The 273,090-nt window shown below is 36.3% G+C and overlaps 6 protein-coding genes and 2 long non-coding RNA genes across 9 annotated transcripts in view; 4 read left to right on the top strand and 4 right to left on the bottom strand.

The window, feature by feature from the left end:
* The window catches only part of plcb4a (phospholipase C, beta 4a), a 32,272-nt gene extending 8,199 nt beyond the window's left edge, over positions 1–24,073 (top strand). The window contains exons 9-36 of the mRNA XM_065255056.2: positions 2,296–2,353; positions 3,513–3,621; positions 3,782–3,992; positions 4,104–4,197; positions 4,556–4,635; positions 4,727–4,811; positions 4,898–4,988; positions 5,073–5,168; positions 5,487–5,578; positions 6,591–6,735; positions 6,812–6,896; positions 7,432–7,556; positions 8,922–8,973; positions 9,775–9,877; positions 13,443–13,607; positions 15,535–15,739; positions 15,849–15,937; positions 16,217–16,340; positions 16,669–16,721; positions 16,792–16,857; positions 16,993–17,108; positions 19,163–19,232; positions 19,323–19,498; positions 21,220–21,321; positions 21,497–21,554; positions 21,632–21,718; positions 22,425–22,461; positions 23,234–24,073. Coding sequence (XP_065111128.1) covers positions 2,296–2,353; positions 3,513–3,621; positions 3,782–3,992; positions 4,104–4,197; positions 4,556–4,635; positions 4,727–4,811; positions 4,898–4,988; positions 5,073–5,168; positions 5,487–5,578; positions 6,591–6,735; positions 6,812–6,896; positions 7,432–7,556; positions 8,922–8,973; positions 9,775–9,877; positions 13,443–13,607; positions 15,535–15,739; positions 15,849–15,937; positions 16,217–16,340; positions 16,669–16,721; positions 16,792–16,857; positions 16,993–17,108; positions 19,163–19,232; positions 19,323–19,498; positions 21,220–21,321; positions 21,497–21,554; positions 21,632–21,718; positions 22,425–22,461; positions 23,234–23,313 — 2,854 coding nt within the window. The 3' untranslated portion in view covers positions 23,314–24,073. The remainder of the gene's footprint in view (positions 1–2,295; positions 2,354–3,512; positions 3,622–3,781; positions 3,993–4,103; positions 4,198–4,555; positions 4,636–4,726; positions 4,812–4,897; positions 4,989–5,072; positions 5,169–5,486; positions 5,579–6,590; positions 6,736–6,811; positions 6,897–7,431; positions 7,557–8,921; positions 8,974–9,774; positions 9,878–13,442; positions 13,608–15,534; positions 15,740–15,848; positions 15,938–16,216; positions 16,341–16,668; positions 16,722–16,791; positions 16,858–16,992; positions 17,109–19,162; positions 19,233–19,322; positions 19,499–21,219; positions 21,322–21,496; positions 21,555–21,631; positions 21,719–22,424; positions 22,462–23,233) is intronic.
* Positions 24,074–41,830: 17,757 nt separating this feature from the next.
* Positions 41,831–64,820, bottom strand: tpo (thyroid peroxidase). The gene is made up of 11 exons (XM_073812477.1): positions 64,796–64,820; positions 63,834–63,918; positions 61,949–62,109; positions 61,350–61,473; positions 58,902–59,031; positions 51,323–51,529; positions 47,544–48,047; positions 44,362–44,620; positions 43,509–43,679; positions 42,358–42,595; positions 41,831–42,065 (listed from the first exon to the last, which is right to left on the bottom strand). Exons 1-11 carry the CDS (start codon positions 64,818–64,820, stop codon positions 41,846–41,848), a joined length of 2,124 nt encoding a protein of 707 aa, XP_073668578.1. The 3' UTR covers positions 41,831–41,845.
* Positions 64,821–68,844: 4,024 nt separating this feature from the next.
* On the bottom strand, positions 68,845–111,417 carry sntg2 (syntrophin, gamma 2). Its single transcript, XM_065255095.1, has 17 exons — positions 111,007–111,417; positions 101,987–102,124; positions 101,371–101,427; positions 101,121–101,178; positions 99,998–100,041; positions 99,452–99,493; positions 97,135–97,222; positions 94,316–94,407; positions 88,723–88,850; positions 83,238–83,367; positions 81,299–81,337; positions 80,907–81,023; positions 78,352–78,423; positions 77,558–77,755; positions 71,833–71,925; positions 69,633–69,743; positions 68,845–69,485 (listed from the first exon to the last, which is right to left on the bottom strand). The coding sequence occupies exons 1-17, from the start codon at positions 111,070–111,072 to the stop codon at positions 69,354–69,356; spliced, it is 1,605 nt and encodes a 534-aa protein (XP_065111167.1). The 5' UTR covers positions 111,073–111,417; the 3' UTR covers positions 68,845–69,353.
* A 32,028-nt stretch (positions 111,418–143,445) lies between these two features.
* LOC135737175 (uncharacterized) lies at positions 143,446–147,658 on the bottom strand. Its single transcript, XR_010528278.2, has 3 exons — positions 147,411–147,658; positions 145,812–145,895; positions 143,446–145,731 (listed from the first exon to the last, which is right to left on the bottom strand). It is a non-coding gene; the product is annotated as an uncharacterized lncRNA (long non-coding RNA).
* Positions 147,659–147,933: 275 nt separating this feature from the next.
* On the top strand, positions 147,934–154,505 carry LOC135736520 (uncharacterized). 2 transcript variants are annotated; one of them, XM_073812250.1, is made up of 4 exons: positions 147,934–148,091; positions 148,676–148,845; positions 148,941–149,274; positions 151,783–154,505. In XM_073812250.1, the coding sequence occupies exons 2-4, from the start codon at positions 148,681–148,683 to the stop codon at positions 152,790–152,792; spliced, it is 1,509 nt and encodes a 502-aa protein (XP_073668351.1). In that variant the 5' UTR covers positions 147,934–148,091; positions 148,676–148,680; the 3' UTR covers positions 152,793–154,505. The 2 variants fall into 2 exon arrangements, with proteins under 2 accessions (XP_073668351.1, XP_073668350.1); XM_073812249.1 differs by lacking the exon at positions 147,934–148,091 and having other exon boundaries at positions 148,441–148,845.
* A 420-nt stretch (positions 154,506–154,925) lies between these two features.
* On the top strand, positions 154,926–170,910 carry LOC135736341 (NACHT, LRR and PYD domains-containing protein 3). The gene is made up of 11 exons (XM_065255079.1): positions 154,926–155,071; positions 155,354–155,503; positions 155,986–156,138; positions 158,204–160,081; positions 162,171–162,338; positions 162,812–162,982; positions 163,417–163,590; positions 163,870–164,040; positions 168,121–168,294; positions 168,435–168,481; positions 168,584–170,910. Exons 2-11 carry the CDS (start codon positions 155,367–155,369, stop codon positions 169,129–169,131), a joined length of 3,621 nt encoding a protein of 1,206 aa, XP_065111151.1. The 5' UTR covers positions 154,926–155,071; positions 155,354–155,366; the 3' UTR covers positions 169,132–170,910.
* An 847-nt stretch (positions 170,911–171,757) lies between these two features.
* Positions 171,758–271,289, top strand: LOC135736436 (kelch-like protein 29). The gene is made up of 13 exons (XM_065255086.1): positions 171,758–172,007; positions 200,188–200,474; positions 212,700–212,847; positions 214,442–214,927; positions 221,645–221,783; positions 228,326–228,522; positions 233,383–233,642; positions 245,925–246,123; positions 250,118–250,300; positions 251,222–251,402; positions 259,993–260,186; positions 266,482–266,626; positions 269,446–271,289. Exons 2-13 carry the CDS (start codon positions 200,205–200,207, stop codon positions 269,627–269,629), a joined length of 2,586 nt encoding a protein of 861 aa, XP_065111158.1. The 5' UTR covers positions 171,758–172,007; positions 200,188–200,204; the 3' UTR covers positions 269,630–271,289.
* LOC135731167 (uncharacterized) lies at positions 187,557–188,714 on the bottom strand. The gene is made up of 4 exons (XR_010526209.2): positions 188,581–188,714; positions 187,934–187,993; positions 187,736–187,826; positions 187,557–187,636 (listed from the first exon to the last, which is right to left on the bottom strand). It is a non-coding gene; the product is annotated as an uncharacterized lncRNA (long non-coding RNA).
* Positions 271,290–273,090: the final 1,801 nt, after the last annotated feature.

Genomic DNA, 273,090 nt, shown 5'->3' with positions numbered 1-273,090 from the left:
ATTCACAGCATTTTATTGTAGTTCATATTGATTATTGTTTTAAAAGATTTTTTCCCATGAGTTACACAACAGTAACTAAACAGTGTTATTCTTAAACATCCATCACCTGAAGAGTTTAACCATTAACCTTTTAAATCTAACCATGGCATGAGAGAGCGAGAGAGATAAAAGTGCTATTTACAACCAGTGTGTATTTTATGATGTGATGTGTTATTGTGTGAAACAGGGTTCTTTAAAAAATAAATAATAAAAAAGACAAACATTTTTATAACATGCACTGATGAAAGGGTTGCACAATATACGCACAACCGGTGCAACGTCATAACAAGCTAAGTTTCTATCCACTTGTCAATCGAATTATCTAAAGTTCGGTAAAAAAACTCGAATGCGAATAAAGCTGGTGATCAAGTGTGTTTTCATCCAAAGGCTTTAAAGCAAATAAAAACCTGTGCGTAATGACGTCACATGCTGGTTTGCGATCAAACTGGTATATCGAATTGATTTGAGATATTTGAAGGTGTTTCTGTTCATTTTCACACTGAATCACACAACATTCAAGCAAACATTTGCTAGACAAAATGGATCGCACCATTTCACAAGTTATAATAGTGCCTATGTGCCAGCTGATAGCGACATATCAAGATATAATAATAAGAAAGCGACGCTATCAACAAATTGCTATGAAAATGCAGATGCACGTAAATGGCCGACGATAACGGAGGCATTAACATGAAATGATGTACAGTCCGGATCAATGCTTGACGCATTCCTCAAAGTAAATGAGAACGTTTATCGCATAAGCCATATATCGATCAAGATCAAATCCGATGAGACCGAACGTATTTTTTTTTTGAGTCAATATTCATGAGTTCAATCGAATTTTACTGTTTCTATAAGATATCTTTCATTCGAAATCACTTAATTCGGATAAAAACGTGTGGATGGGGACATGGCTGTAGATGGCTCTTAACAGGTTCACGCCCACTTTTAGGGGAAAACAAACTAGACTTCCCATAGACTTCCATACAAAATAGCGGAACGAAACGTTTGTACACAGCCGACAGGCGTAAATAACTTAAAGCGTAACTAAACCCCTGGTCAGAGCCTGACTCCACCCACTGCAATATTTGAAAAATGCAAGAAAAGTGGGCAGATCCCAACGGAGATAGAGGGGACGAACTAAGTGTGTGGTGAGATCGTAACAAGGGCGTGGTGAGCTTGAACGTGCTTACGTCACGAGTCATTTCTTGGACCCAACATCCAATAGGAAAATTCAACTGCAGTAGCCACCGTTCAACCTCAAGAGGGCAGCACTCAGATGTTTTTACACCATATATTGAAGTATTGAAACACTTTATATCCAAATGTCAAAAAACTTACTAAAATCAATGAACAGCACTAATAAAGCATCATTCTTACATATCATTAACTAAAATAAGTTGGTTAGGGGTTTAGTTACTCTTTAAGAAATCACTCAGATTAAATGTCGAGTAATTTTATGTCCACACTGCCTGCCATAGAGCGTGAAAGATAAATTAACACATTTTATTTGGTCAATTATAAAAAGATGTCCCTTTCATTCTTTCAGTGTCAAATTTGTGTAACAACACGGTGACAAAATTGACAGTCAAGTTCCCGGATGTGCCAGTAGTCCATATCGGATAAAAATGGTCCGGAGTTTAAGTCGCATCAATCAAAAATGTCCGTAAAATGTAGACAGTAATGTTGTCTCTTGGTTCATATATGTCAATTCATACTGACTTACAAGTCTCACCTGACTATAAGTCGCAGGACCAGCCAAACTTTGAAAAAAGTGCGACTTATAGTTCGGAAAATATGGTATGCTTTGGGTTTGTAAAAATGAATTTGAACATGAAAAACTGAAAGTTACATAACAAACATACGTTTCCCATTCCTTCTAAGCGTTGATCTTCTTAAGCACATCATAGCACACAGAAGCACTCATTCATGTGCCAGTCTCTTTGCTAAAACTTTGAACCTTTTGAAATATTAAAATGATTCAGTGATTGCAAACTATTGCGATATGCATATTGCCAAATGCGCATCTGTGCTTATTTGAATAAGTTGAATATATTGTGCAGCTATGCATTACATTTACATTCAAATTTAGGCATTTAGTAAACACTTTTAACCAAAGAGACTTACAAAGCGAGGAATTAACATAAAAACTCCAGGAACGTGTATTAAGAAAGACGATCTGGTCAGTGTGATTTTCTTGTTTTAGTTATTAATAAAATCTTTCTGTGTAAATAAATGTGTTGTGTTTCTTTTCAGCATGGGAGACAAAAGTGATTATTTAAGTGTAGAGCATTTAGTGCACTTTCTGAATAAAGTAAGAGATTTGATATCACCGAATGTCTGAATGCCAGTGAATGTCACAATCTCACCACAGTTACCGCACAGTAATCTGTAATTTGTATTTACACCTCCTGTTTACAGACCGCATGTTTATTCTGCATTTTGCGTCTTTACAGCTCCTGCACGTCTGCATGCACAGAAAATAAAGCATGTCATATAAGTTCATGCATGAAATGATGTCTGTAGTTACATCATGTACTAAGACCGACAGAAAATTTAAAGTTGCGATTTTCTTGGCTGATTTGGCTAGGATCTATACTCTCATTTCGGCATAATAATCAAGGACTTGGGTGCAGCAGGCGCAATGATATTACGCAGTGCCCGAAAATAGTCCACCTTGGTATCTTTCAATAGCTGGGGACTATTTTCAAAAAATAAGCCTATTTAAAAAAAAACGTGTCCCTTTAACAGCACATGACTTTGCATGCCAAGCACGATTATTTTTATGTCTATGTAATGTTAGCATCTTAAAGTATTATGAACTTTAAAGGGCGATTTATAGTCGTGCGTAGGTCCTACGGCGTAGCAGCGACGGCGTAGGTTCCGCGTCGGTTTTCATTTATACTTGTGCGTCGCCGTCCGCGTCGACGTGCAAACACACGCGAAACCGCTGGTTGGCAGTAATCACGCGTGTAACCACAGTAGCAGCAGAAGTCGTCACAGAATAAGAAGCTAAGCAAGTTAACCCACAAACGAAGAAGAAATAGCAACTTGTTGTGTATAATTTGAGAAGACCAGCAATGATGGAAGTAAATAAACAGCGACTAATGTTGCAGTTTGAGTTAAATCACTCCTCAACTTGGCTCATCTTTGTTTTCACCGTCTCAAACGGAAATACCTATGACGCAGTTTTTTTACCTGACGGGAGGGGTTCTGGTGGACCAATCACAGCGCTTACGGTCCGCGTAGAGCCGACGCGCTGTTAGAAATTTTTTGAGGTGCGCGTCAGGCTACGCAGAGCTACGCACATGCTACGGATAGCCTACGCCGTAGCTACGCCGTAGGACCTACGCACGACTATAAATCGCCCTTTAGTGCTTGAAATATTTCATTTTATTTATTATGTACCAGGGCTATGAAAAAACTGTGTTGTACCAACACAATAATACTTGCATATTATCATTATTTGACAGAGTCAACGAGATCCACATCTGAATGAGATTTTATTCCCATTCTGTGACTCGAAACGCGCTTTGCAGATCATTGAGCGACACGAACCCAATGAGACATTGAAAAGAAAAGGTATTTGATGCCAATTCATACATATTTAATTGTTTGTTAGTGTACAGCTTTAATGCCTAAAGTAAATATCACTTTATTGCTTGTTTCAGTCAACAGAGAGAATAGTTTTAAACATCATTTGTGTGTCGTGTGAATGAATAATGGTTATTATATGGTGCAGGTCTGATGTCCTTCGATGGTTTCTGTCGGTATCTGATGTCGGATGAAAACGCTCCTGTGTTTCTGGATCGCCTGGAAGTTTACCAGGAGATGGATCATCCTCTGTCTCATTACTTCATCAACTCATCTCACAACACTTACCTGACCGGTCGACAGTTTGGCGGCAGATCTTCAGTGGAGATGTACAGACAGGTGCTGCTCTCTGGCTGCAGGTATAAACATTGGAGGGATTTATTTCACTGGAAACCTGAAAGTCATTTTGGCTCTTTTGTTTTCTTGTGTGTGAATCTGCCAGGTAATGTGGTTTTGTTTTGTATTGTCAGGTGTGTTGAATTGGACTGTTGGGATGGGAAAGGTGAAGACCAAGATCCGATAATCACACACGGAAAGGCCATGTGTACAGATGTGCTTTTCAAGGTGAACACAAACCCAAAGAGTTTCAAGGAGTCAGTGCTCAAATGTGTATTTGGCAACATTTCTGAAAAACCAGCTGTGATGTTCCTCAAGTCAGCATGATATGACATTCCCATTTAAGTCTATATTGTGAATGAAATGGGTTATTCGGCTGACACCAGAAAGACTAGACCTTTAACTTTAATTATATATGATGAAAGATTGCAAAGTATTTTGTTTACAAAACATTTTATATGCTTAAATTGTACAGGACGTTCCCTTTTTGGTAACAATAAATCGTTACCTTGCCTTCCTTTTCCAAATGCATTGAATATTTGTATTGATAAACAATATTTAAACCCTTTTTTAATGTCATATGCAGGATGTTATTCAGGGAATTAAGGAAACAGCCTTTGTAACATCCGAGTTTCCTGTGATTTTGTCTTTTGAGAACCACTGCACGTATGTATGATATCTTTTTTATGTTAAAGACTGAAAATATATTTACAATATACTGTAAACATGCTTTGAATTTACTTGTGTTGTGTTTCAGAAAACCTCAGCAGTATAAACTGGCCCGATACTGTGAGGATATTTTTGGAGATTTGCTCCTAAAGCAACCGCTGGATGACTTCCCGGTGTGTGCTTTCTTCAAGATCACTTTATCAATATTCTGCTCTACAATACAAATTATTATTTTATTTAAAATGAAGTTGTCTTGTAGATGGAGCCCGGTCAACCACTGCCGTCTCCCAATGACCTCAGGGGAAAAATTCTCATTAAGAATAGACGATTGAAACCTGAGGTCGAAAAAAGTAGGTTGAATTCATTTGAGTAATGCAGGGTGTTTTTTCCAAACAGTTTTTCACACGAAATGAACTTTCACTGTTGGTTTCCAGAGCAGCTGGATCATTGGAAGAAGCACATGGAGGCTGGAGAGCCAAGCGTCTCCACAAACATCTCTGAAGATGAGACTGAAGAGGAGATGTCTGCTGGTGAGAGAAGCACATCTTATCATTTCATCAGTGTTGTGATATTTGAATTATTTCTTGGTACCAATGAGGTTGTCAAAACTGTTTTGTTTATCTGCAAATTGGGAAGGTTTGATAAATTTTCGGTCTGGACAAAAAGATAGTTACAATTACATCCTTAAAAATGTGGGTGCTTTATGATGCCATACGCACAGGGGTACTCACACTTGGTGTCCTGCATCTCCAACTTTGGCGGAACACCGGCTGTCAAGGACCGAGTTTGGGTACGCCTGCCATAGAAGAACCAGTTTTGGCAAAAAAACATTTTTGTTTGTATTTTAGAGCTGTATAATGAAGCTCATCCTGAGCGGATACACGCATGTTTGATCAGCGAGGAAGACCGTCAAGATGAAGAGCCGCTACCACACACAAAGGTTCTTACATCAATATCAGATATTGATAGTTTAGATTAACAATAAGGCTTGTCAGTATGGTTTATATTTAACGGTTGTGTCATCCAGTGCACTGCAAAAAATGATTTTCAAGAAAAAAAAATCTTAGTATTTTTCTTATGCATTTTCTTGATGAGCAAAACTACCCAAGAAAATAAGTCTAGTTTTTAGACAAAAAATATAAAATTTAAGTGATTTTTTGCATAAAACAAGAAAAAAATCTGCCAATGGGGTAAGCAAAGTTTTCTTGAATTTTTCTTGAATTTAGTGTTTAAGAAAAATGTCAAGATTTTTTTGCTTATCCCATTGGCAGATTTTTTTTTCTTGTTTTATGCGCAAAATCACTTAAATTTGATATTTTTGGTCTAAAAACTAGACTTATTTTCTTCTGTCGTTTTGCTCATCAAGACAATGCACCTTAATTTAAGAATTTTTTGATATTTTTACTGAAAACATACAAAATACTAAGACATTTTTTTCTTGAAAATAATTTTTTTGTGTTTTTTTGAGTTTATTTTGTGACCCCGGACCACAAAACCAGTCATGAGTCGCATGGGTATATTTGTAGCAATTGGCAAAAAAAATTGTATGGGTCAAAATAATAAATTGTTATGGATATTAAGTAAAGATTAGTTTGTAAATATCTTACCATAAATATATCAAAAATGTATTTATCATCATTAGTAATATGTGTTTTATTTTGACAACTTTAAAGGAAATGTTTTCAACACTTAGATTTTTTTGTATCCTTGGATTCCAGATTTTCAAATAGTTGTATCTTCGCCACATAATGTCCTATCCTAACAAACCATAAATCAATGAAAAACTTATTTATGTGTTTCAAAAATTGACCCTTATGAGTGGTTTTGTGGTCCAGGGTCACACTTCTGCTTGATTTAAAGCTTTCTGCTGCATCCATAAAGTAAAGCTGAGACGGCACCAAGATAAAAGTTTCCTTTCAGTTATTGTCACCGAATCTCTTTTGATTTCACAGGCCGGAGAAACAAATGTAGCAGATGAGCTTGCTTTGATTCAGTCGTACACGTACGTCGCAGCAACCACAAATATCCACCCGTATCTTTCCAATATAGTCAACTACGCCCAGGCGGTGAAGTTTCTAGGTTTTGGTGAAGCTGAAGGTAAGGCCATTTACAAACTGAACGATTCAATTATGAAAAGATTTCAACAATTGCTTTCTCTTTTGTGTGTTTACAGAGAAAAATATCCACCACAACATGTCTTCCTTCAATGAATCCGTCACTTTAGGGTATTTAAGAACAAACGCCATTGAATTTGTGAAGTATCCTTTTTATTTCCATAATAACTATGAATTACGTTTCATTTGAGATTTGACAACTAGGGAATATCGCAGTCATGTTATTCTTGTTGTTTTGTTAACCAGTATATTTGTTGTTTTATGGTTTCATAGGCCACAGTGTGTCACGTAAAGCATTGAAGTGAAATGAAAGATGTTTTTATCCAGAAAAATCTCAGTAGAATAATAACGAGTCTTTGAGAGGTCAGAAAGCAGTGAAGTTTGTGCGTGTTTGTGCGTCTGTGTGTGTGTTTGTGTGGATGTTGAATCTGAAGTAAGGTCTGACTGAAGGGTCTGGAGTTTATAATGAGAGATCAGTCACATCTCTTTTCTTATTCCCACCGCTTTCAAAGTACGTTTGTGGTGTAAAAACAGCCGTAGACCTACTGAGTCAGTGAGCCCTAAACTTTTACTGGAGGGGAAAGCTGTGTTTAAAGTGTGAAGATCTAAAAAAAATAGACCGATTCTTCAGAAATCCCTGAAACCTTCCCAGTCTTATTTCCTTGAATGAGATCCACAGCTACAACAAACGGCAGATGAGTCGAATCTACCCTAAAGGAGGACGAGTGGACTCCAGTAATTATATACCTCAGATATTCTGGAACGCCGGCTGCCAGATGGTTTCTCTGAACTTCCAGACCCCAGGTAATGCACACAACACACACAAATACACAAACACACACAGACACACATGTCGTCTGCAGTAGAATGTCCGTCTCAGTAGGCGTATGTTGCTGTGTCTGGCGTCCATCTGCGGTTTCATGAAACATAATCTCTGTCACATCAGCATATTCTGTTTGACAGATCCTACCCCAAAAAGCTGAATTCATAATAACATGATCATTTCACCCCAAACCCATAACATTCAAACCCACGTGCGGTTGAATGTGTCCAGTCAGACGTCATCTTCCTTCAAGATCAGCAGATTCAGAACTCTTGATGTGTAAACTTTAGAGAGTTGCGTTACTGTATCTCATACTGTAGTGTATTAAAATACATTTCGCTATAGAGCAATGAAAAACAATGTAACGTTTTTATGTGGGACAGGTTTATGTTGTGCTGTTTGTAATTCGCCCACTGTCTGTGTGTGTGTGTGCGCGTGCGTAAGAGCACTCAGTAGTGCATACACGGAGAGACGCGTTTCAAAAAGCAAGCAAACATAATATATTTCTGTTCTGGACAGGGCACATACAAACAAAATTATCTCCAATTTTGTTTATGTCTTAAGTGTATGTATAGATTAAAAGCAGAAACCAGTATGTGCTTATTTGTTCTTAAAGAGACAGTAACCTCAATTAACCTACTTAAAGTAACACGCCCAGATTTTGGGAATTTAGCTTATTCACCGTATTCCCCAGAGTTAGATAAGTCCATACATACCTTTCTCATCTCCGTGCGTGCTGTAACTTTGTTTGACGCAGCCCCCGCTAGCTTAGCATAGCACAAAGACTGGAAGTGAATGGCTCCAGCTAGCAAACTGCTCCCAATAAGTGACAAAATAATGCGAACATTTTCCTATTTATATGTTGTGATTTGTATAGTCACACCGTGTACAAATAACAAAGTGATATGAGACACAGCCATCTTATAACAGTATACATACTGGGAACTATATTCTCAGAAGACGAAGCACTGTTACGTGGGCGGAGTGATTTGCTCGCAGCACCCGAGAAGCCCCTGGTGAGGAGCAGAGAGTTCGGTCAGAGTTGTGCAAATCACTCCGCCCATGTAGCAGTGCTTCGTCTTCTGAGAATATAGTTCCCAGTATGTGTACGGTTAAAAGATGGCTGTGTCTCATATCACCTTGTTATTTGTACACGGTGTGACTATACAAATCATGATAATGGTGAATGATCTCAGCTTTAGCATGAATAGTGACGGGCATCACCACCCAGCTTAATTTATTTCTTTAGGCACTTTTCACCTTTTTTCATTATTGGAAAGCATCATCGCAGTCACCCTGTTAAACACCCTGGTATTGCATAAATGTCAGTTTATTGTTTCTTGTAGATTTGGCCATGCAGCTGAACCAGGGCAAGTTTGAATACAACGGCTCATGCGGGTATGGACACACGAATTACACCATTAATTGCTTAAATCCAAATAATTCAGATGTTTGACAGTCAAAGCTTCATTTCGAGCCGGTGCTTCCATTCATTATTCCTCCAGTTTCCGTACAAACTATTCGTATAATAAACTAATAAATCAACCAGATACATTCCTTATGTATTCGACATAGAGATAAACAAATCAAAACTCAAGTCATGATGTTAAAGCGTTTTCTGGGCATTTGCTTACTGGCCTGAAGCAAAACACACAAAAAAGACTTTAATGTCTTGAGATTTCCAGGAATCTCCTTTAGTGTGAATGTGTGGGATTTATTCAGATTCAGTCTGTGCCCTCTTGAATACACCGAATGCTCGGAGGTATTGAGGTTATGTGCCGTAGTATAAATACAGCAGGATGAGGTATGAATGTATTCAACTGATCCTAGTATGAGATGCTTGACTTATACTAGGACGTGATACTACACATTCACACTTCACGTTTGCGCTGCTTTCTTAACACAGCAACAGTTGGCAGTGTTAATTTCCTCTCATCAGATAGTGGCATCATGTGATCCACGCTGTGAGTCGAGTCACGGCGGTGTGAAACTCCAAACATGTTAATCAACACATTAATCACGGTGAAGCAGCGCAGTATCCATTAGAGATCTGTTTAGTGGTGTAAATTAAATATGAGACAAGAGGGACGTTATTAAATGGATCATTGCTTTAAGGTGATGCTCTTACAATGAACAGCTCTCTTCTGTCTTAAAATGTGTCTGTTTGAGGTTAACTGCTCACTTGCGTTTGGTTGTCAGGTATCTTCTGAAGCCAGATTTTATGCGACGACCAGATCGCACCTTCGACCCGTTTTCAGAAACACCTGTGGATGGGGTCATCGCAGCCACCTGCAGTGTTCAGGTACTGATGTAGTGTTATACATGTGGTTAAAGTTATACATGTGGTCTTGGAATAACAGGGTTTTTCTAAATCACAAATCAGTCTGATTGATACATCAGTAAATTCACATAAATTTGTCAATACAATACAAGACTAGGAAAGGCGGTTATACAGTAGATGGAAATGGATTGGTCATAAACTATAGGAATAATTCTTTTAATGTAAATTACACAATGATTTTTTATTTATAATGTGCATCATATAATTGTGTAGAATAAGATATAGATATGAAGATAGTAACTGTGTGTTCACCCTAGTTGCGAATGAAGCGAATAAATCGCAGTATTTGTGCAGAGTTGGACACTTGAAAATTTTTCATTTGTGTGTGAACTTTGCGTCATTTGCGCACGTGAACTTTGCAACCTCTGGGTGTGTACTTTGCATCATTTGCGCGTGAACTTTGCGTCATTTGCGCGTGAACTTTACGTCATTTGCGCGTGAACTTTGCGTCATTTGCGCGTGAACTTTGCGTCATTTGCGCGTGAACTTTGCGTCATTTGCGCGTGAACTTTGCGTCATTTGCGCGTGAACTTTGCGTCATTTGCGCGTGAACTTTGCGTCATTTGCGCGTGAACTTTGCGTCATTTGCGCGTGAACTTTGCATCATTTGCGCGTGAACTTTGCGTCATTTGCGCGTGAACTTTACGTCATTTGCGCGTGAACTTTGCGTCATTTGCGCGTGAACTTTGCGTCATTTGCGCGTGAACTTTGCGTCATTTGCGCGTGAACTTTGCGTCATTTGCGCGTGAACTTTGCGTCATTTGCGCATGAACTTTGCGTCGTTTGCGCGTGAACTTTGCATCATTTGTGCATGAACTTTGCGTCATTTGCACATGAACTTTGTGTCATTTGCGCGTGAACTTTGCGTCATTTGCGCGTGAACTTTACGTCATTTGCGCGTGAACTTTACGTCATTTGCGCGTGAACTTTGCGTCATTTGTGCGTGAAATTTGCGTCATTTGCGCGTGAACTTTGCGTCATTTGGGCGTGAACTTTGCGTCATTTGCGCGTGAACTTTGCGTCATTTGCGCGTGAACTTTGCGTCATTTGCGCGTGAACTTTGCGTCATTTGCGCGTGAACTTTGCATCATTTGTGCAAGAACTTTGCGTCATTTGCACATGAACTTTGTGTCATTTGCGCGTGAACTTTGCGTCATTTGCGCGTGAACTTTACGTCATTTGCGCGTGAACTTTGCGTCATTTGTGCGTGAACTTTACGTCATTTGCGCGTGAACTTTGCGTCATTTGTGCGTGAACTTTGCGTCATTTGCGCGTGAACTTTGCGTCATTTGCACGTGAACTTTGCGTCATTTGCGCGTGAACTTTGCATCATTTGTGCATGAACTTTGCGTCATTTGCACATGAACTTTGTGTCATTTGCGCGTGAACTTTGTGTCATTTGCGTGGTACTTTGCGTCATTTGTGCGAGAACTTTGCGTCATTTGCACGTGAACTTTGCGTCATTCGCACATGAAATTCAGACACGAAAATTTTCAGTTTGCCGGCTTTAGCTAGCTTGTAGTCTCAATATGTATTTCTGTTTATATAAAATTATGAAGATTCTTCATATAGTACAGCTTTGGGTGTCCACATGCACAGTGGCATGTTTACCCACCACGCAAACCACGCAATTGCGTGGGGCCTCGCGGGCTTGGGGGGCCCCCTACTGGCCACAAGGTGTGGGAAAGTATGTCACGTTTATTCAGACCCGAATCTAAGGTACGGATAAAGCACGCGCGAGCAAGAGATGTGGGAGTATGCACGTAGAATAATATTTGCGCTTATTCTCGCGAGGGCACATATAGGCTACTTCATGAGCGAAACTCTACGGGAAAGCGCACCTCTGCTCTTTCTGCTCAAGTGCTGGAATGAGCGCTCGCTCGACTCTCTCTGTGCTCTTGTAACTGCACAACATTCACTCGATGGTCAAGTTTACTTTAAAGACTTTGGGCTTCACACCTGTGATTGGTGGTTCGGTTTGATGACACGCATCTTTTGTTCCACACTCGTACAGGTATAAACATGATAAAGACACCACGCAGGGGTTTTAATCACGTCGAAAATAGACGACAAATCATATTCTGTATCTCATCATTGTCATTAAAATATCATCTTTAGTGTATTTCTAGTCTATATGCTTGTTGTATCTCACAGTAAGTTTGTTTTTGCAATATGAACATAAGAGTTTTATGTGATTCCCATCCATAAATTCAAGCAATAACCAACTTACAATGTTGTTTGCTGGTGTTAATTAGTACAGTTTGTTAGATCAGTCTGAATCTTAATCTAATGCTTCCTCTTTTTCCTCATTTAGTTTTTTTTTTAGTAAGATTTCAGACACTGAAGTTGCAGTTTTAATTACATTGTTTTAAATACATCCTATAATACATTTGCAAGCAAAATATATATCTGAGAGGGGCGTGAAAAATTTTTTTAAACCAAAAATTTTTGTCATACCAAACTGTAACAATTTAGTGTTATTTTAAAAAGGGTAAAACAAAATAAACCAGGTTTATATATCTCACTTAATTCTATATACTGAATATTATTGTTGTGCAATTCAAATGAAAAACCTTGGGCAATGCTGGGGCATGGGGGCCCCGGTTCTTGGACTTTGCAAAGGGTCACCAAAATGGTAAACACGCCACTGCACATGTAGCAACAATGATTTTGTCCTCCACTGTTGCATTGAACTTAATGCTTCATTTGTGTCTGGTGTAAACGCATATTTACTAACAGCTAGCGCTAGCGCAAACCATAATTTTGTCGTTAAATAAGGACTGTCACTTACTAAAGACATGCAGTGGATCATTAGTGCTGAAAGATGTGGTCTAGTTATTTTTGCGACTGACCTTATTGCATATGCATTTCTAGGAGTTTCACTTTCTGATGCAAAATGTATGGTAGTAGAGTATTCAAATGATTCATGCAACATGATTTATGTTACTAATGTTTGCGCGTGTGTTATGACTGGTATTTGCACCATTATTTAACGCCGAAAAAAGCATGTCTTAAATCATTTTGCGCCTAAATGGCTGCAATTATTGCAAAAAAAGAGGCATCACAGAGAGCAGAGAACATGTGATACAATGCAGACAATATTGTTTGCCAAGCCATGTTATTTTTTTATTTGCTGAATTAAATAAATGAGGAGTCACTAGAAGTCGTCACACAATACCAGACATTTCAAAACCTCTTTGTAAATCGTAATTTTTGTCCTTACCACACCTCAAATTTTCCACTGCGATGTCCTGAACTCAAGCGCGTCAGGTGTTAGTAGATCACCCGCGCCTCATCAGCTCTGCTTATTTGTGAACTAATTTGCGTTGCTCTTAGTAGATTGTGTCGGTCATTATGGAAATCAGCTGTTGCGTCTGTGTTATTTAATTTGTGCCTTTTTAGTAAATAACCCACAGATATTACAACTCCCACTGACGCTTTTTTGAAATTGCACTAATTTGCCTAGTTTAGTAAATCTGGCCTAAATTGTGTTTAGGTTATAACACTCGGATGTTTTGTTAAATAGGTAATATCAGGTCAGTTTCTATCTGATAAGAAGATCGGTACGTATGTTGAAGTGGATATGTACGGACTGCCCACAGACACCATACGGAAAGAGTTTCGCACGAGAATGGTGATGAACAACGGTCTAAACCCGGTGTATGATGCAGAACCCTTCGTCTTTAGAAAGGTAACCTTTAAAAATCAAGGTCAGTGTTTGGTCTCTTGATGATATAATGTGTTATGGCAGTACGAATGTTCTTGTACCCTAAAGAGTGGAGGTCTTGATTCTTTATGTTGTTATATCATAATTCAGAATAACAATGATACTGTATGTATGACATTTTCTAAAAGCCCACTATTATTATACAGAAATGATACCACATGAACTTTAATTATATAGAAACGTGCTGAATGGAGATGTTACTACTGTATAGAGGTCGCCATTATGAAAACACTACAGTCTAATGATTATAATACATCACCTTACCTATAAAGTCTGTGAATAATGCTGACAATGTGTGACTGTACAAAACCAGGTAAGATGTGGCCAAACTATTACTAAAGGTGTTAGTCAAGATAAGCATTACTGATTATGAACAATTCATTAACAATTTATAAAAGATTAATTACTTCAGGATAAACGCACATTTGCGGACCATTGTAAACAATACACTGACACAAAGACATTAATTATTATCATTCCACAGACAACAATGTCTGAGCGGTCCCTTTTTCTCCACACTTATAAACACTGGAGCGGTAGTTTCGCATAAGTCATGCATGACCTTTTCACTTGATTACGTAATATATAAAGTCACGCTAGTGCATCACATGGCTAGTGCATTTTTTTTTTTTTTTGAAAATGACGATCGGTTGGCTAGATAAGACTGAAATTGAAACTGTAAATTGTTGAGGTCCACTAAAAATGGAGAAAAATCCTGGAATGTTTTTCTCAAAAAAATAAATTTCTTCTCGACTGAAAAAAGAAAGACATAAACATCTTGTATGACATGGGGTTGAGTAAATGAATGAAAGTGGAATATTGCTTTAAGGCATCTGGTGGAGCATTAGTTCATCCTGGAATGAATGAAGATTTTATAATAAACTTTATTTTTCTATAGCGCCTTTAAAGTGCACATCTCAAAGCGCTTTACAAAAAAATTAAAACAACAGAGATACAACACATAATAAAGATTAGGATTAAAGAGACATTATACAATATAAAACAAAGATAAAAATTTTCTCATTAATTTCTCACCCTCATGTCATTCACACCTGTAAGACCTTTGTTCATCTTCAGAACATAAATTAAGATATTTTTAATAAAACCCATGAGGGTTTTGAGCCCCCATTGACAGAAACGCAACTCACAAATTTCAAGGCCCAGAAGGTCAGAAAAGACATCATTAAAATAGTTACGCATATTTTCATGAATGCAGATTTTTAAAAATCAGCAATAGACATATATACTGCAAAAAGGGTTTTCAACATGGACTCATGGTGGTATTGCTGGTGGTCCTCCCATTATTGTTTAAATGCAGTTTTTTTAAATAAAAGAGGCATCAAACAAAAAATGCATAATTAGGTTAACAATATAAATTAAAACTTAAAATGAAGAGTGTGATATTCACATGGAAATCAGTTCAGTTAACTTAAAATGTTATGTAATATGCAAAGTGATTTTTTTTTACTGTAATATCTTTGTAACGTAACCATTGATATTTATATATCACACCACACCATTGTTTAACACATGCATGATATTGTTTGTGATGAAGACTTAAATTACTTCAAATTGTGGAAATATATTTAGTTAAAGGGATGCTTAAAGCAACATCCTACCAACAACCTCCTGTAGAAATCACCTAGCAATGGCATCTACCCTGTGACACCCTAGCAACTGCATAGAAACACCCTGGCAACCACCAGAAACACACTTAATCAATAATTCCCAGCAACACAATGGTTGCAATTACATCTAAATATTTACTGCAGAAAAAAGTCAAATTTACTATTTTTATACTAGAACAACATCTGATGTCACGATAGGATTGGTTTTGACAGACCTCCTGTGAGCGAGGTAAATAACAGAAACAAATACCTCATTTTCACAGGTAATCCTCCCAGACCTCGCTGTCCTCCGAGTGGCTGTGTACGATGATAACGGTAAACTGATCGGCCAGAGAATTCTGCCGCTGGACGGATTGCAGTCGGGTTACAGACACATCTCTCTGAGGAATGAATATAACAAACCTCTGTCTCTGGCCACGGTCTTCTGCAACATCATCCTCAAAACATACGTGCCTGACGGTTTCGGAGGTTAGGAAACCTTTAACTTGACAAATAAAAGCTTAGTGTGATGCCAAGTTCAGACAGGTTCATCGAGTCCTGTCACAACTGTCACACATGCTGTAAAATGTCTTTTCAGCTATCGTAGATGCTCTGTCGGATCCCAGAAAGTACTTATCCATCTGTGAGAAGAGAACCGACCAAATGAAAGCCATGGGCATTGAAACAGTGAGCGTCTTCATTACTAATTCACAAGACCTTGAGATATTCCAACAAAGCCATTCATTTTATTTAATAAGCCCTTTATGTACTCTGCTTAATGTTATGAATCAGTTATTATCATTAAAACTTAGCATAAAAGTGATTCTCTGGTGCACATACTCCAAAGATCTTCATGGTGTAGCTTTTTCTTGCATTCCTGAAACTTTATTTTGTGTGCATTTATTTAAATATAACAAAATACGCAAATTAAGTTATTGAATGATATTTGTTTGGATGTTTATTCAGTCAGATATCGCTGATGTACCGAATGACAGCTGTATGAGAAGTGACAAACGGACTGCGATGTTGCCACAGAAAGAGAGGCAGAAATCTGAACGAAACCAAAGTACTGTCAACTGTTACAAAGAGGGTAATGTTTACTCTTATACATCACAAATAAATCACAAAACTAAACTAAGTGTGAAGTTGAATCCTGGCCTAAAATCTGATTCTCACTGAGTTCAATTAAAACACGTTGCTTAAAGTTGGTTTGTTTTTGTGTGCATGTGTACGCTAAACACATTCAGCTTAGAAATAATACAAATACCCTTATTTTATTCATTATAAACCCAATGCCACTGCAAAAAAGGTATTGAATTGATTTTAAAGGATTTTTGCTTTTACCGCATAGCTGCAGGTTATTTTCTGTTCTGGTTTTTTACAATATATTAACACATTTCGTTGTTTTAAACCTCTAGACACATCAATGCTGACACCACGACTGACCATCGATGATTTAAAGCAGTTAAAGGTAGGAAACAGAATAAAGTGTTGGATTTTTGTTTGTGAAATGTGTTGCATTCATGTTTGTGTCTCCCCAGAGCTACTTAAAATTAGTCAAGAAGCAGCAGAAGGAGGCAAACGCTTTGAAGAAGAAGCAGATGAAGGTGACCCGGGGTCTTTGTTGTGTTTAACTTTATTGAATTGATCCTGTAGTGTCACAAAGACTAAAGTCAGACAGGCTGAAAGCCGACGGCACAGATACAAAGTCACAAGAGAAATGATCCTGCTTCATATTTCAGGCACACGCGGCACTGCAGAGTTCACACAGCGCTCAGGTGGACAGGATTGATGCTCAACATGCTAAAGAGAAACAAACTCTGGAGAAACAACTTTTCAAAAGCATCAAGAAATCCAAGTAAATGTGTTTAAATCAGTTTATCATCATACTTCTGGTGCTTCTGCTAGCTAAGATTCAAATTTTAAGATTTTTCATTATCATACAAAACTTTTTCATTTTTACCTTTTGAATTTTAAGAGAAGGATCCGCACACCAAAAAGCTCCCTTTCATAAATTTTTTGGTGTGCGGATCCTTCTCTTTTTGTTACTTATTCATTGATTTGATCCTGCACCCGCGTTTAACTTGGACGTGCGTGATTCTATCGTTTTACCTTTTGAATGTTGACATTTCTTTTATCATGCATGCACTTTGAAGTGTTTGCAGTCAAATTTGTTAAATACCAATGAAATTATTAAAGTAGCAATTGTAAAAATAAGGCATTTCATTTACTGACTTACTAATCTTTTTCTTGGCATTAAAATGAAATCACTGAACCTAAACAAATAAGAGTCTGATAGAAGAAAACATGTCAGACGCACTTAGAGCCTTTTGCATCTGAACTCTTCATATAATGATTTAACAAAGTATTTGGACACTACGAGCTACACCTACAGTGTCCTGCACTGACGTCATCACATTTTAAGGTGATTTTTAACACATTTGGGGCTAGATTTACTAAACTGGGCAAATTAGCATAAGAGCGCAATAAAATAAAAAAAACGCAGATGGGAGTGGTAATATCTATGGGTTATTTACTAAAAAGGCGCAAATTAAATTACACGAGCGCAACAGCTGATTTCCATAATTAAAAACGCAATCTACAATACTAAGAGCAGCGCAAATTAGTTCAGGGTCGCAAATAAGCAGAGCTAATGAGGTGCGGGTGATCTACTTACACCTGAGGCGCTTGAGTTCAGCACCACGGACATCGCAGCTGGAAATGCGGGGTGTGAAATCCCAGATAATGAAGCCATAGGACACTAAAAAGAACCAAAAATGAAGGTTTACAAGAACGCCAGGAATTTAACCTGGCTTGGCAAACAATATTTTTAAATAATTTATTCCTCTGGTATTCCAAAGAAACTGATACATGTTAAAACAATCCTCTGCCTTGTACCACACGCTCTCTGTGATGCCTCTTTGTTTAGCAACAATTTCAGCCATTTCAGTTGCAAAATGATTTAAGACATGCTTTTTTGGCATTATAACACACATGCAAACATTAGTAAATCATTTAAATACTCCCATAAATTTTGTGTCTGCAAGGGAAACTCTTATGAAATAAGGTCGTACAAGTAACTAGACCACACATTTTCAGCGTTAATTCGAGAGAGTGATCCATGTTTTTGTGTCCTTACGGCTCGATTATTGTAATTCCCTTTATATGGGAATAAGTCAATCAAACTCCAAATGGTTCAAAATGCGGCTGCCAGACTTTTGACTGGCACCCGTAGATTTGATCATATTTCCCCCATATTATGCTTTTTGCACTGGTTGCCAGTCAGTTACAGAATCGAGGTTAAAATCTTAATGTTTGTTTTTAAAGCTTTAAGTGAAACGGCTCCTAAATACCCGAGTGATCTTTTAATAGCAAAATATATCTGCTAGACCGTTGAGGTCTTCTGGGAAAAGAGTGCTGATGGTTCCTAAATCTAGAATGAAGCTAAGGGGTGATCGTGCCTTTCAGTTGTTGGGCCAAAACTCCCTTCGATTAGTTCCATCAGAATATGAATTTAAATCTTAGTTTAAAAACGTATTTATTATCTTAAGCTTATAATCGTCCTTAGAGTATAAGGATCTTTTATCATCAGTGGTTTTATTTTTCTTCCTTATCTGTTTTATTTTATGTCTTTTTAGCAAGGTTTATACAGGACAGTGGTAACTACTGTTGTTTTTATTGTGCTTTGTAAACACATTTTGATTTGATTTTAATTATCCACCCCGCATCTTTAGTAAATCCCGACAGTCGTTATTTAAAGCCGATATGATGGTTTGTGCTGGTGCAAGCTGTTAGTAAATCTGTCATTATTTTAGACATACTAATGTATAATTATATTTAAATTCTATATATAATTGTTTTTTCTCCATCAATGTGAAATATGACTCACAATCATTATTTGTTCATCTTCAGTGAGAGTCATGAAATGAAAACAGACATTGAAATGCAAATCAAGGCTTTAATCACAAATCACAAAACAAAGGTATTCAACTCCGTTCAATTCATTCTGATCTCTCTGTAAATCCTTGCTTTACATCAGATTTAAACAAACTGTTGTGTTGTGTTGTGACAGTTGAAGGACGTGGTCAGCGTTCACGCGCTCGAGATGACAGATTTGATCGGACGTCACTCGAGTGAAGAGCAGAAACAAAAAGAGCAACAAAACCTTCAACAATGTGAGGAACTTCACAGACTGATGCTGGAGGAACAAGAGGAACAAACCCGTCGACTTTCTGCTCTCCATGAAAGGTCAGAGGTCACAGAACCTTGAATTTCACTTTTCGTTTTTATCACTGATCGGGACAATGACCTGCATCACTGCATCATCTTTGCTATAAAGATTTCTTTCGTAATGTTGTCATGTTAGCCAATGTGCCATTAAATTAACCCATTTATTTTGTTAATGCATCTTTTAGTCTTATTTTGCATTTTTATTTCATAATCCAATACTTGTCTTTTCTGATGTCTTCTCTGGCTGGATTTGGCAGATGATTTAATCAAAGTGACAAAGTGTACCCTGGGATCAAGCCCATGACCTTTGCGTTGCTCTACCAGTTGATCTGCAGGTTCAGCTCTTTGATAAAGTTGTTCAGTCCTATGAATGTTTATGAGATTGTGTTGAACCTCAGTCCTCAGACGCAGGGCTGTTGGTTGGGGAATTACTCCGTGCAAATTAAAATCAGGTTTAATTTTGTGGGCGGGTTTCTATGTTATTTAATTTGCATAATTCCTTCAGTGAATTGGGCACAGAAACAAGAAGCTATCAGCAAGAGCGGTTCATTCGTACTGGATTCCCTCCTGTCAGTGTTTGTCATGGGCTTTTGTTTTACACAATGTGTGAGTTGTGTGTGTTATGTGTGTGTGTGTATTTGTTCCCTTCATAGGGCGTATCTGTTCTTACAGTGTTGCATTATTGTAAAATATGTAATAGAAAAGCAAAGATATCACTTTCATGGTTGTAAATAATTATATTATAAAAAGATCACAAAGAATGAGGTAAAAATGTGCTTACTGTTTTTACTTACTGTAAATCTGGCAAACAATGATGCCTGTCCTGTGTTTAGGCATTTTGCCTGTCCAATTACATATATATTGTTACACAGGTGATTGTAATATGATTAGGGCTGTCAAAAGATTAATCATGATTAATTGCATACAAAATAAACGTTTGTTTTGGCATAATATATGTGTGTGCATTGTGTGTAATTCATTTTTATATATAAATACAAACACATGCATGTATGCATTTAAGAAACATTTACTGTATATATATATATATATATATATATATATATATATATATATATATATATATATATATATATGTATGTATGTATTATATATAAATGTATAAAAAATGTGCATAAATAATTTTTTTCTTAAATGCATATGTGTATTTATAGATACATAATTAATGCACACTGCACATACACACATATATTATGCAAACACAAACTTTTATTTTGTATGCAATTATTCGCGATTAATCTTTTGACAGCCCTAATTATAATATGATATTATAACCAACATCAGTGGATCTAATGATACGAGTAACAGTTTGTCAAATGTTATTTTGTTTCTGTTTTTTATTAGTAAGAGAGGATTTAGTGCATACTAAAGGCACAACAGCTAAAATGGCACAAAGAAGAGAGATTCCATTAGACATGAGAGAATTAAGAGTGAATTTATGACTTTAATAACATTTGTTCAACTTCTTCATAGTTATGTTTAGTTTTAGTTTTTTTTTAAATTGTGCAATAACATTATTACGTACAATAAAAAGCTGCACTAAATGTTTGTCAAAAATACAAATTAAAAAGAAGAAATTATTTTTTTTAAATGTAAATATGTGGAGTTAACACTTATTTGACGTTAGTTTGTTAAGTTTAAAGTCTATTCAATAACATGCAGCTTTTAGCAAAAAGCAATAAAAACATTATAAAGCAAACAGTGATTGTTTGTCCATCCAGGGAGTGTAAGGAGATGAGAAGAAAACAAGCCAAGATCTCAATGGAGAGCAGTCGAGCCATCAGTCATGACAGAAGTATTAAGATCAAAGCTGAACGAGAGCGGTAATATTTGCTTATATCAGCATCTCTCTCTCTCTCTCTCTCTCTCTCTCTCTCTCTCTCTCTCTCTCTCTCTCTCTCTCTCTCTCTCTCTCTCTCTCTGTGTGATTTTATGTCATCTTGTGCAATTTCACTTGGTTTCTTTTCTCTTTGGTTTTATGGGGGCACGCTCATACAGACGGGTTCGAGAGCTAAACAGCACAAACACCAGAAAGTTTCTTACTGAACGAAAGAAGGTAAAGCTTTCAGTTTTGTTTCATGTGTTTACTTTTTAACAAAGATTTGTTTGTAATATTAATATAAGCATCGACAGCTCGCATTGAAACAGTTAAAGGAGAGCAAGCGACTTCAGGAAGATCAACAAGAACAACGTGAGAAACTTGAGAAACACAATCAGGAGGTATTTTACCATCTGTCAATTATAATCTATTTATGCAATATTACTTTATATTTTATTACCCTATGGGGTGGTTTCCCAGACAGGGTTTATCCTAATCCCAGATTAAAATGCATGTTGAGCTGTCTTCATTTTTAAAACACCGTGTACTGACATATCTTAACATATATTAATGCCATTGTTTTGTCTCAAGATGCACACCTTACATTTTATGTAAGGTATGCTTGTAAACCTACTTAAATGTCCTAATATATAAGGCCTAGTCCTGGATTAAACTAAACCCTGTCCAGGAAACTGCCCCTATATGCTACATATTTTATAATTCTTCCATTTTCTGTGTTTTTTTCTTTTTACGTAAAGTTGCTTTGATACGGAGCCCCTGAGGGTGCATGGAGCAAAAATTAAATAAAGTTTAGTTTAGGGTGCTCACGTGAAACTTTCGCGTGCACACGTGTAACTACCGTGTTTAGTAGCGATAGTTTCAAAAAATTCTGCACATGAAGGTTTCGCATGAACACATGAAACTAAACTTTAGATGTCACCATAGGGGCTCTGTACTTTGAAACAATGCAACATTGTTAAAAAAAATTGAAATAAAAAATGACCTATATTAAGACGCATGTCATTTTATTCAACATGTTTCAATCACATAAACAGTCATGACTATCATCTCTCATCATGGGTGTTATTTCTCTCATTTTTATTTTAGCTGTTGAACGCATGTTATGCAAAATCATCATGGCCAGGTACAGTAAGACTTTACCACACAATCAATTTTACACCACCTCCACTTTCCCATGATTATTCATTTCCCCATATAGAAATTCAGTCTGTCGAACTTATAAAATATATTGCACCATTTCTCACGTTCACACACTGCTGAGCAGAGAGATGCACTCATTCCTCATCATATTTGCTCTCTATAGATTTAACCTGTCAGTCATCTGCAGATCTTACACACACGAACATAAACAACTGTGTATAGATGGACTGAAAGAAGAACTTGGCTTTTAGACATTAAATGTACTGTAAAGGTGGCGTATCTAAAATAATAAGAGTTGTGTTTCTTAATTCGTTGGAAGCCAGATTAAGGTTTTGTTTAGCTAAAACTGAGTTTATATTTGAGTGAGATTCACCTTAGTTTCACTAAGTGCAGCGTATAAATGAATTGATTTTCTGTTGAGATGAGCAGCTATCAGACTGTGTTTTACTGACGGCTCGTGCCGGATCTGACTTATACGCTGTAAAGTTGACGTGAATGTTGAATTTTGTCAGGGTCTGAAAGCCTTATCACACTGAAACAGATGCGATGGGACTTTAAAACCCAATACTGTTTCCCCAAAATGCTATTTGTGATCTTGCAGTTTTCTTAGTTCATTCAGGTTTTGTGAACATGTTTATTTCCCATCGCACGTCTCTGGTTGGATAAGTAGGATTTGTGAAGTCCAGAGCAGTTTTCTCTTGAGACATGTGTCTCTGTTGTGTGTTGTGTGTTAATGTGATTGACTGTCATCACAGGCCAAACAGACACGATGCATGAAGAGAAGAAAGAACGTGACGCTGACCAATCAGATGAGAGCTTTTCATCAGGTCACTGAGAATACACACACTGTTACTGATACTCAGAAAGCACTGACACTACTGTAGTTATTATTGTTGCTTTAATGGCTGTTACATGGAGTTTGTAATGAGTTTGGTATATATATATATACTTACTGTAAAAATAGCACAGAATTTATAACGGCTGCAAATGAGCACACATGTTTAATGGCTTAAATAAGAGAAGATTTAAACCTTGACCTTGGGTTTTAATTACTTTAATAATCCAATATTATATATTGTGTACTAAAACTCATGTAAAATATTTACTCTACTGGTTGTCATTTCATTAGTACTGTATAAACATGTTCCTATCTCAAATGATTATTCACTTAAAATGAATTAAAGTAACTTTCTGGCTTTACAATGAGTCTTTGGACAATGAGCTGTCTTATAGAGCCATCTTAGGTTGATAGTATGAATAAAAACCATACAGAAAAAAGTTTTTAAATCATTTTACATTAAGAAATTAAAGATGTTCACACCACAACTAACAATAGCAATAAAGAGAAATTATGTAGTTGGGATAAATTTTTGAGCATTTTTTCCAGCTGATGAATGTATAAATTTTTAAAGCTAATTGAAATCTTTTTGCATTGATCAAGCTTTGTTGCACTGAATCTGGATTTCTTTTCTTTTTTTAAGTCAATGCTTTCCTAATGAAGACATTTTTTATTAATTAATTTTAAATTATTCATAAACAACAATGTATTTATATACTATAATTAATATCAACCTGCTGTTTATTACATAATGCATTGCCATTATTTTATTTGATGTTTCACATTCTGTTTTGCAATTATTAGTAATATTGCAGTAAAATAAAAGTCAAAAGTATTGCTTGTTCTGTAAGCGCATTTTTATTTTATGCTAAAATCATAGGCAGAAATACACAGAAATTATCAATAAAACTTACCTAGCATCTTATCTTAAAAATTTTTTTAATTAAGTTTAAATTTCATTGGTGGCTTGACCGTAAACATTTTAGGGGTCTTCTCGGGTCCAAAGAAATGTACCTGACCTGAAATGACCCAAATCACTTTTTACCCAAACCCGACGTTCATAAATGTTTTTTTTTTTTTTTGAAGAAAGACCCAACCCGAGACAAACGCTAGAAACCAGTGTCATTTTTTTTAACCCGACTGGACCCAGATGTAAAGACACTGGCGTGTGTGTAGTCTGCTGCCCCGCACGCACCAGTCAGAGAAAGAAACCCCGGTGCCCTCGCAACGAATTTGGTTGGAAGTTAACCACTAAAATGTACACACAACTAAAATTAACCTACAGTACCACCAGCCACACAATGTCGTAAGCGCTCTTGGCTAACACAGGAGGGGTTTGAGAAGGACTTGATGTAAGCAAGATAGTTCGGGTTGTATTTTAAGTTTAAAAGAGACCTCTAAAACAGCTTCAAAAACACTGCAATAAATACATGGTTTTGAAGGAGAAGGCTTTTCTCTGTTTACAATTTGTGTCCCTTTTGAAAATTGCTCTGGAGAAATGTTATGTCTTTTGTCCATCCCCCTGTTAGATGAAAAATACACCCATGGGTACAATGTTTCTCTAATTCACGTTCAGTCTAACCTTTATCAAATCCTTTCTTGAATGTCTCTTGAGTTACTGTATCAGCTGTGACACCTGATGAAATGATTCAAGAAAATGAGAGTAAACGTGTTCATATTAACAGTGATGAGACAGTCAGTGAATGTGTTTCTCTCTCTCTTTGTGTCTTTCATGTTAGCGCTCTTAATTGGCTGTGGATGTTTTTGCTCTTATAACAAATCTTTAAATGCATGAGCAGTCAGTTTACTCTAATAGATCCCGGCTCATGTTTTTTTTGTCTGTGAATTTGTCTTACAGTTTCAAGTCTATTATAAGTTAATTGAGTGAAAAAGCAAAGCTGGACTGTGTTTATTTGTGTGTAAACAGAATCTTTCCTGATTCAAACTTCGCATATCTCCATGAATGTTTGTGACTTACAGAAATACTCCAGGTTGTTTTTAATGTGATTACTAGTGAGAACAAGTGTTGAAATGATTGTATAGCGGAGTACAGAATGAATAAGGCGGGTAATACATAACAGACACTAATGCACCAGAGTGAATTGCATTTGATTTCTCTTGAAAATATGAGCGAGAGAGATTGTTAGGCAATTCTCTTCAGAATATTCAACAGTTGGGTTAAATCTGGAAAATTAACTGTGCCTGTCAAGCAGCGTTTGAGGTTAAATATCCCTCTGACTGTGGGGAATATTTTATAAGCCTGAAATATAATCACAGGCCATAATAAAAAGGATGATAGAAGCAGTGGGTGTCGTATCGTGTGAGATATTACTGAGCAGCAGAGAGACCCAGAGCTGTTGTACACTCAATAAACCAGGATTATGAAGGAAGAAGTGTATGATCCTGTCATGCTACACACACACACACACACACACACACACACACACACACACACACACACACACACACACACAGTCTTTTGCTTACTGTGCAGCCAACACCGAGAAAGAAAATCATCCTGCAGTATTTCTGTGCATTCTATTCTCACATTCAGCATCTGCATTTTTGCTTGTTGTTATTGAAGTCAACCTTGTTTTTTTAAGCACAAACATGATCATTTTGTTGTAGATTACCATTACACTCTTAAAAATAAAGGTGCTTCACAATGCCATAGAACCATTTTTGAATTAATGAAAGAAATGATTCTTCTGAGAACCTTTGACCTAAATGGTTCTTCACAGCGATGCCATGTCATTAATCACCTTTATTTAAGAATTCTTTACAGAGATGTCACAGAAGAACCATTTTTAGTTCCCCAAAGAACCCTTTTTTACTTATTCCACGACATAGATTTCGGAGTGGCTTTTGGAGTCTTTTGCTAACTGGGTTTACACAAATGGACCCCTTTCAAGCATCAATAGGGACTTTAAGCAACAGCTGGGAATGGAACGGCTACGGCGACCGGAAGTATGCTGTCACACCGCCGTAGCCAAGAACGTAAAAATCACTAAGCAACCGTAAACAGGACAGCGCAACGCGGTATTAATTCATTTATTGAGAAACAAAAAAATGTCATTTAAAAAAGCAAGAGAAGGGTTGGTTTTGTCATAAAATTACAATCTTTTGTCAGAAGATGAGTTTTTACTATTGTATGATGTAAATAAGTCTAAAAACCTAGATTTAAGCAATACTTGAAAACATTGAATTCTTCAAAATCTTTAAAATTAACTTAAATTTAAAACATTTTAACAGACATTATATAAAAGACATGTGGTACAATCATAAACTGATGCAATTACAATGTCATATACCATAAAACATAACATTTATTTACACAAACTCTCACGTTGTAGCGACTACGGCAAATCAGCTGTTCTCCCGTAGTAGACCGTTACAGTAGAACGTCGCAAAGTATCAGTTAAATTCGCGCATGCGCAATACAACGCCAGAATGCCGTTGCCGTTCCACCAGAGGCTGTTGCTTAAAGTCCCTATTGTTTTTAAAAGTGCGGGGAATTAAGGAATCAATTTTGTTATATATGCATATATGAGGTCATCGTACTGAAACAAAGTTTAGAACTGAAAACATCCTTGTTACTGAAATATCCTACCCTATGTCAAGGCAAGTCGTTTTGTAGTCACAAAATATTTGATTAATTTATTTATATTTATTAGTTTTTTATGCCACTGAGGACAAATGTTTTTTTTATGTCACCAAGCACAAATTTCTATAAATTGTTTCTGTAGCTGTGGCCCGATTTTCTTTTTCGTGTCATATTATGTAATGTTTTCTAATTTTTTCCTATTTTTAAATCATTGTCACTTGGGGTTAGATTTGGGGTTTGGGTTCTACATGTTTTTCTGGCGCTTTTAAAAATATTTTCGCCTGGATAAAGTTGGGGTTTGCGTTAGGATGTCTAAAAATTTAACAGAAAGTGATTCTAACAACAAACCCAAGCGACAATGATTTAAAAATAGGGAAACAATTCTCACAATTGTGAAAAAACAATACATAAAATGACACGAAAAAGAAAGTCGTGCCACAACACGAAAAACTATTTATAGAAATTAGTGCTGGGTGACATGAAAAAGACGTTTGTGCTCAGTAGCATGAAAAAAAGCAGATTTTTGTGCCATGGACACAAATAAATTAATCCAATTTTATTATACCACAACTTTCCGTGAGATTGAGTTGGAAAATTCATTATTGGCTCGAAGCCCAGCGAATGACAGTTTCTGGAATATGCCTATCTATGACGTAATTGATAATTTAAACACCGCCTCCACAGAAGAATATAAACATCTACTTCGGTAGCCCCGCCCACTGTTTCATGCACGACATAGTAGTGAATAGGGCTGTAACGATGAATCATGCAAATGCGCGTTTTCTCAATAAATGAGGTATTTTCATGATAATAAAGAATATTTTGAATTATTTTGTTTAACGAGTGCCTTAAATGCACATTATAAACGACTCCAACTCATAATGATTTTAAAGACTTCCTACTGACCAAATGTCGTATTACACGCACAAGTTGTGCATGAAACACAGAATCACAGCCTTATGATCCAGAATTGATTTCAGGCAGGCATTTTTAATGGGACAAGCGATTAATCGTTACAGCTCTAGTAGGGAAGTAAAAGCAGTTGTGCGATGCAAATCGTATAGACATCTAAGCAAACATGTCGACTTCTAAATATTCTGCAGTTTCTGGTTGTGGAAGTCACTGTCGCTGCATAACCTTCCCTCAGTTTCTGATTTTATGTTATTATTATGATATTAATGTTTTAAATTACTAAAAATGTTGAACGAATAATAAAGCTCATAAAAGCAACCCCACAAGTACATTAGGAATATACAAAGTTAGTAAAAAAATTTTACCATGCTGTCAGACGCTGAAGCATTACTGTTTTTATGGTCAAGCCAGCCACGGTTTAGATTCTGATGAATGCTAATCATATTGTTTACAGTCATTTCTAGGCCCGTGGCATTTGAAGATTTGTTGTCATTTATGTGTATCATGTCTTGTGAATAGAACATCTTACGGCTCAAACATACATGGGTCAATCCCTACGGCTGCCATTTTTCCACATCGGAAGTTTTCAAACAATTTTTCCTATTAAAAATTGTCAATCATAGCAGTGGGCGTTTACTTCCAAGTCTTCAAGGCAGCCCACCTATCAAAACATAATAATTACTTATTACTTTTGATGTTTTTGAATGTAAATACCACGCAAATGTCATAAGTAGACATCAGACAACAGTATAAAATAATAAAAACGCCTGATTCACTGCACATTTAAAAGTGTACATTGTTTATTATAAATTTCATAAAGTGTGCTCTGGTTGTGTTCTACACACTATAGTAGGTGATTGGTGCAGTCCCTGTGACCCACATTTTACATGCATACTGCATACTGTGCTCAGTATATACAGTATTGTACAAGCAGTATGGTAATATATATCAAAACTCAACCTTTATCTTCTCTCTCTCTCCTCGCTGTGCCCTATGGATAGATAGATTTAGAGATGATATTCAGCACAGAAACTCTCGGTTGTCAGGGCAGCGTGGGGGCCGACACAAAGCTCAAGTGGAGGAAACTAAAAATACAGCCAGCACTCCATTGACGAGAGGAAATTTCAATTAAGACACAAGCACTTCATCATTATTCCACTTGGCCGACGATTACGATCTGACATTTTAACACACGCAAACACGTTGATATATATTCTGCCACTTTCTTGGCAAGAGGAAGAGGGCAATCGTGCAATTATCACTTCAAGCAGTCAATCATTTAACCTTTTCTTTGATAGACTGACACAGCTGTCACCAAGCCATAATAAGAGGCGGTCAAATGATACGCTACGCCATGAAACAACAGCTTTGAAAGGAAGGCGATCGCGGTTGTGCCCAGTAAAATGTAAGAGAAAAGGGAAGCGTTCAATGAAATGGCCTTTAGGGCTTTTAAGAGGATAAAAGATGGTCCGGTTAAAGACGTTTGAAGGATCATTTCACTTCTCTTGGAGGTTAAACTGCTTTTAAAGATTCGACCGATCGAGCTGCTGTTCAGAAATGTACGCATGTTTTTTTTACCGTGGCCACTTTTATAATCCAACAGCAAATTTTTCATTAAAACTAAGACACTTTAATTTCCTTATATTGATATATGCAGGTCACAGTGTAGTGCATGCAGTATCATACATCATTATGGGTAGATTTTATTGTTTTAGCCAAAGCTAGATTTCTAATAACCAAATTTCCAATAATTTCCAAAATATATATATTTCTGAAACTATGATCATCTACACAGCAAGTAAAATAAACTTTAATAAAGTCTGTTTTGTTCTAAAAAATATTTTAGTTTTGCATTATTACAATCTGTCATTGTCAAGTTTTATACAGTAAATAAAATGTGATACATTTTTAGATACATGAAAAAGTACTGTAACCAAGAAACTCACTTTAATGTTTTGAAAGTCTTTCCCATCACAGAATAAAAGATGAGGACAGAATTCACCTTTGATGTGTGTGTATCTACTGTTAGACATTGAATAGATAATATAAATTATAATAATGTAGTAAGCGTGTGATAAAGGTGTTTTACTGAAATTCATTTCTAAGGTCCACTGAATCTGATGATATGAGGATTTATGTCAACTGCTCTGAAAAGACACGGTACACTACACACATACTTTACAACAGATATATATATATACACTATACACTGCAGTATATTTGTGATAACAATGTTAAACATACTTTACTGATTTTATTATCTGGAGTTTTAGTCCAGTGAGATTTCATTACAGAGCTAAGCAGAAAGCATATTTGTGTCAGAAATAAAATGAGTTCAAAGGTGTGGTTTAGTAATACTTTGATTGATAAAAAGACACTTAAACATTTTAAGATTGCTGACCTTAGGAAGCATCAGCTCTTATGAACCATTCCTCTCTAAAGACATCTGATCCGAAAAGGGATACAAAACAATATCAAAATGTTAAGACACCCATCAGTTGACAGTTAAATAAATTGTTTAATACTGGAGCTACCCTTTCTAAAAGTGTACACACAGCCATGACTCCTAAGGCACAACACAGAATACTCAATGAAGTAAAGAAGAACCCACGTAAGTCTTTGAACAGGCACATTGTCTATGGCAGAACACCACTGAGGAAGCTGCTGCCCTCCCGAAAAACATTGCTGTGAGTCTAAAGATTGCAAAAGAGCACCTTCCCAGTGCTACTGGGAAAATATTTTACGGACTGATGAAACAAAAGTTGGATTGTTCGGGAAAAATACTATGGCGCAAATAGGGCACAGCTTACCAACATCAAAACATCATCCCAACAGTGACGTACGGTGGAGGGAACATCATGATTTGGGCATGCTTTAATGCCTCAGGGCCTGGACCACTTGCCATCATCGAGGGGAAAATGAATTTTCCAAGATTAATTCAGGATAATGTCAGGGTGTCTGTCCACCGGTTGAAGCTCAGTTGATGCAGCAGGACGATGACCTTAAGCATTGAAGTAAGTCCACCACAGACTGGCTTAAGAAAAACTAAATGGGCCATCTTGTCAAAGCCCAGACCTTAACCTCGCAGAGATGACCTCAAGAGAGCGGTTCACACCAGAAATCCAGTTCATTCCTAGGGGTTCACATTTTTCTTGCCAGAGTATATAGCTTATCTGCATACAGTATAGTCTGATGATCTAACACTTTAAAGAAATACCAACAACTGCACAATTCACTGTATGACATGCACACGCTCATGTTTGCTCTTTTGGATGCGAGTATACGGATCAAATGTACTCAATCAGAAATACGAGTGTGAAAATAGCGAGATCAGTTTAAGAGCGCCAGAGGCGTTAAAAAATTCTGCTTTGAATTACCGGCTGAGCTCCAGAGACTCATAATTGGTCAACGCATCAGAAACGCCAATGGTTTGCCTAAAAGGCCCAATTTCGTTTAATTCAGAAGATGAGAGAGGCAGACTCGCTTTCCACAACTGATTGCTTTTGTCTTCCATTATCTCAAACAAAACCAGGACAAGAGACACTGAATGCAAATGCGATGCCTATTTGTGTCAAAACAGAGGAGTCCCTCCTCACCGAAGAGTTTAATTTCAGGTTTAAAATGTAAATGTAGCCTACATCCATTTGAATACATTTGTATTTATTTATCACAAAAAAAGAATATATGTGAACAAACTGCATTGCAGTATTTGCCTCGTGTTGACTTCTGAGGATAAAACAGTAGAAAGTTTTTGATTTACACTGGTAGTCTTTGTACAGTACTAGTTTATAATAACTCAGCATGTAAATCTCTTTTCAATAAACTAATGCTTATTTTCCTTATCTGATATCTATTGTTGTTAACCTAGTAAAACGCCTTAAAAATGTGTAAAGAGGTATTTCAGGAGTTCGTTTTAGTTTTAACCAGCAGTCTTGAATCTTGGTGGTAAGTTGGTCTGGGCATTAGTTTCACATCTTTTCTTTTAAAGTTAAGTACATTTTCCACATGAATGGAAGCTACATATATTTCATGAAGTGCATGTAAAATAATCAAGAGAACTGAACAATGCAAGTGGTGAATATATTCAAAGGACCGGCCGTGTATTCATATATACAATACGTTTCTTTTAATAGTGCTGTGGGACTTTTGTTTGAGTCTTTTGTAGTTAATTAAAGCCTCTCGTTCATACAGGTAACCTGAACAAATGTATTACGTAGCAACATAATAACCCTGTGGTAATTCAGCAGCGGGCCTGTGGTTATGTTCAGAGAAAGTATTGTTAAACAGAGCGGCTTTATTCTCTGAAGGTGTGCGATTACGTGACATCTGTTCTGATGTTATAAATGTGCTGCTGCTGCTGTTATTGATGGTCCTGATGTCCGCCGTTCAGATGAAATGTGTCATACTCATCTTTCTGTGCTGTCAAAGTCTCTCATAGATTTATTATTCAAACACAGAGTTTACAGCAATTTCACAACTTTATCCATTTAGTTTTAAAGATAATTCATTCATAAAAAGTAATTCTCTCTGATTGGTCAAGCTGACCCATTTTGTTTAAAATTGGTAATAGTTCATCCAAAATGAATATTCTGTCATCATTTCTTTACCTTTATGTTGTACCTGTATTAGTTTCTTTATTTTAGATATTTTAATAAATGAACTTGACGGTATTGACTACCATAGTATTTGTTTTTCCTACTATGGGTATGGGTACCATTAACTGTGTGGTTACAATCATTCATTGAGATATTGATGATGACAATGATGACAGAATTTTCATTTTTGGATGAACTATCCTTTTAAAGTGGGTCTGAGAAATATCCCACCTTTTCCATAACCGTGACCTTTAGCTTAAAGAAATATATTGAAAATGTAAAAGAATTGGATCAATGTTAGTTAATGTAAACTAAGGTTGCTGCATTTTCTGATGTTGCTTTAATTTGCTGATCGGTCGACCATGAATAAACTTTTACATCAATCTACCTGATATTCAATTTCGTTTACTTCTCCAAAGATGAACAAACATTATAATCTCATGACAGCAGATGTTTTGTGCGATCACAAGTTTTATCTGGCGCTTTACTAACAGTAACCCGTCCTGTTGAGAATGTCAAACCAATCCTGTTGGTGAAAATGAGCTCTTGTTGTACGCATGAGACGAATGAAGATTGATGCCCTGAGGACCAAACACAACTGACAGCCATTTACTCAATCCTCAATCTCCTCCAGAGAGCATTATCACAGGTCACGGCACTCACGGCAGTCTGTTTCATAGCCAGGTTAAGATTTAGTATTGAATAAACAGTGTAGATACGACTGGAATGGTGCATCAAGCTGAATGTCAGAGGTCGAGCTGATGTAAACCTCACTTGTTTATTTCAATCGGAATTCCCAATGCAAAATCCTGCGGCTTCTCTAGGACTCTTGGAATCCTGCTGTGGGATTTGCCTGATATTCATTAGAAAGATCAATTTCTAATAGCATGTCACGGGTGTGATTACTCATGGTAATTGTTTTGGCGGCATCACAGCTTCATAATGGATAAAGATTTTTAGGCGGGCAGAGATGCAGCGTCAAGCCATGTGAGAATTAAAGACTATGAGTTTGAGGAGTTAGGAACACCATATTGACCGAATGACGGCTGTCCAGCTGTCTGTGGCCCGGTAATAATGTCTTCATAAATAAAGCAAAACTTTCCACAGCGGAGGATGGTGACTTCACTTAACTGGGATTTCTCCTCAACTCTCTCTGGTTGGTTTTTTATCTCCAACACTCTAAAAATGGATGTGTTCATTTTTTAACACATTGTTTTGTGTTATGCTATTTAACATCCCAGGTGAAAAGGTAGTACACTTCCATAGTGTACTTAAAGTGCTTTATTTTCGCACACTATTTTTGTACTTAATATACTAAAAATTCATCTTTAGTACTTCTTAAGATGTTCTTAAGATCATCTAAGTGTACTTCACTGTGCTATTTTGAGACACCATAAAAATGAACTAAAATGTGCTAAAAATTTATTTTAAAAATGTATTTAGGTACCACTTGTAGGACACTTTGTATGAAAGTTGAGTTCAAGTTTAGTAAAAGTGTTAACTAAATAAATTTTTTAATACAGAGATAGTATGTTAAAAGTGCATTTTAGTTCATATTCATGGTGTCTCAAAATAGCACAGTGAAGTACACTTAGATGATCTTAAGAACATCTTAAGAAGTACTAAAGATGAATTTTTAGTATATTAAGTACAAAAATAGTGTGCGAAAATAAAGCACTTTAAGTACACTATGGAAGTGTACTACTTTTTCACCTGGGATGTTACAGTGTGTGTCATTTCGTGTTAATTTGGTGTTTACATAAATAAAAGGGACAACCCAAGATGTGTTGTTCCAATAATAACACAGAGATGTGTCTTGTTGATTTTTGTATACAGTATGCACACTTTACGATCAACTCTGTGCATACGCACGCTTTATAAATGAGGCTCAAGACACATAACTGCAACAATGCACGTGCGTCCAATGAAACCATACTCTTTTTAAGTGCACTTAAGCACTGCTAAAGTAGTACTATACTATTAATTAGTAACTTATAGTGTATAACACTTTTATTAGCACAAACATAACAATGTAATACAAATGTACTTGCTGGCAGAGGTGGGTAGAGTACCCAAAATCTGTACTCAAGTAAAAGTACAAGTACTAAAGTACAAAAAATGTACTCAAGTAAAAGTAAAAGTATCAAATCTAATTTAGTAAGAGTAAAAAAGTATTAGATGAAAAATCTACTCAAGTACTCAGTTACTTGTTACTTCCGATCTGATGGAAAAGAAGCGTAAAAACACTGAATTTCAGACTACTTGGAGGGTTTTTACAAACCTCTCCTTGAAAGTCTCATTGTTCTGCTTATATACTGCTTATAAACCTAGGTTAAAGTAAAGCAGCCTATCTCAGTCCTGCAACATCACATAACGTGTCATTAAAAAAAATTGACAGTTAACTGTGTCTTTATTTTCATGTTCACAACACAATCTTGGCAGCATCTGCCTTTAAACAAGCTAACAGTAAACACAAAAGAATGTGTGTGTCTGTTTATTATCATGTTTTTATATGAATAGGTTTTTTTCATTGCCATTAAAGTGCAATTACTCAACATAAGCAGCTTGACAAAATGTTTATTTTAGAATTTCAAATGAAACTATTGTTTTTGCAAATCAACTCTACATTTATTATAATATATAATACATGTTTCTTTAAAAACATACTTTATTCTTTTATTTTCATAAGTATATAGATTCTTTACGAAGGAATTAAATAAAATCCAGCTTTGATTCGTATGCATTTTCTACACTTAAGTAAGGTGTCCGGTTATGTGTAGGGGAGAACAGGGGCGAAAGTACAATTTTTCAGAAAAACTTAATTTTATAAGATAATGTTTCAGACAGAGATATATTTTGCTGTGGTCAGTAACTCACAGGTGTTGTCTATCAATACCAGGTGGAATTTTGAACAAATGTAAAATGACTGAATTGGTGAATGGTGAATTGTTACTTTTTAAACACAACAAAACAAGATAGATTTTCGTGTTACACTTGTTTTTATTAATTATACATGACTATGACCTCTTTAATATGTAACTGCAAACATATTTTGTAATTTATCTTTGTAAAAAATAATTAAATTAAATTTTCATTTTAAATGTCAGTTTTATCAAATGTTTCAAAGGCATCCAACAGTACAAACTTAAATTCAACAGTTTAAACACTATGAAAATTAAATTAAATAAAATTAGAATAATATACTGTAAATGGGACAAAAGTAAGTGTTACTTTCTTTCCGACAGGATCTCCTCACATTTAAACCCGATTTACTTTTATTTTGAAAAACTCTTGAAGTCAAACTTCAGGATGTGTTAGAGCACTAAATAACCTGTAGATTGATGAAACGAGAAACACAACGCGTTATAAGAAAACAATGACCGCTTTTGGAATTTACTTATGGTTGAAAACACCTAGCTGGATCTACACGCGGAAAACTGTGAGTAAATAACGCAAATTTGTCAGCTCTGTCAAGGGTTGTAAAGATGCTGTTTGGGATGCAAATGTTATCAGTCCTCTGAGAAAATCGCTTTGTTACTTTCGTCCCGTTACTTTTGCCCCGGTTCTTCCATATTATTAATGCAAGACGTAACATTATGCTGTTCAATTTGTTTAGCTTTGTGGGGAAATGATATGGAAATGTGCAGATGTGAGTGTTGTTTGTAAGGTTAGACTAATTTTCATTGCTTGTACAAGAGCGCATATGACAAAAACACTCGGACAGTGTGTGACATAGTATTATAATAACGTAAAAGTGCACATGGTTACCAAACGGCCAACAGTGACACTTACCCGTGTTGTTTCAGGTTGGAGATTGAATTCCTTTACGTTGAGATGTCAGTTTGTGTTGGTGCACAAAGCATGCATCGCATTATGAAACTATTCTTTTTGACCTTTGGTAGTGTAAACATCAGTGGCGAACCGTGGGTACTTCAGCTGGGCCTTCAAAATATGCAATGAAGTGCAAATGCCTCTCCATCCATAATACTAGGCTATTCGTATTTCGTTAAATCATACAGTGAACGTGTAAAAATTCTGAGCACGCAAAGTTAAATTACAGAATGGGCATTGTCTGCCTTTAAATGCAGTTTTAAAGTTAAAAATTACTTTAATCTAACTGATAAACACAAATACAGATTCTGCTGCTCTGTAATGACAGGGGCTCTGTAAATTTGCATTTAGCAAGCTTAAATTATGTTCTTTAATTTATTTTTTATTTTTTGGAAATATATATTTAGCTGTAGGATACCTTGTTAATCTTTTTCATAAGGGGAAATATAGCACCCTGCGTTCTCAGTGCACCTCCTTGTGGCTTATAACTGTTGTTATAAGATATCCAGGGCTCGCAAAATCTCTAGCCCGAGCCCCGAGGTCCCGGGGCTATTGGGAATTCTTGTCGGGCTACCAAAATGTATCTCCGCCCTGCCCATCGGGTATAGCATTCTCTCAGATTTAGTTAGGAAATTATATTGTATGTAATTCGGCGTCGTCTGTCAGTCATTACTATCCTCACGTAACAAGTGAAACTGTCAGGAAGTAAAAGTATAATCAGGGCTTTAAAACGAAAAAAATAATCAATCGTTTCACTCCGAGCAGAATCGATATTTTAACGTTTCCGTTTTTGCGTTCCTCATTGAACATGTACGTTCCGAAAACGGTTTACTTAGAAAAAATACCGGTTAATAACGTTATTTTAATTCAGGCTATAATTTAACAAATGCATGCATACAGACTAATTTTCACACAAAAATAACAACATAACACATGATATAACTAAACTTCAACATTTAATGCATTGTTAAAACCACAAAAGAAATACCTGCATTAATTTTAAGTATAAACAGCTGGAAGAAATTTATACCTCATTCTTTTTAGAAGAGGGATTACATTTTCTGTATAAAACATTTTACAACACTTTCTTTTTTTTTTAGAAATTACAAGAATAAAAAATAAATAAACTGGATAACCATTGCTCTTTTAATGACCCGTCGTCGGCAAATTTCAAAGCAAACACTGCAACACATCCTTGCATCACAACATCAAATTTGGTTAGCTAATAAATCATCATTTCTAAATCATCATCAGATCATTTAATGCAATATAACATTGTTAAATTGTATGAACATTTAATGCATTGTTAAAACCACAACAGAAATACCTGCATTAATTTAAGTATAAACAGCTGGAAAAAATTTATACCTCATTCTTTTTAGAAGAGGGATTACATTTTCTGTATATAACATTTTACAACACTTTCTTTTTTAGAAATTACAAGAATAAAAAATAAATAAACTGGATAACCATTGCTCTTTTAATGACCCGTCGTCGGCAAATTTCAAAGCAAACACTGCGCAACACATCCTTGCATCACAACATCAAATTTGGTTAGCTAATAAATCATCATTTCTAAATCATCATCAGATCATTTAATGCAATATAACATTGTTAAATTGTATGAACATTTAATGCATCGTTAAAACCACAACAGAAATACCTGCATTAATTTAAGTATAAACAGCTTGGGGGGAAATGACCCGTTTTTCTCGACCGTAGACAATCGAAAGTGGCCCTTTTAGAGTAGGCCTACCAAATTATTTTCAGAAGAGTGCTTACATTTTCTGTAACTTTTTTTTGCAAAACTTGTTTTTTAGAAATAACATGAATTAAAATAAATAAACCGAATAAAAACAATTGCTATTTTAATGCGAACACTGCGCAACATGGCATCACAAAATCAGATTTGGTTAGCTAATTTAGATAATTTAATGCGATAACATTGTAAAACGACAACAAATTTCAACCTTTTAAAATAATACAAAGCATTAACAGTCTAAAAGAAAAAATGCATACATATTTTAGCTACTTTTAAAGATTATGAAATTGTGCGACAGTTTAACCCAGTTGGTACTTAGGTAGGTTTAAATTAAATCCACAAACTAAACCATTTGTCTATTTGAGCTTAGAGTCCGTACTGCTCGTTTAAACGTACGAAAAGAATGTCCTCCAAGACCTGTGGATTCATTGACGACCTCAGTGGGGAAAGAATGTACTTGAGGCATGAAAATGCGCGTTCTACGCTGACTTGTGTTACAGGTAGTGCAATTACATTCATAGCAAGTTTGTGCAAATCTGGGTTAGTGGGAGCAACACTTGCCCAGTACTTAAAAATACACTCACTCCTCTTAAGCCGTGCCTCTCTTGAATACATATCCAAAACAGATGAGATGGAAACACGAGTGTGTTTTACTGTTGTGCTTTCTTTTTCCTTTGCCATCAACAGCTGTTCTATCTCATCGTCATCGTCAGATGACTGGGATGGAGTGTGCTGTGGCGTCGCGTTGATGCCAGATAAAGTCTGAATTGCTTCCCATGCGCGACATAAGTGAATTTTTGCTCTTTCCGAGTGATGTTCGCTCAGAAAAAGTCTATATCTAGGATCGAGAAATAAAGCAGCCACAAACGCGTCATTGTCAAAGAGCGCTGTTTGTCGTGATTTGAGACACTGAACCAGGCGTTTTGCAAAGGGATTGTCAATTCTCTCGGTGCACAGTACACACTGAAGCCAAACACCGTAGAAATCACCCGCTGTGAGCTGGTCCGATTGGAGGCTTTTCGTGGCAATTTTCGCTGGTTTCAGGGAAGTCACCAAGTTGGATATTGTGTCCCATTCATTCTCACCTAAATGTAGTTCTTTAATGTTTGGTGACATGTCCTCGCAAAAATTTCGAAGCTCTAAAAGCCGCTCCAGCATATCGTGTGTTGAATGCCAGCGTGTTGGGCAGTTAACAATTGCCCTTTTGTGCCCCATTCTTTTAAGAAGAGTGACAACATTCTGTGTGCGCAACTTTTTTGCAACCCGTCTCGCTTTAGAAATCAAATTGGATGACCGTTGCTCTTTTAATGCGTCGTCAACTGCTAACTGCAGGGTATGAGCCGAGCACCTCACACTGCGCAACACATGTCCTGACATCATACAGTCAAGTTCAATTTCCAAATCAGGTCTTTCGTCCTCGATTCCATCTAGCTCATCCTCACCAATTTCTGCTCCAAAGGGATCCGTTTCATTCTCTTCATCAGATGGGGTACCCTCTTGCATATCGGATAGTAAAGACACCGCCTTCAACATGTTAGCGCCGTTATCCGACGTTACTGAGAAAAGTTGCCGTAATTCAACATTATATTCGCGCAAGACATCATTTACAACGGATGAAATGTATTCGGCCGTGTGTCGTTCAGTTAGCTCCCTTACGGCCAAAGTGCGCAACACAATTTTTTCTCCGTCTGTGTACTGTACATTTATGCCAAGAACGGATCGGTCTCTGCATGTTGCCGAATCAATTTTAAGCATGAGTAGCCTTCCCTTTAACTCATTCTTGAGCTTTTCCCTTCCCACATAAGCAACGCCCGACACCATATCACGGATATTTGAGGAGTTGATGGCGAAATTATTTCCTATAGCCTCTTGTATTGGGTCGATAATTTTTCTGAAGCCAGTGTCTTCCATTAATGTAAATGGTCTCCCGTTGACAGTTACTAGCTCTATGCAAGCATTTTTTAGAACATCAGGATTCAGTTGAATATTTAGGCTTGTCTTTGGCTTTTTAACCATGACCGCATCAAGAGTTGTTTGTCCATCGTCTATAGATGCCGGTCGTTTACTGGTTGAAACCGCAGCATACTCTGCTGGATGTTTACGTTGAATATGCCTTTGCAAGTTACCTCCGTGATTCCCGGCTACTTCTCCCCCACATCCTTCAATATTGCAGACAGACTTGTTAGACACCTTGTCGTAAGAAAAATAGTGACGAAAAGGATTTTGTTGGTGGCGACCCATCTAAAAAGTAATTGACAGTGGTATAAGTTCGCTGGCTTTTTTGAGTTACAGTTTGCATCTTTATATTCCCAAGCAAGTTTTAACTTAAACATACCTCTGAACATTTGATGGGTAGCTTTGTGGTTATTTAAGTTATTTAAGACAATTTTTTTTTGTGCCGGAGACTCGATGACTGCTGCGCGGGCATTTCACTCATGCTATGCGTCAACGTCACTCACGTTTAATACGTCAAAGTCACATGTTGTATTGTTCAATTCATGATTGGTCACTGCAAAAGTAAATTATTAAAGAAAACGAAAAAATAACGTTATTAACCGGTTAATGGCCATTTTAAATAAACGTTTCTGTTCAGAACGATTAAAATTGATTTTGTTTTTGTTTTCGTTTTTGTTCCTGTTAAAATTTCGTTCGTTTCCGGTTTTCGTTTTCGTTCCTTGAACCGGTTCGGAGCCCTGATAATTAAACCCATTATTTTTCTTGTGTTCGCGTCATATGCACAGGCTCCTCTGCACGCGCTTTTTCCAGCTGTGCTCTTCACGAGTACGCGCTTAAGTAATTTCGTTTTTACCTCAGCCCTATCAAGCTAGCCACAACGTCAATCACGTTTTCCGCCATTTACCTCAACCACTCTCACCGCAGAAATTCGGGCCACTAGACTGTATTAATATTAACGGTCTATGATCTTCGTCTTTGGTGTTTTACGGCAGCTCGCATCCAGTTTGTTGCATGCTTAGGACTTCATGAAGGCTTACAATGTTTTGTTTTTTGCCCGCCCACTTGAAATCAAAACGTGATTGGTCGATTTGCCCGTCACTCTCCACACCAAAACACATAGCTTGGCCTTCCCTGGGATTCATGAAGTCCTAACCAATGAATGAGCCAGATAACCGGGCCTTAATAGAGACAGACGATTCTGATTGGATTAGATGTTTTCATGACATGAACCTGACAGTAAGCTTAACGTTAGAACATAGATGAGAGAAAATATATTACATGTATTGTATTAAATTGAATAAAATAGAAATTTAAAAATGTAAAAACATATTTTATTGAATATTATTTATTTGTATTATTATAATAAAAAATCTTTTTATTAATTTCTTTAGGCCTTCTCTGAAGGCGTAGAAGGCCCTGAAGGTTCCCCACTGGTAAACATAGACCGAACTTGAGGCCACGCGTAATCTGCCTCCGATAGATTGCATAGGTCATCCTCCGCTTCAGTCATCTCCTTTCATCTACGCGCGCTAAAGGGTGATACGTAGCCACCTCTCGCAACGCCCGCAGCCTCTCTAACGTCTCGCGAGACTTTCGAACAAGCCATATAAACTTGCAATAAGATAAGTCGCAAAAAAGTATTTTCAGAACTTATTTTTTACTGAGCAAAATTGTTAATTTGTAAATCCTGACAGTAGTTTTTGAACAGAGTTTGAGATGACACAAACTGTTAGTAAGTCTGGCCTTAAATATGGGGAAGTTTCAGATCTTTGCAACATTCTGTGCCATTACTAAAATCAAATAGGTATTGGGACAAAAATAACTCCAGTATATTCATAAAGTAGATTCCTTTGATCCGTCCCATCACATCTAAACAGTGCAGTCATCTGGTTTTTCTCTCCAAGCCTCCAGGTTCAATGACGGGATGTCAGTACAGAAATGGAAATCCTCTGGGTAAGTTCCTACCCTGAACGAATCGAGAGGAACCTCCATCACACCGCTGTTATCACAGATGACACGAGACAGCGAATGCTTTTGTAGCTCATGTCTTTGCTGTTGGGTGAAGATACCAGGATTTTCCCACCAGAACCTGAAACAGATCCAAAATATACTTATACCTGTACGTTTTTATGTTCCACAAAATAAATAAACCAGGTCAGAATGGGTTTAGCACAGCCTGAGGATCAGTAAACCATTACCATCGTCTGCTGTCTCGGATTCTGTTTCTTTAAGCAAACAGGAAAGCTTTGTTTTTTATGCAAACAGAAAATAGTCGCTTGACACTGAATAAACATTGCAGGTCATTGCAGTTTCTTGCTTTACAAGACGTGTCACTGTAAAAACTACCCAGAACCTGCGTAAGATTATTACAGCGAGCCCACCTGTCACCTTCTCTTAACATCTTCATCTGTTTTCCGATCAAGCATGCAAAGAGCGGACCCGTCCGAGCGGCGGGCAGCGGACGCTCCATCAGTCCACCCAGCCAAACATCAATATTATTTGGATGTCCGTACACTTCCATTATTTTCTCTGCCAAAACAGCATTGCCGATCGCCTCTGTAAGATCTGATGTAGTTTCAACTCGAGTGTATCCGCAGAAGATCCTCCAGTCGTTGTAACCTGCGTAACACACAGCCATCAGTTCACATCATTTTAAAGGTGATGTTTGAGTCCTTGACCACAGGACATTCGGTTATTAAAAAATAAAATGTGAGATTGTTCTGTTAAAGATTGTTCTGAGTGGTCGCTTACAAAATGTAATAGTGATGCCCAGGGTTCCTACACCTTAGTTAACTTCAAATTCAAGGACCTTTCAAGGACTTTCCAGGTCCAATACCCTCGAATTCAAGGACTAAATGTGGGGACACATTTTAAGTAAGCGCAAGGTTACATTGTGTTACCTTTAAAGATACATTGTTACAGTTCCCTTTTGAGGGAATTCGCGCTGCGTCACTGCGATGACACTTTGGGGACGCCTCCAGGGGTAAGTGCATCTGAATGTGTATATCAAATTCAACCAATGGTGAGGCTTAACGACAAAGACAGGGTGACACGGGAGCCAGAAAGTATATCGCAATCTGAAATATTGCCAAAGACAGCGTTACAGGGACACAGGAAGTATGGCAAGGGAGACGCACCGTCTCGTTCCCTTCTCAGGGAACAACAGTTACATACGTAACCCAAGATGTTTTCATGTGTCAAACACAACTATGCAAAAAAGCTTTTTGATATGAATCAACATTCGCATACAGAAGATATAAGCATTTAAAGTGAAAAGTTTAGCACGTGTGCTTAAAAGTCTGGAATTTTTTGATATTATCCTACACTACACAGGGAATAATATGGATTTTTTTTCCGGAAAACTTCTTGCATAAAATTTTTTCAAGCACTTTAAATTACCTGTATCTATGTATGTATATTTTCAAAACTTCCCAGGGCCTTGAATTATTTCCCCCAGATTCACAAACTTTCAAGGATCTGTGGGAACCCTGTATACCGGTATGAATGAAGACTTCATCAGTGTTCAATGTACCTGGTAAGCCGTGATCTCGTCCCCTCTGCAGATTTAAAGAAGCCAAATCCAGAGATTCTGGAATGTTGAGAACCACGAGTCTTTCTGTTAATTCCTCCGTCATAAGATGATCTTGATTTTGAAGGGCAGCTGGTCGGCCCAATAGACCACGCAGAACCGGATCCAAACCTCCTGTAGTCAAAAAAAAAACAGCTGTGAAATTTTAACAAATGTAAATGAGTGTTTGAGAGTCGTGACTAAATTAACTTCATTTATAGAGATGTCATCACATGGCATTCAGATTGTTGGTGGATCGAAATTTCCCATTTCTGTTCTGACCAAAATTACTGGGATGTAAAAAACATGAGTGTGTATGTATGTGTGAAGTTACACCGTAAATGAGAGAAATGATTTCAGGTGTTCATTTATGACGCTGTCAGGTCCAGAGTCAGTCTGATGTAGACATGCAGTAATAATTTAATATTGACACATTCAATATTTCTGTCCCTTGCCTGTACATGTCTGAATGAATCAGTTTAATAATGAAGTCGACTCTCTCTGGAGCTCTTTCGCTCTTTCTTATCAACACGGGAACCTTTTCAATATTTTATAGAAGTAGAAAGTAGCTGGTGTCAGCAACGGCCTGATTCTCAGAAGACACACCTACATATACTCAACATTATATCTGTAAGAGCTTTCCAGAAACCAAACCTTCATCTGAGAGCAGGTAAGAAATAGATGCAGAATTTTCAGGCTATTTATGCTTCACTTGAGGTATAGCAGTAAGATATTCACTTGCACATCAGGTGGTCTCCAAGTGGCTCTTTCTTATCCAGAATAAATTGTAAAGTTGACCAGAATAAAATCAATGTACCTTCTTTCACGAGTCTCCACGGGCTGAAGAAAGTCTGATGAAGATTCAGAGAAGAGAAACGTTCATGCTCCTGAAAGGTTTCATTCAGTCTCCTGAGCACGGGTGAAATGGTGGCGTGGCCGAAGCGAAACGCAGCAGTAGCAAACACATTCGAAACAGATGGGTTTAAAGTGACGTCGTAACCCTTGTACGGTCCAAGATGATTATCAAACGATTCCTGTCCGATGATTTTTGGAATATAATCCCTCATGGTTATAATCTGTAAAAAGCACAAATAAGTCAGGGGGTTAAAGGATCTCCGTTTCAAAACCTAAGCATTGCCATCATTCGGAGAAAGACTTTTTAGAGGAACAGGAACATTATTAGGCTGCCCGTCTTTAAAATAAATGGCTGTGCATCGGGAACACATCTATAATGATGTCTAGATATCAAACTCACAGTTTTGAGGCCAGTCTGTTTTTAATGTTGCTATAGATAGATGTCGCATGTGAAAATTGCCCAGTCCTTTACCAATGTGTCCGTTTCTACTTACTAATGTGAATAAAACCGCTTTTTAGTGGAATATCTGTCTCAGATGAACATATGGGACATTATGTGCCTGGAGATAAAATGAGATTTTATAGTCTTTCCTGTGATACACCTCAAATTCATTCACTTTTATCTAAACAGTGCAGCTTCTTCACCTGAAGAAACCTGCACAAAGACATTACAGCATGCTTTATAAAAGCGTTTTTGACTGACGGCTCGCCCCCTTCACTAAGAGAACATCTAAATCAAAACTCACTGTCCATAACAAGGTATTGCAGGAGCTTCTCGGCGGTCTTGAAGCGCTTTTCACTGACTGTGTGAAGCCAGGCCCTGCGGGACTTTGTTAAAACACATGCGATCTATCTGACGGGAGCCGTTTCCTTCACTTCTGTATCGCTTTAGAGACACTTGGCACTTTAATTTATGGGGACTGAGCAGCGTTCAACCTTAGAGATGCTTGTGAAAGCCATCAAATGTCTCTTTGATTTTGTTCAGAGACGAAAGGCTTGAGATCTGAGACTCGAGACCTCTAATCCCTGAATTTCTTCTCTGCCCAGCGTAGTGAATCTGATTCTGTCTGTGCTCCTGTGAATGACAGCGTAGAGATCATGTTTTTAATAACACTTACACTACACTACACGGCCAATAAAGACACCTCTTTAGTTATTGCAAATGATTTCTAACAAGTATCAGTCTGTTGAGATATCATGTTAGTTATATGTTTTGGATATGTGGGGGTATACTGTACAGTTTGATCATTTATATTGATTGTAATAATGTGATGACATGTAGACAAGAGCTTGGATATGCAAATCAATTCAATCTAGTATTTTAAGTTTTAACTTGTGTTAATTTGACATTACTTATAAAACAAGTTGAAATTGATATGTTAATTTGATTTTTTTTACAGTGTAAAACTTTTTTTTTCTTTAATGTCAGCTGACATTAGCTTTACGTTGAACTTTCTTTTATACATTACATTATTACTCAGCTCACTATACCTACCCAGTCTCACAAAATTATGTACCTATAGTCACGTAATTTTTTTAATTATTTTTCTTGATACTGTCACGGATTTCAGCGTTTTTTCGTGATCTTATCACAAATTTCTGTTTCTGTGTCATTGTCACGTATTGGTAACTTAACTGGTTTTTCCTATTTTCAAACCAGCCATCATTGCTTCGGTTTAGGGTTAGATTTGGTGTTTGCGTTAGGATGTCACTTTAAGTATTGGTTTATACTATTATTTCTGATTTGTTTTTTATGTTTTCTAAATTTTAAAACATTATCGCCTGGCATTAGGGTTAGACTTGGGTTTGGGTAAGGAATGATGTCATTTTATGAAAATCTAACCCTAAACCGAAGCGACAATGGTAAGAAAATAGGACAAAACAGTTGAGTAACCAATATGTGACAATGACACATTAACAGAAATTTGTGATACGATCACGAAAAAATACGGAAATTCAGGAAAGTATATTGAAAAAGAATAAAACAATAATGTGACTATTGGTACATAATTTCGTGAGACTGGGCTGTTTAATCTTAGCCACTGTTTATTGATGTAAATCTGCTTTGGAACAATTAAACAATTGTGAATTGCAATCTAAATAAAACACAAACATTGATCATGCTTTAAACTAAAGCAAGCAACATGCAGTGCATTCAATATCCATCATTCAAAATACATACAAATTCCATTTGACATCATTTAGTTTGTAAACAGAATTAACTGTTTTTAAAAAGTGAGCATTTGAGCAGACCTATGAGCTTTAAGACCCTGGGGGAACCCTGGGAGGAGTGAAATAACTTGCAAATGAATGAAATATCTTAAAATTAAACTAAAACAATAAAATGTACGTTCATATGCAATGTATGTTATTTACAGCAATAATCTAACATTAAATAAATCTGAACAGATTAATAAGTACGCTAAAATTACTGGGTTGTTTCAACTCAAAATGATGAGTGCTTTGTTGGGTCAAATATAAACATTTTCTGGGTTAATTTAACTCAACTTTTCACTTTTTTACTCAATACTGGGTTAAAAATAACTCCACTTCCTACAGTAAGTGACATCATCAACTACATTGTTGAACCAACATTGTTCAAATAACAGATATGTGACAAAGTTACTATGTTTTCAGGAAACATACTAGCTAGTTAGTTTCTCCAACTATGCATTGTGCTATGGTGATTCAGCAGTGAGCTACAGTACGCTACGTCAATTTCCGACTGTTCACACTGAAATCACATTGCAAATCGCATATTCAGTGTATTTGTGCATATAAAAGTGGGATTTGTTTAAAAATGTCAGATTTGGTGGAATTGTGCAAACCAAAAAAAGCTATATAATAAATATGTAAAATTTAAAAAAGATCTGTAAAATTTGGATTTAAAAGTAAATTTCTGTACCTTAACCAATCACACTGTGCTAGCACCATGGTATAATGGTGTCAGATGGATCATTTGATTACCAAATTTGTTTTTGGCACTGGTATTTACATGGTACATTACTCCAAGATACTTTAATAAATACCTATCATCATATCCACAAAAACATGGGTTAGCATGATACTCTTCAAGAAGTGAATTCCGATATTTACTAGTTATTTAACCAGTTCTTTATCCAGCATTGCAGTGATGTCTTTTACCTGATGCAGTGCTCCAATGATTTTGCGTGTCTCCTGATAGATGACCTCTGACCTCCAGTGAGGATTCAGTCGTCTCAGTTGTTTGGCCACACGGTTGTGTTCTCTCATCCAAAGTGTGTGAAGGGCCGACAGGGGCAAAATCTCATTGACTCTGCTGTCTCCAGCCACGAAACAATCCACCCGTTCATCCGCCGCTGATCCCGGCTGCTGAAAGCACGCGGACGGTCCGGAGGTGACGGACGGCAGGTACGGCCTCCCGTTATCAGTGTGTTCTCGATTGACAGCCAACAGACCTTCAGAACTTGAGAGATTTCTGAGGGTTTTCTCAAGCTGCTCTGAATGACCGTAAACTGTAGACGCATCTATGAAAGAAGTGATTGAGTTTATTTGCTGACGTTGTGTTGTGTTTTGCGAGTTGGGCTGCAGATCCGCTAGGCAGGCGGGTGAAGAACGGAAAAATGGAAGACAACTTTTACTGCCGGAGAGTTTATCAGTCCTGGATATCTGGTATAGAGAGAGACAATAATCATGTTTTACAATGAGTAAAAATAAATGAATGACTCTGTACAGTATGCAAACTGAATTATTAAATTGATGTCAATGAAACTTGGCATTTGCTCTGACTAATGTCCATTTGAATTTGTAACAGCACAAATAAATTTCATGGTTTGGTTCATTTAATTGGAAGCTTCAAAATTGGATCTTTAGCAAACATCTCAATTTAAGAGGATAATCAGACCTGATAAAGAAAATGTTGATGAAAAACTCTTTTAAACCTGATTATCAGCTCAACAACATTGACATTTAAACACTTCCCTTTTAAATCAGGAGATTTTAATGAAATTTAGTCAAAAATTAACAAAGGAAATTGTGTAAAATCACTATTAGGGGCTGCACGGGTTGGGGGGATGCGATAACTTTCTAAATGATGTGATAAACGATATGCGATACAATAAAGCTTTGAGTTTCTAAAATCTATTTTGACTTTTGGACTAAAATATGTTTAAAATACTGAAAATTATAACACAAACACACATTTTACATTCTTTCTGATTGTTGATCATCTTGCACACACAAGCATTCATTCATGAGAGGCACGAATTCAAAATATGTCTTCAGAGTCTCGTGTGTTGCTTGTCATGTCAAAATACGTTTTTGTTGCATTATGTGAACCGTAAGCGTCATGCGTCATGTCAAAATATGTTTTTGTTGCATCATGTGAACAATGCGCATCATGCGTCATGTCAAAACACGTTTTTTTCTTGCATCATGTCAACCGTGAGTGTCATGCGTCATGTCAAAATACGTGCTTGCTGCACATGTATTAAAAGGGTTTATGATAAAAGAGACGCTCACGTTCACAAAATACTCTCAAGACACTAACTTAACACTAAACTCTGATTACACATGAGATTTAAGCGAGTATCTAAACATCCATGTCTCTTTTATCATAAGCCCCTTTTAAGCTTCTGCAGCAGGCACTTATTTTGACATGACACATGATATAAAAATCAATAATCTCTTATGTATATCAATATTACTTAATGTGACTATTTACACAGAATGCATTACAAATGAAATCTTTGGCTGTGATAACTATGTTCAGTCACTTCATGAGCTAATAATAACATATTTAGTAAACCAATATCAATGAGGATCGAATCTATAAGGGTTTTACATAGTTACACCATCTGTGTCTTTTTCTTTTACTTACTCTTACAAGTACTTAAAAGTCCTGATATCTTCATCTCATCCCTTCTGTTGTTGTTTGTGCATTTAAAGAGAGATTTGTGTAAATGAGAGCAAATGCAGTGCTGTAGCTCAGGGCAGAGCCTCAGAAATAAAGAACAAATCTCAGTGTGAAATTACAGATGAGTTTTCATCTTTCAATTGGTCTGTTTTTACGATGCAAGCCTTGGAGCAGAGTTCATTTGCTTAAAATAGCTCTCGAGCCTACAGGGTTTTGTGTTTTCAGAAGTGTTCAAACATGATGTTATACAAATGAAAATCTGTCATTTTCCATATTCATGCTGTATTTTAAAAAGACACTTCTTGAGATGATGGTTATTATTAGGTACCGTGCTGTTTATAAGCAGATACCATGAATCTCATAATACTGAACGTCTGATTCAGGGTTTTAGATGAGATCTTATCAATGTTTTTATTATGCTCATATTTACCACAGTCACATATTTTCATATAAGCTTAAACATTTTTTTTTATGTTTTTTAAGAATAACAAGATGGGCAATGCTGTTTAAAGAGGACCTATCATAAAAATGTGACTTTTTCACGTTTAAGTGCTATAATTGGATACCCAGTGCTTCTATTAAACTAGAAAATGTGTAAAAGATCAACACATTAACTTCATTTTGGTAAACCATTCTCTGCAAGCATGTGAAAAAATAGCTCATTAAAATTGGTCTCCCCTTGTGATGTCAGAAGGGGATAATACCACCCCTAAATCTGCACTTTCCAACCACGGCACTGCAATTTAGTGCAGAGATCAGGTCATATGCATTTTAAAGGACACCTACCAAAGTGTCAATTTTAACATGTTATAAAAAATTATCTATCTGATATTTTGAGCTCCACATACTGTACGTACTCTGGAGACACCAAATATTTAGTTGACATTTTAAAAAAGTCTTGTGAAATGTGTCCCATTTAAGTTCTTGGCAAAAAAATTTTTTCTTTTTGAATATTTGGTTTCATTTGGAAATCTATTGTGGAAGTTAAAAAGCTTTATTTATTTAAGTCTTTTGAGCATTGAATGAGTTATAACATTTCCTCTGGGATGGACTGAGTTGAAAGATTAATCATAAATCCTTGTTTTTTTTTTTTTTGGTTTGTCATTTACAGTCCGATGCCGAGAGCACTGAGCGTCTTGTGAAGCTCTTATATTAGTATGCAGCATATAATGTGCACAGGGTCTCAGGGTGGACAAAATAAAAACACTGTTTTGTATATCTATAAAAGTCGACTCTTCGCCCTCGGCTGCATTGGGGCGGAGAGATGAGTTACAAACCAGCATTCCCAAACTCTGCAATATTTCTCACATTTTATGAGCAACTGCTGCCCTGAAGGATTCAATACGACCGCAAAAAGCTTTGGCAGCAGCCTCTATTTTCAGAAGCGTTTATGCTTTGCCAGAGATAAAGAAGTAATCATTTAGATATAAATATATATATATATATTCGTTTCAATTGCAGGCTCAGACACATTCACGGGTTCATATTCGTTGTTCCGAACCAAGAGTTTAGAACTGTCCACTGAGTCGAATATATCCAGACCACTGACTCAAGAGAGACCGCCGACATCAGACAAAATAGAAACACGAGACAATAACTTCACCCCTGAGGAACAGCGTGACATTTTATCTATTCAAACAAAACCACTTCTGTCAAAGCATTGAAAAAATGAACAGTCAACCTGTTTCATGACACTGAATGTCAAAGCAAGAGATAATTGTAATGAAGTCTCCCAGGCAATGTCTAATCCAGAAAATACAAGAAAACTCACTGCCATCTGATCTGAGATGTAAACAGATGATGCATATGATTTATAACACACAATGCCAGAGACAGATGGATCATTTGTGGAAATATAAATGGCATAAACTGCAACACGTGGTCGCTTTAGAAAAAGAAAAAGTTTTAGTTAAACCATTTTTTTAGTCAAGACTTTGTCAAGATGTGGTCAAGATGTTCCCCGTGTCCTATATATACCTACACTAGCTAATGTTTTGATAATAATATAATAGATCATGAATGGTTTTACCTGAATAGGGAAACATGGGTTGGCATTTCTACAGGTGTGCAGACAGTTCAGTCCATCTGTAAAAGCCATTTGACTGGAGCTTTGAGGGGTGAAGGAGATGTCATGGTCGATGTACTGACCCCAGTCCACCAGCATCTGGGAATACAAGTTATCCTCCAATACTGGCACATTAGAGCTGTGCATCAGTTTTTCACTCACATCCCGAACCTTTAAAGATTGAAATGAAGAATTCAGATGCAAACACTTGTCTGACACATTCTCTTCAAAATAGATGAAACTCTTATGTTTAGGCTCAGTAATTTCACTTTAATGTTAATAAAATGTCATTTCAGTGGTATTTAACAAATCTGACTATCTTTTGCTGCAAAACCCTCAAAGTGCATGCAAGCAATTTTGTTAAAATCTTTGTGGACATGTTCCCACCACTTTTTGAAATGGGTGATTTTGTCCCCATCACTTTTTGAAAGCATTTGGTTAAAATCTTCTGAAAAATCAAGTGATATGAGCTTGTGTTGCAGGGACTGTTACATGTGCAGTCGACATTGTTGAGGGATTTATGCTGAATATTTTTGTGTTGTTGACTGGCCTACGCTGTCCCCATTTTTGATGCGCCGTTATTCAATATTATTCCCGTCCTGCTGTCATGTTTTTTCATCTGATCTTTTGTCCCCACCACTTTTCAACACAAACTGACGCCCCTGATGCGCTGGTCGTCTCACTTTATTGTGGGATGGGTTGGTGCGGTCATTAAAATCAAAATAGAAAAATCTTGTATGTTGCGTGCTATATATATATTGGCAACACGTCACAAAAGCACCAAGCAGCTCCCGCCACAACAACAAAACAAACAAACAAATTAAAGTAAGACGAGGGAACGGTTCTCAGAAATAATTGCAACAAACGCTGCTTTGTAAATGTTGAAAATGTTTATCATTATCCTATCTTGTTATTAATATGACCTGGTTTCTTTGGTTCAAAAGCGTATGTTGCCAGTTTACAGGGCAATTATTCCCAGCACATTTAGACTGAAATAAAGGCGGGTTGTAAAAATAGATACGGGGTGCAGGGCGAGCTGCGGGGCGGGTCAAATAATTTCATAAAAGCGGGACCTTCAGGTTAGAAAAAAACAGACCCGTGCATCACTATTATGCACCACATACTGTAATAAATATGGAGGTAGTGTGAAGCCAATTTTTGAAGCCAATAGTACAGTAGGTGTGCCTGTCGTTGCCATCTTGGCATGCATCACTCGCAGATAACCAATAATGGGTAAACATACTTTTAAATAAACATTTACACTCTGCAACAGATGTCTGTAATATTTAACTTTTTTGATGTTATGCATCTGAAACCGGAGGATTTCCTCTATAGAGAACAAAATGATGTGATATCTGAATGGTTTGTGTTTGTGTGTATGGGCATTCAGGGAAATCTCATTAAAGCCCTCCGGCAGTATTAGTTTACCTGCTGAAATGTCATTAAAAGCTATTAAACTTTAATTCACTTCAATTGGATTGAAGTCTTTTTTGTGAGCATTCAAGTATCATCAGAGATAAATGTAAGAGGAGACTTTATGAGAAAATGTCATGCAAGTTTTTGAATTAAAAAACTAGTTTCACTTACATTTTACATTTTTATACTTATAAACTCATTTAAACCAATAATATCATATTGTCTTAATATTTAATTTTGAATGTTTGTTGGTATTTCTTTCATGAATCTTGTGTTACGGAACTTCCGGTTGGGCCTCGAAGGGATGTAGACGTGTTTAACTGAGCTCTCCCACATGAACCTTAAAATTCGTTAACAAGACACTTTTTTCGTTGTTTGAAACCACAAAGACACTGTGTGCATGGATAAAATGTGAGTTGTTATTTTTATTTTAGTTTTTATTCTGTTAATCGAGCTGAGCCGCTTATAAACATGCCGGACCTGAGGAAGGCTGCTAAAGCTAACGAACCAGCTGAAAGCACGAGCTCGGGACAGTCAGCGATATTGCAAGCAATAAATTCATTAAGAAACGAACTGCTGGCCAAAATTGATGAGAAAGCAAAGATGCAAAATGAAGAAATACGCAGGCAAATCAGTGGTTTGAGAGACGAGCTGAAGGGTGCAATCGATCAGGCTAACACCAAAGTTAATGTGCTAGAGGAGCGCACCGCAGGCCTGGAAACTGCAGCTAACACTCACTCGGATGCTATCGCTAATCTGGAACAACAGGTGGCTGAACTGAAAAAAGAGGTGGTGAGTTTGTCGGCAAAGGCTGAGGATTTGGAGGCGAGATCACGGAGATGTAATTTACGTATCTTTGGGGTTAAAGAAGGACGAGAGGCTGGTGTCCCAGCGAGCACCTTCGTTGCAAAACTTTTACAAAAAGCGATGGGCCTGGACAAACCACCCGTTATTGACAGAGCTCACCGTACTTTGCAGCAAGCCCCGGGAGATGAGCAACCCCCGAGAGCTTTTGTTGTCAAGTGCCACTACTATCAAGAGAAGGAAAGCATTCTACGAAAGGCTGCTACATCTCCAAAACTGGTATCGGAAAATGGCGACAATATCAGAGTGTTCCCCGATTATACACAGAATGTGGCGCGACGGAGAGCGGCTTTCGGACAGGTGAGACAGTTATTACGGCAATGCGATGGAGTAAAATATGGGCTGTTGTATCCTGCAAAACTGAGGATTACGACACGGGACGGCCAGCAGAAGAGCTTTATTGACCCAGAAAAGGCGGTTACCTTTGTCAGGGGACTTATGAGTGATTAAGATGGGAGTTTGTTCGCCTACATATCATGGTAACACGATATCTGATCAATATCGCTGCAGTGTAATGCAATGGGACACTATACCGGCTCATCAGTGAATCATTGGATCAGTTCAGTTACATTAGACAGTGGGTGATGGCTAGTTGCATATGTGGACTAAGAAGTTGCTATTTTTTCATTCAGAATATGTAATTGTGTTCTATTTCTTTGTATATGCAATAGTTTATATGTCTGATTGGTTTTTCATATTTCATTTAGAATCGTTTTCCAACATATGCTGAAACCAAAGTACTGATAATTTTTTATTCTTTTTATTTATCTTTCTTTCTTTCTCTATTCCATGTACACAGGGATATTGAGTAATGGTTCTAAATAGTCTTGTTAATGTTTTAGATGTTCAGCTTAATTGTTATTATAAGGTTTGTGTGGGGCCTCAGCTCCACTTGGTAAGTTTTACTTTCTTCTTTTCATGAAACTTCATAGTGGCTTGGGAGGTTGGGGGGGTGCAGTCTCTCATTTGGGGAGGGACCAGCAGGGGTCTGTGTTGTTAATGGGTAATTTAAAAGTTTTTTCTATATTCTGCAAAGTTTGTTTTTTTTTGTCTTGGTGTTCTTGTTTTTTTTCCCTTTAGCTTCTTTTTTTTGTCTCAGAGTTGGAGATGAGTTTTCATAATAGCACTGAGTTGGATTTTAACAGCCATGGGTTCTGCAGATGGAATGAATAGACCTGCGACTAAATTTGTAAGCTGGAACGTGAGGGGACTCAATCATCCTGTAAAGCGAAGTAAGGTGTTTTCACATTTAAACAAATTGAAAGCAGAGATAATTTTCTTACAGGAAACACACCTTCGCACAACAGACATCCCTAAATTAAAGAGAGGATGCGTTTCACAGGTCTACCATTCTGAATTAAATTCCAAATTTCGTGGTACAGCCATCTTGATTGGCAAAAATGTACAATTCATACAAACTAGGGCTATAAGTGATAAATGCGGGCGTTTTGTGATTGTTCAGGGCAGACTTTATAACGTGCCGGTGGTCCTAGTTAGTGTGTACGCTCCAAATTGTGACAACCCAGACTTTTTTAAACAATTGTTTGGCCGTATACCAGAGCTGGGCACACATCATCTTATTCTGGGAGGAGATTTTAATACAGTTCTTAAACCTTCTTTAGACCGTTCTAAAGTATTTACAGCCCCTCCTTCCCCCTCTAAATCTGCAACCATTATAAATGCCTTTTGCAGTTCTAGCGGTGTAGTAGATCCATGGAGATTTAAGAATCCTACGTTAAAGGAGTTTTCCTTCTTCTCCGCTGTTCATCAAACATACTCAAGAATAGACTTCTTTTTGCTGGATCAAAAAATGCTGTCATCAATTAAGTCTTGCAGTTATGAAAGCATTGTTATCTCTGACCACTCTCCGGTCATTATGGAGCTTTGGCTCCAGGCTAGAAGACCAATACAATGTAATTGGCGACTTAATACATCTTTGTTGTCTGATGAAACCTTTGTAGACTTTATTTCAGAAGAGATTGATTTCTTTATTGAAACTAACAAGCTGCCAGACACTGATATTTTAACACTTTGGGAAACTCTCAAAGCATATATTAGGGGCCAAATAATAGAATACACTGCTCGTCTTAATAGAAGCAGGTCTAGGCGTTACAATGAGTTGATCAATCTAATACACGATGTTGACCAGCAATACTCCTCGGCCCCTACAGCTGACCTCCGAAAAGAAAGAATAGCATTACAAACTGAATTTAATCTTCTTGCCTCCACGGAAGCAGGAGAGAAATTTTTGAAATCTAGACAAAACTTCTATGAACATGGAGAACGGGCAAGTAGGTTACTCTCTCACCAGCTGCGTCAATACTCTGCTGCCAATTATATTACAAAAATACAAACTGCGGATGGAGAAGTAAAGCTTGATCCCAAAGACATTAATGAGCAATTCAGATTATTTTATTCATCCTTATATTCTTCAGACAATCCTAGTGATCATGTATTTCTTGACAATGTAACTCTCCCAAATGTAGCTGAGGAGGATAGGGTCATCCTTGAGCAGCCGATATTTGAAATTGAGATTAGTCAAGCAATTAGATCAATGAAAAATAGAAAAGCACCAGGCCCAGATGGGTATCCAATTGAGTTTTACAAGGCTTTTGCCTCGAAGTTGATACCCTTATTGTGTCTTGTATACAATGAGTCCCTTAAACAAGAGAAGCTACCTACATCTATGACCCAAGCCACAATATCTGTGCTTCCCAAAAAGGGCAAAGACCCCACTAAATGCGAGTCGTATCGCCCAATTAGCCTACTCACATGTGATTATAAAATACTTACAAAGATTCTCTCCTTAAGATTGGAATCTGTAGTACCAAAAATTGTACATCCTGATCAGACAGGCTTTGTAAAGGGTAGGCAGTCTTTTCACAATTTACGCCGCCTCTTTAACATAATATATTCTAAACATTCGATTCACTCGCCAGAAATTGTGATTTCACTAGACGCCCATAAAGCTTTCGATCGAATTGAGTATGGACACCTTTTCAAAACTCTAAGCAAATTCGGCTTTGGTCCAGTCTTTATTTCTTGGATTAGGACATTATATGCAGCACCCCAAGCTAGAGTGAGGACTAATAACTTTAATTCGCAATATTTCACTGTTCAGAGAGGGACACGACAGGGCTGTCCGCTGTCCCCTCTTCTCTTTGATCTGGTCATCGAGCCACTTGCCGAGGCATTGCGATCTAATAATAATATAAGGGGTATTACAAGGGGTGGCCTGGCCCATAAAGTGTCATTATATGCCGATGATTTGCTAATGTTTATATCAGATCCGGAGACTTCAATCCCAGAATGCCTAGACACCATTTCTTCATTTGGTAAATCCTCTGGGTACAAGATTAACCTCACAAAAAGTGTTTTGTTCCCAATTAACGTTCTGGCTCAGAACCGATCCTTTGACTCATACCCATTCAGGACTATAGGGGGCCCCATGACATACCTGGGAGTAAATGTCACAAGTAGATATAAGGACTTATTCCAAAATAATTTCAAATCAGCTTTAGGACAGATCAAGGAAAACCTTAATCGTTGGTCCACTCTGCCTTTGTCATTGGCTGGACGCATTAATTCAATAAAGATGGTAACGCTACCTAAGATCTTGTATTTATTTCAAACAGTCCCAATTTTCATTCCCAAATCATTCTTTAAGGAACTTGACAGGTACATTACTACATTTATATGGAACAAGACTATACCTCGCGTACGGAAAACAGTTCTTGAGAGATGTAAGGAGAATGCTGGACTAGCTCTACCAAATTTTTTAAACTATTATTGGGCTGCAAACATTCACAAATTAGCAATATGGTACGGAGCTTCCAATGGTGGGAATAGTCCGAGTTGGTGTCTGATGGAACAGCATTCATGCTCGTCCGTTTCTTTGGCCTCAATGCTGTGTGCTCCACTGCCAGTGGCAGTGGGTGCATATACGGACAATCCTATCGTAAGAGGCAGTTTACGCATATGGACCCAATTTCGCAAACATTTTGGTCAAACACAAGCTCTGGTGTCTATGCCTTTGTCCTCAAACTTTCTTTTTAAGCCATCGCTTATGGATTCGGCCTTTCACACCTGGGCTAGAAAAGGCATAAACAGTGTGGGAGATCTTTTTGTAGAGGGCACGTTCGTTTCTTTTGACTATTTGGTTAATGAATTAAGTTTACCAAAAACACATTTTTTTAGGTATCTTCAAGTCCGTGATTTTGTGCGTTCCCAGTTTCATTCATTCCCCTCAAAACCAAATATCGGCCCCCTCGATCATTGTCTGATGGTCAAGCCTCATCTCTCGGGTGGTGTCTCCAAGCTATATACTGCTATTCAAGACATGAAATGTTCATCTCTTCTGTCTCTTAAGGTACAATGGGAGGAGGATCTAAATATAGAATTGACTGATGAGATTTGGGAAAGAGCTATACATAAAATATACACATCGTCTATCTGTATTAGGCACAGGTTGATACAATTCAAAGTATTCAATCGTCTGCACCTCTCTAGAACCAAATTGGCCAAAATATACCCTAATGTAGATCCCAACTGTACGCGTTGTCACCAAGCCCCTGCCTCTCTGGCTCACATGTTCTGGTCATGCCCAAACATAGGCACATTCTGGTCCGAGATATTTAATACATTCACCTATATTTGTAAAAAGAATATTGATCCAGATCCTGTCATTGCAATATTTGGGGTGGTACATAGTGAACTTGGGGTCTCAAGAGGCCAATCTCAACTGATAGCATTCTCTACACTGTTAGCCCGCCGACTAATTCTCACAAATTGGAAATCTCCTTTGTCTCCAAAACACTCACGTTGGGTGTGCGAAACCATGTTCTTCCTCCAGCTTGAAAAGTTAAGATCTACAGTCCAAAACGCAGCAGAAAGATTTCAGAATACATGGCAACCTTTCTTGGATTATTATGAAAATGTATTTGATGCTAATTCTATAGATTAAAAAAAACATTTTGGTTCTCATCTCCCCTACTCTTTTTCTTTACGTTCTTTTTGTTTTATTTTCTGTTTTGTTTGGTTCTGTGTGCATTCTTAGTATTTGTATGAACCCTGGATGCAAATCCGTGATGAAAAGGGATATGTGAGATAAGGTATACAAAGTATGTGGTTTATAGATGGGAATGCCTTGTATGACATAAGAGAATGCATCTTTGTTGACTTGTGTTATGTACATTCAAAACAATAAAAACACTTTGAAATAAAATGAATCTTGTGTTACAGAAGATGTTTCTCCGCAGCTTACCAGAGGAAGTTTAAAGCCGTTGTATTGACGGTCGATGTTCCAGCCTTTAGGTTGAGTTTCATTGTCTTCATATTCAGCTGGAAGCCATCTGAGCAAACCGCTGTTAGCAGATCCCCAGAGAGGATTTTGTCTAAATAACACAATATTATCAGTGCATGTGTCATGTACATCACATATTTAAAGCAATACAAATGCAAAATGATTAAAATGACACATGCTTTGAAAAATCTGTCAGAAATCTTTTAAGGTTATGAGCAATTATATGCAAATGTCAACCTTCCCATGAAAAATAAAGTTTTAAGCAAAAGTATTAATCATATTGATATCTGGTGTCAATGTTTGGTGGCTTAATACCAAAGTGAGGTCTCTATTTAATCAAGTAATTTCCAGAATCTAACAAAAGGACATTTTTTGTGAATTATATCATTAAGTACTGTACAATGCTGTAGTTATGGTTGCCTGGCTGTTATTCTGTGTATTAAGTCACATTGTTTTTTAGATTTAACTCTTGTTCTTTTACCCACCCTTCTGACCAGGACACATGATTTAAGGTGGTTAAAAACCATTTGAGATGAAGAACAGCGTGTTAGGACTCATGCGACCCTGCTGTCATTGTGTGATATTTTAATAACCCATCTTACAGGCTGAGCTGGAAAGCTAAAATGATTTTCACTGAATGTAAATCACTCAGTGTTCCCGAAAGAAAGAACAAGAACAGATAAGTCATTTTATTCTGAAATAATACATCAAATTATTGAATACTAACCTATGTGATCTCATGAGAATACTTGTGTGTTTTACATAATGTGTGGTTGTACCATACAGTTCGTACATTTACTTACATTTTCATACACATTGAAACATATGATATTGATGTGTTGACATGACTAATACGTTAATTATTTTAGTATTAACAGCTTTACAGACATATAGATTTGTACAATATTAAAATTGGGCATTGGTGTTGCTTACTCATATGATATGTTTTCACAGAACGCACACACACTTTCTCTTATGCAACAATAATTACACCAGAACACAACATAAATTCACAAAAGATGTTAATTTTATTCATTTGCTGTAATCCACATCTTTAAAATTCATACGATTTGTGAGGATCTAAATCCAGCCCTTTATCCAGTGATCTTGAGCCCAGTTCTCATCAGCGACAAGTGTAGGGGTGCATTACGTAATAACATTAATTTTCTGAAGTAACGAGTAAAGTAACGCATTACTTTTTAAATGTACACATTAATATTTAAGATACTTTAAAAAAAAAATATTATAATTAATTCAACTATACGTAGTCACATTATGCACTCTATGCGTACACGCTTGTGTGGGAACAGTTTGAGTCAGAAACTGCGACGGCAGGCCAGAGCTCGATATTTTTTAGATGAAATATGCAATTTCTGAATGCATAACTTTTCAGTCATAAAAAACACATGCAAGTCCTGAAAGAGATGAAGCCTCAGCCAAGTAAGAAAAAGTAACGCAAAAGTAACTAAAAACATTTAAATAAATCAAATTATTGTGCCTCAACAAGCTTTACGACACATTGCTTTACGGCAGTGATATCAAACGCTCATTGGCTTTGCATCCTACGTAACAGATTTGCAACATTTCCGTATTTCAGATGTACTTTTAAAATGTGCTCCTAGAGAGAATCAACTTCCTCGTGGATTAAAAATTTTAATTCTTAAACTCTAGAGAGGACTTTGTTTTGCGTAGGTTGTATTAGCGGCTTAAAATATCTTTTAAATGCTATACTATTACTATTGTTACTAACATTTTTCTTCACATTTTTGTTCGTTACGTTGCATAAAATAAAAAACAATACATTACGTGTTTTAAATATTTTGTTTTAAAAGGGTTTGGGGTAGGGTTAGGATGGGAACATTATTAATAAAATGGTTAAAGAGAAATTATACAGCAATCTGGTATGAAAGCTTTGTAAATGTTTTATGTTTTATAGCTGTTAAAAAGTAAGAATGCTAAGATTAAATGTTGCAAATATGTCTCAATTGTGTCCTTTAGCATCTATTTAAACGTACAAAAAAGCATGTTTTGTGTTTTTGAAAGATAATTGTTAATCCTAAGTATTAAAAAAGAGAGCAGTAATAACACATGTTGCATATGGAGTTAGATTTAGGAAGCAACAGATAATGCAATAAAATCAATCATGACCGAGAGGCAAGATTTCTCATCTGTGGTGCTTCAGTAACATATCTCTGTATTATTCGTCTCTTTAGTGATATTTTCATTTGGCCTTCATCTGGATCAAGCTGTGACCCTTCTACCCGTCACAGGTCATCTTATCATATCAACTCATATCTCGTTCACTAAAGGCCACATTTCAGTTGACTTTGTAACGTCTGAGTTTTGTGTTTTCAATCAGCGAGTCGAGGTTCTTTCTATGTAAATGATTAATATAGGAGTCAGATGTACCTGTTATTACAGACTCCTGAGAGACTGCGATATTTGTCTTCTCCGATGCAGGTGCCGGGCTGAACAGAGCGAGGACATCCAGACAGGTCGGCGATCCGCTCGACTTCTTCCATAGAGAGAAGATCTTGAAAAGAAGTTGATGTGTTTACGAATGCAAATAAACATACAAGAGTAAACACTCAGTCCTCTGAGTCGTCTTATCGTCTCTTCTGCATAGATTCCATCTGACATTTAAACTCCTCTCCGGAGAGCCACTGCATTAATCCACAGTCGTGCACTTCACATGACACAGAGAATAATACTGCAGTCAGTCTTTACCAAAGTATTAAAAATTACATTAAAACATTCATGAATGTCTTCGCATTGGTGTCAGCTACAATAAATAAATGATGTCGGAGCTTTTTATTTGACTTTTATTTATTAGCTTTAACATTTGTATAGGTGATGTTAAGTGGATGTATGAAGTCAGTTCTCCTTATTCTCAAAATTTGACATTTGATATTTTACCTGAAAACTGCTTGTGTTATGACTTAACAATACATAATGTCTAATGAAATTGAAACATTTCAGGAGTACAAACAGTTTTATACGGGTCTCACCAGACACATGAAGTGATCTTTTCTGTCTCCTGTTTGCTTTGTCTTTTAAAAGTTGTAATGTCATTTGAAAGATTTCAGCGGCTTTGGATAGGTCTTGGCTTGATGATGCTGCTTGTCGGGAGAACATAAACATCTGTTCAGGGGACGATGGAGAACGTGACCTGCTATTTAGAGAAGAATTCATTATATATTCATTCAACTTGCTCGATTTTTTTAAGGTAAGTGGTTGCATGCAATTAAATGATCTAAATTTAGATATACAAATATGTATTTAGTTGAACTTAGTTAACTTAGCATAATTAAGTTCAATTAACCAATATTACTATTATTTAATCATGTAAGTTCTACTTAAATTTAGAATTATAAAGTTAGTAAAGTAGCAACAGCAAACATTAGCAAGTTAACCATAACTAACACTCAACTGAAACAGACAGTTGATCAGTGGCGGCTCGTGACTGCTCATGCGAGGGGCGCAAATTCAAAATAAGTATTCGGAGTGTCATGTATGTTGCTTGCATTTTCAAAATATGTGTTTGTTGCATGATGTGAAGCCTGTGCATTACGTGTTTTTTCAAAATAAGTTCCTGTTGCACATGCGTCAAAACCGTTTATGATAAAAGAGACGCTCACGTTGACAAAATACACACAAGACACTCACTTAACAGTAATCTCTGATAACGCATGAGATTATGTGAGTATGTGGCAAACGTGAGTGTCTCTTTTATCATAAACCATTTAGACGCGTCTGCAGCCGGTACCTATTTTGACAAAACACGTGATGCACACAGGATCTATTGATGCGCAAAACACATATTTTGAAAAAAGGAACCAAACACATGACGGGCTACATACATGTTGTGACGAACTTCGCATCGAGCACCCTCGAAAAAATAAGTCACCAGCCCCCACTGGAGTTTATTATAGCATAAACATTTTCAATTTAAATGCTTCCAAAAAAGACATTAACACTAACAATGCTTTCTGTTCAAAACAACATTAAAGACGACATATCATGAAAATCTGACTTTTTCCATGTTGCTATAATTGGGTCCCATATGCTTCTATGTGAAAAAGACCAACCCAGTAACCTAGTTTTTGTAAACCATTCTCTGCGAGCATGTAAAAAATAGTTAATTGTAATTTGGCTCCCCTTGTGATGTCAGAAGGAGTTCTTATTATAATACCGCCCCTTAATCTGCACTATCCAACCAGGGCACTGCCATTTAGTTTAGCTCATTTGCATTTTAAAGGACATACCCAAAACAACACATTTTAGCTTACTACAAAGAGGCAATTTTAACATGTTCTTAAAAAAGTCTTGTAAAATGTCCCCTTTAAATAACTGATAGATGTCAATGAGACTGTTTTCATCCTAAGCAAATGCTCCAATTGTCTACACAATGGTAACCATTTAAAAACCCAACAACAAACTCTTACAAATAGGCTACTAATAATATAACAAACAATACAAATAATATAACAACATATTAAACATTATTAAGGCCTCCTTTTTTCTTATCTTCATTAAAAATGCATAAAATAACCACTTATTCTGATATTTACACTCATTATTCAGTTTCATATAAAGCATGCTGGGAACTGGAAATACCTGTCCAGTTTTCACAAAATTGCTTTAATACAACACAAATTATTAATGTAGTCCCAACTTAAATGATTCAAGTTCACAAAGGTTGATTTAAAACACATTTGACATGCCTAGAAAGTTACATTTTTTCATTAAAACCAAAAATGATATTGTAACGGATTATAGAAGCCAATCTGAATTGTGTCAAATTAAATTAGGGTCAGAATCATTTTTTTTTCAGTGTATGAATGGAGATTTACTGCGGTGTATCTGATAGAAATGATTATGATGAGCGTTTACCTGTGTGCAGTCTGATTCAGTGCATTGTTTATCATGTTACGACTCTCCTGGAATGAAGATCTGATTTCAGACATGATTTGTTTCCCTGAAAACATCAATAACAACAAAAATAGTTATAAACAAACTGAATGAATATTTCATATTTTTAATATTATCATATTTATACTGTTATCTTCAACCCAGTGCTGGGCCAAAAAGGGACAAACCCAGCCGTTGGTTTAAATGAACCCAGATAATGTTTTTCAAGAGCATTTTTTTAGTCTATCCCATTTGTGTTGCCACCATTAAATAAAAGCTATGAAGTTGTCTGTCAAGAAAAATCACATTTGTTGCATAATTGTTCCCAACAAACGGTCAGGTTTCATCTGTGTTCTCCATTGAAGTTTTATAGGAAACATTGAGATTCAGGTTTTAGATGATTGTTATATCTCTAGGGTTGCCTTATGAATATGGGACTTATTTTGATGCTTTGGTATTCATGCCTTCTTAAGAAAATCTGGTGCCGGCGTCCCCACTTCACCCCTGATTATGCCGCCCGCACAAGCGCATCAAACCCGGAGAGACGCCGTGGGGTCAAGAACATAAACAAATCCGGAGCGCTTTCACAGATGAGTCCGCTGCCCAAATTCTGCACTGTCGTGTGGGTTCGGTCTGAAAGTAATGACATTCCCCGCTGGAGTTACATAACACACATTACAATACCAGCTTAACAAGCTCATCCACTCTTTAGACACCGATAGCAGCTGAGCTTTCTCGCCGTGGTGTCCGCCATCATTTGACCTTTCCTATTATATGTGGGGACCTGCAATTTCTCAGGCAATGTCCCAAGGGCCACCACAGGAGATATCATTACAGAAATCTGGCACCAGATGTCAGGGACCAGATGTGCTTAGAAAGTCGAGTCTGGAAATGTTCAAACTAAATGTCAGCAGGTAGAAAATAAGCCGTAATGAATCGGTCACCAGCTGTTCCTCCTGTTGAGTTCATTTCCACAAAACTCTTTACTGGTGAAGTGTTATGAAAGAATGCCAATTCATTACAATTCATTCAAAGTCATGTTGTATGCAGAACATCTTATACATCTATAGACTACAGCATATGCACAGTATATACTGTACAGTACAGTAAAAAAGAAATTTTCACATACGCTCGATTGGGTTTGATGAATTTGTGCCCAAACACAAAAGACTGCCGAACAACAGGACGAAGGTCAAATGCATCATACTGTCACAAACGTTCACTTAAGCTGAAAGAAAAATGTGTGCTTTAGTTTGCAATGACACACACACAATAAACAGTGCAATAGTTTTCAGATTACAATAAGGGTCCATGAATCCTAATAAAAAGAAAAGAAATAAATGTATTTTTACTTAAACATGAAGTTATGCCGAGTTAAGGCATGTACTAATCATAAACTAATAAAGAGTCATCATTAAGTATAACATGACATGTTTTTTCATGTGTTGAGTCATGAGCAGTGTTGAGTAAGTTACTCAAAAAAGTAATTAATTACTAGTTAATAATGACATCTTCAACCATGTAATTACATTACTGTACAAATTACTCTCTACAAAAAGTATTTAAGTACTTATTACTAACTACTTTCTAAATCATTTTAGTAAATGATACAAAGATTGGCTTGAATAAATAAATCCCATTAAAGTTACAAAGTACATCAATTATCTTGCCTGGACACACTTTTTCCAATTCCAATTCCTACTATTAACTAACTACTTTTGCCTCAATATACTTACGGCGTATTAATACTTAGTAAAGTAGTTGTTAAGTTTAAGTATTGATAGGAATTGGATAGGATTAAGGACGTCTGAATCCGGCATGAATATGTGCTTTATAATGAACCAGTATCTCAGTAATCTTAATGCTAATAACCAACCAGTTAATAGTGAGAATTGTAAACTACACCAGAGTGTTACATTCATAAAAACATGCATTTTACCTTTAGACTTTAAATGTTGATGTTAAATCCACTATTGTATTATATATAATTGATCTACCGTCCATACACAGGATTTACTTCAATAACATCAGAAGTTACTGTCATTAAATTACTGAGTAATCCCTTACTTTACTTTATCAAGGGAAAAGTCATTAAATTACTGTTAGTTACACCCAACACTGGTCATGAGTCATGTTGTAGGTAATGACGACTCTTCATTAGTTTTCATAATGATTCATGGACCCTTATTATAAAGGGTAACCAAACATTTAAATGTCAAAACTATAGATTTTAAATTCTCTATAGGGATTGGATTCTATACAAAGATATGATAGTATATATACATTTTTAGATTCATTTCTATACTCTGCAAAGTAAAATAATCTATATTAATATCAGACTAGGTGGCACTTAAAGATGCAAAACATTATAAAAATGTGTTAGATAACAAATACATAAAGTGTTATAAATGTATTATGACACATAACATAACATGGATTAATGTAATGAATTACATCTGTGGTTACTCAGCTTCATATTCTGTGATTGTACTGTATGACATCCCCCAAAAATCTAGTGCCCAATACTTAGCAACTTATTCTCTATTCATCGTGCCATAAACAACATAATTGTACTGTATGCAGATATGAAATAATGAAAGTATAAAACTATAAATTCTCAGAAATAAAGGTACAAAAGCTTTAACAAGGGTGGTACCCTTTCAACAAGAACTTTTGTACCGAAATGGTGCAAATTAGGACCTTTTCAAAGGGTATGTGACAGCTTTAGTATTTTTTACTGAGAGTGTAATTAGATTTACAGATTAAAATAATAAGATACTGACCAAGGCAACATTATATAGACATATGCAGTATATATACCGTTTAATGCATCCATACCTCTTTTCTCGGGTTCTGGTGGTCTGTTGTGAGATGTTTGTCTGTATTTTTCCAGTTGACAGTATTTTCTCTCTCCTGTGTTTTTGAGGGTTTTGTTCACTGACTGAAAACAGTCAAACTCTGCTGATTTTGCCCGCAGGACTCTTGATTCTCAAGGCTTTTGTTGCTCTGAAGCGTGAAGCTTTAGTGCCCTCAACACAAGATCATGTCAAGCATCTGTCAAGAGCAGCAAATCCTGATTATCTACTCGGAAATTCATAGCTTGATATAAAAATTATAATTCCATTACACCAAAAGATGTTGTGCATTTTTATATTGACCAAAACATTCAAGATTTAGAGCTTTTGAATCTCTTAAGCTCACTGTCGATGTTTCATAATAATGACATCACACCAAATGCTGTTGTTGTATCTGTACATGATTGGATTAATTATATTAATGTTAGGCAGGCCTCCTCATTATCGTCTTTTAAGTCGCTTCTTAAAACACACCTTTTCTCCTTGGCCTTTGATATTGTTTTAAATTTGTTTTAGTTGTTTTATTTAAATTTTAATTAGTTTATATGTTTGCATGAGCTGTGTTTTTATGTTTAGATATTTTCTGTACAGCACTTTGGTAAACTGTGGTTGTTTTAAAGTGCTTTATAAATAAAGTTTGATTGATTGATTGATATGAAATGAATAAAGATTTGAAAGTCTAGACTTGTGACTAAAAAACAAATCTATTACATTGCTTTAAAGATACAGTATTTAGGGCTATTGACCACTTTAATGGTATTTTTTGTGTTTTAAAACATCATCATATTTTAGTAATATTTTAGTTGTATGATCCAGTGTTTATACCATAAATCATAAATATTCAAATTAAATGAAGTATTTGGCTGGGTTATGATCCATAATTCAAGTCAATCCATTAATCTAGATTGTTTTTAAGACTTCATTACGACCAATTACACCGAATGTAAAGTCTTTGTACAGGTAAAGTTACTCTGCGGTTTTAAACAGCTCTTATGACAAGTACAATATATGATACACAAATCATGACTATTTTATGTTGTTGTTGTTGTTGTATAGTGTAACACTTTTCATTTATAGATCATAAACAAACCCTACACAAACTAGATTTTGTGCATCATTGCATACTGAAGTGTATCAGATCATAATTCATAATGCAACATTGCAATCTCAGCATTGCTGCGAGGGATAATAGTTGTCAGGATTAACAACACACCATAGGCTTAACAAAATAAACATTTGAAGATGCATTTTAAGGATGTCTAATTGCGTATACTCAGGGATTTGTTCAAATTACTAAGCCTTGATAAGTAGTAATAGCAACTATGTGCATTAGACGTCTGCACAGTACTGTAGATCTCTAACAAATCAAGTGTATTATATTAAGACGTTAAATATAATAATGCATATATAAAATCCAACAAAACTTCTGTACTGTATGCATTGTCATGGTACTTACTAAACAAAGAGCAGATGACGTGACATAAGATCCTGCAACACTTCACTGTGATTCAAGGGCACTGAAGATGGGACAGTAATTGAGCAATGACATGTTTATAAATCTCACACTACAGGAATGATGGCTGGATAAATCTCTTAGAGATGTGACGTTTATCACTGTAAATCTTTCGTCTCTCTGTGGTTTAAATCAGCAGTGATTCTCATCTCTGTTGACCGTGTCTGATACCCAGAGGACGTCAGACTTCTTTGAATGCAACACTGAGAGTTGTAACTTCAGAATTTACTCAAGCGAGTGTTTCTCATCCGAGTGCTTCAGATGCTCTTGCTCTTCAAAGCTCTGCGTCGTCGGCCTCTCAGCAGCATGTGGAGTACTGAACGTGACAAATCGTAAATTACATAACACCCCGAGTGAAGTTTGGCTGATTTACAGTAAAGTTTTTCAATGGGTATGATTCATGTTCATCTGTAACTGAACAATAAATCAATCATAAAGCATTTTATAGCTAAACCTAAAAAAAAAACATTGAAAAAAAGATTAATTTTAATTCATGCACGCACGCACACACATAAATAGTTTTGAGCATTCATTTGGATCAAGGATTTTAAAAAATAATTCCTTTGAACAAACTGTTCCTTTATTTGGAAAAGAATTGAATTAACACCAAACTAAACAGCAGATCAGGGACAATTGTAAGGAAATTTCTGAGTGAGAACAGTAGTTGGTAAGACTTCTCAATTAAACAACTACAATTGAGACAACTATCAATACTGACTTAAAAATACCTTTCCATTAAGTTCTGTGCTAAATAAACAGTTTTCTTCTTTTGAGGTGTTAAATAAAACATGAAACGTCAAAAGAACAGCAAACGTCTGATTGTTTGGTTGACATTACAGCAGGAAGTGTCTTGAAGATTCACCCGTTTTGGCCTCTGTGAATGGTTAAATATAGTGCATGCATTAACTAATAATGCGGAAACGTCTGCTACATAATCAATATGAGTTCATTTAAACACATAATCCATCATATTAGTAAGAAATCAAAACTCAACGCATGATCATCTAAGATTAAAGATGTTTCTTAAACGTTTTTCTGAATTGAGAAGATTCATACAAAAATAACAAGAACTAGATTATATCCATGGATGCAGTGCATAAAATAGACACGTGGTGGATGTAAAGATAAAAGTCTCTAGCTGTTGCTGATGTATTTCTGTGTGATGCTTTGATTGTTGACAAACACAGGATCAATGGTGGCCACTCGAGCAGCGATGAATGAATGAATACAGTGAAGGACGGCGGTCAGGTTAGCAAACTCCAACTCCTAAAAACATGAAGAAAAAAAACATTTATTCAGTAAGGTAATAGCTTTAATCATAAGTACAAATTATTTATAATATAAGCACTTAGCATTGACAGAATAATACATATGTGCTCATTGCTAAATATTTACAAGTGTACCCAGTCTGACCTTCATTTCAATCTGTTTGTTTTCTGAATTCTGGAACAGGAGTTTGACTCGTGTTTTGCCATCATCTGAGGAACCTTTCAGCTGAGAGAACTTATATTTCCAAATGGGTTTCTGTAAATGAGAAAAAAGCAAAACATTGTGATTGAAAGTTACAATCTGCCTTCAAGGATATTTGATTTACTCATTAAATAAACTAACTCATTATTTCTTTTTTTAAACTGTTTTATTGTAGAGCACTTTGGATCAACTACAGTTGTGTTAAATCTGTGCTATATAAATAAACCTTGACTTGACTTGACTCATGATGAACTCTGTAAAGGCAAAGGTTTAGATGATAATACGAGAGGACGTCTAACATTTAGTTGAAGTCAATGAAAGCAGTTTCATTAGAATCAAGTGAACTGTGTTAAAACACACAAACATTAAAGTAACAGCCAATCGACTTTAACTGCGGTGTGTGTGTGTGTGTGTGTGTGTGTGTGTGTGTGTGTGTGTGTGTGTGTGTGTGTGTGTGTGTGTGTGTGTGTGTGTGTGTGTGTGTGTGTTACTCAATTTGCATTTGTACAGCTGCAAGAGTCCAAGAGTCATTTAATGAACAGACTCGGTCCTCTAATCAGTGTTTCTAAACCGGGCGTCCGGGGCCCACAGGGGACCTCAAGATGAAAGTTATTCAAAATAGGACAAAACAAGGGTTATAATAAGCTACATCAATCACAAATCTAGATATTTCTCATTGTTTGGTTATTTTGTACTTTTACATTGTTTAGTCATGCCAAGCTATAGTTTGGGGGGGGGGGGGGGGGTTGAAATATTTTTGTGGACAATAGGGGGGCCGTAAAATAAAATAAAAATTGAGAACCACTACAGTACGTATACACCACTTTTCCTCTTACAGTACAATTATATTGTATGCTTAACTTGATTTTGACTTTTTTTAAATGTATTTATTTTTACAAATTTATTTGAACTCCTGATAAAAATGATGACTTTACTGTGTGATGCTGGATAATCATTGAGACAAATAGACCAACACAATCTCATGGCACTTCATACTTATTTTAGTACCTTAATTTAACACTTTTTAAGTTTTTAGTACTCTAATCAACATGGGCATGGAGAAATATGGATGCTTTATGCGGATGTATGTTTATTATAAGTGAAAGATTCAACAAAAATAAAAAGAGTTTAACATATTGATATTGTTTTTCACTTTGTGTGTGCTAAATCTATTAGTGTTTCCGGTGATTTTAAGGTATGGATGCTGTGATTTTCTTTTTGAAGCTTAAAAAAATCTTTAACTGGATTTCTTTCAAAATTATTTTTGTTGACTTTTTCACTTATAATAAACATACATTCGCATAAAGCATCCATATTTGTCCATGCCCATGTTGAATATTAAAAACGTAAAAAGTGTTAAATTAAGTTAAAGAACAGATAAAAATGTGCGATTAATCACAAGTTAACTCATGACAATCATGCAATTAATCTAGATTAAATATTTTATTCGATTGACAGTTAATATATAAGAATATATATATTTTTGTGAGTGGATGCAGTTGCTAAGGACATTTGGATAACTTTAAAGGCGATTTTCTCAATATTTTGATATTTTTCAATAAAATATTTTCCTATAATAACAAACCATACATCAATAGAAAGTTTATTTATTCAACTTTCAGATGATGTATTAATCTCAATTTCAAAAAATTGATCCTTATGAGTTCAGGGTCACAAATAAACAGATGGCCTAAGCCCTGTATGTAAAAATGTGTTTGTGTAAAAATGTACTGGGATCAGAAATATACTGTTAATTATATACTTTAATTTAATTTTAATCTACACAAATGAACAGAATGAAAAATAGAGCTCGATTTAGTCATTACTTTACGTAGGGTTGTCAAAACGTAAACTTTATTTAATTAATCTCTTGATATTTTGATGTTATATTAATTACTGTAGGTTATTTGTTATCACACAGAAGCACAAATCTTTACATGTTTAATAAAATCACAGCAGGAATAAAGTGCTGGAGATATTGTTAGTACAGTTTACTGAGAGTGACTCATAAACGTTTGCTTATAAAAATAGCTTCTGAAAGAGCAAAATGTCTTTATGTGATACAATCAACAGAAACATACGTTTTATGATACATGTATAGATGAATTAAACGCTGATATTAACATAACGTTTGTGATCTTACCTTTGAAACATTTTCTGAGCAGGAGAATCCAGACTGAAAGTCAATGGTAAAGCACTGGATCTTCCCTTGACTGCTGCACGTGTAACTTTTAGACTGTTGATGAAAAACCAGAACAGTTTTACAATATTATTAAACAATATAAATCTTTATGATTCACGGCGGTTATTGTTTTCTATAACATTTTTATTAAAACAGCTGAAGATTTTCAACAATCCCGTACAACGATCTCAACACAGTGTGCTTTTATTCCTCCAGAAATAGGACGGGTGATGTTCAGTTGCTATAGCAACCGCTGCCCAACACTTTTCATTACATCAGCGATAACATCTAACAATTTAATTGAATTTACATTAAAACAATAAAGACATTTTATATCTTTAATATCTTATAAAGCAAAGTTGGCAACATTTTGTAAATTCATTGAAGAGTTTTTGCTCATGCAAAACGTGCTGCCAGGAATCTGGGATGTTCTGGGTGGTTGCCAGGGTGCTGCTATGCAGTTGCTACGGTGTTTTGATCGGCTTTTAGTGTTTTATTTGGTTGTTCAATCATTAACATTATACACAAAGACACACGCACGCACATCAAGACACAAACATAAACGCACACACACACGTCTTCATACACGCACGCACGCATGCATGCACACACATGCCCTGAAGCAGTCAGGTACAGTTTAAGTATTTCCATTTAGATGAATTTATTTATTAAGCTTTAAGTACATTCAGGTAACAGTGTCCAACTTAAAAGCTTTTAGTTAATGGACTGACAAAGATACCGGCAGCACCTGTAAGATGATGTTTCTCCTCCCGTCACCTGATAATGAAGAGCAACTTTAAACTTTATAATTAGATTTAGAAAACTTTCTGTTCCTAAGCAATGTGATTGAAAACACACCAACATTCACAACACACTGTCTCTCAAAATCATATTAGCTTACAGCTGTCTGAGATACTGTACTCTTTCTGATTATCACTAATTCAAATCACTAATTCAATTTCTTATGTGTTTTTCAGCTCAGGTTCTCTAAAGACGAAACATTAGTGCATAATTATGCATATCACGTAAAAGTATTATTCACAGTTTTACAGTTAGTGGTTCTTGAAATCAATTAGGCCTGAAAAGGAAAGAGATATTTTTGGACACCCAACAGTAAGAACCAATTAATGTTTGTCAAAACTGAGCTGACGTCTATAGTGGGAAACATTTTCACGTATCTTCACATTTCTCTTATTTTTCACATTAAACTCACCCACACTGTTCATTAGTGCTGTAATTTATACCTGTATATCAACTCTGGAAATAAAATCTTCACGATTCTTACAGAGTTTGAATAAATACATGGCCATGTCACGTGTGATTTAAAAATCATCTAGAGCAAACATGCTAATTGAATTTTCTAGCTGAAAGCTGAATTTTAAAAACTGATGCATACTATACAACTTCCAATATGACTTTTTAATAACATTTTAAATTTTTATGAACTTCCATGACCTTTCAAGACAGAGACCATGCAATGTTAATATTCTCTGATATTTCCAATTCACAGATCCCCTACAGTTTGTTCTCAATGCTGAGCTTTATCTATATGTGCTTCCCAAATCTAATACAATAATAAATATTCCCCTGTATTCACCTCACACGCATAGACTATAGTCACACAAAGCATATCGTTCACACATATGCACATACAAAGACTTTATTTATAACAAAAAGTTTGCAACTCCCATTGGAACCAATATGCAATCATACACTTGTTGTCTACAAAGATTTGGGAAGATGTTTTCTTTCCACCGCTCTCCTGAAGCACCGATGTATTTTAATATTATCACACCGTTGAGCACACATAAGGACTTGAGCTTTAATGGTCTTCATCTGTTTGAACTTGAGTGGGTGGGATGTCACTACATTCACAGATGCGAATGTCGTAGTGTTTTAAATTCATCTGCTAGGGAAAACGAACGGATTTGTCGCGCTTACCGTCACCAGCGTGAGCGCTGACTGTCAGATGTAAAGCGGCGGCTATGTGCCACTAATTGGAGAGTTTGCTCGGAGGGATTTAAAAAAAACACACACTGAGGTTTTTCAAGGATTTCTGTCTCACACGCTGTAAATAACGCACATTTCCACAGTCAAACGTCTGACTGTACCTCACAATTCATCTTTATACAACAGCAATACACACCAGAGAAGACTCATGGTGATGTTATACTGTACTTTATCTGATGAAGTTTCTTGAAGGTCTAAAACATATTAAACTCAATGAATGCATACAGTACAGTAGCTGTCATCTGTGTTTGTATTAAAGATGTTTATGCTCTCTAAAAGACTGTGAAACAGCTAACTGAGATTTTATTATCACATTTAGTGGTGGTGTTCATGTATAAAGGTGCTAAAGAATGGATTGTAATAATCTGTTAAATTGTTCTCTGATATCTACATAAAAGGTTTGTGTCTTTATTAAGTGCAAAAATGATCCAGAGTCAGTTTTTCATGTCCATTTACAACCGTAGGATTTGTCTTTAGAAAAAATAGTCTATTGTTACCTTATATGAAAGGGTCATGAATAATAATATGGAGCTCTGCTCTGATTGGCTGTTTCTCCTTCAGTAGCTCTGTGTGTGTGTAAACAGATCTTATGTTTGAGTCTGTGTCAGATTTTGAGGAAAAATCAATTGTTTGGAGATTGTTAATGGATGTTTCTGAGTGGTAAGTTTGTGTTTTTTTTTTCAGTATGGACCTGCAAAACGTACCTATAATGTCAATAGTAGAACTTCAGCCTAAACGCTAGCATATAGCATTAACTAGCATATAGCGCTAACTTAGCAGTCACAACTTTGTTTTTATCATTATACCATCAAAATTTTATGTTGGGGGCTCTCATCTCGACTGTAACGTCACAGTTGGTGTTATGTTGAGATTGGTGTGTTTTCCAGTGCTCTTTTACATTCAACAGCACCTTTAACATCAGTTTCCCAAATGATTTTGACACCAACCGAATCTCACAGATCTGATCTTAGTCCTCAAAGACATCAATCAATCCAAAAACTAAATGAGCAATTAAAGCCTGACAGATCATGTACTGGATCCTTTCATTCATTTGAATTCATTCATCACTCAGCTCATATGTGATGTGACCTGGAAAACAATTCTGACAACTTTTGCATCACTTGTGTAAAGATATACTAATGTTGAGGTAGTTTTCTACACATACATTAAACATACAGACGTCTCGCATTTCTCATTCTAGCTACAAGTAAGTGAATGCGATCTAATCTACAGTATAATCTCCTTGTAATGTGCTGAAACATCAAATATCACCCAATTTCAACAGTGGACATTCACAGAATATTCAATGTGTGTTGCGGATTGTGCACTTATTTGAAAAGGAATAAAATTAACCTGAGATAAATTGTGATCCTGCATTCCTGACCTCCTTACATGAATGATCCACAAGAATAGCTGTAATAAAATCTGTCAGTGTTTCATAAAACTGTCGCTTTGTCTCTGTATAATAAAATCTTTGCTATATTTACTGCACGCTGCAGACTGTGATCTGTAAAAATAGCACACTGTGTGAAAAGTTGTGCAATACATACGCAAAACTCCAATTTTGCGTGCATATAATACACCAGTCCTTTCTGTTCACTTAATACTATTGCGTCTTTTCGTGACGTTTTATGTATTGGTTTCTTGTTTTTTTTTTTTTTTTAAACCATTGTCGCTTGGGTTTGGGGTTAGATTTGGGATTTGCTTTAAGGTGTCATTTGGGGTTAAAACAACTTTCTGTTACATAAAATGACATCCTAACCCAAATTCTTACCCCAACTCAAAGGAACCATGGTTTAAAATAGACAAAAACATGGAGAAATCAATACACAAAACAAAACTAAAAGACATGTTAAGTCGTATTAAGCGAACGGGAAGGACTGGAGTATCACATGCATGCAAAATTAGACTTTGGCATTTGTATTGCATGACTTTTCATACTTGTGCTATTTATACGGATGCCATGAGAACGGATAGGTGATTGACAGTAATTACTGTAAAAATTAAACGGAGGAATTGGTGGGTTTTGCGTGTCACCCCATTCTCTATCTTACGCTGACAGCTTCTTATCTTTGTATTATTCTAAATGTCTCTGGTTAAGAATTGTGGGTAATAAAGCTTAAACTCTCATGACCCTTTTCTTTTCTTCTTCTTTGGGTTAGGAAAAAATGCACCAAGCCTTTTGTTTTGATGTGCCTGACCAGACATTGACAAGACCTCTGTGATACTGTACAGAGGAATAGATTTACTTGTCAATCAATCAATCAATCAATCAATCAAATCTTACCATTATATTCCCAAATTCTGCCATCAAAATATTTAACGCACACATACAGGAACTTTTATACAATCTTTACATACACTAATGAATATTGCACAATAAAACTGTAAACGTGACGTTTTTAGACTTTTTGACCTTTGTAATGCATCTCATTATTTGTGCCTCTCCTCACACCATGGTGATTTTTAAGACATTTTGTCAAATCATAAGAGGTCAAACTTTTAAACACTCATCTCAAGACCGATGCGTTATATCATCTGTGACATCCAGCTGTTTTTAGATGCAAATACGTTCTGTGTGATCGCCCACTTTACCATCAGGATGAATTACCGAGTTGAAGAACATTTACAAATTTCTAGCAGTTTTTATTAGAAGAATCTGCCATCACAAAATAACTGAAGGGCAAACCATCATGTTACAAACCATCATCTGTGCATAAATGTCTCTTTTGTGCTTTTAACTTACTGAATTAGAAGACATAAGAGCTGTGGTATCAGCATTTTGATATCTTGCAAGAAATATTAGTAATTTATCCAACTAAACCAGAATATGAAAAAATTATGCTGAGTTTGCAACACTAAACCCACATAATCCTCATGAGGCATAAATAAATATCCTGTAGATATGCAGACACACACACACGTGTTGAGTATTCATGAGACACATTGTTGTTCAGACCGAAGTTTTGCTCTTTAAGAGCTGTATAATGATGCTCTGCGTTTGACCTCGTATGGTTTATAAGAATGAATTGAGTAACATAAATCTCTGAAGCCTTTGAAACCTAAATCCCTTCATCCTGTGAATGTCTGTTAGCATCTACTTCATAATAAGGTCTCATATACAGACAGCAGAGATGCTGCAGGTCTTTGTGTAGTGAAGATAATTTAACGGCTCAATGAGAAGATCCTGGAGAAGAAGAAGCTCTTCAGAGAAATTTAATTAAAGTGATGATCAGACACAGATGCACTGATGCTGCTTTAACATGAGCTGGACTTCACCAAAGAGAGATACACAAATCAAAGCTTTGTCTCTCTGAAGTCTCATTGTGAAGTTATTGTACAGTAATCTTCATTTACATTTAAAGTAAATGGATCTCATTATTATTTCTGTTATTTCATTTTTATCGTATCTTAAGTTGTCTTATAACACATAGTGGTGGTTTCCCAGACCGGACTTATTCTAGTCCCAGACTAAAATGCATGCTTTAATTTAAAAACATTTTGCAGGGACACATCTTAAAAGGGCCATTGTTTTGTCTCACGTTAGATGACTAAACTTGCTGACCATCATGACTCATAAAACATTACAAATGCACAGGCCTTGAAATGTTTGGTTCTTCTGTTCTTGTGAATGTCTGAGTTTCTGTTTGATGTCAAGTTTTACCGCGGTACTCACCTGTACTCTCTGTACCTCCATGAATACAGCTCTCTGAAAGGTTTTCTCCCAGAACACCAGATCTGATCCCAGCTCCACACTGAAGCAAAGACTCTGACCGTGACCCACCAGAACGCTGAAGCAGAAGGGTTCGCTGTCCCGCAGTTCACCCACGCTAAACTTCTGTGTCTGTATCCAACAATCTTCACCTATCCACAGCTAGACAATAACACAGAGATACACAAACTTCAGTCTTCATGACCGCCTGCTGTCTATGTTACATATTTTAAAAATGTATGCTTAAAATAGAAGGGGTGCAGACAGTTTACTCCATCCCTTCATATATAAATAAAATGATATCAATTTTTTTGTGTGCAGTGTGTAACTTTTAAAAGGATCTTTTGACAGAAATGCAATACAATCTACATAACTATATTATCAGTGGTGTATAAAGACCTTACATAATGAACTGTATTGTTTTTATTACCTTAAAATAAGCCATTTTTATCTACATGGAAGTCGCCGTCATGTTTCTACAGTAGCCTTAAACGGACAAACTGCTCTACAAAGCTTGTTTCATCCCTACGTGGTCCTGTAGCAGCGACCATATGCGTTTTGAAATTTAAGGGTGAGCTGTTGGTTGCAATACACAATTGCACCACTAGATGATGCCGCTAAAATTTACACACACCACCTTTAAATAAAAATTGAAAATTCACTCTTTTCATTTACAAATTATAGGATGAATCAAAACTAGTTCGGTCATAGCATTCCTTTAAATAACAAACACAACTAATGGAGGACATTTCATGTACCTTATGAACTTTAAACAGAACCTCACAGAGGTGATATCGGGCCTCAGCTTCAGTCCAATCGGACGCCGTGATCTGACAATGACAGACAAAATCAAATCATCATAACACTACAAGAACAATCTAGTGCATTGAAGCTTGCAATTTTTCATGTCTGTCAGTTTTGTATACATCAGCACTCATTTAGCACAATGTTTTATCCGGTGTGACACTTATTACAGATTTACTCCTGTTAAAGTATCCAGAGATTGAGCGTTTCGCTCAAGACAGCCAAGATCAATAACCACTATGCTATCTTATATTTCTGCACTGAAAAACTGCTCGTCTTGTAGTTTGGCTTCAGAAAAATATTTGAACAGTTCAGTCCATTATAAAATAATGCATGCGTAATTTCCTCTTTGTGACCTAGAAACACTTATATAGCAGTCCATTCTTACTGTAAACACAAATAAATCCGATTTATAATAAGAAACTAGTTTAGTGTTTGAATCTCTCGTGCCTTTAAGGCACGTTAAATGTTTCCTCTATATTTATTCACTAATGCTAATATAATAAAGCAGCGAGAAATATCAGAGCATGTTAGTTTTGTCAATAATCTTTGATAATAATGTGAGACACGCTGAGGACGACTGTGAATAGCGGTTCAACAGCAAACTCCATTAAAAGCACAGACGCTGTAATGGCAACAAAAACACTGCCAACACAATGTAAAAGGTTGTATTTGATAACTGAGGAAACCTCTGCCCTCGGGCTTAATGGCCAAGATAAAAATATTTGTCAGAAATAACTTATGTGTGCGAGGTCATGCTGGGTAATAGCTTTTCCTCCATACAATCCATTAGGAAGAAGTAGATTGATTATAAATAATTACAATGAATGTCCTGTGACATGAACACAGGTACTTGCTCTTAATCCATAATGCAAGTTAGCAGACAAAACACACGAGTATATTCAGAACAATGGTCGACCCATATGAACTCTTCAATAAGTTGTGTTATAGTCACGCAAACTTTGATTAATTTATTCGTGTCCATGAAACAAAATTCAGCTTTGAGCACGAATGTCTTTTTCAAGACACTTGCACAAATTTCTACAAATAGTTTTTCGTGTCTGTGGCAGGACTTTCTTTTTCATGTCATTTTATATTTTTTTCTTATATTTTTTTCCTTTTTCATACCATTGTCGCTTGGGGTTAGAATCATTTTCTGTTACATTTTTAGACCTCCTAACCCAACCCCAACTCTTACCCCAACTCCAGACGAGAATGGTTTAAAAATAAGAAAAAAACAATAAGAAAACAATTCATAAAAGGACATGAAAAAGAAAGTCAAAACCTATTTATAGAATTTCGTGCAAAAGTCACGAAAAAGACATTCGTGGTCAAGGCATGAAAAAAAGCTGAATTTTGTGCCATGGACACGAATAAATGAATCAAATTTTGCGTGACTATAACACGACTTTCCGTGAGATCATGTTGCAAAAAACATAAGTTATTTTTATTTGAAACAATATATGCTTAAAATGTAAAATATTTGAGAACATTAATTGTGCATTACTATAATGGGTAAAATACAACCTAATTACAACATAATTAACCTACAAAATAATAAATAGTATGAAGTAAATTAAGTAAATACAGCACAGTATGTTGTACTGTATGAGCTCTCTGTGAAAAAGCATTAGTCAGAATAATAAAATTTAAAAATAAGTTATTCATATCTTTAACCTTTCATATTTAAACTTCAAAACGATGTATGATTTGTTGGAATCTGAAAAAATGTCACACCTGCTACACCTGTTTGAAGTTGAAAGAGTTAGCAAAGTTAATTTTGAGAAAAATCCAGTTAAAGGTTCAAAAACACAGCACTCGTACCTTAAAATCACTGGTAAAACTAATAGATTTACCATACACAGTGTCAAACACATTATCCATAGGAAAAATACATGTATTTTTTATTGCTTGATTGAAACTGAGACAGACAGCTTTAAGATCTACTGTAATGCAAGGATCTAATATAATGTTAAACATCAGATATTTTTTCTCAACAGTTAACCAAACATTTACTTAAGACATAACAGATTATACCTGCGTGAATTCTTGTCAAAACAGATATTTTAAAACTGTAATCATATGTATATATCAGGTCTGTGTGCATGCTTCAGATCTGTCAGTCAACTGAAGAAAAATCGTTTTCGAGTCTTGTTGCTCTTAATAACTCTTTTAACATCAAGTAAGTTCTGCACCTGTTTTAAAACTGAAACCAAAATGTCAGACGGGCATGTGGACACGCATCTTTGAATTAGATTAAGCATTTAGGACGTTACACCACTCAGTAAACTTACAAATAAAGATCATTTTAGATGTTTAATGACTATTTAGAGCCTTTAGGATCATTAGACAAGGGCTTAATGTACTTATTTTTTATAAAAACTTATACTTGTACTTTCTTTTGCCTGTAGCTGAAAATTAGACAGTGCGCATTCTGACTCATTTTGCAGCACAGGTTACATTTCATTAATGAATGAGTTTAAATGTTTCTCAACATCTATGAGCTTACAGGAGGATTTTTGAAGATGAGCAGTGAGCCGCCTCTCAACGCCAGAAACCTACAGCTGTGAATGTGATCCACGTCGCTCCCCTGGAGATGTTCACAAACCCAACCCATATGGACGATCTGCAGTAGAAACAGAAAATCAATGAATTCACACTTGTGTTTGTTCAGTACACATAGACAGGTTTCAGGAACAGATTTCTCTTAAAGTCAATATGTCATTGAATGTACTCTGCTGCTTATGAATTCTTTCATAGTGCAACAGATTGAGGGATTGTCTGAAGTTATTAAAATGACTACAATGAGATATTGATTGTTTTAAATATGACATAACTCATCCATTAATAATAAAATCATGATACGATTTCACAGATTATACCATAGTAAAAATGATTTACCTGATCATCAGAAGAACAATATTTGTTTGCTGTTTTAATCTGAAACAAAATAATGCATACATCAAAATATGAAAATATAAGAATACATTGAAGAAACACTTATAGAAAAGCAACATGACTTTCACATGTGAAATATATATATATATATTAGGGCTGTCAAAAGATTAATCGTGATTAATCACATCTAAAATAAAAGTTTGTGTTTACATAACATGTGTGTGTGTAATGTGTATAATTATTATGTATATATAAATACACACACATTCATGTGTATATTTAAGAAATATCTGCATTTATATACTGTATAAACATTTATATAATTTATATTATATAGAAATATAAATATTTTATATATAAATATAACCAATTTTTCTTAAATATATACATGACTGTGTGTGTTTTTATATATAAATATTAATTATACACACTACACACACATATGTTATGTAAACACAAACTTTTATTTTAGATGTGATTAATCACGATTAATCTTTTGACAGCCCTAATATATATACACATATATATCATGTTTTCTTGTGTCATGGTTAGGGCTGGGCAAAAAAATCTAATTTTCAATTAATCTGGGTTTTTTACGTGGTCAATTAAAAATCGATTCTCAAAGGCCACAAATAGATTGTTTTTTATGAAATAACCTGATCCGTTTGATCAAGAAATGCGACTGTTTTGAATTTTTTCATCATACATTTTTCATCTTGCATCAAAATTGTATTGTTATTAACATAATTGCATGCATTTGAAAATTAGAGATGGGTTCTGTTTTGATGTACCCAAGTGTACCTAAAATAAAAAAGTGCAATATACAGGTTGGTGGCTCTTAATTTCTTTTTATTAATTACCCCCTTGTAAACTTATATTTAAGGTATTTTTTATAAAAAAATTATTTCTATTAAAACAAAATTCATTGAGTTGAATCGAGAATCGAGTATAAAAATCAATCCGAGAATCGGAATCAAATCGATCCGATGAATATGAATCGAAATCGAATCGATCCAGAACATCTGAATCGATCCCCAGCCCTAGTCATGGTGCATTTTTTAATATGCAAACAAGTATTTTAATTTATTCTAACTGCGGTAACAATGATTTGTCAAACTACAAAATGCACAACAGTGCGGTACTAAAAGTATATCATATTTCAAACATAAGAGTGCACATTTGTTCAGTTTTTAAAACAAGTTACACTTGTCAACAGTGATTGACAGCATACAGCCTTGCCTTTGCCTTGTAAATCACACTAAGAACGGCTTTATCAGCTCCCGGGTCAGAATGTGTCAAACAACATCCATCTCCCCATCATCCTCACCGTTCGAGCGTGTGCGCCTCCATCTATTTATAGGTTATAGGTCACCACAATAACAGATCCGCTGCCACTCTCACACACACAATCAGCTGCTAATTGGACTTTTAGCAATCAGAATCTCTGCGGTCGTCATTATGTGACGCAAGCGCAGTAATTGCACGTAAAGCAACGCAGCTGTGCGGCAGTCATTTAGTCTGCTGCAGAAAAAGCCCATTGGATCATCAGCGCTGTAATTAAGACAACGCACAGGAAATGAGATCATTAGGCAACATTCTTGCCAAGTGCTCGGTTCTGAAACGGCAAACTTGTGAATCGGGTCCAAGGCCAAGCAGACTGCTCTGCATCAGTTTCGTAGGAAAGAAAATCTATTATTAGTGAGATCTGGGAGTACCGACATTGTCAAGAAATAACCTGGGCATATTTCACCTTAAAAATCAAGACGGAGATATAAATGCATACATGAATGAATGAATAAAGAAAATCATGCTACTATATATCACATTAGCATCCTAATTCAACAGTCCAGCACATTCACTGCAAATATGTCAATGAATAAAATGAATGAATGTCATTTCTCTCATGCACTAATCTGCACATACAGTGATGCAGGTTACTTACGCTCTCGTGGGTCAAATCATTGATATTGGTTGATATTGCTTGAAGCCAATCTGAGCTTTCTGCCGCAGTGCAAAATTGCAGATTGTGGGAACAAACTCCGTCTAAGGCAACGACTTCAAAACTGCTCGATCTGGTGGAAGAAAAGAGAAAATGAAGTCATTATATTTTCACAGAACAATAAAGTAAAATTGAGAAATATTCAGAATGCTTTTCAAACATGCTGATCATACTAAATTTGCAAATAAGCTGCAACTTCTGTCACATGTATCTTACAAAACAATGCTCACTTGTACATATGAAATAATAAATAAAGTCTATAATATTAAGCGTAATGTAAAGTTTGCTTAGCTCATTATTTTGATTTGACTGCTTACATTATAGTAAGTCATTATACACAACAAACGATTACAAATATCCCAATCACTAAATTAACCATGCAACATTAAAGTCATGTGTCAAATGTATTGTACTAACAGTATTATTGTTACATACTGCATATTGTGTTACATACAATAACAACATGTAACAAAAACATTTGTTTGGACGGTCCGAAGTGAAAAATTTCAATGCAAAACTATATTAAACTATGTTGTTATGTAAAATATAATAACATCTGACAGTAAAATCCTGAAAACAGTGTACTATATGGGAGATCCGGGGCGAAAGCAACGCGGCGGGACGAAAGTAACAAAGTGATTTTCTCAAAGTCCTGATTTCATTTGCATTCCAAGCTATGACAGCATCTTAAGCACGCAACCCTTGACAGAGCTGACAAATATTGCGTTACTTCATAATCGTTTTGTGCGTGTAGGTCCAGAAAGCTGTTCTCAACCATGTCCTTAAGCTGTATTTGTTTTCTTATAACGCGTTGTGTTTCTGGTTTCATGTGTTACAGTACTGATCAATCTACAGGTTATTTAGTGCTCTAACACACCCTGAATTTTCACTTTTCAGAGTTTTTATAATAAAATTAAGTCGGGTTTAAATGTGAGTGATCCTGTCGGGTAACACTTGTTACTCCTCTTCTTCTGCTAATACTGTTGAATTATGTTGAAAATGTATATTATTCTAATTTAATTTAGAAAATTTGATTTTGAATGTTGAAAATGTTTTTCTTTTCTCAACAATTCAAGTTTTTACTGTCGGGTTGCAATTTGATAAAACTGAAGTTTAAAATGAAAATGTAATTTAAATTTTTTTTTTAAGATAAATGACAAAATCTTTTTGCAGTTACATATAAACAAGGTCACAGTCATGTATTTACTAAAAAAAAATGTAACAAAAAATCTATCTTGTTTTTTTGTGTTACTTTTGATCCACCTGTGTGTTACTTTCGTCCCAGCTAAAGGGGTCAAAAGTAACAATGCCCTACTTATAGTGAAATTATACAGATGTCCTTTTACATTTGTTCAAAGTTACACCTGGTATTGATTGACAACACTTGTGAGTTATTGACCACAGCAAAAATATATTTCTGACTAAAACATTATTAAAGGGGGCATACCATAAAAAATGACTTTTTCCATGTTTAAGTGCTATAATTGGGTCCCCAGTGCTTTTATCAACCTAGAAAATCTCAAAAAGATCAAACCAGTAACTTTTGGTATAACATTCTCTGCAAGTATGTAAAAAATAGCTAATTGAAATTTGGCTCCCCTAGCTTACTGTAGCACAGTTTGATTGTTGCATACTGTTTCCCAAACTATTAAAAAACAAAAACAAGTATATACATAGACTGTCAGGGAAACGATAAAAAGTTATCACTGGGATGGCACCTTTTAAAAGATCCTACCATTTAGATACATATATGTACGTTTGAGATACTACTACTTTATGTTGATTATGATAGGGTAGTATTTTGAATATAAAGTAATCACTGATCCTCTTATGGTTTTTCTCAGTGTGCCAAAGACATAATTTTAAGTTTATAATGCAAGATATATACAGAAAAAGACAAACTTCCCCCAAAAAACCCTCTTTGCTGTCATGAAGGTTTATTCTGTTATTGATGAAATACATTAAACATCAGAGGTTCATGATTTATTACAAGAATAGAAAGTAAATCAATAAGTGCAGGATCATCCTGGGTCCAGACGGCTTACAGTAAAACCCCCCAGATGATAATCTATACTGTATGAATTCCTCAACATTACTGATGAAAATCATAAATCATGCAATAAAAATCAAACTGTATAAATCTCACAGTGTGTCTGTTTATTGCTCAGTGTTTAAATGTGACAGGTATCAATATGAATTTCGAGAATGAAATCTGTTTGTGTTAAAAGGTAACTGATGTCATGGATGCTCTACCATCAGTTGTTGTGTATATACTGTATATACGTAACAGGATGACTTGACATTTCATTTCAGCGTGTGTTTGAAGAGCAGATGAAAATCACTGTAATTTTCTAGACTGACTTTATAATGATAGCAGTCAGTTGTGTTCAACAGAAAGTGTGACGGCTATGACCATCAGAACACATCATCCTATGTGATGGATGAGCAGGCTATCATTTATTATTGTGGCATCTGAGATATAGATTTAACTTCTGCTGGTTTGATCTATGTGCAGCATCTGAAATACAATGACACACAGCACCAGAAGGCAAAACTGAAGTCAGTCATAAATATTTTGATTGCATTAAATTTAGCTGTCAATACAAAGCATAGCGTCTCTATAGATACTGCACAGTATGTATTGCATTGCTCTTATATGGCTTATTCGGTCCGCCGTCATGTTGATTCCAAACCGAGGCTGTATGTGAGGAATAGACATCCAAAGCGTGCACTTATTGTTTTGTATCAGGATGCTGGTCAATCAGCCATCAAAACACAGAAAATAGATCATTATACAAATTTCCACAGGACAAAAAACCTTAGAAAAGTGGATTGTTAAAATGAGAAGGGACATATGACCTAATTTTGAGATAAAAGCAGTGCAATGTGTACATAAAATCTGTTTTGTTATTAGCCTATCAGCTAATCATTCATTTCTAATGTCGTGCCCATGCTTAATTTTCTTTAAAAAACAAACATAGTCCTATAACTACAGTAAGTACATATCTCAAATTCATACAGATTACAAAACGCAATGCATAAATATGTTAAAAATCGTACGTTTTTTAAGCACATTGACCGAATCAACAGAAGAGGATTCATTTCTAACTAAATATCATTTGTACACAACTTTAAGGGTTCATACACTGAAAAAAAATATTCATTCAATTTACTAAATTTTTTAAGGTAAGTGGTTGCAATCAATTTATTTAAGATACATTTAAACAAAAGTTTTTGTTTTGTTTTTTCTTATTTTTGTTTTGTTTTAATGTAGCTTAAATAAATACACTGCGACCACTTACCTTAAAAAATTGAGTAAATTGAATGAATATTTTTTCAGTGTATGGGGTTTTACCTCTAACAATACCACATCAAATGTAAATAGCTTGTGCTGGGGATAGTTACTTTTAAAAGTAATGCATTACAATATTAAGTTACTCCACAAAAAAGTAACTAATTGTGTTTCTTAGTTACCTTTCATGGAAGTAATGGTTACGTTACTTTTAAGTTACTTTTGTGTTACTTTATCTTACTTGGCTGATGCTTGATTTCTTTCAGGCATTGCAGGTGTTTTTTATGACTGAGAAGTTTTGCATTCCGAAATTGCATTTTCCATCGCAAAATGTCGAGCTCTGGCCTGCCATCTCTGTTTCAGACTCAAACTATTCCCGCTCGGGTGCGCACGCATAGTGTGCGTAATTCTATGTGACTATGTACATTTTAATTTAATTCAGTACATTACAGCCTTTAAGGTGACATTGGAGTAAAAAAAATCTAAAATTTAGTTTCATGTGCTCACGTGAAACTTTTATGTGCTCACATGAAACCTTTATGTGCAGAATTTTTTTTTAAAGTGAAGTTTCGCGTGCTCACATAAAACTTTTGTGTGCTCATGTGAAACTTTTGAGTGCACGCGTGAAACTATCACGTGTGCACGTGAATCTAACATGCGATAGTTTCACGTGTGCACACGAAACTAAACTTTATTTGATTTTTGCTCCATGTCCCCTTAGGGGCTCCGTAGTAAAATAACTTGCACTACTTTTTTAGTAACTCAAATAGTAAAATGTGCATTTATAAATATGCGTTACTTTACTCATTTCTTAAGAAAAGTAATATTATTACATAATGCGCGTTACTTGTAATGCCGCTGCGTTACTCTTATGGTCTATACAAACTGGAGATGTATACTTAGTTGTTGTATATATTATATTTTATATTGTATTGTTGCACTATATTGGTGTTTTAAAGAAATGCTTACAACACGAGAAATTTGTGCTAACAGGCTAATATCCAAAACAGATTTTATGTACACAATGCGCTATTCTCATCTCAAATGAGGTCATATTCCCCTTCTCAATTTAACAATCTATGATATCTGAGGTTCTTTACATGTGAAAATTTGTAAAATGATGTATTTTCTGTGTTTTGATGGCTGAATGAGCAGCATCCTGATACAAAACAATAGAATTAATGCGCACAACCTCCTCAGTTTAGAATCAACATGGTGGTGGACTGAATAAGTGATATCAAATAGATAAAAACCAAGCATTACTCCGCTTCAGCACTGGAGATTCTTCACACCATTGAACTTTTTAAATACAGAAATTCAATAAATGCCATCATTTCAATTAATGCCAACCATGTGTGACATCAGCCGTTGAGCGCTTGGCCTTTTTCAGACTGAAATTGCCTGAAGAATGTAATGTTCTGCTTGAACTACCAGCAGACTGTAGCCAAACGCTTTGATATCCAGAAGTGCCTGTGTGATTGACGCGCACAATGAAAAATCTATTCATCTGAAGAGTTGAGTTTTCATTGGCCACTGGCATACATACAGATCAGATAAAAAACAAGATGAGGAGAAAACACGATTTATGATGATGACCAGGATAATTGCAATTAAGGATTGTTTGGAAAGTCTATGAATCCCTTGACATGATATTTTCCTGACTTTGTGCGCTTTATATATTTATGTGAGTGTAAATACACTGCCAATACTAAGAAAGCAAGTATCGAAATCGGATTGGCGTATCAACCCATCCACATAACAAGAGCTTGCTCGTTTGGAGATACCCGAAGCCAACAACAAATCGTGTAAATTATTTCATGAAACTGTTCAGAGCTTTAACTTTTAATGTGGATATTTGCTAGATTTCTGACTGGCCAGCAAACTGAATGGCCCTAAAAGTCACCAACTTCAAGATTACTCCTTTCCCAGCCGGCTAAAGTTAAAAGCACTTGTTTGTCGATCTGCGCTCCCCTCGCTGGTAACCGCATGGCTGACCTTTCTAGCCGCTGCATGTCTATGCATAGATATTGGATTTAACATCCTCTCACCTAAATGACAAATGCTTGCAAAACCAACAGTCGGCCGAGCGTGTGGGACACCTCGCACCACCAGCACCGTCGAGGAGGATTAACGTACCGTAATTTGTCGGTTCCAGCTTTGCGTCTGGAGATTCGGGCCATGAACAGAGGGAGGGTGACGGCATCGAGCCAGCGCTTCTCATACTTTGGTTCATTATCCGAAGGTGAACAGGGTGACGACGGGGCCTGGATGGCATAAATGAGAGCAAGAGAGAAAGAGAGAAAAAGTGCGAGAGGTCAGAGGAGTAACATTTCATTTCAGTACCGATCTTCTGCTCTTTGATCATCGAGGTATACCTCATAACAGCCGTGTCACAGGAAAGTATCGGCAGCGCTTAAACCTGTGAGGCTTTTTCTCAGATAGATAATAAATGCTGTGCTATTTTACAAATGAATGAGGGTTACAGTAGCCTTAAATACATGACATTTTTATGCACATTTAAATGTACTTGTGTAGTCATTGCAGAAAGAGGATAAAAGTCTAAAACAGATGAACGTGTCTAAAATCATCATTTCACAAGTTAACAAGTCCTGTATATTAATAAATTATATCTGGTTTAACATGCACGTCACTTTGATACTCAATGCACATTGCTCACTTCAGCTGGGAAATCCTGTAAGTCATATCAGCATTACCATAATATTGTTCATGACAGGAGCGACTCACTCACAGAAATACATATTCAACAAAGTTGGTAAGCCCCTAAACACCAAGTAAATCTCCTCTTTTGAAATCAATCTCAAAATACCTCCTTCAAAACAAGTCAGGACTGTTAAGAGAACGCTTAACATGAGGATCACAATGTCTGATCTTAAATCTAAAGTTAATCTACAGTTTATTAGCTCACCAAAATCACCTCATGTTTATTTGAACAGACGGTAATTAAAGTTAACCAAGTGAAAACTTTCCATTTATTTTTTACTTTCTCACAACCCTGTTTATTGTTTAGAGTAACTATAGGTCATTAGTAGGTCTTGACTTTGTATCTCAACTGGAAGATCAGTTCAAATCAATGGGTTTGAAACTGAGAAAATATAATTTAAATGCACCGTTAGATAAAAGATGCAAAAATGTAAATGCTGATGAGATGACGAGAGTTTGGGGTTGAAATATCTTTTTTTAAACAATGGTATTCAGTGGAAATGTATACAGTGAAGTGAAGCTGCCAGTCGAAAGGAATCAATAAAAGCCCTCAGTCCAAAATCAATTAATAATTTAAGTTCAAGATCAAAGTAGTTGGACGTAAAAACTCTCTCTTGATGGACAGAATGGATGGTTGGAGTGTTAACCTTCACTAGTAATACAATGCATGTTGTTGGTGATCTAAAACAAATATTTTATTGTAAGCATTAAACTGAATCACTTTGGGCTATAGACATGAATGATGAACCACATGTCCTGTTGAGAAAAGGTGTGCAAATACTCTTCGAAGTCTAAAAAATCAAACCCAGCAACCACTTCACAAGTTTTGCACAGTCAATCTGCACTCATTTCCATCACTGTTGGTTTTGCAATGCATTGCAACATACTTCAGCTTTAAGCAATGAACTGATAAGACAAAACTACTTAATGCAAAAAAGCTTCATGTGGTTCTTCCAAAGTTTTAGCACAAAAGAAACTTTGGGGTTAAGTGTGCTCGGGGCATTAATGAGATATCTGAGAGGATTTTTTGACTGAAATGAAAACTTGAAAGTTTTACCAATTACATCCCAACACTTCCTGGAGTGATATTCTTCACACGGCTCTGTTGTACGGACCGAGGCTGGATAATTAAAAACCTGATTTGACTTTCATGTGCTGCAAGAGTCCTGATATGACAGGCAATAAAATATCACCCATGTGTCTGGACGGATCACGCTGATAGAGCCAAACTCCAGGTCTTTGGTTTTATCTGACGGCTGTCAACATACTACAATCTCCAACAGTCCATATCAATACTGAATTCACTTTCTATATCACAGCAACAAAAACTACTGTTGTTAAACCATCTACTTTATAAAAAAACTGAATTATAAACAAACAACATAACGTATGTTAATTCAATAGTTTACAATAATAATGAGTATGACCAAAGCATTTTTTAATCTTTAATGTAAGTCAATACATATACAGTTTATTCATAGCTGCTGTATTTTGCTACTTATATTGTCTGTCGATTTTTCTGTGTTTCCCCTGCTTCTATTAATGTAAAGCTGCTTTGATTTCTTAGATATATTAACAACTAGAAAATTAGAAAAAAATTAAAACTAGAAAATTTCCGTTAACTCATCTATTAACTAATGCTAGCAGATACAACTTTTGATTTTAAATATGTATAAGTAAATGTTAAAATTAACATCAGATAAGATAATTAACTCTTTCCCCGCCATTGATCAGTCATTGTTAATGAAGAAAAAATGCTTCCCTGCCAATGACGAGTTTTTCCGACAATCCGTATTTCTGCTATTATTCACCAAATGGCCAAGTTATAAAACCCGGAAGCAACCCCTTAGAACAAACAGTTCAAACTCTGTGTATGTTTTGATCATTGATCTGAATCTGATGTCTATCAAAAGTCCTTCACAAAAATGCAATTATCTCAGCTTTTTGCTCAAAATGTGCTATTTTTAAGAAACCTATGCATTTTTGAGAGGTGATAAAAAGAAAACAAATAAAGGAAGGATGAAACTTTTTTTGAAAGTAGAGGATCTGTTCTTTCAATTGATATATTGTATGTTTATATCTTTAAAGAAGAACATTTTCAGCAAAGCATTAAACTTTTATGAAAATCATAAAAAATGCTGGCGCTGGCAACTTTTTTTTATAAATGCTGGTGGGGGAAAAGTTAAATGTGATAAAAGTATTGTTCATTGTTAAAGTTAACAAGTTAACTAAAGTTAACAAATGTAACGTTATTGTAACCTTAAAAAGATCAATAGTTTATATTAACATCTTAAATACATAAAGATTTTTACATTTAACTGAAAGCCGGTTTATTTTCAGCAGTGTGGTGGGTTGAATACAGATGTTCAATTAATATCAATGACACAATAGACTGCAGTAGCAGTGCATCTGACAGCTCTCCCTTCAGGTATTATTATATCAAAAAGAGCCACGACTCTAATTATCGAAGGGCATGTAAATGAATTAATGCTAAACCACCAACACACCAAACGTGATGAAAGCAAAATGCTGTCAGTCAACTCAATGTCACAGCAGCCTGGAGGGAAAGATGAGCCGAAGAATTCAAATCACCTGCGGGACAAACGCTCAACGAGAACTAGAAAAACTAATTTGAAGAACACAAATATTGTGTACATTTTGTTGACTCAGCATCAACAAGAATTTGGCTGAAATGTGTGTCTACAGCTGGAAAAGACAAAGAAAGAGTCAATAGAGGAATACAACTCATTTGTTTACTGTAATTGGATACAGTGGTTTCTGTTTAATAATGAATAATGTGGGTATACATTCGGGAAAAAGCCTCATTTCCATATTCATCACTGTTTCTCTTGGAAAAGAATGGATTTCATCTGAGGGCCTACATTATAAAGAGCTTTCTCAACACACGACTGATAAATAACATCATCACAAATAACAGATTATGTTGGGGTGTTTGCTAATAAAGAAAGCATCAATCTTTCTTATTTAAAGGGTTACAGTATTGAAAAATGGGGAACAAAGAAACAATTTTTAGCTTTGACTTTTTTTAAAGTTATATGAATATTTTTTTACACAATCAACACACATCTCTGCCACAAATGAACACTTAAAGTTTGTTTGTGGGATCTACAGTTATCATGCAATTACACCGAAAGTGACAGAAGTGCAAACGTTACCCCATAGGTGGGCTTCATTGTAACAAACAGAGGGTTTGTTGTTACACCTGTTAGAAAATTTAGTTTAAACACAAATAATTCAATCAAATTCTGTCGATATACTAAAGGTGGATATTGTTTATATATCTGCCTATAATAGATAGATATCCACACATTCATCCATCCATCCATCATCCTTCATATAACCATCCGTCTATTATACATGCATAGAAATAGATTTTTTAAAGGCTGCAAAATTAAATAAAAACTCATAATAGGGAGTTATTTCCCCTGATATTGTATTAACAGTTATCACTTTGATTAACAGTATTTACATTGTTTTCATTTCATTATCATTGTATACCTGAGGCATAATTGTAACACTGTGTGACAACTAACCCCGCTGTGAAAAACCCTGCTGTTTTCATTCCCAAATATCATATTAGGAGTTGCTGACATGTTTCAAAATGTTGATATATTTCAGGTAACAAGATTAATGAATAAAACAATATAATGTTGGATTTGGTGACTTACACACCTAACTCTTAAAAATTGTACACACACAACCCAAAAACTTAAGATGAAGAAATTTACCTCCAAAACACTCTCTGTTCAATATCTTAACCAAATCACATCAAAACTTTTCACAAATTCACAGGAGATCTTTTGACAGAAAGAGAACAAGACCAAAAGCACAGATTGCTCGGCCCTGTAGAAATATATAAAGTAGTCGTGTTACAACGACTACTTTAACCCTGCGTTAGTTTGTGCTCCGCTCACCCCTACCACATATGTTTCAACTCTTTATGATCAAACTGTGCTGATACATATGAAGATCATTTCACTATTTTAGCTAAAGAACCTCCAAAAAAAATCTCACAGACACAACAAAGGAGAACATCATTCACCTGGGAGTATCTTCTCAAAACACCCTAGCAACCACATACTGTAGAAACACCCTAGTAACAACATAGAAACACCCTAGCAACCACATACTGTAGAAACAACCCAACATCCCAGTTGTGAGTTTTGCACAGTTGAGCACAAAATGTAAAAATGTCCTCAGAAAGCTTTCTGAGCTGTGCTCTATTTATAGTCGTCTCTCTCATCCAGTGTTTGAATCTTGACGTGTCGACATTTTGAGCTTTGAATGTCTGATCTCTCTCACATTGTGGTGCGTGTTCATGCGGCTGAATGCAGATAGCAGACTCAGAGCGTCGCATTACTGCACGTTTGAATTAAAGAGATTTGCAGCTGACATGCAACGGACTGCCAGCTCCCGTGAGTCTTACAGTCAGATCGTGTCGTCATATTAACTCAAGTAAATCTCCACTCATTCAGTCTGTGATACCACTAGATGCCTAACTTTTGTTGTTTGTTGAACTGATGTCAAGCTGTTTTCACGTCTCAGTGTCGCAGTAAGCTTTTACTAGCTGTGGCCCTTAGAAAGGTCAGATGTGTGAAATGACAGCGGGTCCTTTAAATCCACGACCTCTACAAGCTCCTGAAATGGATCATCATTGTCAACATGGCTTTTGACAACTACAGACTGGACTTTCTGTAGGAAGTGTGAGGGATGTTTGTCAGACTCATATGTTCAAATCATTAACCAAGTATGAGCAATAAGCAAAAGCTTAAGCAAACATCACAAAATAAAATAACTCACATTTACAGTAGCAGACACTTTTATCCAAAACCACTTACAGCATTTATCAAAGGCAAGCAATAACACAAGGGTTCAGAGTCTCTTGGATTGAATATGATGTATTTTTAAATCTCATTCTGTTATATGGAGTATTTTCAAGTATTATAAATAAGAAGCGATGCCCAAAATGATGCTTAAATGAACTTACCGTGTTGCTTGAGTTTCCATTCAAATGCAAACCACTGTCAAAAAGTGGTGAAGATGCTCTGCTACTCTGATCACTGAAGTGTCCAGGAGATCCTGTGAAAACAGCAGAGATTATCACTTATTATCAAAATAGCACGAAGTGTAAAAATCGTGCAATACATACGGCAAATTCCACTTTGGCGTGCATATGATACGCCAGTCCTTCCCATTCACTTAAACGGCGCGTCTTTTTTTGTTATTTTATTTATTGGTTTATCAATTTTTTTGATATTTTTTACAGTTTAGGATAAGAACAACTTTTTGTTATATCAAAAATGACATCCTAAGCCAAACCCCAATTCTAACCCCAACTTCAAGCGACCATGGCTCAAATATAGACAAAAACATGGAGAAACCTGTATATTAAATAACCTCCTTAAGCAAATCTCAAATCTGACCCTAAACCCAAGCGAAAATGGTTTAAAAAACAGAAAAAAATAGAAAAAAATAAGTAAACAACAAAAATAGATGCACTGTTTAAGTGAATGGGAAGGACTGGCGGCTGCTACCCAGTCTGACATTGTGATATAGTTACATAATTTTTTGATTCTTTTTTCGTGATATTATCACAAATTTTTGTGTTTTTTCTTGATCGTATAACAAATTCCTGTTTTTGTGTGATTATCAGGTATTGGTTGCTCAACTGCTTTTCCTATTTTAAACCATTGACGCTTCGGTTTAGGGTTAGATTCGGTGCTTGCATTAGAATGTCACTTTAGTTATTGGTTTACAAATATATTTTTTTTTTATATGTTACCTGACGTTAGGGTTGGGGTTTGGGTAGGGATGTCTTTTATGTAAATCTAACCCTAAACCGAAGTGACAATGGTTTGAAAATAGTTACAAGTAATTGAGTAACCTGTATGTGATAATCACACATAAACAGGAATTCGTTATACAATCATGAAAAAACGCAAAATTTGTGATAATATCACGAAAAAAAAAAATACAAAAATACTTGACTATATAACGAAATTTCGTGAGAAAGTGGAATTTGGCGTATGTATTGTACGATTTTTACACGTCGTGCTATTAATACGCATCTACATGAGACTGTGTAGGATATTACACAGATTATAGTCAGTCTGCTTTATATTGCATCTTGATGCCATGGACTTCAATCACAGCGGATTATGATGGAATGTACAATAAAAAACAAGGATGTAAGAAATATAGATTACATTTCTGAGAAAGCATCCCCCCAGCAAGCAATTTTGCATTTATAAGACACCTAATAGCCGTCGAAGCACAGCCCAGACACCTACTGTAGACTAAAACGAGAAAATTTTGGGCTGTCAGTGAAAATAGACATTTAGCCCAAAAATGTGAACCCTGGACCACTGGACTAGATATTTATACATAATCTGAAAGCTCTTGTCAAGATAAATAATAGTAAGTTGACATGACTTTTAAATCTGAGTTGATTCAACAAAAACATTTAACCCCCCAGTCACATTAGCTACAAGCGACAGAGACAGAGCGACAGGCTACCATTCATTTTCAATGGAAGTGGCCGTTTGCCAGCGACAAGCGACGAGCTCGCCGCTGCGCGAGCAAGGCGGGGCCAAAATAGACAAGCAGGCTATTTTATGCAAATGCTGAGCGATGCGACAAAGCGACTGCCAATCAGAGTGAAGGAGCAGCGTGACGTAGGTCTGTGGTCGAGTCTGACAAAATAATTCAAGATGGCGGAAAATGCGTATTTATGTATATATCTGATAAGTTTGGCATTTTATCTCATATATTTTGTTACTTTTATCGAGAAATAAATAGTTTTAAATCCAAAAACACCGTTCTTGTAACTTAACAATACCTCTAAAGTGACTTTTGATACCGCTTTGAGAAACTAGCCAAGGAACGCCCATCAAGCGAGTGCGTGTCGCTCGGTGTCGTTCACTTTTGTAGCTAATGTGACTGTAGGGTAAGGCAGCAAATCATTTTTACAGTGTGGTTTGTTAAGATATAGAAAATTACCTTTAAATGTGTGCAAATAAAGTCCTTAGCAACACATATTACTAATGATAAATACATTTTTATATATTTACAGTAGGACATTTACAAAATATCTTTGTGGAACATAATCTTTAATTAATATCCTAATGATTTTTGGCATAAAAGAAATATCAAAAATGTTGACTTGCTACAAATATACTTATATGACTGGTTCTGTGATCCAGGGTCACAAATAAATAAAACAAATAAATAGATGAAACCAAAAATCTCACAAGCTATTCTGGCAAAAACGACATGTAACCACATTCAAGTTTATTTTGAAGTGTGTTACCGTACTCATATCAGGTCTATAGTTAACATAGACGGTGAAATGACGCTATTGCTTGCTGGGATGCTATTCATATCATGAAAACAGAAAATAGATTCAGACGGTAATCTCACAGCAGACTGAATCTGATGTGTTTTTGTGCCGCAATGCTCGACTGCGTCTCTTGACTGTTTACTACCTTCAAATACCATCAGAAACTATTGTGGCCTTCATGTGCACTCAAATCTCATATTATACTTTAATTGAGTTTCTATTTGAGTTGTACTGTACTGTATGTATATCACAGTTTCAAGACCCATGCATGTAAATGACAAAGCAAAAAATTCTTTAGCAATATAATACTATTTTTTACAAAGAAGAAATAATTCATTCAGAAACAGGTGAAGATTGTACAGTTGCTCTGCTTTACGTGAGGAGAGTTATTTATGTGTACTTTATTAATCCCAAAGGGAGCGTTTCACATCACTCGCTTCAGCGTAAATCAGTGAAGTTATTTTTACCTAAAGGGAGTTTTAAAAAGGCCGGCGCTTCCCTGAGGTAGCGAACGGTGATGGTGACCTCATCTCCTGCCGTTCGCAGAAGATGCACCTGCATAAAACACAAATAACAAATAAAACAGTAGAAGAAAGAAACAAAGCAGCCATTTGACATCAGCATGCATCATAATTAGAAAATGTGTTTAAAGGAAACCATGTGAAATGGATTTAAATCACTGCTTCACACTTTACTGAGTGGAGGAGTCTCAACATTTGTATTAAATCAGCATGTAATCTCTCAGAGGTTATGAAGTTCAGAGGATTTCTCATAAATGATTACGAGTGTGACGGAGCATCAGATCATCATGAGCTCTGTTCAGGTCGACTAACTGCTGCTTAGACGGCCAATTACCACACCAGTGTTTCATATCATCACATTTCATCATCTTACACATAACCCCATTTAGAAAGAGTTGAAAATGAAATTCTATCTTTCCAAATACAAGAGAGTGATTGATTTAGATGTTGCCCTCTTGTACATCATGAGAATGTTATCATGAGGACTTACAGTCTTCCTAAGATCATCATCTACTGATGCTTAACCGTCACCCCCACCCCCTTATTTGAGTCGGTGGGTGAAAAGTTCATGTGCATCTTCAAATGAATATAACTCTGGCATTTTTTGGTCTAGAAGCCAAATCTTGGTCTTATTTTAAAGATGAAACTTTAAGGTTTTACACTAAAGTGAATGGAGTTGAAAATATTACAATTATTTCTTAATAGTAGTTTATTGTAATAATTATAAATAATTAGGGCTGCATAACAATGTTTTTAGAATAAATCATATCATATATTGTGTATAATAATTTTGTATATATAAATACACACACACACATGCATGTAAAATTTTAAGAAAAAAAAAAAACATTTGTATATATTAAGTATTCATATTTATGTATAAAATAAATTATATATAAATATAAAAATGTACACAATGTATGTATATTTTCTTAAATATAAACATGCATGTGTGTATTTATATATAAATACTTTTATTCTGCAAACAATTAGTTGCAATTAGTTGTTGTGCAGCCCAAAAAATAATTCAATAAAGTATATATTTTATACAAAAAAAACGCTTCAAAATTTAAGTCTATAGTTGTAATCCAAATTTCAAGGTTTGTGTCACACTTTTAGTGGTTTACCAACAATGACCACTAGATGTCAACGTTTTGCTGCATACTCTTGTCACAAATTATTAAATTACTGTCACTGCATTATTATTACTGCTAAAACGTTTTGAAATATAAAAACTACACTCTATGAGCTTTCCAGTGATATATATTTTGTTAAGATTGAACAGGTACCATACATATGTAAAAACAAATTGGGTCCATCTGTGGCACCCGTGACGTATTAGAAACTGACTCTCACTACATCATAATTTCCCCAAAATGTTTATGAAATATGAAAAATGCATTCTTAGAGCTTTCCAATGATATATAAATTGTCAAGATTGTTTAGGTTTAGAATAGGGTATTAGTGTTACAAATATATAATAACAACATGGGCCCACCTGTGGACCCGTGGCATTTTAGAAAATGTCTCTCATTTCTTAAGGGACACTCTTTTCATAATGAATCAATTACTCTCCACACATAATTTATTTTATAAAACACTGCAGGAATATGTATTCTAGAGGCTTAGACCTTTCTAACAATATATAGTTTGTTGTGATAGATATTAAAGTAAACTCAGATGTCTCGTATATGGGACGACGACAGGAAAGGCGGTTTGAATCTATTGATGTTTGCTATGACAGTCATAACCTTACATTAACTAGCATGATCCAGGTGGTTGCTAAAGTGTTGCTAAGTGGATGGATACTCAGCTTATGGTGAGATTGATCTTTTAAGCTTGATCTCCTATCATGAACACACTTCCCAGTCATTTACAGTTCCTCTCTCTCTCTCTCTCTCTCTCTCTCTCTCTCTCTCTCTCTCTCTCTCTCTCTCTCTCTCTCTCTCTCTCTCTCTCTCATATGTCTCTCATAAGTGACCATCATCACTCAGACAGTGACAGCTTGTCTTTGTTAACTCGAGTCAAATCATGAATCGGCTCAAAGCCAAGAAGGAAATGAACAACACTGAGCTTCTCGCTCGCTCACAGACCTGCGTATGACAAATCTACCTGCTATCGATCACCCGGCAGGGAAAAGAAACATTCATTACTGATACAAAAGAATCGAGCAGTTCAGTGTGTGGTAGCTTTAGTTCAACATCAATGTCATTTCGACACCTAGGGCAGAAATAATAAACAAAAGGATTAAATGAACACTCACAACTTCCTCATGGGTGCATTTCTCCACGTTTATACCATTGACCTGAATAAAGAACAAAATCAGAAGGACTTATGATTACAACTCATGTGAAGCCACTAAAGCTTATGTCTTAAAACATGCAATTTCATGTTCAGATGCTTCATTTACGTTTAAATAATTATTTCACTTTCTCACAAAGCGTGTGTCACATCATACAGTTCAACACCAGATCAAGTCCTGAAATAATGCATCTCTTATATCATAATAATAACAAACCTTGCATTCAAATTAACTAAGTAAAATTGTGGACTTCATTTACAATATTAGAGCTCTACTGATATGAGACTCAGATTAATCTCAAAAACATGTTCAAGTCATTTGTTTAGTTTTCTGCCGGTGTTTCCACTGAGCTATGATTCAACTTCTATTGAAAATGAGATAAAGGCTAAAGCTGGAGTGAAGCTGAAGGAAATGAATCGGAGGGAAGCATCATTAAAATGCAAAAAGAAGAGCACTGCACTTTTGCCCTCCGGGGGCGACGTCAGACTGAAAGCATCAAATACTAACCTGCAACACGGCGTCGCCGATAAACAGCATGCCAGTCTGATCGGCTGCGGATCCGGCCGGAACGGTCAAAGGTCAATGGAAAGATTGGGATATAATTACTCATTTAATAGAGCTTATGGGATGACATGGCAGTCAGGATTTGCTCTGATGAATCTTTCAGTCTAACATTAGCAAAAACATGAAAAACTTGGATGAATTTCATACGTATCTGGATTTTAGGTCAGTGTTTTCTGACAAACATAATGAAGCTGTCTGATGTCAAGCAACTTGGATTATGTCAAGATTAAACTTACATAAGAAACTAATAAACAAACTTTAATGTGACATGGCCCGGTCATGAAGATCATAAAGATTTTGCTTATTTTTCTTGATTAAAAATACATTTATATAATGTTATAGCGTACTGTTCACAGAGTGCTTACAAATTCAATCAGAATAATTTAAGAAAAGAAATACTAAAAATAGACACAGACAAACAATGCTACAGTAATAAATGGACATTGCTTAGATTAAACAGTGCAGAAACACAATAACAAGGAGGTACGACGAAATCTTACAGCAATTTGTATGTGTTTTACGAGGTGGATAATTTGTATTCATTTGTACGACACATTTATGCATTTTTGTACAATTTGTTTTCAACCCGGTGACATTGGGGTGAGATGTGTGGTTTCATTATTGTTTTTTATAATAATCAGACATATTTGTACGAATTCATACACTTAACTCATAAAATACATACAAATTCCCGTGAGATCAGACTGGAAGATCAGACAAAGATGAAAGACTATAACCTGAAAATCTATATGCATTGACTTGCTTAGTCCATTGCTTTGGGTTGCTGTTGGGTTTTGGGAGGTTTCTAAGTTGTAACTTACAGGCCCACACCCCAAAATCTTTACATTTTTATTTTCGTTCCTCCATGTTTTTTATTTTATTGTTTACCAAACAAAAATTGTAAGTCTGATCCTTTAAGCAACATCATTTATCTTCACAAGCATCATGATTTGAGGTTCATTCATCAGTGTCATTAAGATCATTAACCCTAAATATAACCTCAACATTGAGCAGATTAGTTAACCGTTAACCAAATGTCTGATGGGAGGAAATTTTGTCATCTTACCTACTTGATCTTTGAAAATCTTTGAGATGACCACAGGCACTTTATGTTCAGCTCCCCCCTGAAATACATGAAGATCTGTCAAGATCATGAAGTTATTAATCTATTGCCTTATCAAAGTTTCTTCCCTATAAAATAATGAAACTTGAAGCTGCTTTTTAAATGGGTGATATTGTGAAGTGTTTATCTGGCCTGCGGATAAATACTTCAAAGTCTACAAAGACTCGACATATTACAAGAGACAACAACTTACTTTGATACTTAAGCCGAGACCTCCAGTCAGCTGTCTTCGAAGTACAACGGTTCTGTGCTTTAAAAAATGGGAATTTAGTTGGTAAAGTATTCCCGACATCAATTATTAAAGCAATCAACATGAGGAAACACTTGAAGCTTGTACATATGATGCATTATAGAGCCATTTCAAATGGTTTATAATATACCGTGTGATTAGTTGTACGATATGTTTTCACAGATAATTTACACAAGATAATAAACAGCCGTTATGATTTATAATACAGTACATTAAAGCTTATGATGGACTCCATATGTCTTATATTAAGTGTTATAATCCATCATAGCCTTTAAAAATAAAAACATTATTAGGTAACCGTGTTAATCCTGTATAGTAGGAAAAAAAAGAAAGATTTAAAATCTATACAATATACACAGTTATAAATCTAAATAAATCTTTAACAGTGATTGATTATGATTGCATTTGTCTAACAAACTAGTTCTGATTCTGAGTCTACTGATGTCATTTATAAAAGATGATGTGATGTGACACAGATGTCAAATATACAGTAATGAAGAAATGTCTACATGCTGATCCTCTGTATGATGTGTGTTACAGGTAAAGTTTTAGTACTTACATTTAAATGTGAGTCACCACCATTAACACAAACCACATCCTGCTTCTGTATGATCAATAATTCTTTTGTTAATTTTAAACGAATGTCATAGGCGTTACTCGTGTGCTCATCAAACAAAAGGGCAAGTCCGGTTTTTGTCTGTTGAAAGAACAAAGAGAAACAGTGAATTAGTTACAAATGTCACATAAGGGTATCATTTCTGTGTCATAAGAACCAATTGCAGTTTATTTGAGCTCAATAGCACTTAGTATCTAAACAAATGGTGTGGCTAACGCACAAATACAGACTTAAAGTAGGAAAGTTAAAGGTGCCAAAGAATGCATTGTAATAATCTGTTAAATTGTTCTCTGATATCTACACAGAAGCTTTGTGTTTATATTAAGTGCAAAAATGATCCAAAGTCAGTTTCCATGTCCATTTACAACCCTAGGATTTGTCTTTAGATTGAAATGATCTATTATAACCTTAATTGAAAGGGTCATGAATAATAATGAGGAGCTCTGCTCTGATTGGATGTTTCTGCTTCAGTAGCTCTATGTGTGTGTAAACAGATCTTATGTTTGAGTCTGTATCAGATGAAGATACAGATTTTGAGGAATAATATATTGTTTGGAGATTGTTAATGGACGTTTCTGAGTGGTAAGTTTCTCAGTATGAACCTGCAAAACGTAACTGTAATGTATATGCTATTAAACAATCATTATTCTTATAAACATCAGTTACAATGACCCCTAAATAAATAAAACAGATAGGGTTTTTGAGTTGAACATATGGTTTATTACAGAGGTCTCCAACATTTTTCTGAGCTAGGGCTAACACAATTGATAAAACAATCTGCAGGACTACTATCTTGTATAGTTTATTCAAAACATTTGATTTTATTTGTTGATATGTTTTAGCATTGTTTAAAATGATACATGAATACATACAAGAAGCCATCTAATATAAAAGATGTTATAAATAAATATTCAAATATTATATAAATATAGATATAAATATTAAAATTGAGGCTATTAATAGAATTTGCCTTGGTGGGCAACTCACCCTGCGGGCACAATGTTGGAGACCACTGGTTTATTATATCAAACTTTTTTATGAAGTTGCACATCTCCCATTTGAACAAAATAAGGAATAAGTTTTCTCTTTAGATTAGAAATGAATAAACCAAACTGTCCTTCCACTTGAACAGCATAAATTGGAGAGCAAAAAGTGCAGGGCCATTTTTGGAAACTCAAACTAGTATTCTCATTTCCATACTGCAGATTTTGTAGCCTTTGGCTCTGAGATTTTCTCAGCTGTACATGATTGGAGTCTAAGCAGTGACGTGGAATAAAGTTGCATATGTGCAGCAGTGCAGCTGAGATCTGATTCCCCCCAAATGTTAAGGTTATGCTAATCATATAATGGCGGTATCCTGACAACCCTAGCGCTAACTTAGCAGTCACAACTTTGTTTTTATCATTGTAACAACATTGTAATTAATTTAATGTTGGGGTGTACATCTTGACTGTAACGTCACAGTTGGTGTTATGTTGTGATTGGTCTGTTTTCCAGCTGTCTTTTGCATGCACGAGGTTTACATAAGAAAGAGTAAACAAACAAACATGTTTAAGGCTCATGTTATTACCATGAACTCTTATTATTCATCCATGCTTACGTAAATACAGTTTCACAGCACCTTTAAAGTATCTTCTGTCTGGTAAAAGCATTTAATCTTAAGATTTTTTTCTTACTGCAATGGATTTCACCTTGAGAAGACAAAAGGCAAAAGGAAAGCTACCTGTGGATCTTTCAATTACTTTCACATTTCACATCAGTCAACATGGTGCAGAATGAGACAGCGTGGTTTACCTCAGTTCTCCTGAACAAAAGCAACTCTTACAGACTCTTAAAAAATACTTTAAACAGAATAAACACTTTATCACTACACATCAGCACTACATCAGTGTGTTCAGTGAATGCAATAATCAGCCTAAATGAAATATAGTAGAACAACACAAAACACATCTCAAGCATTGACCCAAGCAAAAGTAACATTTTCTTATTGTAGCTGTATTTGCCTCAGTCTCTTTCTCTTGGCCTACTTGGTCTCTCTCTCTCTCTCTCTCTCTCTCTCACACACACACACACACACACACACACACACACACACACGCACACCTAAATCATTTCTCCCTTGAGAAACAAGGATGTAGGTCAAGAGAGACTCGTGTGAACTTTGCAGAAGAAGGTAATTAATCAAAGTTCAGAGTTAATACACTATACTCCACTTTAGACATTTTACTAACCAAGTAATTTGCAACTAAATATAAATATGTCTTTTAATAACATAGCCTATATGACATTATATTCACAAATGATTAAACCAAATAGTGAGTTTGTGACATTTGAATATCTTGTTTTATCTTTAAAACAAAAGTAACCAGAAGGTCTGCAATCGTTAAAAATGAGCAAATAAAATATTTCAAATCAATATTTAATAGTTGTGTAATAAGCTGATAATGTAAACAAAATAAATCCCTTCAGTGGGATACAACATCATCTCAAGTCCTGATCACATTGTCGGGGCTTATTCCTGTGATAATAACCTGCTGCCTATACATAAAGTTGTCTAAGTCTAAATTATCCCTTACAAAACTATCTTTGAAACTCTGTCAACTTATTTTGCGGATCCTAATTCCTTCCCTAACCCTACCTCTAACAGTCTCTATCTAATGAAAGCTAGTTGACTTGTAGTTGGACAGTAATTTATATCTAAGTTTTTTTCTTTGCAATTTCTACACAGTAATGTTATAATTCTTAATCATTTCTGCTGTGCCGCCCAAAGCCACAGCGTGAGCATTCACAGCTCGATGGCTGAATTGAAATCCAGTATTGAGCAAAGGATCTGGCTTGATCTTCATCTACTGTTTACATCCGCAAGACAAACCTCAGGCGCAGTGTTCGAATTGAGGGGGGGTGGGGTGGTCCCGAACCCCCTATAAGCATTGATGGACCCTCAATTAGCAGGTCCCCTGGTTGTTGTTGAAATACTATATGAATTTAAAATTCTTGTGCTGCGCTGTCACAAAGCGATACTGCCCATTATATGTCCCAATTTTGCAATAAACTAATTTAAAAAGATGTCCGTCTGAAATAAATGTAAACTCTCAAGTGCACCTCACACTGTTTTCTGGAGGATTTGACAGATTTTGTTAGATTTAGGATTGAGTTAGGGGCTTTTAAAAAAATTATTATCATACACTAATTTGAGGGGTAAAATGGTTAGGGTTGGGGGGCAGAGGTTTGGGGACCCCCCTAATCTTTGACATATTTGAACACTGCTCAGGGGTTCTCCAGCTCACTGCAGGAATCCTCACGAACAATCACATACTGAAGAAAAAACAACAAATGTCCCACAAACCATAGCAAATGCATAACAATACTACAACAACCACCCATAACATCCAAGTGTTGTGACTTTTGCATGGGCAACATTTTTTATGATGTAAAGTCAAATTCTAGTTGTTTTGCAAAACACAGTGAATTAATCGCTCCAATGAACAAACCAGAGGTCCCCGCTGCTGCTGCAACAAGATAACTGACCTAACTGAACCTGTTAGTTAGCTGTGTATTACCAATTAAATGTACAATTGTTTTCTGCCATAAGAACAGACCTGCACTCATTTTTGGATAACAACCTGACAGTTACGAATTACTGAAATAATCACATTAATATATCCAATAAACAGCTTGGGCCGGACTGAATATCATTTTAGTCCAAGAGTCTCACACTAATCCATAACCCATACATCCCAACTGGCAACCTTATTCTCTTTCCTAAATTAAATGTATTACACACATTATTGCCATCCCATAAAAACATAAACGTGCAGCCTTGAGGTAGTGAAGCAGTCCTGATTTATATTAGCTCATATGAGTCTGCAGAAACATCATTTACCAGCGGAAGAGCAAAAGTGCTCTTCACTCACAAAAGTACATTAAATACACAAGAGAAACACAACATCAGCAGGTGTCACAAGACTTCACTGCTCTCAGCAACTTTATCAGTGATGTTTTTAAAGGGATGGTTCACATTTATTTACTCACCCTCAGGCCATTCGATATGTTGGTGACGTTTTAGTAGAACAATAAAGAGGATATGAAGACTTTGGTTCCAAAACGCGATAAACAGCATTTTTTAAGTCAGTATTGTATCAGTATTAAAAAGTAAATTCTTAATTTTACGCAAAATCCAATATCTGCCGTGTTATTCAGTCATCTTTTCTCTCTTTTTTCCAAAACACGATAAACGCCAGTCCTCCTTTTCTGCTTAACCAATCACAGCGTACCATTCCATGCATTGTAAACAAAAATGGTGGCGCGTTGAATACACACAGAATTTTCCTCATCTACTTTGTTCTTCGTGATCGAGAAACAACTAAACAAAAACAAAATAATACTTTGATGGCATTGATAAACCTGTGGTGGTTTTCTGTGGCGGGGAAGAAATGTAAGCCATCAATATCAGATAATTTACGTGAGAGGCACTCGGGCGAAGGAAAAATGCCGTCTGTTGTTTGCTTTCTCGACAGCATCAAGCTTCTGTCATGCTAACAAATTGACCTCAGGGGATCTTATGAAAAACTTTCCATTATTTTACTCAAAGTCAACAAAAATCGAGCAGGACCAAAACTTTTTACAGCTGATCGCTGTCAAAGTTCAGCAACGACGTCCCAAAGATGACAACAGCAATGACAGTGTTCGTAATATGGCAAATTAAGTGTTTTGATTAATGCCATTAATGTTTATTTGTTTTTATCGGTGTATACCACTAGTCAACTAAATAAATATAACATGGCATCTTCACATCATGCCACATTACAACCTTGGGTGTGCATTATTTTCGAATAATTGAACGACCCATTGTCATTTATTCCTTACTTTTAGCAACAACAAAAAAACTTGTCATGGATTTATTGCATTTTGCGTTTTATAATACATTTTTGAAAATCTAATTATGGATTTGAATTTTTTATGTTTTTATGACCTAAATATGCTATGTGATAGTTTGTAAGACAAAATTGGTTTTCATCTTGTCACTTTCTTGGTATAGAAAACACGTTTTTACCCAAATTAGTCAAAATGGATTTATTGCATTTGGAAACCAAACTCTTCAAACATTGCTGTAGTTAGTATCAAGTATTTATCTTACTATAAAATAACAGCCTTATGCGAAGCATTCTGGAACCAGAAATCCAGTTTCAGTTTTTTCCTTCAGATGTTGGTTCCCAGAATGCTTTGCATGATCAATTTAACTTTAAACAAACTGTTAACAGTAAATAACACAATCTACAGTAAGTTACTGGCAAACAGCTGCTAGTGATATTGTAATTTCTACTGAAGTTTTTACAATAACATTGAGGTTTAGCAGCTAAACATTCATTGAGACAGCAGGCCAGTAGAAAGTGTTCTTGCAGTGGTCTCTCTATTGTGAATTCTGTCCTGGTGTTGTGTTGAATATCCCTCAGCGTTATCTTTCTAAATCTGTGTTTTTTTAATGGCTTTAAGGTCAATTATCTGCTTCAAACTATTATTGCTTTTAAGTGTTTGATGTTGTAATTGTGAAATATTGCTTCTAATTTGAATTCACTCCAGAGAATAATAAGTGAGCCACTGAACTGCTTCAATCCAGATAATAATTAGACGAAAAAGGAAGGTCAACCACTGTCTGGAGATCAGATCACAGCTGATAATGTTAAACCGCTCCAGGGCTACATCACAGACTGCCGCCAACAGATATTGTCTTTCTCCCGGCCAACACCACCGCAAATAGTCAATATACTGTAGCTTTTGCCTGAAAATGTTTGTAGTTTTAGTAAAGCATTTGAAAATGAGATGAAGTGTGAAGCTGTGGTTCTGATGATCTAGAAAGTGTCATCAGTTTGTGTGTGGAGGAATTAAATGAATGCAACATGCAATTACACATACAAATTGCCACAAGCCACGCCCACTATTTTCTGAAATATGTCACATGCAGGGTTGAAAAATAAGACGGCTTGTATATAATAAAATGTTTACGTTTGAAAGACATGTTTCTCATTATGTGAACAGGACCAGCAATGATAAGGAAATATGAATGATATAATACAGTAAACAGATTCGGTTGGTTTAATGTACTAACAAGGTCATTTTTGCAGATTGAAGTTGACATTATGAGTGTGAACTTGAAAAGTTTCCAAATGATTCTTAAAGAATTTCATTCACTTGGCATGAACAAGAATGCCATGGTAAAGATGCAATGAAAAGCCTCACAGATACACACAAAACTTTCTGTGCAACCCGCTGTAACATAAATCATTTCAATAAATTGGTAAATGTCCCTAATTGGCTCACTATTATATTACATTATTTCATATGTCCAACTCTTTCTCTCTCAATAAAAGATACATGAAAGCAAATGAATAAAACTCAAATTACGGATTAAACTCCAATTATTCGATGATTCACATCTAAACCAGTGCTGTCTCAAAAGACATTTCAATCCTTGAACTCTGCATTATGAAGAATCTAGGCGAGGTGAGTTTCCAAATGCTAAATAGAGCTCATTAAAATTCATACCTGTCGTAAATCAAAATGGAAATGAAAAGCTGAAGCTGGAAACGGTGACAAAGCTGCACTGGAGGTGGAAGATCCTTTATACAGGCTGAGTAAACATATCACAAGATTACTAAGAGAGTCATCCAAGAGTTTGCTTTTAAATTGAGTTATAAAGCACTGTGATGGTGATTTTAAAGAGATAAAGGTGATAACCAGCAGGTCACGTGCAGTTTAAAGACCTACTAATTGCTCGGCAGTGACGCTAATAAACTCTGTCGTCTCACACAACCTGAGTCTCAAGATTACATTTACACTGTGCATCTAATTTACTGTTTAAATAAAGTTAACATCAGTGATGCTTCTCCACGCTATTGCTCCTAATTTCTACAGAAATTAAGTAAATTTCAACAATGCACAAGGGTTCATCAAACTAGCTGTGCAAGTCATCATTTTAACACACTATTTTCAACTAATTACAACTTTAACGTGGTTTAATGAGTTGCTATAACTTGTAAAATGAGTTGAAATTGTAAAATTGTGTCAAGAAACGAAGAATAAACTCTCAACCCAGCAGCAAAATCTACAATAAATATGAAACTCTGAGCTGTCAGTTCAGCACAAATCACTCTCTCATTAATAAAGAAAAATACTTTTGTTTTTTTTCTTGCCTGAAATCCTTTGAGTATCCAAATATCAACAGAAAGATTTCAGTGTCTGTCTCTTGTGTTGAGTGTACCGGCTAAACCTCAAGAACAAATTCATGAAGAAAAATCATTATTGATTTCTGTTCTCACAGACATCCAATCTTTAAAGGTTTCCCCGAGGTACCGCATGTGCTTCAACTATTTTTGGGCAAATACTGCAGGTTATCCTCAGATCTTAAAGTGGTGAGCCAGCATTTACTGTCGAGAAACTTCAGGACAGCCTTAAAAAGCTTCAGTCCAATAAAGTGACTGCAGTGCAACGGGAAACACTTCAGTAAGCAATTATAAAAACAAAAAACAGAGCATAATGCATACATGAAGAAACTCTAAAGGCGAGCCGAATGGATTTTCTACTCTTCCAAAGAAAATCCTTCGGGAGGGCATCTTTGAACACCTCGAGAATTGTGCGAATGAAGCTCCAGCACGCTGTCACACATCATTATCTCCACAAAAAGGAATCCAGCAAATAGGAACAATAGCAGAAAAACTCATTTTGCATTGAGATTACACTGTCGTCTCACATCTCCGTGATGTCTTCTGTCGGTTATGTAACCTCTATTGCGTTGTTTTGTTAATTTTTTTAACGATGACTACTGTGGAAATAATGAGATTAATTTTACAGTTATTTTACACTATATTTTAATAGCTCATTATCTCCAAATGTCCCCCTTTACTTTTTCTCCCACACATCTCATTTACATTAAAACATAATTATTTTACTCTCCCAGGCTGTTCTTTTTCCAACTGCACCAGATATCCTAATGACAATTGCATACGAAAAACACAACAAGACACATCTGTGTATGTGTGTACATACAGATAATGGGATGTAAATCTCTGAATTCAGGAAATACTTTTACTCTGCATCATTTATCACAAATGATAACAATTTGAGTGAAAATAATGGGTCGTCCTAGAATTTTCTACAAGTTTGCTATGCTGCACATGAGCTTCAGCAACAAACCCTGATGTTCAATGTTTAACAGCATGATATAAACCAGAGTCTTGTGGATGTTAGGGGACATCTGACCTTCAGTATACTCTTAAAAAAATAAAGCTTCCTAAAAAAAATGTTTTATTGTGCAGTGTGCACAAAAGGTTCGTCCATTCGTCCATTCAAAAGAACCATTTAGCACCTATAGAGTACAAAGACTTTATATGCTAAGTGTCTCAATCCCTAATAGCCTTATTTCTATATCACTGATCAAATCAATGTGTCCTAAAATTATTATTTTTGAGTACTTCATTATTAAAAATTTTAAGACATCTCACATACACAATAGGCTACATATGCACAGTTACTGTCCAATAACTTTATATCTGCAATAAATAATATCAATGAATGCTGTCACCAGTGCAACCAACTATACAAAACACCTCACCATATTTCTGCAGCAAATGATGTCTAAGTAGAATATTCATTAGTTTAAAGTGCATAATAAAACTTTACTTCGACTAAATCAAACATAAATGCATCAAATTTAAATTTTCTACCAGTCAATAAAAACACATCTTACCCTACTGATCCTCTGAATAATAAGAGCAGAATTTATCACAGTGCGCAATAAGAGTTCCCTAAACCCGCAGCTTTAATCTCCAGAAACATGCCTTCAATACAAAGTTTCTTAACCTTTTATAGATTTCACTGTAGCAGTTACAGTCTCTAATGTTCCCAAACCCATCTTTCTAACACGCAAGTGCCCGTTATTATTCCACAAAACTCTCATCTCTTCTTACCCATGTCGGTACTAGCAGGCTGGCCGGTCTCTCTAATAAATCAGGCTGATGTTTGGCTGCGTTCATCTCCCATGCAGCCTGTGGTTCGGTCCACTGAAGTCACACACACACTTGGATCAGTCATTTATATCCAGTGATGCCCGGGCATCGCGCGCAGCCGGGTGGGAAGGACGCGCCACCGCTCCGTGCGCCAGCATCCGAAGCTCTTTTTCAGTCAGTGGAGACGTTTTTCGGGGAAGGGTCGGAGCTTAAAGAGACATCGGCGGCTGAAGTGACGGAGAAAGTGATGAGGTTTATTCCTTCGGATGCTCCAGCTTGGGTTAGTTGGGATGTAGATGTGTAATGCTCGAGGTTCTGAGCGCAAATGTTGCGCGTCTTTTCTCCACCTGCATCCTCCTCCAGCTCGGGCTGGGCTTTAACCCATCACTGACTGAACTGGAAAATCACATCTGTGCATTTATTTGCAATGATAATGGCGTTTCTAACACTGGCAAAAACATTTCAAGAAGCTTTAGGACAGATGTGCGTCTTTAAATGTAAACTGTTTTAGTCGGTAAATGTGATTGATTCAAGTGAATCTGTTCAAACTGTCTTTATAATCTTAGATAAAACCTTTTATGCATATTTATTTCCCAAACGCGCAAGGAAAATGTGAGGAAAGTTGTTGTCAGTGCTCTGTGCATGTTTAATTTAGGCTCATGTTGCATTTTCTCTTTTAATTTTAGTGATCAGTTAACAAAATTTACATTTACAGAATGCATTTGGCAGATTTTATCTTTATATTTTATGTGTGTTCCCTGGGATTGAACCCAATTCTTTTGCTAATGCAGAGCTTTACCAATTGAGCTACACAAGATGAATGTCTCATTGACCTAAATATTGTGTGTGTGGTGTCAGGTTCATAGCCTCACAGCCTCAGGTGCAATCTGATAATACGTTACAACTTAATACACACAGAGGATTAACAAGAATCACTATAATATAATGCCAGTATAATTTTGTTAGTGCACCTTGCATCCAATTATTTAAGCCTTTGGACTCAAGATTTATGTCTGGAGACTTGTGTGGTTTTATTAAGGGGCGTTTTTGTCTTACAAGGGACCCAAACCATATAAAAGCCACCCACTGCAATAAAGCAATTTATTGTTTTTTCGTGACACAAACACTTAATAATAGCTCATCACATGATGTCTGAGCTGTCATACTTTACTGACCATTTCAGGTACCCAGAGCGGTCACCATTCCTTTCACAAACCTTCACGGCTGCTGTGCGCACAGCATGAAGGGCTCTCAAGCTTCTTGGTTTTGCCTTCCTAAAGCAATCCCACATACAGGGCGGCGAGGGAGGTGAAGGCACCCGGGCATCGGGCCAAAGTTACATCCAACAGTGCATCTCCTTCAGAAATCGCCTAAATAGTCGTACTGATAAACATTCATTTCACACGAGCACCTGGCAGAGATGTTTCTGAAAGACAACGGGACAGAAAACCGAAGGAGGTCAGAGGAGGGCAGCGGGGAATAAAACTCACATCACACTTGTCTTGAAACCGTGATGACAAAACACATACCTGAAGAGATGTGAGAAACCTCTGCATGCACGTGCATGAGGCTGTTTAAGGTCGATGGTCACCGTAGGGAACAACCTTCACATTTTCCTGGAAATCTGAGTCAACAAGTTATCATCTAAGCATAATTATCCCCTTCACTGGCCAACTAATTAGACCGCAATCTTCACATGCACCGTGAAATAACATTTTCCTGGAGACTTCAACAAATCGCTGGCAACTGTTTTGAAAAACTATATTATTGAAGGAAATTGTGCACTTACAGAATTGTCTGCATGTTCTGGTCTTATTCATGCCAGCAGCATGGACATCCAGACTCCTTTCTACAGCATCAAAAACACATGAATATATTAATATAAGAGGATGTGGGTGAGTATTTGCCAAGAAAAAAACATTAGCTATAGTAGGTGGTAGAAGATGGTGGGCAGAATGTTAAAGCAAAGCCTCTTAAGAATGCACTTTATTTAATGCAAATCCTGCCCTTGACACTTACAGAGATCTCAAACTCTTCAAAAATGATTTTTTACAACAAAAGATCACTGATTTACTTAAAAACATATCTGTTTTCAAGATTGCAGTCTCAATGCACAAAGGGTAAACAGCTTCATGGTCTAAATGAAGTTTCCTCTTTAATTTGGTTGCCTATAGGACACAGTGCACGAGCTCTTGTGTGCAGTCTTTTAGGTTAAAATTTGTAAAATGCTTTCATGTCTCAGGCAGATTTGCACCACAAGCGTTGGTGCTTTTAGAGCTTCCTCTCTATTCCAGCAGAGACTGGATGGACCTCGGCTTTTTTTGAGCACCGTCATTTACACCATCAGCAGGGGTCTGTTGATGTAAAACTACCAATTTGATGGAGGATCAACATTTTGTTGCTTGGAGGAAAGGGGGGGGAAGTCTGTTGTTGCAAAGTCGAGAGTCTCATTTTTGGATTCTCTGAGGTGAAAATAAAAGCCAGTCCAATCTCACGTATTTTCTTGGAAATTGCGTCCTATTATGTTTATCATCAAGAGAAAATTCAGAGGCAGTGACCTCGAGCAATTTAGACAGCATGCGGCATCATCTCAGCATCAGTGAGCATCTTGCAATTATGGATGTTGTTAGAAATTATATGTGACGCGCAGTTCATCACCTGTCAGGGCATCGTATCCATCATAATCCATTAGAGTCAGAGACAATATCATTACCTTTAATTAAAGAGCATTGGGTATTTAAATAAGCAAAAACTACTAGAGATAATAATGTTTTAGCAAAACAGTAAGCAGACTCATTATCATATGTAAAACTGATTCTTAACCGATGGGTCGTGGAAAATCAAAACTAATATGCAACTGAGCACATAATTGTCTAACAATTGAATAGCACAGTAAACAGACTAATTTAAAGATGAGAAAAGGTTTCACATAATTTTTAGCTGCATCACTCCTCCATTAACTATTCCCCTGCCAGCTTTTTAAAAATGATGATTTTCACAAAAGTTTAATGCCTTCCAGATAATCCCTCTGTTTAAAGGGGTGATTCAATGGTATTTCATGCATTCTGACTTATTAACACAGTTATAGAGTTGTTTCCTCACGCTAAACATAGGCAAAGTGTCAAAAAAGCAGTTGAGCGTGTTACAGAGTATTTATGTGCCGAATGCACTTTGCCAGAGTTCGTATAAGTTTCGGAAAGTTTTTTTTTAATCACGGTCCAGCTGATGTTTCGGGGATTTCTATACGTATCACTTCTTTTTATGGGCACTTACCCTGGAAAACCCCGCCCATCCATCAATCAACGGGAGACACAAAAACTTACAAACATCACATCATGCGACAGCTTTGTTTATTTTCAAAACTCAACAATGGCATCAATGAAGAAGTGTGTTTTTGGATGTAAGGAGAAGAAAGTCAGCCTTATGAAAACAATGGATATAGTTTATTATCCGGGGTAGCAGCGGAGTTTGCATGTGTGTTTGATGCACTGGATTTCATTGAAAAGTCCCAACCAGGTCATAAGTTGCATGCGGTAAGTAAATTGTACAGCATACACTTTCTATTCATAGGATATTAACACACATTTTTGTGATTCAAAACCTGTATTTCAATATGTGTATTTCACTCTCAAGTCTCAAGTCAATATTGTTCAGCAGAATCAAAGGTTACACAAAGAGGAATCATTGCACTGCAAAAAATGACTTTCTTACTTAAAGAAATCTGCCAATGGAATAAGAAAACATTTCTTGAAATAAGTTTTCTTATTCCACTGGCAGATATTTTTGCTTGTTTTAAGCACAAATTCACTTGTGTATATAATTTTATGTTTGTTATATTTTAGACTTATTTTAGGTAATTTTGCTCATCAAGAAAATATATCTTAATTTAAGAATTTTAGATATTTTTACTGAAAACAAGACAAAAATACTAAGTAGGAAAGTCATTTTTTTTTTTTTTTTTTGCAGTGTATTCTTAATAAATGTGATAAAGACATTATAGCTTTGAAAATATTCCTGCTGCTTTAATATATAAGACATCAAAGATCTCCAAAGAGTGACAAACGGTGAGGTTTGAAGAGAAAGGACCTAAACCTTCAAGTAATGGAGTATGGGTTTATGGTACGGTTGGCCATGACAAGTGAATGACCTTGAGTTGAAGAAAAACAAGATCCTCTCAGGTGCTTGAGGTTCAGCGATCATTAAACACTAAACTGCAAACTCCTGCCATCCCTGTGCTGCTGTCTTAAAGCCCCAGAGCCTGCTGGGATTAAATGTGACAGAGGCAAAAGTTCAGTCAGTCCTGACAAACAGGAACATCTTTGCTCTGTATCTTGACACTTTCTGACAGCGCAGGGATAACTAAGAAGCTTTGCTGGCACACACGCGGACACTTTGATAAAATCAGCAAAAAACACCGCAGTGAATCTGCTGATCTAACATATTTCATTCATTATTGATGTACTACAGTATTTGCAAACAACTTCATTTTTGTAATGCGAAATACTTAATAAGGTTCTGTTTTTATTCATGGGAACGATGACAGTTGATGATCAAGGTCATCGTACACATTGTGTATCATAAACATCATCGTTCATCTATTACTTTTTTATACATTAACATAAATAACCTACATAGTCTTAATATCAAAAAGCTTGTGTAGAAAGTCATTTTAGAGAAGGCAGGAAAACCATGTTCAACTTTGAAATAACAGCCACAGTTTTTATCCACTTTAACTGTAGACTATATTATATTTATATGTACAATATATAAGGTAAGTGACGTGATTTGTAACACATTGCAGTTGCGCTCTCAACATTGCCTCTCAAAACAAGAAACCTAATATTTTTCATATATGAAAGATTATGTTTTCTTATGTTTGATTCTTTCATGTCTGATCTAAAGTTTTGAGATTGCCAATAAAACAACACATCAATCCATACGCACATCAAGAGTAGAAACTCTTTATTCATAAGTTTGTCCAGCTAGGGGTTCAAAGCTTTTATGCCATATATGTGTTTCACTTTGTTATGTTTTCATCTTCATATTTTCTTTCTCTTTACACATTCACAGGATTTTTGCATGTTTTTTAATCCTCGCTCCTATAAAACATATCACACAAACAGAACAGAAGGTATTGAAACAAGGGTTTTAAACGAAATGTTTGTAATGTACAGCTTTGATTTCCTTCATAACCCACAGGACTGTTAGAGATAAACAGATAAACATTCACTGCTGTATATCAAAGAGACTGTAGTTAACTACACAACACTTATCTTGTTATCAGTGAAGACAAACACAACATCAGTGCTGGAAGATAAGAAATTCATCTTCTTACTGCACGACTTTTTCCAAATAGGCAACAAAAATAGGTGTCGTAAATCTCTTTGTTTTGTGTAGTCTGAACAAAAACAAAGCAAAAAAGTTTCACTCGTTACGACCAGAGTACAACAACAGAAACCTACGGGATTTAAAGATAAACATTTTTATGGTTTAAGGTGTCATCATGTGAGGTCCTGAAGCTGATCCATATCTGATTCCCAATTTCATGACTCTATTCATGTTGAACATCACACAGATAACCTGGAGGAAAAGAGATTAAAGCAAACTCAAGGGAAAATACTGCAGTAGTGGCCTACTGATTTTGTGTTTAAGTTGTTTTATATGTGCATGTAAAAGATAATGTATGTATTGAGTCTGTCCAAAAATGTACACACCCTCATGTTGTTTTAATCCATATGACCACCTATTCATTTCATGAGAGTGAATCAATGAGGTTTCATTTGTTGTGAATTTTCATTTTAGTATGCAGGTAGTATTATGACAGGTGGGATTGGACTGCTAAAATTAATAAAATATCAATAAAAACAACCAATGGGGTAAGCAAAAAAATCTTGAACATTTTGCTTAAACACTAAATTCAAGAAAAATTCAAGAAAAAATTGCTTACCCCATTGGCAGATTTTTTTTGCTTGTTTTATGCACAAAATCACTTACATTTGATATTTTTGGTCTGTATATATATATTTTTTTTTTCGAGACTTTTTTTCCATGCATGAGCAAAATTACCTAGGAAAATAAATCCAGTTTTTAGACAAAAAAGAATGTTTAAAACAAGCAAAAAATCTGCCAGTCAATGAAATAAGAAAAAAATAGAATCATATTAAGTGTTTATGAAAAGGTTTTCTTAAAAAAAAGATTTTTCAGCACTTATTTACTTAAAGGTTATATTTTAATCTAAAAACTAGACATATTTTCCTAGGTCATTTTGCTTATCAAGAAAATACATCTTAATTTAAGAATTTTTAGATATTTTTACTGAACAAGACAAAAATACTAAGTAAGAAAGTCATTTTTGCAGTGTAATCAAAACATTTTCAGATAATTCTGTTCTGATAATTGTGAGTTCATTGCACTTAAATGTTTTTACTTTAGGTTTTTGTACATAAATAAGTTAAATGAACTAAGATTGTTAAGTTATGGATCCAAAATAAAAATGTTAAGTAACGTTTGATTGACTTTTTAAGTACAAACAACAACATTAGGGCATAACAAATGAACAAAAGTAAGTAACATTAACAAAGATGATAAATGTCAGTACCAGTTAACTTATGTTCATAAATGAGGCCTCAAATTTAAACTTCAGCATCAGTTGTACTGTGTAGCCTATGCATAGATAACACCTTTACAAAAATGTAACCATGCATCAATTTCACATGGACCGCTAGCTCCTATAAGTAAAGAAAAATCTGCAGCGCATTTCCTCATATTGTGGCATAAGTCTGCTGCGAAGCTCACAAAGTGAATGATGTGTTACAAAAAGATATCTGGTCTGGTTGTGGTCACCTAAGGGAATCCCATCATCACATGATGACACGGATCCCAGCGGTCCCATCCCAAACATCAGCCACAATCACAACCTGCCCATAACGTCTCTGACTGCACAACTGCACTAGTTTGACGCGTTTCGCTGTTAGATCTCCAGCCGCACAAACACATCAAAGTCGAGTTTCTCTTTGATATAAAATCTTCAGTCATGCAGCGAGCATTGAATATAAATTTCCAGCGTAGTCTGCATTGTGTTGACAGAGGGTGGTGAATCAAGAGTTTTACAGGCTTAAAGGATTACACACCAAGTTTATATGGAAAAATTAACAAAATTGACTGAGCGTAAGCCGCAGTCTCGGTTTACAAACTGTCTTAATAGTTTCACTGCAGGTTTTTTTCTGAAATCTCTTCTGTACAGAAAGTCCTCTGGGAAAACATGCATTTCTTACACATACTCATGATAATTAAACAGAAGCATGCATAATACTGTAAATAAAATCATCCACGCACATTTAAAGGTGACAAACTTATTAAGTTATGCATCAGAGTTTCAATGCACCTTTTTATTAATGAATGTTAGTCCAAAGAGGAATCTTGAATTTTCTTATAATAATTTGCCCCATAAGGGATTAGCTTGATCCAGGACTAGATATAAACTAGTAAATATAAACTAGAACTAGTTTTAACAAACATGCCTTACTAAAAACATTACTGGCGTGCATTTTGAGGCAAAACAAAGGGCACTAGTTGTTTTCAGTTTGGACAGCTCTTACATTTATTTCAGTCTGGAAAACTGCCCCCCGTTTCAGTAATATTTGAAACGATTTGGATGTCTTACTGTTTTGTTTAGATTCATAAAGTCATGTAATGGAGTCCAGCAATGTAAACAGCAACTCTAGTATCAGACTCTGGGCTGGAAAACTGTGTAAAAATAAATATGCATATAGTTCTGCCATTGTAATGCAATTTACAAAACAGTCCAAGCTGTAATGAGATACAAAAAACCTCATACAGCATTAAGCCAAAGGGGAAAATGTGATTATTAGTTCTTTAGAAAACTCCAAGTAGCCACCACAATGTGCGTAACATATAGTGTATAGACATTCAAAGCTCTTTTATGAGTATTAAAATGTGTATTTCTCCCTAATAAATAAACTACTGAATGTGGATGAGACTTTGCCGTGCGTATATTATCTAACTATAAGCAGAGAGATCTTGTAAAGTGTTGGGGCTCTTGTGTGATGCATTATGTATGAAGAAGGGCTGAAACAGAGCGCTGTTGATAAATCATTGTGCATTAGACAGCCAAGCCCTCCGTCTGCCCAACATCAAATGTCCTGCTTTCCTTTTGATGCCAAGTGCCCTCAAACTAAAGCTGGAAATAAATTAGACTTACCTAAAAACAAAAAATATTTAAAACTAAATCATGGGGAATTAAAACCAAATCTTTTCGCTTTTTTAATCATCTGACTTTCGTGTCCATGTGTTGAATGTGATCCAGTATGTTCTCACCCGAGACCTTTAAACTAAAAGTGTCCAAGTCCTCACATGAACTTTATATTTCCTATTTTGACATCCGTCTGCTATTAAGGACCGTAAAGGGTCGTCCATAACCCCTGCCTGGTTTAAAATAAAAAAGATTGGAAATGGAACACCTCCAAATAGCTAAAAATAGCCATGTTTTCAGACAGGCCTTGGGTTTTTCTCCAAAACAGTGATGGCTGAAGATTACTTACACCTGAGCCCATGCACTCATTTAGGTTTTAATGAAATAGCAATTTTGTTTCACATTCACAGCACTACTTTAGTCCAACCAATCAAAACAGACAGGATCTAAATCACTGATCTCAAGTCATGTTCTTGTTTTTGGGACATTTATTAACCATGGTGATATTCAAGTCATCATTCAATGTGAATCAAAAAGCATGTTTAACATCTCATTTTCACAACACTGCCAAAAAAGTCTTGGGGTGTACGATACATCAATTGTTTATAAAATGGTACTGCAGGATTACAGTATTTATCTTTAGAGAAGTATTTGCTCATTAGAAATATCATTAAAACAAAAATGCTTGCAATCAAGTTAAAAACACACATCTTTTATTGTTAATGTCAATGGTTGTGTACAAAAATCAAATGCCGGCATATTCATCCATCACATGACACATGATAATTTAGCAGATCTCAAAATGGATCGAGTTTCTGACATGCTTTTATGAACAAAACTACTCAAGCTAATAAAACAGTAAATGTGCATTATTTTGCAATACAAAACTCTGGTTTGTATGCTTTGTGCCATTATGATAGTACACTACTAAAAACCACTACCATGGTATTTTCTGTTGTGAACAACATCAGTTCTTCATTGACATTGAGGATTCACAGGTTTGCTTGTTCAGTCACTAGAAGTAATGTGATCTGTTTTGTGCCTTTGCACATGACTGCATGTACAAATCCTCATCTGACGGCTCTAGAGAACCAAACATACACACGTTACGCTCACCGCTGTCATACAGCTGACACTAATCACAAAATCATTCGGTGATCACATTACAAACAGAGAAACTGGATTCAGTAAACTAAAGGAATAATAAAAATCATGACAACAGCAGTCTGGTTGTGAAGGATGCAGTAAAGTAATGTCACAGTAACTGTAGAGTAGGCTATTATAGACACACGAATCTGCATTTTAAAAGTGCTAAAAGTGTGAACACAAGCTAAATATATGCCTAGTTATTATACACAAGACCTTTTTTATCATTTATTGATGAATTACTGCAGTCAAACATACCAGTACATCAGCATAACACTGGATTGCGGGTGATGTATAAATGCAAAAAAGTCAAGTCTGTGACCTTGCTTCATCTTAATTTCTTCTTAATTAGTCAACCAATTTCTTATATAGAATATACTGCAAATATTAAAACCATCTAACAGGTTAACATCTTACTGCTAAGAAGGTTCAGGACTTTTTAAAAGTCCAAATGTTAATAGGAACATGATCGTAAAGATCTGAATGAAGCCTGGCAATGCAGAAGACATAAGGTGTGGAGTTGAAACTCAATAAAAGACGATGCTCATGTGTTGTATTTCTATTGTTAGTGAAGTCAAGTAGCTGTAAGATCAAACCGTACTCCCCGCTGTGACCTATATAAGGTCTAGATTAGTCTCATTCCTCTACAATTAACCCACATTTCATTTCCCCTGTACATAGCAATCAAATAAAACTTAATGCTGTAACCACAGCCCCTGTACACCTCTGTGCTGCATGCATGACTGATTGACAGCAGACACAAATGACATCTGAGAGAGAGAGAGAGAGAGAGAGAGAGAGCGAGAGAGAGAGAGAGAGAGAGAGAGAGAGAAACAGATGAGAGAGAGAAAGAGAGATCATGCATTATGATTGTGGAAATGTATTTGAATAAAGTATGTGATGAGTTTTTATTTTATTTTTTAAAGTTTATATAAGTTGTTTAGAAATGGTAGATGCTGCAGGCTCTAAGCAAACTATTGTGAGGGGCCCCCCTCTCGGTGCATTCATAAAACTCATGAATTGTTTCTGCTTAACCTAGTTAGTTGTTAGCTAAGCACATATCCTATCTTACAGCTGTATATTATTGCCATATGAACATTACTTTGACTCATCTCTGACTGATAAATGAATACTTGCTGATTATGAAACATGTATTTGCTGTAAAGCTGTTTTGATTCAATATGTGTTGTGAGAAGCACAACAAAATAAACCTGATTTAAATTCATTTAATGAATCAAATTAAATATAAATACATAATGGTAATAAAGTAAGAGTTACAAATTACAAAAACGTAAACAAACTGAAAGACAAACACATTAAAGTGCATGGATGTGTTGTACTATATTTAATGACATAAATGATTAGTTCATTACTTATCATAAAAACAAATTAAACAATTTGAAAATATGAAAATCTGTATTGAAGAATTATTTATTACAATAAATATTACACTGTTTTGTATGGCAATACTAACAAGTCATTCAAATATTACAAACACATATCTTCCTCTTGTCCCTTGCTTCAGGTTCTTCTTTGTTTTTCTTTTTTCTGCTCCATGCGTTATCTTTAGCACATCACTCTCCTGCGTCATATCACGCACTGCATGTTGTGCGAGTACATATCAGTAATTAAAAAAATCATTAAGTATTTTTAAATCTGCATGTTTGCAAATTATTAAAATTATAGTGTCTTGTTTACATTAAACATACTAATCAGATTTTGATGGTTTTTAAAATATTTTGAGATCAAGGGGACCCCCTATTGGTGTGGGAGGCCTATGCAACATGAGTAATTTGCGTATAGGAAGGACTGGCACTGGTTGTGTTCCTTTGCTGTTCAATCATGCAGTTTCGACTGTATAAAACTGGTTGTTCTGACGCTTTACAACACCTTTCGTTGACATTTTATATGCAGTTTAATATGCAAATGATTGAGAATAACAGAATAAAGCTTTGCCAGTTTCGTATTAAAAGAGCAAAACTTTTGAAAAAAAAGAGAAATGTAATCAAATCTGACATTTAAATTATTAATTTAGCCAATTAATAGTTATCTAAACATCACTCAACAATCTACTATTGAGGTGACAGCTAACAATTTATCCAATAGGCTACAGTTTCATTGACATATCAGGGTTTTGCTGAAAACGCGCTAAAATGTACAGGTGTGAGTTTGGATATAAAATGCCCAACAGATTGGCCCTCTTTCACACCAAATAAATATCCTTTTTGTCAGTTAATACTTTCATTTTAACCCTTTGAGCCAATATAAACTGATCATAAAGTGTTGAATCCCAATGCCACACAATAAAGGACCGAGTGTTTTAAACAGAGACGGTTTTTAGAGCACGGCAGGAGTTTGCCTTGAACACGTTAAAGTCTGACAGCACAGGAAAGTTAAAAAGACCCAGCTAAGAGGGATGAAACAGAATACCCTGCCAAATATAACACCTATTAAAATGTGCTGTAAAAGATTCCCACCTAGTCAAGTAATTTTTATCAAAGCTTTGCTATAATCCCGATTATCATTACTTGAAAAGCCCATCGATGTCAGTCAGGAGTGAAACGAAGAGAAATGGTGCTCCATAAGAAAGGTTCACTCGTATCCGCATGTCTCAAGGACAGAACACAAGGTTTACAGGGCAAACCTATTAATAAAAAAACTGACTGTGGGTTATTTTCTTCATCAAATGAGACGCTGTGCTTTAGTGTAAAAGAGAGCTTATTAACATTAATAACACAATACTAACAACTAAAAGAAACATTACATTTAAAGAGACAGCTGTTATGAAGACAGACAAACAGATTAGACTGATAGACAGACAGGATAGATACACGGAGAGACAAGATAACAGACAGACAGATAGATAGACAAGATAGATACACAGACAGATAGATAGATAAGACAGACAGACAGACAGACAGACAGACAAGATATACAGACAGACAAGACTGCTAGACAGACAAGATAGACAGAGAGACAGATAGATAAGATAGACAGACCAGACAGACAAGATAGACAGACAGACAAGACTGCTAGACAGACAAGATAGACAGACAGATAGACAAGAAAAATAGATAGACAGACAGACAGACAGACAAGATAAAAAGATAGACCTACAGATAGACAAGACAGAGAGATAGACAAATAGAAAAGACAAGACATACAGACAAACAACATAGACAAGATAGATAGACAGACAGATATATAGATAATATTATTAAAATAATAAAGGCATGCATACATTTAAAAGTCCTGTGCAAATGTTTATTATCCTGTGTAAATTTGATTCATAACAGTGAGAAAAGTCTGCATGTTTTCATTTTTCCTTTCAATTGATCTTCTTATGTCTCTACCTAAACATCCTGGAAAGATTCGGCTCCGGCACAATCCGTTGACTCTGGGTGGACTCACTGGCTGTGTATATGACGGCTTCACAGATGGCTTGGCCCGGACGGCTCCACAGCCCATAAAGCACACAAGAAAAGCTTTCAGACTAATGTAAATCCACAGTGCTTATCAAACAGAAGAGAGAGACTATTAGCAATGATTGTCATTTCTATTCTGTGTGTTTATCTGTACGAGCAGGTCGACATGTTCCTCTTCCACTTTTAAATCACTTCACTGGCTCTCTCCTGCTTGTCGTCCATTTGCAGCTTTGTGTTCGGCTCTCACGGGCCCAATTTTTTGACCTGGTGAAGCCTGCCATCAAAAAAACTAACAGAGCAGATCTCTGGTGACTATGTGCTGAGGATACGGACAGAAACAGATATACCAGAATGTGTCTCATGTTGGTTTGACATGTTTGATTTCTGCGAAATCAAAATAAAACCAAATTACTTTTGGCTTTAAATATGTTTATCTCTGTATTGAGAGAAGAAATGCTTGGTGGATATTATGACCTGGAGTTACAAGTAGATTTTAAGAAATTATTTTTTTTAAGAAATCTTAAGGATCATTAAGACTTTTTATTGAGCATTTTTAACCTCCCAATTCTTGTTTGTTTACTTTACAGTACATTACAGTAGTATTTGTTGTATTGATATTCATTTACGATGAAAACATAAACCAATACATTACTCTATTACAGTAATGAGGAAATAATGAGGGAACTGCCATGACAATAATGAAGCAAAAAACCTTCATGTTGCATCCTAAAATATGCTTCATGTTCTGCAAATGTTTATTTTGAGGTTCTCATTAAGTCTGAAATATCTCAGATCTCCGGGTGAAATAAATGGGAAGAGCTCCAAAAATACCTGATAGCTCAAAAAACAGAAAAGCGATCCTTTAGTTCCACCGATGGAAGTGAAACTTTAGAAAAGCTGGAATTTATAGCATCACCTAAAAAGCGTGTAGTGCCCAGTTTCCATGGGAACTGCAAAGCAATTGAGATGAGGTTTCCTACCTGACTTCCATGAGATTCCAGAGTCTGAAGACCTTAAACCTTATGACTCCTGAACAAAGACAACAACATCAGATCAGGACAGAATAATTGCACAGAGATTAGTTCATGTTTACTGATAATACAAATCCATCAACGTAATCTAACTGATCACACATGATGGACCTTCTGTAAAACTGTGATTAGTTGTACATCTGACCTAATTGAAAGCAGGCAGACTCATCTTCTCCAATTGTTGGTGTCAGCATTTATCACGGTCTATTCAGTGTGAAACGAATGAGCTCTGAAAATCTACCACTGTGAATCTCTAGTACCATAGTAAGATTTATTACAGTTTTAATGATTAATTCACTTCAGTAACAGAATGAGAACTCTGGCGCAGTTTATTAGGTGACTTCAAACTGGGAAAGAGTCGCAACTTGGGTCTTAAACAGCAGTAATTTTTACACGGATGTGTGAAGGACGTGGACAATTCGGTAAATAGATGGTAAGCTGTTTTAAACAACTTTGGCGAAGAGATGTGGACGTTAACTTCAGGTGTGCTCGACTTTAAGCAGCACACGAGTGGTGAGCAACGTCTCATTGCTGTTGTAATGCCGGTAATCCTTATTCTCGATCCACACATAGCACTTCCCAGTAAATTACTGGTAACCTTACAACCTCTCTTACTGGTCAATTATCAGCACAGAAATGACTTGTAAATTCGAGTTGATTCAACAAAACATTTTAAGGCAGCAAAGTATTTTTTACAGTGTAGGCAGCCACAGATTATTTTCATGCAAGTCAAGGATATTTTGGTCTGTAACATGAATAAAATAAAAAAAATTAAACACAAAACTAAATCAGAATTAAAACGAAAAGTTTTCTTTGTGTTTATTCTACAGATATTTTCCTTCGGTTCCTTATGATAATTCAAACAATCTGTTTATTCTGATCCACGACAAACAACTGCACTGAACTCAGATGCCACAGTACATCAGATGGTGACTTTCATCTTTAACATGTCACAGTCAGATCTTCTCTGCAAACATCAATCTTTCTTTTCTCCAAGAAGCTCTGTGTTGTCTGTCACTAATCATCTGAGAACGGATAAAAACTTGGAATGTGGCATCACTTAAAGGAAAAGTTCACCTAAAAATTCTGTCATTTCTCACCCTCATGTTGTTTTAAACCTGTATGAATTTATTTTTCTAATGAACAAAAAAGATATTTTGATAAATGATGGTAAGCACACAGCTGATTGTTACCATTGATTTCCACAGTAGGAAAAAAATATTACGGAAGTTTTGTGCTAAAGAATCAAGAAGATATTTTTATAAATGATGGTAAGCATACAGTTGACGGTACTCATTGAATACATAATATTTGTTTTCCTACTATGGAAGTCAATGGTTACAATCAGCTGTGTGCTTATCATCATTTATCAAAATATCTTCTTTTGTGTTTATCAGAAAAAAAAGAAATTCATACAGGTTTGATGAGAAAAGGATGACAGAATTTTCATTTTTGTGTGAACTATCCTTAAAGATGCTATTTTATGAAATGAATGCTGTATGTCTGTCTATCATATTTGAAATAGTCTGTTTCATACGTAAAAATGTCACTGCAAAGTGAACTACCTCAGAGTTTGATATGAAAAAGAGACAAACAGAAGAAAAGATTAGAAAGACTAATACGCTCTCTGGTGGACAATTGATAAACTACACAAACTAATGTTTGCACATAATTTTCTGAGTATTTTTTGTGCTTAGCTCTTTATCACATATTAAACTACTGTAAAATAAAGCAGCCACGTGTTAGAGTCAAACCTAAGTGCACATAAAGAGAATGTAATGTAACGGATTTGAGATTTTGAGTTATTGTTATTGGTCGAACTGAACTGAAGCTGTTGAAAGTGACCTTACAAATCTTCTTAATTTTCTAAACGTTTAATCAATTCATTGTAGTTGTGAATGTCTTGTCTGCATGACATAATTAACATTTTGCAGTCCAATATTTCTCAGTAACTATATTGTTGCTAACCCTGTTGTATTCATTTTTTTTTATTTAAGCGTTAAATCACTTACCTATGCATCAGCACTCGTTTAGCACCCTTGATGCGGTCTTCGCCGAAGCCCGCACTCCTGCAGGCTCCACGCACTTTACCAACCCAGAAGTCCTTGCGAAAGAGCAATCAGATGACGGATGGGAGGAGTTTACAGTGATGGGCAACCAATGTCTCTTCCTATTTCCGGCGTGACGCTCGAGTCTGTCCCAAAATCGCCCTGTCCCAAATGGCACACTCCGGACTTGTGGTCCTCCTCAGAGTCCACACTTTGATGACATCACATAGTCCAGACTTTAGGGACCCTTGATGTGAGTCCACGTGGGTGCACCGGAGTCGTATTTTGGGACAGACTCGAGCATCACACCGGAAATAGGTAGAGAGGTTGCCCTTCCGTCGTCTGATTGGTCTGATTGCCCTTTCGCAAGGACTTCTGGGTTGGCAAAGTGCGCGAAGCCTGCTGCAGTGCGGGCTTCGCTGAAGACCGCATCAAGGGGGCAAAGGAGGTGCTGATGAGCACACTTCAAAGGGTAAAAATGACAGATGGGACACCCTACGGACTCGTAGACTAAGCGAGAATGCGCAATTTAAGGCCACGAGACCGAAAGTCCACATGAAGTGCGCCATTTGGGACAGGGCCAATATGACCCCAGTGTGCCCTCGTGATCCCTAAGGTCTGCACTACATGATGTCATCAAAGTGTGGACTCTGAGGAAGTCTGGAGTGTGCCATTTGGGACATTTATACATTTCAAAGGATTCGCCCATTCCACAGAATTTACACCGATGTCACTTCCTCTTGAAAAAGTGACTAGTGAAATATTTCTAGATTTTCAGAGGGGGAAATGTGTTGGGTAACATGACTGAGTGAAATGGGGACATTACTAAAATGTGCATTTTATCTAAAATTATATGACTTATACAATGGTAAAAATATTTAAAGAAAAAATAAATTCAAAAAAAGATTTCTGAAGAATTGTATGCTTTATTTAAAGCTAAAGTACAGAGACAAAGAGCAGGGACGGATATAAAATGCAGTTTTTTAATGTTCTATATAGTTTTTATTAAAGTTTTAAATGACAGTTTAAATTAAGTGTTAGATTCACATGCAGGAAACTTTGCTTAATAATAAAATGTATTTTACAGTTAGTTTTGTTTTGCATTTTATACATATAATGTCATGGGGACAGAAATGGCACAGATTCGGTGGAATGACCCTTATCTAAAGGGTTTGGTGAAATTCTGGATAACTTGTAGAACCTTTAACTGTAATATCTTATCAACACAAGGGAGACACAGTTGTAAAAATCAAAAAAGTTGGAATTTATTGACAAAATATAAATAAGGAAAACTAAAAACACTACTATACTATGTATAGCTTGAAATGCACTGTAAGTCGCGTTGGATAAAAGCGCCTGCCAAATGCATAAATAAAAAATAATAAAAATAAAGAATGATCTGTTAAACATTAAAAAGGATAAAAGCATCTGCCAAATGCATAAATAAAAAAATAATAAAAATAAAGAATTATCTGTTAAACATAAAAAAATATCAGAATTACAATATTAACAAGCATTTATAATAAACAGTTACTAACAAAAATACACAAATGTATAAGTTAAGTCTTCCATGGATCAGCTTTGTCATCCTGCAATGGAGAAGAAGTCAGATTCAGCTTAAAAAAGTGCTGATCTCGGTGCAGAGTAAACTTTTTTATACTCTTTGTCAAGTAGTTTAATCACAAAGTTATTAGTCTGTAATAATTACCCTAGTAAATACTAAAACAACTAACTCTTCATGTGTTCATTAAGTTCTGGCCACTTACCGCTTTTTTTGCGTCTAGTTCCTTAAAACGCATTTGACTGCCACCTGCAAAAGTAAATTTTATTTATAATTAGCTTATAGACCATCTCCAGTCTTTAACATATATGATTCTAAGTTTATTCCTTTGTCTTTTTTGACTGAAAAGATGAAGAATATTGAAACGCTATGTATGGGATTAGTAGGATTAAAAGAAAGAGGTGTTGTAACTCATCCAGATAGTCCTGTGACAGGTTCATCTTATAAAAAAGCTTCATCAGCTTTACTTAGTCTTCAAATGCATTTTTAGATGATTACAAAATAACATTTAAAGCAAAACTGACAGCAGCCTTACCGTAAGGGCTTAGGCCCATTGCTGGTGTTTCCGTGGCAGGTTGGAATCCAAAGCATCAGGCTTGATTTCGGATGGCACTGGGACTGGTGCGTCTTAAGCATCAGTGTTTTTCTTCACAAAGCAATTCTTGTGACTGGCCTGCCTGTGTAGGACCATTTATCTTGTGCCATCCATGGATGTCTTAGGATTCCGTCAAATGCGTCATGGAAACGGTAAACCGCTAAATGATTGCAGAGTTCAAGGCATTCTGTTTTCGAAAGACATGAAACTAGATTAGGCAACTTAAACATTTCACAGTGATCACCAGTAAGCACACAGAGGCAGTCCCCTATGTTTTGCTGTAATACATCATCTAGATTTGACTCATCATCTGTCCATTTAAGAAAGATGCATTTGGCTAAAATCTAAGAATCTAAGATACAATATATAAAGCCTCTGTACACGAAATTATATTTATTCCAAAAAATAGTGCTTTTCACTTACCGTCAGATACAGCGAGTTTCCCATCGGTATGGTTCTCGTTGTAGTTAACCATGAAGATTAAAACACTTCTCAATGCCATGAGAGGGGTCAGCAGCCTAGCCTGTCTGCTGTCAGTCTCTGAATCTGTTTAGCAAAACAGTTCATGCATTTTATTTACGGTCATCAGTAAGCTTTACGATCAAAAACATTGAGGTGAAAGGCATTCGGTCCGCCCAATTCTAAGGCTGCGTTACAATTCTGCATTATGACTTAAGGATTTATTTCTAGGAAACTTTAAAAAGGCTACCTACCTATCAGATGCGGTTCACAGGAACTAACGGGACCCAAACGCCCTCCACCAAAGCCACAAAACTTAAGCTTCATGGTCTTGATGTTAACCATTATATTTTCTTGGTAGGAAAATAAACGGTACACCCTGTGCTCCCAACAATATTTGCCAGCTAACACCAACTGGCGAAATAAGTTTCTAATCATTCTCTCGCTGATCTGATCGTGGGTTTTTTCGAAGAATTTGTCCAGCCTCATCCAGGTATGTGACAACATTTCATAAACGACGATGTATCCATCAGGAAATTCAAACCACTCGTGCATACGTATCACGCGGGAGCACAGGGGAGGGTGTCGTGGCAGTTCCAACATCATAGCTACTTCTTGTGGCACGGGTGGGCGAAAGCCAGGCTAGAGATAAAAAAGTTACGTTGTTATTACGCTGTCATAATTAAACACCAAAACAAATAAATATATATTCTGCCCACTTACCGATATTTGGCTGTAATATTTATCTTTTGATACACATTTGACCGCCACCTGCAAAAGTTAATATAGTAAATTATATTTAACATTACGGTATTTAATTTATCTCAACACTGGACATTGGTTTACATGAGGACAAATAGTTTAATAAATAGATAATAAATGTTACCCGTTCGCCATCAGATAAACGAATCGCAGCAAAAATCCTTCCTGTTCTCCCTGATCCAAGCAATCAGTTTGGCACCACTTGATATCGAGAAGTATCAGACCCTAAAAAACATGCAAAACCAATCTGTTAATTAACATAAAAGATGCTTCATTTTGTCTTTTTTGACTGAAGAGATAAACAAAGAATATGGAAACGGTAGATGCATCATAAAACAAGACAGAATAATATATAGATAGATGGTAGACCCACAATTAGGAGTTGGTCTTGATCCAAATGGTTCAACTTGTATGTCATTAGCAGGGTCAGCAGGATAAGGTGCTGCTACTGAGAGATCTTCATCTTCATCATCTGTATCTTCATCAGATTCTCTTCGACTGCTTAAATCTTTTTAAAGGAAATGCAAAATAAAATGTTATGTTTCATAGACATCTATGACTATAAATACACTCCTTATATCTGAAGATTGAACTAATTCATAAATATTTACCAGTGAATGTAAATATGTCGTTGATTACTAGACCAAATTTATCAACATGTAACAATAATTTAATAATTTAATAAGTAATTAATTATAATTAAAGAAAAAACTATAATGAACACACTGCTAAGTATTTTTGTCTTGTTTTCAGTAGAAATATCTAAAAAATTCTTATATTAAGATGCTTTTTCTTGATAAGCAAAATTACCTAAGAATATAGGTCTAGTTTTTAGCCCAAAATATAAAATATAAGTGAATTTGTGCATAACACAAGCAAAAAAATCTGTCAATGGGGTAAGCAAATGTTTCTTGAATTTAGTGTTTAAGAATATTTTTCAATATTTTTTTGCATACCTCATTGGCAGATTTGTTTGCATGTTTTATGCACAAAATCACTTAAATTTAATATTTTTGCTCTAAAAAATAGACTTACTTTCTTGGGTCATTTTGCTCATCAAGAAAATGCATCTTAATTTAAGAATTTTTTAGATATTTTTACTGAAAACAAGACAAAAATACTTTGCATTACAATACATTTTTTGCAGTGCAATGATGAAATTTGTTTACGTCAGAAGATAATCATGTATAATTCATTCTTTTAAGAGGACTATGATGTTATAGTTTTACTGTGCCAAAAAAAAACAGTATAATATGTAATGAATAATTCATAATAAAACTTTTTAACTCTTATTAAGAACTACTGTATATAAAACATCCTTTATAAAAACTACGTCCTACGCTGATACTTTCTGATGAATAAAAAACAAACAGAGTAAACCAGGACATAATAACAGTATACTCACTAGCAAACAGAGAATCTTCATCATCACTCAAGCCCAGGCCAGATGGACCTGGCTGAGGATCAGCATGATCATTCGGAGCACCTGGCTCCTGGTCGAACGGACCATGTTCAAGATCAGCTGCTTCTTGGGACGCGGGTGTCTCCAAGGTACTTGAACCAGACTGGCAATAGTCTGGTCCTTCATAGCCCGCCGGCTCGAGTCCGAAGGGACTATCCTGCCGATTAGCGTAACGGGCCCTCTGCAGGCCAGAAAGGCATGACTGACTATCAAACTGATCCGGTTGGGCATCTGGTTCCCGGTCGAATGGACCATTTTTGGGATCAGCCGCTTCCTGGAGGTTGGTTTCCTCCAAGGTATATAATAAACCAGGGTGGCAACAGCCTGGTTTATGGCCCCCCGTTGGTGTGAGTCGATCGGCATGATCACTCCGGGCCTTTGGCTTCAGGCCGGATGGGCCTGGCCGAGGATCAGTTGGATCAGATGGATCCAAGTCTTCCTCATTTTGGCAAACACAGAAGGCTTGCGTGATAGCTCGCCATGTATTCTGGAAGAAAGAGCGGATAGCCGCCTTCTTCCCCTTTTTTTTCTTTCTCTTCTCCTTCTTTGTTTGTGATTTAGTTTTTTGTTCTAAATGATAGAAAAGACAAAAAACAGATCATTATATAACAGTTATCAGATACCTGCCAGTATAAAGTTCCTTTCAGATGTTCAAATGTTCTTCTTTAAATATATAAACATACAATATATCAAAGGAAGGAAAAGACACTATGGTTTAAAAAAAAAAAAAAAATTTCATCATAGTTTAACATTAACACAGTTAAATTAAGTTTCACATTAACATGCCCATTGCATGCTTTTCCTTGCATGAGAGAGTTTGTGGGCTTCACTTTGCGTAAAAGAGCTTGTAATACATGCGGATTCCATCTCGCAAGCACGTGGACTAGTCTACACGCTCAGAAAACAGCTCACTTTAGCATCTTTGGCACTCAAATAGTCTAAAATCGCTTAATTGTTAACATTTTCAAGGCTTATAAATGCATGCAAATGATAAACTTTCTACATAAATAGTTATTTCTGATTTATGCTTATTTGAGCGATTCTTAGTAAAGTTCAGCTTTCACATCAAAAAATTCTGACTGGGTGGAACAGCCATCCATCAGTCAGCATTAACCAATTTGTGTTTACAGTATTTGATGAAGTATTTTGCCATTTTAACATATTTACAAGTAGTTTATGTATTTACAGTAAGCTAGTAGAGACCAATGTGACTTACAAAAGAGGAGTATGTTCATAATTTGTTTCAATCCATTCCAATAAAATTATTTCAGGTCACTTTGCAATGTCAGTCTATGATTAATTGATATCAATGTAGAATTCTAATGCGTCAGTGATAAGGTTTTACAGAGTTTTGTGTAGTATACTAGCAGTGGCGGAGCCAGAGGGTTGTCCAGGGTGGCACTGGACACCCTTGACATGGCACTGGCCACCCCATGTGCCACCCCAAATTTAATGCGCTACTTTCACTTAATCGCTATGTTTATTTTCGACGTGCGGCAGCGCAGCACATTGTTAAAAACATTATGAATATTAACCTTCCCTGAGGTCGCGGCGCAAACTCTTTATTTTTCAATCACTGCGCAAAGAGACTTGGATTACTCTGCTGATTTTGGACATACAGATATGATTTATACATCATTTAAAACGTTAAAGTGTCATTTTTTTGTGTGTCTATAAAAACTGAATGTTGTGATTTTCATAAAATTAAGAAAATATACTGCGCGTTCTGTTATCTCTTCATCAGTGACGTCTTTTCAAAACGCGTCAGAAAAATTACTGTAACTTAACAAATACTTTTCATACCATCAGAAGATAAATGTCATGTCTACATAATGCTTGGAATCTCTTTAAAATGATGTAAGTGACGTCTTACATTGCTAATACTACATCATTTCACCGTATATGCTGGAAGTGTGGTAATTTTCTTGTGGACTGAATAAAGTCTAAGATTGCCAATTCTTTTTACAACAAAACCCAGCACCATGTTTTCATTCTTGACGTGATCTTTATAGGCTGTTAATTCGACTGGATTGCCACATTGAACTTGAAAGCGCGTTGCGCATATCCGATAGTGCGCGTGCACAGCCAGAGTTTAAACGACTTCATTTTCGCGTCTTTTTGGCTTAAACGGACAAATGCTCCTATGTCAAAATAGCTGTTTTGGTGATTTTCATACTAAACATTTGGTTCCTGTACGTCTTAAACGAATAAACATTTTATTGCATTCGGTCTTAGCCTAACCTGTTGAAGTCTCTCTTTCATTAAAGTTAATTAAATATCAAAAGAAAAAAGAAAACTTTTGCATCTTCTGTATCTTCGTAAATAAAGATTAATCCATACATCCTGCTATTTGAAGTAAGTTTAAGGTTTATCATGGAGTTTAGATTTCCTGATCTTTTGCTTCATTAAAGGGATAGTTCACAAAATGAAAATTCTGTCATCATTTTGACATCCTTATGTTGTTCTAAACCTGTATGAATTTCTTTTTTCTGATGAACACAAAAGAAGATATTTCGATAAATTATGGTATGCACACAGCTGTTAACCATTGACTTCCATAGTAGGAATAAAAACAACATGATGGAATTCAATGGATATACCATTAATTGTGTGCTTACCATCATTTATCAAAATATCTTATTTTGTGTTTATTAAAGTAAAATACAGGTTTAGAACAACATGGGTGAGTAAATGATGACAGAATTTTCATTTTTGGTTGAATCCCTTTAACAGACAGTAAATCAGATGTAAGAAATACAGTAGAAAGATTTAAAACTCACCCTTATTATGTTTACATCTAATGCAATCAAAAGAATCATTTATGCTTTCTTGATACATGGTTACATGTCATTTTCTTTTATGGACTATGGACCCCCTAAAGTAGCTTTGGCCATCCCCTGGCCACCCCATTAAAAAATTCTAGTTCCGCCACTGTATATTAGAATGATGACTCGACTGGTTATCGGCAGTTAGTGCCTACCTTAGGTATATTGGCAAAATCCATAAACACAAAAATTCAAACATAGGACCAGATTTACTAAACAGGACTAATTAGCATGAGCGAAAATTCAAAACGGCACAGATGGGAATGGACACTTCTGAGGGTGATTCGGTAAAAACGCAGACATTAAAAAACACAGGAACAATATCTCCTTTCCATAATAAACAACACAATTTAAAGACATTATTTTAGGCATTAAATGTCACAAATATCAGTAAATTGACAAGCACAAATGTAATCCTCTACATTACTACAGAGAGTCGGTTTAATTAACAGCTTTTTCTCGCTCCGCATGAGTAAAACGTTTTCATTCTGTATTTTTTTACTTGCATATATTTCTACATATTTAATTACTGTTGGGTGACTGAGGTTTGTTTTTTTCAACAAACACTGGAATGACCATACAAGAAATGATAAAGGCAAAATAAAAGCAAATTTGTAGTGGTCTCTTAAATTTCCCAGAGCTAAGTTAATATATTTATTTTTGTTGCATAATATTTGAGGCTCTTACCTATTTTGTGTGTTGTGTTGTGTTCTGAATCCTCAGAAGACATGATAGACTCTTGATCAGCTGCAGATGAGGAGACAGACAACCTCCGTTGAGCGTCTCGTTCTCCACTGCCGGCCATGAGTCCATGAGCTGTGTGGACATAAAGACATACATATGATAAACTTCTCTAACACATTTTACTCTATAGTAACAGTTTATGTGGTATTTTGAAAAAATATGTTTTGAAATGTACTTCTAGATCAATATCTAGAAATAATTTAAATCAAATATAGATAATAATTTATGTGAATATTTCATTAAAAAAAATCATATTTTACAAGGAAGCTAATGGTGTAGTTGAGGAATTTAGTGGTAAACAGGTACAAAAGTACTTCATATCGCCCAAATCGCAGCATTAATGTATAAATGGGAAGTAAACAAAAATAAATATAATTTTTATAATTTAAAATGTATATATTTTTGTATTCATTTTTTTATTCTGATAAAAAATAAATGTCTCTTATGTAAAAAGGAAATCTGGGCTTATGAGGGTGAAAACTAAAGTACATACATAAATTATCCTACACAGAAAAAGTTTACACAGAAATAAAAATCTCAATGTACTCCCTGATATTAATTATGTTTAAAGTGTAAATATAATGGTGTGACTGACCTTCTGGGCAACACTCCTCATCCTCTTCTTCTACCGCCTCAAGAAGGGCAAACCTCATGTGACTGGCCGCAGGTGCAGAGATGTTCAACCTTCGTGGAACACCACGTGCACTGCTGCCAGTCACCAGCCCATGAGCTGAGGTAGACAAGATGGTGTTTTGTCTATCAACTGGAAAGACGGGTCATACATACATACATACATACATACATACATACACATATTAATGAGGTGTAACAGTACATGTATCTATCTCAAATGATCACAATATGGACATCACATTTCAGTGCATGCCGTCAGATGACCGATTGGCCTATGACATTTTTTATCCATTTTATCATCCGATAGGATTAACTCTTTCCCCGCCATTGACGAGATATCTCGTCAATTAAGAGAAAACGCTTCCCCGCCAATGACGAGATTTTCCGTCTTTCCGCAATACCGCTATTATCCACCAGGTGGCGCCCTTCCGCAACTTTTTAAAACCGGAAGTATTGCCCTATGGCAAGCTGCTGCATGTCCGTGTCTGTTTTGAAGATCGCTCTGAATATGATCTCTATGAAAAGTCCGTCATAAAAATGGAATTATCTCTACTTTTTGCTCAAAATATGGTGTTTTTGCAAAAACCTATCCATATTCAAAAGCTGATTGCAAAAGAACCACTAAAGGTAGGATGAAACGGTTTTTTTTGTTTGAAAGCAGAGGGTCTGTTCTTTCATTTGGTATATTGTATGTTTATATATTTAAAGAAGAACATTTTCTGAAAGGCATTAAACTTTGGTGAAAATCATGAAAAACGCTGGCGCTGGCTGGCAACTTTTTTTAAAAATGCTGGCGGTGAAAGAGTTAAATGAATTAAATAAATATTCAAACAAAGTCACGTGTAAGCCCATATAGTTAATTTAAATGTTATTCTATTAAATCATCATCAACTAAATCACCCAATACAGGCTGTACAAATGTGAATGTTATACTGTGTGTACACAAAAATCTCATAATTTACTCCCCCCTGATATTAATTATATTTGAGGTGTCAATAATGGTGTGACTGACCTTCTGGGCAACACTCCTCATCCTCTTCTTCTACCGCCTCAAGAAGGGCAAACCTCGTGTGACTGGCTGCAGGTGCAGAGATGTTCAACCTTCGTGGAACACCACGTGCACTGCTGCCAGTCACCAGCCCATGAGCTGAGGTAGACAAGATGGTGTTTTGTCTACCAACTGGAAAGACAGGGTCATACATACATACACATATAAATGGGGTGTAACAGTACACGTATCTATCTCAAATGATCACAATATGGACATCACAGTTCAGTGCATGCCGTCAGATGACCGATTGGCCTATGATGTTTTTAATCCATTTTATCATCTGAGAGGATTAAATAAATTAAATAAATATTCAAACAAAGTCACGTGTAAGCCCATGTAGTTAATTTAAATGTTATTCTATTGAATCATCATCAACTAAATCACCCAATACAGGCTTTACAAATGTGAATGTTATACTGTGTGTACACAAAAATCTCATAATTTACTCCCCCCTGATATTAATTATATTTGAGGTGTCAATAATGGTGTGACTGACCTTCTGGGCTGGACTCATCCTCCTCTTCCTCCTCTATAGCACCAGGAAGAGAAAATCTTGTGTAACTGGCTGCAGGTGCAGTGATGTTCAACCTTCGTTGAACACGACGTGCACTGCGGCCAGTCACGGGCCCATGAGCCGATGTAGGCAAGGTGTTCTGTCTAACAACTGGAAAGACAGGAATTCAAGAACAAAAAAAAATGAAATCAAACATATTTTACTCTATAATGTGTATATGTGAGCCTGGACAGGACAATATTTGGCCAAGATACAGCTATTTGAAAATCTGGAATCTGAGGGTGCCAAAAAATCTAAATATTAAAAAAATGGACTTTAAAGATGTCCAAATGAAGTCATTAACAACTGCATCCACTTACAAAAATAAAGTGTTGATACTTTTATTGCAATTTACTAATTACAATTTATCATATATATTATTAGGGGTTTAACAGTAAATGTATTTGTCTCAACTGGTCACACTATGGACACCACAGTTCAGTGCATGCAGTCAGATGACCGACTGGCCTATGACATTTCTTATCCAAGAGGATAAAAAAATGTAAAACCCATTCAAACAAAGTCACGTGTAAGCCCATAAAGTTGTATTAAATTTAAATGTTATTCTATTACATCATCATCAACTAAACAAACCAATACAGGCTGTACAAACGTGAATGTTATACTGTGTGTACACGAAAATCCCCCCCCCCCGATATTAATTATATTTGATGTGTCAATAATGATGTGACTGACCTTCTGGGCTCCACTCCTCATCCTCCCTCACGTGACTGGCTGCAGGTGCAGAGATGTTCAACCTCCGTTGAACACCACTTGCACTGCTGCCAGTCACGTGCCCACCAGCTGAATCAGACAAGATGGTACTCTGTCTTACAACTGGAAAGATCAGACATAAACAACACATTATAAACAGTTAGTGAAGTATTTTGACATTATGATCTATTTGAACCCTTTGAGCCTTGAGCTTTATCTTGTAGCGTGATGCGTATCATGGTCTTGTCTCGAGATACGTATCGCATCGGGAAATTGTTGACAATACACAACTCTAGCGAGTGTGGGACCATTCGCTTTGATCGGTGGCAGCTTAATTTCCAGTCACATATATTTGACCAGCTAGGACACACTGCAAAAAACTACTTTCTTACTTACTATTTGTGTCTCGTTTTCAGTACAAATATTGTAAACTTTCTAAATTAATTAGCATTTTCTTGATTAGCAAAATTACTCAAGAAAACAAATCTTGATTTTAGACAAAATAATAAAAATATTATATTTAAGTGAATTTGTGCTTAAAACAAGCAAAACCATCTACCAATGGGAAAAGAAAAAAATCTATAATTTTTTCTTAAACACTTAATAAAAAAATAAAGAAAATTCCCTAAACAGATTTTTTTTGCTTGTTTTATGCACAAATTCACTTGAATATAATATTTTTATTATTTTGTCTAAAATCAAGACTTATTTTCTTGAGTAATTTTGCTTATCAATAAAATGTTTCGTAATTAAGGAAGTTTTAGATATTTGTAATTTTGCTCTACAAGAAAATGCATCTTGACATTTGTACTGAAAACAAGACAAAAATACCAGGTAAGAAAGTAATAGCAGTGCAGGCTAAGGATAACGTTAGCAACACATAACAAACCATGAACAGGCTTTTAATAGTAATTTTGTTTTCTTAATGCAGATTATCCATTATTGTGTAATTAGAGATACAGGCTATTAAATGCGTGATGGTAGGGGAAACCAGGGCACAAAAAATATGGAAGTTAGATTAATCGTTTTTTTTACACAATCAACACATACATATCTGCTACAAATAAACACTTACATTTGTTTGTGGGACCTAAAGACGGTTTCATCGGACGCACGTGCGGTGATGCGATTATGTGTCTGGTCGGAATTTGACTTCCGGTTTCAGTTTATTTAATGGTCTGACTAGTTCCTAAACTGAACTCTTGAACAAATACCTCATCGAAAATAACAAATGTTTTGGTTTTCTAGGTAATCTACTTGTTGTTTATTTTGCTTGTTATATAAATAAACTACTTTAAAAGGACTTTGTTGTTATTATTTCTTAGCGGAGTTTACCGGAAGTTACGTGTTTTCCACAAAAGCCGCTTGTTTATGTTGTTACTGCTGAAACCGTCAATAGTTATAGACCCGTTTACAGCTCACGTGATCAAATAGCCTGCGCACGCATTTAGGCAACAGAAGTGGTGTTGTTCCCCATTGGCTCTAACGTGTAAGCAACTCAAAAAGTTTATTAAAACAGTTTCCCAGCATCAAAATGTCTGGTTGTTGCGTTTGGTTGCACTAATATAATATACGTATATATGTATCTGGCAACTTTATTTTTTGTCCATCTGCTAACGTCTTCTATCCACTCTACTATAGTACACGGATCTGGTAGCTGTGTTGAAAAAGTTGATAAAGTCAACTTTTTAAAATAACTTTCTGTGTTGCTTCACTGCTGATTCTTACCATACTTCCGTTGCCCAAATGCGCGCGCATACGCTGCCACGTCATCACTGTGTACAAACAGTAAAAGGGTCTATGGCACCTGTGACAAAACTACAGAATGCGCGATCGGGTTTTAAACGCTCATTTGCATGACACGTATATAGTTTTATGTTACCATGCGCTCAGTTGATTGTACCGATGGGTCTACGCAGCCCGGGTAAAGTCAACACATCTCAGAACAGCGAGGAGACGCGCTAACGCGGATTTAAAATTAAACATTGCAGAGATGAGAGACAAAGAGAGCGAGAGAACTTTTAGCCTAGATTAATAACACCAACAACATTATAGATGAGAATAAAGGTTTCAGACATCAGTGCCAAGTTAAGGAAAACCGGATAAAAGATGAGAAGCGTGTAAATGATACAAGTATGTAGATTGCCCTGCCACTCATCTCATTACAGCATGCTATTTGGATATAACTTATTGTATATGTATGTATCTTATGCTTATAATTAGTTAAAGGGTCACTTCACCCATTTGCAACAAGCTTTTTATAGTTAGAACCCCAGTCATGTTTTTGAATGTTCATGCATCATTTCCTCAGTTTCCACTGAGACAGGAGAAATACAGATTTCAGTGTTGCACTTCCTTCTTTCAATGGTGTAAAAATCATCATTTTGCATCATTGAAAGAAGGAAGTCCCATATCTTTGTTTTTGGGGGCGAGACTACAAACACCCCTTTTCTCTGTCAAATAGGCACCAAATTCTAAATGTATGTTACATTTTGACTACAAATATGACACACTTTCAATAAAGATTAATGTTTCTAAATTCTACGGGTGAGATGCTCCTTAGGGTTGTATGATTCTTTGTTTCATAACTGCCTATTCTAAAAGTTTCATCAATTGTGCACATGACATGTGCAGCAACTGCATAGAGTTAAGTCTATTTAGCATTTTCAGTAATGCAGTTATTTTGCGAAAACAAATAAATAATAATAATTGCATTGCAGGCTGATTTAAGGTGTCCCCTAAATTTTCTGCTAGCACTCCTAAAATTTTCAGTCAGGGGCTATAGTGCTCCTAATAACAAAAAGTTAGTCTGGAGCCCTAAATGACAAGGTTTCAGTATAATATATATAAAATATAATGTATACATTTTTTGGGGGGGGGCACATGACATTTGGTCACCCTGGGGCACTTCACTGTGTTAATCCGACCCTGGTTGCTGGATGGTGTATGTTATGTTATTCACGCGCACACTTGGCTTTCATTTACTCAATGTCCACTCACCATTTGAATGCTCAGAGTATTTATTTAATTTAATGTACCATGTTGGTAACCGTTGGTAATCGAATAGCCTCTTGCAATGGACAAAAACTGTGTGCACCTTCCTCCAGCAACACCGGTCACCTGAAGGAAGGTTCCTACCTATATTCACTCATTATAAAAGAGTGACCCCTAGTGGACATCTTTACAAAGAATAAAAATGGCTCTTACTGGTGGGGTTCATTTGAACAAACATAGTGTTTTTTTCAAACACGTTTCAAAATGGTGTTATGAATAAGGGAACAAGACGGTGATTAAAATAATATATGGTTGGATTTGGTGACTTACACACCCAACTCACAAATCGAAAAAAAAAGTACTTCCATGCACACTCTTTATTCAATATCTTAATATATAAATATTTTAAATCTATGCATTTCTTGACTATTAAGAAAATTACAGCTCTTTGCCTCAAACTTTCTAAAGGGCTAGAATATCACACAGCTCACCGCCAATCAATTTAAAAAACCCAAAATAACTTTTATAAATATTTAACACACTCTACATAATATAACACCACATATCCACATATAATATAACAGCACGTGTTAAAATCAAGTTGGTAGGCTAAATCATTCATTCTCTGTGCTAATAATCATTTAACGGAGCAAAGGAAAGCTGGTGTTGTAACGTTTGTTTTCCGACGCTGTCTTATGACACCTGTCAGAGTTAATGTGATAGCGGCCGTTTTTCAATGCAAAGGCTGCAGCCTCCGGAGGTCGCATGTGTAGGCCGCTGCGTCTTATATCAGAATATTAACTAGTATAAAGTTGACTATTACTCTTATTTATTCGTAAAATGTTTATGACTTGCGAGTGTAATAATACTCCGTTAACTTAAATAAACCAGGCTTGATGACGTATGCGGCCTGCATATGCGACCTCCGGAGGCTGCAGCCTTTAGATTGCAAAAAAGGCCCGTAATGCTCTAAAGGTTAACGAGTTCAGTATTTACTAACCTGCTGGTGGGCTACATTCATCTTCCGGAATAGCACCGGGAAGAGAAAAGCTCATTCGGCCAGATGCACTTGCAGAGTTGTTCAAACTGCGTGCACCGCTGGCCTTCACTAGCTCATCTCTTGAAGTAGACATGTCTACCTCCGTCAATTTTAAGGACTGTCAGGTGTTAATTGACTGGTCGCTTTAAAAAAGACGTTAGTTTGATCGTTTGGAACAAACGTGTATACTGACTGTAAAGTCCGTAAAGTGCTGCCAATGATTTCGTTCGCTTTCGCTCAGAGAATCAATGATCTGAACAGAATCTGTCAGAGCGCGCCTTTATATGCGTTCTATTTGTGAAGTCAAACATTTCATTCACCATGGCAATGAGGTAATTGAATGATGTCATAAACGATTTCCCATGGCGACGAAAGAACTCACAGGCGGATGACGTCAGATTTAACCCTATCATTCAGTAAGAAGGCTACCTTTTGATCAATCGCGTTTCTCTCCTGTGGCCTCTTTTCCATAGGTAAGTTTTGTTTATTTGACAATATTCTGTGTATATTTTTGGAAAATAAACATGCCAATCTAGCATGTATTTCATGTATTTTTTTAAGAGGGCACAGTGTGCACAGCTACCCTCTACTGTTATGATATTTATTAACATATCTATATAATCCATCAAAAACCTTTTAATACGCCATATTCTTATAGACAATACATGACAAAACAAGATGAGAAGCGTTTATTGATTTATTTAATTGCTATTTTATAGTAAAAATTATTTTGAACTTGCCAATATCATTTACAATAAAAATTGATTCATATTTCTGTAAACACAAGAGCTGGGCATAGATTAATCTCATACAAAATAAAAGTACTTTTTTGCATAACATATGAGTTTGTGCTGTGTGAAATTATTATGTATATATAAATACACACACATTCATGTATGTATTAAAGAAACATTTACATGTGTATATAATTTTTTTATATATTCTAAATTATATATAAATAAAAAAAACGAGATTTAAATAAAACATTTCTTAAATGTATATATATGTATGTGTGTGTGTGTGTGTGTGTGTGTGTGTGTGTGTGTGTGTGTGTGTGTGTGTGTGTGTGTGTGTGTGTGTGTGTGTGTGTGTGTGTTAAATATACATAATATTTACACACATCAAAAACCATATATTATGCAAAAAATTACTTTTATTTTGTATGAGACTAATCTAGATTAATCTATGCCCAGCGCTAGTAAACACTAACGTTAAGTGTAATTATTTACATGCCATACTTCACCTGACAAGTTAAACAGTGTAAATAAATCAATAAAAATCAAATGCAATACTGTACTTACAAAAACATTTGTCTTCAAGAAAACAACATTTTTTATATGTAAAATAAAGCATAATGAATTGCAACTTTATTATTATCCAAGATAATGCACTCTAAATAGTTATGTAATATTAAAAACACTTCATAGTTTTTCAAGTAAATACACCTCTGTATGTCAGCTATAAGGTGATATCTGTATGAACAATTGTATTTGTTTTGATGACATTTGACTATGTTGCAGGGAGACACCGATAGCTCTTTACTGGACTGATCCATGTGAAAAGCTGACGAGACCAGGCGTCCTCTTCAGAGCAGCTGGCATGAAGCATCACAGGGAAGACCTAAAGGTGCAGACACAAGTAAAAGGAAAAGGGACAGGAAGGGGCGGCTTCACCTGTTCTGTATTTATAAAAAAAAACATTTACAACAATTAAAATTAGCATGTGCTGTTTATTACTATCATTTTAATTTGATCTAAAATAGGTGTAATGACAATGAGTGGGCCTAGAAGTAAAAAGCAAAAAAGGTCAGTCAGTCATTCTATAATTCTGACAGTTTATAATTCTGGTTTTACATAATATGTCTGCTTTTATCAAGCCAAAACAACATGATGCTTGCAGACAAACCAAAGACAGATAGAGGGGACATCAGAAGTGCTGTCATCACTGTCTATTCCCCATGTTGAATCATCTGGGTCTTTGCAATCAATCCTGCAAATGTAATAGTAATAATAATAATAATAACAATACATATAAATTATAATAGTATTACTAACAATAATGATAAATAACAACATAAAATGTTTGTGTAATTCACTGTACACAATATCCCAGTAGGGCCAAGCTCAAATCGTGACAGTGGCATCTAGTAGTGGCACTTCTGGTCACAGCCTGAGCTGCCAGTGACTTTCTGAGGCAGCTGACAGTTTTTGTGTCATTTAGGGGTGGCACTTCTGGTTAGCCTCAGTTATTTTAGATAATGACACTGATTGTGTGCACTTGGTGTCATCATTTGTAGGTATTGGCACTCGTTCTGTGCCCTTGTTGTGTAGTTTGCTGTTAAATTATGCGGCTTGTGGCTGCTGTCATAATGTTTGCATGCTGGCTGTCAGTTATGTGTAGGTGCGGGCATTTTCGAGATGCCACGGGAACAAGATGCCACCACTCTGGGCACTTTGAGGCATACGCAGCCATTTGTGTAATTCACGTAGCTTGTGGGTGCTGTCATTGTGTGCACTGGCTGACAGTCGTGTGTAGGTGCCGGCATTCCGAGATGCCACGGTTACCCTTGAGATGCCACCACTACAGGGGCAGAACCAATTATGAATTTGCCTGAGATATGAATGAATAGAAATAAAAGAATTATTTTTTTTCTCATTTTGTTTATCTTATTATTTTAGCGAGTAGACTGAGTAATGTTTAAATCTAATTTATTTCAACAATATTTGAAAACCAGGAACTCTTAATTCTTACAAACACAACCAAGGCCACAACCTGCATCAGTATTTACAGTGACCAGTCTACCCACTAAAATAATAATATAAGATAAACAAAATTCAAGAATTATATTATTTCTATTAATTTATAGCTCAGGCAAACTCTCAGAAAAACAACTATCAGCCAGCATACGCACATTCATGACAGCACCCACAAGCCGTGTGAATTACATAAACAGTCGCGTAGTGCCCAGAGTGGTGGCACCTAGTTTCCAAGGCATCTCGAAATGCCTGCACATACAACTGACAGCCAGCGTGCAAACATTACCCACCCAAAACCACATAATTTTACAGCTAACTACACAACAAGCAACAAAAAGGTTTTGTAAAATTGCAATACGACACAGTTTTCTGAAGATCATTGGCATCTTCATTCACAGTAATGGTGGACTCATCCATGGAAGCTCATCTTGGGGAAAAACTACACAACACTCCACAGAAAAAATACATTGGTTTATAATGGCAGGATGCATAACACTGGTTTTGGTTGGTTATGCAAGACTGTAATCTGTTGATTGTGATGCTCGCTTTTATGATAAAATGATTATAAAACACATCTTTACATAGTAAAACATCTAAGATTCACCTGACGGGTAAGAGCTGCATCACTTTCTGCCATATAAACGTCTTTATTCCAGGCTCCTGAAAACACTGATCTCTGTAAAGCATATTTTAGCAATTTATTCAATGTTATTCTACTTTATATTACTTATACAAATCATTTTTGGTAATGCCTACCTGTCTGATAGTGAGTCAATGGACGAAGCCATGCTAGATAGGGTTTCCAGGTCTTTTGTAAGGAGTTGATGTTGATGGTCCACACTTAAAAATGATTTTGACATTTGAAATATAATAAGATGTTCACTAAAAGCTACAGTATAACAACACACGTACAATTTACAATGATTTTTCACACCATATGTACTGACAGTACAATTCTTATTGTTCTGATGTAAAATGATGATAGCTACAATGTAGCTGCTACAGTAACAAGACAATTTTGACATGACACGATTGAATGTTGCTTCATGTTATAGGCTATAGGGAATGTGGAGTTGACGTCACGCCGTGTGGCATTATGAGTAATCCGCCATATTTGCAGGATCGCCTCCTATCCCGCTGTATTTGAGTTAGTGTGTCGGAGGTTGTTTTTGTATTTTCTGTCGAGATTTTAATAAACTTCGATATGTTTGGTCAGTACTGCTCGATCAAGAACTGCCACAGCAGGTCACACGATCGTTCAGGGAGGAAACTGAACAACGGAATACGTTTTTTCAGCTTTTATTTAGGGGGAAGCCGGTGAAGGAGCTGACGAAAAGACGCCAGATCGCGTGGTTTACCTGCCGCAATCAGGATTAAAATTTTACTTTTCAAAAAAAATCCCTGCATCAGCGAGAGTGTGTTTGCTGCATTTTCAGTCATTCAGTAATTGTGATTAATAAAAGCAGAACCACTTAAATTGTCTTGTTTTTATGCTAACACTGTCAAACTAACTTGTAAATGTAAATTGTAACGTTATTTCTTCATTTCTGATCAACCTCACCACATGAGTTATAAAAATAAATCTTTAGACAATTTTGACGATTATAACAAATATTTTTTATTAAATGCAATTGCTCAAACCCACTGCTTGTGACTCTTTAAAATGACATAACGTTAGCTAAATATTTATCATTTTGTTTGTTTAAATAACTTGGCCAAGAACAGAAGTGCCATCTTATGAACATGTGTTGATTCATTGCACAGAATACAACGGATATTTTTTTTTATGGAATCATTAACATACTTAGGTATTAATACATTGTAAGTAAATGGCATATTTCTTCTGTCATCTTACTATGAGCTTGAAGGGATTTATAGCTCTTAACCTCCTGCAAAGTGTATGCACTCAATCCAAAAACAAGGTAATAATAACAGATTTGTGAGCGGAGGTAGTGCGTCTGGATCCGTAATCCAGTCATATGGATCTGTTTATTTGTCCAAATAAAGTTTTTTGGCAGTAGCACTTAGTTTTTCCCGATAGGGTCCCTTTTCTTTTTCTTTCAAACTCCTCAATTTCTTCGGTTCTTCTTCAAGTTTACCTAGTTTTAGCTTAACACACCCACAATTAAATGGCATAGCGGTCGGCGGTGCCTCTAAATATGGCGCCCACGTAATGTGACGTTAAATGATAAAATTAATTGATTACTGTTTAGTCAGATCAAATTATAGTAAAACGATTAACGTTACCACTTGTTCAACAAAAATATTTGCACTCGTGTACATTTAAATAAAGACTAATCTTGTTGATCGATATGGCATAGGTTTTCTGTAAGAATACGAATCAAAACAACTCACCTGTCGAGTAATAAAACACAAGCAAGAGCTGCTTCTCTGTCTAGTTAAACGTTTGTCGAAGCTCTCTCGATCAATAATCTGCATGATGCGTTGAATTTAGCATGTCACATTCTTAATATCGTAGTATATTCATTCCTACTTAAATTATAATTGATATTATTTTGCTTTAAGTTACTCCTTGAAATAAGCTAATGGTTTGCTAGACACTACTTCCCCATTTGTCCAAGACACTAGGTTTGATCGGCAGCTTCCGGTCAGTGAGTGCAGCGGTCAATGGCGCACACCAGTGTCAAGGCTTGTTCGACTTCATGCGGCGCCGCAAGAATCGAAAGCTGGATGACGTCAAAACACCGCGAGAATGAGTCAAGAAATCATATTTCGTCTCGCTCTCGCGACACTTTGACGTCATCCGGCTGCTCTTGCGGCGCCGCATGAAGTCGAACAAGCCTAACATGTTGACATATCAAAATTAAAGAAGGCGGGATTTTTTTCACAGGATCCGTGAACGACTTCCAGACTTTCGAATTACATGACCGAGCAAGAATTTTAACCAACCAAATGAAAGAAGTCGGGTGTTTCTTAAGACGAACGCCATTTCCAGCCAATCACATTACAGAGCTGAGCAGAATTCCAGCCAATAATATAAAAGAAGGCGGGAGTTTGTGTTCACTTGAGTTACAGGTAACGTTACGTTTTTTATTTAATGTGTTAATATCATCATGATTGGAAATGTTAAGTTGTTTAACGGTAAAATTACCAGAAGATTAGTCATTTGCGTGCTGAAAATCTATTGAAATATATTAACTTCCAATATTGTTATTTACATGGCTGAAATGTATATAATTAATAAAAAGAGAGAGAGAGAGAGAGAGAGAGAGAGAGAGAGAGAGAGAGAGAGAGAGAGAGAGAGAGAGAGAGAGAGAGAGAGAGAGAGAGAGAGAGCGCGCGAGCTAAGATAATCACTTTTTTCTTGAATTTATCTGTTGATATATTTCGTTTTGTGTTAGAGTGATCAATTTTATTATTGTTATCATAACGATTCATATTAACGTTTGCCTTTCCACGGGCATTTTTTAATTTAATGTCTGTTTGTCTGCGGTTTGGTTTATATGTTATTTGTAATATGACTTGCATATGAAGTTAAAACAAATGACAAGTTAACATAAACATCAACGGCTGTGTTTTTATTTTAATGCACTTGTTGATTTTTTCTCTTGAGTGTTTTATTGAGTGTAAAGAGAGAGTGTTGTCTCTGTGTATTTTAGTGTTGATGGTGAGAGATGAGATGGATGAGATGTGCTGTAAATCAGTAGGAACTGATCTGTCCATGCTGGATATTGATGATTTCATCACAGAAATCTCTCAGCTGAAGAAAAAGGTGGCTTTACTGGAGACAAAGCTGAGGTCAAGAGGAGATGAAGAACTGAAGAGAGAGGTTTGTACAGCTTAAACATCCTTTACCTGTTTGACAACGTCAAATCATTTATAATCTTACTGTGTGTGTTGTGTTGTGTTGTGTTGTGTTGTGAGGATGTGGATGTGGTTTGTTGTGAATCTTCCACACAGAACTCCGAGCTCAGTCTGACTTTACTCGGTTATACTGAGTCAAAGGCCACAGACGCTCAGGACACTACAGTGTGTGACAGTAATGAGGGTTTACAGGAGGATCAAACCTCCACAGAGTCTCTGGATTCTCTCTATAACGTTGGAGAACAGCAGCAGATCCTGCAGACCAAACTCAAGATGTGTTCAGTTAAACTCATCGACTGCAGGAACCTCGTGATGGAGATGAGAGGAGAAACCACTGATGAGGAACATAACACTGATGAAGACAATCATGACGATGAGGATTTTATTCCATCAGGTTTGTATCTTCTATTGTTTCACAATATTTTTCAGCTTCAGTTATATTAAAAGTTATTTTCTGCTACTCTGGTGCTGCATGTAAAAAAATGGCCGTGTATTGACACGACATTTGATACTCGTGACAGGAACTGAGGGTTCATGGACAGTTTTGTCGTAGCGGCACCTTGTGGTCAGACAAAGTTTTACGTAGGTATTAACTTTGGCTGTTGTCAATGTATTTTCATGGGAGTTGATTCATTAGATTCCTGATTCATTGCTGAGTCCAGCAATACCAAACATGCCAGGTTTCGCCTAACCGTTAGTCCAGCGCTGCAAAATAGTGCTTAAAACATTTGTGAATACCTCCGCAAGCGTAATTCCGATCAACTCAAAACCACTTTTTTCACATATAGCTCCTGGAATATGTACTAATGCCGAAACTCCCATCGGAAATGGCCGAAGAAAAGGTATGGCAATTTTTATGTAGTAGAGCAGGGGTTCCCAAACTTTTTTTCCTGCGCACCCCCTTCTATGTCCCAACCGGGTTGGCGCACCCCCAATCCCCACTTAAAAAAAAAACCTGCTAAAAAGATTTGTTTTTAAAGACTCATGTTTAATCATGCGCAAATAACCAGTGGCTGGTTGCAACAGCCGGACGTTAAGAAGTTGGGTGTACGTCGAGCTTAGTCTGACATTGTGAAAAATATTTACGCGTGTTGCACCATCTGAAACTACGACCAGATGCAGCTACGCTCAGCGTAGATGATGCGCGCCCCCGTGTATGCCTTTAACCACTGTGATATTTAGATGCCATTCGAGTTTACTATGGTAAAAAACTTACACTTACTGCTGTCAGCTAATAGATGATATATGACAGTTTCCTCATGTTTACCAATGCGCCCTCCTTCTAGATGCGTGCGTAACGTGCAGACCCATCATTCACGAAAGCCTTTACTGTGTGCACAAAAGGTGTATAATAGTTAAAGTTTAAAACAAAATTAAAAGAAAGCTTTTAATAAGTTCTCTACAGTGTCTTTGTAAGTATTTATGTATTTTATTATATAATTCATTGGCGGTCTCTTTACCATGCATGAACACACATTGCTCGAGTATCCTGTGCATTAGACGTGCCCATGTCTCGTCACATTTCATTATTTCTATTTTTGCCATAAAAAAGTATCTTTCTCTTAGTCCCTCTCCTCCTTCATGACTAACAACTTTATTATAAGATGTCCCACACTTGACAGTTTCCCTGATTTCCGCAGTTAAGCATATTTATAATATATATGGAATGAATGAAACGAGTTGGGACGCATTTAGCGGCTGCAGTGCATAACAGAAGAGCAGTGCGTAGAAAAAGACAGCAGCTGTTTTCTACGTTTGTATCAAAAACTAATTAATTACAGTTTTTTATTTAAAATAAAAGCGATTATAAAGGAAATGTTTACTGTTCATTTTTTTATTTATTTATTGTATGGAAAAATCCCACTTAAAGAAACAGACCGCCATTACATTTTTCCTCTCGCGCACCCCCTGGTGGCAGCTTGCCTACCCCTGGGGGTGCGCGCACCACACTTTGGGAATCCCTGTAGTAGAGGCTGGACACTCAAGGCAAAAAGTTATGGGATTCATGTCAGTTTGGCAATCCTTTCTTATAAACAGCGTCAACTAATTTTACGTAGAGCTTAAAAACAGATTTGAGGCTGTATATTAGCCAAACTTGCGCCAAAATTGACACGACACTTGGTACTTGTGATGGCAGTCAGGAACTGAGGGTGCATGCACAGTTTCGTCACAGCACCACCAGTGGTTAGAAAAGATTTTACATGCTTATAACTAGGGCTGGGTATCGATTCAGATGTTCAAGATCGATTCGATTTCGATTCACAAGCTATTAAATTTTTATACTCGATTCTCTATAAAACTCAATGAATATAGATTATATAGAATATTATATTATATTATAATATATTATAATACAGAATGAATGAATGAATGACAGGCTCGCATCTCGCTCCTTGGTAACGTCACGCAAGGCAAAAAAAGGGTGAAATCTAGTGGAGAAGACTAGTAATTAGATTAACGTTAATCTTACGTTCAATGTTTGCTGAAATAAAATTGAAAAATAGATTAATGGACTGTGAGAATCAATTTTGAATTATCCACGGGAAAAAAAGATTAATCGAAAAATAATTTTTTTGGCCCAGCCCTACTTATAACTTTGGCAGTGATGGACGGGTTTTAATGGGAGTTTATTCCTTAGAGTCCTGAATCGCTGCCAAGTCCCGCGATACCAAACATAACAGGTTTCGCCTTACACTTAGTGCGACGTTGTGAAATAGTGCATAATAGTGTTTTTTTAGACATTGAAACAATGAGAACGTAGCTTATTTTTGCTGATAACTTTGGATTTCTTTGTCTGAAATCATGAGGAAATTCTCTAATCTTCTCATCCCAACTTTATTTCCTTTTTGCCCTTGTTCGGTGTTGCTGCTTGTAGCTTTATTTATTCTTCTGTTTCTTTCAGATGAAAAGAGTGATTTATGTTGTGACGAAGAAACGCCATCAACATCAAAAGAGCGACCGACAGCACAAACTCTTTCCTGCATCACCTGTGGAAAGACATTCAGCTCACAGAGAAATTTAGAGACACATGAGAGAAAACACACAGAACAGAAACTCTTCACCTCCACCAGATCTAAAATCAGCTTTACTACCTTACAAGAGAAGAACGTTTATTCAGAAGAGCACAGAGAGAAGAAGAAGCAGTTTCACTGTGATGAGTGTGGGATGATTTGTGTCTCTTCCTATAAACTAAATGTTCACATGAGGACACACAGTGGTGAAAAACCTTACTACTGCACTGAATGTGGAAATCACTTCTGCACCAAACAAGGTCTTAATGTTCATCAGAGAATTCACACAGGAGAGAAACCATACGAGTGTCCTCACTGTGAGAAGAGATTCAGCCGGACACATCATCTGAAGGCACATGTGCTTTTACACACCAATGAGAAACCGTATCAGTGCGGTCAATGTGAAAAAACCTTTAGGCACTCAAGTTCATTAAAATTACACCAAAATATTCACTCTGGAGAGAAACATCATCAATGTTCACACTGTGATAAACGTTTTGGTCGTAAATCTCATCTGAAAGTCCATGAGAGAGTTCACATTGGAGTAAAACCTTATTACTGTAGTGTTTGTGGGAGGAGTTTCAGTCAACATAGAGATGTAGTGAGACACCAGAGAACTCATACAGGGGAAAAACCTTACAATTGCTCTCAGTGTGAAAAGACGTTTGCTCAATCAGATTTCTTAAAAGTCCATGAGAGAGTTCACACTGGAGTAAAACCTTATTACTGTAGTGTTTGTGGGAAGAGTTTCAGTCGACGTGATCATTTGGTGAGACACCAGAGAACTCATACAGGTGAAAAACCTTACACATGCTCCCAATGTGAGAAGACATTTGCTCAGTTAGGTACGTTAAAAATCCATGAGAGAATTCACACTGGAGAGAAACCAAGCACCGCTTGATCTGTGGAGAGAGATTCACCAATTCTAAAAGTTCAGAATCATCAGAAGAAACTTATTGAAGATCAAACACTAAAATCATCATAGTGTAAATAGTTCACAGTTTAACCTGAAATATAATATATTATATATAATAATTAAAGTTCAGAGTTCTTCTTATTGTAATGATCCAGATCTGTGTTTCCCCAGTCCATGTCTTTTATTTTGAAGTTCTGTTCTGTCTGCCATGTTTTGTAGTCTTTGGTAGTTTTTTTCTCACTGGTTCCCTGTTGATTGTCTCCCCAGGTATGTTTCCTTGGTCAGTCTTTGTTGGTTTCTGTGTCCTGTTCTGTTTCTGGATTACCTTGTTTCATGGTTTTGTTTAATAAAAGCTGCATTGAGATCCTCTGCCTGCCTACCTACCAACGTTACACTTATATTCTTGTGGAATCAATTTTCTGTTATATATGCAGAAGTAGTCATCAGATTGAATCGGTCAGAGAGTCTTCAACTTCAGGTCTTATGGTTTTCTTCATGTACGGTAGGAACCTGTGTTATGTTGTACTGAGGACTTAAACTGACACGAGCAAAGATTAGTAACGTGGGATTAAGACGATTTTCCTTTTTAAAAGCATTATTATTTTTGTTAATGATTTTTTTGTAGTTTCTTTATCTGTCTTTACATATGGATCAGAATGATCCTGCAAAACCAACTGGCATCTGTCTGTCGCATTTAAGGCTAGTTTGCACCTGTAACTTTTTATTATATTATTATTGATGTACTTTGGTTACTTAATACAGGCCAATCACAACGTAGGCTACCAGTAAGCTGGCCAACTGGGGACACAGCGCTTTCAGATTGATGAGTTTTGTAACAAATGAGAGTGCAACAAAAATGTATGGTATGTGGAAAACAATGTGTTTTTAAACCATAAACTACGCGAACACATTGTATTATACTAAATACACAAAATAACCTTGTTTTTAGCAATTAAATTTGTGCTCTTTAATAGCAAGTAAATTACCTTAGTACAAATCATCAACTACTACAGTGAAGTATGTTACTGTGAAAAATGTATGTATACAATTATTTACCATTTTTGTGGTTGTTTTGTTTATATAAATATTGTAAAGGTGTACTGTACAAGCTTGAGTATTTGGTTGTCGAAACAGCCATTTTATAATTTACAGACAAAAGCTTTTATTTTATGCATTTGGCATTTTGCAGGTCCATACTGAAAAAACAAACTTACCACTCAGAAACGTCCATTAACAATCTCCAAACAATAAGTTGTTCCTCAAAATCTGTATTTTCATCTGATACAGACTCAAACATACAAGATCTGTTTACTAATTTGAGCTACTGACATGGGCCGCAGAGCAATCAACATTATTATTATTGTTATTATTATTACCCTTCCAAATAGGGCAAAAATAGACAATTTCATTCAAATGACAAATCCTAGGGTTGTAAATAAACATTTAAAAACGTTTCTGGATAATTTTTGCACTTAATAAAGCCACAAACCTTCTATGTAGATATCAAAGAACAATTTAACAGATTATTTTAATGCATGCTTTGGCACCTTTAAAATTAAATTTAAGAAAAGTGTGAATTTTTAAACTATGTTCAGGTTTAAACAAAAAAAGTCAGTGGGTCAGTTTACCCCATTCACATGGATCAGCTTACCCCTCAGCTGGGCCACAAGAGCACTTTTTTTTTGAGAAGCCACCTTTTCAAAGCCCTTTGTTATTAAGGCATTCTTATCATTTCATTTGACAGGAGACATCCTTAAATAAAGGTTGAGGTTTTTGTTTGACTTCTGTCTCATGTTTTAATGCAGAAAAGGCCACGTATGTTAAAATTGGCTCATCTTACCCCACTACAGGGTGCGCGCGCATCCAGGACTCAGGAGGCAGAAAGCCCGACTGGTGAGCTCGTCCGCTACTGCAACAACCTTAAAGTATTGAAGCTTTCTTTATTGTTTGTATATAAATAAAACTTGATTTTAGTTGGATCTGTTTTTCTACTGTTTTTCTGTCAACAAAAGGCACGTCTCTTCTGCCTCTCGGTTGCGCGCGCAAGCAGTGACGTTGCCGAGCAACCCATAGCTGTAGTGAACCGTTTTAAAATGAAAGTGAAACTATTTCACTCCATTTTGCAAGACAGTTTAGGTTTGCACAAATGCTTTGCTGGGATCACAATTGGTATTAATTAGCATGTGTAAACATGTTTAAATCTAGTTGTGCCAGATTGTTTTCTGATGTCAATCGTAAGGCTTTTGCAGACAGAAAATATAACAGTAAGTCATTTTTTCTATGCACACACTAAATGCAGAGATGTTTACATATATGGCTACGCAGTCAGTTAGCACATACACAAAAAAGTTAGTATTCAACATCGTTTTTAATAACTTCGATGAAAAGTAGACTGAACCGATTCATATACAGTATGTGAACATAAGTATCCTGTGTAAACACTGCTATATTTTGGGTTTTTCACATGTAAACAGAAATGTGTACCTTCAATTCGTATTTCATATAACAGTGATGCTTGTGTTTTTCTGTTCTTTATGTTTCTGTAGCACTTGCTGTAAAATGAGTGTCTATGAGGAGGGGTGTGATGTTCACACCTGTGAAGTTGAACCCAGTTGTGTGTCTATGAAGAGTCATGCATCTATGGACAATCCCCCTAAACTCAGCGATGAAACCATGACCTCTGAGTCTGACCCTAAGTGAGTTTGTTATTTTACTTTACGAATCAATATAGATTGAGACTTTAGGATGATACATTTATACCATAAAAATACAATTTGATTCTATTCAAGGGAGTTAGAAAAAATTAAGGATTGACTTTAATCAGAAGTAACCATTAATGCTTGCCTAATGTTAAATGAATAGTAAAAAGTTCTCAAGTAATGAAATAATCAAATAAAAAGTAAGTGATAAAATAAGAACAGAGAATCAAATGAAAAGCTTTCTGATGATTGAACCAAACGGGAGTAAATAAAGAGAGAAGAGGGCCTAAAACTGGCCCCAAGTAACGAAAAATTATGTTATAGACAGTCGCACCGGTTATTGAAAATGCTGTCAGGATATTTTTTATTAACATTTAGAATATTTTGTGCAAATCGAATGGAAACCAGCCTACAGTTTGTGATATGGGCTGCTCACTTTCACATCTATAAGTAAATGGTTTCTTTTTGTTGTTTTGTAGCATTGCCTGTAAAATGAGTCTATATGAGGAGATAAAGGAGGAGTGTGATGTTCAAACCAGTGAAACAGTACTCAGTTGTGTGTCTATGAAGAGTAACGCGTCTATGGACAATCCCCCTAAACTCAATGATGGAGCTGTGACCTCTGACCCTGTGTGAGTATAAAGATCATTTACCTTGGCTTAAGTACTACGGTAAGAAATATTACACATTAGGCTATTTGATGAGTTTGTTCAAGGTCATAATATTATTATTATTTTTTTTTATTTAAGGTGCATACATTTCCGCACATTAAACATTTAGGGCCCTATCATACACTCAGCGCAATGCAGCTCAATGCAGGTGTTTTTTGCTAGTTTGAGCCCGACGCAGTTATTATTTTCACGATGTTTAAATACAATAGCAAATGCATTTGCACCTATTTGTGCATCCATAGGTGTGCTGGCTTGAAAACGAGGTGTGTTCAGGCGCATTGTTGGAACGTTGCTATTTTAAGGCAACTAAAATAAACGACGCCATTGACCAACTAAAACCTGGTCTAAAGACTAAAGTCAATGACGCAATACTGTTTTTTTTATTTAAAGATCGTATTAGTACTATGCACATTTTTAAGCCCCTTCCACCCGATGATCCCCGATTCACCTTTTACTTCACTACATTCTGATTTATAATGTTTGACTTTTCACTCCACTATATTTCTTAAACCCTGTTGAGTTAATTAAAAATTTATGCCTGTCTTATTAATACTCAAATAGATCTTTTAGTTACTTCTACTTGAGTAAAAGTAATTTAGTACTAGATTTTTAATGTCATTAAGTATTAAATTAAATTTTATATTAAATGTAGTGGTGTAAAACATTATAGAAACCTGTGAACCAGTGGCGGCTGGTGACTTCTTTTTCGAGGGCGCAAGATGCAAAGCTCGTCACAACATGTATTTAGCTCGTCATGTGTGTGGCTCGTCATGTGAACCATGTGCATCATGTGTCTTGTCAAAATACGGGCCTGCTGCACATGCATTTAAAGGGTTTATGAGATGCTCGCATTTGCCAGATACTCGCTTAATCTCATGTGTAATCAGAGTTTACTTTTAAAGGATTAAAAAAAGTCAATTTTCTTAAAAAAAATCCAGATAATTTACTCACCACCATGTCATCCAAACTGTTGATGTTTCCTTTGTTCAGTCGAGAGGAAATTATGTTTTTTGCGGAAAACATTCCAAGATTTTTCTCATTTTAATGGAACCCATCAATTAACACTTAACTCAACACTTAACATTTTTTTTAACAGAGTTTCTAAGGACTCTAAAGGATCCCAAGCGAGGCATAAGGGTCTTATCTAGCGAAACGATTGTCATTTTTTACAATAAAAAAAATGCACTTTTAAACCACAACTTCTCGTCTATCTCCGGTCCTGAAAAGCGTCAGCGCGACCTCGCGCAATATGTCATCATGTCAAGAGGTCACAGAGGACGAACGCAAAACTACATCCCAGTGTTTACAAGTGTGGAGAAAGAGGACCGTTTTGGCGTTGTTGTATGTGGGATGATACTAATTAATGTCTTTGTGTCAGTTTATTGTTTAAAATGGTCTGAAAATGTGCGTTTCAATATGTAACACGTGACCTTTCTACGTCACTACGCAATTACGTGAGGTTTGGTGCTTCACAGGATCGGAGATAGACAAGAAGTTGTGGTTTAAAAGTGCATTTTTTCCTTGTCAAAAATGACAATCGTTTCGCTAGATAAGACCCTTATGCCTCGTTTGAGATCGTTTAGAGTCCTTTGAAACTCTGTTGAAAAAACCTGTTAAGTGTTGAGTTAAGTGTTAAGTGTTGTGGTCCATTAAAGTCCATTAAAATAAGAAAAATCCTTAATGTTTTCCTCAGAAAATATAATTTCTTCTCGACTGAACAAAGAGAGACATCAACATTTGGTGAGTAAATTATCTGGACTTATCCTTGATAAAGTTAAGTCTTGCAAGTATTTTGTGAACATCAGCGTCATAATCACTTTAAACGAGTGTGCAGCAGGCAAGACGCATGATAAACATGGTTCACTTGACGCAACTAACACATATGTTGACATGACGAGCAACACACACGACACTCCGAACACATATTTTGAATTTGCGTCCCTCGGAACAGAAGTCACCAGAGAAGTAAAAAAACACTCAAATGAAGTACAGATACTAAAACTGACTACTACTGTCAAACTCTTAGCAGACAACAGGACACAGAGACACACAGACTACTGGACGAGACTACAAACCTACAGAGAGTCAAAGATCAACACAAAACCATCATGAAGAACAAATATGAGAGTTTATTTGAGGGAATAAAACAACAAGAAAATCAAACCCTCTTGAACAGGATTTACACACAACTTTACATCATAAATGGAGAGAGAGAAGGAGTGAATGAAGAACATGAGGTGTTACACATGGAGAAAAAACCCAAAACACAACACTCACAAGACACAACAGTCTACTGCAATGACATCTTTAAACCCTTTCTTGAACCAGGATGTGAGGAGAAGATGAACAAAATCAAGAGCGTTCTTACTAAAGGCATCGCTGGAATCGGTAAAACCGTCTCTGTACAGAAGTTAATTCTGGATTGGACCGAGGGAACGGCCAATCAGGATGTAGATTTCATGTTTGTCCTTCCATTTCGAGAACTGAACTTGATTCAAGATGATCAGTACAGTCTTCACAAACTTCTGCTTGACTTTCATCCTGAACTTCAAGATCTGGACTCAAAGATTTATGATGAGTGTAAAGTTGTGTTCATCTTTGATGGTCTGGATGAAAGCAGAATACCAATGAAGTTTAAAGACAGTCAGATTGTTTCTGAAGTGACTCAGCCTTCATCAGTTGGTGTGTTGATATCAAACCTCATCAAAGGAGATCTGCTTCCCTCTGCTCACATCTGGATCACCTCCAGACCAGCAGCGGCCAATCAGATCCCTTCTGAATACATCAACCGTGTGACAGAAATCCAGGGATTCAATGATCCTCAGAAGGAGGAATATTTCAGGAAAAGAATCAGTGATGAAGATCAAGCCAGCAGAATCATCTCACACATTAGAAGAAGGAGAAGCCTTCACATCATGTGTCATATACCACTGTTCTGCTGGATCTCATCCACTGTGCTTCAGAAGATCCTGACACAAGATCACACAGCAGAAATCCCTCAAACCCTGACTGAAATGTACATCCACTTCCTGCTCATTCAGATGAATATGAAAAATGAGAAGTATGATGAGCGAGATCCAGAGAAACTCCTGCAGTCCAACAGAGAAGTGATTGTAAAACTGTCTAAACTGGCTTATAAACAGCTGATGAAGGGTAATGTGATGTTTTATGAGGAGGACCTGAGAGATTGTGGGATAGACATCACTGATGCCTCGGTGTATTCTGGGATCTGTACTGAGATCTTTAAAGAGGAATCTGTGATAAATCAGAGAAAAGTCTATAGCTTCATACATCTCAGCTTTCAGGAGTTTCTCGCTGCGTTCTTTATGTTTCACTCATGTGTAGTGGAGAATATTGAATCTGATGTGAATAATGCACTGTATGGACTATTACAAACAGTAACTGATAGATCCTCACAGACAAAAAGTGGACGTCTGGATCTTTTCCTTCGATTCATGCTGGGCATCTCGCTGGAGTCCAATCAGAGACTCTTACAGGATCTAGAAACACACACCGTGGACACCACAGAAACCATCAAGAAAACCAGCGAGTATATTAAAGAAAAAATCAAATATCAAGAACCCATAGGTGACAACTCCAGTGATCAGTCTGAAGATGATGAACTCTCAACTAATCAACATTATCTCTCAAATGATAGATCCATCAATCTGTTCCTCTGTCTGCTGGAAATGAACGATCAGACTCTGTACAGAGAGATTCAGGAGTTTGTGAAAACAAAGAGATATTTAAAGGATAAACTCTCTGCTGCTCAATGTTCAGCTATAGCCTACATGCTTCAGATGTCAGAGGAGGTGCTGGATGAGTTTGATATCAGTCAATTCAACACAACATATGATGGTGCCGTGAGACTCATACCAGCTGTGATGAACTGCAGAAAAGCTCTGTGAGTATACATTACTGTGATTGTAGCTTGTGAACCCATCAGAGTTATGACCTCCCACATCACATTATACTGATGTAAGACCTTAAAGTTAACTGGGAGAACCCAATTATACAATTAAGATAAACATACTATAACATATCTTTATCCGGCCCGCCAGTCATTTTTGTCTGTAAACAAATGGCCCATTGGTTGGGTCGAACTTGGTTCTAATTTTGTCGCGGTTTGTCTCGGGTTTTACTTTTAAAGCAAGTCGTTGTAGTTCTCCATGTAAGATTGTCTTATAAACTCTATTATAAGCTTATATGTTCATGTGACGCGCTGTTCTTTTATGCTGCTGAATGATCTCCTCTTCAGCACGGATAGTGACGAGCTCCCTGATTCATGCTTTAGTCAAGTTTCTGATATTTTTTGTGAATGTTAATCTGCATGTGAATCCCTCATTTTAAAGATCTAAACCCTAACTTCTTGTTGCGATGACACGCTACGGCACGAACAATCCTGGAATGTTACTAGGTCCTCTTTCGGGGAGCGATCCCAGAACATTTATGGGATGTGTTTGCGTTTACACAGAAATCTGTCTGTATTTTGGGGTATTTTCTGTGCTGTGTAAAAAGGTTTTACAGTGTGTTTGTAGCCGCTAGGAGGCTGCTCGGGTTATTAGCAGCAGAATTCATCCAGTTAACAATTGTTCAACCACAGAAATAATTTTAGAGACATTTAAAAGTCGAAAAAAGTGTTGCTTTAAAAATAATTATTACTGCATGTCGGGTAAAAAGTGATTCGAGTCAGGTACTTTAGACTGCGATATAAAGTTCACCCACAAGAGTTCATTGTAATATACTGTTCCTTTAATATTAATGAATGCATGAAGCAGTCTAAATAATTTTAATTAATATCTACTAAATTTGCTGTGCTATTTTGACCTATTGAAATGTTTTAGCTAAAATGAAAGTTATAGAGGGTATGCAACGACGTCACTTTTCTTCGTGATCATGCCGGAGCGTGCCCTATGGCAAAACATTTAACAAAATGGCTGGTTTTCATAGCTGCTGCGAAAACGCCAGTAAAACTGACTATTATCAGCTTAAATTTAGTTGGCCTTAACAGTAACCCTAACAACTTGCCAAACAACCAGTAGTCTGTGTACATTGGCATATGACCAGACATTGCTTTTTTCTAACATATATGTTTGTCTTGCTCAACACTATTAAACCATTAAACCAAGGCCCGCGGTAGAACACAAGGCTGATCATAATGGAAGTTTTTTAATGAAGGCTCAATTACAAAACTTTGCAATGAAGAGTACTCATTGGTGTATTTTTATAGGATTTTTATCCCAAAATTTTATATACCTGACATACCGGTATTGCAACTGCTACTAGCCTGGTTGTACCAGACTCTCGAACATTTCATTTGTACAGAGAGTCTGGCCTCTCTTCATTGAGAAACTTTTACTTCCTTGTAGGCTGTTTCTCTGTTAAAGTTCAACACTATTGGATCTGCTCAGAGTCACTCAGGATCTGCCAAAGCCAATCGCTAACTTCTGTATATTCGGCAGTTTTGCAACAACGGACCGAATAGCTTTTCTCACGTCTTTCTCCGCTGCCATTACTAAACTACAACTCAAACTGACGCACAACATCAACATCATCGTTCTTAGCCACTCCCTCTGTTCGCTGATTGGTCCTACAAAAATTTCTCGAAACGCTAGAATGGACTGAAATCCCAGACGTAGTACTGAGGAAAATGAAATTGAGCGGAAGTGCGTAGGAGGGCGCAGCCAGGCTATACTGCTACTTCTCCTTTAAGTGGATAAAGATCGCTCAAAATTTTTTGTTGAATCTGTTAGTACAGTTGATCACACATCTACTTTTCCCATTTTAGACGCGTTTTTCACACCATGCTAATGCTGTCGCTCAGACTTTTTGCCACTCAGTTGGCGTAACCGCAGTCACTTTTGCCGAAGGTGACGTCACATGCACTTCTATTGCCACGAATGCCAGAGTGATATGACATAGAGTCAAGTGGTCAATGTATAAATAACACAACAATTTTATTTGATTGTGTCATGTTTTATCTTCTGTTATAGACTCGTTGATTGTAGTTTCAATACAGATGAATGTAAAAGTTTGGCTTCAGCTGTTCAATCATCAAACTCTCTAATAGAGCTGAACATGAGGAACATTCATCAACAGGATTTAGGAGTAGAGTTAATGTCTGGACTGAAGAGTTCACAGTGCCAACTGAACATACTGAGGTATTCATAAACATGGATATACATTGATTGATTTATTCACTTGGTTAAATATTGATGGTTAAGGCCCAATCCCATTTCTCTGTCTTACCCCTTAGTTTTGTAAGACAGAGAAATGGGATTGCACCTAAATATTGGCAGTGTTGGGGTTGGGAAATTGTAGTTGGACCCTACAAGCTTCTTAAAGTAGTTACGCTACAACTAAGCTACCCATCTAAAAAGTATTTAACTACGGGTGACGTGAACTCCACTGTTTCACTCTCATTGGTAGTCACACACTTTACATAAAGTTTAACTTTTCTCAACTTGGTCACATGACTGGACGCGCCCTATTCAGTCACCAAAGTCACCGGAAGTCACCAAGTTTCATTGAAAGGAATGATATTGTCTTTTTGTTACTGCTAGTCGCTTGCTAGTCTGAATGCAGCTTTACTAGTCAAAAAAGTTTAATTGTAACTTTTTCTCTTCTGTTATAGACTTGCTAATTGTAATCTCACTGATGGATGTTGTGAAGGTTTGGCTTCAGTTCTTCAATCATCAAACTCTTTGAGAGATCTGGACCTGAGTTACAATAAACTACAGGATTCAGGAATAAAGTTGATCTCTGATGGATTGAAGACTTCACACTGTCAACTCAACATACTGAGGTATTTTTTAAACATAGATTGACTTGTTTATGAATTAAAGCAGTGGCGTGCCGTGACTTCACTTACGAGGAGACAGGAATTCAAAAGATGTTGTTGGGTCATGTGCATCACACGTCATGTCAAAATATGTGTTTGCTGCATCATGTGAACCTATGTGCATCACGCATCATGTCACAATACGTGCCTGCTGCACATGCGTCTAAAGGATTTATGATAAAAGAGACGTTTGCAGTCACTCGATACGTTCCAAGACACTAACCTAACTCTGATCTCCAATGTTATAAAATCAACAAATGATTTGACATAAATGATACCATAATACAAACAAATCTAAATGTGTCGTCTAGTCTATACTGCTACATGTCATATCTATATCTGAGGTCACTAAAAGAGGTACATTTATTTTGACTGTTGATGTTTGTGTGTTTTTGTAGATTATCAGGCTGTATGGTGACAGATGAAGGTTGTGGTTATCTGGCTTCAGCTCTAAGTTCAAACCTCTTTCACCTCAGAGATCTGGATCTGAGTTACAATAACTTTCAGGATTCAGGAGTGAAGTTGATCTTTGATGGACTGAAGAGTTCACGCTGTCACCTGGGGATACTGAAGTATGTAATAACTTAAAAAAAACTTTCCACTAAGCTAACAAATTTAATATATTTTTCTTTATATAAAAGTTTAAAAATACAGATGACCTGTTGATAAGACTTGGTTTGCTGATTATTAGATCTCTTTCTACTGTAAGTGAATAGTTTGTCTCATAGGTGCTCATTTTTGTTTCAATTCGTGCTATTTAGAATATAATTACAAAAGATTTAAAAAAATCTAGAAATCATCATTTCAATCTACTACATATTTTAAGATACATGTTTTGTTCTCTGTTATAGACTTGTTGGCTGTAATCTCACTGATGGATGTTGTGAAAGTTTGGCTTTAGTTCTTCAATCATCAAACTCTCTGAGAGATCTGGACCTGAGTTACAATGACCTACAGGATTCAGGAGTGAAGCTGATCACAGATGGACTGAAGAGTTCACACTGTCAACTCAACATACTGAGGTATTTAGTTGTGAGAGAACACATTCACTTGGTTATGAAATATGATCACATTTGTTATCTAGGTCCTTTTGAAACAATGCTTTATAATAATTATGAATCTTTTGTTTTGAATCAGTGGTTCGGATCATGTTAGGCCAAGTCACGTGTTGTGATTTTTAGGGCTGCAACTAATTATTTTTCATAATCGATTAATCAGACGAATTTTTTTTTATTAATCGACTAATCGGATAAAAACATAAATATTACTCAATTAGATAGCTAATAAAGCTCAATTATAGCTAAATACCCAGTCATCACTTTGATCTCTCAGTGAAGTCCCATAAGCTAACAAGATCCCCAAAATGTTGTCACAATGTGTGCGTCACAGTGAGCTAAAATTGTAACCACACAGCACACTCACGGTTTGCTCATATATTAAGGTCACCATATGAGGTCACTGCAGACTCACTGTCAGCTCATACTACCCATAAAGCACATGGTATGAAAAGTACCAAATGTCGCTCAGAGAACTATTCTAGCGTTAGCTAATTGGAAACATTCCGTTCCCCTAAAATTATGATCATAGTATGAGCACACAGTGAGTGTGGCATGACCTCACATCATGAGGTATTGTCACAATGTGAGGTCACAGCACATTCACTGTTCACTCATATCATGGCCACAATGAGAAGTCATACCACACTCACTGTGTGCTCATACTATGGTCACTATGTGAAGTCATAGCACACTCATACCATGAACTCAACATTCTGAACAATAAGGTCACATATAGCTCAGACTGTGATCCTCCAGTATCCACCTTTTCCTAGTGAGATATAGGAAGTATAATGCCATACTTGTGTTGTATTGCCTCCTTTCAACCTGCTCAACATTTTGAAATCACAATGAACTCACATATAGCTCACACTGTGAATTATCCCGGTATGAGAACGGTGTGAATGCACTGTGATCTCACGTGTTGACTGGGTAAGGCACTAAATAATGGATATTCACGTGTTGAAGTGTACTTTTAAAAGTGCAAAAGCCACACACTACAGTTTTACTCCTCAGTTTTACTACAGTTACTACAGTTTTACTTCTCACTGTATATATATATATATTTGATATTTTGCTGGTTCTCCCACTTTGAAAATCATGGAGGGGTCTGTTATTGTCATTGTTTGTGCATGTCCACTTTGAGAGACATAATCTAAAAAAAATCCAGAAATCACAATTTATGATTATTTAACTATTTATTTGTATGATGCAGCTGCAAATAAGTATTTGAACACCTGAGAAAATCAATGTAAATATTTGGTACAGTAGCCTTTGTTTGCAATTACAGAGGTCAAATGTTTCCTTTCCTGTAGTTTTTCACCAGGTTTGCACACACTGCAGGAGGGATTTTGGCCCACTCCTCCACACAGATCTTCTTTAGATGAGTCAGGTTTCTGTCCTATCGCTGAGAAACACAGAGTTTGAGCTCCCTCCAAAGATTCTCGATTGGGTTTAGGTCTGGAGATTGTCTAGTCCAGAGGTCCCCAACCACCGGGTTGCGACCCAGTACTGGGTCGTGGACAAGTTGCCATCGGGGCGCAAGAACGTCCCGAAAAAATGTGTATAATAGCCACGTAATAGCTTAATCGGGTATTTTGTACTGTATTAAGAGCCGACTTCAATTTCCACTTTTGAACAGAGCCGCGCTCTCTCTCTTTTTCTCCGCCTCTCTCTCTCTACCAGCGCATCAGCGATCACATTGCTGTCATTAGAGTTTTGAGCATACAGTACTTCTAAAACACAATCAATCAAAGAATTGCGGAGGTATGACTTTATGAATCATTTGCAAATGTACGTCGCAATGATGTACATATGCGGAGACGTTCAAATGTGTGACAGCGCAAATGACTGAAAAGTAATTATTTTATTCTTCTTTAAAACAACTTCAGAATTATCCATCGATCGTAGCACCATGATCAAAATAAACTATTAGGCTAATAATATTTTAACGGCTACACTTTTAACTTAGGTTTGAAAGGAACCTAAACTTGTCAATCATCATTAATCATGGTAAACGTGAGTCTCCGAGTCCGTGCCGCAGCCGCAATTCTTCTGGCATCTCTCCTCCTTCACTGCATTTTTCTTCTCTTCTGTTACTTGGAATTGGGTCTCGAGCCCGACCAAGATTCCAGCAGCCTTCGAGAACAGCAAGCCAAGTTTGTTTAGGTTCCATTAATTATAAAGACTAAATGGGCAGGCAAACTAGTAAAAACAATGAAAGTAAAAAACAATCCGCCAAAATATGGTTTTACACGTCTATAGAAAATATACTATAGCCTAAATAAAGCAATTATTAATTTTCCTAATGCATGGTTGTTTATATCTTTACTTCCATTTAAAACGGAAAAGGAGGATTTTCAGCACGTTTGAACAGCAACTCAGCGACCCCAAACCCCCCCCCCCAATCTCATCCCCCGGTCCGCGAAATTTTTTTAAAGCTGAAACTGGTCCGTGGTGAAAAAAAGTTTGGGGACCCCTGGTCTAGTCCACGCCAGAACCTTGATATGCTTCTTACAGAGCCACTCCTTGGTTATCCTGGCTGTGTGCTTCAGGTCATTGTCATGTTGGAAGACCCAGCCTCGACCCATCTTCAATGCTCTAAGTGAGGGAAGGAGGTTGTTCCCCAAAATCTCGCAATACATGGCCATCCTCCCCTTATTACAGTGCAGTCGCCTTGTCCCATGTGCAGAAAAACACCCCAAAGCTTGATGCTTCCACCCCCATGCTTCACAGTAGGGATGGTGTTCTTGGGATGATACTCATCATTCTTCTTCCTCCAAACACGTTTAGTGGAATTATGACCAAAAAGTTATATTTTGGTCTCATCTGAACACATGACTTTCTCCCATGACTCCTCTGGATCATCCAAATGGTCATTGGCAAACTTAAGACGGGCCTGGACATGTGCTGGTTTAAGCAGGGGAACCTTCCGTGCCATGCATGATTTCAAACCATGACGTCTTAGTGTGTTACCAACAGTAACCTTGGAAACGGTGGTCCCAGCTCTTTTCAGGTCATTGACCAGCTCCTCCTGTGTAGTTCTGGGCTGATTTCTCACCTTTCTTAGGATCATTGAGACCCCACAAGGTGAGATCTTGCATGGAGCCCCAGTCCGAGGGAGATTGACAGTCATGTTTAGCTTCTTCCGTTTTCTAATGATTGCTCCAACAGTGGACCTTTTTCACCAAGCTGCTTGGCAATTTCCCCATAGCCATTTCCAGCCTTGTGGAGGTGTACAATTTTGTCTCTATTGTCTTTGGACAGCTCTTTGGTCTTGGCCATGTTAATAGTTGGATTCTTACTGATTGTATGGGGTGGACGGGTGTCTTTATGCAGCTAATGACCTCATCTAATTTAGGATAATAAATGGAGTGGAGGTGGACATTTTAAAGGCAGACTAACAGGCCTTTGAGGGTCAGAAATCTAGCTGATAGACAGGTGTTCAAATACTTATTTGCAGCTGTATCATACAAATAAATAGTTAAAAAATCATACATTGTGATTTTCTTTAGATTATGTCTCTCACAGTGGACACCTACGATGACAATTTAAGACCCCTCCGTGATTTCTAAGTGGGAGAACTTGCAAAATAGCAGGGTGTTCAAATACTTATTTTCCTCACTGTATATATAAAATATAAAATAATAAACTCCCTTTAATCTTCAACTTTAGTCCTTGATGAGAATGAACATTATTAACAAAATAAATTAAGCCATTATGGTATGAAAGTGATATACATGCGTTGTTACAGTAATAAAAACTAAACAAACTCACTTATATTAAAGAATGAAATGAAGCCTTTATTAACCAGCATTTGTTTGCACTTTTGCTTCAGTTGTTGGTCCGGGGAATGCTGCCTTGCTTTAAATAAGCTTGTTGCCCAATAAGAAGAAGCGCCTGATAAATGTGCAGCTTGCGTCGCATGACGAAACAGCGCCTGACTTTAATTATAAGCGCACAGTTCGCCCTGTCTGATGGTGGTGTTGGAGACCAACTAATCAATAAGGAAATGATTGACAACTGTTGATGTGTTTGTTTTTGTAGATTATCAGGTTGTATGGTGACAGATGAAGGTTGTTGTTATCTGGCTTCAGCTCTGAGTTCAAACCCATCACATCTGAGAGAGTTGGACCTGAGCTACAATCACCCTGGACCTTCAGGAGTTCAGATGCTCACTGATAAACTCAATGATCCAAACTATACACTACACAAACTCAAGTATGTTGGGCTCTAATAATCCGTTTTAAAACACAGAACATAGTGTATGGCACATCTAAACATTATCGCACACAAAGTAAACATTCAAAATGCTGTTTACATTGTAAAATATGCAGCGTGTGATCTCTTTTTATTCATAGTGTTAATCATGGAGGACAGCTCAGAATTATATCAGGACCACAAAAATGTAAGTACACACACACACACACTCATATACACACACACGCACACACATTTCTGTTATTGTGTTTTATATGTTTTCTAATCCATTGTCTTTTATTGTGTACAGATGCGTGTGATCTCACATTTGACCCAAACACAGCAAACAATCGTCTGATTCTGTCTAAGGAGAACAGAGCGGTTACATATGTAAAAGATGAGCAGTCATACCTCGATAATCTAGAGAGATTTGATGGCCCTCCTCAGGTTTTATGTAAAGAGAGTCTGACCGGCCGCTGTTATTGGGAAGTTAAATTCAGTGGAGTTGTTATTATATATGTGTCATATAAAGTGAGTGAGGAGGACAAGTCATTTTGGCACAATACACAATACTGCAGTCTGGAATTGGATAAAGAATTTGTGACTTTCACACACAGTAAAAGAAACTGCGCAGAAATGGAATTTTTAGATTTTCCGGACTCTGAAAGAGTAGCAGTGTTTCTGGACAGGTCAGCTGGTGTTTTGTCCTTCTACACCGTCTCTAATACACAAACACTCACACACTTAAAGACAACATACACTACATTCACTGAACCACTTTATGCTGGATTTAGTGTAATGGTTACCTACCAAGATGCTTATTGTGAGATTAACCCACCTCCTGTGAGACACAACTGAATGATGGACCTAAACGCTGTAAAATGTTTCTGTTTGTTTTTAATATGTATAATATTTGATTCAGTAGTTTTTCAGTTGCTAACAAGCATTGTTCAATAACACACAGTCTGCATCACCAGCATGAATGTTGGCCAAACAACCTTCAAAATTCACTCAGACCAACATAACACTGGCAACAATTCTTTTTTAAACTTTTCTTTTTAAGTTTGAATGATTTCAGTTCTTCATATACAATACTGTAACACCTTGTCACTTTATTGAAAGCATTTGTAAGAAGAATGATTCAGAAATAAATCAAAATTTATTTTTTTAGTACTTGAAAATTATAGCCAAGATGTGAAAAAAGAGAATAAAAATCCCAGTGCTTTAATGATAATAATAAAAAATAATAAATAAAATCCATTCTACACATTACTGTAACAACATGTGCAGTTGTTCATTATGGTAAATTACAGTGACGGTTCGTGTCTGCTTTCTCTCTTGCATTTGGCCACAAGTTCTCATCAACATCACATCTGATGTCGTCTCTGGCAATGCATCTTGGAAAGTAAAGTATCTTCTCTGAACCGCTTTTCTTTCATCCAAATTTGCCAATAAATCCCAACGATCTCCTTTTACTAAATCATGGTAATGAGACTGAGGCAGAACACCTGGGTGGTTGCAATGATTATTGTTTTAATTTTTGGCTATAAAATTTTCAATATTTTAAAACCACTACTGTATAAATGTTTGGAATTTGCCATCATTCTGTTTTGAATGTGTAACTATTTTGAATGCAGTTTGTTAGCATTAGAAAAATGTGCTGAAAATACATAGCATTTTACATGTCGTGGAGTATGAATGGGAAAAGAGTAAAGTGTGGTCACTGAATGTATTTTGTCTGAAAGCAATGAAAAATGTTTCACAGTTTAGTTTGCCCTGACTTAGCGGACGGTGAGAAGAGTTTTAAAAATGTGCTTTCTTTCAGTATTGAACAATGCTTGTAAGACACTGAACAACACTATTAAAGTTTTTCTAAAATTGCTAAAACACTAAACCCCAATCTCTGAACCTAACTCATAGTGGCCTAAACCCATTTGTCATCATTTTACAAAACTCTAAACAGAAACTTCTCACTAAAACACACATTTTACACTGCAATGCACTTGTGTTATAAATGCTAAAGGTGAACACAACTACAACACAGTTGTCATTATCAAGAAAATACAACAACTCAAAATTGCACACACTTTTTGCTAATGGTATTTTTAGCAATTGTGTGGATTGGAAACAGTCTGAGAGGCAGATGAAGAGTATGATGAAGAACAAAACACCAGAGACGATGCAATTGGCAAAATTTACAGTTGGATTACTGACTTTTTACAAAATACAAGTGCTGCTTCCAGTAATATTGAAAACTGACTATTACTTGCAGTATTTGCAGTAAAGTATTCACTACTGTATATTCACTCAACTAAACTTATGATTACAGTAATAGAGATTTTTAACAGTATTTGTTAAATGGCTTTGAATAAATTATTCGATTTTGATAGATGAGTCAGGGTTTATGTTAATGACAATTTTGATTTGTGTTTAAGCTTTTGAGAAAATAACTGATGGTTTCTAAAAATGTGTTTTAGCAATTCAGAAAAGAAAATATTACCCAGATGAGTTTGCAATGAAAAGCTTGCAAAGGTTCTGCTGCACTTACTCATCATCACCAGCAGATGTCAGTCACGTATTTGATGTGAGACGTGAAATCAACACTTATAATGTAAATAAAGTTTCATTTTGTAATATTGAAGATGAATCTATTTTACACTTGTTTTTTCATTGCCAATTCTCAAAATCCTTTTGGTCAGATGTTACTATTTTGGTTTTAATATGCTGTAAAAAAAAAAATAGAATTTTCAGAGACTATTATTTTTCTTTCAGATTTTTATTCTAAGGACAGTAATCTTGATAACACTATTTTTCTGATTTCTCTTCTAGGCAAATTTCATATTCATAAAGCCAGATCCATTCATTCTAAACCTAATTTTAAAATGTTTGCCACAGACACTAAGTCCCTTTTTAAAACTTTTGACAATATGACAAAGCCTTTAAATTCAAAAGCTCAAAAAAGCATTTAATATACTTAATTCTGTAGTAAAGTATATTTGATCGTATTGTATGTTTTGTAAATTGAGATGAAAAAAAGTAAATAAATATTATGATTTGCTTAAGATGTTTTTTTGCGAAGAGCCAGAGAGATAAACTGATGTTAAACAAATTAATCAACACATTGCACTATATTCAGTAGATAGTCTTTTTTTTCTTTATTCCTACTTTAAACTCCAATCATATTTTGCTTACTGGAATAATTTGTTAATGAGTTTCAAAAAATAAAGAATGTTCCATAATAATATGTGATAATAAAAAATACTTGATGGCAAAAATAACCTTAACTATAAATAAATTTTCTCATATTTTTGTACCTTGTGCCTCTTATAATGTTGGCTTGTTGAATGTTCAAAGGATCCATACAGGTTTCCAATTAAAATGTGATACATGTGACCAGTTTAAATCGTCTTTCTCTCGACTGGTGGCGCTGTGGGACCAGTAACAGTGGTAAAGGGGCGGGCAAACACACGTGCGCGCGCTTACATACACAGAGCAGCAATCGCTGTGAGCAGGACGACTCTCCAAAAACACGCAGACGCGTGTGCGCGCTGAAGACCCCAGCAGCAGCATCACCACCACCATCCTCATCGTCACATCAGTGGTGTGCACGAGGCTGAGCATCACACTGACAGTAGCAGCGGAAGTGTCTGATTTCTGTCTGATACAATGTAACAAACGCGTGCGGTGTCTGATGCAAAGATCCTTTTAAACCAGGACGCGCGCGCGGACTGAAGGTAAGACGTCAAACTACTGCTGCTGGATTGAATGTGTAACAGTGAGTCTCTGAACAGGAACTCAGACTGATATAACCAAAGACTTTTGTATATTTAAATCTAGAGATGGGGGTATAGATGATAAACTGTATAGAGCTGAGAACAGTGGTTTTTGGAAAGGCACAGGTGCAGGAATCTGACCTTCTGGATTGGAGAGAGAGTTACTGGTGACTCTTCTTTTCACTTTTCCAAAACGTTACAGGTGTGCAACCATTGAGAAAATTGAATATATATATACTAATATGCATGTTATATTTATACGAAGTTAGTGTTTTTATTGCTAATACATTTGATTGTTTTGTTGGGACAAAACATAAGTAATAATTTTTCCACCTGTCAATAAGCTTTAATGCTGAAACTATACATACAAAACTGTATTCAGTTAGATGTGATATTTTGCATTATATACCTGATAGGGGTTTTGTTTGATAGGCTGAGTAAATAGGTGATTTTTTTTTTTTAAGCATACAATTGTTAATGTATGTGATACAGAGGTCATTGTAAAACAGTTTATGTGTATTCATTTTAAGCTTTTAGCATTTGTTTATTTATGTGTGCTGGTTTGTAATACTTGATAGTTGTTTGTTAGATAGTTTCACTTTCTGATTGATGTCATATAGGGTGCTCATGAGGGGTGACAGGTTAAGCCATTACCTGCTACAGAAATATTGATTTATATGATGTGGATGTCTAAAGCAAATCATATATTATTAAATGTATATCAAATATAGAATGTGAGGCCAATGATGTATGTAAAAAATAAAAGATGGAGTCTTGCACTGTAAAAAAAGTCCGTAAAAATTTCAATGTTATTGCAGCTGGGTTGCCGGTAATTTACCGTAGATTTACATTTATGTTATTTACTGGCAAGAGTTTGTTCAAAGTTAAATAAATTTTAAATATTAACAAGTCTTTATCTTTACAGAATAAAACTATACAAAAACAGCCTCATGCAAAGCATTCTGGGAACCAGAAATCATCATCAACCTTTTTCTGTTTTTTGCTTCAGATTTTGTTTCCCAGAATGTTTTGCTTGATGCTGTTTTTTAGTTTTACTCTGTAAAGACAAAGACTTGTAAATGTTAAATGTTCATTTAACTTTGAACAAAATGTTGCCAGTAAATAACATACATTTAAATCTACGGTAAATTACCGGCAACTCAGCTGCAATTTTTACGGATTTTTTTTACAGTGTGGGTTTGATAAATCTGGCCGCTGTCTTCCCATGCAAGCAAGAAAGACAAAAGCAAATGTCTGTTGAAGCGCTTATCTGATTAATGATGCTGAAATCTATAAATGGATATCTGTTGGTGATGTTATGTTGTATCGGCTTAACAAACGTCTGATGAAGTATCGATGCTGTGACAGTCAGTAGTTGTGCAGGTAATGCTGTGTTCATGTATGTGGAGTTTCTGATGGACTGACGTTTGTGAACCTGGGGTCATTTCAATAGAGAAACATCTGAACATAGTTGAGATACTTTCATGAATATTTGCCTATAAGAATATTTGAGAAGTCTTTATTAAGGTTGTCAAACATTTTACAGACTTTTTTAAGATGCCAAATAAATCTTTGGTGTCCCCACAGTACGTATGTGAAGTTTTAGCTTAAAATATCATATAGATAATTTATTATAACATGTTAAAGGGACATTCCACTTTTTTGAAAATATGCAAATTTTCCAGATCCCCTAGAGTTAAACATTTGATTTTTACCGTTTTGGAATCCATTCAGCCGATCTCCGGGTCTGGCGCTGGCACTTTTAGCATAGCTTAGCACAATCCATTGAATCTGATTAGACCATTAGCATCGCGCTAAAAAATAACCAAAGAGTTTCAATATTTTTCCTATTTTAAACTTGACTCTTCTGTAGTTACATCGTCTACTCAGACCTACGGAAAATTAAAGGTGTGATGTAACATGGCTGCAGGAGGGTTAGTGATATTACGCACTGCCCAAAAATAATCCCCTGCTATTGAAAGTAACCACGGGGACAATTTTTGGGCAGTGCATAATATCACTACGTCCTTAATTATTACGCCAGAATGAGAGTTTAGTTCGGAGCCATATCTGTCTGGAAAATCGCAACTGAGTACACAATGTAGCTACAGAAGAGTCAAGTTTTAAATAGGAAAAATATAAAAACTCTTTGGTTATTTTTAAGCGCGATGCTAATGGTCTAATCAGATTCAATGGATTGCACTAAGCTATGCCAAAAGTGGAACTGCCAGACCTGGAGATCAGCTGAATGGACTCCAAAACGGTAAAAATCAAATGTTTAACTCTAGGGGAGCTGGAAAATTGCCACTTTGTAGGTGTGAGCAAAAATGTGCTGTTTTTGGGTGTTTCCTTTAACATGCCAATGAGCTGATCTCTGTACTCAATGGCAGTGGCGTGGTTGGAAAGTGCAGATTAAGGGGCGGTATTATCCCCTGCTGACATCACAAAGGGAGTCAAATTTAAATTGCCTATTTTTTCACATGCTTGCAGAGAATGGTTTACCAAAACTAAGTTACTGGGTTGATCTTTTTCACATTTTCTTTTTTATGTGGTTCATCATTATGCACACTTTCTGTGAGAAGCAGTGGTTTGTTAACTTTTCCATCTTGGTTTCATAATTATTAATGTAGATTTATTTAATTCATTCAACCTACATTAGTCTGTTTAATGGTAGCTACCTTTTCTTTATATAGTGTGACAAGACAACATGCCCCACCAGTAATCTAAGAAATAAACACTGAAGGACTTTTCATTTAGTCACACTTCACTTTCATATTAAATGTATTTTTAGTGAGGTGCTGTTAACGCACCTTTGACTTTCAGAAAGCCTGTATAATAAAGTTAGTTTTAAAATATAATGTTCAAGGTGAATTTAAAGTCTCTCTCTGTCTCGATATGTGTTTGAGCCTTTTTGATGAAACTTAATGTATTCAAGATATTCAAAAGTGGTAGCATTATATGTTAGACTATAGTAAATCCAGAGAGCAGGTTAGAAAGGCAATCAGACTTGGGCAATAACGGTGTTTTGGAAACGATTTTAATGGAGTTATGTCTTCATGTTGACTGTGGTCTTTAAGCAGGGCCGGCCCTGGCCAATTTGCTGCCCTAGGCAAGATTTCACCTGGTGCCCTTTAGAATCATTTTGTTCATAAACTTACACAGAAAAAAATGCAAAGCTTTGTCTAGTTTTTCTTAATTTTGAAAATATTTTGGAAACACACGCATGCACGCACGCACACGCACACATACACACAATACCCTGTCACTCAGGCATTTGGTCTTGACATTGTCACTGAAAAGGCAGTTTAAAATATAAACCCAGAATTCAGCGAACGTCAAGAACAAGAAAACGGAAACAACAATCAGACAGAGACGCAGGATTTAAATTACGTGTACGGACCATGTTTAAATTTCAATGTTTCTGCACAGAAATACCAACTTTGTCTGGTATTAATAAGCTGCACAGTGGCGGTGCTGAAGGCGCGTGATGGCACATATGCACAGATATTTACGTGCAATCTATTGGAAAGCGGAGGAGTCATTAGTTGGGTTAGTAAAATAACGAAATTATAGCTTTTAAATAGAAGAAAAAAGTTTTTTGTAAAGAGATATATGTTTTTAAAAGTTTAAAACACACAACCCTTCTCCAGGGGAAGTAAGCTACTTTTCTCCTTACGTGCCAACCCAGTCTCACCCCATTTCGTCAATATTTGACGACACTTGACCATTCGTCATATGTTGACGTGAAGGGTATACCTTTCGCGTCATTTTTTGACGAACTGGGGACTTCAATACTATTACGTCCGTTGCATTCTCTTTCCTATTTTATTACCATTTGCGCATCGGTTTAGGGTTAGATTTACATAATGACATCCCTACCCAAACCTAACTCTAACCCCAACGCCAGGTGACAACTGTTTAATTTCGCGTACACTGTTTAATTTCGCGTACACTGTTTAATTTTGCGTAATCTAACCCTAAACCGACGCGCAAATGGTAATAAAATAGGAAAGAGAATGCAACGGACGTAATAGTATTGAAGTCCCCAGTTCGTCAAAAAATGTGAGACTGTGTGTCATACGTGCAACCTATCGGAAAGTGCAGATGAGTTTGGTTAGTAAAATAATGAAATTATAGATTTAAGTACAAAATAGTATTTATATAAAGAGAAATATTGAAATAAAAGTGCAAAACTCTTCTTTAGTGGAAGTAATAAAGTAAAATAACGAATAATAATTATATAATAACGAATAATAGTCTCCAATAGGTTGCACGTAAATATCTGTGCTGCCACCAGTACTCTGTCTGAGCGCGTCTTCAGCACCGCGGCCAGCACTCCAATGCGCAGCTTATTAATACCAAACAAAGTGAACAAGTTGCTATTTCTGTCTAGAAACATTGAAATTTATTTTAAACATGGTCTGTGTAACATTATGTAAATTCCGCGTCTCTGTCTGATTGTTGTTTCCGTTTTCTTGTCCTTGACCTTTGCTGAATTCTGGGTTTATATTTTAACTGCCGCTTCAGTGCAGTATAGCCAAAGAGCTATTTAACAAGCACGATCTTCCGAGATTATATGCTACTAATAATTCATCAGTAACTGCTGTTTTCTTGTGCAAAATTAAATATTTATAGTTAAATGTTTATATACATATATTAAAAAAATAATAATTTGGGCGCACGGACGCCCCAAGGGGTCGGCAGCGCCCTTAGCATTTGCCTATTCCGCCTATGCCCAGGGCCGGCCCTGTCTTTAAGGCTTCAGACCTTGTAGATCTGACCCAGATTGGGGGATTTCATACAGAGCTTTTGGAGATGCAGTGACTTGAAACTTATTTACAGTCAGTCTGTCTCATTCTGTTATGATGTTTTGTAATTTAGATGCAAAGGGGGAATTGAATAAAACCTGGCATCTATGGGTTAAACTTTACCCCCAAAATCATAGAAAAAAGAAAGTAATTATGTTTGTATAAAAATGTGTTTTTTTTTTTGCAAAGGCTATGTTTTATGTTACAATGCGAAATCATGTAAGTCTCGTGAACAAGCTTTATCTCATAATAAATGTATCTCATCAAGATTAATCTTTTTTTTTTGTGCTTAATACATTATTAGATTCATCAAACACTTTAAAGGTATTAGTTTACCCATATTATGAAAATGATGAGTTAATGTGATAATCTGCAGCATTCAACAAATGATTGATTGGTCGTATCAAACACACAACATTAAATAGTTTTTTTCTTCTGGATGTACTATCCAAGTGTCTATCATTGAAGCACATATCATTTTTTTGTTCTTGTAAGCTTATTTTAAAGATGATAGATGGTGTTGTTTGAAGAGGGATTGTTGTGGTGTGTTGTGGCAGAGATGGCACGCCGGGGTCCCTGCTGTGCGCCGGCCTCGCGCCTCTTAGATCCAGACAACTTAATTGCCGTATGTCGGGATGTATGGACAGAGATTACAGGGAAAAATCAAGTCTAGAGAGCCGATGTCTGTGATGAGGAAAACTGAGAGCTGTGTCAGTAGTGCATGGGTTTTTGAAGAATGAGTTTGTCATCACAAAATGAGAAATTCAATTAATGTAAAAGTAGCTATTATGTGTTTAGATTGGTGGATGGGTAGATATTTTTTGCTGGAATATCAACTAAAATGGTTTTATATATCCAGTTATGTGGAAAAACTATTTTTAATAATTAAGTAAATTAAATATTTTTCTATTTTTATTTGGACCTTGATGTATACCAGCTGAAAGTGTCTGCACTTTATAAGTATCCATACTGTTTAGTGTACTACTTTTTAAAGTAGTAAAGTGAAATGCAAACACGCATCTGAGCTGTCTGTTAGCCATCATTATCATGTATTCATGTTATATCATACAGTTTTTATATACAGTATATAAAAATAAAACATTGTGTTTGATGACTGTATTTGTGCATTTATTTAAGCCGTTTTGCACAAAAACATCTTTGCTTTTTCATTAAAACTGCCTAAAGGATTTGAACCCTGAATCTTTGAGTTCCTAGCCAGGAAAATGAATCATTATGCTAATAAAGCCCCATTCATATGCTAGTTATGCTACCACTGTGAATTAATTGGGTATTAATAGTAATTTTAATGAATATTAATATTCGCTATTATTCATGTCTTGCTGTTGGTTCTAGTTTTTTAATTTTATGGTAATAGAAGATGAAATTCAATTTGGCACACAGAAGAGATTTTCTGGTAATCTTGAGTTATCTGTAAATGTGTGATGGATTTGTTCAGACGTGACTTCGACTGGACTAATGTTTATATTAGTATTCAGTCACCATTTCATGTGGTGTCAGCTTTCAATAAACTTGAAGCCTAACAAAGTAAATTGCTTGTTTAACCTCAGACTTCCTTGTTCTGTTGAGATGTTTGATACGCTGTCATGCAGTAAATATGAACGGCTGTGCAGAGGACTCTCTCTTAGATTCATGAAGCTCGTGTAAATCCGTTTTGCCCCTATGTCTCATACGGATGCACTGATACAAAATTTTGTGCTGATAATATAATATTCAATCACTAAAAATGATTGTTTTTTTGTTATTAAGTTACAGTATGTTGTGAAATCCTAGCAGTGCAAAATAATCACACAGTGTGAGTTCTGATCATAGACTGTAAAAATATGGACGTCAGCCATATGTTTGTGAAAAGGTTTTTTGAAGCAAATAGTTGGCGGTGCCTGCTGTCGCCATCTTGGCACTGCACATCACTCGCAGGTAACCGAAAATGCGCAAAAAGGCAGAATGTGGGTAAAGCTGAAACCAAGCCTGCCTAGCTCAACGGTAGAGACAGCAGTGTCAGTTCACCCGTCACTCATGTGGCCACGCCCTTAATTATGCAGAACTTTAACTTTTTATAAAAAAGCCACCCCTACTGTACATTCACGGCGCTGCCAACTTGAGCGTCTGGTCAAGGACGCTTGTCAAAAAGTACGGGGAATTTTGTTGACGCTCTTAAGTCTGTCTCACCTTAAAATGTTAAAGAAAAACAATACATTGACATTAGAAACCTTTTATAATGACAGCTATTTATATAAAGAAATAAAGAAATTCTTATGCTATATTATTAATATTATTATTATTAGTAGTAGTAGTAGTATTCTATGTTATTATTATGTTATAATAGCACTGCTATCCAGGGGTTAAATTGGGATTTGTTATGTGGGGGGGCTCTGCGGGGAGGGACATTTTTTGTTATAATTTTTAATTTGAGTTCAAATCTTAGGCAGTACATAACACTGTGAGTGCCCTAAAACATCTAGGCTAGATTCTCCTTAAAGTACAAACACAGTAAAGTCAAGTTGTGAGTTTTTACTCGAGTCGTCATGCATTGTAGGTCAATATTTCTGATGCTGGTCTATTATAGTATTTCTAATCAGTGTGAATAGACGAGTTTATTTGTACCTTGTTAACTTTAAACAGCTGGCGGCTAAAGGTTAATTGCTTTTGGTGATGTTATTGAAGCTTCTTTTTTTTAACTGGGTCTTGTTCTCTCCTCAGAAGATGACCTTTGTGGAAGGAGGACTTTCTATAACTTGATTTTTGAGAAGATTGAATAGAAAGTTTTTAACTCGAGGAGCGCTGTTTTAAAGGTCTTGAGCCCTCGGTTTTAAAGAGATATTGTTCGTGTGATAGAATAAATCAGTGTGATAACCTCAGGAGTTTTGTGCACTTGGCTGCCGCGTTGCATATAATTTAGCAGATTGTGAATGAAATCAGTCACAGCGGTTACGCTTCTGTTTGCTCATCTAAAAATCAAATGGCTTTAGTTGGGTTACAGAAACAATTTACTTTTAGACCTTGTGCAGCATGCAGTATAAATAATCTGAATTGTCTGAATACTCGTATACACAGACACAACCAGATGTTGAATAAATGTGCTAAGCTAGGGTTGCAAAAAGGCAATTTTGGGGAATTTTGGAAATATTCCAAATTGGAAACTTTACGGAAATTTATGGGACTTTATTTAAAGGGGGGTACGTGTGTGTGGACGGGTCATTTTTAGACACAACTTTTTACATTTAAGTTCCCTCTAATGGGCAACTCAATGCAAGATTTATACAATACTTTTTTATTACCAGTTTATTCCCATACATTCCTGTTAATTCCCATGGAAAGTTTCCAGCCTTGAAAGTTCCTGGAATTTTGCAACCCTAGCTCCAGCAAACATTGTGTTTGTTGTTTTAACAGTTAATATTTAACAAGACAGTCCTACCAGAAAAACGCAGAGTTTTTTGTGATTGTTGCGGGCAAAAATCATTGATGTTGCGGCACATTTTCTTTAAAAATGAGAGGGAATATGAAGGATATTTATGCAATTTTATGTGACGAAATTGTTTGAATTTGCCAAAATTGCGGGAACTTGCAAAACTGTGTGAACTTCCAAAAACTGTTTGCAGCTTTTTATTGATGTTTTTGTTGCGAAATTACGCAAATTCCAAATATTCCCATGACAACAGGGACATGGCTGCGCATGTGTGAAGTAAATGCAACATTTTCAACTTTCTTATATTTGACTTTTTGCTTCTGGGGATGCAGGAAAATTATGCAAGCCCGCATATTTTGCCAGCAAAAATCTAAAATTTATGCAGCGACAGTGCGGTGTATTTAAAAAATACGGCCCCTGCATAAATATGCAGACTTTGGCTGATTATGCATTGAATCATGGGATTGCATAATCACATTTTTCTGGAGGGACTGACAAGGCGGCAAAATTATTATATTGCAATTATAAATAAAAGAGTTAAATCATAAGATGTATGCGTATAGTATTATATTCACTTAAAAGCATATGGTCATTTTTTGCCTTATCATGTTTTTCTAAACCTCTCAGACTAATTTGTGTATTTTTTATCTTGGGTACCACAAAAAAATTGTTTCAGTCAAAAGCACACATACTGTATTTCAGAGAGTAATGCATGATTATATCTTTATATAAGAACCAATGCGTGTTGTTGTTGTTTTCGTCAATGATTTGATTCTTGTGAGATTTGGTGTTGGTTTTGCCTCATTGGTTCTCATGTGAAGTGATGTGAATCTGTTCTCACGGTCACCTGTCTGCACGAGTGCCTCTTTAAATCAGACGTGTCGTGTGTTAGTCCTTCATATCTCACATGTCAGAGTCATGGAGCGTTGTTTAGTGTGAGCATTCATCCATACGTCTCCATTTCTCCATAACCTACATGCAGTATGTTGGGGGAGGTCATCTGAACAGTAGTATCACGTATCCAGATCTGACGGCAGAACATCACGACTCCATAAGCCAAGACAAAGAGCCCATCTGACCTGACTGTAAAATAATATGTGCATTGCTAAATCATGTGCATTATAAATGTAAATCATGTAAATGTTGAAGTGGTGAACGCTCTGCACTGGTTCAGTTGGTTATTAAAGGTTTGAACTAGTGATGCACCGATGTATCGGCCGCCGATATTTATCGGCCGATTTTTGATGAAGTGGAAACCATCGGCATATCGGCAATAGCACGAGAAAGGCCGATTACGATTGTTTATTAACTGCATAAAGAAATCCATTATTTGTAAAAAAATGTGTTAATGTTGTTAATAAAATAAATGCTGAATAGCAAAAACCCCCTTTGAAGGTTGTCATGCTGTCTTGTTATATTTGTTTTAGCTTAATTTGTGCCTCTCTTATTATGTTGGTCAGTTGAATGTTTATTAGATCCAATCCATGTTCAGTAAAAATAATTTGGTGCAGAAATAAACTAGCTAATAGACCAACTGTATAGTATTGTATACAAGTGTTTAATATCGGTATCGCCCAGAAGTTGTCTGTTTAAATCGATATCGGACCCAAAAAAATCCTATCGGTGCATCCCTAGTTTGAACCCAAAACCTTTGCTTTGTTCCAATGCTTGGCCGTTTTTTACCACAACTACTATAAAGTCAGGTGATATTAAAATCAAAAGTGTGTTATGGTTGGTTAGACAGGAATCTTGTAAGACAGGTTTAAGACCCGTGCAGTGTTTTTCCTGCAGGTCAGGTTTAACTGATGCATGGTTAGACTCACAGAAACAGATTTTTTTATATTGTTTGTCATGTAAAAATCACATCTTCTGTTCTTCAGCGACCAGATGATTTGACTTTGACTGTAAGATATTTTAAGATAAGTTTTAGTTTAAACATCGGTGTATGTGTTGCAGATCAAATGTAGCTTTGTGTTTCATGACTTTTATAAAAACATTTTAAATGAATCATTCCTGCATTTTCCCACCCAGTTTTTATTTGAGTCTCTGCGGGGTAATCAAATAAGAAATAAAAGAGAGAAGCACCAATTGACCGGCCAGACACGGGAAATGGACGGTTTATCGCAGTCTCACGACGTTCCGATTCTAAGCCGGTCCTTTTGTTGCCAGTGGCGCAGTAAGATACTGGGTGGATGGTACTCATTTGTTTATGGCAGCCAGATTTAAACACGCCTCCTAATGATAAAAGAGAAGAGCGGCACACAGCAACAAAGTCGCTTATGATGTCAATGTACCTTTATAGTGTTTATGCTGCGTTCACACCAGCCATGTTAGAGGCGTCAAGTGCGAGTGTTTTCAATGTTAAGTCAAAAGACGTGTTGACGCGCATCTGGAGGTCTCGCGGCGCGAATGAGGCGTTAAGCGCAGTAGACGCGATTCCACCTCATTCGGGAGTATAGTTGAGCACGTTAAAAATGTTTTACTTTGGCAGAAAAACAAAACGCGTTAACCAATCAGGAGCTTGCTCTACTAGTGACGTGATTACAGGAAGCGGGCGGAGTCGCAGAAGCCCCTCCCATGACGCGAATTTCTGCGTGAATGTCTCGATGACTAGAATTTCACACGTGAATGAAGCGAGTACACACAAAATGTTCAAGCGTTCAACTACGCTCTGTAGACGTGAATTTGACGCCTCAAACGCGTCTGGTGTGAACCCAGGAAAGAAAATCAGAAATTGGCCAAGAAAATTGCAATCGGTGCATATTTAAATTTAAATTAAGACGAAAAAGAGTTTAATAGAGTCGTGTGATATTTTAATGATATGTTTAACAGTATTATTATGTTAAATGAGAGTGACCCCACACCTCAGATCTGCTTTGTCTTTTTAACATTTGTGACATGAAAACTCCCTTTACAAAAATTTTCACATTTCCTGTATCTATTGAGGCACACAAGAAGCTCTTTTGATCAAATCATGCCAGGATAAAATCCGGAAGCTAGAATTTGTATTAAAAACAGGTTTTTATTTGTGGCCTGAAATGTTTGTTGTTGTATTATTCATTGGTCACACACACACACTCATAAAGCTTTAGTGAGTTTCTGCTGGTAGAGATCTGGCTTCAGGTCACATTTCTAAAGGCTCAGATCAGATTTCTGCCGGTGACGGTTCGACACTCGTGCTCTCGGGAATGAACCGCGTGTAAATCAACAGCGATGTGCCGGAGTGATATTTTATAGTTCACGATCTGCCCACAGGCAAAATCACTGCAATACAATCTTCCAGCGTCCTGAACTCAGACCTCGATTCCTGCAGGCCGATGTTAATCTGTGGAGCTTTAATCTCTGCTTTAAGATTCAATATGAAGAAGTTATTTGTATTTATCAATCAATTCCTGATCTCCTGAGTTTATGGGTTTGCAGGCCCCTGCAAAAAAATCAGATAGTGTTGCTTGTATTTGGGTGTGTACAATAACAAGATATTTATTGAGTGCCATATTTATGTACCATTGTATTTACAAGGTAATATTCAGATCAGGGTTGCCAGGTATTCACAGCAAAACCTGCCCAATTGCTAATCCAAACTAACCCAGTCGCATTCTGGGGGTAAAATCAGCATTTTTGGTGTCACATTAAACTGCGGACATGAAATACAGCCCTCGGCAACACTATTAAAATATTCCCTCCAAAAGGGAAAACTGTAGACATGGCAACCCTGGTGGGGATGCACAGATATGTAATTTCTGTGCCGATATGATATTTAATTACTTAGAATGACATCAACGATAGATGTCGAAAGATACTGATATTATTTGTGCTCCCTATTTCAAATTATTATGTCATGAAATCCTAGAAGTCAAACTCTAATTTCTTGGAGAAATTGATTTTTAGTGATAACCTTTTACGAAATGCTTGCCACGAGCTCCGAGGCTCTGCTCTCTTTATTGAACAATGTTTTGAAAATCCCTGCGGATTAAATGAAAAATACCTCCGGAAGCAAGACAGCCGAGCGTGTGGGTGGTCATGTTGTGTCCTGTAGTTTCAACAGTATTGCATGAATTATAGCAGTGTTTCTCTCTCTGGTGGTCTGTGGGTGATAAATACATCACACGTGATCTCTGCAGTATGGCACAATCTCTCCTCTGACTACATCTATGATTAAAGCTGGCATTGTTGTAATACTCACTGCATGAAAAGAGGTGTATCCGTACTAGGAAACTCCTGTAAACACCACTGATTTTCGGATGTATCTACTAGTTCCACTGAGGGTAAACTTCTAATTCCACCAAGTTAGGAAACTCCCGTAATGATACCAATTCGGATGTATCTTGCTGATGGGATATTCCTGTGGTATATGCAGCCATTTGTTGCCATGGCAAATAATCCCATTGAAGATTTTGTCAGGGGACATTTTCACACCTGCAGAGGTACTGGGATTTCACACCTTTGCACAATTCTAGTGTCTCCATTGGTGTTTAATCTCAACACTGATTGGTTGCTTTTAAAACCCCCTCCAAAAACTCTGACAACTATTGGGACACAACTTTGAAACTTTCCAGTTGAGATCATTTGATTGGTTACACTTTGTATTAAGCCCAACCCAAGCCCTCATAGCTTAGTGACTTGATTGGTTATTTGCCTGCTATGCAGATAGACTACAAACCCCCCCACTATATATATAAATATATTCATATTCATATACACCCCAAAACCCTTATGTAAAATAAAAAACTTGAATTGAGTTTGAAATGTTTATTTAATAAAAAACTGAACAATTCACAATTGTCACAATAACAAAATAATATTATACACAAATATTAAAAGTTGCATACATAAACAATACTATTTAAACTCATAAATATACAGACAGAGAAAGCAATATTAGAGTAAAATAAAACAAAATAAAAGCAACAATGAAAATTACATTCAAAGCAGTACAATGTAATGTAGCAGTGGCGGCTAGTGACTGCTCATCCGTGGAGTGCAAATTCAAAATAAGTGTTCGGAGTGTCATGTGTGTTGCTTGTGTTTTTAAAATGTGTTTGTTGCTTCATGTAAACCATGTGCATCACGGGTTTAGTCAAAACACGTGATGCACATACACGCAGAACACATATTTTGAAATTGGGAACCACACAAATGACTGGCTATATACATGTTGTGACAGACTTTGCATCGAGTGCTCACAAAAAAAGAAGTCACCAGCTGCCACTGTAATGTAGTAAATATCTAAATAAAATGAACAACAACTATATTGATCTTGCTTTAAGAAATCAGTCCTACACTGCAAAATAATGACTTTCTTACATAGTATTTTTGTCTCGTTTTCAGTAGAAATATTATTTAAATAAAATGCTTTTTCTTGATGAACAAAATGACCTAAGAAAATAAGTCTAGTTTTAGACAAAATAAATAAATGCACACAATTTAAGTGAATTTGTGCTTAAAACAAGCAAAAATATCTGCCAATGGTGTGAGAAAAAATCTTAAGTTTTCTTTTTTCTTAAAAACTTAATTCAAGCACAATTTTCTCACCCCATTGTTAGATATTTTTGCTTGTTTAGGCACAAATTTACTTAAATTGTATATTTTTGTCTAAAAACTAGACATTTTCTTAAGTAATTTTGCTCATCAAGAAAATACATCTTGATTTAAGAATTTTTAGTTTTTCTACTAAAAACAAGATAAAAATCCTAAGTTAGAAACTGATTTTTTTGCAGTGTAGATACAATTGCAGAGCTCTGTCTTGGAATTATTCAAGAATTTCTCACTGTAAAACCTAAAAGTTAACTAAACTCAAACCATTTAAGAAAACCGGTTGCATTAAACCATTTAAGTTTTAAAACACATAGATTTGAGTACTGTGAACTTAAACAAATTGAGTCACATGCAGTTATGCACTTATATTTAAGTTCACACTAACTAAATATAAGTGCATTATTGCACAAGACTTAAGTTCACAGTACTCAAATGTATGTTTTTTTTAAACTTAATGGGTTAAGGCAACCGATTTCCTTAAATGGTTTGAGTTAAGTTAACTGTTAAGTATATGCTTTACAATGTAAAACCTGTCAGCAAAGGTAACGTTGATGCACCCTCATCTGGACAGACATCTCTTTGGAGCCCTTTGGAAATATAAAAGTACATATAAGTATTTGGCATAATACTAATACACATACACATGACAAATCAAATGACATAGAATTAAAGTTGTACATTTTAGAAAGTTAACATTAAACCAGTGGTTCTTAACGTAATTCCTGGAGGCCCACTGCCCTGCATGTTTTGTATATCTCTTTTATCTGACAGACGTAGTTCAGTTCATGGAGATCCCTTCTAATGAGCTGATGATTTGAATCAGGTGTGTTAAAGGGGAATTCCGCCTTGAAATGATCCTAGGGTTAATAACAAACGTGTACCGAGTTCGACCGTTCACTGGAGTTTGTTTTCATGTTAGTCTAACGTGACCAGTGTTATTGCTAAACGCAAATTAGCATGTTATGGTAGCCTTTGGGGCATCAGTGCATTAAAAACGAAATCGCTATGTCTATACTACTAATAATGCTCAAAATAACCCCACACTTACACTGTAGCACAATGAGGGTCTCTATATGTAAACCGAAGCATTGAGAACTTTGCAAGTGTACAGGCAGTTTATTAAAAACAAACACTTACCGTTCACGTCTGGATCACATATCCATGCGGGCGCCATCTTGGGAAAACTGAACTCTCGCGTGAAAGCACAACACCTGTTCCACAACAACGGGCAACAACGTTTCACGCGAGAGTTTAGTTTTCCCAAGATGGCGCCCGCATGGATATGTGATCCAGACGTGAACGGTAAGTGTTTGTTTTTAATAAACTGCCTGTACACTTGCAAAGTTCTCAATGCTTCGGTTTACATATAGAGACCCTCATTGTGCTACAGTGTAAGTGTGGGGTTATTTTGAGCATTATTAGTAGTATAGACATAGCGATTTCGTTTTTAATGCACTGATGCCCCGAAGGCTACCATAACATGCTAATTTGCGTTTAGCAATAACACTGGTCACGTTAGACTAACATGAAAACAAACTCCAGTGAACGGTCGAACTCGGTACACGTTTGTTATTAACCCTAGGATCATTTCAAGGCGGAATTCCCCTTTAAATAAGGGAGACATACAAAATGTGCAGAGCAGTGGGCCTCCAGGAATAAGGTTAAGAACCACTGCATTAAACTGTACAAAGATACAACAATATATGATCAAAGAACTTCATAATACTTCATAAATCTTCTTACTTCATTTTCTGTGTTGATGTCCTCAGAATCTCTGTGTTGTTCTGCAGCTTCATTACAGTAGGTTACTTCAATATAGTTGTCTATCAAACACAGAATAAAAAAAATAGAATCACATACATAATAACACATCTATTTACGATTTAACCTCTTTAATTTAATAATTTAATTATTAAACTTACATCATTTTGGCCAGATTGCAGTGACATCAATTTCTTCAGTGTCTGGATCAGTCTGATGTTTTAGCTTTCACTGTTACTTCATTATATTTCTCTGGCAAACACAGAATTAAAAATCAAAGTCACATATCACAATACATCCGTTTACTATTTAACATGTTTGATTTTAATTTAATGTAATCATTGAATGATTAAACATACATCATCTTTACCTAGAAACCTCTTCATCGTCCACAAAGTTGACCACAGTGTACATGACCTCTGTAAACACAAACATGAATAGACTTCATATTTAAAAAGATGAAGAAGAGCAAACATATAACGTTTAAATATATTATGACTCCAAGCTTCTTTACAATTAGCATCTAGGTTCTCTTAAAGTGAAGCTGGCTTTGTTACAAATCAATATAAAGCTATTAAAACAGTCTTGAAAAATAAGCAGCATCTACCAGAACTGAATGAGCTTTTAAAACAACAAAAGATCGTCTGTACCATTTAAAATAGCAGAGAGACACTTGCTAGCTGCTAACATTTCAAACACACGAGTTACTGTTGCTTTGTTTGTTTTAAGCAAATAACGTCTCATCTTGGCTTCTTTAAAGTTTTGTTTTTAAACATTTAAACATCGAATTGATTCTTCTAACAGCCCGGTTTGAATGTTACTTCGCGTATTTTTAACCTCATGTTTACCGCTGTGTACCACGTATAACCTTAATGTTTTACTGTTTGTGGTTTAAATTCAAACAGTTCTAGTATAAAGACAAAAACGAATCATAGTTAATAACATAATATGAACAAATAGGCAACCGATCAGCGCGATGCAGACAAATGAATTAAATCAAACTTACCTTACTGTTGATGAGCAAACAAACAAATAAGAGACGGAGTAGTCCAGGCTTCTTCTCTTCTTCTTCTTATGATTTTGAATGGCGGATTGCAACCAGCTTTTTGGAGCATTACCGCCAGAGTAGTCCAGGCAGTAACGGTTCGCGATTTTGAATTTTCCCGTCAAGCCCATAGGTTGAGCAGTCGCACCTGAAGGGTGGGGGCAGATGAGTAGGTGCAGGTGCATTCTGGGAAATGTAGTCCTTTTCTTTAATATACTTTTTATAATCCGCGTTTTCACACTATGCATTGTTCTTTATACTTGATTATTAATAAAAAATAAAAAATATTTTTATAAAGTTTATTACGTTTACAAAACATGTTTAGTTGACAAACATGTTAACAGTTATTTGGAATGATGCTCAGATTTTCTTAAATATAAAATCTTTGTGAATCAGCAGCACCTTCTTGATGAAATACAAAACTCTTTAAACATGCCTCAGGAATTATCTCTGGGTTTAGTGGATTAACTGCTCATCATTGGAAACATTGAACGTATACCTAAATGAATTCTTACTTAAATATGAGTAAATATAAACTAATGCTGAGTTAAGACATGTAACTTACTGAACTTAATTAACTACAACATGAACTCAAATTAATTTATTGTAAATGACTGCATTAACTAACAATGAAAAACATGTCGTAGTTAATGATGACTCTTCAATAGTTTATGATTAGGATATGCTGTAACTCAGCATTAGTTCATGTTAGAGTAAAAATACATGTATGTCTTTTTTCACTGTGATATATGGACCCTTATTATATTATAAAGTCCCCATCTCTTTTGTTTAAATTGATTGATTGAAGACAAACATTATAATATGTGGACTAACTTTGTACAAGCATGCATTATCATATGCTAAAAGTTACCTCCTCAGATAGACTAGAACATTCATTGGTGCCCGAACATTTTCCTTACAAGGGCCAAACCTGACTGAGGGCCGTGGGCCAAAAGTAAATGTTGTTGTGTTATATTAAAATTAAAGTTGCCCTGATAACCCCTAATTTATAAAATTCTAATATTTCAAAAATAAATAAGCAAACATTACTCTGTTTATGCATAACTAATGCAGTTTTATTTTCCAAGGCTTTTTGTAGAAAAAAGAAATCGTTTTGCCAATCAATTTTAAATATCCTTTTCTCTGTGTGCCACTGCCGCAACCTCTTCATTTTTAGCCTATAGTACCCGAGTTCATTAGGTTTTGTGATGCATTTTATACACCTTCAAGTATGCATGAAACATAAAAAAATTAAAGGTCTTTTGTGGGCCAACTTTGGGCACCTCTGGACTAGAAGTACAGTAGCTGACAGGTATCTGCAGATATGTTTACCCGAGTTTGTCAGTCTGTTTCACCCAACATGTTTTGCATCCACATGTGAAAGACTGTCTTTTAGATTATGGACCTGTCTATTGATATTTTTGTTTCTATTTTAAAAGATTTAATGAAATTTTAGGGTAGAATTATAATAACAATAGAAACAGTGAACTTCAAATCATGAGACATCAGCAAAAATAAGCAGCTTTACATTTCACTGACTAATTTATCAACATCCTAGCTAGCAAAAATTAGTTACATGATGTCATTTGAACGGCTTCTTTTAAACGATGTATGCAGCATTGAGAGATACGTTCACAATATTCTGACCTAGGGCAGTTGGAGACATGTTTTCAAAGTGTTGGAAATATATATTCTGAAATAACATTTGTTGCATTTCTCTTGAGTCAGAGACATAATTTTCACACATTAAAATGGTAATTGTGTCCATTGAATTTTAGTTATTTTGAATGATGCTTAGTTTCTTAAATAGACTAATTAAATTATATTAATAATAAACATATTTAGAAAACACAGTTTTTATGTACCACAATACTGTATGTGCTGTCTTATGGCGCTTTTCCATTGCATAGTACCCCACGGTTTAGTTTAGTTTGGGTCGGGTCAGCTCACCTCACTTTGGCGTGGTTAGCTTTTCCATCGAGTTTAGTATCACTTCGGAGTGGGAGGGATTATAGGCGTGTCATTATATTTACGCTGCCTACTGCTGTGACATCATACACGTGAGAGCGTTGTTGTACATTCCCATACATTCATTTATTTCTCAGTCTACCACAAAATTAAAATTGGCCACCACAAATAGATGTTTGCACATCGCGTTTATAACTACCTCTGTCTCACATGACAGTTTCTGTTCAAACACCCGACCCGTGGCGTCAGTCGACGGCGCTCCGCTGAGCCTCATTCAAGTTGCATTTATGCATTTATAATGCAGACGTGCACGTCGCGTATGTGCCGCCACAAACTGCAAGTCTGGAAGAAACTGTTATTGTGTCCCGGATTCTCAACCTGTGGATGTTTTTCATCGCTAAAAGGGTGTTTGGAAACTTATAGCAGAACACAGATAACAACATGTTTGCTTGAGACAGCGCAAGCTAGCAGTAAGCTAAAGCTAATATTTACATTATAGCGATGACGCTTCTCTCAGACCAATCAGTGACCTACAGTGTTTTCGCGTCACGTTTGGTATCAGCTCGGGTCGCTTGGAACCCCAACCGAGGTGGTACGAAAAAAAGTATTGGGTACTACGTACTGCACCCAATGGAAAGCTCCCAAAAGTAAGCTGACCCGACCCAAACTAAACTAAACCGTGGGGTACTATGCAATGGAAAAGCGCCATTAAAGAGACATGGTTAACCCCCCACCCCACCCCACTCAGCTCTGAAAACAAAGAAGACACCACCTGTGGGTCATTAACATATAAAAAGCCGTTCACACCTCACACCCACCGCTCCTCACAACCAGCTGTAAGGATTCCTGGAAACTTCCACCAGTTCCTTTATACATCCGCAAACGTAAGGTTTCTGGATGTTTCACGAGTTTACTTTGGTGTATTACCTTTCCAAGCACTCTGCCTCAAAAATCTGGCAAACCTAAAGTATAGCAGGGATTTCCCATTCCGTATTTGTCCGTATACAGCTCTTTTCATGCAGTGACTGGAGCTGGGCAGGTGTGCCTGATGCCGTATGCTTGCCAGAGAGCCAAATTATGCATTTTTCCTTCCCTGCTGTTGTCCTGCATTATTATCACACCTCACCCTTAGACGCTGAGAGAGATAGCGGATGTATTAGTCCTGGCTCGTGGTGTGACTCTATAGTAATGTTTCGACCGGTAGTGGCAGATGTGTTTTTGCAGATATCAGTGAACACGACTGATTTATATTATTTACACCTGAAGAAAAACATAAAGATCGACATGAAGATGTTTTTAGCAGTAGTGTGTTAATGGGAGTCCAGATGAATATAGCACTGAACTGTTGTTACGACTGTTTTCACATTGGCTTTAGATGTGTTTTTTTCAACACATTCTCACCCCATGGCGTCAATATTTGATGACACTTGACCATTCGTCAATATGTGACGCGGAGGGTATACCTTTCGCGTCATTTTTTGACGAACTGGGGACTTCAATACTATTACGTCCGTTGCATTCTCTTTCCTATTTCTTACCATTTTCGCGTCGGTTTAGGGTTAGATTACGCAAAATTAAACAGTGTACGCGAAATTAAACAGTTGTCACCTGGCGTTGGGGTTAGAGTTAGGTTTGGGTAGGGATGTCATTATGTAAATCTAACCCTAAACCGACGCGAAAATGGTAAGAAAATAGGAAAGAGAATGCAACGGACGTAATAGTATTGAAGTCCCCAGTTCGTCAAAAAATGACGCGAAAGGTATACCCTCCGCGTAACATTTTGACGCATGGTCAAGTGTCGTCAAATATTGACGCCATGGGGTGAGAATGGGTTGGTTTTTTATGTACAGCCAGAAGTGAATATGTTAAAGGAAAACACCACAGTTTTTCAAACTGTGCATCCCTAGTTACGACACGGGTATATCATGTCATCTGGCTTATTTGTTTTACTAATAACGAATAAAAAATACATCAAAATACTTATCAAGCTCTAAAGTTGAAAATCAAAATACGTTTTTTTAATCGGTGGAAAAATCGGTGGAAAAAAGTCTTCCAGCATTTATATTTTCACAAGAATACCCTGATTTGGAGTTTGATTTGGTTAAATATCTAATTGAATAGATGTTTATGTTCGCCCGAATAATTGATTTATATAAAGTAAATTTAGATTTATATTCATTATATTCCAAATAAAAAGAAAACGTATTTAAATGGGATATTGTACTTTTGTAATGTTTTTAATTCATTGAATCGTAATGTAAGATTTTGTATACGCCTCAAGGCTTATTTGAATTCTGTCTGTCAATCACGTTTCACTAAACCTTATGCATGCAGTGTATACAAACATTTTTGTATTTGTCCTGAGATTAGGAAGGCATTAAGCTGCTTATGGTTCATAATGACTGCTTATTATTTCATTGGGTAGACGAGGCTGTACGCTAAGTTAATATTCTCTGAATTATGTGTCAAATTACTGGTTGGAAGATATTTGATAAGCGTTCCTGTGAGGCATCAACAATCTGACAGCTCTTCTCTGTTCTGTTTGCTCAAAACATTTCCCAAGACTTCATCCCAACAGATCAGAGAGGACACACTTAACATACCACTGACTGACATACAGTTTTTTTTCTCGCCATTTTATAAGTGCTGTTTTAAAAAAATATATTCAGCAGAAATGCTCCAATTATGCAAATGCATTTTTGCATTGTTGTCTATACTCAACAGGGAAATTTTATTCACACATCAAGTGATATATGAATATAGATGACTGAATTTGTGTGTGGATGCACACAAATAAACATAATCACATTCCTGGAAATTTGTCATTTGCATATTTGCATTGCTGAATTCATGCATGGCTGTATGGATGAGCTTTGCTGCCAAATTATTTCCTGAGCTATTCTGAGTGCATTCATATGAAGCTAATCCATAATGCAACTTTCTCTGAGAAAGAGCACTCAAATGTATTATTCAGCCTTCAAATGGTAGATTATTAGCCATATGCACATCTTTTTGCAATAGTAAACATTTCATTTATTCCCAGCCGGTTTCTGTGCTGGAAGGCAGAGGTTGTGAACTGTGATGGAAATCTGCAGATCTTTACAAATGCACTAATTTCACCCTTCGCTCTACACGCAGCAGTCGAGTGCGGCACAGATTGACGCCTCTGTTGATTAAAAAACAAAAAACAAATTAAATTTGATAAATGTCTAGAGGAGATGCAGCGTTGAGATGCATGTAAATGTAAGTCTGCGTTTCGAGGCGTTTATGTAAATCTGAGATTCACCATTTACACCATCAGAAGCGTGAAAGCCGATGTTTACAGGAAAAATTCACAGTCATTAATTACTCGCCTTTTAAATGTCTTTTGTTATTTTTTTGTGGATCACAACTTAAGTTTTGAGTAGTTGTCACATGGCTTTTTAGACTTTTAACAGCAGCTCATATTGACCACGTCTAAAAGCTTTAAAAGTGGCAATGAATAAATAAATAAAATGCACTTTAAAAGTCAAAATGTCTACATTTTAAGTTTTCTCAAGCCGTACAAAATTGGATTCAAGTTGTTACTGTATTATTAAACAATAGTACATGTGTTGCATTTTCAACTTTTAACTTTTTAAATGTTTTTTTTTTTTTTTTTTTTAAGTTGCCACCCAGCAACAGCATTTTTTATGATTTTAAAAAAAGTTGAATGCCTTCCAGAAAATTATATATTATAAAAATATAAACTTACAATATATCAAATGAAACAACAGACCCTTTGCTTTCAAACAAAATGTTTTATCTTCATTTGTTCACATCTCAAATATAAGTAGGTTTCTTCAAAAATACAAAATTTCATACAAAAGCAGAAAGAGTTAAGATGTTGTGCACTGTAAAAAAGGTAGTTCAATAAAAAAAAAAAACAAGTTACCAGGTTGCTTTAAAATTTGTATTCAACTTACAGTAAAAATGGTAGTCAACACAACAACTTTTTTTGAGTTAACCCATATTTTTAAGTTGAAATTTACTCAAAATTGTAAGTAGACCAGGTAACTTACTTTTTTAAGTTGAACCAACTAATCTTTTATTACAGCGTGCTGTAGCATACAGATACGTATGAACTGTTATTCTACAGATGATAGCTGTGTAATAATTTGTCAAATTTTTTATTTTCATTATCTACAGATATAACAGCATACAGGTTTAAGATGAGATGATGGTGAGTGGTTTAATCAGTGGCAGATTAAGCGATTATAGCAAACATGAGCGCCTCTTCAATCCTGTCACGATTCTACAAATCCTCGATTCGATTACATTTTCGATTTCGTTGCCACGATTCGATTCTCGATTTTTACTTCTTGTTTTTGTGAAAGCACAATAAATGCTATGCCATTTTTAGACTAGACTTTTATGAAGTATAATATCTGACCTTGTACCCAGAGATGCGCTGCCATGTTAGTCGCTGCTAGTGGAAAAATCTGTTACACGCACATACCTGATAAAACCAAACTTTTTGTCAGATGAACATTCATGTCAGTATTTTGCACCTTAAAAACGCGTTTTTATTACCGTCAGACGAGATTGTGAGACTAAAGCCCAATGCAAACCTGATTTTGCCAAGTTTTAAGCAAAACTTAAAATAGTAGGTTAAATTGACAATGTAAAGCCAAGTTTACAGTGTAGGCATTTGTAAATATTATAATATATTATATAAAATATGGTAAATATTTTTTGAGTTTTAGAGAGCAGAATGCTGATTTGGTTTAAAACTGTAAATGTAAATGTAGTCGCCATAAAGAGTTTGTGATGTTATAATCATAATGATTTCTCAATGAGATGATTGAGTGATTGATGTGCTGTGTTTAATTCATAAGAGCAAAAACATTTCTGTTCTTCATGATGTTCATTTTAAACTCTTGTTCTGCGAGGAAAAGATTTTCCTCAGAGCCGTAGATCTGAACCGAGGCGTTGCTGTGAGCGACATCATGTTTGTTCTGCGCTGATTACTGCATACATTTGTATGAGGGATTTAAAAGATTATTAAACTGTCACTTATTTCATTATCTGTGGTTATCCGTTTTGTCAGACTTCCTCTTGTGAAATAAATTTCAAGGTTTATGAGGAAACATTAGATTACACGGTCTGTATAAGCTGATGAATAAATACAGTATATCTTGTGTTTTTATGAAATATAATTCTGTGTTTCTGGCCTTTTAAAAACACCCCATGGTGTGTCAAGATATTTTGAGTGGTTGTTAGGATGTTGTGAGGCTGAAGTGTTGTCTCTCTAGCTTGGTTTCCATCACGCTGATTTTGTGTGCACTTTGAAGTATCACAAAAGAAAGGAGTGAGGGAAAGGCCAAATTTTAAAATAAAAATCCATTCATTCGCAAAAACATTTTTGCACTCGCTTAAGGTGGTTTTTGACTTGCGATAAAGAGTAAATGCGAATAATGGGAGATGGACAATGTGTTTGCGTGGTTTATGGTTCAAAAACACATCATTTTCCTCATACCATACATTATTGTTGCTCCTCAATGCCCTGCCTTACTAAAATGTGTTGATTTTATACAAAGGTCGTTGTTGAGATATATGTTTAGATACGTCAGTACAAGTTCAAACATGCATTTTTGTCTGGGACCCCATAACGTCATATAAAATTGAAGCTCAGATAAATAAGGCTGCTAATTCAATGGTAATCGTGTGCACTCATCCTGTAATCGTCCTGTAATCTTTTAGAAAAATATACGCTTTTTTTGTCCTAAATACACCATGTGATCTGAGATGTGGGTGAGTTCTCTACATTTAATATTTGGCTTAGTCATTTTTTCCAAACTTTTATTTTTAATTCTACAAGAACTAGTGACACTTATGTTACAGCTCTGAATATATCATGTGAATCATTCACCTTCAGATGTTTCTTTAGTTCAATGCAACAGACAGGCAATAGGATTGAAAGTCCTTGATCTTCAGGTGCTTCTGCAGTGGAGCACATGTTGTGTGCATGAAGTGAATTGATCTGTGTGGTACATAATGTATGAGATCTAGATAATAAATTCAACATTTAGCCGAGCGTGGTTTCTATACAGAGAGACATATAAAATATAATGCAAACAGGTGGATTACTTACTGAAATATTGTCAGTAATGAAACGCATTGTTCCAGCGCTGATGTTTGATTGGGTGAGCATTATTCCAGTGCTGACGTCTGATTGGATAACCAATGTTTAAGGCTGTTTAATATACACATACCTGTTACTACAAGTTGTTTTATTGCTTGGAAATGGTGAATAAGTTGCAGTAATGAACTGTGTTATTTAGAGGATAAATTGTTTATTAGTCTATTAGGTAGTTAGTTAATGTTCTAAAAGTGTTCTGGATGGTTACTGACCTTTGCAAATGCTACTAAAAATCATTTACGGATTATTTATGTTTTTTATCTTGTTACTGTTGCCACCATTTCAAACAATAACCTGCTTATGGTCTTGCATTAAAGTCATTTTTCTGTTCAAAACATGACATCAGACCAGAAGTTTAAAATGATTCACTTTACTATAGTAAATGACTTGATGTTTTTAAATGTTGTGTCCAGTCATAGACTTGACAATATAATGAAATGTTTTATCCTTTTATTTTTCGTTACAGATGGTAAAATCTTTTAGTGGTTTTGAAGAATAGGAGAATGCTTGTATTGGTTTGGTTTGTTTATTTAAAGTGGCAACGCTTGGTGCTGTATATAGCCTGCTGTATGTAAAGCAAAGCAGTTCATTATTTCAAAGCCATTTGTTTTGTTGTTGTTGTTGTTTTTTGCCCACATCTGTGATTTACATATCGTGCCTTATTAAAGATCCTGTGTGAGATAGAGATGACAGACTGCACATACTGTTTCTCTCTTTCGGTCTTAGAGATGCCATCAGCCGAGAGGTTTTTATTCCAGAACGAGTTAGATTCATTCAGCAGCCTGAGTTTAAAAGACTTTGGAAAAACTTACATACAATGTGAAATTCCCAGGGATGTGATTTCATGGGAGCTTTGCATCTTCTGTCAATGTCATTTTCTTCAGCACCGCACCTGTATGCGAGTATTATCATAACATTTCTTCATGTCATGGCTCGTATAGTCTGTAATCTTTCATAGCGCAAAATATCCAACCTATTGGTTTTGGTTTGTAGTCTTTTTAATTAGCAATTCTCAGTTATCTTGATTTATTTGTTTACATTGTTACTAATGAAGAATCAGCTCATCGTGTTTTACTCTGGTTTTACTATGAGAAGAGAACAGCAGGGCCGTCGCCAGAACATACAGATAACAATAAACAAACGTGATCTGTAGCATATTAAAGTGTACTCACCATTAAGCTAATCGCAGGAGTAAAATCTCATAATTAATATTTCTTTTAAAGTAGATTTTATCATATGAGTTTTTCTCAGACATGAGCTGAATGAGCTGATGATGGCACCGCCAAAATTTGATTTTAAGACTGCATACAATGAATGCGTAGCTGTGCCAAATGAATAACGAGTAAGATATAAACCTACAATACTTTATGCTTACTGTATAATGATCTTATATTATTTATATATACTATGTATCGTACCACAATAAGTTTGATGATACGATTAGGGGGCAAGCTGTGTCATCTGAGGGTGGGCACTGCCCCCTAATGCCCCCCTTGGCAACGGGCTGGAACAGACAGCAGATCTCTACTGATGTTATGGATTGTAGCTCAGTGCAGTGCAGTTATATACTCTTGTATCTTTATGCCTTTAAAATTAAAGAAAGAGCCAGCTACAGTATATAACCAGCTATATTTCAGTTAAGAAACAGACAAGTGTTTTCAGTAAAAATCTGTTATATATTTATATCTATCTTTAATGCAAACTGTTCCTTTAAGATTTACCCAAATAATTAGAGATGCCACACTTTGTGCGTATTGGTATTGAAATGTAAAATAGCTGCCATATATTAATAATCTCGTGGTCTTTGTCTTATGAGATGTGTCTAATTTTATAGATGTTTTGGCTGAACTGGGCAGGGATGAATTTATATCTACACTACTTTCAAAAGAGCATTATATATTATTATATTCCCATCAGTTATAGGTATCATAATCCTGTTATCTATAAACAACAGATGATTTATTTTGGAAGTGAGTAGTTATGAATGACCTGCGGGGATAAGTTTGTCTCTTATCTGTGGACTCTTGAGTGACTTCAGTCTCTCATCATCAACACTTCACACAAACTGACTGATGACTTCTTCATAAATGCAAATACAGCCGACCACTTGCTTTACTTTTGCTTCATTGCTTACAGAACGTATTACACTTCTTGCAGGTCGTAATTATTCAGTGCTTCATCACATATCTATATACTATAATAATTAATTTTAATGTTAAAGAGTGTTTACTATTAACATATTTGTGTCATTTAATATTTTTTTTATTTTACACACGGTTTGTTTTGTTTTGTAGGCTGGGCCTCGTTTAAAGGGCACCTATTATGCCAATTTTTAAAAGACTTAATGTAAGTTTCAGGTGCGCCTAGAATGTGTCTGTGAAGTTTCATCTCAAAATACCCCACAGATCCTTTATTATAGCATGTCCAAAATGCCTATATTTGTGTGGAAGCAAAATGCGCTGTTTTTGTTTCTGTACCTTTAAATGCAAATGAGCTACTGCTCCTCACTTCCTTACCATAAGAGACAATGAGCGCTTTTAGTTCAAATAGTTTAGAAATACAGTCTGAGACAATGGTATCTAACTATTGAGATATTGCGGAAAGCGTACAACTCGCTGATGAAGGAAGCTATGGTAATGCAGGGCTGTGGGCGGGGCTTTGTCGGTGTGATGTCACATTAACAAGAAAATTAAAACAGCATATCTAATGAGACTGCTTTGGTTTAATGAAGATTAAAAAAGATGGTGTGGGTGGATTTTTTCATTGTAGGGTGGGTCTTTTTACACACTGCCAACACACATTTATGTCCGAACACCTTGTAAAAATGTATTTTGCATAATAGGGTGCCATTTAAATTTGATCAATTCTGCTTATTGATTTTCAATTCTTTTTTATTCCCAGTTTCTATTCCAGTTGTAAATGTGTAATTCCTGTGATTTTACTTTGAGACCATAATAAAATTTAAAATAACAAAGTGGCAGATCAGGTCTTCACAGATAATGTGAATAAGAGACCACGGCTTAAAATGTGCATGCAGAAAATGATAAAAGGCATTGACTTTTTAATTATATAGTAAGGATCTGAATCTTGACCTTAAGAATTTAAATTGGTTTTCGATTTCCAATCGTAATGTTTAGTGAATGAGTTCAATGACATTTATATTATAGTGTTGGACCACCGTGCTGATCGTTTGTGTTGATCTATGCAGCAGTCTGTAGACATCATGTGACCTCTCTCATCTTTTGTGCTAAATAATAAAGCATGAGTCATGACACAATGTAGCTGCTGACCAGAGACTTCATTACTATGAGATATTATCCACTCTTGTTTATGTTATGAGCGGCTGGCGAGTTTATAATATATTTACAGAAAGAGGAGCATTAGGGTTAAGTACTGAACTTCTAGTTTTATGTCCATCATGTCTTTTGTGTTGTTATTAGGCTGTATCTGCTCTGTCATGATGTCACGGTACCATCAGAGATTTGAGCGGGACTTCCGCAGCGTTTGGGAGCGCAGAGATCGATGTGCCGTCAAAAGCAGCTGCGGAGGAACGGCTAACGGCTGCGTCTCCACGCCCTCCTCCGTCCCCAACAGCAGTAACAATCGTCCGGGTCTCCTCCCGCTGCCTGTCATCCCCTCGCTGTTGCCCACGCCCGTCACTAGCACCACCAACACAGATCTGACCTGCAAACGCTTGGCACCGTCCTGCACAACCTCTACAACAAAGGTAAAAATGCACCTGTCGCCTCTATCTGAATGTATCAGAGATGAATGTGTGTGAATCACTTATAAATGTGCATCTTATAAGATGCATGCTTGTAAAACGCAGAATGAGGTGTGAGGCAGAATGTGCATGAATTTAGTTTTCTGTTAATAATAGTGGGTGGTGGTGATATATTTATATATAGTCAACTTCAAGCAACATTAAAACATAGTGTTAAGAATCAAAACCAGAGTTACAATGCTGTATTAAGTAGATGACTTGTACACAGTAAATCCAAAGCATGGTGTTCCTGGCTCTAGATTACTTTCAAAATTTAAGTTTATGTGTTGAACTGAGTTGAATATTTTCAAACTGTGCGAAGACGCATTTGAGGTGAAAGGCGTGTGTTTGTGCGGCAATCGTGCCACCCAAATCGTGTCATTTGCATTTCCCGGCACAAATTTGGATCTATTTATATAATTTAATTGATTTGCATGTAATCTACTCGCGCAAATTGTTGAATTCACATTTGGTGTGTACGCCCCATGACAGTCGGTAACATGGAATACTGGATGTTGTCATATGAATAGGTTTTGCTGATTAATCGGCACCGATAGTTCATTGGTGGAACAATCGGCTACCGGCACAAAATCCATGCCATTTTTTGAGTGCTTCTGTTGCTTCATATCATTAAGACGTAATAAATTTTCTGAATAAATGCTGTATTAGCAGAAAAAAACAACAGCAGAAACCTAAGTTTGTCGTCAAGGCTGAGAGGACATTTTTAATATTAGAATCTAATATGAAATGGAAGTTCGGTTTAGACCAATGACATTTTGATAAAAGATTATGAAGACATATACAGATTTTTTTATCTTTCATTGAAGAACTTTTTGCTGAATGTGTTAAAAAAAGCAAAGTGGAGTCAAGGCAACCCCTTCATTTGTGACTTATTCACAATAAAGCACTAGCTTTGAGTACCTTATTGCCTTTATAAAATGGTTATCACATCATTCATAATTTCAGCAGTAACAACATCAACATACGGGACCAAAAGTAACTTCCGGGAAAGTTGAACAACAGTGGAATGTTGCTTTTAGATGTTTTTAAAGGGATAGGTCACCCAAAAATTACTCAATTTACTAGGGGTGTACATTGGCACTGCCCACACAATTCGATTAAATTACGATTCACCAGGTAACGATTCAATTCAATTCGATTCTACTGTACACAACAAGGCAAATTTTTAATCAGTCAAGTAGTAAAGTCAAGTGCAACTATTCTCAACAAAAACGGAAGCTTAGCAGCTTTAAGACAATGACAATTATATACCTGAAATGAGAATTTTACACACAGTGTAAGTCTTGTCTAGTTTCCCATTAACTTCGTAGAATCCGAATTCCGAAATGTGCACATATGTCTGCTTTCCATGGAAAAGGGTGCGTTTTTATTGTTCACTCAAGGCCAGAAAATAAACAGTGACATAATCGATTATGGAACTTTGCTGCATCGATGCTGAATCGGGCATGCGCACATTCCGATGCATCGCCGAATCGATTATTGTTGACACCCCTACAATTTACGTACCCTTGTGTTGTTTTAGACTTTTTTTCTGATGTACACAAATAAAGATATTTTTATAAATGATGGTAAGCACACAACTGATTGTAACCATTGACTTCCATAGTAGGAAAACAACTATTATGGAAGTATTGTAATAAATGATGATGAAGATGAATTTTGAAAAATATGGTAAGCACAGAGTTGACGGTTCCCATTGAATTGCATAGGATGTGTTTTTCCTACTATGGAAGTCAATGGTTTCCACCAGCTGTGTGCTTATTATTAAAAAAATATTTTGTGTTCATCAAAAAAAAAAAGAAATTCATACAGGCTTAGAACAACATGAGGGTGAGTAAATTAAGACAGAATTTAAATATTATGCACAATAATACCAGGAACATAAATTAGGAAAAAAAGAGGATCAATATTGTTTCCTTGTTGACTTCAAAGGACAAATTAAGGCTTTCTGGACTGAATTCAAAGGGATTTACTTTGTCCATCTCCACAAAAGAAAAATACATTAGTTTACTCGTTTAAATGGATGAGAACGGTTGAATGGACAGATGCGTGATCTGCTTCAAAAGCAACTCTTGGTTGGTCACATGATGTTTAAGAGCTTTCATTACGCACCATATGTGTTTGTTGTCTCGGCTCTCAGTCAAGACGACGAGAGATAAAAGCGGAGTGCTGTGTCAGATCTTCGGGTCAATTTCTCCGTCGTTCATCATGAAAGCCCTGCAGTCAGATGATACCAGACTTCTACTGTATCTCTGTGAAACATCTCTGATAGCGAAGAGCAAGACTGCTTATTGATCTGCGTTGAGAAAGTCCTGCTACATGATTTCATATTGAGGACGGGACGGAGGGTTCAAATAAAGCAATCTTAGATTTACAAAAGGCTCTGAGCCAAAGCTTCTTCATTGTTGAGAATATCTGTACTGTATGTTGGCCATGATTGGGTCTGTGTCTCGGGTTCAGTATGACCAGCAAATAACACACAGGGCTGTGAAGTCATTCACTTGCATATTAAATTACAAATAACTTTGTAAGAGAGGTCATGCTTTGGCTCTTCTTCTTCCTGTATAAATTCTGAAGCATGGGTCAATTTGTTGCATTCAGACTCATTAAATTGAAGAAGTTTTTCTTTATTTGAAACTGAATTGAGAAGTAGTTTAACTACAGTTAAGGTAATCTTTTGCTAAAGTGTTTTGGCAAAGTTTGCTCCTCAGTGAAATGAGCTGCTTAAATGTTTCTAATAGAAGTCATCTACAGGATAATTTACACAGATTGAACAGACGATAACAAACACAGACTTTATCATCTAGATTGAATGAGTTTTTCAGTGTTTGTTGGATCAGTGTGTGTGTTAAACTTAGAAACTTAATAAATTACCTAAGTTAAGGTGAAGAATGCATCATCCTTCTGTAGACATTTCACAAGACTTTTAAAAGATGTCAAATAAATCTTTGGTGTTCCCAGAGTACATATGTGAAGGGGCGGTATTATCCCTTTCTGACATCACAAGGGGAGCCATATTTCAGTAACCTATTATTTCACATGCTTGTAGGGAATGGTTTACCAAAACTAAGTTACTGGCTTGATCTTTACATATTTTCTACGTTGATAGAACCACTGGTGACCCCATTATAGCACTTAAACATAGAAAAAGTCAGATTTTCATGATATTTCCATTTAAAGTCAGCCTAAAACCTGAATTAGTCTCTAGTTTGGTTCACTGTAAAAAGTGAAACTTGGATCTAATAAAAAATTACTTCATTAACTTAAAATCTTTCACTGAATAAAAAAAGATTTTTTATGTGTTACCAATTGAAATCATTTTTAACTCTTTCCCTGCCATTGATGAGTTATCTCGTCAGTTAAGAGGAAAAACAGGTTCCTGATGATTTTTTGTGTTAATCTGCAATACCCCAATTATCCACTAGATGACTTACCCAATTTATGAAAAAACTGAAGCCAAAACATTATTTACTCATTTTAAACTCTGTGTATGTTTTGATAATCGTTCTTAGTCTGATGTGAAAAATTCCTTCACAAAAATGCATTTGTTTCAGTTTTGTGATAAAAAATTTTTTTTAATGAAAAATACCCATGACTAAGAGTTCATAAACAGAGAAAAAAATAGATAGGATAAAATGTTTTTTTTTTCCTATTTGGTTTGATTGTTTGTTTTAAAGCAGAGGGTATGTTCTTTCATTTGATATATTTGTATGTTTATATATTTTTAGAAGAAACATTTTCTGGAAGGCATTTTTTGAAACTTTGTTTAAAAAAATCACAAAAAAATCAGAAATCTACACATCACTTATTTGATAGGATTTGGGGGCCTTTCATTGATTTTGTCAAGATTTGACAGATGACTCTTTGGATTTTTTAGACAGGGTGACCTATAGTTCCACAATCTAAAGTTTATGTTTAATGTTTTTTTTTCTTTTAGTAAAAATGGAAAAAGGCATAAGTTAAGATGAAACAAAATTGTATACTATGTTTTTAATTTTTATGCTTAAGAACCTGTGGGGAAGAGAGAAGTGTTGTTCACTGTGTTAGTTTAATTATAGCCTTTTAATGGGTTTTAATGCATGTGATGCAATCACTTTGTGCAAATTGACAAATTGTATTGACATAAATGTGATTGTATATGCATGAAGAAAATCTTAATAAAAATATTTTGGCAAAAAAAGCGTTACGATAATCCAACTTGAATTTTTTACAGTGTTTGATAGAATTTCAGCACCTGCGAATTTTAGTCTGCGTCCGAGGTCACATACCCTGTACTTTGATAGATACTGAATTAGATGAAGATTAAAACGATATGAATATGGATAGAATGAATGAATTCAGACAACAATAAGTTAGCTCTTAACTGGAATGACATTAAACTAGCACAATTTCAACACAAGAGACAGCTTTTTAAAATATGTATTTGCATTTGAATAGGGTTAAGCAAAGTTAGTACTTTCGGGCATTTTTAAATACAACAACTCCCCTTCGTCTATTTTTTTGGATTTGAACTCCTCTCCTGGGGATCACGGGATATCAAAGTGCCAATAGAATGAACACTTTGGGATTTGCCAGAAATAGTAGGTCATCCGGGTACTTTTTGCCTACTGTTTTTGGAATACTATGAATTTGGACATAATACTCATCTCACATACTGCTTTTTGCAGTATAGTATGGAAGTAGGTGGTTTCAGATGCATCCTAACAGTTAGTCACAGAAGTCACCTATAAAAATACTATTTCAATTTTCACAAGGGATTGTGGGTTATATATATCAAATCCACCAGAAACAGTACACTATCTGACCACTTTACTCTTTGTAAAACATGCTACTGTAGTTGTACAATGCTTTTATTAGTATGTATGTATATATTCGACCATTCCTGCACATCTCTAGAATTGACGTGAGATTGTATTGGTTTATTTGTCTCAAAGATCATCCAGCAGGTTCATCATCACAAAGGCTCATTTTGTCAGCCCTCACTCGTTTAGATTCGGTGGAAGTGCATTATGCAAAATGAGTGGCTGAAATGTGCCAAACACGGAGAGCTTTTTCAATTCAGCAGTCGCTCGCAAAAATGAGACAAGAAAATGAAGAGCCTGCGAAGGAAATGTTTTATCATCATTATACAGTGGTTGGAATTGCTTGTTATTCCGCTGTTGTATTGCCCGACTTACAGATAATTACAAAGGCTCTCCTAAATGGCTGTAAATAACTGATAAACTGGGAGAACTCAGTTCTGAGTTTTGGGAAATATAGAATTAAGAATTCATAAATGGATCGAAGAAAGGTGTGTACTGAATTTGGCCCCAGCTCTCAGGATATTGAATTGGCATTTGAAAGCCCAACAGCAGGGTTTTTTAGAAAACGTATTTACTTTCCGTTTACCCTTATGAATCCAAAACCATATGAATTTCAAGGAACGCATGACAAAAATATGTTGCTTTTTAATAGGGACTGAAGATGGGGATCGAACAAATTCATTATAATTTAACATCCTGCTTATCAATTCCAATTCCCAAATTGCTCAGTTGTTCCCTGCTGTGTTTTGACACTTCTTGACATTTATAGAAATACTCGCGTCTCTCGCAGATCTGAAAGCTGTGACCCTTTAAGAGCCGTGCATCTTTAATATTGAAAATCTAGACCGAGATCACCGGAAGCCAAATGCACACAGAATTCATCCCAGAGCAAAGCCGGCCCAGCCTGAAGCTTTTTCAGCACTGCTCTTTCATAAAGTTACGAACCAAAGGCCACAGACTTTCTGCTTTGAACTGACTGTAAAAAAAAGATGTGTCAAAGGTTGTTCTTCGAGATGCTGAAGAGCCGCGAGGAAGTCCTGACAAGTGATGGATCAGCAGAAGAGGCTTTTCTGCTGGCCTAAGGAAGAAGTTTTTGTGTTGACAGTAAGGATAGGAATAGCAAACGAGAGCATGACAGCATGGATCCTGTATTTGGCTTTGTGAGAGGCGGACAGAGATGCTTCCAGAAGAGAGGTGCAGGACAGCCAGAAACTCAAATGGAGACGTTTGCAGAGAAGCGATCCTGCGTACATGGTTTGAGGAGAACCGCACTGTTATTGTTTGACAGTTCCTCACACAAAAGTGCATGCTTGCTGTTTCGAAAAACGGCGCTCTTAGATGAGGTCAGGTTATCAGTGTGATGGAGGAATAATGAGTTTAGATTAGCACTTCATAATCCTGGAGACCCTCAACACTGCCCATAATTAGTTTATGGTGGATTTGAATGCATTAAGGATAAGGCTGAGAATTGCGATCAATTTGGAAATTCAATTTGATTCTTTTGTATATGGTTTTGGGTAGATTCGATTTCGATTCAGTCTGATTAGTTCGATTAACAAATTAATAAAAGTTTTGTAGACATGGAATTCATTCAATGTGCTATCACTTTAAGACCTACATGTAATGCACGGACTATGCATTTTTCTAGGGATGCACCGAATCCAGGATTCGGATTCGGACGAATACAGGGCTTTTTGAAGGTGTTCGGGTTCGGCGTAATCCTAGATTTTTTTTCCACCGAACCCTAGGCTTGCGCTACGCTGGTCGACTTCACGCGGCCGTTGATTACACACATGGGTGCTGACGTGGAGATAAGCTTTCTCTTTCGGTGAGACTTAGGGACGGTTTACATTTTGCGGACGCATCTGGAAAAACGAGCGTGTTGCACCGCATCGCTTTCATTATGCATAGGCTTATGGTAATTGTCAAAATAGTTTTCCCACTTGTCATCCTGGCATAATGTTGCCTATCCTTTTTTTTACAGTTAAAATTAAATAAAATGAAATATACACTACTATGGACGTTGTTTGCTGTGTTAATGGAATAAGGATGCAAGTAGGATTCGGTATTCGGTTTTGGATTCGGACGAATCTTAAAAAGTGGATTCGGTATTTGGCCGAACCCAAAAGATCTGGATTCGGTGCATCCCTAATTTTTCACACAATTTACTTATCTGTATAGCGCTGTTTTCACTGTCCTAAAAACGGTCTGATGTCTTCCTTGTTCTATGAAGTCCCTTCTTCAGAAATACGTATCGAGTTATAATTGTTTAGTTTGTTTAGTGTGTTGTGATTTTTGTCAAAAACGCTAATATTTACATCATTGAATCGGGAAGTAGAGGGCTGCAGTCCAAATCAGCTGTTCGCTGGAGGCTTTGAAAGAGGAATTCTGTTAAAGAAATAAATTGTCTGGCAGTGAACTTTGAGCTTTATCATTTTGCATGGATTATTTATGCGATTACAGCAACATAACACACTAACAAAAGTTTGAAAAATGGGATCAGGAGAAACGTAACTAAGCCTTAATTAAGGACAATGTGAAATAATAACAAGAATTTCTCGATATTCAGTCAATACAGTGTGTATTATGTACGTCATATGACTTTAAAACTGATCTCACCACATCTGCTTCCCACAAAAGCAGGCATTTACCTTGAAAGATAGCAATAACAAAGGACTTTAAGGTAATCCACTAATCTAGCTAGTTTATTTTATGTTTGCACTCTTTTTCATTTCAATATCTGAATGTTATTGAGAAGATAATGTCTTTGTCAAAACCAATAAAGTACCAGAAGTGGATTAATCCTCACCCTGAATCTCATTTTAGGGAAATTAAATTCCAACATTTTCTTAAAGATAAAAACCAAGCGGATGTTTTGAGACCTGAATTCCAGTCTGGTCATGTGATGTTTGACCGTTTAAAATGATGATGGGGCGGTTTCCTGAATTAATCCAGGACTGGGCCTTAGTTATTTTAGGACATTTAAGTAGTTTTTTTTACAAACAAACCTTACAAACAACAATAGCTACTGATGTGCATCTTGAGACAAAACAATGGCCCTGATACTGTATATGTTAAAATACTAATATTGATGTGAAAATGCCATTTGCCATTTGTTTTCACTTGCAGGCGCAGGAAAGCCCATTTTAACTTCACAGCAATTTCTATAATCATTTCACTTGCGGCCCTGGTGTGTTTTTTTTTTTTAAACTTCCCGAAGTCACCTTCAGTAATGGAGGCGCCCGCTTCGAAAACTCCAGCTAATATTCCTACATGATCAGTACATAATGTGTAATGTGTGTATTGAAATGGTAAGCGGGGTTGGTTATTATGTGAGATGTTTTCAGCATTACTCCAGTGTATTATTCTGCTGGTACACCAGGGAAATTATAATTGTAAGTGCATGTTGTTTTGTCCAGGAGGTAATGTTGAGTCTGTTGGCTCTTTCTCACATGACTGACTGCGAATGACTCGATTAGACGCTTGACCACATGTTCAGAAATGCTCAGAATGAGAATATGCCATCATAAATATAAGTGAAAATGTACAGCGCAGGATTTACAGAAACAGAGATGTCTTCATAATGAAATATTCACCGTTGTGTTCATGTAGAGAGAAACTGTAAGTGATTTCTCCTGAGCTTCAGCTGAATGTTCAGGTGCAACACTACAGCTGCACAGATGTGTGCTGATCTTATAGAAATGCACATCCCATTATATTATTTATTAAAATAGCAGATAGCTTACGCAGCCTAGTCTGTATAATACAAGATGCTGCTGATTTATGCTAAAGGAAAACATATAAAATGAAATGAATGTATATCATGTTTTACAGATCATACAGGTCATATATACTTTAATGCAATCTTACATGTAGTGTAAGAAAATATCATTGCATGTGAGTTTCGTGATATTTTGTTTGGCAGTACTGTATCAAAATAAATAAAAAAGATTCAAGACAGTTATTTCATTTAAGTTTGCATCCCAACCACTAGATATCATTCTTCTTATCTCTGAACAGTGACAGGAAGTACTAGCATAGGGGCGCGCCACAATTTTATTATAAAATGTATTATATTATATACTATTATTTTCCAAAACAGGAAATGCCCGATTTAGGGCCCTGCTTTACAGTAACACTTTATATTGAAACATAATGCATTGCAACTCTCCATCATGATGCATACACAGACATCAAACAAAATATTATAGAGCTTTCAGTCTTTTCCATGGCACTTACATTTCTAATAATCTGAGCGCCCCTGCCTTCATGCAAAAACCTCCAAAAAAAAGTGTTGACTAACTTTTATATCAAATACTATTCAATCGGAATAATGACATATTGGCATCATATTTACATCTGAAACGGCATGTTTTGTTTATTGACGTTTTGTTTAATGACTTGTTTAATTGTGTCATTAATGCATTTTGTACAACAACTGCATTATCCTATGAAATTAATGTAATTTTAAATCCATAAAGTATATAAACAACGAAAATGACATAAGCTATAGCCACGTGATTGATTTAAATCTTCAATAATGATTTAAAAAATATGTTTAGATAAAATTATTAGAGGAACAGATTTTTGCATGAAATTTTACCTCATATGTGAGCATGTATGATTCTGCGCCCCGTGAACTCTGACGAACTTTGGCGTTGTACCAAGAAGATGAATCTAGAAATCTCTACTAATATAACGTCGAGACAATCACATTTTAAACCATACATTTTCTACACAGAGGAGGTTTACTGCTCATTACCGTACTGGGGTTTGAAAATGTTGTAAGCATTTCTTACACGTTTAAATTCTTCAGATAGCAAAATACATACAGCAGCAACAGCGAAGCTCGTGAGCGTGCTCAGACGCGGATGACGTATGCGACTGCCGCCAGAATAAAGTAATGTAACATGATCAAAACACTATCAAAACGGCAAAAATCTCTGAAAAGTGACAAAGATGCAGCACAGAATTGATAATATTGTGCATATTAAACAGATCAAAAGACAAGTAACAGATTAATGGACGCTTCTTTGATTTTGAGGTGGCATGCAAAAACCGGCATGTGCCCCCTCAGTTTGAATGGGCATGACGCCTCTTATTGACACTGTAATGGGTTTCCAGCTTTTAGATGGTACCGCTGTTTTCCTTATGCTGGATATTATTTTGCTTATTGTTCGGTGAAATCTAATTGTTGAAATGGCAATCGATTCTGATTGTGTAGTTTGTTTAGTGTGTTGTGATTCGATATCAGCATAGCTTAGTACATACATATATACACTAGATGTCGCCTTGGGGTTCTAAGTATGCGTCAAAACCGCCGCCATCTTGAAACAGGGGTCGGTAGCTAGGTAACGCTGCTATATCCGCCTGAACTTCGAATTCATGGACGATGCCGGACTTTTGTGCTGCGTATGGATGTTAGGACTACTAGCACTATGCATTATAGTTAGAAAAAGTAGATTTTCATAAAATCAAAACTTGAATTTTTTCTGGACTCAATGCTAAATACATGTCTGACTGTTGAACAAACCAAAAGAAAACCAAGAAAATTGCATTTATAACGATTTATGGTGATTTTATTTCCTACAATGACGCTGATGCGGGGTAGATGGCGGCTCTTTTTGGCGCATGCGGTCCAATGAACTGCCGTAGCCAAGGCGACATCTATTGTACATATCTATTAGCTTAGCAGAGCCGTCGTAACTGGCGACTGACGTATTCCTGTGGGCGGAGTTTAGTCAAAAACGCTAATATTGACGTCATTCAACCGGAAGTAGAGGGCTGTAGTCCAAACCAGCCGTTCACTGTAGGCTTTGAAAGGGAAATTCTGTTTCTTAATCCTGTCTTATTCTTTTCCACACGATTAAACTGTTTTTATTAAGATCACATTTATTTTCTTTAAATTTATGTTTTAAATTCTCATGTCTTTTATTTCTACATAATTTTTTCCTCTTATTTATTGTTTCTCATTTCTATGTAAAGCACTTTGAATGACCTCTGTGTATGAAATGTGCTATACAAATAGCCTTGCCTTGCCTAAAGAAAATAAATCGCCTGGCAGTAAACTTTGAGCTTTATCATTTTACAGGTATTATTTATGCTATTATAGCAACATTACACACTAACTAAAGTTTGAAAAATGGGATCAGGAAGAACGTGACCTTTAAGATGGGGAATGTTGATAGTCATTTCTATATAAATGTTTCAGATTTTCAACATTTTAACCAGCTTGGTAATAGAAAACAAATTGTAAAGCAGACACCTACGCATGTTGCTGGAGAGATTTTTCAAATATTTCCACTCGATGCATTTACAGTTTTGGAAATCAAGATATTTTGTCTTTTTTACGGTCCTGAGGCTTTGCTTACCTTGTTGTGTAGCGGGAGTGCAGTTGGTGAAAGAAGTAAAACACGAAACGGAGTATAAATGATGTGGACTCTAAATGAGTCTTGTGGCATGGATTCTGTACCATATTAAATTGCATAGCATCATATTTTTTTCATTGCTTCATAATGCATTGAATGTCATCGCATTAAACCGAATCGAAATCGGACGCCAGTGCATCGTAAAGATGTATCACATCATATATATATATATATATATATATATATATATATATATACATATATATATATATATATATATATACATATATATATATATATATATATATATATATATATATATATATATATATATATATTTAATTTTTGACGTAGGTGGCATTTAGCTGCTTTTACATTTGAGCTTTTCATATGTATGTACTGTATGGTATGTATGTATGTGTGTGCGTGCGTGCATGCATATACAGTATGTGTGTATGCGTATGTTTGTATATGTGCATATGTTTGTGTGTGTGTGTGTGTGTGTGTGTGTGTGTGTGTGTGTGTATCAGCCTTCACTGTGTTTGTATATCTAAAGCTTCTGTTTTACACACAAAGTCGAAATGTTTAATAATGTGAGGTTAGCAACTGTTCATTGTTTGGACTCTCTTCAGCTCTGTGTTAATTCCCATTTTAGCGAAGTGATGCAAAAGTCTTTTCCAACCCTACAAAATTCCCCCTTTTCTCTCCTCTTGATTTACAGTCAATGCAGAGCAGATAAGACTTCATTAGTAAAATGTTCTCTATATAGATCTTGCTGTCTGGCACAGAGTTAAATTGCTGGGGGCTGACCTTGGATTTTTCTGCATTATTGATGCCTCTAATCTGGAACAGCAGCGTAATTAAAAGAGTGAATGCAATGGAATATTAACAAAGCGAAATGATGTACCAGTGTCTTGCAAATGGCCTGTAATTGGGATGTAGAGACAGTAATTAAAGACTGATCTGTTTACCTGAGACATTCTTCTTGTTGAAACCAGGTCTCCGTGCACCCGTCGGGGGACACACAAACTCAGGGCCCCGTTCTGCCTAATAGTGTCCGGTGGGGCCAGACGCCCATTAACCAATCGACGCCCTGGGAAACGGACGAGCCGCCTGCCAAACAGATGAGGGAGAAAGATATCACAGGTAACAAATGGAAAGAAATCCGTTTCCACTATATTGATCTTTCTGCTTTGATTTCGTTGTTATATCTGAAGATTAGGCTCTTGTGTAGTGCACATTTGTTTGTTTGTTTGTTTTCATAAAAGGATGCTAATACAAAATGTATTTTCATAGATACTAAAACATGAATTGAAGTAAATAGATGAATTTGGATTTATGTGTTGCTGTAGTTTAATAGGTAGAGTCCTGCTTTAGCAATGCAAAAGGTTTGGGGCGGGGTTGATTCTCAGGGAACAAGCATACTGATACAAATGTTTACCTTGATGCATCTGCCAAATGCATAAGTACCAATGGATAAATATACCTGTTAGATAGAAACAGCACAATGCCATAATTGTAAACATTAATGTGAATAACAAACATTTAAAACAATTACATGACTTGCAATATGAATAATGTACTTTATGTGCTTTGTATGTAGGGCTGCAAAATGATTAATCGCGACTAATCGTTTGCAGAATAAAAGTTTTGTTTACATTGTATATGTGTGTGTACTGTGTATAATTATTATGTATATATTAGGGCTATCAGTAGATTAAAATATTTAATCTAGATTAATTGCATGATCGTCATGAGTTTACTCGCGATTAATCACACTTTATGTGCTTTTATATGTAGGGCTGCAAAACGATTAATTGTGGCTAATCGTTTGCAGAATAAAAGTTTTGTCTACATTGTATATGTGCGTGTACTGTGTATAATTATTATGTATATATTAGGGCTGTCAATAGATTAAAATATTTAATCTAGATTAATTGCATTAATGCGAGTAATCGCAAATTAACCACACATTTTCATCTGATCTAAATTAACATTAATTTAGCACTTTTCTAATTGTTTAAACTCTAATCAACATGGGTGTGGAAAAAATATAGATGCTTTATGCAAATGTATGCAAGTGGATGGAAAACCATCCTTTGTGTATTTGTTTAGCACTTAGAAAAACATGCAAATAAAGATCTTTTTAGATATTCAACGACCATTTAGCGCATTGGATTTGCTAGATGAGGGCTTAATGTTCTTATTTTTATAAAAACCTTGGACTCATTTAGACAGCACGGGTCACATTTACTGTCTAAGGCTGCGTCTCAATGTATCCAACTATAGGCTAGACCAAGGGTCAAAAAGAAATTGTGCATTGCGTTAATCGCACGTTAATAAAATGAGTAGCATTAAAATGAATTTGCGTTAACGCGTTTATAACAGCCCTAGTATATACTGTATAAATACACACACATGCATATAATTTTAAGAAAATTAAATTTATTTATATATTATGTATTTATAATGACAGTATATATTATATATATTAAATATATATATAAAAATGTATCTACAAGTAAATATTTCTTAAATATATGCATCCGTGTGTTTTTATATAAACATAATTATTATACACAGTACACGCACATGATGTAAACAAAAACATTTATTCTGCAAACGATTACTCGCAATTAATCACTTGCAGCCCTATTTATTTGTATTTCACGTGTTTTCATCATAATAAGCAAATAGCTTCAACAAGGCCGTGCCAAACAGATGGTGTTTCTCTCCACAGCGTCATTGTGGCCTCCGCCGGTCAGCCAGGCCGGACTGCTGGCTCACACGTACGCCGTACCACAGGCTTCAGTTTACAGTCAGGGTGCAACCGTCCAAACACCCATCATTGGTGTAACCACTGCTCTACAGACTCCTGTAGCTCCCCTTCAGCCTCATATACCACCTCACTTTCAGCTTCAACAGCAAACCTCACAGCCGCTGGCTGGCATCGTCCTCAACGTTCACAGCCAATCCCTGGCCATCGGCAGTCCACCTAACGTCTGCCAGATCGCCAACCACGTTCACGCGGCCGTGGGCAACGGGCACCTCACACATCCCATGATGCAATCCGCTACGACGAGCTCATTGGCACTGACGGGCAACGGGCCGACGACAAACGGCCAGACGATCCCACAAAACTCTCAAGAGACCTCCAACGGGTTGCAGATGCTGAGAACTGTTGGATCGGGGAAATACGAATTCACCGACCGCTGGCACCCCAAAGGTAAATTACCTCACGGCTCTCCCGTCTCCCGCTTTCTAATCATTTCAAAAAGTTTGGTTGGAGTTATAATGTTTTGTTACAACAGCGGTAAAGCAATTACAACTCCAGTCTCCAGGAAAATCACTTTCATCGGCCTGCACAACTCGATGATCCTGAATACATTTAATGCCTCCCAGACTTTCTCTTTCAATAAAAACCTCCATTCATCAACACCTACAGTAGTATACCAGTCGAGTGAATCGCTTTTGTTTTCCCTTCCAGCCTGACCAGTGGTGATTTTATGAATTCGGGGAATCAACTGAACTATTGTGATTTAAGATACAGTTTGTGAATGCTTCAAAACTGTTGGTGTTTCTAAACTGGGAGAAATCATTTCCATATAAATGGAAACCTTATGTAAATACAGTGTATATGAATATATCAGTTCATATATCAACACAGAAGAGAAAGGCAGGTTTAATGTAGCATAGCTAATTTCCTAAGAATGATTTATTGTTGAGAATAAACTCGGCGTCGTTTCAAGTAACTTCACCAACAACAACATATGGAACTTCAAAACCTATTTCAGGAACGAGAAAATAAATAAATATAAGTATTAGCTTTCGGCAATCTGTGGGAATTTATTGCAGAATATAAAGCACAGCGAGTCCAAGTCTCAGACCACTTTAAAGTCTTTTAATAGATTTCAAGAAAGAAAAGTTTGGTCATGAAATGAAAGTACTATTTAAGATTCCGCAGGTCACTAATCACTTTTATGACCGGTTTTGTAGAAAAGGTCAGATTTCCTTGCTTCCATTAAATCACAAAAAAACCCTTCAGGAGGTTCTCAGATTAATATTTTTTAGTTCATTTGAATGTTTTTATTCAACATTTCACTTTTGTTCAATGTCAAGTCTGTCTCTGATTAATCCATTATCATCTGAACATAGATGGGAGGTTTGCTATGAGACTATGCTATGAGACTAAGCGGTCTAAACGGGCGTGTCCGATTCCACTTTTGAAAAATGTTTATGCGCCAAGTGCACGGCCTAAATTGGTTGTTCCTATTCTCCTAATGAGTAATGGGTCTGTTTTGGGCGTAAAGTGCAATAAACCAATGAGAGTCTCAGCTCTAATCCCTATTTAAAAAGCGAAATGTATGTGATAATCAAACCCGTGTTGTCGTCCCGTTTATAGGCGCATATTACTATCGCGCTCTTTAAATAACAAAAAAATATTGTGCCATTGACTTTAGAGCAGGTTTTTGTTGGTCAATGGCGTACTCTATTTTAGTTGCCTCAAAATAGAAATGCGTCAACAATGCGCCTGAACAAACCTCGTTTTCAGACCAGAACTTGGGTGCAAAATTGGGTGCAAATGCATTTGCTATTTAAACAACATGGCGCTAAACGTGAAAATGATCATTTGCGCCGGGTTGAAACTAACAAAAAGCACTTACTCAATTGGAAGGCCAAACAAAGTCGGCGATGTTATTTAAATGTTTAAACCAGTATGATATCTAACTACATTTGTACGAGCTGTTTTAGGTAGGCGTGGATGAGGCTTCACTTTTAAAAAGGAGGTCTCTTTAGATTTGAAACTTTAATTTTTGCAACTTTACAGATCTTTTTTGTGCAAAGACATATTTTAACACATAAAAACAAAGGTAAAACTTGCAATTAGGTCATATGACTCCTTTAACATAAATAAGATTATGACACCAAAAAATATATATATTTTTTCAAAGTCAAAGTAAACGGCGATAAACTCTTAATGATGCGACTCTGCAGACTAATTTATTTACATCCCCACCAATGTCAAAATCAAAATTGCACCCTTGGTATATACATTCTAAAACATGCAGCATTAGTTTTTTTAAAGTAATTTTTTTGGGTCATTTTTGCCTTTATTTGATAGTATGTATGGAGAGGACAGAAAAGTACTGGGTGGAGAGAGCGAGGGGTACGGGATTGGGCCAGGATTCCAACATTTGTCGGTGCACTGCCTACTACACCATTGGCTCTGACATGCTGGATTAACCTCAGAAAATGTACCCAACATGGGTTAATTTATAACCAACGTGTTGGACTCATTCATTTTTGATCGAACGATGGGTTGTAAGTAACCCAGCATTTTTATCCCTTTACTTTTTCTGTAGCTTACAAACTTATTATATATCCACCCCCAAATCCTTTATAATATGTTGTGTAAAATGATTTAAGAAACCAGTGTATTGTGGGATTATTAAATGATCTAGCGCCCTAAAATGACGTTTGTGCTTTTGCCTTAAAATCACCACGATTTTGTGGCCAGCTACCATAACGGCAGTTCTGCTCTCGCACTGTTAAATTGAATGTCATGTTGTATCAGTGCAAGTATTAATCTTCTAAAGAAGCCAGAACATGGAGATCTGTTTGCAGCCCATTTATCTGCTTGTAATTGCTTTGAGGCATGAAGACAAGTTTATAAATGATAGAGGTTTTTAAATGAGATTAACAGTAATTATTACTGCTCATTATTGATTAGCCGCACGTCTGCTTTTAAAGTCAGGGAAAGGAAAAAGTATAAGGAGGCTTATTTTATCCACGGCAAATCGATTGTATGGAGAAAAGCGGACAGTTTTTTTTACCATAAATAGAGTCGGAGCCGAGCGTCGCACGAAGCAGCGCAAGTGCATCAATAAATCATAAACACAATAAGACCAGCATACTACTGTATAGAAAGTTAAAAAATACTCAAAGTTTAAAACCCTCAACACTTGTGCCTTTCACATCTTAAGAGAGCTGTGTGCTACATTTCATTCGAGAAAAAGAGAGATTGTACAATAGTGTCATTCAGAGAGCTCTGGTTTATATTCATGCATTCTGACCTTCACTTTCTATGCATACCAGCCAGCAGGCCTGAGACGTCTCATATCAAATCTATAGTGCCATTGTTATCGATTCACAGCTCTTTTGTACTGGAAGGACGCATTTCACAAGCACAAGCTTTATTTCCGATTCCCCCGAGAGAGGAAAAGCTCTCCGCGGATCGGCAGTCGGATTCAGATGAATGTATTTTTCCGTTGTATGGGGGAACGTACAGTAATAACACACTTGAATGCCATTTAAAAGCATTTTTGTGCTTTTGAATGCATGCAGTCATAAATGCAATGGAAGCTCTATGCCATACATAAAGTATAAATATAGAGCGTGTCAGTGAGATCTTATATACATTACGTTTTCATATTGCAAAATACAAGGTTAACCGTGGAAATTGAATGTAAAATGTACATGAGTATGAATGTTTTATCTCACTGTTTAGCTTTAATGACAGCAGCACTCACGCTGGGAAGGTTTTGTGTTAAACCTGATGATCTGTGTCATCCCAGCATGATGGGAGATCGTTCATAACAGCGTCTTGTGTGGTTCAATGAAAGGAAATGTGTTGAAATATTTTACCCATTATTCCCTCATGTTGATTCAAACTTTCATGTTGCTGCTTATGAGACTTTTTATGAATCTTCATGCAAATCACGAAAGGGACGTTCTGGTGTCAGTCTTCATAATTTGCTTACATTTCATTTAAAACCTGAAGGTGCAGAATCTTAAAACTTTATTTCCAGGTTTGAATAAATTAGCAACACTTTACAGTTTTGGGAATTTGGGAATTTAGCTTATTCACCGTATCCCCCAGAGTTAGATAAGTCCATACATCCCTTTGTCATCTCTGTGCGTGCTGTAACTCTGTCTGACTCAGACCTCGCTAGCTTAGCTTAGCACAAAGACTGGAAGTGAAAAGCTCCAGCTAGCAAACTGCTCCCAATAAGTGACAAAATAACGCGAACATTTTCCTATTTATGTGTTGTGATTTGTATAGTCACACCGTGTACAAATAACAAGGTGATATGAGACACAGCCATCTTTTAACAGTATACATACTGGGAACTATATTCTCAGAAGACGAAGCACTGCTACTTGAGCTCCTCATCAGGGGCTTCTCGGTGCTGCGAGCAAATCACACCGCCCAGTAGCAGTGCTTCGTCTTCTGAGAATATAGTTCCGAGTATGTCTACTGTTAAAAGATGGCTGTGTCTCATATCACCTTGTTTTTGTACACGGTGACTATACAAATCACAACACATAAATAGGAAAATGTTCATGTTATTTTGTCACTTATTGGGAGCAGTTTGCTAGCTGGAGCCATTTACTTCCAGTCTTTGTGCTAAGCTAAGCTAGCGGGGGCTGCGTCAGAGAGTTACAGCATGCACAGAGATGAGAAAGGTATGTATGGACTTATCTAACTCTGGGGGATACGGTGAATAAGCTAAATTCCCAAAATCTGGGCATGTTCCTTTAAAGCCGAAAGTGAATAGGGTTTCCTCACTGAAGATCTGCATTTGTTAAAAATGAATCTATTTAATGACTTATTTCTGCGATAACAACCGTCTGCCTATACTGTACATTATCCCTTATTTAACTACATTAGTTAACATGAACCAACACTATATTTCTAAAGCCTTTATTAAACTTAACTTAGAAGGTAACCTCATAAACGTATGTAAACCTACACTGTTGGATTAATACTGTAAAAACTTACACAGGTAGTACAAAACCATATTTCTACATTATAGTAAAATACTAAAGTACTTGTATTGCTTTCTGGGTAATTTTGTTTAAGTGAAAATATTCAGATGTTTTGTTATTGCTGTAAGCTGACTGTAATATGCCAGGCAAATGTATATTAATTTGTATGTGTATCTGTTAATATTAGTTTATGCAGAATTAACAAACATAAGGAAAAACGTATTTATATTAACTAGCATTAACAAAGAGTAATACATTTTGTTAAAATATATTTCACATTGTAGTTGAAGTTAGCAATGCATTAACTCATTTTAATGAATGAGAGCATAATGTAAAATGTTATTTAAAAACATCTTGACAAGCTAAGAAGAATCATAAACTAACCATTCATACTCAAATGTTAATAACTGTTCGAAAATACGTAAAATGTTTCCTCTCCATCCTGTGCTATTTTCTGATTGGTCTTTTCGTTGACCCACTAAAATAGAAAATAATTTCCTGTCATCTTTGCTCTACAGGGCTCAAATTAATAGCAAAGATTTTAAGGGAAAATTACGTGCCCTTTAATAGTTTGTCACACATTTGTGAAACAGCTGTCAGAGAAAGGTGACATGTTGCTCTAATGATGTTGAGATATTTACACAACCAATTATTCAAATCGCTGCAAGGACGCCCGTGTATACAATTAAGAAGCGACATTAAATGTGTTCACAGACAGAAGTACCACAGTATATCCATTTAGCACCAAAACTAGGTCTCAGCGTACCGTTGTTTCTGGGTTATTCTTATTAAGTTATAAATCTATTGTATTTCATACTTTAGCATCCTGACGTTTGACTTTCTGTGAAGTTCTGAAAGTCATTCTGCATGCGTTATATTTGGTTCAGAGAAGATTAATTATACATAAATCATGTCAGATATGAGTCATCTATAAGGTGGCTAATAAGATGATGAATTTCTGGACATGAGGAAGTCTTGAGCTGGTTTGGACCGAGAAAATTCAAGGCCCTGGGAAGTTTTTGAAAATCTACATACATAAATACAGATCATTGAACGTGCTTGAATTTATTTTATAGATATGGATAAAAACTCCATATTATTCCCTGTGTAGTTTAGGATAATATCATAAAAACTCTAGACTTTGTAAGCTAAACTGCTAAACTGTTTGCTTTAAATGCTTATATATTCTGTATGCGAATGTTGATTCATACCAAAATGCTTTTTTGCATAGTTGTGTTTGACACATGAAAACGTCTCGGGTTACGTATGTAACTGTTGTTCTCTGAGAAGGGAACGAGACGCTGCATCTCCCTCTCCATACTTCCTGCGTCCCTGTAACGCCGTCTTTGGCAATATTTCAGATAGCGATATACTTCCTGGCTCCCGCGTCACCCTGTCTTTGTCATTAAGCCTCACCATTGGTTGAATTTGATATACACATTCAGACACACTTACACCTGGAGGCGTCCCCAAAGTGTCACCGCAGTGACGCAGCGTGAGTTCCCTCGAAAGAGTTCCCCTGTAACAATGTATCTTTAAAGGTAACACGATGTAATCTTGCTCTCACTTGAAATGAGTCCCCATGTTTAGTCCTTGAATTTGAGGGTATTGGACCTGGAAAGTCCTTGAAAGGTCCTTGAATTTGAAGTTAACTAAGGTGTCCTGATTGTATTATACCAAATACACAAAATAACGTAGAAAATGACATGCTTTACATTATTTTGTAAAGGAATAGTTGAAACAAAAATTAAAATGCATAATTTAGTCTTTTTATATAAGATTGTACCACCAACAGTTTGTTCTCCTTTAGTGCTTCACGTGAGGCAAGGAAATGATGACAGAACTTTCATATTTGAGTGAACTATCGCTTTAATAATCTCGGAGTATTGAGTCTGTTTTGAAATGTTTGTACAGTATTGTCAAAACTGATTTTTACTTCCAGAACTCGCCTGTGCTGTACTGTAAACATAGAAATGGCCAAATGTGCTGTGAAATGTCAACACTGCTTCTTTTAGTGTTATTTTCTACCTCCTTACTGATTTTATTTCCACATTCCAAATCTTTTTCAGCTTTTTTTAGACGCACAAATGATTTCCTGTTTATCTTTCTTTAACACAATGGTGTATTTCTGTCTGAAAATGACTTTGTTTGTTTTCTTTCTCTTCTTCTACAGAAATGTTGAAGGAATTGAACGAGCAGCGGAGAGAGAAAGAGTTTACAGACCTGAAAATAATTGTTGAAGGCAAAGAGTTTGAAGTCCATCAAAATGTTCTAGCTTCCTGCAGCTTGTATTTCAAGGACGTGATTAAAAGGTTTGCTTTCCTCCGGTTGATCATCTTTTCTTTTCGTAGGATGCATTTCTGTCGCCTCCACCTTCCTTCCCTGTTTTTTGCAGGTGTGAGTACGGCCGTATCCGTCAAGGGGGCCAGTAGCCATCCTCTCCCAACGACCGATGTATTTCATCTCTGTAAAAGGTCAACGCGTCACCCGCTCCGACCCTTTCATCTCCATTTACTAAGTGTGCCGATTTACATTTTAATGAGTGCGAAAGTTCCATGACTGGGCAGTTTTCCTTTTAAATGGTTTGTAAATGTCAAAACAAATTGAAGGACTTTTCTGGAAATGCATTCGGCTTATCAGATCAGCTTTCCGCTCTGCCTGTCGAGTGCTAAGAGTCTTCTAGACGTCCCACTTGAGCTGTAACCCGCCATCACAGCGTCTGTATCTCAGTGGAGATTCGCACGTCGCATGCCGCGCTTTGCATGATCTTGGGATTTAAGAAACCCGCAAACTGCACAAATCCCATTTGTGCTTTGTTGAATATTATTTTTTATTGAGGGTGTTATAAACGTGCTGTTTCTTATTGATGCTGGGTTCAGTGTCTCACAGCATCGTGACTCACTGTGTTTGTGGATGTTGGTTTTTGAGTAAATTCTGATATTGAATAATGCTTCAGGGAAAAGTAATGCATTCAGTGCAAGCCTTCACAACCACTACAAAAAAATAAAAAAAAATAAAACATAATTGACCTTTTTTCCCCCAAAAAACATATTTTATATTTCAAATGTGCAATTGGATATGCTTCTTTAAATTTGATGCCTGATTTGTGTTAGCGAGAAAAAATTAGATTACATTTACTAAAGCAGAGCAAAGGTGAAAGTAAAGATGCATACTGTAATAGACGCCAGATGTCTAACTTGAATTGTTTCGCCAAGTGTTTAATGCAGATCGCTTTTAAAAGATGATGTAAGCAGGTCGTCCAAAAAAATCAGAAATAGTCAACAAACCAGAATTGGGCATCAAGATCTGGATCGTAAATCCAGCCATATTTTTGATTTATGGTGCCAAATGCATGAAGTGAAACAGATAACAGCTAGATTTTATTCAGGGTGGCGTGTGAATCTACTGTAAAGCTTTCATATCCCTGTACCATATATCATAACTCATCGCCTACAAGGGCAAATGTGCCTGAGATCTCTGAGCGTTTGATTGTGAATTTAGTCCGGGTCGGGTTGAACTGAGCTCTCTCACAAGTAGAAGCAATGAAAACTGCATTAAGAGCAATAACACACAGCGGAGATCTCGCTCTGTTCTCAGTGAAGCACAAAATGTGCTGATGCACTTCACCAAAGCCATTTGACTTCTGCTGCTTGTGAAACCGGCTACAGGGCATAAACTGTGGATCTCTGGATAGGATTTTTTTCTCTTTTTTTAATATAGATTGTCCACAAACCCACAGATAAAGAATTTCTGTGCCGATACCGATATTACTTAGCATGACATCTACCGATACCAATAGATACAGATAGTTTTGCTTTTTGCTTTTTCTTTTTTGATTGCCAGGATAAAATTAATTAAATAAAGTTTTTAAACTATCGGCCGATGTCTGATAGTGGTAAAAATTGCTTTTATCTGCAGATACCGATTATAGGCCGATATATCGGTGCATCCCTACTCAGAAGACTGTTAAAGGAGAGACGTTTTTATTTCCTCACATTGCAAAAAATGACTTTCTTACTTAGTATTTTTCTTGTTTTCAGTAAAAATATCTTTAAATTCTTAAATTAAGATGTATTTTCTTGATGAACAAAAATAAGTCTAGTTTTTTGACAAAAAATATAAACTTTTAAGTAAATTAGTGCTTAAAAAGCAAACATGTTTACCAATGAATTAAGAAATATTTTCTTGAAATAAGTTACATTTTTATAAACTCATATAAAAAATTCTTATTCCATAGGCAGATTATTATTGTTGTTAATATTATTATTATTATTATTATTTGCTTGTTTTAAGCACAAATGTAGGTAGCACAAAAAATAGGTAATTTTTCCTAGGTAATTTTGATCATCAAGACAATACATCTTAATTTAAGAATTTTAGATACTTTTACTGAAAACAAGACAAAAATACCAAGTAAGAAAGTCATTTTTTGCAGTGCATCTGTTTCACACCTACTGTAGTGAGATGCATTGCTGTCTAAATAAGGCTATTTGAGAGACTTGCCCTGCTAAAAAAATCAGCAACCCAAGCAATTGGTTTATGCTGGTTAGTGCTGGTCTAACTGGTTGACAAGCATAGCCGCAAAATGCAATGGGTACTGGTGACCAGTGCTGTACCATTTATCAGGACCTTGGATTTGTTCGATTTTAGTTTTTAAATGAAATGTTTTATTTTGTTTAAGAGCAGATTGTTGACCAAAACTTCACATAAGGGCTAAATCCAGAATTGACGGCTATGTTTGCGAATGAAATTAACGCCGCGTCTTCACGCCTTTCTGTAAACATTTCTACATTACTTATTTATCAGAAGCTTCTAGTGGGAAAATGTCAGAGGTCTTTCACTTCTTCTGCCTAATTATTTGCTTGTTTACACTTACGGCTCGCTCTATTAAAAATCGACTTTTGTCTTTGATCTTTAAGGAGAAATAGTCTGATACGAAATAAGATGTGAATGAGACATTGATCGTTTAGATTGATACGTGCATTGGGTTTAATATCAGATGTCTGGCGGCGTATCAGCCTGTGCTTTGAGGTATCTGTCAATCAGAGCTGTTTATCTGTTTATGTAATGGTCTGTAAAGGACACCTGCTGAATTGATCATTCTCGTACGATACAAACAGATTCATTCATTTTTCAAATCACCCGCTAAGTGAATCTGCATTCGAATGTATTATATAGACATTAACAGTGCTTGTTTACATTGTGCATGGATTCGCTTATAAATATCTCTAGAGTTTATGGTAGTCGGCTGTTTTTTATTGAATTTTTATGCTTTGTTTTTTGGCAGTCCTCCATCTTGTGGTTTGCGCTGGCTGTTGATTTATTAGCATAGATGCTGGGTTATTAACATGACATGAATATTTAGTGTGATATTATTTGAAGAGCCCACTTTAGTTTGACAGCTCTTTATTTGCCTTCTCCCATTAAAATAGACCCTCAGAAGGGCTTGTGATTTCATATCGTCTTGTGTATTGTAATTCTTTTGCCGGGATGTTAAAAGTTTTTATTGGATGTTCTGGCTTTAAAATATGCAACTTACACACAGTTTTAAAAGTATAACTTTAATTCACATCACATATATGCATGAATGTGTTTGATGTATAAACTTTGTCTGTGTGAAGTTATATCTTTTAACTCAATCCTAAAACCTTAAGTCAGGTGAAGCTGGTTTGGTTTTGGTAGCTTGTCTTCTTCTCAGGTGGTCCAGTTTAGGACCAGTTTACTGACCAGCTAAACCAGTAAAGTTTAATATCGCAGCTAGGCTTGAGTTTTTAAAGAGCAGCAAGACATTTTAACCCCAAGACATTTCTGCTTCTAAACAGTCTGCGTTACTTGGACTTTCATTGTAATTTTGAATCTGAATTAGACAGATGCTCTCCATTTCATGTGTTAGTAGTTCATCTTGTTGGGCATAATGTTTAATAGACGGTACAGTATGTAATGCATATTGCAAGATATACCGAAATAATAGCAAACAATGCAAATGTGCATATTGCAATGGTTTGCAATGCCTCAAAAAGTTATGTATAGTCAAAATGTTAAGTCGACGCAGATAGCAGAGAGACTGGTGAGAGTGATGCTTTCTTTTCCCAGAAAAGAGTATGTTGTTAAATATATATTGTATTTTATTGTTATTCAGATTGATAATTTGGCAATTTATCATGCATAGTATTTTTCTTCAATAGTGTGCAGCCCTAAAACAGTATCGGAGATGACACGGGTTGTTTGGCTGGACGTGTTAAAGCTCTTTAGGTTTCACTCACTATTAGTGGCATGCTTTGATTTTTAAGATAATAGTTAGAAAAGACAGATTTTATACAGGGTAGAGTCGTGTTTTAATGTTTAAGAATACAATTATTGCCTGCACTAATACGCAAAAGCTATTTCAGAGCTCAGTGGTTTATTGAAAGGTCACAGTGAGTTTCGATGACTCTGATTGGCTGATCTCAGGAACAATGAGAGGATTGAATTTCTCTTTGTATTTCTTTCTCTATCTCTCATTGACATTCTTCCACATCTAAATGATCGACAGCCTTTTTTGTCTTTTGTTTCTTAATAATTCTCCTTCTCCACCTGACACCTGACAGCAATAAACTTTGCATTTTTGTTTTTCTTTTCAGGAGTAACGTTCTTGTTTTTCAGCCACCTCAAGAGATCCACGTCGCATCACATCAGTGTGCCTGTGTCTCCCCGATCACACGTCTTTATAATGACTAACGTGAACGTTCGTACGCAGGCCGTGCTCAACTCTGTTTTGGCAGGTCTTTGAAAGTAAATCTACATCCCAGTCATGGAAATTGTCCCTTTCCCTGTAGGATGGCTGCTGGCTCCCTGTGGCTGAACTGGTTTTACCCCCTTCCTTTCCTTTCCTTCCCTGCTTATATCATCATGTCTGTCTGTCCACATATAGATTTACTCATATTTTCATCTATGCACTATAACATTGCACAACATTTTGTTGGATATCTTTCTAGACTTAAACCATTGCAGATCTTCAGGAAATGCATGCATTCACATTTACACATTCGCCAGGTTTTAATTTGATCTAAAGAGACTACCATGGGATCAAACCTACAACCTTTGCACTGCTAAAGCTATACTCTACCAAGTGAGCTACAGGAACATGCAATGATTAAAAAGTGTATGTTTATGTTTAAATGTGCATCATTTTATTACATAATACAATGCATTTTTAAGAGAAGAAGTAGTGACGTTTGTTGAGTTGTTTTTATTCAGTTTAATGAAAGATGCTTTAAGTGAGCTGTCGGTATGTTGACTGAAGTGTGTAAACATCACGCTTGGCTATGTTTGTTTGAGCGCTCTGAAGTGTAAACTTCTGCCTCGACAAATGACAGACGACAGGAGCGTTCAGGAAACCTGTCGGGAAATGATCTTTAGTGGAGTTTACTTAGGCAAACAATATTACTACTGCTCGAGTTAAAATGAATTCAGAATCCTAAACCTACATATTAAACTTTTTTTCCGTTGAGCTACTGACCTTAATGATGCTTGCATAATAATTGAAAAATGATCATTTTCATCTGAAGGGCAATTAAACAGGTGAACAGATGATCTGACACAAAAACATATGGTAACAATTATGATAGCTATTTAAATTTTCTCAGGAAAAGTAAAAAAAATGCTTCACCTTTATATGTGTATTGAGTTAAATGCTGCCCAGACAGCTCAGCATCCATTCATTAGTGCACCATTATGTTTTTTTGTTTAAAGATGCTTTTTGTCTTTCTGAACAAACTCATGACCAATCTAGGTTTAGTTTTTTTTAAAGTCCCTAAAGACTTTTGTGCAGCTTGGCATTCTCCATATGCCTTTAAATGGCACATATTATACCCATTTTTACAAGATGTAATATAAGTCTCAGGTGTGCCCAGAATGTGTCTTTGAAATTTTAGTTCAAAACAGGTCATTTTAGGGCTGTCACGATTATGAAATTTGGCTGATGGCTAATTGTCTAATAAATTGTGACGATTAATTGCCTGTTTTAGGGTTATAATGTTTAATTCTCATAGATTTTTCAGTTTTCATTGTTTTGATTATTTAAATTAAATCTTTTGCAAGGTTATACAGGCACTGCAGCTCCCCCTTGTGTTTTTTATAGAGATATGCAATCATCGCGGTGATCTGAAATCATCGCGATGAGGTCAGACAATCGAAATGAGACGATTATTTAATCATTGTGACAGCCCTAGGTCATTTATTATAGCATGTCCAAAATTCCCAAATTTGGGTAGGAACAAAAAGCACTGTTTTCATGTGTGTACCTTTAAATGCAAATGAGCAACAGCCTCTCACTACCTTACCAACAGACAGTGAGCACTTTTGGCTAAAAATAAATCAGATTCCCATGAATACAGTGTCAGACAATAGTATGCTTAGTCACATTAGTGCTACAATGTGCAAAAAACACATTTAGAAAAAGTTTTGGGTAAAATTAACCAGTCAGTCAGGGGCCATGGGCGGGGCTTTGTTTGTGTGACATCACATTAACAAGTAATTTAAAACAGCATGTCTTATAAGACTGCTTTGGTTTAAAAAACAAGGAGAGGGTGGATTTTTTTCATTGTAGGGTGGTTGTGTTGCAAAAGTGGATTTTGCATAATAGGTGCCCTTTAAACATTGAATTACATATGAGGATGCATAGCAGCTCACTTGAGTTTTTTCTCAAACTCTCTGTCATATTCGCTGAACCAATTTAGCTCCTCAAAAGGAATCACTTCATGTTCCACATCTTAATGTATTCTTAATTGTTTTTTTAATAATCATTTTTCCTCTTTTATTGTTGCATTAGATGGATTCAGCGGGGCTGGTGTAACGTTTTCTGTCTTGTATGCAGGTTATCTGTGGAGAACAGAAATGGTGAGAAGATCCAGCTGACTGTGAGTAACATCAGCGCTGATGTTCTGGAGCTTCTGTTGGAGTTTGTCTACACCGGCTCGCTCATTATCGACTCGGCCAACGCCAAAACTCTGCTTGAGGCGGCAAACAAGTTTCAGTTCAGCACCTTCTGTAAAGTCTGTGTTTCGTTTCTTGGTAAGTTTCATAAAAATTGTGTTCCAGCTAAAAATAAACGTCTTGCTTTATGAGCTTAAGTTTAATGTTGTTGAGAATTTATTGTGTTATGTTGATGTGCGCAACTCAGTCTCTGCACCATGCAGATTATTTATGGATGCGAAGCTGCAAACAAGGATGTGTTCATAAATCATGACAGATTTCTGAATCAGAGGAAAATGTTGCTCATTACAGGCAGTGAAATGTGCCAGACTGTAATACTGTTGAATGTGATCGTCTGATGCATTCTGGATAAAAATGGGATTGGTGTGAAAATATTTGTGAGAAATATTTAAAGGTTGCATTTCGTCTTTTTTAATGATTTGTAGCATACCGTATAGAGGTTTTCTGTGGTATGCTGTGGTTTGGTATGGAGAAATTGCAGGGAATTTCACTGGTATTGGCATTGACTTGTTAAGTTTTGTTATTGTGACATTTCTGCTGTTGCTTTCAGCAATTTACTGAAACTTCAGGATGAACCGAGAGGAACATGTTCATTATTTATTCAGACCATATCTCACACTTTTTCGTAGATTCTGTTTCCCCTGTCAGAGCTGAAGTTATTTTGATTGACAGATTGCACACCGTGCGCGCGCACACACACACATACACATGCAGTTTGTACTAAAGTGAATCAGTAACATTGTTCATCGTTACATCACTACCAGGATCTTCTGAGTTTGGACATACAGGTACAGTTATTTCTAAAATCTTAATGCTTTAATTATATTTTAGACCAATGTTGCAATATGAGGCAAACACTGCTGAATTAATTCATATGAGTTTTAGCATCTGAATGCTGTGAGGTGCTTGCAGAACATTCAGTTCTTGATTACATCAAATATTGACTGAGTAAGGTCATGTCAAAGATTAAAATCAATGTGAAAAATCAATGTTTGAAATTAAACTTTGATGCTTCTAATCTCATATTTAGAGATATGAGACTTTAGGCTGGATTTCACAGAAAGGGTCACATTTATATACAAATAATGAGCTCAGATGCAAAGCCACTAAATGCCATCAAAAATGACATCGTGATATTGACCGAATGCGCTCGACATGTGTAACAGTATGTGTTTAACAAATACCTTCTCTTTAAATCTGTTTAATCCTCAAGCCATTCTTGGCAGTATCTGTTAAATGCCACAAGGATTTTTGCGAACAGTAGAAGAATTGAATGAACGATGGTGCACATACGTCACATTAAGTTTTTTCTACCCGGTTAAAGGAAAATAATAGTTATACATAATTATTCTGTCTACCATTGAAATCCTTTGGTGATTTTATGTTTATTTAACTCTTTCCCCGCCATTGATGAATTAACTCTTCAGTTAAGAGAAAACGCTTCCCTGCCAATGACGAGTTTGTCCGGCAATCCTTATTTCCGCTATCATCCACCAGGTGGAGGATCTGTTGTTTCATTTGATATATTGCATGTTTATATATTTAAAGAAGAACATTTTCTGGAAGGCATTAAACTTTTGTGAAAATCATAAAAAATGCTGCTGCTGGCTGGCAACTTTTGTTTTTTGCAAACTGAGTATTTCTTTGTCTAATGCACTTCCTCAGGGTTCGTACATGTAAATATTTCGGAAAGTTTTTTTTATGAACATGAAAGATTTATTTGGAACAATCTTGGTTTATTTCTTTTATGGGCAATTTCGGTGCAGGAAGTACAGTGGAAGTCCTTACATGGGCACTTTAATTGCACACACCAACCAAGAGCTGACACACGAAAAAAAAACGTCATCAAAGAAGTGTGCTGTTGTTTGTGAGGAAAATTTAAGCTTGTTCAGCTTTCCAAAGAACCCAGCCATATGGAAACAATGGATATAGTTTATTTATCAGGGGTAGATGCAGTGTTGTGCGTTTGTTTAACGCTGGATTTTGTTTAAATTTTACGGTCCCAACCAGGTCATGAGTCGTAAGTTGAGATGGTAAGTAAAACTGCATCAAATGTCTGGATTTATTTTGACAATCTGCGCTTATGTGCATATAATGTAAACGACACGAACATGTAGTGAATCATAAGTTATCCAGAGATAGTGGGATAATGTTTTTTCTCTGTTGTTTGCTCATAACTCACTCCACCCACGGTACGCCTCCAGGAACTCGCGTTTATTCGGAAAGAACGAATACAGCTAATCTGACTTATAAATCTGATAAAAATAAAGACTCTTTGAATATATGAAGTATGCAATACCACTTACTTGTGTTAGGTGCGCTTTAACTATGCAATACATTTATTTTGATTTTATTAGAATTACATTATTAATGCATTATTTAATAGGTTCATCAAAAGTACGTACTAGGCATAATAGTTTAATGATCTCTTTCAAATTGCTAATGATGAATTGACATAATATTTTCACTATAACTATAATGGCACAAAACTGAAATGAGTGCATATCAGATCTGGTGTTTTTATCACAGATATGAATAATGCACTTTTTAAGTTTGGTGTTGATAAGGTAGCTGCCAGAAATGTGAATAATACGTTTCTGAATCTAAAAGTCCACGTTGGCAGCTTTGACAGGTTTGTTTTTTCTTCTCTTCCCATCCACTCCTGGGATCCGGAGCTTATTAATCTATCAGCATCTAGACAGCTATGAAATGACAATCTCTCCAGCAGCATTTCACTGAACATCTCTGTCTATTTCAATATGCAGAAGTTCTTAATGAAAAACCGAAGTGTGGACGTCTCAAAGCTTCTTGTTAGCATGACCACCTCACATAAATGATATGACACTTGAATATAAATGAAAAATTGATGAAGTGATTTCTAAATATCAGACTCTGGACAGCTTTTATCATGACTAGATCTCTGGAAAAGACTTCAGTTCAATTCTGATACATGGAAATAGAAATGATTAGCAAAATATAACGTAAAGTGCTTTAACAATAATGCTACGTACACCCCAAACGTGAAGCATCATGGTCCTCACTCTGGATTACTCCCAGGTTTTAAATTCGTGTTGTGCAATTTTTTACCTTAAGTTTAATATTTCCAACTTGTGCAAAGTTGCATTTATTGCACTGCCCAATTCGTGTAATTCACATTGCCCTGTGTGAGTTTGTATCTATTCGTGTCTTTTTGTGTCTATTCGTGTCTTTGCGTCTTTTTTCGTCTATTCACGTCTTTGCGTGTCTATTCCTTTCTTTTTATGCCTATTAGTGTGTTTTCGTGTCTATGTGCGTTTTTTTGCGTCTATTCGGGTCAATTCGCGACAATTTGTGTCTATTTCCATCAATTTGCGTCAATTTGTGTTTATTCATGTCTTTTCGTGTCTTTTCGTGTCTATTCGTGTCTTTTCGTGTCTTCGAGTCATTTCGCATCTATTTGCGTGTATTCATGTCTATTCGCGTCTTTTCACATCTATTCGTGTCTTTTTGAGTCTTTTCTTGTCTTTGCGTGCCTATTCCTTTCTTTTCATGCCTATTCGTGTGTTTTCGTGTCTATTTGCGTTTTTTCGTGTCTATTCGCATCAATTCGCGTAAATTTGTGTCTATTTGCATCAATTCGTGTCTATTTGCATCAATTCGTGTCTATTTGTGTCTTTTCGTTTCTTCGCGTCTTTTCGCATATATTCACGTCTTTTCGCATCTATTCACGTCTTTTCGCATCTTTTCGCATCTATTCATGTCTATTCGCGTCTTTTCACATCTATTCATGTCTATTTTTGTCTTTTCTTGTCTTTGCGTGTCTATTCCTTTTCATGCCTATTCGTGTGTTTTCGTGTCTATTCGTGTCTATTTGTGTCTATTCGTGTCTATTCGTGTCTTCACATCTTTTCGCATCTATTCACGTCTTTTTGCATCTATTCACGTCTTGTCGCGTGTATTCATGTCTATTCGTGTCTATTTGTGTCTATTCGTGTCTATTCGTGTCTTCGCGTCTTTTCGCATCTATTCACGTCTTTTCGCATCTATTCACGTCTTTTCGCGTGTATTCATGTCTATTCGTGTCTATTTGTGTCTTTTCGTGTCTATTTGTGTGTCTTTTCGTGTCTATTTGTGTCTTTTCGCATCTATTCACGTCTTTTCACATCTATTCGCGTCTATTCATGTCTATGTGTGTATTTTCTTTTCTTTGCGTGTCTATTCCTTTCTTTTCATGCCTATTTGTGTGTTTTTGCGTATATTTGCGTTTTTTCGCATCTATTCGCATCAATTTGCGTCAATTTGTGTCTATTCGCATCAATTTGTGTCAATTAGTGTCTATTCGTGTCTATTCGTGTCTTTTCATGTCTTCGTGTCTTTTCGTGTCTTTTCTTGTCTATTGGTACCTGTTGTTGTCTATTTGTTTCTTTTCGTGTCTATTCGCGTCTTTTTGCGTCTATTCGCCTCAATTTGTGTCTTTTGCGTCAATTTGCGTCTATTCTATAATAATATGTCTGCCTCACTTTCAGCCACTTGGCTCCTCTTTGAAACGTAGCGCACACTTTCACAACCCAATAATGAAGTTTTTTTTATTTATTTAGAAATATGTTAAATTGCAATGGATTGCAGACACTGTTTATGTTGAATTTAGGTCAAAATGACTCAAGCGGCTGTTACAGGTCTGCAGGTTTTGTTGGGCCGGTTTTGTTGACCTTTAGTGTGGTAGAAAAGGTCTTTTGTCTGTCTTCAGTCCCTAGAGATTCTCCTGCTCTCTGTCCAATCGATGCATGCGCTTAGCTCTGTTTCCCGCTGGCTGTTTGAGATATTACACTGCTTTACCTCAGCAACACACTTGGATAAATTTAATCTTCCAAACACCTTCCCCAAGCCTCTTATTGTAATGCTGGTAGGGTTGCTTTCACAGCTCATGTGTGTGCGTTTGTGTATGTTTGTGTCTTGTAGAGAAACAGTTAACAGCCGGTAACTGTCTCGGGGTTCTGGCCATGGCGGAGGCGATGCAGTGCACAGAACTTCACAACATGGCAAAGGCGTTTGCCCTTCAGAACTTCCCTGAGGTGGCCGGTCAAGACGAGATCCTGAACATTTCCAAAGAAGATCTGGTTAGTTACATGTCCAATGACAGTCTGAACACTAAAGCTGAGGAGCTGGTCTACGAGACGGTCATTAAATGGATTAAAAAAGACCCCAGCGGCAGAGTACAGGTGAGAAACACTCATCAGTTGCTGTTTGTGATACAGTTTGTCTCCAGGTACTGAAAGAGTTAAATGAGCTGATTTAGGGGAGTTTTATGAAAGTTTTCACACACTGAGTTCCAACTATACAGAAAAAGTGAATTTCTGAACTGTTGAAATGTAAAGCAGGCTCCCTTTGCATCATCCAGAATGTTTTCTCACTTAAAAAAAAACAACTTTACATTTTTGTCTAGGTTTGCACAAATATCATAATCATCAAAATGTGCATATCGCAATGGTTTGTAATAACTGAAACATATATGCTGGTTATATTGGTTTCAGTTTCTAAATCTATTTGAATACACTAAAGGAATTTTACAAACTTCAACCATAATTGTATCACATAATGCATTATTTAGGAATGTAGCTTGATGTTAAAGCATTGCATTTGCAGCACAAAAGGTTGTGGGGTCAAACCTGAAAAAATATGAACCTCTTTGCATTGAAAGTCTGACTTTGGATAAAAGTGTTTGCCAAATGCATGAATGTAAATGTAGGAATATTTTTTCATGCATCACTTTTTCAGTGTGTCTGGATTTTTCTTAGTCATCCTGGGATGATTGACAGATTTTATCCTAGAAGATGTAAGTGTGTTACTGTAAAAAAAAGTTATTTAGCTTTCTGTTCAATCAGAAATACAAGATGAAGTCTCTATTCTCCTCGGTGAGACATTGTTTTTTGGAAACATCCTAAAAATGTTCTCATTCAATTTTTGTTTCCTTTGAGGTCTTCACATATCTGTGCCAGAATCCAGTAAAATATATGATGAGCATGCATGATGTTGTGAGAACATTCAGAGATGCTTTTGCTCAACATGTCATCATATATATTTGCAAAATCTGCTGAAAGCCACTTTAATAAGTGGAGAACAGAGTTGGCAAATGTCAGGTTCTTATAGTCTATCTCAGTTCTGGACATGGTAAACATGGTAAAGCATATAATTTATCACCTACTGTATAGGTCTTTGTGTGAAAGTAAATTTATCTGTATTAATAAATACAGGCCAAGATGTATTTGGTACTGAAGTTAATGTTTGGATCAGGAAATGGTGAACTGATTCAATTGATCATGATTTCAACTCAGTTCGTTGTAGATTTTAAATGATTCAATTTGATTTAGTATCAACCCATTTGATTCAGTAACTTAGAAAAGCGCAATAAGATGTGTAAATATTACGTAAGCACGGTGCCAAAGTGTACTTCTTAGGGTTTCTGAAGAGTCAGCAGTAGATGACAACATCATTTGCTAATACTGATTATTAGATTGCATTATTTATCTGATGCACGATTGAATTTAGTGACACCAAATCTAACCATAGATGAGCCTGCAGTCAGCAAACATCTGCCCGCTGAATATATTTGCCTTCATAAGTCTGCAAGGCAATTGAGTGTGCTGTCTGGAGTGCATGAAACATTACTATGAAACTAGATCAGATGGCATAGAAAGAAAGCAATAGAGATTGATGCAATGACCTTATGTACATTTGGCCTCAGATTGCCTCCATTGAGAAAGAACTGCAGAGGAAATCAATCTGAATTCAGGCAGAAATGAACTTCTGTACTCCACGTCGTTCCCTCGAGGTTTAGGCTATGAAATCACAAATCCAGCGTGGCACCGAAGCAGAACTCGCACTACTTTATTTACACTCTTTTTCGCTTTCTTTAGCTCAGACTGTCTCCGATTTTTCTGATTTCTCTGCTGTTTGACTGACCAGGATATAAACCAAACGTTGAAGCTTTGCGGCTTTTCTCGCGGTTCTCGTTTGGAGGGTCTAAAGTGTAATTGAGAGTCGTGCATAGGTTCTACGTCGTAGGCTGTGCGTAGTGCTACGTAGCCTGATGCGCACTTCAGCGAAAATTTAAGTGCAAGCGCTGTGATTGGTCCACTAGAACCCCACCCATCCCTTAACAAAATGCATTGCTTCATTTCTTCATACGCATTTCCGCTTGCAACGGTAAAAACAAACATGGGCCAAGTTGAGGATTGATTAAACTCAAACTTCAAAGTCGCAGTTTTTTAACCTTTATCTGGTGTTCTTAAATCATACACAAGCTGCTTTTATCTTCTTTGTTTGTGGGTTTACTCATAGATATGTATAATAAAAGCTAGATGTCTTACGGCGGAGTCTCTAACGTCAGCATCTGGTGGCCAGCTTAACTCAGAAAGCTCGCTCACTCGTAGCATTGTGTTTTAATGGTGCATGTACTTTTAAATGACCATAACTTGCTCAATTTTCTAACCATTTTCTTAACGTTATCAACGTTGCTATAATGCGGGATGCTTTAACATGTTTCATGAAAATTAGGTACATATGTACATCTCTGACGAACCAAACCGTTTGAAAATCGGCAGAAAGTTGAGCAAGTTATGATCATTTAAAAGTACATGCACCATGCTACGAGTGAGCGAGCTGTCTGTGGTAAGATGGCCGCCAGGTGCGGATGTCGACCTCCATTGGCCAGGAGCGCGGGCGATACATCTAGCCTTTATTATACATATCTATGGGTTTACTGGCCAAGCTGCTTCTTTGGGTCTTGCATGTGTCATTGCACAACGACGCAGAAGTATATATGAAAACCGATTCGTAACCTACACCATCAAGTCTACGCCGTAGGACCTACGCAAAACTATAATGAGCTCTTAATGTGGAAATTTGGATGCGTTTGGACTATTATAATGTAAGTGGATTGGAACTGAAGAGAGTTTTATCTTGATTATTTGAAAATGGCCTCCGGGTGTTTAAGAAGATACAGTATCTGAAACAGTTGTGTATTGTGAGGCTTTTGCAGTCTGTTTCTCACAACTAATTGCTTTTATGAATCTTTTTGTTCGCATAATTCAGCATTACTATACACACTGTTATTAAATCAATCTGTTGACCTCATGAATATCCATGCAACTGAATGTGTAATATTTTCCTGCTAAGGGTTTTTGCCTGGCAGTCCAGTTAAGTCCAGTTTAACCTCTTTTAAATGTGAAATGAAGGATGAACCAGAATATTATTGAGACTGTGGTGGTTTTTCTGTGTCCAAAGTAATAAATCACCCAGAACACCACAACAATGTTTGTTGTGAAGGAAAACACTGTTTTTGCCAAATTAACATTTTTATACTTAAACTTAACAAATGAAGTTGTTAACTTGCTTTATACGTTATTTCAACTTATCACAGGTCAAAACTAATATTGTAGGTTGTATTAAATTGCAAAATCAAGTTGTTATAACTTGATGCAGCATTTTTTTTTAAGTTTTGAAATGAATGTATAAAAGTCTGGTTTAAGAGTTTAGTGTTTATAAAAGTGGTTGTTGTTGTTCATGTTTTGATGTTAGCTGGTTTGCTTTTGGCCTCAGGTGGTCTGTATTAATGTCTCTGTAAATTGTCTCACGGCAGGTGTCTGTCTCATACCGAGCGTTTCGAGTTTTACTGAACTTGGCTTCCTACTGTTGACTGTTAATTTGTATTGTCAGGTTTGCTGGAGTTAAATGAACAGCTAGTGATGTCTTATGATTGACAGCTCGGTCTTCATTCAAACATTTCACAACAGATGGTGTTTGGTTGCTCAAATGTAAATCTATACTATCTATGTCTTTATGTTTATGTTCTGCAGAAGCTAACAGTATTTTTGGATTCATGGTTTTAATGACAAATGTTCATTGCGATTAACTAAAGAGTTCATCCAGATTTGGTTTGGATTGTGTTTTGCATCAATAATATTTCTATAGGAACGCATCTGATTGGTTTCTAATGACCCTAAATCAGTTTATTATACAGGACATCCATAAGAGCAACTTTTAAACCTGATTCAGTTTTGTTTAAAATCTCCTGTACCACTTCGTAAAAACCATCAAACCATACCAGCATAACAAGCTTGACATGACAGGAACCACACTTCCCCCCTTATACTGGATACAAGTTTTCTGCAGTATTTTTAGTTTTATAAATATGTTATTTTGCAAACCCTAATTAGACTGATCTGAAATCTGATTTATTATAATACTTTACACTTTGTAATAGTTTGTGTTTTTCATTTCAGCTTAGTTTTCTGGTCTATGCTCTGTGATCTCATTATACAGTTCTTCATGAGCAGACAACTTCTTAAGAAAAGATTTAGGTTATGAAATAAAGAAATACTTGTGTTTTTATTGAATTAAGTTTCTTTGTCCAGCAAATGTGTTGTGGAAGCTCACCAGACAGATTATAGCAAAAACCAATTCAGGGTACTTTTGCTGAAGAAATCCTGAAGAAAGCGCTGTCTGCCACATTTAAATGACAAAAAATAAATGATCGTTATTCAGACGTTGAAACGTCTTCCTTTAGACAGACACAAACTGAGCTGTTTTGATTCAGATGACTCTTTTGGAATGGATTTTTATTCGTATGTATAATCTGGCAATATTGCAAACAAGAATCTGTTCATGTGTGGCTTAATGTTGGTGCTTTGTGGAAACCCAAATTTTTAGTTTACAGGGTCATTCCCCTTTTTTTATTACAGACATGTGTTTGATATGAAATTATGCTTGTGTTGTATTTTTAAAAAAGTGTTTGCAGACTTTAAAACTTAGATGACTATTTTTTTTTTTTGATTAATCGACTAATCGGATAAAACCCTAAATATTTACTCAATTATAATCTTTATTAAAACTAAATAAGGCACTAAATTAGGGTATTCATGTGTAGAAGTGTTCTTTTAAAAATGCAAAAGCCACACACTACTACAGAGTTTTACTAATATAATATTTTTGATTTTGATATTTTAAACCTTCAATAAAAACTTTGTGCAGCTTTTAAATAGTACAACATCTTTATGTCAAAATATTAATAAAAAAAAACATATTGGGATGGTTTCCCTGACAGGGATTAGCTTAACCCAGGACTAGGCCTTAGTTTAATAAGGAAATATAACTAGTTTTAACAAATATGCATAACTAAAAACATTACTTGTGTACATTTTAAAGCAAAACAAAGGACACTGATGTATTTTAAGTTTGTGTTTTCAGTTTGTACAGCTTTTACATTTATTTTAGCCGAGGACTAGTCTAATCCCAGTCCAGAAAACCGGCCAATTGAGTCTACAGGGATGTCCTGTTGAATAAACTTAGCCACAGAGTAATTAACTCATTTAAATCTTCAACTTTAGACCTTGATTAGTATTAACATTATTCATTATTAACAAAATAAATCATCCATATGATATGAAAGTGATATAGCCTACATTGTTGCGTTGTTACATAAGAAAAACCTGGATTTTCCCCTTACTTTAAAACAGATGCTTAATTTCTGTTTTTTTTTTATGAAAACCCAACAACATTAAAACAAATATACAAACTCACTCATATTAAAGGACGAAATGAAACTTTTATTAACCAGCATTCTATTTTGCTTTTGCTACCCCCATTGTCCTTCAGGGTTGCCAGATCCGCCTAACCAATCCACCCCAAAGGCAATTTAAAAATGTTTGACTTATTATTGATTAGTTGTTGCAGCCTTACACTTATTATTAATTATTAACTTTATTATTCACACCATAATTAACATAATAAGTCGTTAACTGAAATAATGTCATATCAGCACTGAAAACATACATGAGCTGTTATCTTGAAAAGTTTTTTTTTATATTTAACAAATTAATAATTATAATTAACTGAATGCATGATTGAGCCAAACCAATTAATACCACAAAACATCTTGAAATTCATTAGATTTGTTGTTATATCATAGATCTGTTGAATGCTGTATTCTGATTGGTTGAGAAATGTTCAGTGGGTATGCATTATTTTTTGATAACCGCACACCTAACTTGTCAAATATCTTAAAAATAAGCACCAGAGCAATGTTTGTGGTAACTGTGGTATAAGAGGAATAATTGACTCCGGTCCTTTCCGCTTCACGTCGTGCGGCATTGCACCTTGGGTGTGCATTATTTTCTTATAAATCAATGGCCCGTCGTCAATTATTCCTTACTTAATGCGTAGTGACTTGTGTCTTAATTGACGTGTTAACTTTGTAGCTTTGTTAAGCCCTCATCTCATGTCATTGCCTCCCTAAGATGAATTGCTTTATGTTTTCCTCACTGCTGTAAATCGCGTTGAATTAAAGAATCTGTTAAATGACTGAATGTAAATGTAATCTCTGAACAAAACTGTGAGTTACATTTGAAAATGTGCTGAGTAGCAATAATGGGTCGTACTTCATCACCTTTCTTGACTGTAGTCTGCAGTCTCTCTCTCTCTCTCTCTCTCTCTCTCTCTCTCTCTCTCTCTCTCTCTATAGACCCTTTTACTGTTTGTACACAATGATGACGTGGCAGCGTATGCGCGCGCATTTAGGCAACGGAAGTATCGTAAGAATCAACAGTGAAGCAACACAAACAGTAAGTTATTTTAAAAAAATTGACTTTATGAACATTTTCAACACAGCTACCAGATCCGTGTACTATAGTGGAGTGGATAAAAGACGTTAGCAGATGGCCAAAAATAAAGTTGCCAGATACATATATACGTATATTAGTATATTATATTAGTGCAACCAAACGCAACAACGGGACATTTTGATGTTGAGAAACCGTTTTAATAAACTTTCTGAGTTGCTACCACGTTAGAATCAATGGGGAATAACACCACTTCTGTTGCCCAAATGCGCGCGCAGGCTATTTGATCACGTGAGCTGTAAAAGGGTCTATTTCTCACTCTATTTCTCTCGTCTTTGCTGAACTCTGTGCTGACTCTGGTTTACTGTGAAACTCAATTGCTGAGTATTGCGATGGAGGTTTTTCACAGGTCATTTTTCAAAGTGAGTCTGCTTTATCTCGGCACACAGGCATCATTACAGACGTGACGCTGTCTGACTCTACTGCTGCTGTGCATCTCTCCATACACTCCATAGAGAAGAAAGTGTTTCTGGACATGTTTAATCTGTCTTCTTTTCAGTCCTGTACTGCTCCCCATCCATCAAAGCGCGCTCGCAGCGGCCGCGCGTCAGACCGCTGTCCCGTCGCAAGAATAAACCCTCTGTGTGCACCTCCTTATCTAATGTATTTTTAATGCATGCTTGACTTTGTGCGGATCTGTGTGTGTGTGTTTATGTGTGAGTTTGTTGATGTGTATATGTACTCTCTCTCTCTCTCCTGCGCGCCCTCAAGCACAGAAACGCACATACCAGGAAAGTTTCCCGAATATCACAATCTATTAGCATCTGTTTCCTGATTCGCTCTGAGAGCAGCTCGACTTTTTGATTTATGGCTCTGATAGACAAATTTTATATTTACAAGCAGCAGAATAAACATTGCAAATTTGATTCTGGCATGTAGCATCTTGCCTTGGGGACTGTTGTTTATTATATGACTTGATAATGTGGAGGACGCGGCGAGCTTGTCTGGCCATGAAATGAAATATTACAGAGATTACTGGGATGTAAGGAAAGCATTTCTGTTTGTTTCTGCTCTTTCTGATAAGATTTCATAATTAGTCTTCTCCTGATTCAGTCTTGCACAGCCAGACATTTGACCATCTGTATATCAAGTCTGGTCTATTATGCAGCTTATTCTGGGAAGCAGTTGTAGAGTCAGAATTAGCGGAGGTTGCGTGTCGACCTTTTGTGTGTTTTTGGAGACACAGAGATTCAAAGCACAATGAGAGATTCAGTTTGTGGATAATATCTAGACTGTGTTCAAAATATGTAGTGCCTTGACTGCACATCTAACAAAACACACACACACATGGTGCTTTAATCAGAGGGCAGTGTACCTGGTTACCATGACAACACTTTGGACGTACTGATGCTCTGTGTTTTACATTCAGTCTAAGTGGAGAAATTGACAGATAAATTTGGGATTATGAAGTATTAAACTGTTGCAGTAATATTCATTCCTCCTTGACCAAGCTGAAAAAAATGGGATTTATTATGAGATATAACAAAGACACACTGAAGACTTTACATAGTACTGTCATTTAATTTGTAGTGTTGTGCGCATGCTAAAATGTTTGAAATCTATAAGAAGTCATTTTTAGGGCTGCAAAACGATTAATCGCAACTATTTGTTGAAGTTTTTGTTTACATCATAAATATGTGTATAATAATTATGTAAAAAAAAAAAGTATACTTTTAAGAATTGTTAATATTTGTATATATTTTGTAAGTATTCATATTTATATATAATATAAATTTGATATATATATAAGCATAAAAATGTATATAATTAAACATGTACATATTTCTTAAACATACATGCATGTGTGTGTATTTAAAAATACATAATTATTATGCACAGTACACAAAAACGTTTATTTTGCAAATAAATAAATAGATTAATCGTTATGCATCCCTAGTCATTTTATACATTCAACTGTAAATGTTCCTGTAACTCAGGTGGTGTTGCATGGTGTTAGCAGTGCAAAGCTTGGGTTTAAATCCCAGAAACACATATGTAAATGGATACCTTAAATGCATTGTAAATTAGCTTTGGATAAAAGCATCCACCACATGTGTAAGTGTATCTTTACTGTCTAATGCTGGATTCACACCAAACACGGTACACTCTTAGAATGAATGTGTTAAAAACAACACATTAGTGTTGATTCTGGGACAGTACACTTAATGCATTGTCCCAGAATCAACTCATGTCTGTGTTATTATTGAAACAACACATTTTGTGTTACTTTTAACACAACTTGTGTTTTATTTTAACAGAAAATCAACAAAAAATGAATCATAATGTGTTAAAATTACACATAATGGGCCTCATGTATAAAACTGTGCGTAGGATCCTTACTAAAAGTCTACGTACGCACAAAAGCCAAAAATGGCATTCACCAAAAATTATGAAAACTTCTAAAATAAAGCAATGTTCCCATTATAAATCACAGATCACCTGCAAGTGTGCGTACATGAATCATCCTAATATTCCACCCTGCAAGCCCATTCTCCCATCAAGTTTGTTTTTTTATAAATCACAACCTTTGCGTGGGAACTGGCGTACGCACATTTCCAGCCCTATTTTGTGTGACCGCACGCTTTATACATAAGGCCCAATGTGTTAAAATCTTAACGCACAAAGTTGTGTAAAAAATTAACACATCCTTTCTAAGAGTGTAGAGGTGGCAAAACGCGGTATTTGCACGTAGTTGGATGCCTGAACTTGAGTTTACTCGCTTTATTTTCGTGAGAAATTCTAGTAATTCAAGACAATCACGCAGAAATCCGCGTCATGGGAGGGGCTTCTGCTACTCCGCTCGCTTCATGTAATCACTTCACTACTAGAATAAGCTTCTGATTTTCCGCCAATGTTCAGATTTTTCAACTCGCGCGTTTTCCGCAGCAATGCTCAATTGGCGTCATGAGGTGGATTTGCATCTACTGCGCCACGCCAAATGCCTCATTCGCGCTGCGAGACTTTTAGACATGCATAACATGTCTTTACATTAACTTAACATTGAAATCACTCGCGCTTCACACTTCTACCGTGGCTGGTGTGAACGCCGCAAAAGAAATGTGCACCGTTTTGAGACATAAAAAATCAGGTCACCTATTATAGGCGTAACAGTCACTGACAGATATTTTTATATTGTACACGTATTATCCCAGCAAGCAAAAGCTGTCATTTCACCATCTGATACCTGATATAGTTTGGCCATGGGTAACCCACTTAAAAATTTTGTCTTTTTAGCACAAATAAGTGAAGATATTCCATCATGTAAGCAAACAGTAAATACAAGGTGTTTGGTTTCATTTATTCATTTCATATACTGTATTTTTGGCCTGTGGTTAGATGTCTTCAATTTTCACTGACAGCCCAAATTTAGCCTTGTTTTATCCTAGACGTCTGGGCTGTGTTTGGCTATTAGAGGTATCAAAATTGCTTACTGGGATATTGTTCAATTTTTTAAAAAGTAGTCACTTCAGAGAGAGCGTGAAATTGGCAAATGTCTTTCTCCTTAATAGGAGTATCCATCAAAGATACTGAGTAAAGAAACATGCGGGTGACAATCTGAGATCCTCAGATCAGTGTTTTGGTATATTTAGCGATTTTATTTAAAGCATAAGTACCAGTGGCGAGGCTACATAAGAGCCAGGGTGGCACAGGCCCAAGTTGACAGCTGGCCTGCCCAGTCAGAAGAGGCACAACATATTTTTTCTGGGAAAGCAGAAAAAAATCACACATAAATGATATAATCTCTTTGATGATAATCGCTTAAATACACATCATTTAGAAAAAAAATAACTATTTATATAGAATGTTTATCATTGGCATGTGTTGCAGATGTTAACATTCAAGCCATTTTAAAAGATTTGAGCGCAAGAAGACGTTAAAGTGAGCTGTTTTCGGTGCACACAGAAGCACACACACACTGAAATGGACACACACTTAAGCCCACGCATGGAGACAAAGAATCTCTCAGCGTTTGATAGGATAAACAAAATAATTCCACAGTCTTGGCAAGTATTTTCATAAAAACAGTAAGTTATGTCTTAAAGTGCAGGCAAATTATTAGTATTCTGCAGTTAGCCAACTCAAAAAAAAGACTGGAGTCTCAAAATAGATTCATCTAGCTGATAATTCCCTATCCCAAAAGATTTACCACAATCTTTTAATTAGAAGGAAAGTCATTGCACTCCCGATTTGACCCTGCCGGTTCTGCCTGAAAACCCTGACACCCTGTTTAGCCGTGCAACAGCTCTCAAACAGTGAGTTTGATAAATCACAAATAAATCTTTTGACACAGAGTAAAGCTTCAGTTGTATCCTAATCTGGTATTCATCACACCGTAGTCCAGTTCCCTCATGGCTTGACATTATTGTAGATATGCTCAGTCGAGTCGTGAGCAGGGATGCATTTGGATTCCTAGATCATTCAGTTGATAGATTTTGATTGCCTCGGCAGAGAAGGAAAGCGTGTAATCCAGAGGGATTTCTCCGGCAGTCTGGACCGTGTGAGATTGCTAGCAGCACCTTTTTCACCATTTTTCATTTATTTGATCCGTTCTCATACAATGAGCCATCTAGAGCTCCAACCTGAAATGCCAGATTGATAAACTGTCTGAATGGACGGTGGACATTTTTCAAGTTGGTGTCTCACTAGAGACTCAAGTAAAATGTCACCAGTAAGTCTTTCTGGTGGGTTTTTGATTTCTAGACCAATCAAATCCCACCAGAAATATTGTGCAAATGTCTTTTGTATTAAATAAATTGTCCTCATGTGAATATATATGTCTCGTCTAAACCAACCATGTTCTCACATGACAGCTAGACTGGAGACCTGAAATGCCAGATGTTAATTTATCTATGTGTTTCAGTCTTTGTTAACTTTTGCTTCTAGACCAATCAGAGTCTGCCAAAATGGTGTATATTTGCATGCAGATGTGTTTTGTTAATAGTAAATTGAGGTGCGCCAGATGTTGTCCATGTGTGCACAGTCCTTATGATGTGGACAAAGGTCTCACTTGGGGATACAGCGGTACGAGGAGCGTTTCCTATTGGGATTGATCACCATGACAACCTCTCGCTGTTGACCGATTAGGAAAAAGGAAATTTGGAACGGATCACCTGTATGTCAAGCTGTTCATGCGCTCTGTTATCAAACAACTGCAGCCATAAACCTCTGTTGAGCTCTGATAGCACTTTTATGAGTATGTTATGTATTGTGTGGGATTAATAGCTTGGACCACATGGACATTAAGGTATTGTCAAATACAAGATCAAAGTAAAAAAGCACAAATGGTACCTTGAGTGTAAATAAAAGCTGAGAGACTCAATATTCAGATTTTACATACAGTATATACCCAGATCCAACTCTGCCCACTTTACATACGTTGCTCCGTCAGATGAACCAGCAAATTTGCATTGTTTCAGCGTGCACTTTGTTGCAACCCATGGCCGCCAACGTTTGCTTTTATAAGTCTATGTTTGATTAATAATGTAGTCGAGAAAGACTTTAAGTTAAAAAAAAATGCTCTTCACATACCTATAGGTGACTTCACGGACACCACATCCATGTTTTTACAGTTTATGTTAGGTCCTGAAAATAGGATGATTTTTCTTTTCATTTCGAGGTGAAATATATGGGCTATTATTTTTAACAGCTTCACAAATGGTCGATTTTCTCTTTTGTAACAATCTTCTTTACAGCTTGCATTCCTCTTTCTTACTTTATCGTTAATTCACCTTTAAATGACTATTGTGATGATGTATTATATGGGTTGTTGAAAGATGTTATGTTTCCTCTAAAGTTTCTTTCTTGGTTTCTCTGTCCTTTATCCAGCATTTGTCTGAGCTGTTGGCTGTGGTTCGTCTTCCTTTCATTCACCCCAGTTACCTGCTGAATGTGGTGGACAATGAGGAGCTGATCAAATCTTCAGAGGCCTGCAGAGATCTGGTCAATGAAGCCAAACGTTATCACATGCTGCCTCACGCCCGTCAGGAGATGCAGACGCCCAGATCTCGCCCTCGACTCTCCGCAGGTACCACCATCTCTCTGAGATAAACTCCTTACATCTGATCAAGTTGCGTGAACATCCCTGTCACCAGATCTCCTACACTAAACTCATGACAACAATCCACATTTTCATCTATTTGATTCATATTTTGTGTCTAGTTATAAACCTATGCTGAGTTGTTTCATCCCAAAGTTGGGTCAGATATTTTCTGGGTTTTATTTAGATTTTGAAACAAATTTGCCCTTTGTTGATGTGCTTTATGGTGATTTTACTTTAGTAAAGGTGTAAGGTAAACCTTACATTTGGATTTTGTGCGTATTGTAAAAATTAAACTCAGTGAATGATTTTGTTGATCAATCTTTGTGAAGTTCATGTTTGAGAACCGTACTGACCAATCAGCATCCAGATCCCCAGCTATCCATGTCTGTTTAAGATGCAGTGCATCAGTATTGTGAATAGAAATGGCCCTGATCTCATACAATGTCTCCTCCGAGCCGCTCTTGAGCCGCAGATCTGAATTAAAGCCACAGCGTGTCAGGTAGACCAGCGGCTCTTTATTACTGAGCTGTAGCCGGTGGGTCAATTTCACCTGTGTGTATTCAAGACATCAAGATTATCATACCAGACAACCCAGTTCACCACTGACCACAGGGCTTTTAATACTCTCTTCATGTGTTATACTCCTGTTTAACAGATACATGATGAGACTCTGTTTATGAGCTTTTTTGTTGATGTATTTAAGTGGGTGCATGTCATTGCACCGTTTAGCTCTGAAGTTTTGACATATTTTGACAAAAGGTTAGAAAGACAGACCAGCTTTTGGTTTGCAATCAAATGCAACAAAGAATAATTGACTTATTTTCATTTTAGGGTTAGTTATGCCTGACTTTGCATAAAAAATGACAAATTCACAAACAAAACCATTTTTGCATATATAACAGGACAAGGTTGGCAATCCAAAGCTTGGACATTAGAGATTAAGTTTTGACTTTTTGGTGCTGTAGTTTGTCAACTTTATCTTCTTTTATAAGAAGTCCACCACTGTTTTTGGTCATGCCAGCTTTTTTGTAGCATTGGGGAACATTAAAATCCAGAAGGCACCATGAATTCTTTTGATGTCATAATTCGTGGCTGTGATGTGCAGTGGTGTGGAGGTGAAGCGGGTGAGGATCGACCTCCTGCTGCTTTTCTCTAATGTCACAGTCAGTAGGAAAAAGCTGAAGACAGCGGGAGTCTCATATGAGCTCAGGAGACCGAATAACACAAACCCTGAGCTATGATCCTCAGGTGCAGGTAATGTGTCCATGTATGCAGTGTAAGATCAGAGAAGCATATTTCTATTGTTGTGTTTCCTAAATAGCCACCAGCAGAAGTCCAGCCAGCGTTACCTGTTGACATGTGTCTGAATGTTAAGTTTGTGCTGTGCAGGTGAGAGTTGTTTTAGTTTGTGTCTTTTATGTATTTTTCAGTCTTTATGGCACTGGTATAGTGATGAGTGAAGCTTTACTCTTCTTTTAGTCTGAATAAAGTCTAATATGCACAAGCTAATATACAATAACATCAGTGTCCTCGGTTCATTCTTGCTAACTTGGAGTCTTTCTTCAGTGTATTAGATCATTATATTGAAAAGGATTTTTGCCGTACAATAAATGCTCTCAGAGGTAATTCATTCCTGCATTTTCATTGGCCTTTGAAGGCTTCGGGCGAGAGTCTCGTATTTTTATCTTTTTTCAAGAGGTGAACGTTGACATTTAATTTTCTGCCTTTGCAAAGGCACGACCCTTCCTGCCCCAAGTCAGTGTTTTTTTTAAGGACGATGTATGGCATGAATTTTAATCTGAATGATAAGATCATGTACAAAATATCTGAGCTTAATGCCTGCACACGAAAATCTGTACTTTCTTATTCTCTAAATAGAAATTCACATTATTAGATTTTTGTAGGCAGACCTTCGTAATAATGTTGGGGATCTTTTCTGGCACATGCTGCTATTTTCTGAATGTCAGACTATGTGTGTTTGAGCCTCATTTGTTATCTCTCCAAAATTGTCTTTTTAGCCTCTTGTTATATCCCGTTTTCATAAAAAAAAATTTTCTTCTACTGATATATTTCTTCCCTCCACATTATTATGGTTTTTACTGCATGTAAATGTGTTTCTATCACTGAATAAAACTAATTACAGGCACATGAATTTGTGACATGTGCAGTCAGCATAGAAGAAAACGTATTCATATTTCATATATTCATATTTAATTGGAAAACACCTTCTGTTCATCTGTCATTTGTCCCTGACAAAAGCTACTCTGCTTGAAATGGGGAGAATATCTGTAATGCGTTCTTAATATCTACAACATGAAGCTTTAATTCCTTAAATTGTACGGGTAAGATACTATAGTACAGTATATATAAGATATAATATACACTGCATTCAGAAAGTATTCAGACACCCTTCACTTTTTTTCAATTTTGATATGATACTACAATCATTTAAAGGGCACCACATAACCCCCCTACAATGAAAAAATCCACCTTTTTAACTCTTTCCCCGCCAGTGTTTTTTTTTTTTAAAGGTTGCTACTAGCCAGTGGCAGTTTTTTATGATCTTCACAAAAGTTTAATGACTTCAGAAAATCTGAAATAAATACATAAACATACAATATATTATATATATACAATTGTATCTTTATTTGTTTTCTGTGTATCACCGCAAAAAGCTGAGATTATTGCATTTTTGTAAAGGAATTTTGTTAGAGATCAGATTCAGAGCGATGATCAAAACATTCACTGAGTTTTTACTGTTTTTGGATCAGTGGAGGTTTAAGTGTTTTATAAGTTGTGTAAGAGCGCCAACTAGTGGAGATAGCAGAAATATGGATTGCTGTAAAAACTCGTCAATGGCGGGGAAAGAGTTAATCACCGTTAAACCAAAGCAGTCTTACTAAGCATGCTGTTTTGACTATCTTGTTAATGTGATGTCACACTAATAAAGCCCTGCCCACAACCACTGACTGACAGTCCAACATTAGCATAGTTTCTGCCCTTAGTGAGTTGTATGCTGCACGCCATATCTCAATAGTGAGATATTATTGTTCAGACTATTCACAGGAATCTGATCTATTTTAACTAAACGTGCTCATTGTCTCTTTTGGTAAGGGAAAAAATAGCTTTTTTTAGCTCAAGGCATATAGCAGATGCTTTTATCCAAGGCGACTTACAAAACTTATATTACATCTTGTTAAAATGGGCATAATAGGTTTTCTTTAAATTCATTTTTAGCATTGACACGGCTTTCTTACGTTATATTTTTGTCTTGTTTTCAGTGCAAAAATCTAATTTTTTTTAAATCAAAATTCATTTTTTTTGATGAGCTTATGACCTTAATAAATATTTTTAGACAAAAAATATCTATATAATATATTATTTGTGCCCAAAACAAATTTGCCAATGGGGTAAGGAAAGATTTTTTTTTATTAAACGTTAATTATTTCAAGGTTTCTTACCCCATTGTTTTAAGCACAAATTCACTTTTTTAGGTCATTTTGTTCGTCAAGAAAATGGATCTTGATTTAAGAATTTTTAGATATTTTTATTGAAAACAAAAAAATAATAATACATATTTTCTTAAGTATTTAGAAACTTTGCCTATCTTGAAATTTGGTTCAGGTTCCTGCATTTCTAAGAAAAGTGGCACTATAAATGTAATTTACCTATGTGTAGATTTATTACCATAAGTATATTCTTAGAAAGTAATTAAAAGTATTTAGAAAGCCTGTACACTTTCTCATTAACTTCTTTGATGCTTTTCACAGATTAGCCCTGCTGTTCAGTTGAATAATTTATCACAGCTGTCTTTTGTGGCATAAACATTTTATTTTGAGAAGCAAAACTATACAGACTTCATTGCAAGAGTTAAAAGTATGACTATGTGAGACTGGTCTATACTGGTCTTGAGCTGTTTGTCTCCATCAGCTTCTTCATGTAAATGCCACCGTGTTTGTTTCTCTCTCCGTCCCTTCAGGTGTAGCAGAGGTGATCGTGCTGGTGGGAGGCCGGCAGGTCATCGGCATGAACCAACGCTCGCTGACAGCCGTCACTTGCTTTAACCCTCAGAACAACAAGTGGTACCCCCTGGCCAGCCTGCCTTTCTACAACCGCGAGTTCTTCTCCGTCATTTCGGCGGGGGATAATATCTACCTGTCGGGTAATCAAAGCGACAGCCTGTCACTTGCAGTTATGCGACCTCCCGCAGGTCCACGCTTTTATATTTAGCACGTCGCGCTCTTAGAGATGTTACGAAGGCAGATGGCATCTCTTCTGTCTGCTTGTGTGCTTTTTATGATGTTACGAGATACACCTGCAAAGCTATTATGATAAAATCAATATAGAGGTCAATAAATGCTTCACGATTTTGAAGATGTAACAGCAATTTGTTAACTCCTGGATGAACATTATATGTGCAGCATAATGAGTGCTGCAGGGATGACATATTTTTGATCAGTTTGATTAATTTAAGCATTGTATGTAAAGCTGTACGCTGTATGTTGTGATAAATACTGAATTTATACATATTTTACGAATCGGCTAATTCGAATGTATTCGTACAAAGTTAAGCTTACAAATGCATACGATTATTATAAGAACAAAAATGAATCCCCACCTCTAACCAAATCGTACAAAAAATTTCAAATTCGGTCATACAGATTTATAAAAGTAAGCCACCTCGTATAATTCGTACGAATTGTCGAAATTGTGATGAATGAATAAGTTGTGCTGCATTCGTGTATGTTTAAGTCTTTAAAATATATATTTTTTAACCATGGATTTGGCAGGCAGTTTTTCCCAAAGCCTCTTATAGTGTTATATATTCAAGGTAAATGTAGTTAGCATGCCTCCAGGTTTTTGATTTAAGGGGATTTTATATACAAAATAACAAAAACAAAGTATAAATTTACAGAAACAACCATGAAACCAAAACAATCTTTTTGTTGTACATTTCTAAATGTGAGACTGTGTTGTATGGGTGCTTCAGAGCTCGATTAATGATGGTGTGATGGGTGTTGGTTCGAGGGTGCAAATTGAGACGTCAGCACTCATTTGTGTTTGGGTTTTGTACCCTCCCTAGGTGGCACAGAATCAGGAGTTACATTAGCAGATGTGTGGTGCTACATGTCCCTGCTGGATAATTGGAATCTGGTCTCTCGGATGACGGTCCCGCGGTGCAGACACAACAGCGTGGTGTACGATGGCAAACTTTACACCATCGGAGGCCTCGGAGTGGCCGGAAACCTGGATAATGTGGAAAGGTACCATCCAGCTATCTGGTTTAAATTAAATATTTTATTAGAATTCATTGGACAAACCTGTGGTCAGCTCTTTCTGTGCTACAGTACTGGCCAATCTGATAATTGGATCTCTGTTGAAGTATGGAGAGAGTATTTTGCTGTCAGGTGAATGTGGCTCAGATGAATTGGGTAGATTGGATAAGGTTTCCAACTTTTACCCCGATGTTTACCTTTTATATATTTTTTACTTAAATATATAAGGGATGCAACGATAAATGCTGATATACACAAATAATACGTGGCCGATAACTATTCTGAATCGCAAAGCCGATATTATGCATAGCTATTTCTACAACTTTTAATCAGTAAGTCCTTATCGATCTGAAATCACTGTAAGTTTGAGTCGTTTAAAAAACATGCAATTTAATTCAGACAAAGATGACCGGCAGGTCGGAGACAGATGATTTAATGGGCTGCATTTGACTGGCCAGTTGACTAGTCCCCATGCAAACCTATGCTAGCTATTGTTTTTGACAGACATTCCCAGCAAGAAATTGGCATCATTTCACATCTAGGTCAGTGGTTCCCAAACTTTTTTCTTTGGGGCCCATCCCTAGTACATATACAACAGTACATCTATCTTTCTGTTTGATTTTGCTATTACACGAAATATTAAGAGAATATTTGACTGCCTCATCTTAGAATTGTCAGCATATGTTTAAATATTTTTTTCTCAAATTGTTAGTGGAACATTTAATGCATCTTTATGTGTGCTCAATGCAAATCGGATCCTGCGCCTATCCCCCACACCATCCCCTCCTGTGAACACTGGCGCCCCCCGTGAGGGAAGCCCAGACCCCAGAGCAATGTTAATTATAAATCTGTTATAATTCTCCCATTTACTTCATCTTTTAGTAAATCTGCATGCTATTTTGCCAGCTGAAGAATTGAATAGGAATTTAAGGTTCAATACTCTGTAGCACAATAGGTGAAACATTGTGTTAGCAGTGCAAACGTTTTGGGATCGAATCCCAGGAAACTCACATAGTGATACATGCATACCTTAAATGCACAGTGAGTCCTGAAAATGTATTTTAATAGGCAAGTACATTTTCATTTTTAGAGCATTTTACACAATCACATCATTGCTACTTCAGTAATACACAAGCTCATCAAATGTCAAATTTGTGATGTTGTGGCAACCTCTCACTGGGCGACTCTTAACCTTTCACCATCTTGAAATACCACAACCCTCGAGTCCAGGCCTCTCCGATGAAAGCAAGACCGAATGGATTATTATGAGGATGTGCTTTTTTGAAGTGTAACTCTTTAATTGCCCTTGGATGATGATTTGCGGTCATAAAGTCACAGTCTTACACGTTTTGTCTCTTTAACTCTGAAAATAGTGCAGGCGAGAGACAAAGTGAGGAGAAAGTGATGAATAGAGAGAGCAGTTTAGTTTTTCAACCTGTCACCGAGTCACAGAGCTCGATGTCACTCGCTAAAGCTCTCCGGCACAAAGCAGGACATCTGTGATCTGTGGTTGTAATGAAGATTCATTCATTGAAAGGGACATGTGGATTACATCTATTAAACCAGGTAACCAAAAACGATTACCAAGTTTCTGTCTTCAAGCCAACGTAAGGGCAAAGTTGTCCAGGATTTATATGCAAGTTTTTTCTCAAAAATACATACAAAAAAGTCAGATAGCTTATGAACAGCATGATGACTGTAATATTTGCCACACATGTAAACTCAACACACTACAGTAGTGAAGATCTCATAACTCTCCAGTAGTCCACACAGTGGATTTAATCTAGAAAACGCTGATGGCTAAATGATAAGACGGAGCTCAAATGACAGTTTTTGAAATTGAAACTATTGTTGCCTAATAAAGCTCATCATACAGTAGTCTTGTCTGATCTCTCTGATGTCTGCGGTGCGTTTGGCGAGCGCTTAAGGGCGTCTCTCACTGTCTTTTGATCTGTATGTCGCTCGCTTTCCCTTACTGTAAGTCAGCCAAACATGATAAAACCAGTCATCTGTTTTTGAATCATTGTATTTATTTATTTGAATGAATGATGTTTGTCTGCTCAGGACAGTGTCTGTAGTGTCTCCTGTGTGTTCCAGCTCGGCAGTGGAGGATTTGTTGTTTTGGCACATGAGGGCTTTTTGTGAACGCTTAATGGAAATGACTTGTTTCTGGATAATTGAAAAATGCATCCCTGATGTGGTAGTTGAGTACCATCTGTTTTTATCTGGATGGGATTGCATATTGCGTAATTAACCAGAGCAGATGAAAAAGCATACGGTAATGTGTTTAAGGTATGACCTGCATTACGGTCACAGAGAAACACACTAGCTATGTTTACATGCACAAAATTTTGTCAATCCGACTGAGTTTAATTCCATTGCAGGGTTACGACAGTACAGTTTACATGCACCTTAAAATGTTCGTTTACATGTACATTCTAATCCGGACCAAACGTCTGCGCAAGCAAACAGCCAGGGTTGCCAAAACCCTTCATATGAAAACCAGCCTAATGGACATTCAAAACTAATCCAAAATCAGTCAAATTACTATTCACAGCCCAAATACCAATCTTTTACCCACAGAGAAAAATAAACTTGTGGAAACAGTTTAAAAATAGCCCAAATCTATACTCTGCCAAAAAGCAGAGGACTTGGCAACGCAGCACACAGCATCTCTCGTCGAGTTGATGCTTAATCTCTGAATAAATGTACAAAGTCATATTTGAGATGGAGAAAGTTGTTCTTAAGAAAGGCAAACTTTTTTTAAAAGGCACAACACTATTTTATTTTTTTATGTAATGTCATGAAAGTACAGACGATATACAGCGCGTGACCCAATTATCTTAATAATGCATTGCCTTGCTATTGTATTTTTTTGTGATAATCATGTGATACGTAAATAAGAGGTAAATATAAGACGGGAACGTAAGCACAATTCTTCTGCGCATGTGCACAAGGTATTTTTGCATGCAATACTACGATTCATGTGTTTAACGTTACTTTTCTCCTGATGACAGCACCACTTTCAACACCATTGAAATTTGCATCCGATTGACCTCAGTCATGCTGATTAAGGTGTTTACATGAGGACTTTTCAGTCTAATTGAGCCATCAATACCATTACAAAGTGTGCCCTTTCGTTCTCTCAAATGCAATCTAGTATTGAACTGTGTATTTTATTAATGTGACTCTTGACAGCTTTTCTCTTTGGGGTTCGTTCAGGTTCCTAAAAAAATCTGTAGTAAACAATAACCATGTGTAACCATGCTTCTCTACAGTCTGGCATATTATTTTGATAGGAGAAATGTGTTTACCGTCATCAATTTGACAAAAGGATTCACAATAGATGATCAATGTCTCTTGTGTTTTGGACGGCTTTTAAATTCAAAGCTGGATCATAGATCAGACGTCTACCCTTGAGATGAAGGATGGTGATAAGGAGCAATGTTGCTTGTGTATTTTATAGGGAAACATAATGGATTGAGATGGGTCGACATTGATCAGAGTCTCTCTGTCAGTTTTACGGTCTCTACAGAAAAAGTGTGCGCCTCTCACAGAGAAAACACACGTAACCTTGAGGAAAGAAACGCTATGGATCGAGCTGGATAGATTATATATAGAAAGGTCTGTGACTGGTCATGCGTGTGGTCTTTCTCATTCTGGATGGATGAAGATCTGCCGTAGTAATGATGCCAGCTACTCTACAGTTCACCTGCCCTTAACTCTTTCACCGCCAGCGTTTTTAAAAAAAGTTGCCAGCCAGCGCCAGCGTTTTTCATGATTTTCACCAAAGTTTAATGCCTTCCAGAAAATGTTCTTCTTTAAATATATAAACATACAATATACCAAATGAAAGAACAGACCCTCTGCTTTCAAACAAAAAAAAAAAACGTTTCATCCTACCTTTAGTGGTTCTTTTGCAATCAGCTTTTGAATATGGGTAGGTTTTTGCAAAAACACCATATTTTGAGCAAAAAGCAGAGATAATTCCATTTTTGTGACGGACTTTTCATAGAGATCATATTCAGAGCGATCTTTAAAACAGACACGGACATGCAGCAGCTTGCCATAGGGCAATACTTCCGGTTTTAAAAAGTTCGGAAGGTCGCCACCTGGTGGATAATAGCGGTATTGCGGAAAGACGGAAAATCTCGCCATTGGCGGGGAAGCGTTTTCTCTTAATTGACGAGATATCTCGTCAATGGCAGGGAAAGAGTTAACAAACAGCAGAAAGTTCACTAGTGTAAAAGTTCACAGGTCCAGTTACATTACTTTCTAACCAGAACTTGAGAGACACTAAACTGAAATATTTGTCATGATGTTTTTATCCAAAGGCTTATATTTTAAATGCATGAAACTTGTTTTGTTATAGGCATATACACTGTTAAAAAATTGTCAAAATATGTACCCCAGTTTTCACTGGGGCAGTACCCTTTAAAAAGGTCCTAATATGTACCCTTAGGTACAGATATGTATACATTTGTGACCAGTGCTGGCAAAATGAGTTGGAATGAGAAAATAACATTCTCTATTTTTTTTTTTTTTAAACTTTAAAATGATGCATGATTTGTTGGACAGAGCTACATCTATTTGAAATTGAAAGAGTCTAGTCAAGTTAATTTTGAGAAAAATGAGTTAAAGATTTTTGACACATCAGCATTTTTATCAGTAAGGGGATTTCTAATTTGGCTATTGACACAAATTTCCACCAGATGAAGCCATCAAGCTAAATATTGAATTCATACAAAGAAATCAGAACATTTAAGTATACAAGTTGAGTCATAATAAATAAAGTGAAATGACACATGGAACTCAAACAGGGGGGTGTGAGATCGTGCCGTGGGGCCCAGTTTTATGACATTTTACAAAATACATAAATTTATCTTAAATTCTGTGTAATTAAACCTCAGAGAAATAAGGCAACTAAGCCACAGCCCTCAATTGTATCATTATGGGGCGGTTTCCCGGACAAGGACTAGACTAGTCCTAGACTAAAATAAATGTAAGAGGTGTCCAAACTGAAAACAACTTGCACTGACATATCATTAAATATATCAGTGCCCTTTGTTTTGCGTCAAAATGCACAGAAGTAATGTTTGTTAAAACTAGTTATATTTCATAATTAAACTAAGGCCTGGTCCTGGCTTAAACTAATCCCTGTCTGGGAAACCACACCTTAATGTTTTGTTTAATTCAAATTCTAAGTTTAAAATGGCTTAGAAATACTGGTTAAGAGCATGCAGAACTAAACAAAAAAGTCAAATATGAGATCGTTTTGATTATTTAACATTTTTAGGTTAATACATGATTCCCAAATGTAGCCCTGTCTGTGCAATCCTAATCTAATGATGAGATGAGCTGCATCAACATATGATTTCAATCTTTGACATGACTTTACATTTAAGATATGAAGATTATTTTCACAGAATGATGTAGGATGATTTTATGTATGAAAAAAATGTATGTAGTAAATCACAAAAGACTTTAGCTGTGGTATATTCCAGTATGTTACATCTATATTACATAGAGCGTGGCTGATGCAAGTTTTCCTCATCCTCCTCTTCTCTCTTGGGTCAGATGTGCTAGACATGCTTTTTATAGGAGGAATTAAATGATCATTTCTTTTTCTGGTCTTGGAGTTTGCTTGCGGGGCAACCTTGGCCCAGTTTGTCACTTTGGGGGGCCATTGATGGTGTAAATGTTTTGCATGTGTGTCACGTTTACGTGTGTGCTTTATGATGGCACAAATATTTAAGGTTAAAGACTTTGGCAATGCATGAACCAATCTATTTCTTGACTAATATAAACATTTGCAGTCATGTAAGTCCATGAAGCTGTTTGTTTTAGTTCCAGAATCTTTGCTATTTTAAGTCAAGTAACTTTAGATGAAAATATGTCATCATGACCATCACGAGACGAGTTTGGCCTGTTGAGATGACAGGTGCCGTTGCTCGCACCGTCTCACTGTACTGTAATTGCCAGCTCATCAGATATTTTATACAGAGTCTGATCGTCCCAAAAGTGCTGTGACCTCTCCGTTGCCTCTCGCCTGCCAGACATGTGTCGACTTCTTCAGCCGCTTGCGCGATCTCTCCATGTTAAGAATGTAAAGCTCCCGTGAGGCAGCCGTGGCATCTGACGCAGGGAAATATTCACAACGAGTTTTAAAATGCTGAGATCACAGCTTGTTTGTTTTTGCTGCATAATTTATAGATGCAATCCTTTAAATAATGTGTATGACGTATTTTTTTAATCAGAAACAAGAAAAAGAGAATAAGAGCATTGACAAAAATTAGTTTGAGACAAAAACTGTTTTACAACTTAAACCCATGTTAATTTGTTTGATGTTTTTGTCAGTTGATATTAATTAAAAACAAGGGAGAAGAAATGTATTCTGATTATGCTCTTTTTGTAGGATTAAGGAGATACAAAATAATTTCCGCCCCCAGCCTTCTGGATTTTTCACAAAACGACAAAGAAAAAAATAAGCCACCTAATTAAAGGACGATTTGCATTAAAATCACGTATTGAAATGAATTAAAGTAACATGACTGCAGGTGGTTCATCACCTAAACACGAAGTCATCATCATCTTTATTTTTAGCTGCACTTCTTTCATCAAACACTAAAGAGGTTTGAGGAAGATGTGACATGGTGTGATAATAATGCTCTCGATGTGTAATTCATGCTCTTACCCATGAACCTGAGGAATTCACTTGCAAGCCATCTGTTTTCATATCACTTTAACATCAGCGCTCTCAATCCTACAGAGAAGATTCATTATTTGACACAAGAAATATCTATTGTTCGGTGTTGCCGTCATATCTTTAGATAATATTAGAAAATCTTATAGCATGTTGACATCATTATATCATATGGAAAACATTGTGTTTATATGATCAAACCCCAGCCACAGAAATAAAGAATGAAGCATTTTTTTATTTGACAAAATGAGGAAAGATTCAAATTTATCGTTTACAGCATGCATCCAAAAATTGCATTCAGACGTTAAAATAAATATAACCTGTAATATTCTTTGAATCTGTGTATGTTTCTGGTTTCCTTATCTTGGTTCATGAGAATCTTCTAGCATTTTCTGAACGAGATAAAACTTACTTTTTTAATAGATGATAAGGCAGGTTTGCCTGCAGACCGCAGCAGCTGAAATCATCTTTCTGCTTTACCATTAAGACTCATAATGGTCTCAGTCAGTGAGCATGACCAGGTCTCATTCCCTGCCCAATTTACACTCTCTAACAGGCAATCTCCTGATATTCCCTACGGAGCAGAACGCAGGATCTGAGTTTAAAATCTTGGTTAGTTTCTCTCCTCACCTGTGAGTTTATACAGTGGATTAAATGAGATTTAATCCTGAGAGAAATTTAATAAGGTCACAAAGAGTTTAAGATATCTGCAGTGGGTTCTTCTGTTTTTGCATTTTAATAACATTAAAAACAATCACAATACTGTTGCTTCTCATGCTGGTGAAGATCCAAAAAAATCATTAACATTCCCACTTTGGACATTTACAAGACAATTAATGACAGTTCATATCCATGTACAGGTATTGTAAAATCTCCTCATTAATATCAGACCTGACCTCAAGCCACATGATTTGAGATTTGTGTTCATAACACAAGCAGTGTCAATGATCAAGTTTAATATTGCCAGGTGTGCTTACTTTATACACAAGAAATTTGCCTTCAAATTTACATTTAAGCATCGGCAGACACTTATTATCCACAGCGACTTACAGTGTACAGTTTTTTATCAGTTTGTGTGTAGGGATGCACATAATGTTCGGGAACCGAAATTATTTAGCCGATTTTAACAGCAAAAAAAAAAAAAAAAATTTTTGGTGTTTGACTAAATAAATTAACCGAATAAATTTTACCGTCTTTGGAAACATGATCGAATAGCAATCAGCATGCAAATGCAGTAAACATGTTGGTGAAAGCATTTTAAAGTGTCAGAGAAAGACGTAAAAACGGACGGCACTAAAAGTTTCATTTATCATTTATGATCAAGACGTATGCAGTGTATCAAAAAGACACGGTGGCGAACCTGGGTATTTGTCTGCTGAATGCACAAGCACGGAGAACGAGAGACTATAGCTCTTCATCTCATGTCATAGATGAGAAAAGGAACAACGAAGATCGTCAGCGGTATGTAATAAAAACTTCCTAGAACCAGTAAAATCCTACAATGACAAACACGCAAATATTAAATGAGAAATAAAACTTTTTGTTAATAAATATAGTAAAAAGGACATTCTAAAAAATGTAACTTGTGCAATGGTCAGAAAATTAGCAAAATAATTAGGGAAATGAAAAATTAATTCATGGTATTCAGGCTGATTGTTTCATTTTATTTTAGCTTCGACCAAGAATTTTCCTTTTGGTGCATCCCTATATGTTTGTTCCCTTGGTTCAAGCTCATGACCTTTTGCACTGCTAACACAATGCCCTACTCCTGAGCTACATAGGAACACATCCAAATATACAACTTATAAACAAGTAAATGACTTGAGTTGTTGTTGACTTTAACAGGATGAACTGTGTTTTGTTTTCTCTCTTCAGATACGACACCATCACTAACCAGTGGGAGATGGTGGCTCCTCTACCCAAACCAGTGCATTCAGCCGGAGCCACGGTCTGTGGAGGAAAGATTTATGTGTTTGGAGGAGTAAATGAAGCCAGTAGATCTGCTGGAGTCCTTCAGTCGTATGTGCCTCAAACCAACACCTGGAGCTTCATTGAGTCTCCGATGATCGGTATGCACACACCTGAATTACTTGTGTCTGACAGCAAACTGTGTTCTGATATTCTGATTTCTTGTTATGACTTTAGTTCCTCCTTTGATGAAGAGTCAAGGTTTTTCAAATCACTAACCCTAAAGCCTGGAGCATAGTCTGTTTTTTACGTGAATGCGAATGTGCAGTCTTGCAATGTAGAGTTTGACTCATATGTGTACAAATATGTTCGACACATGTGCATTATGACAAAATGCAATGCATCTCCTGGGCTACATACTAATGTTTACTACAATGTATGCAGAGTTTCAAAAATCCAGCGGTGCGCATACAGTACAGTATGCATGACTTTTCTAATTGCCAGTATGTACACGGACCCTCGCGTACAGTACACATAAAAAATGCACTATACTTCGGCCTTAAGTTTATGAATAGTAAAAGTAATCATTATACTTCTTAACTGTTTATAGTTAGTGTTTCAAAAAGGCATGATTAGTAAAATATATAATGCATTACAATATGCATAGATATTTGCATTCTCAATATCTGCATTTAAAATGTAATATGTATTTACATGCAGAAATATACGGTAACTTTATATGAATTTTGACACTAGTAAGAGAGCAGCTTGATTTTTAGGCCAAAACTTGAGTATGCATGAACAAGTGTAGCTCTAACATCAGGTGTGTTATTTTCCCATGTCTAAAGTTTTCGTCAGACTGTGGTAAAGCTATAAGAAATAACTGCATTAAGTTTCTCTGCTGTTTGACTTCATTAGCATGTGGCATTTTGACACACTGCAGATATATTGAGCTTGTGGGTGGAGAAAAGCTCAGGGGAAAAAACTCAGATGAAGTGCTGAGGGACGCACAGCAGGTGCAGAGCCCAAATCTCACCTTACAGCTAGAAAAAAAACTAAAGTTAAAGAAGTTAATACAGAAGTGTGGATTATACTGTAGCTAAACTAAAACTGTCCTGACAGTAAAGGATGTTTTATAAAGTAAATGCACAGTAAAGACGCAACACAAGAAGATTTCAGCAATAACTTATTTGTTATTTCTCAGACGAGCAGTCAGTTGATATCGACAGCTTAAATATGTTAACATAATTGACCATCAGAATGAAGTGATGATAAAACAAAGTTTTGTCTGCGTCATACCTAAAAAATAAAATAATGGGCTGATAAATCATTCAGACTTATTTTTGCACCTTTGTCTGAATCATACGTTACATAACAAGGCCTAGCTCCATTTTTTGAAGTGAAAGTGTTTTTGTGATGGTCTGTATAAGATAAAAGCATGCCATCTGATTGTTTATTTAGTTTTTATCCTTTAGTAGATGGCTTTGTCTAGTTGACTTTTAATGTTTTAATACATGTGAGGTTTGTTAGAAGTTTTTTGCACTTGTCATGGTCCACCCTTTGGGCCCTGTGGTAAACTAGGTGCACTTACGGCGTGTCCGAATCCTCTTTTGCTACTTTAACAATGGTCCCATATGGCAAAAACATATATTTCAAAAATACTTTCAGATATGTTTACAATATTTTTTGGCCATTTTTTATATTTCAAAATATTTTAAAGCATTAATATTCACATCGAATTGAAAGAAAAACTTTTTATGCACTTACAATAAAAAAAACAATAAATTTTGTCAAATAAAAAAAATGCTTAATTTTTATTTCTGCGGGTCGGTTTGATCATATTTAAACACAATGTTTTACATATAATGATGTGTTATATTATAACCTGTAAACATTTGAACTGCAAAAAAACTTTATAAACTTTTATATTTTGGCCATACTGTAAAAAATTTCTGTAGAAATTACAGTATTACTGGGTATTACTGGCAACTAGCTGCCAGTAACTCACTGTAGATTTTACATTTATGTTATTTACTGGCAACAGTTTGTTCAAAATTAAATGAATATGAAACATTTTCACTCTTTATCTTCTACAGTAACTTACTGGCAACCAGCTGCATAATTACAGCAAATTTTTTACAGTGCAGGAAAAATATATTTTTGCCATATGGGTTGTAAAGTAGAAATGTATTTGTTGCCCCTGAAATGTATGGGGTGTTTGGGCATAACGTGCAATCTGGCATTCCTATAAGTGCCTTTAAATAATAAACAAAACTGCACCATTAACTTTAGACCAGGTTTTAGTCGGTCAATGGCGCAGTCGTTTTCAGTTGCCTCAAAATAGCAACACGCCATGCGCCTGAACACACCTCGATTTCATACCAACACGGCCATGAGCGAACAGATGGCTGCAAAGTGCATTTGCTATTTAAACAATGTGGCACTGGTGAAAATGATAACTGCGTCGGGCTGAAACTAGCAATAAACGTGCATCGCGCCTGACATTGCATTGTGCCCGGTGTAAGATACTGTAGGGCCCTTTGCTGTCATTTCTCACTCTTCACTATGTTGTTTCAACCTCGTATTATTTTTCAGAGACTCAAAGGCAGAATGTCTGACCTTCTGGTGTTTATAATGCCAAACTCATGAATCACACAAAGCTCTCTTACTAAACTCAATTTTAAAATATTTGTTTAAATGTTAAAATATACCAACTGTTCTAGTACTGTATGCAGCGACACTGCCTTCTTTTATAAATGTATTTTTATAATCTTTCAAAGCAGTGTTGAACAAGATGAGTTTGAAGAATTTTTTTTGCAGGAACTTACATTTCCGATCTGCCACATTCACGTGTGTATTTAAAGTCAATGGAACGAAAAGTGCAGTGTGACGGAGTGATAACAGTCATGTGAAGCATTTTTATGCTATTATCTTTGTTATTTTTTAATCTAGCTTGGCTGAAGCATTATGTTTAAAAGCTCAGACGTTCTGTTTAACATGTTTTAATGACATGGGACCAAGTAAACGATGACAGTTTTCATTTTTGGTTGAATTGTTTCTATAAATAACATGGGTAACAAGCTGGCAAATTAAAGTCGACATCTGCATAATGCCCTGTGCTGTGCTACTAATGGCGATGTTGCCCATTAATGCTGATGTAATATTGAGCTCAGACTTTGCTTAGACTCCTTGCTTAGCAACAAATGAATGCTGATATTTGTGAGACCAATGAAACAAAAGTGAGTTTTGTACAGCCGTAAGGGAGGGATACAGAATAAAGGACCCTGACATTTAACTCTACAGCCAAAGGCAAACCTTCGCTTTACACGTGTAACTTTAAAACACTTTTGAGTCGCCCCAGGGTCAAACGGGGCAGGTTGTTTAGATGAATTGTTGTTTCTTAGAGCAGGTGACGCAAAGTTCAGAGACCACGGCTGACATCACATCTCGAGGAGATCTGCTCTTCAAAGGGCAACCGTGTGTGGGGAGAAACTTGATATTTTGATTATTGTGAAGGGTTCGGGTGATTTGGAAAGGTCACCGAGTGCTGCAGGTATCCATGAGTAAACGGGTAATGAACCTCTGATAACTATACATCATATCATCTGAGCGGACCTGGCTGGGTGCTTATTAATTGTGATGTTGCTGTGTACTGTGAGGCGTTTATTGATTTTGATGTCACCTTGGACGTCACGGCTCAGGAATCGTGTAGTTATTGCATCTGCGTCTCCTGCACCATTTGTTTGTGTAAGAAGCAGCGGCTGCTTTTATTTGACTTCCTGCTCAATCGATTAAATCACAGAAACTGTCAACATTAAGATTTATAACAGCACGATGTTAACTAATTGTAATACAGGGGGTGTAGCTTAAATATTCAGTTGGCGACCAAAAGGTTGTGGGTTCAAACCCAGCAATAAACTTCCTTCTGTGTGTGGCTCAATATTACACAAAAACTGTAAAATAATCAATAAAAACAGACACAGTGGGAAAGCTTGTGTGAGAGTTTATGTAATTTTTCATATCTTCTGGACTTATCACCGGGGATTGCCATTGTCACCACCGCTGCTGTAAATGACAACACTAAACTCCTCACTGGATGAAGATGCTGTGTGATTGTGATGTACGGTATTGTGTTGTGTGTTTAAGGTAAATAAACTCACCATGGAGCAAAGCTGCTCACAGACAGGACACATACGGGATCTTCATGCTCTGCTTTGTCTTTGTTCTCTATGAGAACTGCTGGTGTTTGTGTTGATCGAAACAATGTGTGCAAGTGTGCATGAGAGGTTTCTTGAATGACATCATTTAGTAGTTGTGCCACCCTACTGAGTGAGGCAGATTGACACTTCAATGCACAGCAGGCGCTGGCCGATAAGTGCTGAACACACTGGCACACATGATTATACACACACGCGCACACACACACACACTCTCTCTCTCTCTTTCTTACATGCACACACACACGCATGCATACACACACACACACATACAGTGGGCAGTTGTAGACTAGTGGTTAGGTTGTTGCCGGTTCAAGTCTCACAGCTGGCGGGTTGTGACTGTGGTTCCCTTGAGCAAGGCACCTTACCCTAATTGCTCCCCGGGCGCTGGGATAAGTGCCCACTGCTCCGGTTGTGTCTGTGTTCACAACTTGCAGTGCGTTTGTTCCCTACTCACTGGGATAGGTTAAATGCAGAGGTCACATTTCAAATATGCATTGCATTCTTGACAAGCATGTCACTTTTAAATTTCACACACACAAACATGCATGCACACACACACACACACACACACACACACACACACACACACACGCACACACTCCCTCTTACATGCACACACACACACACACACACATGCACACACTCCCTCTTACATGCACACACACACACACACACACACGCATGCACACACTCTCTCTTACATGCATACACATGCATGCACACACTCCCTCTTAAATGCACACACACACACACACACACACACACGCATGCACACACTCTCTCTTACATGCATACACATGCATGCACACACACCCTCTTACATGCACACACACACACACACACACACACACACGCATGCACACACTCTCTCTTACATGCATACACATGCATGCACACACTCCCTCTTAAATGCACACACACACACACACACGCATGCACACACACCCTCTTACATGCACACACTCCCTCTTACATGCCCCCACACGCATGCACACATTCCCTCTTACATGCACACACACACACACACACACGCATACATGCACACACTTACACATGCTCTCACATGCTACACACACACAAACTTTATTGGACAATTTAGTATTTTTTTTCATTTGGCATTTAAATAATAAAGCCTTTTTGTGTTTTGGTAATAAAAATGAAAATAATGTCACGATCCAAAAGAAAAACAATACGTATACATAAATTAGACTTTAAGCTAAAATCCTTTATTTCTTTTTGATTCCTAATAGTAATTTTAACTTTCTTTTCCTCTTTACTTCTAATAGATGCTTTGATGTGTTTATTTTAAGGATTTTTAAGGTTTATCACAAAAGAAACAAGATTGTCAATAAAAAAATTGTACAATAATGAAACAAAAATGATGAGCAACCAGTATACAGGTGCTTACTGCTATTTCTAACCATTATTTATTAACCATCCCCTAACTTTTCAGTCTTCTATCAGTTTTCTATCAGTAATATTTGTTCTCCACTGAAGATCTCGCTGTAAATGTGAAAGGCTTCAGGATTTCATGAGCTCAATGCTTCTCTCCTCTTTAGTGACTGAGGTGAAATCACAGCTGTTGAGCTCAATGTGATTTGGATTCAATTATGTTCTGCTCTCATTCATTATTTATGAGCTTTCTGCTGCTTGATTACTCACATCAGAGAGATTAACCGCATTCATACCACTATAACCTAACAGTGTAGTATTGATTTACAGTTGGTCAGCAGGTTCACCACAGCTACAGTTACTAATGTTCTACTAATGTATTTTAGAAATGAATAAGCTATAAGAGCACAATAGACCCATGAGACATCTCTGCTACATAATGAGCTTTGTTGAGCAGATCCTTCAGAAGGCGTGAGGCTTTATACAAAACATAATTCAGTATTTCATTTAAATACATCAGTGATTCATCTAGACAACATCTCATAAAGTCACAGACATAATTCATCTCCAAATTAACAAAAAAAGATAAAAGAAAGGAAATAAGCATAAGCACCAATTTTTTTGCATAATGCTGTAAAAATAAATGGACTGCAAAGAAACATAGACTTTTATATAATTATAATGATCTAAATATGTGAAGTGCAAGAACATGACATTTTTATATGCCAAGTTAAACACATTGATGGTACAGTAAAGGTAATAGGGTGAAAAGTTTTCATATGGTTCATCTAGAGGTCTGTGACGCTGTGAAACTCAGTGTGTGTTTTATTCCTCTGTTTTTCAGATAATAAGTACGCTCCTGCTGTGACACTGAATGGATATATATTCATACTTGGAGGAGCTTACGCGAGAGCGACCACCATTTATGACCCAGAGAAAGGAAATATCAGAGCAGGACCCAACATGAATCACTCCAGACAGTTCTGCAGGTAACATCATAAATAACTAAACCTAGCAATAAACCTCAAAGCCCTACCACCAACCAGCATCCGTCTAGAAAACTCTCGGGATGTGAAATGGGAAAATCACTTTGCAGTCTTTTGATAAAGCTGGTTAGAGGTTTATTTCTCTTGTTAGTTGTTTGCTAAGACAAGATTCAGCATGACTGTTCAAAATGAGATTTAAACAAACCCCAAAGGGGCGTGGACACCAAAGCTTTTACGCTGGCGGCCGCCGTATGTTTTCAGTTGTTTCCAATGGAAGCGCGGCATTGTTCAAAAAAGCCAGCAGCTGGTGGGGTTTTTTCACGCTGAAAGACGGTGGTCGGCGGTTTTTCCATGCTGAGCACTAAGAGTTGAAAAATATTTAACTTTTAGTGAAAAGCTCAGCTCGTCACTGTCAGTTCTTACACTGCCATCCAATCACAGTGGAGGAGGGGTGGGACAAATATCACAACAACCAACTGGCGCATCGTACAACAACTGATAAACAAAGCAGAAGTATCACAGCAATCAAAGCACTCAGCTGAAGAAAGCTGGCAGTCGGCTGAAATAAAGCTGTCCGCCGGGCGTTTTCAGGCCCGTTAAAAAGCTTTGCTGTGCACGCCCCCTACGGATTAAACTTCAACTCTTTGGATCTGATGCTTTAGGCCTTATGCTTTGGATCTGGTGCTTTGGATCTGATGTTTTGGATCTGATGCTTTGGATCTGATGTTTCAGATCTGATGCTTTGGGATCAGATGCTTTGGATCTAATGCTTTGGATCTGGTGCTTTGGATCTGATGCCTTGAATCTGATGCTTTGGATTTGATGCTTTGGATCTGATGCATTGGATCTGATGCTTTGGATCTGGTGCTTTGGATCTGATGCTTTGGATCTGATGTTTCAGATCTGATGTTTTGGGATCAGATGCTTTGGATCTAATGCTTTGGATCTGGTGCTTTGGATCTGATGCCTTGAATCTGATGCTTTGGATTTGATGCTTTGGATCTGATGCATTGGATCTGATGCTTTGGATCTGATGCATTGGATCTGATGCTTTGGATCTGGTGCTTTGGATCTGATGCCTTGAATCTGATGCTTTGGATTTGATGCTTTGGATCTGATGCATTGGATCTGATGCTTTGGATCTGATGCCTTGAATCTGATGCCTTGAATCTGATGCTTTGGATCTGATGTTTTGGATCTGATGCTTTGGATCTGATGCTTTGGATCTGATGCTTTGGATCTAACGTTTTGGATCTTATGCTTTGGATCTGATTCTTTGGATTTTACGTTTTTGATCTGATGCTTTGGATCTGATGCCTTGAATCTGATGCTTTGGATTTGATGCTTTGGATCTGATTCTTTGGATTTTACGTTTTTGATCTGATGCTTTGGATCTGATGCCTTGAATCTGATGCTTTGGATTTGATGCTTTGGATCTGATGCATTGGATCTGATGCTTTGGATCTGGTGCTTTGGATCTGATGCCTTGAATCTGATGCTTTGGATTTGATGCTTTGGATCTGATGTTTTGGATCTGATGCTTTGGATCTGATGCTTTGGATCTGATGCTTTGGATCTGATGCTTTGGATCTAACGTTTTGGATCTTATGCTTTGGATCTGATTCTTTGGATTTTACGTTTTTGATCTGATGCTTTGGAACTGATGCTTTGAATCTGATGCTTTGGATTTGATGTTTTGGATCTGATGCTTTGGATCAGATGCTTTGGATTGGATGCTTTGGCACTGATGTTTTGGATCTGATGCTTTGGATTGGATGCTTTGGATCTGATGCTTTGGATTGGATGCTTTGGCACTGATGTTTTGGATCTGATGCTTTGGATTGGATGCTTTGGATCTGATGCTTTGGATTGGATGCTTTGGATCTGATGTTTTGGATTTGATGTTTTGGCACTGATGTTTTGGATTTTATGTTTTGGCACTGATGTTTTGGATCTGATGCTTTGGATCTGGTGTTTTGGATCCAATGCTTTAATTGTGTTTGACGTTTTGGGTTTGATAATTTGCATCTGATCTTTTGGGTCTGATGAGTCGGGTCTGATGTGTTGATGGGGTTTTTCGTGAGACAGTAATAAGCTCAGGCGATGATGAAGAACAAACACTGAAACACTAAATCACTGTAGCAGATTTAAACTCTTGCTGAATAGTTAAAACACAAAAATGTTTTCCAGAAGTGATCTGTCGGTTACAGTCGGACTCCCACGAGTTTCTGCATTAGCATTTTAGAAACCTGTCATGAGTTTGAAATGAATATGGAAGATTAGATAGAAGATAATTTGTCTCATTCATCAGGAACGTAGTTTAACAGTAAGACGTTTTGTATTGTGGGATACAGGAACAGATTTTTCATCCTTAATCTTATGTGTGTGCTTAAAAATTGCAGAGAGTTTTTGACAGAAATTCGTGCTTCTGGTTCTGAGCAGTTCTGATGTGTTAATGGTTAGATATATATTATAACAAACTGTCTCAGTCAGCGAGTCATTGGATTCAAAACAGGAAAAGTTGAAAGATTTTCTTTAATCAATTTATTAAAAGCAAAATTTCTATAAAGGTAGGTCTGCTACAGATGCTGTAGCCTATATTTAATTCTGTTTGCAATAGAGAAACATGTTAAATACTTTCATTTTAAATAATTTTCGATTAAACATCTAGAAATCATTTAAACATCATGTCTTTTTTAGGGTTGCTGAACAACATTGCAGGAAATACTGTTGTTGATTCAGTTTGTGTTTAATATTTTTTTTTTAATTTAGCCACTTCCATATTCCTTATCTTACATGTAATGTACTTTTATCTCTTACAGCGCAGCGGTCCTAGATGGGAAGATTTATGTGACCGGTGGGATTGTGAGCAGCGAGGGTCCGGCATTGGGAACCATGGAGGCCTTTGACCCCTGTGCAAACGCATGGACACTCCAACAGAGTTTGCCCTGCCCGCTCTTCAGACACGGCTGTGTAGTTATCAAGAAGTACATTCAGAGCGGGTGATGCTGAAACAGCCAAATGTGACACTGAACGTCCAGGTTTAACAGTGCTGATGTTTTCTTTCTTTTCTCACAAGCACTCAGAATGTACGAGCTACAAAAAGCCTTCATGCACCTGATGGAGTCATAGCCTTAATGCCCCGTGGCCGTTTTCATTACCATAAACCATCTATTCACAAACGTCAGTAGTACTTTTTTCTTGACACGTCACCTTTTTGATTTTCTTTTAGCAGAACTGTAAAAGGTTTGCTGTCTGGTTCATTCGTAACCGTTTCATCATCTCAGTATGTAAGCGGCCACAGTCTCACTTCTGTTTAATCACATAAGAAGAAAAGAGACAAAATGTTTTTCTTGCACAATCACTAAAACCTCAGTTGACCCTTCACTAAGCTCCGCCCTTTTTAGTTACTGTTGCTTATTGCTCAGAATCTCTCATAGGAATCAATTAAAAGTGTTGGTGCAATAAATTGGATGGTGCAATATTCAGTACAATTTACCCACAAAGTAGTGAAATTGAATGGATGTCATTACTACATTGGCCAGAATGTAGCGTGGCATTGCGAGTATTTTTCTTTGAACTAAATTGTTGCATTTTTCTTAAATTAATATTTAAATGTAATAATTTTAAGTACTTAAATAATTTAGCTTGGAGACATTTTTGTTGATTATTTGGCAATAAGTTCTTGCATCAAGTTATATAAAGTGAAAATAAAATGCCACATGTATCCTTTCTAGTTACCTTGTTTAACTTTAGTCATTCTTGTTTTTCAGTACCTTTAAAGATGGGCCTGAGCGAAGGGTCAGTTTTCAAATTCTGCACAAGTTAGTTAGGGATAGTTTACTGAAATTATTTTATTATTTACTCATCTCTAAGTTGTTACAAACTTGTATAAATTTCTTTGTTATGCCGAATCCAAATATTCATGTGCAGAAAGATCTGGAGCACCATTCACTTCCATAGTATTATTTTTCTTACTGTCAAAGTTAATGTTGCCCAAGGTCTGCTTGGTTACAAACATTCTTCAAAAAAATCTTTATTTGTATTCAGCAGAACAAAGAAATGTATACAAGTTTGTAACAATGGGTACTGTAAAAGATGACATGGGTGATCTATCTCTTTAATTCATGTATTAGTTTCATTATAATATCCACATAAATTAGACGTTTGATGTGTGAAGATGTTTGTTTGCCAGAAGAAGATGGAGCTCGAGCAGTAACACAGCGGGAAATAATCCCTGCTTTCTCCAACGACATCCACTAGAAAACTTTTAATTGGCAGCCTCTTGGGTCGGAAAGATGAAGTTGTGCTGGAACGCCTCCGAAGGAACTGATGTGAAATTTGTGGCTTGAGTTTCACACTTTTTTGCACGCAGCCAAAGCACAAATCGTCTGAGTTTCGGAGAGAAAACTGTTTGCCTTCATTTTCTCTGCATTGCCAAACACTGAAGACGGCACGGCACGCCGTCTAACAGGGAGAAACTCTCTCTGTACATTACAGTAAAAAAGGTTTATTTTAGAAATGATACTGTACGTGTTGACAGACTGTTTCTAGACAAATGTATAGTATGTTGATGAAATGTATTGTACAAAAACGTAAGCTGTTATTACTGTCCAGATTTAAATGATAATACATGCAGTATGCAAAATACATTGTACGTTTGTAATGAAGGCATATATGGTCTCATTGTTTATATCTGAAAGCAAATGAGATTGGGGTGAGAATCTTATTTATAGGGTTTACACTTTTTTTAAATACCAAAAGTGACAGCGCTAGGTTTGGTTAGTGATTTTTGGACATATGCATTGTTCCAGATGGAGAACTGCAGTAGATCTGATCTGTCTTTCACAAAACACATCACAAAACTACTGAACCTGCAGCAACACAAAACAAATGTTTTATCTACAATAAGTTGTTTGCGGACTGAATTAAATGTGATGAGAAAGAAATAATAAACATACAGCACATCTTATGTTGCCTTCACCTCTCTGAATGCATATAGAAAGAAATTATTTTTTTAAATAAAATAGTCCAAATGATACTTTACGTTTATATTTAAAACTAAACCAAATGGTACTTGAAATTGATATTTAACCCTTTAGAACCTTTCAAACCAATAAAAATGCTGATCAGCCAATCAAAATAAGGCACACTGATTATATACTGGAAAATCAGCTCTGAAGGGGTTAAAACAAAAAATAAAAGTACTCCAGTATAGCAACCAGCAAGAGTTTATTTGTTTCATAGCAAGAAACACATTTCATTTTTGTTTTTTTAGAGAACATACTGTACAAATCCTGGTATATTTTTTATTATAAATCCTCCACAGCGTAATATTTTTGCCGCAGTAAACCGTGTTGGACTTTACGTACCTGACACGCCTATCAGAAGATTAGAGGTGATAGTCAATTTCTCTTTCATCTATGTGATAACATCACTGTACGTTTTGATGATTATGATAATGTAAGTTCAGCTCATCATCATCATCATCACAGATGCATTATCTTGGCTCATGTCCTTAAGCCGTCACGCTGCATGAATAAAACGCGCCGCTGGCTGTGTGCCATCTTCTGGCCTTCTCCAAATCCTCCCTCCCAATATTTACTGATGTGGAACAGTTCATTTCCTCTGTGCGCTTGTTGCCGCCTCGCTCCCTTCCTGAACAACCTGCTGTCTAAATGGCATTAAAAAGCCGAGCCATGTGACTAAAGTCTGGCACGATCTGAAAACTTCCCGCACCTGTCCACCTCCATCTCTCGCCATGAGCCGGTGGGCCTCTCCTTTAGATAATATGTGACCGGCTCATCCATCAAAATCACTTACCAACCCCTTCTGGCATTTAAATAAACTAGGACACCATCCCCGTCTCTCATATCCTGTGGGTTTGTTCCCTGCATTCAGTACAAACCGGATTTCTATGGATCTTTGTTTGCAAGGGATTATTGTGTTATGTTGTGGATGGACGCCTCCGTGTTCATATAAAACCTCGTATGATGTTGGTTTTAAAGCTGTGTAACAAAGTTAAGTAATCGTAAATACTGTTTTCAATCAGGTTGCCATTGGTGTGTTAACCATAAAAAACTATTTTATCCAAGCAATGAAACCCATGATCTTTTGTGCAGCACATGCAATACTTTGTATCACCAGCTATCTGTTTTTTAACATCCACTGATTCAGTGTTCCCACGCGTCCTTGAAATCCTTGAAAGTGTGTGAATCTGGTGAAAAAAATTCAAGGCCCTGGGAAGTTTTTAAAAATATACATACATAGATACAGGTCATTGAAAGTGCTTGAATCTATTTTATGCAAGAAGTTTTCTAAAAAAAAATCCATATTATTCCCTGTGTTGTGTAGGATAATATCATAAAATTGAAACTTTAAATGCTTATATCTTCTGTATGCGAATGTTGATTCATACCAAAATACTTTTTGCACAGTTGTGTTTGACACATGAAAACGTCTCTGGT

This window comes from Paramisgurnus dabryanus, chromosome 17 (genome assembly GCF_030506205.2).
Source record: "Paramisgurnus dabryanus chromosome 17, PD_genome_1.1, whole genome shotgun sequence".
NCBI classification, from domain to species: domain Eukaryota; kingdom Metazoa; phylum Chordata; class Actinopteri; order Cypriniformes; family Cobitidae; genus Paramisgurnus; species Paramisgurnus dabryanus.
The sequence above is the reverse complement of the archived record's forward strand: the minus strand, read 5'-3'. Positions and strand labels throughout refer to the sequence as shown.

Bases quoted from the DNA above. Each gene is read 5' to 3' on its own strand.
- tpo (XM_073812477.1), bottom strand. From the start codon at position 64,820: ATGAACTCAACAGGAGGAACAGCTG. The intron at 44,621-47,543 runs GTAAAAGACATC...TGCTTTTTACAG, and splicing joins TCATTGGAGCACTGCATCAG to ATTATAACCATGAGGGATTA. The intron at 43,680-44,361 runs GTACATTGATTT...TTTTGACTACAG, and splicing joins GTGGAGACTCGTGAAAGAAG to GAGGTTTGGATCCGGTTCTG.
- sntg2 (XM_065255095.1), bottom strand. From the start codon at position 111,072: ATGAACGCAGCCAAACATCAGCCTGATTTATTAGAGAGACCGGCCAGC. The intron at 97,223-99,451 runs GTGAGTGTTCAT...TGTTTTATGCAG, and splicing joins AATGCACCCATGAGGAAGTT to GTGCATCTTCTGCGAACGGC. The intron at 83,368-88,722 runs GTACGTTAATCC...TTCTTCCACCAG, and splicing joins GCTGGAACCGACAAATTACG to ATCGAGCAGTTTTGAAGTCG.
- LOC135736520 (XM_073812249.1), top strand. From the start codon at position 148,603: ATGCACTTGTTGATTTTTTCTCTTGAGTGTTTTATTGAGTGTAAAGAG. The intron at 148,846-148,940 runs GTTTGTACAGCT...TTGTGTTGTGAG, and splicing joins ATGAAGAACTGAAGAGAGAG to GATGTGGATGTGGTTTGTTG. The intron at 149,275-151,782 runs GTTTGTATCTTC...TGTTTCTTTCAG, and splicing joins TGAGGATTTTATTCCATCAG to ATGAAAAGAGTGATTTATGT.
- LOC135736341 (XM_065255079.1), top strand. From the start codon at position 155,367: ATGAGTGTCTATGAGGAGGGGTGTGATGTTCACACCTGTGAAGTTGAA. The intron at 163,591-163,869 runs GTATGTAATAAC...TCTCTGTTATAG, and splicing joins TGTCACCTGGGGATACTGAA to ACTTGTTGGCTGTAATCTCA. The intron at 168,482-168,583 runs GTAAGTACACAC...TATTGTGTACAG, and splicing joins TATATCAGGACCACAAAAAT to ATGCGTGTGATCTCACATTT.
- LOC135736436 (XM_065255086.1), top strand. From the start codon at position 200,205: ATGATGTCACGGTACCATCAGAGATTTGAGCGGGACTTCCGCAGCGTT. The intron at 200,475-212,699 runs GTAAAAATGCAC...TGTTGAAACCAG, and splicing joins GCACAACCTCTACAACAAAG to GTCTCCGTGCACCCGTCGGG. The intron at 251,403-259,992 runs GTACCATCCAGC...TTCTCTCTTCAG, and splicing joins AACCTGGATAATGTGGAAAG to ATACGACACCATCACTAACC.